At 40.7% G+C, this 268,301-nt stretch overlaps 1 protein-coding gene and 1 pseudogene across 2 annotated transcripts; one reads left to right on the top strand and one right to left on the bottom strand.

The window, feature by feature from the left end:
• Positions 1–24,717: 24,717 nt before the first annotated feature.
• Positions 24,718–154,475, top strand: TRIM33 (tripartite motif containing 33). Of its 2 annotated transcripts, XM_030327555.1 has the most exons (20): positions 24,718–25,276; positions 85,660–85,778; positions 86,144–86,288; positions 86,456–86,588; positions 117,236–117,352; positions 119,966–120,080; positions 122,329–122,475; positions 122,918–123,035; positions 124,430–124,704; positions 125,345–125,509; positions 129,485–129,685; positions 136,285–136,417; positions 138,421–138,484; positions 140,921–141,080; positions 142,347–142,696; positions 144,854–144,977; positions 145,406–145,480; positions 147,718–147,870; positions 149,310–149,360; positions 149,440–154,475. In XM_030327555.1, exons 1-20 carry the CDS (start codon positions 24,751–24,753, stop codon positions 149,650–149,652), a joined length of 3,384 nt encoding a protein of 1,127 aa, XP_030183415.1. In that variant the 5' UTR covers positions 24,718–24,750; the 3' UTR covers positions 149,653–154,475. The 2 variants fall into 2 exon arrangements, with proteins under 2 accessions (XP_030183415.1, XP_030183416.1); XM_030327556.1 differs by lacking the exon at positions 149,310–149,360.
• LOC115521437 lies at positions 130,953–134,781 on the bottom strand (annotated as a pseudogene).
• Positions 154,476–268,301: the final 113,826 nt, after the last annotated feature.

Here is a 268,301-nt window from a genome sequence, read left to right as displayed (position 1 = left end):
ATCTTATATATAGAAAATCCTAAAGCATCCACAAAAAACTACTAGAGCGAATAAATTCAGTAAATTTGCAAGATACAAGACCAAAACACAAAAATCAGCTCTATTTCTAAATCCTAGCAATGAACAATCCAAAAGGGAAATTAAGAAAATAATTTTTTTGATAATTTCATTATTCAAAAGAAAAAGATTTCTAGGAATAAATTTATCCAGGGAGGCGAATGGCTTATACACTGAAAACCATAAAATATTGCACAAAATAACCTCTCCAGCCCCTTTCCCCTTCCCTGCTTTATCTTTCTTCACAGTTCTTAAAACAATCATGAACATTTTTTTTTGTCTGTTTCCTACATTATTAGCATGTAAGTGTCATGCAGGCAAGAATTTTTGTTTGTTTGTTTATTTATTGAGAGGGAGAATTTAAACATGACCTGGGAAAAGGCAGAGAGAGAAGGAGAGAGAGAATCCCAAGGAGCCTCCACACTGTCAGTGCAGAAGCTGATGCAGGGCTCAAACCACGAACCATGAGATCACAACCAGAGCCAAAATCAAGAGTCGGATGCTTAACTGACTGAGCCACCCAGGTACTCCAAGAATTTTTGTCTGTTTTATTTATTATTTCTAAACTATTGCTACAGTGCCTAGCACAGAATAAGCAGAAAATATAAATGGTCACAAGCCACTTTAGCTTGTAATGTCCCACTATTTTTATAAGGATAATGTGTTCGTATGCCACTTGTCAAAAAATACTAACTTTAGGAAAAAGAGGCATAGTGGCCTGATGAGGACTTGAGAAGATACAATGTTTGCCAGTAAGTTAAAAGGAGATGCCTAGAGAATCTCTGAATAGCAGGGAAAGTGAGATTCAAGTTGAATAACAGGAATCTGCACAGAACCAGGTCTAAAAAGGAACCATGTAGCTGTAACAATGGACCCCCTGATTGTCTTCTGAAGAAGCTTTAATTAAGGATTCTTTTCTTTTTTTAAAAAATGTAAATGTTTATTTATTTTTGAGAGAGACAGAGCGTGATCAGGGGAGGGTTAGAGAGAGGGGGAGACACAGAATCCGAAGCAGGCTCTAGGCTCTGAGTCATTGGCACAGAGCCCGATGGGGGGCTCGACCCCACGAGCTGTGAGATCATGACTTGAGCTGAAATCAAGAGTTGGATGCTTCACCGACTGAGTCGCCCAGGTGCCCCTGATTGCTATTTCTGATCCATTTGTTCTAGGCTCTTCTTCAGCAACATCACTTATCTGTGGGTTGGCTTTCTACCCTCTATCCTTCATAAGCACCACTTTCTCTTCCAGTTTCTTGGTATTGTTTTTTTTCTTTTGCACTTAGGAAGAGCTTCTTAAAATTTTTTTTAATGTTTATTTATTTTTGAGAGAGACAGAGAGAGTGAGTAGGGAAGGGGCAGAGAGAAAGGGAGACACAGAAGCTAAAGCAGGTTCCAGGTGAGCTGTCAGCACAGAGACCAACAAGGGGCTCAAACTCGTGAACTGTGAGATCATGACCTGAGCCGAAGTCAGGTGCTTAACTGACGGAGCCACCCAGGCACCCTGATACCTTGACTATTATAAATAGTGCTGCAATTGGCATGGAGGTGCAAATATCTTTGTGAGTCAGCTCGGGCTGCTATAACCAAATACCATAGACTGAGTGGCTTAAACAGGAAGTTATATTCACAGTTCTGGGGCCTGGGGAGTCAAGGTCAAGATCCCAGTCAATTCAGTTCCTGGTGAGAGCTCTCTTCTTGGTTTGCAGATAGCCACCTTCTTGCTGTGTTGTCATATGGCACAGAGAGAGAGAGGACTCAAGCTTCCCGATGTCTCTTTTGAGAAGGGCACTAATCCCACAGTAAGGACTTCACCTTGATGAACTTATCTAAGCCTAGTTACCGCCCCAAAGCCCCACTTCCAAATACTATCACATTGCAGATTAGGGCTTCAACTTAAGAATTTTGGTTGGACACCATTCAGTTCCAAACACCAGTGGTCACACTTAGCGTCCCCATAGTTAGACAACCTGATTTATGTGCCCTCTGATGTTATACACAACATCTAGGAGCTGGAAAAGACAAAAGAGTCCAGCTGAGACCTTGATTGTAGCCAAGGCACAGACTTCTCACCTCCAGAACTGTAAGGAAACCATCTGAGTTGCTTACGTCACTAAGTTTGTGGTTGTCACAACAGCAATAGGAAACTAATACAGGCATTTACTGGAAGTAATAAATATTTGTATACTGCATTATCTGAGATATAAATCACACATTTTAGAATATTACTTTTTAAAATCTTTTTTAACATTTATTTATTTTGAGAGAGAGAGTGTGTGAGCTGGGAAGGTGCAGGGAGAGAGGGACAGAGAGAATCCCAAGCAGGCTCTGTGCTGTCAACGCAAAGCCCGATGCAGGGCTGGATCTCATAGAACTGTGAGATCATGACCTGAGCGGAAGTTGGACGTTGAACCGACTGAGCCACCCAGGCGCCCCAGGTGTTGATGTTCTTAACTCTCTATTCCCCCCAAAATTTCCCAAGGCAAAGACAATTCAATGTATTTACCAAACCAGTTCATTTTTCTTTTGAAAACATAGACTATGTGAAAGAGTACATATCCCAGTTGATCTTTCAGTTAAGTGGGGCCATTTGACCAGTTTTGCCCCATGGAAACCAGGCAGGAGTGATATATGATCTTCCATGCACAAGACCGCTCATCTGTCTCTCCCTTCTCAGTGGTTAAAGGTCCCCTGTTGGTGGCTCCAATATGAATCAGCTTGAATATACCCTTACCTCTTACTTGCCTACCCCTGCATTGTACTGAGATAATGAAGGTGGAGAAAACATTGAGTTCAGCTACTAGAATTTTGGGGATTGTTACAGCAGTTAGCCTGCTCTAGTATATATTCCAAAATTTTGTTAAATTCTTTTAAAGTATACTGTATGTATATACATATATGTACCTATAGATGCATGTAACTTTGACATATGATTTCTATATTAGTTAAAACTGCACTTGTGCTATGGAGGGCACCTGTGATGAGCGCTCGGTGTTGTATATACGTGTTGGATTATTAAATTCTACAGCTGAAACTAATATTACACTCTGTGTTAACTGACTGATATTTAAATAAAAACTCGAAAGAAGAAAAACACAGCTGAGCGTTACCAGAAAACTTTTTTTTTAAGTTTATTTATTTTGAGAGAGAGAGAGAGGATGAGTAGGGGAGGAGCAGAGAGGAGGAGTGGTACAGAGGGTCAGAAGCAGGCTCTGTGCTGACAGCCGAGAGCCTGATGCGGGGCTCAAACTCACGAACTGTGAGATCATGACTTGAACCAAAGTCAGACACTTAACTGACTGAGCCACCCAGGTGTACCAAAAACATTTTTTTAAATGTTTATTTATTTATTTTGAGACAGAGTGAGCAGGAGCAGGAGTGGGAGCAGGGGAGGGGCAGTGAGAAAAGGAGACAAAATCCCAAGCAGGCTCAGAGCTGAGAGTGTAGAGTCTGATGTGTGCCTTGATCTGATCTCATAGACTGTGAGATCATGACCTGAATTGAAATCAAAAGTCAGGTGCTCAACCGACTGAGCCAATTAGGCGACCCATCAGAAAAGTTTCTTAAAACAAGAAAGAGGTTTGTTTGCTTTACACATCTGTTGGCAGGTGGTACCAGGGCTGATGTTGGGAGTTTAAGGACATGGTCAAAGAAACAAGCATCTTCTGTCTTCCTGTATTCCTTTCTTGCTAATGGATGCTGTGTAACAGATATTTTATACATTCCAAGCAGGAAGGAGGAAAAGGAAGACGCAGCAGCTGACTTCCACTTAAATCTCATTAGCCAGAAGTGAGTCACATGGTCACAGTCAGCAACAAGACGGCCTGGGAGCATAAGCTTTTATGTAAGAGTAGCAAGCAAACAGTGTTGGTTGAGTGAGCCAAACTACTGTATCTGCTATTACTTCCTTTTTAGATTTTAACAACTGTAAACGAACAAGATTTTAAAGAGCTAGCAACAGAAAATTTTCAAAGTTGTTAAAGTAGCTGTTAGAAAATCTGCGAGGCAGAAGCCAGGTAAGAAGAAAATTTAGTGGACTGTATTATACTATATTATGGATTATATATATTATATATATATATAATATATATATGTGGATATGTGTGTGTGTGTGTGTGTGTGGAGATTACTTAAAAAAAGTTACATGGCATCTATTAAAATTTTTGTGCCATATGTGTCTATACCTTACACAAATCAATCAATATCTATCTTTCTAGCCAGGTAGCTATCTATCTGATTTGTGCTTCATTTTTTTATTTTATTTTTTTTTTATTTTTTGGGACAGAGAGAGACAGAGCATGAACGGGGGAGGGGCAGAGAGAGGGAGACACAGAATCTGAAACAGGCTCCAGGCTCTGAGCCATCAGCCCAGAGCCCGACGCGGGGCTCAAACTCACGGACCGCGAGATCGTGACCTGGCTGAAGTCGGACGCTTAACCGACTGCGCCACCCAGGCGCCCCTGATTTGTGCTTCAATTTACAACTACTAATATCTGAAGTTAATTAGACCTATGCTTCTCAAGCATGGCAAAATCATACAGTATAGAGAGTGATTATATGCCCTGGTTTTCCCAGGACAATCACAGAGTAATTATTAATAGCATCCCCATTCATTCTCAAGTGTTTTGGTTTAGATGATACTTTTTTTTTTTTTTTTTTTTTGAGAGAGAGAGAGAAAGTGAGCACACAGGGAAGGGGCAGAAGAAATGGGAGAGAAGATCTTAAGCAGGTTCCACGCCAAGTGCCCAACGCAGGGCTTGATCTCTCGACTGTGAGATCATGACCTGAGCCCAAATCAAAAGAGGGGAGAGGGGCTTGAGGGAGAGGAAGGTGGCAAGTAGGGACTCTTGCTCCTTGGTGCTCAAGAAATGTTTGGGCATTACTTATTGCCATAAAAAAGGCAAAATTTCTGTAGACTGGGAACTCCCAATTCCTCCCTTTTCTTTCCTTCTTCACATTCAACTTTGATACAGTCGTTTCTTTTGTTCTTGATAAGAATGGCTAATGGTGGGGGCGGAGTGCACCTGGGTGGCTCAGTTAGGTTAAGCATCTGACTTTGGCTCCAGTCATGATCTCACGGTTCGTGAGTTCAAGCCCTGTGTCGAGCTCTGCACTGACAGCTCAAAGCCTGGAGCCTGCTTCGAAATCTGTGACTCCCTCTCTCTCTGCCCCTCCCCTGCTCACGCTCTGTCTCTCTCTGACTCTCAAAAAATAAATGGTAAAAAAAAAAAAAAAAAAAAAAAAAAAAAAGAATGGCTCACAGGGACACCTGGCTGGCTTAGTCGGCAGAGTGTGCCACTCTTGAGTTCAAGGTCCTGAGTTTAAACCCCACATTGGGCCTAGAGCTTACTTTTAAAAAAAAAAAGAAAAAGAAAAAAAAAAAGAATGGCTGAGAGAATTTACAGCAATTTAGGCGTAGTTGGGGATAGGTGTGGTGGTGGAGGGCATTGAATGAGCTTCCATTTTTTTTTTTTAATTTTTTTTAACGTTTATTTATTTTTGAGACAAAGAGAGACAGAGCATGAACGGGGGAGGGGCAGAGAGAGAGGGAGACACAGAATCGGAAGCAGGCTCCAGGCTCTGAGCCATCAGCCCAGAGCGTGACGCGGGGATCGAACTCACGGACCGCGAGATCGTCACCTGAGCTGAAGTCGCACGCTCAACCGACTGAGCCACCCAGGCGGCCCGAGCTTCCATTATTATAGACATTAAAATAGGAGGGGAATCTTAGGACACTCATAAATTTGGAAGGCATTGCACAAGTCTCTTTTACTGGACTCTACTCCAAGGCACAATCAATCCACTGTACTCGTGAATCATATATATTCTTCAACAGTGCTACAACACATGTTTTTACGTCTTTGGGCACTTACCCAATTTTTTCCTTAGAAATCCCACTTCTACTTTTTTTTTTTTTTTTAAATGTAGGCTCCAAACCTAGTGCAATGTAGGGCTTGAACTCATGACCCTGAGATCAAGACCTGAGCTGAGATCAAGAGTTAGATACCTAACCAACCCAGCCACCCAGGAACCCCTCTGTTTATTTTTAAAAATTTGACAAGGGGCACCTGGGTGGCGCAGTCGGTTAAGCGTCCGACTTCAGCCAGGTCACGATCTCGCGGTCCGTGAGTTGGAGCCCCGCGTCGGGCTCTGGGCTGATGGCTCAGAGCCTGGAGCCTGTTTCCGATTCTGTGTCTCCCTCTCTCTCTGCCCCTCCCCCGTTCATGCTCTGTCTCTCTCTGTCCCAAAAATAAATAAACGTTGAAAAAAAAATTAAAAAAAAAATTGACAAATATACATATTAGTTTTTTACACATAATGACACCTTGTTGTATCTTTTAACTTATAGTATATGGAAGTAGATTTTTTTTTTTCCTCGCATCTTCTACATCACAGAATAATATTTTCTTTGACCATCTGATCTGCAACAAATATCACATTTTATTTGTATAGTTTTTTGATTACCAGTATACATTAAACATTTTTCATACGTTTAATGGCCAGTTATTTTTTTTCTTCTATAATTCGTTAGTCATGCTTTTTTTTTTTTTTTTTTTCAACGTTTTTATTTTTGGGACAGAGAGAGACAGAGCATGAACGGGGGAGGGGCAGAGAGAGAGGGAGACACAGAATCGGAAACAGGCTCCAGGCTCCGAGCCATCAGCCCAGAGCCTGACGCGGGGCTCGAACTCACGGACCGCGAGATCGTGACCTGGCTGAAGTCGGACGCTTAACCGACTGCGCCACCCAGGCGCCCCTCGTTAGTCATGCTTTTTATCTATTTCATTTTGAAGGCCTTTTTCGTCTTAATTTACAAAAGAGTTCTTTCTGTACTAGTGTAATTAGTATGATCTGTTTTACAAACTCAAGGTACAAATGTGGTAGTTACATATGTTAATTTTTTCTGTCATAGTTGAGACTTCCCCTGTGCCTTATTAGAAAAAAGTCCAGTTTTTCCCATTGTGGTTTTCCCTGATTTCCCCTGATTGTCCAAGAATTTTGAGGGGATGCTTACTTAGCCCAAAGAGTGAAAAAATTCTCTTCCATTTTTTAAAAAAGTTTTTATTTATTTTGAAAGAGAGAGAGAGAGAGAGAGGGAGGGCGGGAGAGAGTCACAAGCAGGGTCTGTGCAGCAAGGAGCCTGACACAGGGCTCAATCCCATGAGCTACAAGACCATGACCTGAGCCGAAATCAAGACTCAGATGCTCAACCAACTGAGCCACCCAGGCACCTCAAGAATTCTCTTCTAAATGTCAAATACAGAGAGAACTAAAATTGGTGTCTACTCAAGTCTTCCTGGCCACTCACTGGGCCTTTGTACATGTACATAAAGTCTCCTTAAATTCAGAACTTGGTGGGCAGAAACTGGGGTCTTGGTCCCCTCTTTCCTAAGGGTACTAGGCTTCTAAGACAAACTGATTCATCCCTTCCCCCATGAACAGGGAAAACAAAGGGTAAGGCAGCTTTTACCCATTAGGAGAGAGGCATGCTTGCACATACACATGCACACACACACACACACACACACGCTCCCCCCCAAAAGTTTTGTTAGCACCTTCTTGCAGGACACTGGGTGACTTCCCAATTATGTTTGCATAAGTGAGAGTCATTTTTTTTAATTAATTTTTTAAAGTTTTTTTAAAATTTATTTTGAGAGAAAGCACACAAGTGGGGGAGGGGTAGAGAGAGGGAGGATGACAGAGAGAATCCCAAACAGGCTCCACACTGTCAGTGCAGAGCCAGAAACAGGGTTCAAACTCACAAACTGTGAGATCGTGACCTGAGCTGAAGTCAGATGTTTAACTGAGTGAGCCACCCAGGTGCCCCCTGAGACAGCCATTTATTTAATTGACTCTTCACAAAACAAAGAATACCAACTTCATCTGATGAAAAATTTTTTTATTTTTAGATTTTTTTTAATGTTTTATTTATTTTTGAGAGAGAGAGAGAGAGAGAGTGTGAGCAGGGGAGGGGCGGAGAGACAGGGAGCTGTCGACACAGAGCTCGATGTGGGGCTCGAACCCACAAACTGTGAGATCATGACCTGAGCCGAGGTCAGACGCTTAACTTACTGAACCACCCAGGCACCCCTATTTTTTTTTTTATTTTTTAAAGTTTATTTTTGAGAGAGAGAGAGAAGTATAGAGAGAGAGACCATGCACACAAGTGGGGTAGGGGCAGAGAGAGAGGGGGACAGAGGATTTGAAGCAGGCTCCACACTGACAGCAGAGAGCCTGATGTGGGGCTTGAACTCATAAACTGTGAGATTATGATGTGCACAAAGTTGGATGCTCAACTGACTGAGCCACCCAGGCACCCCTGATGAAAATTTAAAAAACCAGCAACAAAAGGTGTTGTTAATAGGTACAAACCTAACTGTTTAGTATGTGTGTTGTGTATGTACACACACGTATACACATATATTTCCATTTGTGGATTGCTTTTTAGCCTTGTTTATCTGTTTTTGTTTGTTTTTAAGGGAGGAGGGTTATATCTGCTTTAAAATTTTAAAAACATTTTAAAAACATAAAATGTTTTATGTAGTCAAACATACAGGCTCAACGTTTGTTTCTTAACTCTTCATCAAGTTTCAAAAGACCTTTCTCATCCCAAATTTATAAAAGATATTTACCCAGGGGGGCCTGGGTGGCTCAGTCAGTTAAGCATCCAACTCTTGATTTCAACTAAGATTATGATCTCACGGTTTGTGAGACTGAGCCCCATGTTGGGCTCTGTGCTAACAGCATGGAGCCTGCTTGGGATTCTTTCTCTTCCCCTTTTGCCCTAGTGCTAGCTCGTGCTCTCTCTGTCTCTCAAAATAAATAAATAAAGTTTAAAAAAAAGATATTTACCCAAACTTTCTTTTGGTACTTTAACGTTCTCGTTCTCTCACATTTAAAATATTCAAATAAATGAAATGAAATGAAATGAAATGAAGTCAAATGAAATTTTCATCTTATCCAAGGTTTACTTGGTGAAGAGTGACGTAATGATCTTTTTGCTGCGTGTCACTAGCCATTTGCAGCACAGACACCACTTATTAAGAATCTAACACTTCCCCATGATTTGAATTTTTCTTTTATCATCCAGAGGAAGTTCCCACGGCTTATTTCAAGACTTTATGACTGTTTTCGCCCCAGTCAGCCACTTTTCCCTCACTCTTAGCAGACAACTCTTTGCAAGTAATTAAGTCTATCAAAACCTCCTTCAACTCTATCACAACTCTACTCTTCATATGAACGTAGACCATTGCTTATTTCTAGAACAAGGCTTGGCAAACACTTTCCGTAAGGGGACAGATAGTAAATATTTATTTATTTTATTTTATTTTTTTTTATTTTTTTTTATTTTTTAAATTTTTTTTTTTCAACGTTTATTTATTTTTGGGACATAGAGAGACAGAGCATGAACGGGGGAGGGGCAGAGAGAGAGGGAGACACAGAATCGGAAACAGGCTCCAGGCTCCGAGCCATCAGCCCAGAGCCCGACGCGGGGCTCGAACTCACGGACTGCGAGATCGTGACCTGGCTGAAGTTGGACGCTTAACCGACTGCGCCACCCAGGCGCCCCAATATTTATTTTTTTAAGTTTATTTATTTTTTTAAGTAATCACTACACCCGAAGTTGGGCTCAAACTCACAACCCCAAGATCAAGAGCTGCACTCTCTTCTGACTGAGCCAGGCAGGTGCCCCAGATTTTTAATTTTTTAAAAAATTTATCAGATAGTAAATATCTTATTTTATTTATTTTTTCAGATAATAAATATTGTAGATTTTGAAGGCCAAGAGGTGAAATCAAGGATATTATGTAGGTATTTATATATTTAAATACACCTACATATATTATGCAGTCATACACACACACACACACACACACACACATCTGCCAATGAGAAGAAGGGAATTTGTTTTTAATTAAAAAAAATTTTTTAGGGGACGCCTGGGTGGCTCAGTTGGTTGAGCGTCCAACTTCAGCTCAGGTCAAGATCTCGCCGTTCATGACTTCCAGGCCCGCATTGAGCTCTGTGCTGACGGCTCAGAGCCCGGAGCCTGCTTCCTATTCTGTGCCTCCCTCTCTCTCTGCCCCTTCCCCCCTCATGCTATGTCTCTCTCTGTCTCTCAAAAAATGAATAAATGTTTAAAAAAATTAAAAAAAAATTTTTTTAGGAGTAACATTTTACTTAATTGGGGCTCAAATCATTTGTAAATATCCATCAGTTAAAACCATTCTTCCCTCCAGGGGCCATGCAGAAATGGATTTGGCCCTGACCTTTGACATCTTCATTTGGTCCTTAAATGGAAAACTGCTCCTGAGAGTCCCTCCTACCCCCAAGGTCAGTTCCAGACTTCAATTCTTTTGGGCTCTTCAGACACATTAGACATAAATCTATTTAGCAATTCTATTCCAATCTCAAACAGCTTTCTAAACTCCTCCTTTCAGTGATTAATTTGTATATTTACATAATAAAAAAGCCCTTTTGAGGCCAAAGGAAATATAAAAGTAATTTAAATAGGCGGCAAATCCTGTTTGACCACAGTATATTTACAACCAAAGGAAGTTACAAAGTACATCCTCCAGTAAATCCACACATTTCTGTGACAAATGTAATACAAAATATTTTAAAAAGTTAAAAAAATCATTTATAGTTGGTTTCAGAAAACAGACATAATTATGTATTCATCAGCTTGCTTTTCTTTTTCCATTTTCTTTTTCTTATTATTAACTTTTGGTATCTCTTGAGGATGGTGACTCATTAACACAATAATGTGCTAGGTAGTTAGAAAAAGCCGTCCTTTCACAAATAAAACTTCATATATCTAAAATACATACTACCAGGGCACCTGGGTGGCTCAGTCAGTTAAATGTCCAACTCTTGGTTTCAGCTCAGGTCATGCTGAAGCCCCGAGTTGGGCTCCGCAGCTAGCAGCGTGAAACCTGCTTGAGATTCTCTCTCTCCCTCTCTTTCTGCCCCTCCCATGCTCACACTGTCTCTGTCTCTCTGTCTCAAAATAAATAAATAGCTTAAAAAATATATATATACTACCAATGGAGTGTTTATTATAGGAACATCCCATGGACTATATGGGAAAGTGCTCCTGGAGACCTGAGCTCAAATTCTGATGCTAAAACTAACCCAGGACTCATTTTTGTCAACTGTTTAATCACTGCTAATTTCAATTTTTTTATTTTACTTTTAAAAAAATTTTGGAGGTGTGCCTGGGTGGCTTTGGCAGCTAAGCACCCAACTCTTGATTTTGGCTTAGGTTATGATCTCATGGATCCATGGGTTCGGAGCCCCATGTTGGGCTGTGTGCTGACAGTGAGGAGCTTGCTTGGGATTTTCTCACTCCCCCTCTCTCTGCCCCTTCCTTTCTCTCTCTCTCTCTCAAAATAAATAAACATTAAAAAAAAAAGGTTTAAAAAATTTTCAGACATAATCTAAAGCATACAGAAAAGGTATAAGTATAGGACAAAAAACTTTTTTTTTTCCCCGGATCATTTGAGAGCAAACAGCAGAGATGATGATGCCCCATCATTCCCAAACCCTTCCACGTATTTCCCACAAGCAGGGATAATTCTCCTAAATAGCTACGGCACAATTATCAAAATCAAGATATTAATACCCATATATTACTATTACCTCAGATCCCATTCAGGTTTTACCAATTGTTCTAGAAATGTCTTTTGTATCAAAACAAATTTGCCATTTAACCATTAAAAATTTTTTTTTTAACGTTTATTTATTTTTGAGCAAGAGACAGAGTGCGAGCATGGGAGGGGCAGAGAGAGAGGGAGACACAGAACCCGAAGCAGTTTCCAGGCTCCAGACTGTCAGCACAGAGCCCCACGCGGGACTCAAACTCAAGAGCCATGAGATCATGACCTGAGCCAAAGTCGATGCTTAACTGACTGAGCCACCCAGGCGCCCTTACCATTTAATCATTTTTAAAGATACAGTTCAATGGCATTTATACATTCACATTGTTGTGCAACCATTACCACCAACCATCTCGACTTTTTCATCTTTCCAAAATGAAACTCCATACCCATGAAACAATAACTCTTCAGTTTCGCCTTCCCCTGGCCCCCAGCAACCACCATTCTGTTTATCTCTATGAATCTGACCACACTAGGTATCTCATATAAGTAGAATCATACAATATTTGCTCTTTTGTGTCTGGCTTATTTCACTTAGCATAATGCCTTCAAGGTTCATTCATGTTGTGGCATATGTCAGAATTTCTTTACTTCTTAAGGCTGAATAATGTTCCGTTTTGTTTATATATTACATTTTGTTTATCCATTCACCCATCAGTGGACACTTGAGTTGTTTCCACCTTTTCAGTATTGTGAATAATGCTGCTATGAACAGTGGTGAATACAAATATCTGTTCAAGTTCCTGCGTTCAATTCTTTTGGGTATACACTCAGAAGTAACATCGTTGGATCACATTAAAATTCTAATTTTCTGAGGAACCGCCAGAATGTTTTCAAGAGTGCCTGTACCATTCTACATTCCCACCAGCAATACACAAAGGTTCCGATTGTTCTACATCATTAGCAACACTTATGTTCTGTTTTGTTTGGTTTTTTCAATAATAGTCATCCTAATACATATGAAGTGGTAGCTCCTTGTGGTTTCTGTGTTTTTGTTTTGTTTTCCATTGTAGTTTGATTTGCATTTTGTCATGTCTTTTTAATCACATTCAATCTGGAATAATTCCTCAGTCTCTCCTTGACATTCATGACCTAGACACTATTCTTTGTTGTTCCCCCAAATGAATAGTGGCTCAAATGGAAGTTTAATTATCACTCCCATAAATTCCAAAGCCAATGTTCCTACTAGGTAGTGATTCGAGAAACCAGGCTCCTTCTGTCTTGTGTCTTTGCCATCTTCTTATGTGGTTTCCAAATGACCTTGAAACTTTATTTTAAAATTTTTTAAGTGTTGGGGAGCCTGGGTGGCTCAGTTGGTTAAGCGTCTGACTTCGGCTCAGGTCATGATCTCATGGTCCGTGAGTTCGAGCCCCGTGTCGGGTTCTGTGCTGACAGCTCAGAGCCTGGAGTCTGCTTCAGATTCTGTGTCTCCCTCTCTCTCTGACCCTCCCCCATTCATGCTATGTCTCTCTCTGTCTCAAAAATAAATAAACATAAAAAAAATTTAAAAAAATTATTTTTAAGTGTTTATTTATTTTTGAGACAGAGAAAGACAGAGTGTGAGTGAAGGAGAGTCAGAGAGGGAGGGAGACATAGAACGTGGAGCAGGCTCCAGGCTCCGAGCTGTCAGCACAGAGCCCGATGTAGGGCTTGAACCCATGGACTGCGAGATCATGACCTGAGCTGAAGTCAGACGCTTAACCAACTGAGCCACTCAGGCACCCCTGGATTCATGGTTTTCTATTTTATTCAGTGAGTTATGATCTGTTACTATCATTATTTATTCTGATATTCAAATTGTTCCAGATTTGGCTATTGGCAGCTCATTTAAGTTGGCTTCTTTGGTCTTTGAATGTGTTGCCACCATTCTGTGAGGACTTCCTTACTTCCTACAACAAGATATTTCAGACTCATCTTGTATTTTCCCTGTCTTAGCCTTAGAATCAGCCATTTTACCAAGGAGTGCTAGTTCTTTCTAAAAGAGAAGAGCATTTAAAAGCCAAGATCTACGGTGTCCTAAGAGTATTTGTTGCTGTTGGGGTATTGTTGTTCCCAAGCCTTTCTGTGGGTAGGCCTGAGGAATACATGTATTTATATCACACACACACACACACACACACACATATGCATATGTATATACATATATATATATATACATGAGGGGTGGCAGAATATGCCACCCCCAAATATGCCACTTTGTTACAAGGATTATTTTGAGCAAAAGGCACTTAAAAAAACAGCAGGTGCAGGAAGCGTGCTGTGATCCCTCCCTTTTCTTCCTGAAAGCAGGAGATGAAACTCCCATGTGAAAGATGCCTTCCCTATTTGAGAAACAACATTCTTATCATCAGAGATGGGGGGTTGAGGCTGAGAGAATTCTTTATAAACAGACCTTGTTAAGTCCCTGTGTGCCCTGTTGTGTGCTTGGCTCCTGGCGGGGAGCTGGGCTAGCCCGGGGGCAGCAGTGGGCTTGGTCCTTCGTGCCCACATTGGACCCGTTCCTGGGGCTCTGGGGCGCATGTCTGATGTTGCCTCTACCTCCTCCTCTCCCTCAGGAGGCTCCAAAACCCCGAACTTGTCCTTGTTCTTACAGCTGACTGTGAAACCTCAGGGCCTCAGTGCGGATGGCAACATCAGGGCTGAGCTAACTGGCTCTCTGGACAAGAATGAAGTAAAGATCTTAGACCAGTTTTAAAAGAGGAAAGAAATTTAGAAATGCTGCTGATTATGGACTTGATGCTCGTCTCTTCCACCAAGCTTTCATAAGCTTTAGAAATTATATCATGAAGTCTCATTCCCTGGATATGGACATTCGCATTATTTTGAATGATATTGCTTTAGTGTAGCTCATGTAGATGATATATTTCCATTTTTGTGGAGACATGCGAAACAGATATTGCCTGTGTTAGAATGTAAGGATGATCTATGTAAAATAAGTGACTTGAGAATATCACCTAACTGGTACCCAGAAGCCAGAGCCATATAGTAGAAGATAATATTCCATGCAGACCCCACAAACAGTGGAAAGATTTACCAATCCAGAAATACTTGTTACCAAAGTATGGCATGTAAACGGAAGTAGATATAATCCCTGTTCTCATGGAATTTATTAAGAGAGACAAATATCAAGGCACCTGGGCTCAGTCAGTAGATACAGCACGTGACTCTTGATCTCAGGGTTTCGAGTTCAAGCCCACGTTGGGTATAGAGCCTACCTTAAAAAAAAACAAAAAACAAAAAAAAGAGACAAATATTAATCAGATAATCATGCTAATGAATACATTATTGCAAACTGAAAACTTAATGACAAAAGGAAATATTTGTACTTTATAGCCGTTGGTCTGTATTCCAAACTCTTCCCATGTATTAATCACATAAAATAACTTACTATATGAAATGTAATAGGTATATAGTTTTACTATGCCCACCAGATTTTACCCATTTGCAGATAATGAAACTTAGGCAGAGAGAAGTTAGTAACTTGTCCAAGGTCACACAGCTAATAAGTGGTAGAGCTGGAATTCAAACCCAGATAGTTTGGCCCCTGATTCTAACCATTATACTACACTGCTTCTCACAGTAGCTCTGAAGGAAAGAAACAGGGATCTGTGAGAACATCTAAGAAAGAAAACCGACTTAAAGTTTATTTAAGTAATCCCTACAGCCAACATGGGGCTTGAACCCATGACCCTGAGATCAAGAGTCGCATGCTCTTCCAACTGAGCCAGCCAGGTGCCCCAGTAAGGAAACTGATTTAGACAGAAGCCTTCTGAGGAAGCACTGCTTGAGCTGTGACCCCAAGTTTGAGTAGGAATTAACTCTGCAGAGTGGATGGTGGTGGTAGGGGAAATGATCATTCAAGCTTGAGGCCATAATGTACAAAGTCCCTGAGGCAAGATGGAACAAGGCACAGTGAAGAAACCGAAAGGCCAGTGTAGCTAAGTTGTAAAAAGCAAGGGGGAAGTGGGATATTATGTGGCTAAAGATGTAGTCCAGGCCAAACGAAAGGTCTCATAGGCCCTTAAAATTTTTTTCATCCTAAAAGCAAGGGAAACTCATGGAGATGTGTATTCAGAAAGCAGGGATCAGTTTTCCTTTGAAAAGATTACTCTTACTACAGTTTAGACGGTGGGTTGCAAAGGAGTCACAAGAGCATGTGGAGATGAGGGGAGTGGTATCTTGAGGGTGGAAAGTTGATTTAGGGTGGTGACAATGGAAATAGAGACAAATGGAAGGGTTTGGAGAAATATTTAGAAAGTCAAATTGACAGGACTGGGTAATATAGATTGGATATAGGGGGTAAGAAGTTGTAGGTTTCAAGTTGTAGGTTTCCACTCTTATATCTGTCAGTAAAATCAGTTAATTTATCTTCTAAATGTCTTTCTTTCTAGTACAACTAAGTGAATGGTAACCCCATGAGATAGGGACTATGGAAGAAGATGAAGAGGTTTAGGGAGGAGATTATTGAGTCTTCAACATGCTGAATTTGAGGTGCCTTTGAGACATTTACGTGGATATATTAAATAGGCAGTTGTCAAGATGGATCTAGCCTTCAAAGGTTAGACCTGGGCTAAAGTTATACACCGAGGAACTATCACTGCATGTCCGGCAAATAAAGCTGCAGCATAGATGAGTTTGCCTAGGGGGTGAAGAAAACCGACTGAGAAGATAAGGGGGTCTAGAGTTAGTATTTGAGGAAGTCTAACAAGAGTAAGGAATACAGGAAAGGGCTACCTTAGTAGGCCTGGATGGCTTAAACCCCATCCTTTCCAAAGAAAGGCCTGTCTTTGATCAAACTGGCACTTGACTGACTCCTGGGAGATAGTATCTGAGTCCTTGGAATACTCTGCCTAGTAAGAGTGTTTCGTATGCTTGCGGCCTGGGCCATGTGTATCAGTTTGACCTCAGTAGGCTGGAGACTGAGTAGTTGGGATCAGTTAGGTGGGTGCTCCATGCTTAAGTGATAGATCCCAAATAAAAACCCTGTACACCAAGGCTCGGGTGAGTTTTCCTGTTTGGCAACATGTGTGTTGCTGGGAGAATTAATGCCTGTGCAATTCCACTGAAAGGGGACACCTGAGACCTTATGCCTCTTAACCTTTCCTCTTACACTTTACCCATCTACCTTTTCTCTCTGATTTTAATTTATCATTTCACTGTAATAAACCATAACCATGAGTATAATAGCTTTTCTGAGTCTGTGAATTCTTCTTGACTGGTCGTGGGGACCTCTGATAAGGTCTGCAAAAGAGAGACCTCAGTCTAAGAGGTAGTGGCAAATCAGAGGAGTGTGGTGTCATGAAAGCCAAGAAACTTAAGGGATTCCAGAAGGGAAGGCCAGCAGTGTTATATCCCACTGAGAAGATGAGTAACGTCAGGGATTAAAATATGTCTGAAGGATTTTAAAACGTGGAAGTCATTGATGACCTTATCAAGAGCTGTTTTGGTGGTGACAGGAGTGGATTGAGGAATGAGTAGGATGTGAGGAGAGACCTTTAGAGAAACAAACTGTGACTTGAAAAAAGATTACATGTTAATTCCACCTGTGTTTATAGTAGCAAAATACGTCAAATTAGGTTATCTAATAAGGTAATAGGAACGCTTCACATTTATTTACTAAAAACTTTTACAGTGGGTATACTTGCTGAATCAGCAATTTTATTTTTAGGAATATTCAGGAGACATGATTACAGACATGAAAAGAATTATGCATCATAATGTTTATCACAATATTGTTTATAATAGAAAAAATGAAAACCGTATTGTGTAACAACAGCTAATACATTACAGTACACTCAAGTGATATCTATTTATTGACTAATTTGGGATGTATTTTATTGGTTGCAAGAATTAGAGATTATGTGGAAAGTACTTTGTAAATTATAAACTCCTGTTTAAATGTCATGTTTGTCACTGGTATTACTAATGTGCTCCTGGAAGGCCTGAGAAATACAGAAAAACCAAGAGCTGGCAATCAGGCTCAACTCTGCCAACTGTCTCCCCTTTCTTGCTATTAATGGTTCTCAAATTCATTTAGACAACACAGAGTTTGGAAGTCAGAGTGCACTTTAACATCATGAAATGCTGACAAGTGATTATTTTTTTCTATGATTTCAATTATCCTAAGCCTTATGATTAGATCATTCACAAATCTGTGCTGATGGTATATCTCCTCTACTTCAATCCTTCTAATAAGTTGACAAAAACACCACTACCAATCATAATATACAGTTCTACAGTTTTGTGTGTTTTTGAATACCTGTTTAAAGACAATCCTGAGGGGCACCTGGGTGGCTCAGTTGGTTAAGCGTCCAACTCTTGGGTTTGGCTCAGGTCATGATCTCACAGGTTGTGAGTTCAAGCCCTGCATTGGGCTGTGCGGGAAACATGGAGCCTGCTTGGGATTTCCCTCTCCCTCTCTTTCTGCCCCTCCCTGGCTTGCGCTCTGTCTCTCTCAAAAAATGAATAAACATAAAAAAATAAAGACAATCCTGATTATAACTTAGTCTTACTTAGATAGTAAAGGATTCAAAAGCAGAGTTTAACTTGCTTTTTTGTCATGTTGACTTTTTAAAAACATTTTTTTAATGTTTGTTTATTATTGAGAGACAGAGAGAGACAGAGCAGGAGCAGAGAGGGGCAGAGACAGAGGGAGACAGAGGGAGACACAGAATCCAAAGCAGGCTCCAAGCTGTTAGCACAGAGCCTGACATGGGGCTCAAACTCACAAACTGCGAGATCACACCCTGAGCCGAAGTCGGACACTTAAGTGACTGAGTCACCCAGGCGCCCCGGTCATGTTGACTTTTAAAAGCATCTAATTTTATAGATAATTTATAAAATGTGAGAAGTGTTAAATATTCTTTGACATTATACATAAACCACACTAAAATGCTTTTCATTAAAGTAAAAGGCAATATTTTAGATACAGGGAATTTCAAATGACATAGTTAAGACCAAAAAGATAAACTGGACATTGCTATCTTATCTTCTATAGCCTAATGAACACAAACTGGAAGACAGGTGAGTCTTTCTCAGTTCTAGGAGACAGTGAAGACATTTCCTCAGTATTGAAATATAATAATATAACCAGTTATATAAATCAAAATATAAAAGCGATCTCCTATAGGTTTTGAGTTGGCATTCACTGTCTTTGTGAAAAGTCGAACATTACTAATCAAGTGTAGTTATACCTTTGAAGGGAAAGCAGTGCTAGCACTTGCTGAGCTGGAATTACTACCAAAATTTAAAAAGGTGATTGTATTAATTTAACTATAAGCCAGTTTTATTTAAATCAGGACTATTCAACAAAAATATTCTATCAGCCATTCAAGATCAGAATTCTAGTGTATGAGATCAGTTTTTTTTTTTAAGCTCTATACCCAACATGGGAATTGAATTCAGAACCCCAAGATCAAGAGTTGCATGCTCTACCAACTGAGCCAGCCAAGCACCCTTGCATGAGATCAATTTAAATTTTTTTTTTCAATGTTTATTTATTTTTGGGACAGACAGAGACAGAGCATGAACGGGGGAGGGGCAGAGAGAGAGGGAGACACAGAATCGGAAACAGGCTCCAGGCTCTGAGCCATCAGCCTAGAGCCCGACGCGGGGCTCGAACTCACGGACCGCGAGATCGTGACCTGGCTGAAGTCGGACGCTTAACCGACTGCGCCACCCAGGCGCCCCGAATGAGATCAATTTAAATATGTTACTCATAGGGGTGCTTGTGTGGCTTAGTTGGTTAAATGTCGACTCTTGATTTCAGTTCAGGTCATGATCTCTTACTTTGTGAGTTCCAGCCCTGCAGCGGACTCTGCACTGTGAGTGCAGAGCTTGGGATTCTCTCTCCTCTCGCTCTGCTTCCTCCACCTCCTGGCTTCCACATGTGTGTGCTCTCTCTCAAAATAAATAAATAAACATTAAAAAAAAATGTTACAAATTAAAGAAGTCACGATTTCTTTTTTGTAAGAAATAAGGCAGTGGCCAACTATTACTCATTAGCAGTTTTTTTAAGGTTTACTTATTTTTGAGACACACACACACACACACACACACACACACACACTCAGCAAAGCCTGATGTGGGGCTCTATCCCATGACCCTGGGATCACCACCTGAGCTGAAATCAAGAGTCAGATGCTTAACTGAGCCACCCAGGCATCCCTCTTTTTTGCCTTCTTAGTGCTAGCAAAGATTATTTTTGTTCCAGGGATGTACTTCTTGGTATTCTCCAAATACACCTCTCCTCAGATGATGCCTTGGTTCTTGTTGGTGTCAGTGTAAGGGAATCAGGGGCCTGACTGGTCTTCTACCCAAATAAACAATGGAAATTTCTTTCTAATGCTTATTTTCCTTTTCCTTGGTGTGGCACTGGACACACTTTTGGACAAAAATCTTACTCTTCTTGGGGCGCCTGGGTGGCTCAGTCGGTTAAGCGTCCGACTTCAGTTCAGGTCACGATCTCGTGGTCCGTGAGTTCGAGCCCTGCGTCGGGCTCTGGGCTGATGGCTCAGAGCCTGGAGCCTGTTTCAGATTCTGTGTCTCCCTCTCTCTCTGACCCTCCCCCATTCATGCTCTGTCTCTCTCTGTCTCAAAAATAAATAAACGTTAAAAAAAAATCTTACTCTTCTCAACCTCACCCCTTTTTATTTCTTCTTTCAATAACTGTGTTAGAAAGGTCCCTGTTCTGAAGTTGGACATCCCGCTAAGTCCAAGGACGAGCTAGGTCTAAGGTGCTTGTGCCTATGAATCTTTGTTCAGAAGTGAACTTTAAATCACAGAATTTCACCTTTAATACCTGTTGGCCTCACCCAGTCGTGAGTGTAACTACGAAATTCTAGAAATGCCCCAAATCTCAACTGCAGTTTAGTATTCCTCTGCTGGCCCTGAGGCACTCTTCTGCTCCTGCTGTTGACCATGTTTGCTCTGCCCAAGAGCTACAGAACTGGCCCTTACAAGTCTTCCTGCTACTCTTGGGCTACTGCCTTATTATTGCAAACCTCCTGTGCCCAGCCAGTGGATTATGCTCTCACCATCGTTCACCTATCTCATGTCCTTCACTTCTAGTGCTTTTTCTCTTTTCTGGACAACTGGAAGGTTTCTTCCACTCTGGTTACCAATAATTTCGAGGGGGGCAGGGGGTAGTTCTCCATAGCAGAGCTGCTAGGCACCTAGAGACAGATCTCTCTTTTATTTCAGAACTGTGTTTTGCTCATAATGTCACGCAAGAGAGACAGAGGTAAAAGGGAGCCTTGGCCAGGGGAATGGCTGGACACAGCCTCTACTTACACCCACTGTTCAGTTCAGCCCCTAGCATAATTTCTTTTCTTGACATTTTCTTCTGAGGTACCTTTATTTCTCCCTCTAGTTCAGTCCCCTTCAGGGATCTTTGGGTGTGCTTTTATATTCACTTCAGGGTTACTCTGTGCCAGGTACTATAAGCACTTCACAACTATTTAATTGTCAAACAACCTTAAGGTAGGTCCTACTAATAACAAATACCTTTTTTACAAATGAGGAAACTGAGGCACGTGAACCAAATTACCCCAATTACGCAGCTAGTAGGTGGTGGAACCAGGCTTCAAATTAGACACTTTGGCTGTAGGGCATACATTCAACCTCTGTGCTATGCATTCTCTCCATCAGACAGGTTTGTGCATATGGTATTTCAACCTCATGAATGTTTCAGTTTCTCCCCTGAGATTTCTGGGCTACCATTGTAAATCAAGGAGGTACTTGGGTATTTGTTTGTGTTTGTCTGTCTGTCTATCTATCTATCTATCTATCTGCTCAATGTGGGGCTTGAACTCACGATCCCATGATCAAGAGTTACTATCTATCTATCTATCTATCTATCTATCTATCTATCCACCCAATATGGGGCTTGAACTCACCACCCTGAGATCAAGAGTTACATGCTCTACTGACTGAGCCAGACAAGCACCCCAAAATGTACCAGAGTATCTGTTTAAATGTCCCCAAATACTCTATGACAGCTTAATTCCAGGCCCTGCCCTTTTAGAGCCCACAGTAAATTTCATGATGAGCAAATTCCTCTCTATAAAATTATAGTTTTCAAAAACACACTAGATTTTAATAAGGGCAAGTGGTAGCAGGCATCAAAAGGTTAAGAAAAATTCAAGGAAGCAACACTCCTGTTTCAGAGATTCAGCCCCATTAACTGATTTGTTCGAAGTGAATTTGGAATAAAGTCTCTATTTGCCCTTTATTGTACATGTTCCATATTTTTCACCATCTGCACAGATACCACTCAGGTCCAAACAACCAGTATTCTTCAACTATTAGTGTATTAGCAGCCTAACTGGTCTTTCTTCCACTCTGAACCCTTACACGTGATTTCTCCAGGAAGCAGCCACAGTGACTCGTCACTACTGTCTTTGCTCATAACTCATCAAGACTTCCCATCTCACTCGGCATCTCACATCTAGGTTCCGAGCACTCCTTGGGTGCTCCAGCAGAGGAAATTTTTCCAAGGGGAACAAAAGTTAAGGATAGTTTTAAGGAAATTAGTCACATACGTAAAAATTAATCACATGTACACACACATATGCAGTTTTTTATGCAATGCTTACATCTATAAAAATGAAAAATGGAATTGACACCAGGCCCTATCTCTTCCTAGTAATGTTATATACATCCAGGTCTACATGAACTAATCGAAAAGAAGAAAACTACCAGCGATCTCATAGACATTCCCAATAACACATTACTTTCCATGCTCAATGTTTATTTAACAAAACAACATTTTTTTAAATTTTTTTTTTTTCAACGTTTATTTATTTTTGGGACAGAGAGAGACAGAGCATGAACGGGGGAGGGGCAGAGAGAGAGGGAGAGGGAGACACAGAATCGGAAACAGGCTCCAGGCTCCGAGCCATCAGCCCAGAGCCCGACGCGGGGCTCGAACTCACAGACCGCGAGATCGTGACCTGGCTGAAGTCGGACGCTTAACCGACTGCGCCACCCAGGCGCCCCAACATTTTTTGATGAATGTTGGTGTTTTAAACTGCACGGTGGTGTTTGTCAGACATACTTTAGTGTTTACTTTTCTATTGGATGTTTTTATTTATTTATTTAAATATTTATTCTATTTTTGGGAGAGCGCAAGCAGGGGAGGGGCAGAGAGAAGGCGACAAAGGGTCTGAAGCGGCTTCTGCGCTGACAGCTGCGACCCCGATGTGGGGCTCGAACTCAGAAACCCCGAGACCACAACTGAACCAAAGTTGGAAGTTCAAGCGACTGAGCCACCCAGGTGTCCTCTCCATTGGATGGATTTAAGAGTAACACCTTAAAAATGTCAGTATTGCAAAAAGTCAGTAATTGCACTCTTTGCAACTAACACGTATGATGAAAAATTTTAGAATCAACTACTTACAATGTTTGAGGAAATCCAAGGGCATATAAGTTTAAAACATTGAGGACCGTTTCTGTTTATGACCTGGCCCCCTTAACTTTCTCTTATGTTGTGGTACTCTCCCTTGTTCGAACCACTCAAGCCCCTCTGACTCCTTGCTGTTCCTCTAATGAGCCAAGAATCCCTGTCTGCCTCAGATCCTTTGTACTTACTGTGTTCCTCTGCCTGGAATACTCTTCTGCAAGAGAGCCACAAGTCTTGTTCATCTACCAACAGAGGCCTTCCCAAGTCATTTCTGATTTCTTCTACTCTGCTTATTTTGTCTTCATGGTATTTATCACTCCCTGGCATATATTTATTGTCAATCTTCCTCCGTTAGATTGCAAACTCCTCCAAGGCAAAGATCTTTGCTCTCTGCTGTGATCTCTAAAACACTCCCCTACTACACAGTAAGAGGTCAGTATCTGTGAGCGAATAAATGACAAATGTTTTGAGGCGGCTTATTTTTAAGGCCTTGTGCGAGCTCAGAGAACACCAGTTCCTTGGGAACACTGTCAGAGGACGAAAGCACTTCGTGACCCTAACATTAAAACAGCCGCTTGCACTGCATAAACATCTCGGGTACTTGTTTTCAAACAGAGACAAACCTTTCTGAAAGCTTCTATCATCGATATCATTAGGGCATTTGGAACGCAACTCGCGCCGGGACACTACATGGGACTCTCAGGACACAACACTGGGTAGATCGGTGGTGGCTCCTCAAACTGACGCACATCGGAATCCGCCGAAGCGACTTTTCAACATCCATCAGCCCTCTCCCCCCACTTCCTGATGCAGGTCTGGGGTGTGGCCATGGCATCTCTGCTTTGAAAAAGCTCCTCAGTTGGTTTTCTGAAACGTAGACATCTGAGAATCAATCACCTTAAGAAGCTAAAGATAGCTGTTAAAGAGTTTCTTCCTCCGGGGTCTTTTCAGCCTATTTCTGGCCGGCCTCCAGTTAAAAAAAAAAAGCGCCCCGTTTCGCGGCTCCCCTGAGACACGATCACCCAAAGGAACGCAGCTGGTTAAGGCACCGAGCCCGAGGAGGACCGCATCTCAGAGCCAGCAGACCCTGGCGTGCGACATGTACGGCAAGTGAGGTTTGCGCCGAGACGCGCCCGCCTCTGGGGACGGCGCCGCCCGGGAGACGCTAGCTGCGAAGGGACTGGTGCCGGCCTCCTAGCCACCCTTTCCCGCTTTTCTCCCCGCACCAGCGCCGCGTCCGAGCTCATAACCCGCGCCGGCCAAAGGCGGTTCTGCGTCCACCGCCACTGGCTTTAAATGCTCGCAGCTAGCCGAGCTGCCGCGGCGCGGACATACACGCTGCGGCCGGAGGTCAGGCGGAGGGGCGGGGACGACTCCCCGCCCGCGGCCCAAGTTCCCGCCTCCCTCAGGAGGACGTCCGTGCGTACGTGCGCGCGCCGCGCCCGCCCTCCTTCAGCCGCGCGACGCGAGGGCGGGGGCGCCGCGTGCGCGCGCGCTCTCGTTCGTTCGCTTGCCTGCTCGCTCTCGGCGGCCGCTCTCGCTGCGGCTGCGGCTGGGGCTGGGGGCGGCGGCGGCGGCGGCGGCGGCGCGGGCGGCGGGCGGCGCGGGGCGGTCCGGCGGGTTCAAAGAGGAAAACATGGCGGAAAACAAAGGCGGCGGCGAGGCTGAGAGCGGCGGCGGGGGCAGCGGTAGCGCGCCGGTAACTGCCGGGGCCGCCGGGCCCGCGGCGCAGGAGGCGGAGCCGCCTCTCGCCGCGGTGCTGGTGGAGGAGGAGGAGGAGGAAGGCGGCAGGGCGGGCGCGGAGAGCGGCGCGGCCGGGCCCGACGACGGGGGGGTGTCCGCGGCCTCCTCGGGCTCGGCCCCGGCTGCCTCAGCCCCTGCGGCCTCAGTGGGCCCTGGAGTTCCCGGGGGGGCGGCATCGACGCCGGCCCCAGCTCCAGCCTCGGCTCCCGCTCCGGGTCCGTCGGCGGGGCCGCCTCCTGGACCGCCAGCCTCGCTCCTGGACACCTGCGCCGTGTGTCAGCAGAGCTTGCAGAGCCGGCGTGAGGCGGAGCCCAAGCTGCTGCCCTGCCTTCACTCCTTCTGCCTGCGTTGCCTGCCGGAGCCGGAGCGCCAGCTCAGCGTGCCCATCCCGGGGGGCAGCAACGGCGACATCCAGCAAGGTGAGCGGGAGGCCCTGCCCGAGGTCTGGGCCGAAGGGGATTTGCGGGCCCGAGGAGGATCTGGGGACGGAGGTGCCCGGGCCCGGGGTTGCTCGGACCGGCGCGATCCTGAGGGGTCTGAGAGGTGGAAGACACGGCCCCGGGACAGTTTTCCAGAGAAGGTGGGCCGCCGGAGATAAGGGGAGGGTGCAGGGAGGGGTGCCGGCAGCGAGAGGCTGGGGGAGGGGATACCGGCTGCAAGGGAGGTTTGGGGTGTGAGGATACTGGCCGGGAAGGCGTGGACTCCGGCCGAGCGCAGGTTCGGGGAGCTGGTGGACTCGGATAGAGAAAGGGGACCGGGTCCGGGAAGCCTCCTGCGAGGAGTGTTTTGGGAGGGAAGGCCTGTAGCGGGAGAGGTGTTGAGTAGGTAAGCGGTAAGGACTGTGAGAACGAATTACCTTGGAGGGAAGGACTTGCCCTGTTCGAGGCTAGGGGAAAGCTGGACTAGGGACTAAAATAGAGGACGATAAAGGGTATTGGAGAGTTTAGAGCTGAGAGAAGCTGTCTGGTGGAGAGTAATTTTAGGATGACATTGGGAAGGAGGAACTCTGCAAAAGAAAATAGCCGCGAAGGGCCTGCATGTTTAGGGGAATATCCTAAGGTTTAGGGGTGAAGGAGAAATGAACTTGGAAGGGAATTGGGAGTTAGAGACAGCTGGGTTTCATTGTACGTTAATGAGCCCCTAGTGTTCCAGACAGTGTGCTAGGATTAAATACTCAGTGAGGAGCCCATTGATAGTCATATAGGGAAAACAAATATACTGCCTATAGCAGCGGAGGTGGGTGCTTGATACAGTAGTTGTGGCACATCAAGAGAAGGTCAGGGGAACTTCACTGAAAAGGAAACCCTGGAACAGGTTTCTTGAAGGGTGAGTGGTTCACTGGATTGGGGAGTTTTCACAGCACAAGGTACTTTACACATCTCTGGAGCTAAGGGTTAACTAGTCATTATCAAACACATTAATGCTTCTGCAGTGAAACATACAAATGTTTCACCAATGGGATAGAAATAACCACCGTTCAGGGTGGGTTTTGTTGCACGGTTTGGAAAACTTTGAAATTTCAAAGTTCTTGAAATTCAGGACTGTGGGAAAGGTATTGCTGACCTGTACAAAAGGGTTTGGGATTCATACTGAAAAGCCTGTCTTGTGCAGTGTAGACTAAAAGTCCCTGAAGGGCTTTTCTGTCAAGTGGATAAAAGGAATCATGTTTGTGATCCAGAAAGATCACTTGGGGGCACATTGGAGAGTAAGGGGAGGCAAGGTTGGCCGAAGATAATTTTGACAGTAATCTGAGAAATGAGCATTTGGAATTAATAAATGACTGATAACAGGTATTAAAGAAGGAAGCATTTTGGAATGGGGGACAGGTATGGATTTCGTGACACATTTGAGTACGGAGGTCTACTTTGTTACTTCCTCCTTGTGACTTGGACGGATAAATTTTTCTTAGCCTTAGCTTTTTCAGTTATGAAACAAGGACAAAATTGCCAACCTCATAGAATTATTGATAGAATGAATGAAGTATGTAAAGTGAGTAGTATGTGATAGTAACTAATGAAATGGCAGCTATTTAATTATTATTTAGTTCTTTTTTTTCTTAAGTTTATTTATTTATTTTGAAAGAGACAGAGAGAGGGAGAATCCCAAGCAGGTGGGCAGTGCAGAAAGCCTGACATGGAGTTTGAACCCATGAAACCTTGAGATCATGACCTGAACCAAAATCAGGAGCCTGAAGCTTAACTGATTGAGCCACCCAGGTGCCCTAGTAGTAACTAATTCTAAGTGGCCTTGGGAATGGAGGTTGGGCAGAGGGAATTGACATTGGTATAGGGGAGGCAAATGTGTCTAGGCTGAGTTCCAGGTTTCTTGTTTGGTGGGTGGCAGTGCTATTAATGCGAATAAAAGAATTCAGGAACAGAAGCAGAGGGGTGTGTGTGTGTGTGTATGTGTATGTGGTAGAAGGGGGATATGATGATTTCACTTATGATTCGGGTTTGATTACTGAGACCTACAGCTAAAAATGTTAAGAATAAGGATTTGATTGATGTTGAAGATACTAAGCGATAATGGGTGTATAACTAACACCCATGTACATGGCCTCATGAGTATAAGTAAGACATGTGGGGTTCAGTGCTCTTGTGGGAGCCTGGATTAGGTGAGAGATTTACAGGGAACATAAGATGAAAATTGTGTTTGAGTGATGTGGCTGAGAGACTGAGGTTATGGAATTGGCACTCTGATATTTATGCGGGAGAGATAGGGTAATAGTGTGAATTCTCTCTTCATTCTCTATCCTTTGTTTTTGAACTTGGAGCAATAAGTAGATGGAACTAAATATTGTCATTTTTAAGGCACTGTTGCTTTCTAACCAGTATCTAAAACAAATTAAGTCTGGGAGCCACCATCTTTTTAGACAAGGAGTCTAGAAAATAGTTTTTCAGTATTAACTCCTGTATGTATCCTTTGCTTTGCTCTTTAAAAAAACAAGCATGTTGTTCTAGAAGGAATACTGGGTTTGGGGTCAGGGTACATAGTTATGCCACTTAATTCTTTTCTGCAAAGAAGGTTTATAATGTTTCTGCCCCTTAGTTTCTTTATCTCTAAAATGTAGTTAATAGTCCTTTACTTACATCTCACTAAGTTAAGTGAAATAATAAATGTGAAAATGCTTTTATAAACAGTGAAATGCTGGGGCGCCTGGGTGGCTCAGTCGCTTAAGCATCCGACTTCAACTCAGGTCACGATCTCGCAGTCTGTGAGTTCGAGCCCCGTGTCGGGCTCTGGGCTGATGGCTCAGAGCCTGGAGCCTGCTTCGGATTCTGTCTCTCCCTCTCTCTCTGCCCCTCCCCCGTTCATGCTCTGTCTCTCTCTGTCTCAAAAATAAATAAACGTTAAAAAAAAAATTAAAAAAAAAACAACAGTGAAATGCTTTACAAATGTAAGTATTCTCCAACAATGATTCCTTTTCTGGTCTAGGGAGCCATAACTGGTAGCTTAAGTCAACATGTTAAGTGGTTTTGAAACAGTGACAAGTGCATTACCCTTCCTAATAACTGGCGTTTTTTCTGTTCCTCTAACATACCAAAGTTCTTCACACTTTTTAACTGTTCCTTCTAGATCAGTGATTCTCCAAATGCGGTTTCTGGACCAGCAGCATCAACATCATCTTCAGTCTTGTTAGGAATGCAAATTCTTGGGCCCCACTCCAGACCTCTGACCAGCCAGCCATCTGTTTTAACAAGTCCTTTAGGTGATTTTGATGCACACTAAGTTTAAGTACCACTTGTTTTTAGTGAAGGGTTCCTCACTTCAGATGTTGCCTCATTAGAAAGGCCTTCTCTGCTCTTTTTTTAATTTAAGGCTTTATTTTTTATTATTCTTAAAGCTTATTTATATTGAGAGAGAGAGAGAGAGCACATGAGCAGGGGAGGGGCAGAGAGAGAGGGAGAGAGAGAATTCAAGCAGGCTCCACACTCAGTGCAGAGCCCCATGTGGGGCTTCAACTCACCAACTGTGAGACCATGACCTGAACTGAGATCAAGAGTGGGACGTTTAACCGACTGAGCCACCCAGGCACCCCTAAGGCTTTATTTTTTAGAATAGTTTTAGGTTTATAGCAAAATTAAGAGGAAGATACGGAGATGTCCCATATATCCCAGCTCCCATGCATGCATAGCCTCCCCGTTTGCAATATCCCCCACCAGACTAGTACATTTGTCACAGTTGATGGACCTACACTGGTAGATCATAATCATCCAAAGTCCATAGTTTACATTAGTGCTCACTTTCAGTGTTTGTACATTCTGTAGGTTTGAACAAATATATAATGACCTATACCCATCATTATAATACCATGCAGAGTATTTTCATCACCCTAAAGATCCTGTGTCTGATGGCTCTTTTTAAAGTGGTCCTCTAGGTCACCCTCTTACATGTTACCTTTTTTCTTTCATAGCACAGCTAAAATCTAAAATGTTTTCTTGTTTTTGTTTACTCCTTTATCTTTGCCCACTAGAATATTGTAGAGTGAATGTTCATTAAATATCTTTTGAATGAGTAAGAATCATCTGGAGAACTTTTTAAAAATTAAAAAAAATGTTTATTTGAGAGAGAAAAAGACAGAACATGCATGAGGGAGGGGCCCAGAGAGAGGGCCCAAACAGAATCCCAAGCAGAATCCTGTCAACTCAGAGCCTGACTTAGGGCTCGATCCCACGAACCATGAGATCATGACTTGAGCTGAAATCAAGAGTTGGACATTTAACTGACTGAGCCACCCAGGTGCCTCACCTGGCGAACTTTTTAAAATGCCACTTTGGGAGCTTTAGAAACTCTATTGATTTGGGGAATGATATGGGTACCTCATGTGATTCTGATTCTGGTACCGCCCACACTCTGAGAAACATGGATTTAGATATTTTTAAGAGAAAGGTTGATCTATTTACTCTTGAAATATTTGGAAAATCAAAACAGATAAATTAGTTAATATTTGTTGAATCTCAATTAAAAGTGCTTTGTGGGGGTGCCTGGGTGGCTCAGTTGGTTAACCATCCCAAGATCAGCTCAGGTCATGACCTCACATGAGTTTGAGCCCCACATTTGGTTCTGTGCTGACAGTGTGGAGCCTGCTTGGGAGTCTCTCTCTACCTCTCTCTCTCTGCCCCTCATACTTTCTCTCTCAAAAATAAATAAAAGTGCCTTGTGATTTTTTTTTTTTTAATTATTTCAGGTTGAGTTGGAATAACTGTCAGTAGTGGGTGTGTATAGATCTGTAATGTATCAATAAAAATACAGATTTGTATTGATTCATCTGAACAAACTCTTGAATGAACTCTTGAAGGAGATGAGACTTGTGTAGTAGGCACTTCTGAGACAGCATGGTGATATGGATGAAGAACTGGACTGAGAGTAACTTGCATTGTGTTCTGCTGTTAGTTAGCTGTGTAGCTTTGGGTAAGGCACCAGACAGCTTCTTCAGGTCTTTTGCAGTATGAACAGGTTGCATTCCTATCCTGGGAAATCCCATGATTGTATTGTTTTTTTCTGCCAACTTTTTATATCTACATAATTTTAATATTCTTACCATTTGTGGGGAATGATGGAAAAATCAACATGGAAAAATGTTTCGGAATCTTCAACTTACTGTGAAAAGTCTGAGATGGCAATATTCATGTGGTAAGTGGGAGGGAATACCTGGGTCTGGTATGAAGAGCACCTTCTTGCTGTGTTTCTGGCTGTTTTCTCACTGGGTATGGTAAGCCACTCTGAGGAGTCTTCTATTTAAGCCCTAGGAAATTCTTGCGTCAGGAGTGTATATATTGTTTGGCAGTTTGCTAGTTCTGTGGCTTAATCTATTTGGGATTTTTTTAGGTCCTACTTTCTCTAATGCCCTATTTATATAAACAAGCTTGAGTTTTTGAATGATAATATAGTCAGCAGCAAGCATTCAAAGCTGTGTGAAAGAAAACTGAAATACTTCTGTGGTTGGTTAAGTGCACACAATTCAAGACTTGAGTACCTGAATTCATTTTTGAGCTCCACCATTTACTACCTGAATGTCTGTGGATAAGTTACTTAACATCCGTAAATTGAGAGTAGTAATTACATCTACTTCATAGTGTTATTGTGAGGATTCAATGAGTTAATACATTGTAAAGTGCTTCATATAGCGCCTCACACATGGTAAGACCCCCAAAACTATTATTTCTGTTGTCTTCCAGTTGTCCTTCATTGTCTTTATGACTACCTCTATACGGTGAGCAGAAAAAAGAGGAAGGAAGGTAAATTGTTGATGTTCTTCTAGGCTTTTCTGACATACAGTGATGTACAGCATCACTGTAAAGATGTAAAGATGTAAAGATCTTTGCATTCCAGATCTCTCCAGCTACTTAAAATTTATAATGTGAAAACTTGTAAACCAATGGTCTAAGACCTAATTATTCACAAGGTCTACTATCTGTACATCAAAAATTTTAGAAGAATCTGACTGCTTTTTATTTCCTTATCAATATTCTTAGCAGACCCTAAATGAGAATGCCTTAAAGTAGTGATTCTCAAAGATGGTCCTTAAAACCTTGGGGAGATGTCTCTGATGCACTTTCAGACATTGGCAGTTAAAACTGTTTTCATAGTAACATTTATTCATTATTTGCCTCATTCCTGTTCTGATGTTTATATTAGTGATGCAAAAGCAGTGATGTGTAAAACTGCTGGCACCTTAGCAGGAACAAACCACACTAAAAGTCCTTTTGTCTTTACCACCACACACTTAGAGTAAAAGCAAAAACAACAACAGCAAAAAACATACTAGTTTCATTTTGTCTTTAATGAAGCATTAGGACATTATTTTATTAAATCTTGGTTTTTAATGTTTTTTAAGTTTATTTATTTATTTTGACAGAGTGAGCAGGTGAGGGGCAGAGAGAGGGAGAGAGAATCCTAAGCAGGCTTAGTTCAATCTCAAAGTGTGTGATCATGACCTGAGCTGAAACCAAGAGTTGGACGCTTACCCGACTGAGCCACCCAGGCAGGCCCCCCCAAATCTTGGTTTTTAATAAATGTGATGAAACAGGAACTGTGCATAAAATGCTTCTGCTGCAGACTCAAGTGTAAGAAGGAAAGTACTTGTGCAGTTGTTTGAATTCAAAGCTGAATTAGCTTCTTTATTTTCATGGAAAATTATTTTTACTTGAAAGAATGATTGACAAACTATGGTTTTCAGACAGGGTGTTGGCAGCCATTTTCTCAAAAATGAATGAATTGAGCCTGTCAATTGAAGGAAAACAAGTGACATTATATGATGCCAATGATAAAGATTGAGATTTTAAATGAAAATTAGAATTTTGGAAAAAACTTGTATCTTCCATCATGAACTTGATAACTTCTCAATATTTAAAAGCTTTTCTGATGAGATTGGTAGTGTATTAAAGTGTCAAAAATTTTTTGATAGTATGCAATGAAATGTCAATGTTTGGAATATCTACATGGTGAACCAGTATTCTCCAAATGACCAGTGCATCGTGTTACAAAATCTTGTAGAGGAAAGAGATTTAAAGTGTAAAATAGGCCAGTAGATTTTAACGTAAGGGAGTAGTAAAAATTCATCAGTATGGTTTGAAATTCCACATTGCTACTGACGTTTAAGAAATACACTTGGGGGAGCCTGGGTGTCTCAGTCGGTTGAGAATCTGACTCTTGATTTCAGCTCAGGTCATGATCCTAGGGTTGTAGGATTGAGCCTGGTGTCAGGTTCGGGGCTGAACATGGAGCCTGCTTAAGATTCTGTCTCTCTCCCTCTGCCCCTCCCCTCCACTCATGCTAGCACTGGCTCGCGTGCGCGTGCGCGCTCTCTCTCTCTCTCTCTCTCTCTCTCTCTCTCTCTCTCTCAAAGTACATAAATAGCTGAGCATGGAGCCTGCTTAAGATTCTGATTCTCCCTTTGCCCCTCTCCTCCACTCATGCTTGCGTGCTCGCTCTCTTTCTCTCTCAAAATAAATAAATAAACAGTGTGGATATGATATACTACAGAAATATAAAAAAGTGGGGGGTGCCTGGCTGGCTCAGTTGGTAGAGTATGCAACTGGATGTCAGGAGTTTGAGCCCTGTGCTGGGTGTGGAGACTACTTAAAAAAATATATATATACACACACACACACACACACACACACACACACACACACACACACATATGTATGTATGTATATATAGTGTATTTTTTATTTTAAGATTTTTTTCTTTTTTAAAGTAGACTTCATGCCCAGGGCAGAGCCCAATGCGGGGCTAGAACTCATGACCCCTGAGGTCATGACCTGAGCTGAGATCAAGAGTCAGATGCTTAACTGACTAAGCCACCCAGATGCACCAAATGTATTTCTTTTTCTTCTTAAGCCTTTTTTTTTTTTTTTTTAAATTGGAGACAGAGTGAGCAGGCAGGGGAGAGGGGGAGAGAGAGAGAGAGAGAGATTGAATCTCAATCCCACAACCCTGGAATCATGACTGAGCCAGAATCTACAGTCGGACACTCAACCGATTGAACCATCCAGGTGCCCCCTCCCGCCGCCGCCACTGTTGTTTGAGAGGCCATTAAAATAGTCTTCCCTTTTTTTAAATCCATAGCTGTATAAGACCAGGTTTCTTCATATTCTTTAACAAAACAATCTGTCACAACAGATTAAATGCAAAAGCATGTATTCAGCCATCTAATATTAAACCAGACATTAAAGAGATTTAAAAAATGTTAAAACAATGCCACCCTTCACTAAAGCCTTTTTGTTTTGGAAAATGCAGTTCTTTCTTTTCGTTTTTGAAGTAGGCTTCACACCCAACATGGGGCTTGAATTAACAATGCTGAGATCAAGAGTTGGGTGCTCTACCAAAGCCAAAGTCGGACGCTTAACTGACTGAGCCACACAGGTGCCCCTATTTTAATTTTTTTAGATGAAGAATATAATTTTAAAAAAAATTTTAATTAAAAAAATTGTTTTTTTAAATACTTTTTTAAAATGTTTGTTGATTTTTGAGAGAGGCAGAGACAGAATGCGAGTGGGTTAGGGGCAGAGAGAGAGGGAAACACAGAATCCCAAGCAGGCTCCAGGCTCCGAGCTGTCAGCAGAGAGCCCAACCTGGAGCTCGAACTCATGAGCCATGAGATCATGACCTGAGCTGAAGTCAGACGCTCAACCAACTGAGCCACCCAGGCGCCCCTGTTCTTTTTTTTTTTTTAGAGAGAGAGTGCGAGAGCAGTAGAGGGAGAGAGAGAATTTTAAGCAGACTCCATGCCTGGCCACCGAGCCCAACACGGGACTCGATCTCAAAACCCTGAGATTATGACTTGAGCCTAAATCAGGAGTCAGAAGCTTAACTGAGCCACCCACACACTAAAATGGGTTTATTGTTTTAAAAAAAATGTTTTTTTTAAAAGTTTATTTATTTTTGAGAGAGAGACAGAGACAGAGATCCAGACAGTGTGAGCAGGGGAGGAACAGAGAGAGAGGGAGACAGAATCCAAAGTAGGCTCGAGGCTCTGAGCTTTCGGCACAGAGCCTGATGCAGAGCTCGAACTCATGAACTGCGGGATCGTGACCTAAGCTGAAGTTGGACACTTAACCAACTGAGCCACTGAGGCGCCCTCACAATAGGTTTATTTTTAAAATGAACTAATAGAATATTTAATTTTAATGAAAGAAAGAGAAGTGTTTAATTTATTACAATATTAATAAAAATTTTTGAAAATTCTGTTTTTATTTTTAATATTGTACATACTGATACATAAAACCTGTCTAAACAAAAGCTCTCTGAGGTCCTCATTAATTAAGAGTGTAAGAGGGATTCTGAGACTAAAAAGGGACAAATATAATGTAGAGTCTGGGCAGAATGTCAGATTATAGAATAGTAGAAGGTGGCAAATTCATGCATTTAAACTGAGTAACCAAAGTTGACATTTGACATTTTGTAAATAGCTCACTGTAGGTCTACTTTTTTTTTTTTTTTTTTTTTTTTTTTAATTTATGAGTGGTTGAGTTCTGTCACTTTCCTGAGGTCAAGTTCAGAGTTTGAGCTCATGGTGTTGGATACATTAACCTATGTCTCTTTTATGGCCACAAACTGAACCTCTGTCCCTAGCCAGCTGCTAGAATGGATATTGTTCCCAAGGGGAAGTGGGGGAAAAAATAAGGATTGAATGAACATAAATATATCATTTTTAGAAAAATATTTAAAGCCTATGCCTTAATGGTAGGTAAACAGCATGAAGTATGTGGTGCTAATGAATAATACTTTTTGAATGCTTCTTATATGTAATTTATGTTGCTGCTTTTGTGAATTATTTGTCTATATGGCTTCTAGTTTTCTTTAGCTGAACGCTCACATTTAAAAATTTTTTGATTTATAAGAATCTTGATAAGTTCCACATACTGGTCCTTTGTTGGTTATGTAAGTTGAAGATTTATTCTGAGCTTACTATGGCTTGGTGTGGTAGCCAGCCTCCAAGATGGCCCCAGTGTTCCTTTCTCCTGGTATTCACATTCTTCTGTAGTCTCAGCCTACAGTGACTCAGAACTCGTCTGGGTTACCAAGAAAATACAGGAGAATTAAACAGTGAGTTCTGAAGCTAGGTCATTAAAAGCATACAGCTTTTTCCTTACTCTTTGGATCTCTTGTTCCAGATGAAAACAACTGCCATTGTAGCAGTCCTGTAAAGAGGCCCATGTAGAGAAGAACTGAGGCCTTCTGCCAACATCCAGCACCAACTTGCCAGTCATGTGAATGAGCCACTTTGGAGGTGGATTCTCTAGCATGGTCAGGTTTTCAGATGACTGCAGTTTTGGCTGACATATTACTGCAGCCTTTTTAGAGGCACTGAGCCAAAACTACTTGCCAAGTCATTCCCAAATTCCTGACTCAAAGAAACTGAGTGATAATGTATTGTTATTGTTGTTTTAAGCTATTAAGTTTGAGGGTAATTTGTTATGCAGCAATAGATAATTACTACACTTGACTTTTCCCCCCTAGTATTTCTCTTTTGCTTTAGCTTTATAATAACCAATAAACTTTGTTATTCATTTAGGTAATTTCACTCTCCTCCACATATACCTTGTTTATCTTCAAGATGAGATCTTCATTGATGTTGACTTTTTGCTCTTACACATTTAGAGTCATGTAAAAGTTCATTTAAAAAACTTGTCAGGGGTGCCTATGTGGTTCTGTTGGTTGAGCATCTGACCCTTCTTGATTTTGGCTCAGATTGTGATCTCACGGTTCATGGGATCAAGCCCTGTGAGGGGCTCCATGCTGACTGCACGAAGCCTGCTTGGGGTTTATTCTACTTCTCTCTGCACCCTCCCCCACATGTCCCCCACATGTGTACATGTGCTCTCTCTCAAAAATAAATAAATATACACACAAAAAACTTTTCAGCATTCTGGTTGGAAGTGCTCTCAATATACAGATCTTTCTTGATCTATGATGGGATTATGTCCCAGTAAACCTGTTGTAAATTGAAAACATCCTAAGTTGAAAATGCATTCATAACACCTAACTTACATTACAACTTAGCCTAGCTTATCTTAATTAAACATGCTCTGAACTCTTACCGTAGTCTTGAATTGGGCAAAATTGTCTAACACAAAACCTAATTTATAATAAAATATTGAATGTATCATGTAATTTATTGAAAACTGTGCTGAAAGTGAAAAATCAGAATAGTTATATGGGTACAGAATGATTTTAAGTGTATTATTGTTTTCCCTCATAATCATGTGGCTCATAGGGGGTTGTGGCTCGCTGCTGTTCCCATCATCATGAATTAGTGTGTACTGCATATCACCTGCCTGGGAAAAGATCAAAAGTCAGAATTTGAAGTATGTTTTTTTTCCTGAATGCATATCACTTTCACACCATCGTAAAGCCGTAAAATTGGAAGTCGAACTGTTGTAAGTCAGAGACCATCTGTATAAATTAATTAGGGAAAAAATTGCTTTCTTTATAATATGCTATCTGCCCATTCATAAACCCTGTATGCCTTTCCATTAGCTATAATCTTCAGTGTTTTTGAAAATTATATAGGTTTTTAGGGCATCTGGGTGGCTCAGTCGGTTAAGCATCCGACTTTTGATTTCGGCACAGGTCATGATTGTATGTTTCATGAGATTGAGCCCCATGTTGGGCTCTGTGCTGACAGTGTAGATGTAGAGCCTGCTTGGGATCCTCTTTTCCTCCCCCCAGCCCCAAACATTTAAAAAAAAAAAATTATATAGGTTTTTTTCCCCCCCGAAGATATTTTACACATCTTATTCCTATGTACTTTATAAACTTTATTCCTATATGCTTTATAACCTTTATTCTTATATACTTTATACATATATTTAGTTTATCTTAAATTACATTTAGGTGTTGGCTTTGTTTTGTTTTTATTTTACCATTTATTTATTTATTTATTTATTTATTACCTTTTATTTTTAAAATACCAAAAATATTCTGATTTCATATTTGATAATTCCATTCTGTGAAGTTCTTGAGGTATTATTTTTACTATTCTTCCTACTCTTTTTTTAAGAAATTTATTTATTTTTTAAAGTTTATTTTGAGAGAGAGCAAGGGCAAGTGGGGGAGGGACAGAGAGAGAGAGAGAGAGAGAAAGAGAGAGAGAGAGAGAGAGAGAGAGAGAGAGAGAATCTCAAGCAGGCTCCACGCTGTGAATGCAAGGCCGATGTGGGGCTCAGTCCCACAAACCATGAGATCATGACCTGAGCTGAAACCAAGAGTTCCATACTCAACTGACTGTACCACCCAGGTACCCCACTTCTTCCTACTCTTTTTTTTTTTTTCAACTTGTCTTATTTTTTATTTTTTTAAATTTACATCCAAATTAGCATATAGTGCAACAGTGATTTCAGGAGTAGATTCCTTAGTGCCCCTTACCCATTTAGCCCATCCCCCCTCCCACACCCCCTCCAGTAACCCTCAGTTTGTTCTCCATATTTATGAGTCTCTTCTGTTTTGTCCCCTTCCCTGTTTTTGTATTATTTTTGTTTCCCTTCCCTTATGTTCATCTGTTTTGTCTCTTAAAGTCCTCATATGAGTGGAGTCATATGATTTTTGCCTTTCTCTGACTAATTTCACTTAGCATAATACTCTCCAGTTCCATCCGCGTAGTTGCAAATGGCAAGATTTCACTCTTTGATTGCCAAGTGATACTCCATTGTATATATATATACCACATCTTCTTTATCCATTCATCCGTCGATGGACATCTGGGCTCTTTCCATACTTTGGCTATTGTTGATAGCGCTGCTATAAACATGGGGATGCATGTGTCCCTTCGAAACAGCACACCCGTATCCCTTGGATAAATACTTAGTAGTGCAATTGCTGGGTTGTAGGGTAGTTCTATTTTTTAGTTTTTTGAAGAACCTCTGTACTGTTTACCAGAGTGGCTGCACCAGCTTGCATTCCCATTCCTACTCTTGATCATAGTAGGTAGTGTCTTCCAGTGTTTTATAGTTTGGGATTGTGAGCATGTTCATCAGGGCTTTGTTTATGTAAGTTTCCAGACCTGGTTTGTCGGAACAAACCTCCAAAGAGTATTTTGCCTTTGTTTCTGTGAGGTGCCACCAATGCAAAATCACTGAAGTTAATTATTTTTTATATTAAAAAATTTTTTTTTGTAATATTTACTTTTGAGAGAGAGCATGAATGGAGGAGGGGCAGAGAGAGAAATGGAGACAGAATCTGAGGCAGGCTGCAGGCTCTGAGCTGTTGGCACAGAGTCCAACGTAGGGCTCGAACCACGAACCGTGAGATCGTGACCTGAGCTGGAGTCAGATGCTTAACTGACTGAGCCACCCGGGTGCCCCTCAAAGTGTTTGAAGTAATCTCTATACCCAACATAGGGCTTGAACTTAGGACCCCAAGATCAAGAGTTGCATGCTCCACTGACTGAGCCACCCTCTGAAACCTCTTATTTCTTTTTAAATTAAATTAAATTAAAATTTTTAAAAAGTTTGTTTAGTTTTTGAGAGAGAGAGGGGGAGAGTGTGAGCAGGGGAGGGGCAGAGAGAGATCGGGGGAGAGAGAATCCCAAGCAGGCTCCGTACTGGCAGTGCAGAGCCTGACACCAGGCTCCAACTCACGGACCATGATTTGTGTGACCTGAGCAGAAAGCAGTAGTCAGACTCTTAGTCAGCTGAGCAACCCAGGCACCCCTGGAACCTTTACTATCCCTTTGTCCTTGTTCTTAAATACAGTGATGTGCCTCTCGATTTTTTTTCATTTTCGTTGTTTAAAAATTTTTTTTTTTCAACGTTTATTTATTTTTGGGACAGAGAGAGACAGAGCATGAACGGGGGAGGGGCAGAGAGAGAGGGAGACACAGAATCGGAAACAGGCTCCAGGCTCTGAGCCATCAGCCCAGAGCCCGACGTGGGGCTTGAACTCACGGACCGCGAGATCGCGAGATCGTGACCTGGCTGAAGTCGGACGCTTAACCGACTGCGCCACCCAGGCGCCCCCATTTTCGTTGTTTTTAAAAGCTTACTGTACTTTTTCTATTATTTTTGTAATCTTTATAGTAACAATTTTCCTTTTCATCTCTCCCTATTTTTGTAATGGTTACTGTTTGGATGTAAGTACTCGTGGGGTCACACTCTCTCCTATGTTTTTCCTTAGGTTTTCCCTTTGCTTATTCAACTGAAGTTCTGAAAGACCTCCTTAACTTTATTTTCTAACTTTTTTCCTTTATATCTTGATCTTTTTCTCTTGGAGACTTCTTCAAGCAGTGGCTAATCCTTGATTCTCTTCCTGTTTGAGTGAGACAATACAATTTTTTTTTTTTCCAACGTTTATTTATTTTTTGGGACAGAGAGAGACAGAGCATGAACGGGGGAGGGGCAGAGAGAGAGAGAGACACAGAATCGGAAACAGGCTCCAGGCTCTGAGCCATCAGCCCAGAGCCTGACGCGGGGCTCGAACTCACGGACCGCGAGAACGTGACCTGGCTGAAGTCGGACGCTTAACCGACTGCGCCACCCAAGCGCCCCTACAATTTTTTTTTTTAAGATTTTAATTTTAAGTAATCTGTATACCCAGCATGGGGCTTGAACTGAACGATTTGAGGTCAAGAGTCACATTCTCTACTGACGGAGCCAGTCAGGCAATACAATTCCTTTTTTTTTTTTTTAAATGTTTTATTTACTTTTGAGAGAGAGAGTATGAGTGAGGGAGGGGCAGAGAGAGGGGGGACAGAGGGTCTGCAGTGGGCTCTGCGCTGACTGATAGCAGTGAGCCCGAGGTAGGGCTCGAATTCATGAACTGTGAGATCATGACCTGAGCCAAAGTTAGATGCTCAATTGACTGACCCACCCAGGCACCCCCCAGTCAATACAATTCTGATTGAGGGTTCTGTGCACGTTAATTGTTGGACTTCACTTTAGACAAACTAAAGTTTGACGTAGTTGGCAAACTGTGGGCCATGGGCCAAATCTAGCCTGCTGCCTAGTTTTATATGACTCATGAGCAAAGAATGATTTTTACATTATCAAATGGTTGGAAAAAATCAAAAGATTATTTTGTGACATGTGAAAACTTTCACATAAGAAATTCAAATTTGTGTTTATAAATAAAATTTTTGGAACATAGTAGTGCCCATTTGTTTATGTATTGTCTGTGACTGCTTTCATGCTACAGTGGCAGATGACTAGTATGACAAAGACTATGTGGACTTATTGCTTTGTGCTTCTTTTTGGTGTACTACAAATTGTGGTTATGCAGCTACAGCTTGCTAGGCATATGTGTGGCTATCGCACGACATTTATAAAAATATTTTAATTACCAGTGTGTACCTATCATTTCAAAGAAGAGAAAAGTAGATTTCAATTGTCACACTTTTAAGGTAGTAGAGTGTGGGTTAATTCAAGTTGGATGGCGAAGTCTTTATTGTGTATTTTTACTCTGGCTCAACTAAAGGAGTACATATGTGGACAATAGCAGACCAAGCACTGGTCATGATATCCCTAACTCGCAGGGAAAGCAAAGGATGGAGAAATCAGAGAATTTAAAATGGAATATCTCATCATAGAATTTCTTTAAAATAAAAAAAAATGAAACCAACGTAAGTTTGTGAATGGTTTATTCATTAACCAGGCAAGGAAACCTCTTTACTGATGGCAAGTTAATTAGGTCCTCCCAGTTAGGCAGAATGTTAACGCCCAAAAAGTTTTATAATTCTTTAGACCTATATTACAAAAAACTTTACTGAGTTTACCTTACGAAAGTAATACTAAGTTTACTAAATTTCTTTATTATTATATTTTGAATTTCTTGAATAAAAATTGTGGAAATTTGATTTCTTTTGTTACCATAGTATTTATATAGTATGTCTGATGTTGTGTCTTTGCAAAGCTTTACTATGCCTTCTGATGTCACGTCCCATGTTTAGATTTGGTGAGAAGTGTTAGGCATTGCTTATGAATCGGGTTTGAAGGAGTGTGGCATGTATATCTTGACCTGTTGCCCACAATGGGTTTGGAAGAATGAGAATTCCAGGGGCACCTGGGTGGCTCAGTCGGTTGAGCGTCTGACTTTGGCTTAGGTCATGATCTCGTGGTCTGTGAGTTCAAGCCCCGCATCGGGCTCTGGGCCGACAGCTCAGAGCCTGGAGCCTGCTTCATATTCTGGGTCTCCCTCTCTCTCTATCTGCCCTCTCCTGCTCATACTGTCTCTCTCTGTCTCTCAAAAATAAATAAACACTAAAAAAATAAAAAAAGAATGAGAATTAATTCCATATTTCTTTTTCTAACATCACAAATAACTGCCAGAATAAGAATTTTGGAACAGTTTGACCTGTTATCCGACTAGGGTTTATTGATAGAATGCTAATATCCAAATTATACGCTGATTTCTTTTCCAGTCACTGGGGAATAACTTCAAAACTAATCTTCACATAGCAAATACTTTTGCAAAAAACTAATGTCACTCAAAAGATCTATACCAGTTTTTCATCAGGAATAGAGCAGACATGAGAGTAGGGCACTTAGAATCACGTAACTGTATTAGTTTGTTGATGAACCTGAAGTGAGTCTGAAGAATTGACAGTAATGATTAGGAGAGCGTTTCAGCTATCCTCTTAAAATATGAAATACTGCTTTCTGGTGAGAATCACCTTGTGTTGTGAGGTATATAATAAAATAGATGTGTGAAATGAACCTTGGTAGCAGGGAGAATTAGATGTGAACAAGTTTATTTGAATCTGACTAGACTTCATGTTCCTTATCTATAAAAGAATGTCAGCTTCAAGTTAAAACTTTTTCATGTTATCTTATTTACTCATAAAAATTCTCTCAGGTAATACCCTCAATTTTTTGAAAAAAACAAAAAAACAAAAAAACAAATGAGGTCACTGAGGCAGAAATATAAGATTTACGTAAATGCATACTTTCCCATGTGGAGAAAAATAGCATAGGCTTAGACAGATGATTTTAGGGGCCAGGTAGATAATTAGTATAAGACATGTAATATCAAAGCTTGCTAGCCTAAAAACAGTAAAATTTGAATTTAAAACATACTCCATCCTGGCCAAATACTACCAGATAGGCAGTCTTCTGCCTTTGTCCTAACTTAGAATCTGATTGGTCATTTCTATTTGAGGTGGATATAATTAATATACAATTAGTTTGACTTTATAATTTTAAAAGCTAAAGTCTTAGGTGAAAGTTTTGCCTTTAGGGTATTTCAGTAAGCTATGTTGTAATATTTTAATAAGAATCAAGTATCATTAGAATGATCAATATTGTTTTTACCATCTTCTTAGATAAGAAATGCGAGAGAATTTTCAAATTATGAATTGTGTGGTCACGTTTGCTAAGTTTATTGAAATGCTGAGTAAATGGTGGCTTGCAACTTCACAAAAGCCTGTTTAATTTGTGACATAGGTACCTTCAGCATTTTAATAATTCTGTACCAAACTTACATAATATACTTCTGAAATTTACCTACCTCTTCTTTCCACAAACACCAAAGGTTTCCAAACACACAAACCTTCCCAAACACTCAAGGTTTTACATGTTAAGGATGGAGTTGGATGACTGGAGCTCATAGCACGTTATACATGAGCTCTTCACAGGTCTGCTGCCAAATTTTTTTTTTTAATGTTTTATTTTATTTTTGAGATAGAGACAGAGTGTGAGCAGGGGACGGGCAGAGAGAGAGGGAGACACAGAATCCGAAGCAGGCTCCAGACTGTCAACACAGAGCTCATCGTGGGGCTCGAACTCACAGACCGTGAGATCATTACTTGAGCTGAAGTTTGGCCCCCAACTGACTGAGCCACCCAGACGCCCCTCTACTGCCAGATTTTGAACTGTGTGAAGTTTATTTTTGTTACATTTGCACATTTGATGCCTGTTAGATGTATTGTTGATTCCAGCGGGTCATTTAATGTAGTGTGAAACTTGGCGCAACATGCTTAGACTGCTTATCCTTGCAGGAGCTTGGGATAAAGTCAGTTTGATGCCAGAGAAAATTCTCCAAAGATCTGGTCTTTTCAGTAGAGAGCATGGCCAAGGTAGTAAACAGATTTACTCATACAGAGTAGTTCTGTGATAGGAGACCAATGTAATTTTAACGATATATGTAATTTTAATTTTATTATTTTTTAAAGTTTATTTTTTGAGAGAGACAGCACAAGTTGGGGAGGTGCAGAGTGAGGGAGAGAGAGAATCCCAAGCAGGCTCCACACTATCCGTGCAGAGCCCAACATGGGGCTTGAACCCACAAACCGTGAGATCATGACCGGAACTGAAGTGGATGCTTAACCGACTGAGCCACCAGTCGCCCCCTGATGTATGTATCTTTTAAAGTAACTATTTTATTGAAATATACATAAACTAAAGGTATAAAACTCTATATAGTTTAGGTAATACACATAAAGTAAACCCACTTGTATAAATCCAGCAGCCAGAATGAGAAATAGTACATTGCTAGCACCCTATAAGCCCTCTGTGTCCCCTTCCGGTCACTACCTATGGTCCTGCCTTTTTTTTCTTTTTTTAAAGATTTTATTTTTAATCTCCACACCCAACATGGGGCTCGAACTCACAACCCTGAGATCAAGAGTCCCATGGTCTGTCGACTGAACCAGCCGTGCGCCCCCGATGCTACCTTTTAACACCAGATTAATTTTGCCTGTTTTAAAACTTTAAGTGGTACTAGCAGTATGTACCAGTTTTTAAGTGTTTTTGCTCAACATTATGAGATTATTCATGTTGCTTGTGAATGTACTTTATTCAGTTATCTTCACAGCATTTGTTGTATGAATATGCTAAAAATTTTCTTACCCACTCAAGTGTTGATGGACATTTGAGTTGTTTATGTATTTTTTTAAATTAAAGCATAGTTGATACAATATGTTATAGATTCTTACTGTGAACGTGTTCATGAAGCTCTGCCTCTGTCTCTTGGTGAATATATGGACACATTTCTCTTGGTTATATATCTTACAGTGGACAACATAGGTTGCACATAAGTGTAGCTTTACTAGATAATTGCCAAACGGTTTTCTGAAGTGATTTTATCAGTTTATACTTTTACTAGCACTGTTCTGAGATTTTTAATTGCTATATATCCTTACTGATGCCTGGTATTATCTGTTTTTGACATTTTAGCCATTCTGATGGTATAACGTTGTAGTTTAATTTGCATTTCCCTGTTGATTAGTAAAATTGAGCATCTTTTTGTATGTTTATTGTCCTTGGGATATCTTTTATTGTGATTTGTCTGTTGAAGTTGTTACCTGTGTTTTGTCCTGTGGGTTGTCTTTTTCCCAATGCTTTTGTAGAATTCTTTTTTTTTTTTTAATTTTTTTAAATGTTTATTTAGTTTTGAGAGAGAGAGAGACAGACAAAGACAGACAGACAGACAGTGTATGAGCGGGCAAGGGGTAGAGATAGAGGGAGACACAGAATCCGAAGCAGGCTCCAGGCTCCGAGCTGTCAGCACAGTGCCTGACTTGGGTCTCGAACTCACCACAGGATCATGCCCTGAGCTGAAGTCGGACACTTAACCAACTGAACCACCCAGGCGTCCCCGTAGAATTCACTATATATTCTAAGCATGAGTCCTTTGTCAGATATACATCCTATTCTGTGGCTTGCCAAATAATTGTATTTTTAAAACCTGAATTTATTTTGGTGTTTGATTAAGTAGTACTTTCACATGGCTCACAAGTTAAAGTGTACAAAATTTAATAGTGAGAAGTCTCCCTCCCACTCCTTGTCCTCATTCAGTGCCTATCTCCTTCAACATATAACATATGTTAATAGTTTATTTCTTTTTCCAGTATATCCAAATGATTTTTGACAAAGGTGCCAAATCCATTCAGTGGGGGAAGGAAGAATATTTCAACAAACGATGTTGGGACAATGGGATTTCCACATGCAAAAGAGCAAAGGTGGATCCCTACCACACAACAAATAAAAACATTAATTGCAAATTGATTAAAAACCTAAATATAAAAGCTAAACCCACAAAACTCTTAAAAGAAAACATGAGTAAATTTTCATGATTTTGGATTTGGCAGATTTTTAGATCTGATACTTAAAGTATGAGCAACAAAAGAAAAAATTGGTAAACTGTACTGCATCCAGAATTAAAATTTTGTACATCAAAGGACATTTTCAGGAAGGTGAAGAAACAACTTATAAATGGCATAAAGTATTTGTTGGTCATATATCAGATAAGAGTTTAGTACCTAGAATCTAAAAAGAATGCTTACGGGGGCGCCTGGGTGGCTTAGTCTGTTGGGTGGCTCAGGTCATGATCTTGTGGTGAGTTGGAGCCTGGAGCCTGCTTCGAATTCTGTGTCTCCCTCTCTCTCTGCCCCTCCTGACTAGCACTCTGTCTCTCTCTGTCTTTCAAAAATGAATAGATGTTAAAATTTTTGGGGGCACCTGGGTGGCTCAGTCGGTTAAGCGGCCGACTTCGGCTCAGGTCATGATCTCACGGCCCGTGAGTTCGAGCCCCGCGTCGGGCTCTGTGCTGACAGCTCAGAGCCTGGGGCCTGTTTCAGATTCTGTGTCTCCCTCTCTCTGACCCTCCCCCGTTCATGCTATGTCTCTCTCTGTCTTAAAAATAAATAAACGTTAAAAAAAAATTTTTTTTAAAAGAATGCTTACAACCTAATAATAAAGACAAAGTCCAGTAGTGACCCAAAGATCTGAATAGTTTCTCCAGAGAAGCTGTACATGTGGCCAATAAGCAGATGAAAAGATGTTCAAGGTCATTTGTTGTTAGAGATGTGAATCAAAACTACAAAATACGACTTCACATCTACCGAGATGTAGGCTCTAATAAAAAAACCAGAAAGTGTTGGCAAGGATTTGGAGAAATTAGAACCCTTGTATATTGTTGGTATGAATGTAAAATGTCACTCACTGTGAAAAACATTTTGGTGGTGATGGTTGCACAACATTGTGAATGTAATTAGTGCTACAGAACTGGATACATGAACATGGTTAAAATGGCGAATTCTGTATTTATATATTTTACCACAGCTGAGGGTAGAACAAGGTGATGCTCTGTCCTTTTGGCTTTCATAATGGAAACTAATATCCTTCTGGTGTTCTGTTTTATGCTGTTTTTCTCATTTTAGTGCTTTTTTGTTGGTGATTTCACTTAAAAAATTTTTTTTTAGTATTTTTGAGAGAGAGAGTGAGCAAAAGCGGGGGAGGGACAGAGAGAGAGGGAGATACAGAATCCGAAGCAGGCTCCAGGCTCCGAGCTGTCAGCACAGAGCCTGATGGGGGCTTGAACTCACAAACCACGTGATCATGACCTGAGCCGAAGTCAGATGCTCAACCAACTGTATCACCTGGGTGCCCCTGGTGGTTTCACTGTTTAAAATGACCCCCAAGCATAAAGCTGAAGTGCTCTAGTTTTCCTAAATACAAGAGGCTATGTGTGCTTTATGGAGAAAATACATCTTAGATAAGCCTCACTTAGGCATTTATAGTGTGATTGGAGTTACACTGCTGTTAGCTTGAATTCAGTGTTAATGAACCAAGAATATATATTAAAGTGTGTTTAAACAGAAATACACATAAGACAAGCTTATATGTTAATTGGCTGATGAAAATCTTGTGACCAGAGGCTTGTAGGAACCTAACCCTGTATGTCCCCTAGTGATAATTCAGTATCTGGTAATTCATTTTTTGTAGCGACTTGATAGAACATAACTACTGTGAATAATGAGACCTGATCCTATGCAAATATGAATAAAAATGTTGTGTAAGTGGCAAGATTTAATTTTTCATTTTAAAGTGTATCTTGGAGATACTGTTTTGTTTTTTGTTCTGAAATCTGTTTGATCTGATATTAATATAACCTCTCTTTAAAAAATATATAAGGGCTTTATTGAGATATAATTCACACATTTGAAATGTAGAGTTTAGCTCTTTTCAGTATATTCACAGAGCTTTGCAACCACAGTCAATTTTAGAGAACATTTTTATTGCCCCCCAAAGAAATGTACCCATTAGTGGTCATTTTGTATTTACCCACAGTATCATCTCCCAGACAGCCACTGATCTACTTTCTGTCTCTACAGATTTGCTTAGTCTGGGCATTTTATATACGTGGGATCATAGAAGGAATATATGGTCTCTTGTGGCTGGCTTCTTTCATTTAGCAAAAAGTTTGTGAAATTCATACATGGCTGTAATATATGTCAGTACATTTCTTCTTAGGCTTGAATAGTATTCCATTATTTATGACTGTAACACATTTTGTTTACCTATTCATCAGTTGATGGATATTTGAATTGTTTTTTTCTTTTGATTCTTATGAATAATGCTGTTACATTTTTTTTTTACGACTTTTTACATGAACATGTTTTCATCTGTGTGTGTGTGTGTGTGTGTGTGTACACATACATACATACACATATCTAAGAGTAGAATTTCTGGGTTGTATTCTAGCTATATTTAATATTTTGAGGAACTGTCATACTGTTTCCAACATGGCTATACCATTTTACATTCCCATCAGCAATGTGTATGAGGGTTCCAGTTTATCCATAGCCTTGACAACAGTTATTATGTCTTATTTTTTAATTTGAGTATAGTTGACACACAGTGTTACATTAGTTTGAGGTGTATTACCTAGTGATTCAACAAGTTTATAGGTTATGCTGTGCTCATCAAAAGTGTAGCTGCCATCTGTCATCATACAATGCTATTACAATGCCATTGACTATTCCCTGTTCTGTGCCTTTTATTCTCAAGGTTTATTCATTCTATAATGTGATTTATTCCTGTGATTTACTGATTCCATAATGGGAAAGCTGTATCTTTTGCTTCCCTTCACACATTTTGCCCATCTCTCCATCCTCCTCCCTTTTGGCAGCCATCACTTTGTTCTCTGTAGGTTTGATTCTGCTTTTTTGTTTGTTCATTTTTTAGATTTCACATAGAAGTGTAATCATGAAATTGGTTTTTCTCTGCCTGACTTACTTCAATTAGCATAATGCCCTCTAGGTCCATTCATGTTGTAAATGGCAAGACCTTATCCTTGCTTATGGGTGAGTAATATTTCATTGTATGTATGTATGTATGTGCCTGTATATACACACATGTATGTATATACATATGTATATATGTGCCACACACACACACATATACACACACACACATATGTGCTATGTCTTCTTTATCCATTCATCTATCAATGGATGGACACTTGGGTTGCTTCCATATTTTGACTGTTATAAATAACACTGCAGGAAACGTAGCGGCACATGTATCTTTTCAAATTAGTGTTTTTATTTTCTTTGGGTAAATACCTAATAGTGGAATTACTGGATCATATGATATGTCAATTTTTTAATTTTTTGAGGAACCTTACACTGTTTTCCATAGTGGCTGTACTAGTAGTATGTCCTTTTTAATTAGAGTCATCCTGGTGTTTTGTATTTTCCTGATAGCTAGTGATTTTGAACATTTTTTCATGTGTGTACTGTATTTGTATATTGTCTTTGAAGAAATGTTTGAAGAAAGGACTTTTATTATTTATTTGGCTTACTTGACATTATTGTCAGTTTTTGTATGCTCTGGATAGTAGACCCTTACTTCTGATTTGCATGTATCTTCTACTTGTAGGTTATTTTTCAGGCTTTTGGTGGTATCATTTGCTACAGAAACTTTTTTTTTTAATTTTATATTTTTAAAATGTGCATGTATTTTGAGAGTATGCACGCATGAGTGGGAGAGGGGCAGAGAAAGAGAAAAATTCCCATGCGGGCCCCATGCTGCCAGCAGAGAGCCCAGCGCCAGGCTTGATCCCATGAACTACGAGATCATGACATGAGCCAAAAGCAAGAGTTGGAGGCTTAACCGACTGAGCCACCCAGGGACCCCACACTTAACTTTTATTGTTGAAAAAATATATAACATTCTGCTGTTTTACCCATTATTATTATTTTTTTTTAATTAAAAAAAATTATTTTTTTTAACGTTTATTTATTTTTGAGACAGAGACAGAGCATGAACAGGGGAGGGGCAGAGAGAGAGGGAGACACAGAATCGGAAGCAGGCTCCAGGCTCTGAGCCATCAGCCCAGAGCCCGACCCGGGGCTCGAACTCACGGACTGTGAGATCGTGACCTGAGCTGAAGTCGGACGCTTAACCGACTGAGCCACCCAGGCGCCCCTGTTTTACCTATTATTAAGTGCACTACTCATTGGCATTAATTACATTCATAGTGTTGGCAGCACTAAAGTTTTTGTGCTGAAGCTCAATTTTGATGAAGTCCAGTGTATTTATTCTTTTGTGCTCTTGTGTTTGATGCCATATCTAGAAACAACACTGCCTAACCCTGGATCATGAAGATGTACTCTTAGGCTTTCTTTTAAGAGCTTTACAGTTTGAGCGTTTAGATTTGGAGCCACAATATAGTTGATTTGTGTTTGTAAAATTTGTGTAGGAAGGAAGGATCCAGCTTTTTTCTTTTTTGCACATAGGTATCCATTGTCCCAGCACCATTTATTGAAGATTGTTCTTTATCCATTCAATTGTCTTAGCAACCTAAGTGCTAAAATAAGTTGACTGTAAAAGTGAGTTTTTATTTCTGGACTCTCAATTCTATTCCATTGATTTCTCTCTATATATCCTTCTGCCTATAGCATTGTTTATTGTAGCTTTGGAGTAAGGGTTTTTTGTGTGTGTGTGTGTGTGTGTGTGTGTGTGTGTTTTGTTTTTTGGGTTTTTTTTTGTTGTTTTTTTGATAGTATTTTGAAATTAATAAGTCCCCCATCTTTGTTCTTTTTAAGATTGTTTTAGCTCTTCTAGGTCCCTTGAGTTTTCATATAAATTTTAGCATCAATTTGGCAATTTCTATAAAAAAGCCAGCCAGGAGTTTGATAGAGATTATATTGAATTTGTAGGCCAATTTTGGGGAGTAAAGCCATGTTAACAATATTAAAGTCTTCTAATCCATGAATATAGGGTATTTTTACATTTATTTAGGTTGCCTTTTAAACATTTTTTAAGTTCATTTATTCTGAGTGATAGCTAGCATGAACTGGGGAGAGGCAGAGAGAGAGAGAGAGGGAGAGAGAGAGAGAGAGGGAGAGAGAACATCCTAAGTGGGTTCCACGTTCACAGCTTGGAGCCCAGTGCAGGGCTTGAACCCATGAACCTTGAGATCATGACCTGAGCTGAAGTCAGGAGTCAGTCACTTAACTGAATGAGCCACCCAGGAGCCCCTTTAGGTTGTCTTTAATGTCTTTTTTTTTTTTTTTTTTTTTTGATGTTCACTTATTTTTGAGAGAGAGAGAAAGAGAGCGCCATCAGGCGAAGGGCAGAGAGAGAGGGGCATACAGAATCAGAAGCAGGCTTCAGGCTCTGAGCTGTCAGCATAGAGCCCGACATGGAGCCTGAACTCATGAAGATCATGACCTGAGCTAAAATCTGATGGTTAAGCCTGAGCCACCCAGGTGATCCTGGGTCATCGTCTTTTAATAGTGTTTCAAAAATGTTTTGTGGTCTTTTTTCAAAATTTATTATTTAATTTTTTTAAAGAGTTTATTTTAATTCCAGTTAGTATGTAGTGTTACAGTAGTTTCAGGTCTTCAGTGTAGTGATTCAAAAGTCCGTATATGGGGGTGCCTGAGTGGCTTAGTCGGTTAAGTGTCTGACTTGCTTAGTCGGTTAAGTGTGCTGATAGCTCAGAGCTTGGAGCCTGCTTCAGATTTTGTGTCTCCTGCTCTGTCCTTCTCTCTCTCTCAGAAATAGACATTAAACAAACAAACAAAAAAAGTCCATATATCACCCAGTGCCCATCATGACAAGTGGATTCCTTAATCCCTATCACCTATTTAACCCATCCCTCCCCCCGCCCCGCCCCCCTTCTCTGATAACCATAAGTTTGTTCTCTCAAGTTAAGAGTCTTCTGGGGCTCCTAGCTGGCTCAGTCAGTAGAACATGTGACTCTTGATCTCAGGGTTATGAGTTTGAGCCCCATGTTGTGTGTGAAGCCTACCTAAAATAAACAGTTAAAAAAAAAGCTTGCTTCTTGGTTTGTCTCTGGTTTTTAGAATATGGGTTTTGACACTTAAAAATTTATTTCTAAATACAGTATTCTGTTTGTTTTCTAATGCTGTTGTCAGTTACATTGTTTTCTTTCACTTTTTTTGATTTTCCTTTACTTCAAATCCAGTATTCATTCAATGCACAAAAATATAATTGAGTTTTGTACATTGATCTTTCATTCTCCCAACAGATTCTGGGGATTAGGAGATAAATCTTGTTGGAGGGCCTTTATTCTGCCTAGTATAATTAGTATAGCTTTCTTATGTTTGCTGTTTGCATAATATGTCTTTTCCTGTCCTTCTGCTTTGAACTTATTTATATATTTGATTTTTTTTTCCATGTAGGCTTCATGCCCAGGATGGTGCTTGAACTCATGACCCTGAGATCGAGTTGCCATCCTCTACTGACTGAGCCAGGTGCTCTGATTTTTTTTTTTCTTCTCTTTTTTTAGTAATCTCTACAGCCATAGGGACCCCTCTATATTTAAATTTAAAATGTGTCTTTTGTAGACCCTTGTAGTTGGGTTGTACTATGTTGTCCTTTTGCTTTTTTTTTTTTTTTTTAATTTATTTTTGAGACAGAGAGAGACAGAGCATGAGCAGTGGAGGGGTAGAGAGAGAGAGGGAGACACAGAATCCTAAACAGACTCCTGGCTCTGAGCTGGCAGCACAGAGCCCGATGTGGGGCTCAAATTCACGAGCTGTGAGAACATGACCTGAGCCGAAGTCGGACGCTGAAACCGACTGAGCCACCCAGGTGCCCCACTTTTGTGGTTTTTTAAATTGAGCCTTGTAATCTCTGTGTCTTAGTTGGGTTATTTAATCCATTCACATTTAATGTTACTGTTGGTATAGTTGGGATTTGTACCTGACATTTTGCGTCTTTTTCTATATGTCTTATATCCTTTGTTTTTCCATTTCTGTGTTCTTTTGTGAAACTGATCTTCCCCACCCCCAGGGCTAACAATTGTTGTGTTATTGTATGTATAGTGACTTGACTGGATCAATTTAGTAAAATAAAGTCTTTTCTACTGCAGTGTGATGCCTCTGATGTTTCTTGTCAGAGGGCATAATCTTGGGCATATCTATCTATCTATCTATTTATCAATCAGTCAATCATGATTTTAGGAGAGCTCTTTATAACAATTTCCTTGATCTCTGTTAAACTGTCTGCCTCTGTTAGTGTATCAAACTGTTAGGCTCTACTAATTGGGATCTGGTTCCTCTGTTTTTGACAGTGGCTTGGGATATAACTTTTTTCACAGTTCATTGTAATTAAATTCAGACTGCTTTCTGAGGTAGTTTTTGAGGTTAGTCTTTGAGATTTTGTTATGACCCCAGGAGCACTTCGTTTTAGGTTCCTTGGGTCTCTCATAAACTAGCTGGCCTGTGGTTTAGGTTGTTCTCATAGGGGCACCTGGGTGGCTCAGTCGGTTAAGGTCCAACTTTGGCTCAGGTCATGATCTCACGGTTGATGAGTTCAAGCCCTCCATCGGGCTCCATGCTGACAGCTCGGAGCCTGGAGCCTGCTTCAGATTCTGTGTCTCCTTCTCTGTCTGCCCCTCCCCTGCTTGCACTCTGTCTCTCTGTCTCCCTCAAAGATAAACATTAAAAAAAATTTTTTTTAGATTGTTGTTCTCATAGAGATATTACCTTCCTCTTAATTGCCACCAAAATTTTCTGTTTTTAAGAGTGCCTTTAGGTTTGAACTTTTGTATACTCTTCTCGAATAAAGTCATTCCTGTTGGGAAGAACATGAGGGCTGTCTTATTATAGCCTGTCTTTACTGTTGGGCAAATTCTCTGAGCCCCGTTGCTCTGGAACTGTAGGTAGGGCCAGTGGCTCACTTCTAGGGGTGAAATCCCTACTATATGAACAGGGTGCTGGTGGTTCTATCCTTTTGCTTTCAATGTACTTAACGTGTTTTTATTTGAAGTGAGTTTCTTTTAAGCAGTATGTTGTTGGATCATGTTTTTATTTTATCCATTCTGCCAGTCTTTGTCTTTAATTCATGTATTTAAACTGTTCAAGGGATGCCTGGGTGACTCAGTCGGTTAAACACCCAACTTCAGCTCAGGTCATGATCTCATGGTTCATGGGTTTGAGCCCCGCATCGGGCTCTGTGCTGATAGCTCGGAGTCTGGAGCCTGCTTAGGATTCTGTGTCTCCCTCTCACTCTGTCCCTCCCCTGCTCATGCTCTGTCTCTCCTTTGTCTCTCTCTCTCTCTCTCTCTCTGTCTCTCTGTCTCTCTCTCTCTCTCTCTCTCTCAAAAATGAATACACATTAAAAAAATAAATAAACTGTTCACATTTAAGTTAATTACTGATACATCAGGGCCTAAATCTTGCCCTTATTATTTTATTTTTCTTTCTTGTTTGAGTCCTGTTTTTCTTTTCTGCCTTCATAGGATTACTTAAATATTTTTTGAAGATTTTATTTTTAATTATGATGCTTTTGTATAGTTTTTTTTTTTTAATAGTTCTGTAAAGTGCTTGAATAGTTTCTTAGTGGTGGTTTTAGATAGTATAATACTCACTTGTAATTTATATGCTATGTATATTGACAAATTACCATTTGGAGTTAAATTTATTTAGATCCTTTTACCCTTTTTAGTTTTGTAATATGTTTGTCTTTTTTTTTTTAATGTTTTTATTTATTTTTGAAGGAGAGAGAGAGCGTGAGCAGTGGAGGGACAGAGAGAAAGGGAGACACAGAATTGAAGCAGGCTCCAGGTTCTGAACTGTCAGCACAGAGCCTGATGCAGGGCTCAAACCCATGAACCACAAGATCATGACCTGAACTGAAGTCAGACACTTAACCGACTGAGCCACCTAGTTACCCCAAATATGATTATCTTTTAAATATTTCCTCTATAGCACTATCAGATAGTGTTAATACTTTTTATATCAGCCATCACATAAGATTTATGACACCCGTGAAACCAAGTATTATGTTTACCCTCATTCTTAGCCATAATAATGTTCTTTCTTTTATGAAGATCAGAGTTTTTTCTGTTAACATTTCTTTTTCTGTTTAGCAAACTTCCTTTAGCTGTATATTAGGCATAGGTTTGCTAGTGACAAATTTTTGTAGTTTTCCTTCATTGAGAATGTTTTTCATTTGCCTTCATTCCTGAAGGATATCTTTTAATGCATGTAGGGTTTGTGGTTAAGAGTTCTTTTCTTTCAGCTTTTGAAAAATATTGTGCCATTTCCTTCTGGCCTCCATGGTTTTCTTGGGATATCCTCTGTCATGAATCCGTGTTCCCCTGTTATGCAGTCATTAGCTGCTTTTCAACATTTTTGTTTGTTTTTGGCTTTCAGAACTTAACCATGAGTCCTAGTGTGGATTTCTCTGGGTTTATCTTGCTTGGGATTTTTAAGGTTTTTGAATCTGTAGGTTTGTTTATGTCTTTTTGGCAAATCTGAGACATTTTGAGCCATTACTGTTGAAATGTTTTTTTTTTTTTTTTTTTTTTTTCAACGTTTGTTATTTATTTTTGGGACAGAGAGAGACAGAGCATGAACGGGTGAGGGGCAGAGAGAGAGGGAGACACAGAATCGGAAACAGGCTCCAGGCTCCGAGCCATCAGCCCAGAGCCTGACGCGGGGCTCGAACTCACAGACCGCGAGATCGTGACCTGGCTGAAGTCGGACGCTTAACCGACTGCGCCACCCAGGCGCCCCTGTTGAAATGCTTTTTAAGTTCCACTCACCAAGATGAGAATATGAATGTTCACTGTTTTCTTATAGTTTCATAAGTCCTTGAAACTTGATTTTTCCTATCTGTTTTGAGTAAATTCTGTTGATATGGTCTGAAGTTCAGTGGTTCCATTCTCTGTTGTGTTCACTTTAGTATTCAGGCCATGTATCAAGTGCTTAATTTTTGTTATTTTTTATTTCTGTACTTCTATTTGGATTACTTATTTATTAATTTGTAGGCTTCATGCCCAACATGGGGCTTGAACTCACAACCCTGATGATCAAGAGTCACATGCTCTACTAAGACAGCTAGGTGTCCTTCCATTGGCTTTTTAAAATAAGTTCTATTCTTTGATCTGTTTATTTGTTTCAGGAGAATTTGTAATTGCTTTGTGAAGCATTTTTATATTGATTTCTTGAAATTCTTTGTCAGTTCTAGCATCTGATTCTTCTTTTTTTTAAAAAAAAATTTTTTTTTAACATTTATTTATTTTTGAGACAGAGACAGAGCATGAACGGGGGAGGGTCAGAGAGAGAGAGAGGGAGACATAGAATCCGAAACAGGCTCCAGGCTCTGAGCCGTCAGCACAGAGCCTGACGCGGGGCTCGAACTCATGAACCCTGAGATCATGACCTGAGCTGAAGTCGGACGCTTAACCGACTGAGCCACCTAGGCGCCCCCATCTGATTCTTCTTAATGTGAGCATATATCAATTGTCTTTGTCATTTAAGTTATAATTTTTCTGGTTTTTGACTTGATAGTGATTTTTTTTTTTCAACGTTTATTTATTTTTGGGACAGAGAGAGACAGAGCATGAACGGGGGAGGGGCAGAGAGAGAGGGAGACACAGAATCGGAAACAGGCTCCAGGCTCTGAGCCATCAGCCCAGAGCCTGACGCGGGGCTCGAACTCACGGACCGCGAGATCGTGACCTGGCTGAAGTCGGACGCTTAACCGACTGCGCCACCCAGGCGCCCCTTGATAGTGATTTTAGGGTGTGTTATAGATATGTTGGACATTGTATTTTGATTCTCAAGACCCTATAGTATCTGTTTTAGCAACCAGTCTTGTTGGAGCCATGATGGCTGAAGGTGTGTATATGTTCAGCTTCTCGCTGGGCCCTGCTGAAATCATCCCAGGCACAAATGTAGTGCTGACTCTTACTGCCTTGTTGTACATGGCTGAGATGGAATTTCAGTTCCCTCTTGGTTCTTCCCAATGAAAGTGAGACACCAACTCATAAAACTTTTTGCCTTGTAAGCTCAATTCCATCGATCCCCTCTGATACCAGGGAAGGAGGAAGCATAAGAATGACTAAGACCACCTTTTTTGCAGGGTAGGGTTGGAATCTCAGTTCCCCCCTGGGACCTTAGTTAGCATACCGAGAACTGGAGTAATGGCTTGCCGTACCTCCCTCAAGCCTATTTCATCTAGTTATTGCCTGATAGGGGTAGATGTTCAGCTTTCTATTACTATCCATTGACACAGAGGGGCAGATTTTTTTTTTTTAATAGTTTAAGAAATAATGTCAGTTTCTTTTTTTTGTAAAGATTTTATTTTTTTATTTTTAAATGTTTTTATTTATTTTTGAGAGAGAGAGCGCGTGTGCGAGTGAGCAAGCAAGGGAGGGGCAGAGAGAGATGGAGACACACAATCTAAAACAGGCTCCAGCACAGGCCTGTCAGCACAGAGCCTGATGTGAGGCTTGAACCCATGAGTTGTGAGATTGTGACCTGAACTGATGTCAGACGCTTAACCAACTGAACTACGCAGGCACCCCTTTTAAAGATTTTATTTTAAGTAATCTCTTCACCCAACGTGGGACTGGAATTCACAACTCTGAGATCAAGAGTACTATGTTTTACTGACTGAGCTAGCCAGATGCCCCAAGAAATACTGTCAGTTTCAGTTAGAGTCTTCTCTATTTAAGATCAGGGGAGGGGAAGGGAGGGGAGGGGTGCCTGGGTAGCTCGGTTGGGCGTCAGTCTTCGGCTGAGGTCATGATCTCGTGGTTCACGGGTTTGAGCCCCGCGTCGGGCTCTGTACTGACAGCTCAGAGCCTGGGGTCTGCTTTGTGGATTCTGTCTCTCTCTCTCTGCCCCTGCCCAGGTCATACTCTGTCTCTCTCTCAAAAATAAATAAAAAACATTTAAAAAAATTAAAAAAAAAACAGATCAAGGGAGTGGAGATGTTAAGAATTTTTTCCCTTTTTTTCAGCTTTATTGAAGTATAGTTGGCAAAATTGTAAGATATTTGAAGTGTACATCGTGATTATTTGATAGACATATACATTGTGAAAGGATTCCTTCAACCTATTAAATTACCACATTTATCACCTCACGTACGTGTTTTTTAAAAATTTTTTTTTCAACGTTTATTTATTTTTGGGACAGAGAGAGACAGAGCATGAACGGGGGAGGGGCAGAGAGAGAGGGAGACACAGAATCGGAAACAGGCTCCAGGCTCCGAGCCATCAGCCCAGAGCCTGACGCGGGGCTCGAACTCACGGACCGCGAGATCGTGACCTGGCTGAAGTCGGACGCTTAACCGACTGCGCCACCCAGGCGCCCCTCATACGTGTTTTTTAAAGTAGGCTTCACATCCTACATGGGGCTTGAACTCTTTTTAATCCACTTCTTTTTTTACTTCAAGTTTTTACTTAAGTTCCAGTTATTTAACATATAGTGTAATATTAGTTTCCAGAGTAGAATTTAGTGATTCATCGCTTACATACAGCACCCAGTACTCAACACAGCAAGTGCCCTCCTTAATACCCATCACCCATTTAACCAATCCCCCTGTCCTCCTCCCCTCCAGGAACCCCCAGTTTATCTCTATAGTTAAGAATCTGTTTTATGGTTTGCCCCTCTCTTTTGTTCTCTATGTTTATCAGTTTTGTTTCTTAAATTCCACCACCTATGAGTGAAATCAAATGGTATTTGTCTCTGACTTATTTTGCTTAGCATAATACACTCTAGCTCTAGCCACGTCCTTGCAAATGACAAGATTTCATTCTTTTTTATGGCTGAGTAATATTCCATTGTGTGTGTGTGTGTGTGTGTGTGTGTGTGTACACACACACACCACAACTTCATTATCCATTTGTCAGTCGATGAACATTTGGGTTCTTTCCATTGTTGATAATGCTGCTATAACATTGGGGTTCACGTGTCCCTTTGAATCAGCATTTTTGTATACTTTGGGTAAATACCTAGTAGTGTGATTGCTGGATTGTAAGGTAGTTCTATTTTTAACTTCTTGAGGAATCTTCATACTGTTTTCTAGAGTGTCTTCACCAGTTTGCATTCCCAGGGGCTTGGACTCTTGACCCTGAGATTGAGTCATGAGATCTACCCACTGAATCAACTAGATGCCTCTCATATATTTAAGTTCAACTCTCTTAGCAAATTTCAAATATAATAACGTTGTAATTTCTGAATCACCATGTTGTACATTAGATTGTCAGACATTTATCAACATTCATCGAAGTAGAGATATTGAGGATTTCTTTAGGTCCTAACATTTTACAGTTTATAGGTGAGAAATTATGGAATCATGAGTCATTGAACTCATGCTTTCAACTGCTGTTCTGTGCAAGAAAGTATTAAATGATTTTTAGTCTAAGGAAAATGAGGTTGGAGTTTGGGAGACTTTAAACCACACTTAAAGATGGAAGGGACGATCTGTATAATTTAGTTTTGCAAATGAAAACATTTATGGGTCATAAAGTCTTTGGGACAAGGTTATTTATGATGTTCTTGACCAGTTCAGCTTTTAGAATTATTTTGAAAAAGTAGAACATGGACATGGTTAGAATTTCAAACAGTATAAATGGTTATATAAAGACAACTCATTTAAACCTTCAAATCTCTAAAGTATGAAATGCTATATATATATATAATTTTTCTTAAAATTAAAACAACATATTGACTGGCAAGCTGTTAAGAGTACATGAACTTTTGTCAAGCCATTGGTTTATTTATTTAATGTTTATTTTTGAGAATATGCATGCATGTGTGCGGGTGGAGGAACGCCAGAGAGAGAGGGGGACAAAGGATCCCAAGCAGGTTCCATGCTGACAGCAGAGAGCTTGATGTGGGGCTCAAGCTCACAAACTGAGATCTTGACCTGAGCCAAAGTTAGATGCTTAGCCAACAGAGCCACCGAGGTGCCCCAGGCCATTAGTTTAGAATAAGCAATTATCCTTATGCAGTCTCACTCAACTAGTTATGTTTAACAGAACTGCTTCTTTAACATGTTTTAAGTGATCCAGTTGCATTTTGAATTCACCATGTCTAAAATAGAACTCCTCTCAAGAGATTGCAAATCTCATAAGTACTATATGCTTGAGTAATTACTCTAATTTCCTAAACCAGAAATTTGGGAATGATCCTTGTCTCCTCTTCTAATATATCTATACTCTCCATTCTGTAATTTTCTGGTGATATTTTGTCTCTGATACCTTTGTCTCTTACGTCTTTGTAGCAGGTAATACTGGCTTTTTTTTTTTTTTTTTTTTTTGGTAACGTTTATAATTTTCAGAGAGAGACAGAGTGCAATTGGGGGAGGGGCAGAGCGAGAGGGAGACACAGAATCCAAGGCAGGCTCCAGGCTCTGAGCAGTCAGCACAGAGCCTGACACGGGGCTCGAACCCACGAACTGTGAGATCATGACCTGAGCTGAAGTCAGGTGCTTACCTGACTGAGCCACCCAGGCGCCCCAATACTAGCTTCTTTAAATGAGTTGCAAAGTGTTCTGTTTTCTAAAGGCTTTTTTTTTTTTTTTGCTGTAGTTTGTATTTCTTCTTGAGAAAATTCACCGTTGAAACCAACTGGGCCTGAACTTTATTTTGCAAAAGATTGATAGTTACTAATCTAATTTCTTTACTTGGTATTAGTATATTTAGTTTCTCTGTTTCTTCTTAAGTCAGTTTTGGTAATTTCTATTTGTGTAGCTCATTTAAGCAGTGCATCTTGTTAGCATAAGCACATTTATAATATTCCCTTATTTTTGATTTCTGTAGACTGCCTTGTTAAGTCCTCTGTTTCGCTCTTGCACTCTTGATTTTAGTAATCCTAGTTCTTTTTTTCTCTCTAAATCAATCTCTCTCTTTCATTCTTCTTTCCTCATCCACTTTCCCTTCCTTACCTGCACCTTCTCCTCCATCCACCTAATTGTTTATCAGTTTTGTTGGTCTTTCCAAAGAACCGTTTTTGTGTTTCATCCTCCCTCCCTCCATTGATATCTACTCTGATCTTTATTTCATGCTGCTTTGTTTCGTTTTGGTTTGCTCTTCGTTTTCTAGCTTATTAAAGGGATTTTCAGATTATTGGTTTTAGATGTGTGTCTATGTATGTGTGTGTGTTTTCTTTCTAGTGTAAGTCTTCAAAGGTATACATTTCTAAGCCTGTGCTATTATTAACTGTTGTAGCTAAGACCCATATGTAATTTTATTAATATTAAAGTTAAATAAAATTGAAATTTTGAGTTCCTCAGTCACTGTAGTCACATTTCAAGTGTTTAGTAATCTCACATGTCCAGCGGCTACCATATTGGACAGTGCAGGTATGGAACATTTTTATCATGGCAGAAAGTTCTGTTGGACTCAGCCCTGCTTTAGCTGCATCCTATGAATTTACATATATTAGTTTTAACTTCTAATTCAGTTCAAATCTTTCTTTCTCTTTCTGTCTGTCTGTCTGTCTGTCTTCCTGTCTTTAGGTATCTTAATAGTTTAAACATTCTCTATACCCAATGTAAGGCTCAAACTCATGGCCATGAGATCAAGAGTCTCATGATATTTTCTAACTGAACCAGCCAGGCACCCCCTCACTTCAGTATTTTCTAATTGCTTTTGTGATTTCTCCTTTTACTCATGGGTTATTTAGAAATTTGTTTTTAAATTTCCACATATTTGGGGGCTTTCCAGATTTTTTTCTGTTTTTACTTCCTAATTAAATTTAATGATGGTAGGAGAACATACTGTGTATGATTTGAAGCCTTTTCAGGTTACTGAGATTTGTTGGTAAACTATTTCTTTAAAAAGCCAAATAATACATATTTTAAGCTTTGCAGACTATATAAAGTCTCTTTTGTGGCTCCCACCTTCCTTCCCCCATACAGTTTGAAATATGTATTTGGTCTTTGTCTTTGGTTCCTGACACAGAGTGATTGAGGTGATGGTATCTTGTTTTTCATAACAAGCCATTTTCAACCACACCTGACGTTATGCTAGGGGGATGACTCTTAGTAGGCCTCTAGATGGCTTCAGGATAGGGGCTTGGTAAGAGAAACTGGCCTTGTAATTAGAGGGTGGGCTGAAAGTTCCTGGACCTCTGGGCAGTGGAGAGGGGCTAGAGATTGAGTTATGTCACTAATGGCCAGTGTGTGCCTGTTCAACGGAACCTCTGTAAAAACCCCTAAACAATGGTGTTTGGAGTGCTTTGGGTTGGTGAAGACATGTTGAAAGCATGTTGAAGCAGGTGTTGGAACTAGGGTTCCTGGAAAAGATAGGGAAACTCTGTGCTTCCCCATACCTTGCCCTGTGTAACTCTTCCATTTGAGTGTTCCTGAGTTCTATCCTTTATTTTTTATTTTTTTTTAAGATTTTATTTATTTTTTTTAAGTAATCTCTATACCAAATATGGGACTTGAACTTAAAACCCTGAAATCAGGGGCACCTGGGTGGCTCAGTTGGTCGAGCATCCGACTTCAGCTTGGGTCATGATCTCGCGGTTTGTGAGTTCGGGCCCTGCGTCGGGCTCTGTGCTGAGTGCTCAGAGCCTGCAGCCTGCTTCGAATTCTGTGTCTCCCTCTCTCTCTGCCCCTCCCCTGCTCATACTCTGCCTCTCTCTGTCTCTCAAAAATAAATAAATGTTAAAAAAAAAACCAAACAAACCTGAAATCAAGAGTCATATGCTGTACTGACTGAGCCAAACAGATGCCCCCCCTGAGTTCTATCCTTTATAATAAATTGGTAATAGTAAGTAAAAACTTTTCCTGAGTTCTGGGAGTCATTCTCATGAGTAATTCAACCTGAAAGAGGGAGTTTGGAAACCTGAATTTATCAGCAGTTGGCCATAAGTACCGATGATAACCTAGGACTTGTGATGGCATCTGGGGGCAGTCTTGTGACACTGAGTCCTTAATTTTTGGAGTCTAATGCTAACTCTGCAAGGTTGAATTGTAGCACATCCAGTCGGTATTGGAAAAGTAGTATTGGAAATGATACCAGATATTTGGTGTCAGGAGGAAAAAAACATCTCACAACTCTTTAAAAATGCAAACCAATTCTTACCTTGAAGACCATACAGAAACAGATTGGGCTTGATCTATCCCATGGGTCTTGGTGTGCCCATCTCTGGACTAATAAATGTTCTGTCCTTGAGGATGTTTCATTCGTGTGTGAATAGAATGTATATTGTACCGTTTTTTATGGAGTGCTCTGTATATGCCAGTTACATCATGTTGGTTAGTTACTAATATTATCAATTCTTGAGCAATGAGTACTGATGAGAATATTGATGACAGAGATGAGTATTGAAATCTCCAACTGAAGTTGTTGAATTGTCCATTCATTCATTCTATTACCTGTTGCTTTGTGCATTTGTTAGGTGCATATGCATTCATAATTGTTACATATTCCTGATATACTGATACTTTAGCATATAAAAATTTTACCGTTGTGTCTAATGATATTACTCATCTGAGTCTTTTTTCCTGATGTTAACATAGCCATTTTATCTCTCTTAAGATTACTATTTTCCAGGTCTTTTTCCCTCCTTTCACTTTAACCTATTTATTATGTCTTTGAATCTAAGAATGTTGGATTTAAATAGCAAATAGTTGGATTTTTTATTTTATCCAGTCTGGCACTCTCTGCTTGGAGTGCTTAGCTCATTTATATTTAATGTAAGTAATGATATGATTGGATTTAAGTTGGCCATTTTGCTGTTTGTTTTCTTATATCAAATTTTTTTACTTTACTAAATACTTTGTGTTCAGTAAATTTTTAAAAATGTTTATTTATTTTGAGAGAGAGAGTGGGGGTAGGGGCAGAGAGGAAGAGGGCAGAGAGAATCCCAAGCAGGCTTTGCACTGTCTGCCTGTAGCCTGACCATGACCTGAGCCAAGATCAGGAGTTGCACACTTGGGCGCCTGGGTGGCTCAGTTGGTTAAAGCATCGGACTTCAATTCAAGTCATGATCTCATGGTTTGTGAGTTCAAGTCCCGCTTCGGGTGAACATGAGCCTCGCTTCGGGTGAGCCCCACTTCTCTCTCTCTCTGTCCCTCTTTGGATTCTCTTTCTCTCTGTCCCTCGCTCACTTGCACCCCCCTTCTCTCTCTCTCTCTCTGTCTCTCTCTCTCTCTCAAAAAAAAAAAAAAAAAAGGTTGCATGTTCGACCAGCCAAGCCACTCAGATGCCCCTGGTCACCAATATATATGTATATTTTAAGTTTTATTTATTTTGAGAGAGGGGGATAGAGAGCAAGTCGGGGAGGGGCACAGAGAACGGAGATAGGATCCCAAGCAGGCTCTGTGTGATGAAGGGATTGAACTCATGAGCCTGGAGATCATGACCTGAACCGAAGTCAAGAGTTGGTTGCTCAACCAGCTGAGTCACCCAGGTGCCCTGTTTACCATTATTTTTAATGCACTTTAAAATTTTCTCTGGGGTGCCTGGGTGGCTCAGTTGGTTAAGTGTCCTGCTTTAGCTCAGGTCATGATCTCATGGTTGGTGAGTTCCAGCCCTGCGTTGGTCTTTGAGCTGACAGCTTGGAGCCTAGCGCCTGCTTCAGATTCTGTGTCTACGTCTCTCTCTGTCTCTCTGACCTTCCCCTGCTTGTTTTTTCTCTCTTGAAGTAAATAAACGTAAAAAAATTTTTTTCTTTGATTTTGTTTTTGTTTTAGTTGTTGCTCTAGCAATTACAATATATGTCTTTATTGTAACCCTCTTCAGAATACTACTTTATTAATTTTGTTAAAATATAAAAACTTTGCTTTACTATAGATCCATTCCTTTCCTTTGTACTGTTGCGGTTATACTATTCTATGTAAATGTTTAAAAAACCATCAGCGCACAGTTATGATTATTGTTTTAAACAGTCTTACATTTCTATTAAAGAAATTAAGCGGAAAAAAAAACTTTTATGCCTTCCACCATGTTTACTATTATTAGTGCTTTTTATTTCCTTCCTCTGGATTTGAATTATGGTCTCATTTCAATTCTTTTCAGCCTGACATACTTCCTTTATTATTTTTTGTGGTGGCTATGCTAATGACATTCTCTTAATTTTTATTTGTCTGAGGATGGCTTTATTTTGCTTTCATTTTGAAGAGTAATTTTGCTTGCTATTCAATTCTGGTTTTAGTCTTTCAATACTTTAAATATGTCAACTCATTGCTTTCTGGCCTCCCATTGTTTTTCATGAAAAGTCAGATGATAATGGAATACCAATATATGTTCCCTTATATGTGATGAATTGTTTTTCTCTTGCTCCTTTCAATATTTTATTTGAAAATGTTTGTCTTTCAGCAGGTTGGGTTTGAGATAATCTAGGGGTGATTCACTTTCTGTTTATCCTAATTGGAGTTCTTCCATCTTTTTGAATCTGCAGATAAATGTATTTCATCAAGTTTGGAATATTTTCAGCCATTATTTCTACAAATGTTTTTCCTACTTTTTATTTTTACTCCCATCTCCTTGGACTCCCATTATAAATTTTATGTTGGGATCTTGGCATTGTCTTGTTGATCTGTGAGGATCTGTTCCATTTTCTTTGGTCTTTTTTCCTTTTTTGGACTGAATACGTTTATCTGTCTACAGGTTCACTCAAGTTTGCTATTGAGCTCAGATATGTAATGATATTTTTATCTTGGGTATTATATTTTTCATCTTCGTGGGTTGTTATTATAGTTTCTAGTTTCTCTTGCAACTTCCTACATGTTGAGGCACTGTCATCTTATTTTTATTTATTCTTTGAAAGGTTCCTTTCATTCTTGGGAATATTTATAATAGCTGTTTCAGAATCTTTGTCTACTAACTCCAGTGTCTGGGCTCACTTGATCAGTTGACTGATTTTCTTTCTTTTCCCCTGAGGTTAGGTTACCCTTTGCTTTTTCTTTGACTGTTTTCTCAATTTGACATCACAGATAATATATATGTACATATCTATATTGTAGTCACTCAGATTCTGCTTTATCTTTCTGTGAGTTGTTGATATTTTTTAGTAACTTTCCTAGATGTAAAGTGTGGAATCCGTCTTCTGTATAGTGTATAGCTGCTGATGCCTCTTTTCATTTTTTTAATTTTTATTATTTAGTCTGGCTTTCTAGGGGTTGCTCCTGTATTTGTATAGCTTGGTGGTCAGCCTGTGCTTTGGGCATTGGTTTTGGGCCTTAGTTATCAAATACCTTGAGCCTATTAGATGTACACCCACTAATGATTGATCTCTTTGGTTTGGGAAACATTTTCAAAACTGTGGCCAGTTTTTAGTTTCACAAGGCCTTTGGTTTTTGCTGGGATTTCTTGGGTCTCCCTTTTAGTTAGCCAGTTATGTATGGAGAGTTTTAGTCCATCTGTGACTCATTTTAAGTATACAGTAGACCCTAGAACAACATGGGGGATAGGGGTGCTGACTCTGGAGCACTTGAAAATAAATCCTTATATGACTTTTGACTCTCCCCTCCCGCCCAACTTTACTACTAATAGCTTGCTGTTGACAGGAAACCTTACCAATAACATAGTTGATTAACACATATTTTGTATATCATATACTGTAACTTACAATAAAGTAAGCTAGAGAAAAGAAAATGTTAAAATCATAAGAGAAAATACATGTACAGTAATATAGAAAATCTATAAGTGGACCTGCACAGTTCAAACCTGTATTGTTTAAGGATTAATTTTATGTTTGGACTGGTGTTTGCTCTGTGACTCTAACCTTGATATGTATATATAGCAAAGCTGTTATTTCCTAACAGATTTTTAATTTTAGCTGGCAAATCTTCTGTTTTCACATTTGCTCTCCTCCCTTAATTGATTCTGCCTCATATTGCACTGAAGCCGCTGTTTTTATGGTCAGCCCCACTCAAATAAATCTGTTGATCTTGCAGGCTAGACTGTTGGGGTGGGAGTAGGGATCATGGGATCATTCTCAGGCAAGAAGGGCAGCGTCTCCCACAGTTTTACCTGAAATTCTAGCAGTTTTTGTAGAATAAGCACTTCTTGTTTGGTCTGATAATGGTTGTTTCCCAGTGCTCTGAAATAGATGGGTTTTTGTATGTGTGTCTGTCCATTTTGTTCACCATTATACTTGGGCTTTGAGGAGAGGATTTGCTTTTAATTTTACCATTAGTGAAAGTTGGTGAGCCGTTAATTTTTTCTTTGTACATTCATTTTGTTGTTAAATTATCATTTTAATTTTACTATTTAAAAAAATAGGTAACATCTAAGATACTTTACATTTTCTAGATCTGCATGTACTGTACCATTGCCACTAGTCAGTTGTGGCTATTTAAATTTTATGTTTTATTTTTATTACTATATTTTTGTTTACTTTGAGAGAGTTCATGGTGGGGGGGGGGAGGGAAGGGCAGAGAGAGAGAAGGAGAGAGAATCCCAAACAGACTCAGAGCCTGATGTGGGGCTCCATCTCACGAACTGTGAGATCATGACCTGAGCCCAAATCAAGAGTTGGACACTTAACCAACTGAGCCACCCAGGCACCTCTGTAGTGGCTATTTAGATTTTGGTTAACTAAAAGTAACCTAAACGATTCATTTTGTTGGTTGCAATAAGCCCCTTTTCAGGTGCTCAGTTTCTACCTGTTGTATTGGCTATTACATTGGACAGCAGATACAGCACATTTCCATTTTTGCAGAGAATTCCATTACACAGTGGTACTCCAAAATCTTTGAGACAAATTGTAACTAATAATAATAGCTGACATTTTCTGAGTACTTACTGTGTGTCAGATTTTACATTTGTTAACATGCACAATCTATCAACACCCCTTTAGATATAGGTACTATTATTATCCCTATTTTACAAATGGGAAACTAAGAAGACTCTTAAGGTTAAGGAACTAACTCAAAGTCAGACAACTGAGAAAGGGATGGGCTTGGAATTTACACCTAATTAATCTAGTTCCAGAGTCTGTGCCATCAATTATTTTGTTGTATTGTGTCTTTGGTAAATGATGTGTGGTTTCTGACTTGAACAGTTTTAACGTTTTGCTACTGTTTTGAATGCTGTTTGGTTGTCTGGCTAATGATCCTTTTGATATTTAAGTTGTTTCTATTTCTTAGAGTTTTTATTTTTTTTTTATTTTTTTTTATATATATATGAAATTTATTGACAAATTAGAGTTTTTATTAATACCTGAATTTTATCGTGTGCCATTTTACCATCTGTTTATGTATCTGTATGGTTCTCTCCTTTAGTTGTTTTTTTGTTAGTATTTCTGCTGTTGAATAATCCTTGAATTTCCAATGTAAACGTTAGTTAATATCATTTTGACAGATCGCACTAATGATTACTTACATTTCATTTAGAAATATCATTTTTTTAAGTTTATTTATTTTGAGAGAGACAGTTGGGAGAGGGCCAGAGGTGGGGAGGGGGGACAGGGAGAGAAGAGAGAGAGAGGCACCCTTATTCTATTTAGAAATAGAATCAATGTTAGAATGGTTTGCAGTTTTCTTTTGCCTTGTCTTTATCATGTTTTAGTATTAAAGTAATGTTAGCCTTTATAAAATAGAGATTGTCCTTTTTTTCACTATACTTTTGGATTAGCTTAAATAATAATGGAATGCTGGTCTGTTATTTAAACATTATTCCTTTGGAAAACTATCTTTATTTGGAATTTTTAAAAATCACAGCTTTGGGTGCCTGGGTGGCTCAGTTTTGGCTCAGGTCATGATACCAGGGTTGTGGGATCAAGTACTGCATCAGGCTCCGCACTGAGCGTGTAGCCTGCTTGGGATATTAATTAATTAATTAATTAATTAATATTCTCCCTCTCTTTCCCTCTCCCTCCCTCTCCCTCCCTCTCCCTCCCTCTCCCTCCCTCCCCCTCCCTCCCTCTCTCTCTCTCTCTCCACCCCCCTTCCCCTGCCCCGTACCCTGCCTGTCTTCCCTGCTCACTCCCATGCACTCTCTCTCAAAAAATATATAAATAAAAATCGCAGCTTTTTCCAATCTCTAAATGCTAATATGTCTCCTCAAGTTTTTTACTTCTTAGTTTGCTTTTGATAAATCATATTGTACTAGGAAATTATCCATTTAGTCTAGGTTTCAGAATTACTTGCCTTAGAGTTATATGTAGCATTTGCTGACATAGAGTTAGTAATGTTATTTATAATTCTTTTGTATTTGTTTTCTTCTGTATATATCTTCTCCATTAGATTTTTGAAAGTTTATATTTTCCTCAAAGAAAAATCATTTCAATTCAATTTTTAAATTTTGTTTTCAGTAATATTTATTTCATCTTATATGCTTAATTCTGTTTTCATACATATTTTGGTTAGTTTTATTCTTTTTAAATTTTTTAGGGAAGGAGCTGAATTCTGTCATTTCTAGCCTGAAAGATAGATGTAATATCTTTGAGTATGAGCTGTTTTTGTGCACTCTTTTCTAGATAGCTTGTAATTATAGTTTGGATTTCCAGCTGGAGTCCATTTTTCTTTTAGGTTGTATGTATGTGACCTTTTGATTTATTTTTACTTTGTAAAAAATTTTATTAGATCATAATTCAGATACAGACTGTAAAGACCAGTATCTTTTGAATTGGAAGTTTTTTTCTTGTTTGCTTTTGGTAACTAAATACAAGGTTAAATTTTCTTTATATTCTGTGGATTTAGCAAAAAATGTATGTTTTCTATTTCAGTTTTGTTTTACTTTTTATTTATTTTATTTTAATTTTTTAAAATGTTTATTTTTGAGACAGAGACAAAGCATGAACGGGAGAAGGTCAGAGAGAGAGGGAGACACAGAATCTGAAACAGGCTCCAGGCTCTGAGCTGTCACCACAGCCCAATGTGGGGCTCAAACTCACGACCGCGAGATCATGACCTGAGCCGAAGTCGGACGCTTAACTGACTGAGCTACCCAGGCGCCCCTGTTTATTTTATTTTAGAGAGAGAGAATGCAAGTGGGGGAAGGGGCAAAGGGGGGGGCGGAGAGAATCCCAATCAAGCTCCACGCTCAGTGCACACCCTGACATGGGGCTTGATCTCATGATCATGAGATCTTGATCTGAGCCGAAATCACGAGTCAGACACTTAACTGAGCCACCCAGGTGCCCCCAACTTTTATAGTTTATATAGTTTTTGATGAGGGGGTCTCCTGTCATTATTATCTTCCTTTGTAATGTGTCCCCCCCCCCCCCGCCAAGATTCATTCTTTATTAGTGATTTTTAGCACTTCGATCTTACGAGGTGCTTGGCATGGTTTTATTATATAGAAGTTTTTTTTTCTCAGGGATTATTGAGATTCTTACATCTTTGTATAATGTTTTTGTTAAAGTTGGAAAAAATTGGCCATTTTATTTCTTAAAATATTTTTCCGATCCTTTTTTATCTTCTTTCCCCTGGGACTCCAATGTTTTAAGCCTCTTGATACTGCCTCACAGGTAGTGAACCTCTGTATTTTTCCCCCCAGTTTTTGTTCATCGTTGTGATTTTTGTGTCTCCCTTCAGTTTTGCCAGGTTTTTCTTCATGTATTTTGAAGCTGTCATCTTAGGTTCACATATAGTTATAACATCTTGAGAACTGACATTTTTATCATTATGAAATAGTCACTTTTGTCTCTAGTAACTTTTTTCTCTGAAACTATTTTATCTCATATTGGTATTGCTACTCTAGATCTTGTAATTACTATTTCCATGATTTGTGTTCGATCTTTTTCCTTTCATTGTATTTGTTTCTTTGACCTGCAAAATGTCTGTTACAAATAGCACATATTTGATCTTGTTTTTATCATATCTAGTCTGACAGTCTGCTTTGTTTTGGGGTGTTTACTTATCATTCACAATCATTGTTGATATGATCAGATTTGTGTTGTTTTGCCATTTTCTTTCAAACTTGTATTTTTGTTGTTGTTGTTCCTTGGTTCTTATTTGCTGCCTTTCGTATTAGATTTTTTTCCTACCATTCTCTTTTAATTATTTTTTTTTACAACTTGAGAGATAATTTCTTAGTGATTACTCTTGGGGTTCTAATATATGTCTTAATTTATCACTGTCTAGATTGCCACCAACTTGATTTCAGTAAAATATAGTCTTTCTCCAATATGACTCCTTTCCCTTCTCCTTCCTTTGTGTTACTGTTATATGTGTTACATCTATATGTTATAAATCCAGCAATACGTTTATGGTTACTGTTGGTACACTGTTAAAATTTTCAAAGAAGTTAGAATAAAAGAAAAATAATAGTGTTTTATATTAATCTGCATATATTTACTGTTTCTGGTACTTTAATTTCTCTGGTTTTGGGTTATGGTTTGGTGTCATGTCCTTGCTTCAGGATGACTCCCGTTTCCTCTCTCTTCCTTTATGCTGTTGTTTCGTGCAGTTTTCTTTTAAATTAGTTAAGGAAAGAGAAAAAGTAGGTTTATACTGTGTTATGCATTTACTTATGTAATTAGCCTTATTTGTGTCTTTATTTCTTTTTTTAACTTTTTTAAATTTTTTAAATTTTTTATTTTTTTTGGTCTTTATTTCTTTATATATATTTGAGTTACTGTCTGATGTCCCTTTTAGCCTGAGGAACTTTCTTTAGTTCTTTTGTAAGGTACGTGGATTTACAGTGAATTTCTTCAATCCATGTTTATATGTGGTTTTCTTATTTCATTCCCACTTTTGCCAGTTAATTTTGATGAATGTAGAATTTTTAGATGATAAGTTTTTTCTTTCACTGCTTTGAATTATGTCATCCCACTGCTTCCTGGCATCTATTGTTTCTGCTAAGTCATCTGTTAATCTTACTGTTTCCTTGTACATCATTAGTCATTTTTTCTTAATGCTTTCAAGATTTTGTCTTTGATTTTCAGTAGTTTAACTGTATTACCTGTTTGTTGGTATATATTTGTTTATTGTTTTTCTCTTTCAACCTTCCTTTTGTTTTAGGTATGTTTCTTCCTTTTTTTTTTTTTTTTTAAGTTTATTTATTTATTTTGAGAGAGAGAGCACCAGTTGGGCAGGGGCAGAGAGAGAGGGAGAGACAGACAATCCCAAGCAGACTTCGGGCTGTTAGCACGGACCCCGTTGTAGGGTTTGATCCCATGAACCCTGAAATTATGACCTAAGCTGAAACCAAGAGTTGGGCGCTTAATCAACTGAGCCACCCAGGTGCCCTCTTTTTAGGTATGTTTCTTAATGTGATCTTTCAAACTATCAATTTGCTTCTTAGGAGTTTCCATTCTTTTTTTCAGGTCTTCTATTTTTTTTTTTTAACTTTGAAATCATACTTATTTAAATTTATTTATTTACTTGCTTTTTTATTTTTATTTTTTTAATATATGAAATTTATTGTCAAACTGGTTTCCATACAACACCCAGGGCTCATCCCAACAGGTGCCCCCCTCAATGCGGATCACCCACTTTCCCCTCCCCCCCACCCCCCCATCAACCCTCAGTTTATTCTCAGTATTTTTTTTTTTTCAACGTTTTTATTTATTTTCGGGACAGAGAGAGACAGAGCATGAACGGGGGAGGGGCAGAGAGAGAGGGAGACACAGAATCGGAAACAGGCTCCAGGCTCCGAGCCATCAGCCCAGAGCCTGACGCGGGGCTCGAACTCACGGACCGTGAGATCGTGACCTGGCTGAAGTCGGATGCTTAACCGACTGCGCCACCCAGGCGCCCCTATTCTCAGTATTTAAGAGTCTCTTATGGTTTGCTTCCTTCCCTCTCTAACTTTTTTTCCCCCCTTCTCCTCCCCTCTGGTCTTCTGTTGAGTTTCTTAGGATCCACATATGAGTGAAAACATGGTATCTGTCTTTCTCTGCCTGGCTTATTTCACTTAGCATAACACTCTCCAGTTCCATCCACGTTGCTACAGATGGCCAGATTTCATTCTTTCTCACTGCCAAGTAGTATTCCATTGTATATATAAACCACATCTTTATCCATTCGTCAGTTGATGGAGGCTCTTTCCATAATTTGGCTATTGTTGAAAGTTCTTTAAATTAAAAAAAATTTTTTTAACGTTTATTTACATTTGAGAGAAAGAGATAGAGCATGAGTGGGAGAGGGGCAGAGAGAGAGCGAGACACAGAATTGGAAGCAGGCTCCAGGCTCTAGGCTGTCAGCACGGAGCCTGACGCAGGGCTTGAACTCACTGGCTGTGAGATCATGGCCTTAGCTAAAGTCAGATGCTTAATCAACTGAGCCACCCAGGTGCCCCTGAAATCATACTTACTTAATTTAATTTATTTTACTTTTGTTATGTGTATTCTAATTCCATTTTTGTGAAAGTTTTCAGTACCTTTTTTTTTTTTTTTTTTTTTTAACTCAAGTTCTCTCTTGTTCCTTCCATTAGTTCTGCCTCAGTAGGAGCCAGCCAGCTGTTTCTGATTGTTCACTTTGGTCTCTGTCAAGTTACTGAACCTCCTCGAATGGGATATACTTGTTCTTTGCCTATTCATGAGGATGGCTTCATTTACAGGGTCATACTTGGCGGTGGTGTGGTTATTGGTGAGTGTGAAGCAGTAGACCATGGAAGACATGATAAACTTTGTTTCAGCTGCCCTTTACTGAATGCATTTTCAAACTAAATACCTTATTCCGAAAATATCATAGCCTTACTCTTTACCTGCTTATTAGCTTGTACAGCTGGTATAGGAGTTGTCCCTTTCATGATCCAGTGATTGATTGAGCCTCTCTGCAAAATTCAGGTGGTCTACTAAAGGAAGCAGTGAATAAACAGATACAGTGTACCCAGGCAGCCATCAAATCCTGGGTCTTCATGGTCATGGCTTGAGGCTTTGTTAGGTCTTTTTGGTTTCCTGCCTCCTTCCCCCAATACAAAGAGGGCAATAAATAGCTAGTTGCATGCAGGTTTATTCACACAAACATATGTGTGCATAGACTGAAACTTTTTCTTCTGTGAAGTATACCCACTAAGGAGACTCAATTTCTGTAGATTTGAATTTGAGTACTTGAACTGAAGACCTATCTTGAATTTTCTGTTATATGGCATTGTTTCTACCTGGCTTAGTGAAAATTCAGTCACTTAAGCTAGATATTCAGTACTTTTTGTATAATGAACTAGATAGTAAACACTTTAGGTTTTGTGTCCAAATACTATCTCTGTAGTTTTTACTTTCTTTCATTCTTCTTATTTAAAAGTATAAAATTCTCGAGGTGCCTGGGTGGCTCAGTTGATTAAGCCCTGGACTTCGCCCGGGTCATGATCTCACGGTTTGTGGGTGTGAGCCCTGCGTCAGGCTCTGTGGTGACAGCTCAGAGCCTGGAGCCTGTTTCAGATTCTGTGTCTCCCTCTCTCTCTGCCCCTTTTTGGCTCATGCTCTTTCTCTCCCTCTGAAAAATAAATAGACGTTAAAAAAAGTTTTTAAGTATAAAATTCATTTTTTTTTTAAGTTTATTTATTTTGAGAGAGACAGAGTGCGCACACAAACAGGGTAGTGGCAGAGAGAAGGAGAGATAGAATCCCAAGCTGGATCTGCGCTATCAGCACAAAACCTGACATTGGGGTTGAACTCACAAACTGTGAGATCATGACCTGAACCAAGATCAAAAGTTGGATGCTTAACCAACTGTGCCACCTAGGCACCCCTAAAATTCATTCTTAAGTTACTGGCTAAACTGTCTTGTTATTTCATATTGCCTTTTTCTAATAGCTAGCAGACTATAACTTGCCCATTCACCAGTTAAAAAATGTTATTTTTACATAAGTTTCTGTTAATTTTGAAAATACTTAAAAAATAAAATAAAAACTTTGGTATTTTATTTCAGATAATGCTGAGTATTGTAATTACATTGATATATTTGTTAATGAAATTACTCAATTTTCTGATTATACAAGGTTTTTGGATTTAAAAAATATATATATTTTATTTTACTTTACTTTCAAGTAGGTTCCACATGCAATGTGGAGCTCAAATTCATGACCCCAAGATCAAGAGTTGCATACTGTACTGACTGAACCAACCAGGCGCCCCTACAAGGTTTTTAAGACAGTTTTAAAAATTATTTATTTATTTGTTTTGAGAGTGAAAGAGCAAGCGTGAGTGAAGGTGGGGCAGAAAGAGAAGGAGGAAAAGAGAATCCCAAGCAGGCTCTGTGCTGACAGCGCGGATCGCTCCCACATGGGGCTCGATCCCGTAAACCCTGAGAAAATGACCTGAACTGAAATCAAGAGTCAGACGCTTAACCGACTTGCCACACAGGTGCCCCTACAAGGTTTTTGAATTTTAAAGACTCATATACTTAAGAATTAAGCTTAAATAATACCAAGAAGCTTTATAACATATATGCCTAATGCATTTCTTAAATGTATTATTATTTTTTTAAGTTTTGTTTATTTTGAGAGAGAGAGTGCACCTGTGCGAATGGGAGAGGGACAGAGAGAGAGGGAGAGTGAGAATCCCAAGCAGGCTTCATACTATCAGTGAGGAGCCTGACATGGGTCTCCAACTCATGAACTGTCATGATCTGAGCCAAAATCAAGAGTCAGACACTTAACGGACTGAGCCACCCAGATGCCCTATATTCCATTATGTTTGATAATCAGTGTCCAGTCTTATATGATCGAATGTGTACATACTAGCCATATATCCCCATGATTTCAGCTTAAGCCAGTCTTACATTTGGTTGTAAAATTGACTTGTGGAAATTGCCTGGATATTTACCAGCAAAATTTAAATACATATTACTGTATGGTATTATTTTGTATATGTTAAACCAATTTGTTTATAAATGAATTATTTCTGTTATTTTCTATATAATATCTCCAATTTCACCCTTTATTAAGCAGTTTTCTTCTGCCTTTTTTAGCACCAAATCCTTGTCTTCTCTTCATTGCCAACTTTCTGTAAGAATGGGCAACAAAGTCAACATTCCACATCTCCAACTCCGTTATACTCATAATAAAATCTTTCTGCTATCTCCATTGTGCTAAAATTTTGTAGAAATTTTGTAGAAAAGATCAGTGATCTGTTTCTTCAGAATCTAGTCATTATTTTTTGCCTTCCTTTCAGCAAATATGTAGTATTTCCTAGGCTCCAATTATTGTGTACAGGGAAGGAATGGAGCTGAACAGGAGATAGGTTTAAGATGGAAAGAGGAATTAGCCTTAGGAATGGTTATACCTTTCAAACTTGGAACTCTTGATGTTACCTGATAATATTCTTTCTAGCCTGTTTTTCCTGTTCCCTGGATTATTCTTTCAGCACTCAGCTCACAACACTCTCGCTCTCATCACTTGATCTGGCCTCCCACTTATGTAATTAGAGGCCGTAGGTGCAAATTCTCTTCTCCCTTCTTCACCTGAAAATATATGTGTTTTTTATTCATAATTATTTTCTAAGGGAAAGGAGAGGGGAGTTGATGATTAAAGGTTTGGACTAACCACTCTTGGGTATGGGAAGGAGAAGCTAGGGGTGAATAAAAAGAGTATTGGCTTGGGTGCCTGACTGGCTTAGCAGGTAGAGCATACAACTCTTGATCTCGAGGTAGTGAGTTTAAGCCCCACATTAGGTGTGGGACTTACATTAAAAAAAAAAAAAAAGTGGTCATGCTAGGAGTTAACTGACATTCAGAGATAGAATATAATTTCAAAAGTAAATTAGTACAGTGATGATAAGTTAATCATGAGTGGTTAATAGAAAAAGTAATTGACCCACCCCCCCCCCCAAAAAAAAGAAAAAAGAAAAAGTGGTTGACTCATGTTTGATTCTCATTTATTTCAGTTATACTTGTTTGATTTGTACTGGCTTCCTTTTTTTAGGATTTTATTTTATTAAAAATTTTTAAAAATGTTTATTTCTTTTGAGAGGGAGAAAGTGAGCAAGGGAAGGGCAGAGAGAGAATCCCAAGGAGGCTTTCTGCTAACACGGAGCTCGAACCCACAAACTGTGAGATCATGACTTGAACCTAAACCAAGAGTCTGATGCTTAACTGAGTCACCCGGTGCCCCCAAATTTTATTTTTAAGTAATCTCTACACTCAACGTGGGCCTTGAACTCACAACCCTGAAATCAAGAGTCTTCTGCTCTGCTGACTAAGCCAGCCAGGTGCCCCTTACTAGCCTTTAATGTAAAATGTGCTTCTTGGGATTTGCAGTTGTAAATGTTGAAATCTGTGTCCTAAATCTGTGAACTCCTTTTCTCGTACTTGACCATAAATATTGGTGTATTGAAGGCTACTGTACTCTTTTGATCCTGTTCTCCCTTGGTAATCATAACTGTGCTTCAGATTTTACCTAGTTGTATGCTGATAGTTCTTTCTACATGCTTCAACTACAGAACTGTGCTAGTTAACACAGTCTATCCTAAACTTATTCATTGCATTCTGGCTAAAATTACTTTTCCCTCATTTTGAGTAATTGTGTAATTATCCATGAATTACCCATGCTAGAAGCTTGTGAATCATCTAGAATTTCTAATTTTTCCTTTGCTGTGACTACTACCTCTTCATCATGCAGACATTCGTTAGGCAATTGATACTGCCTCTAATTTATCCTCTATAGTTCTATTATGTTTAGCCTTAATTATTTTGTTACTAATGATCAGCCTTTTAGAGAGCTTCTTTAACATAGGTTTTAAGGGCATGGCTTATAGATTCATATGTTGGGGCTTCAGATCTTACCTACCTCTGCCATTTACATTGTCCTGTGACCTTGAGAGCATTACCTGATTTCTCTGAAGCTCAATTTCCTCACCTTTGAAGTGGGGATAATAATTGATCCTATTTTACAGAAGTGTTATGAGCATTCACCGAACTAATATATAAGAATTTCACACTAAATACCAACTGGTCTTACAGTAAAACTTTGTATTAATGCAAATTTAGATATAATTTGATTATGCTTGTTTTCTGTCCTCAGCACAACCTTCATTCTCAAACGGTCAGATTAAAATTCTTGCTGGGGTGAGGGCAGAAGTACAGGGTAGAGCAAAGTTGGTCTGGGAAACGTAAGACAGGGGATATGTGGTAGCAAAGAGTCCCTATTTCCCCAGTAGTCTTTTTTTTGTGAATCAGTCAGTTTTTGTGAATCGAACAAAAAATGGGGGCAGCCAATAGAGGTACTTAGAATTCCTGCTGATATTTTAGAACAGTTGTTTTAAACAAAATGTCTTTAAACATTTAAACCTTTAAAAAGGTCTTTAGAACACACTTGAACATGGTATCAAACTGCAGTCTTCACTTCAGACACTTGTTATTGGCTAGCTAAGAAAGTGTACACAGTCATATCTGTTTTCAACAACTGGACTGTATTTTATACATTTGAATTTTGATGCCCTCATTTATTTTTGTTAAGGCAAGATTTTACTTTATGTTTTAATTGACATTTTATCACTCAGTTTTCTCTTCATAGTGTATTTAGAATGATTTGTCAAACTGTCGTTTGATTATAATAGAATATATTATTGTAGCTCAGTGTTTTAATTTTATGTTTTTTATCTCCCTAAATTAATATTTACAATTTTAACTCATGCATATTTAGATATCAAAATGTGTATTAATGATTTTGCTAATTATTTTTTGCATCTCACTTCTAAATAGTTTTCCATGGTCTTTTTTTTTTTTTCTTCCCTCTTCAAAGTAAGCTCTATGTCCAATGTGGGCCTCAAACCCCAAGATCAGGAGTTGCATGCTCTAGTGACTGAGCCAGCCAGGCACCCCTAAGTATTTTTCCATGTTCTTAAAGCCGGTAGTAGGTTAAACTGTATAAAATTACCATATTTGCAGGTCATAAGTGGTCTAAAATTGGCGGTTTTATATAGTTGAATTTAATGCTTTATTCTTGTAGCTGAGCAGTATTGTTATATGTCTGAAAATGTAATTTGCTTTTACTCTTGAATAGTTATCAGCATAGATTGTTAAGTTGATTTATTTTCTCTAAAAGCTTTTAAGATACTATTCCTGTTATCTTTTTGTATTGTTTTTTACTAATTAAGTCTGCTGTTGGTCTGATTGTCTTGTAATATTAGCAATTGTTAAGAGTTTTTCCTCCATCTTTGCAATGTTTAGGTGTGGATTTATTTTTATTTATCCTGTTCAGGACTTGTATTGTGGTATGAGGGCTCATTTCTTCAGTTCTGAAATTCTCAGTCATTATCTTCTTTAAATAGCATCTGTACCTCATTTCCTTCATGAACTTCTGGAACTTCAATACATACTGGAGTTTCTCATTCAGTTCTTTAGTTTTCTCAATTTACTTTCTTCTGTAGTTCCTTCTCTCTTTAGCTCTGTGCTGAATTCTGTGTGATTTTTTTTCATATCTGTCTTCTACTTGATTTTCTTTTCCATTCTCTCTTGCTTACTATTTAACTTGTGTTTTGAGTTTATTCGAGTGTATTTTATTTCTCTTTGATTCTTTTTTAGCTCTATTTTCATAGATTCTGTTTGACCCTTTATCGAGGTATTTTACACATATTTTTGAAGTCTTTTTCAGATTGTTTTATTTTCTGTGAGTTAGGTTGTTATTTATTGCTTTATTGTGTTGGCCGACTCACTCTAATAGTATTGGGTTTCTTCATGCATTGTAATTTTATGTATGAGCCTATCTTCACTTGGTGTCCTGTTCCACTTGTGCCTTGGGTTGGGAGGTGTTCTAATGAGATAGTTTTGTGTGTTTGTAAGGTTTCAGAGAAGCTTCATTTTGTTGTTGTTGTTCAGTGAATATGTGAATTCACCTAACTAGGAATCCCAGGGAGAGAAGTAGATACAAGGCAAAGATAATAACTTCTGTTTTATGTACATTTTGTTTAGAGTTGATTAAAGAAGAGGTTCTTTTTTTTTTTAAATTTTTTAATGTTTATTTTTGAGAGACAGAGTGCAAGCAGGGAAGGGGCAGAGAGAGAGGGGGGACACAGAATCTGAAGCAGGCTCCAGGCTCTGAACTGTCAGCACAGAGCCTGATGCGGGGCTCAAACTCAGGAACTGCAAGATCATGACCTGAGCTGAAGTTGGACGCTTAACCGACGCACCCAGGCACCACAAGAAGAGGTTCTAAATAAGAACTTGAACTTAGGGTAGAGAACAGAAGAGAAATGTTGACTTCAGCCCTGAGGAGAATGACCAGTATGTTGGACTGAATTCCTTGGGCTCCTACGCATGGGTGGAGTACAGGCAGTGGTGGTGGGGAAATGCATTTGACGGTACTGGCTGGGGGAATGAAGGGAAGGAAGGGAAGGGACGGAAGGGAAGGGGGGAAGGGAGGGGAAGCCGGGAAGGGAAGGGAAGGGAGGGAAGTGGAAGGGAAGGGAAGGGCAGGGAAGGGACGGGAAGGAAGGGAAGGGAATGGAAGGAAGAGCATAGAAGGAAGAGAAGGAAGAGAGAGAAGAATAGAAGGGAAGCGAGGAAGGGAAGGAAGGGTAGGGAAGGCAGGGAATCAGGCGAAAAGGCAGAGACAGGGGAAGGGAGCGAGCGATGTAGTAGAGCACTGACACTCACCTGCACCGCCTCCCTACACTTAACCGCAATCCCATCCACTCCCCTCCCCTCCCCCTTTTTTCTCTTTTCCCTTTTCCCTTTTTTCTCTTTTCCCTTTTCCCTTTTCCCTTTTCCCTTTTTTCTCTTTTCCCTTTTCCCTTTTCCCTTCTCTTTCTTGGTTCATTTATTTATTTTGAGAGAGAGAGAGAGAGAGAGAGACAGGCAGAGAGGGAGAGACAGAATCCGAGGCCCAAACTCAGGAACTGCAAGATCATGACCTGCGTGAGATTAAGAGTCAGACACTTAACCAACTGAGCCACCCAGTTGCCCCTTCCACTCAATGTTTCTGAAGTCCCAGGAAAACTGGGCCCAAGACATGAAGCAGGGCTGGAGGTTACATCATGAACTTCCCCATAGTCATCCAGCACTAGATAGATTTCCAGTTTAGGATAAAATGTTATAACACAGGAATGGCCAGAAGGAGGAGATGTGTAGGACCACGTATGTGGGAAGGGGTGCCGTGCTTCCCTCTGAGGAAGCTCTGTGCCTTTCCTTTAATCTCGATGAGTTTACTAGTTTCTTGACTTGGCCTTTCTGTGTACTGTGCAGATAGCACAAACTTTGCTTATGTATCTATGTATAAAGCTTATTTGGTATTCTGACTTCTTGTGGGTGACTTCAGAGCTGCGAAAGATTTTATGGTGAGGGCACTCAAAGCCTGCCCCATGGCTTTTTTGAAGGAGTTCAGGTTCACCCCTTAATCATTGTCTTACTTCCTGTTCAAAGTAGTGGTACTTGTAACCCCTGTGTCCCACTTGCATCTGTTGATGCCTGACCACTTGAGCTTTGAGTTCCCTTTTGTTTCTGGCACTACAAAGTTTTGCCCTTTAGGTTGTGGACTCAGTCATACATTTTTCAAAGTACGTTTTAGTTTGTTATATTTTAGCTATTTCTGTGTTTAACCATTTCAGGTGGTGTTTCCATATCTGCCTAGTCATCCATCTTGGATGGAAGTCCACAACAATCAACTTATTAAAACTAAATTCCACCTAATACTGTGGAGATAAGTAATCCTCCTCTGTCTTCCCCATAATTATACATTTTAATAAATTGGCATTTAAAAATAATCTAATAGGCCTGAATGGGCCTCTCAGAACTTGAACTTTGGAGTCATGAAATCAGTTCTAGGGATACTGTGCAGAAAAGTGGTCAGCAACTTTGGCTTTGGATTTTGGGTTTTAGTTTTGTATAATGACCTAAACTCAGCATGACAGTTAGCACTCAGTGATTGAGTTAGGAGCAAGCACACTCATCTGATCTATACTAATTACAAGGGCATACTTATAAACTCAAATGGAAAATGGCTCTCATGTTCAAAGTAAACATTCATATACTTTTTAAGTTTATTGAATAAATAAAAAACAGATAGCAGAAAGATTCCTGGAGAACCTTCAACTCTTGTGTTGGTGGTAAGACAGACACCTTGGCTGCTGGGTAATCGGTCAGGTGTAAGTAGTCAGCCTAGGAATGGGGTTTGCTGATGTCTGCAGACTTGAATTTACTCCCTTCTCTCTCATTGGAACTTCTTTCATGCCTCAAATTTCTTTTTTTTTAATTTATTTAAAAAAAAAATTTTTTTTTTTAACGTTTATTTATTTTTGAGACAGAGAGAGACAGAGCATGAACGGGGGAGGGGCAGAGAGAGAGGGAGACACAGAATCTGAAACAGGCTCCAGGCTCTGAGCCATCAGCACAGAGCCCGATGCGGGGCTCGAACTCACGGACCGCGAGATCGTGACCTGAGCCGAAGTCGGCCACTTAACCGACTGAGCCACCCAGGCGCCCCTCATGCCTCAAATTTCTTTTTTTTTTTTTTTTTTTAATTTTTTTTTTTTCAACTTTTATTTATTTTTGGGACAGAGAGAGACAGAGCATGAACAGGGGAGGGGCAGAGAGAGAGGGAGACACAGAATCGGACGCAGGCTCCAGGCTCCGAGCTATCAGCCCAGAGCCCGATGCGGGGCTCGAACTCACGGACCGCAAGATCGTGACCTGGCTGAAGTCGGACGCTTAACCGACTGCGCCACCCAGGCGCCCCTCAAATTTCTTAATTCCAAGCTTGTCTGAAAATCTTTATGGCAAATAAGAGTCTTTCTGAGATTTATCTCTCTCCACTCCTTGTGTACTCTCGGTTGGGTTTCCTCTGCAGTGTTCATATCCTTTGGCTTCTACATTTCTTGAAATTGCATGTGTATTGATTTGTGTGCTTTGCTACTTCTATCCCCTTAATCTTTTTGGATATATATATTTTTTTTATTAAAATTTTTTTTAGGGGCGCCTGGGTGGCGCAGTCGGTTAAGCGTCCGACTTCAGCCAGGTCACGATCTCGCGGTCCGTGAGTTCGAGCCCCGCGTCGGGCTCTGGGCTGATGGCTCAGAGCCTGGAGCCTGCTTCCGATTCTGTGTCTCCCTCTCTCTCTGCCCCTCCCCCGTTCATGCTCTGTCTCTCTCTGTCCCAAAAATAAATAAAAACGTTGAAAAAAAAAATTAAAAAAAAATTTTTTTTTAATGTTTATTTCTTTTTATTTTTTGAGAGAGAGAAAGACGGAGCATGAGCTGGGGAGGGGCAGAGAGAGAGGGACACAGAGTCCGAAGTAGCTCCAGACTCTGAGCTGTCAGCACAGACCCTGATCTGGGGCTTGAACCCACGAACTGTGGAGATCATGAGCTGAAGTTGGACACTTAACCTACTGAGCCACCCAGGCGCCCCTATATTTTTTATTTTAGGGAGAGAGAGAATGAGTGGGGGAGAGGGGCAGAGGGAGGGAGGGAGAGAGAGAATCTTCAGCAGACTCCACAGTCAGCATGCAGCCCAAAGCGGGGCCCTATCCCACAACCCTGGGTTCATGACTTAAGCCAAAAATCAAGAGTCAGATGCTTAACTGACTGAGCCACCCAAATGCCCCTGTATATTGTTTTTATCTTCCACATTCTTTCATATTATTTTAATGGAGGCTTGGGAAGAGAAATAGATGAATTTTTGTTGTCATAAACTGTGATGTTAGCTTGCCAGATTAAAGTAAAACTTTTAAGAATCTGATAATTATTTTAGTGAGTTCAAAAAAACAGACTTCGGACAAAGTATTCATATACACAGGTATAAGAGATACTTTAATAATGAGTTTTTCTTGGGGCGCCTGGGTGGCGCAGTCGGTTAAGCGTCTGACTTCAGCCAGGTCACGATCTCGCGGTCCGTGAGTTCGAGCCCCGCGTCAGGCTCTGGGCTGATGGCTCAGAGCCTGGAGCCTGTTTCCGATTCTGTGTCTCCCTCTCTCTCTGCCCCTCGCCTGTTCATGCTCTGTCTCTCTCTGTCCCAAAAATAAATAAACGTTGAAAAAAAAAATTAAAAAAAAAATAATGAGTTTTTCTTGCTCAGAACAGAATGTCTCTTCATCATTTGTATCCTTCAACTATATGTATATGTGGACATTTTTCTTTTAAAGTCTCCCCCACCACCGCCATTTGTGAACTTTGCTCTTGCTGTTCTTAGTTTGCATACTGTTTCTTCCTTTCCTAGTTGAGTTTGAGGTCACCCTCAGACCTCACGGTTTACTGGAAGGACTCACAGGATTCAGAAAAACTGTTATTTTCATGGTTGCATTTTATTACAAGGAAAGAGGAAATTAAATTTAGTAAAGGTGCATGGTGTGAAGTTCAGGAGAAAATAGGTACAGGCTTACACATCTCTCCTTTCAGTGGAGTTGTGTGGGAGAAGCTTAGTTTTAGAGTAACTGTGTGTGACAATATGCAGGAATATTGCCAATCTGGAAAGCTTACCTGAGCCCCCATGTCTAGAGTTTTTATTGGGGCATTGTCACAAAGGGGTGGATCCTCCATGGAACCCACATTACCTACTGAGACTCTTGTCACCCTCTGAGGTCATACTGAATATGGCCTCAGGCATACAAAAACAGTCTTATCAGGCACAATATTCCAAGAGTTAGAGGTCATCTCACAGGAGCCATTTGAGGGCCAGTATTAGAGATAGGCTTTCCTTAGGAATGTATAGGATTCGAGGAACCAGGGTCAGCAAAGTAAACTGTCCTGCACACTAGTAACAGAATGAATTTTTCAAGACCATGTATAAGTGTAACCTCTAAAGTGAAAACTTAATTTATTGTAAGTTAGTTGCTCACATATTTTTGCCCCTACAGTTACTTGTACTGTAGTACAAGATAACTTATATACTCTGTTTGTTATATACTCTGTTTCTTGAAAGGTTTGTAATTTATGCTGTCTTAAATGTGGAAATATGTATATCCTTTCTCCCCCTTTCTTTTCACCATGCTGTTTCTTTCTTGGATTTGAAAAATTGTTTTTATGTATTTCCTCTGAGCAGGACCTTTGTATGCACTGTGTGTTACGAGAACTATGTTTTGGTTTCAAATCTATAACTTTGAATTTGTTTAAACAGTGTATATGTCTACTGGGAGACTGATACTCCTACTTTTAGAATGACACTATATTTGTTTCTGTTTTCCATTAGAACTACAATATAAGGTTCTGTAATTTGTGTCCTCCCAACTCTTGGGGACTCTTGTTTACATCCTAGTCTGTGTGTGGTGCTTCCTATAGTTGTGTGTGCTATAAGCTATAAAAATTACATACTAGTCTTGCACCCTTTCTTGAAAGTGAGGATTGTGTTGTTGATGCTGTATCCTCAGTTTTATGGCTGACACATAATTAGTTTGTTGTGTTGACTGTGTTGCTATTTTTTAGTTTTTAACTTTAATTTCCATGTGTTAACCGAGCAGGTTTATTTTTTTCTGATAGATGCTGGAACACTGGCACAGGCACATGTGATCTTTCTTCCCACATGAAAGTGAATGAATTCAAGTAGTTCTGAACCAAGCAGAATTTATAAGATGATGGATCGTGTATTTCTGTTGCTGCTGTAACAAAATTGCCATAAACTTGGTGACTTAAAATAACACACGTTTTAATTTCTTACTATTTTGGAGGCTAAAGTTTAAAATCAGTTTTACTGGGCTACAGTCAAAATATCTGCTGGAGTCAAAGTATCATCAGGTCTGGTTCCTTGCAGAGTCTCTGAGGAGGAGAAAATTCATTTCTTTGCCTTTTTCCACTTACAGTGGCCACTTGTATTTCTTGACTTATTGCTTCATCCCTAAAGCACGTTACTCCGTTCTCTGCTTCTATTACTAGCTACCTTCCACTTGTCTGTACTCTAATCTTATTATTTTTTTTAACGTTTATTCATTTGTGTGTGTGTGTGTGTGTGTGTGTGTGTGTGTGAGAGAGAGAGAGAGAGAGAGAGAGAGAGAGAAGAGCGCGCGCAAGGAGAAGGGAAAAAAAAAGGGAGAGAGAGAGGGAGACACAAAATCCATAGCAGGTTCCAGACTCTGAGCTGTTAGCACAGAGCCTGATGCAAGATTCGAACTCATGAACTGTGAGATCATGACCTGAGCCGAAGTCAGACATTCAACTGACTGAGCCACCCAGGTGCCCCTGTCTCCTTTTTATAAGATCACATTTAGAGTCCATCAAATACTCTGGGACAGCATATTCCCATCTCAAGAGTCTTAATTTAATCATATCTACAAAGTCACCTTTGCTGTATAAAGTGATAGGACACATTCCAAGGATTAAGATCTGGATATCTTTGGGAGCCATTATTCGGCCAACACATATTATAATAAAGCACTTTAGATTTTTTTTTTTTGTATATTAATGTTTGTTTTCTCATGCTAAATAGTATGTCATTTTCCCCCAATGGAATAACTCAGTAGATTATTTTACTCAGCTCTTAATATTCATTTCTTTGGTCTTGTCTGTGACATACGTGAATGCTTTTCATATGGGCATCATGCACAATTTCTTTATTTTTTCCTGAAGAATATTTTCTAATGTTGTTGTCTTGTGTCGTAGTTGGTGTAATACGGTGCCCAGTATGCCGCCAAGAATGCAGACAGATAGACCTTGTGGATAATTATTTTGTGAAAGATACATCTGAAGCTCCTAGCAGTTCTGATGAGAAATCAGAACAGGTATGCTTCTTAATATTTCTTTATATTCTTACCTTGATACTGAAATGTAAATTGTGAGAAACATATGTTCGGATAGTTATGTGATTTAGGGTACTTCAGCTATAGTTAAATAAATGATCCTTATTCTGTTCTGTACCCTTCTACCTAATTAAATGAGATGAAAAGTCTTTACTTATATATATATTTTTTTGTGTTCTGAGACTTAAATTTACTCATGTGAATGTTTGATATGGAAGGAAAAGGATTTTATTGGAGATAAATGGATAACAAAATATTTAGTGTATTTGAGAGCAAGTCACAGTTTTTATTTTGTGGATTTATATCTTGTAAATTTGATGTAGATTAGTATTTATTTCCACTTTTAGGTATGTACTAGTTGTGAAGACAATGCAAGTGCAGTTGGCTTTTGTGTAGAATGTGGAGAGTGGCTGTGTAAGACATGTATTGAAGCACATCAGAGAGTAAAATTCACTAAAGATCACTTGATCAGGAAGAAAGAAGATGTCTCAGGTAAGAATAGAAGCAGTTTTAATGATTGATCTACCATTAATCTTCCTCTTTTACCTCAGCATTTCTACTTATTCTTTATATGCTTTGGACATAAATATTAATAAGAATTTAGAACGTGAGATACAATTTTTGTTTAGTTTAAAAATATATGTTTTATTTTACTACAGAGTCTGTTGGAGCATCTGGTCAGCGCCCTGTTTTCTGCCCTGTACATAAACAAGAACAGTTGAAACTTTTCTGTGAAACATGTGATAGATTGACATGTAGAGACTGTCAGCTATTGGAACACAAAGAACATAGGTACAGAAGTCATCATTGTTTAACAAGAAATACTATAAAAATGTTTTATGAAATTATTACTCTTAAATATTTATTTTATAATTTTGTCAGCATTGTATTCTCAATTTCACACAATTTCTTAAAGCAGATATGTGTTTGATTAATTATTTAATGGTTTCCACATTCATATCTAATTACCTTATGAATATCTGTTAAAAATGTATCATGACATTTGGGTTTGCAAGAAAGGAATTGCATTATTTCTTTTATTTGCTTTGCCTCTGGTTCAGATCAGCTTTCTTCAAGTAGACTGTGGTTTTTAGGCTCTGGGCTGTAATCTTAAAAGGTAATCTTCCTGTGGGTATGGCCAGCTGATACACATTTTAACATCAAAGGATAATTATACTGATTTCATGTTAGATATAAATCCCTTAGTTTTCTGCAAATTGCTTAAGTATCTAAGTAAGCATAGTTACTAATTCTTTAATACATAATTTTCTATTTCAACCCTGTTATACCCTCAGAATTCAATAGTATTCACTTACAACCAGTCTATTAGATTTGAACTATTCTAGAAATGTACTGAAATTCTAGCCAGGAGTATAACAGTCCTCCAGCAAATTTCCCAGTTTCTATTAAATTGTATTATCATTTAAAAGATGGTCTTGGGGCGCCTGGGTGGCGCAGTCGGCTAAGCGTCCGACTTCAGTTCAGGTCATGATCTCGCGGTTTGTGAGTTCGAGCCCCGCATCAGGCTCTGTGCTGACAGCTCGGAGCCTGGAGCCTGCTTCAGATTCTGTGTCTCCCTCTCTCTCTGCCCCTCCCCCGTTCATGCTCTCTCTCTCTCTGTCCCAAAAATAAATAAACGTTGAAAAAAAAAATTAAAAAAAAAAAAAAAAAAAAAGATGGTCTTGATTACCATAGTCCAGCATTTTCTTTCTTTCTTTCCTTCCCCCCCCCCTTTTTTTTTAACTTTACTGATTTTGAGAGAGAGAGAGAGAGAGAGAGAGAGAGAGTATGAGAGTATGAGTTGAGGAGGAACAGAGAGAGAGGGAGAGAGAGAAACCCAAGCAGACCCTACACTGTCAGCGCAAGCCCAATGTGGGGCTCTAACTCACAGACCATGAGATCATGACCTGAGCTAAAGTCAGACATTTAACCAACTGAGCTACCCAGGTGCCCTAGTCCAGCCTTTTCTAAAGTGTTCTTCTTATAACACTTCTGCTAATTTGATAGAAATAGGTTTTATGAATCTCCTGCCAAAAAAGGGTAGCTTAAGTTGGATTAACCACATTGAAATGTGTTTCTTAACTGTAGGATATCTTAGTGCTTTTAATTCCTTGGGTTCATTGGAATTCATTAGAATCCTCTTACAGAGGGAATATATTAATCTTAATAGCTAACAATTACTGCATCTGTAGTTTGTGTGAGGCACTTTTCAAAATGCTGCATGTTTGTTTGTGTACCCATACCAACTACCCATGAAGTGTTGGTACTGGCATGGCAACTGTTTTAAAGGTGAGGGAGCCTGCTTACAGAAAGCTTCAGTAATCTGTACAGGGTGTCGCCATAGGGGATAGAGCCTGGGTTTGAACACAGGCAGTTGGATCTGTTTTCAGTCCATATGCTCATTTTCTTCCATATGGTATATAGAATATAGTCACAGTATATGGAATCTCTCACACTTGACCACAGGTAAAAAATAATGATCTTTGTTCTTTTTTAAGGCATCATTCATTGTTATACAGGACATTTGTGTAGAATTGCTTCTTTAAATCTTTATATCCTTAATTTGTCCCCAAATTTCATCTTACCTGTAGGTTGGGTAATGCTTCACTTGGAGTGGCTAATCTTGTGGATGCCTTCACCTCAGGGCCAAATTTTACTATTGTTTGTTTTGTAATAATCTCAGTAAGACATTAGATTACCATTCTCACAGCTGCAGTCAGATCTTTGAGCTCTTGGGTTACTTAGGGCTTTTCAAATTGTTGGTGAGAAGAAAAAAGAGAAGGAAGATGGCATCCATTTTCACAAGAAAGAATAGCTTCAATGGTCTCTTCTTCAGAGTTTAACCCTGGCTGGTCCTTCTTTTTCCCTCATCATTTTCCTTTGCCACTTATTTTCAAGTGCTAATTATCTCTTGAATGTTTGCTCCCTTTTCTTTAGTTCACACTCTGTATGTTTTCCAGGATAGGCTATTACAGAACTCTTGTCATTGGACTTAAGACCCTAGGTTCCTGTTACTGGCAACACACGTAGAGTTGGTCTCTCAGCTCTGAGTTTTACCTTGTCACATTCACTGTGTCCACATTGCTGCCAGGATTATTTTGCTAAAATAGAGTCCCTCCCTACCCTTCAACCCATTTTATTTTTTAATTTTTTTTAAAAGATTTTATTTTTATGTAATCTCTATACCCAACGTGGGGCTCGAACTCACAACCCCAAGATCAAGAGTCATTACCAACTGAGCCATTCACCCCCCCCCCTTTTTTTTTAAATGTTTGATGTTTATTTATTTTTGAAGGAGATAGAGGCACAGCATGAGTGGGGAAAGCAGAGAGAGAGAGAGAGAGAGAGAGAGACAGAGACAGAGAGAGAGAGAGAGAGAGAGAGACAGAGACAGAATCCGAGGCAGGCTTTAGGCCCCGAGCTGTCAGCCATGAACTGTGAGATCATGACCTGAGCTGAAGTCGGATGCTCAACTGACTGAGTCACCCAGGCCCCCCCCCCCCCCCCCCCCCCCCACACGCCCAGGCACTCTCTACTCTCTTATAGCACTCTCACCCCCTTTTTAAAAACACCCTTTAGTGGCCCCCCATAACTAAAGTTTCAAGTGTTCAATATAGCTTACAGTATTGAGTCATTCTAGAGTCTTTTCATCATCTGTACAAAGTTAGGAGACCTGCCTGTACAAAGTTAGGTAGCCCGCAAGACTACCTTTACTTTTGACATCAACTGCAGATTGCAGTAAGAACTCTAAAGGGAAAAGAGCGTGCAGTTCAGCTCATTGATAGGATTTGTCATTACCATCTTCAATTAGAGTTGTAGCCTTCTTTTTAAAAAAAAATTTCTTTTAAATGTTTTATTTATTTTTGAGACAGAGAGAGACAGAGCATGAGCAGGGGAGGGGCAGAGAGAGAGGGAGACACAGAATCTGAAGCAGGCTCCAGGCTCCGAGCTGTCAGCACAGAGCCTGATGCGGGGCTCGAACTCACAAACCGCGAGATCATGACCTGAACTGAAGTCGGAAGCCCAACTGACCGAGCCACCCAGATGCCCCTAGAGTGATAGCCTTCTAAACAAGATGCTGTCTGCTTACCTTGGAACTGCTATCCAGAAACCAAACAGTTTGCATGCTCTCTCCCTCTCTTTTAAATTTAAATTTATTATTTAGTTTTGAAGTGTAGTTGACAACTGAGCAGCTCTTTTTTGGTTATTAGAGAGCTGTTATAGGGCACCACCCATGTGATTCTGGGATTTAGCAACTCCTTGCATGGTTTCAAAGTCATACTTAGGGGAAAAGAGGCTTGCTCATAATCAGTAAATACCTCTTTGCATCCTGCTGGTTGCATGTTTCTGTACAAACCATTTCTATTTTATACAAAACTCTTCTGGGCACTGCCTTCCTTAACTGGAGTGTTCTTCTGTCACCCAAGACATTATGGGTAGTTCAGGCTGCAGGGTTATTTTATGTCCTTCAATCATAGAGTCAGTCTCTGTTAATGTCCAACAGTAAGCTAGTAATTTTCTATCAAATGGCATACATTTTACCATGGTATCCAGAAATTTTCTGGTCCAAAATCCCAATGGTTGCTGCTGAGTGGCACTCCCAGGCCTTTGCCATAAGCTCTAGTCTACATAAGTATGTGTTGCTGACAGTCCCCAAATCATGTCTAACTGGATCATAGGGACCCAAGAACATTGGGAGAGAGACTGTTTTTTGTAGTTCAGACATGGCCTGCCTTTGTTCAGGATCCCATTCAAATACAGCCGTTTCTGGTTAGTTGTATTTACTGGTGCTACTAACCATTACAGGGTGTGGAATATGTGTCCTTCAGAATTCAAATAGGGCAACCAAATGTTAGGTTTCTTGTTTAGTTCTAGGGCTAGGTGGCAAAAACTACTTTTCTTCTTCTATGGAATGTAAATGGTGGCACCTGCTTAGGTTATTCTTAAGAATTTCACCAGTTTGGGCAGGTCCTTGGACCTGTTGGATTTATCAACAGCTTCTTTTGGTCATGTGTGTCCTTATTGCATTAGGTCAGCCCTACCTTTATCTTTAGTTTGTTATATTGTCATGGTATCATCAAGATAGTGTATCCCTTCTAACTCCATCATACCAGTAAGCTGGTGAATTGAAATCACCTTGTGGCAATATAGTAAATGTAAATCGGGGTGCTTTCATGTGAAGGAAAATTGCTCTTGGCGCCTTTTTTTTTTTTTTTTTTTAGATTAAAGCAGAGAAAAAAACATTTGCAGGATCAGTCACTGAGTAGCACTCTCTTACAGTCTGCTATATGTTTCTTTTTCTAGTATTTAAGTCATACCAGGGACTGCTGATGTTATGGGGGCACTACCTTATTCAAGCTTTAATAGTCTGCTGTTAGTCTTGATGAGCCATCCACTTTTGTCACAGGCTACCTACACATTGTTGTTCAGGGAATTCATTGGTACCAGCGTTCTAGCTTATAATTTGTCATTAGAGTGGTAATCTCTTTGTCCACCAGGTATCATATACTGTCTCAAATTTCTGTGGCCTCAGACAGTTTCAGTGGTTCCCATTTTAGCATGCCTAGTCAAGCCTGGTCTTAAGGTGATAAATTTATATGCCTTCTCTTTTATAATACCAGTCAGACACATTATCCATCCCAATAATATATTCATGTAAAGGAGATGTAACCACTTCACAGTCTGTTCAGATATTCCAATTTTCATCCAGTTTTTTTTTACCTTAATTCTGTTAACTATTGCCACTCGACCCAGTCTAACTGTAGGTCCCCATTAGAACTTTGACAGGTTTTAGAACTAGAGCACATTGGGCTCTCATATTAAGGAGTCCCAGAAATGTCTCTTATCCATCCCCTGCCTCTGTCCACACAAGTGCAAATTGTTGTGGTTCTCTAGTTAGGGGCTGAGCCAGAAGAGCCTGGCCTCTCCTTAGGTCTTCAATTTGATTAGTTAATAGGACATTTGCTTGCCCTTGGCAATTCCAGGTCAGGGTTTTCATTGTCCTCTTTGTCCTCTGGCTTTTAAATTTTCTCAAAACTGGGGTAAATACAGCAGAGTTTTGTAGGGCTTTTTAATATTGAGGAGCAACAGCTCTCATTGGTCTATCCAACCTCTAGTCATGCTAAATTAAGATCTTTGTTTCAGCTCTATCAATGTCTGCTTTATTCATCCCATTTTTAAATAGCCATCTGAAGATTTCCATCCTACTGTGTTAAATCCCTTGACTCTCCCCTTTGTCTTTCTCTGTTTTTTTTTTTTTTTTTTTTTTAATGAATCTCTAATTTTCTTACCATCTGTAAGATGCATAATGGGAATCTGAGACCATAAATCCATTAAGGCTTTTCAGATCATTGCTAGATTTTGCAGCAGTAAAGTTACACAGGGTGCCCATGTAAGAGTCCCCCTTAATCACAGTATTTACTATGACCTCAGTGAGAGGCATGCCCAATAGGTGAATATCCTGGTTTCATAATGCCAACCCAGCATGGCTTCCATAAGCAGCATATCGGCCACTTCTTCTGGGGAATTCCACTTGACATTTATAGTAGAAGGACAGTCCTCCATTTCAGGGTCAGCAAACATTATGGGGTCATTTATCTAGTCCACTGGGCTAGCCATGTCCTTGGGAATGACCTCCTGTGTGTCTGAATTATGTATAGCCATCTGTGGTTGTTCACTGTGATTGTGGTAGGGAGTTGCCGGTCCTGCATCAATTCAGACGTTGCTCTTCTATTCTGCACCATTCAAAACCAATGATGCTTCCTCTAGGTGATCACTCTCACAATATTTTAGTAGCTTCAGGAAGCATCAGTCTACAAAATGAGGCATTCCTTTGTATTATAATCTCTAGTTTCATTAGTTTCTTGGTTTTCTCTTTTTCTCAACCTGGACTACAGTCTTTTTTTTTTTTTTAATTTTTTTTTTTACATTTTATTTATTTTTGAGAGAGAGAGAGAGACAGAGCACAAGTGGGGGAGGGGCTGAGAGAGAGGGAGACACAGAATCTGAAGCAGGCTCCAGGCTCTGAGCTGTCAGCACAGAGCCCGATGTGGGGCTCGAACCCACAAACCGTGAGATCATGACCTGAGCCGAAGTCAGTTGCTTAACTGACTGAGCCACCCAGGCGCCCCTGGACTACATTCTTTGATCAGAAGTCATATTCTGTCTCTGTTTTCCCAGCATACTTTTTCCCTTTGAAGTGGCCCTGAGGCTACTAGTGACCATAGTTCAGACTTGACTGAAACCTAAGCTTTGCCCAGTATCAGGATCTGTCCTAATACACTTTCATTTTAGTTACTACAAAATCAGTAACCAAGGGATTGTATAATTAGCTTGCTTATTAGTTTGCATTTTCTTATTTATCCAGTGAGTCAACTCCTAGGGAGTTGGGTCTGCCTTTCTAAATTCCATCGGTAACTTACCTCTAGTAACTTCAGCTGCAATTCCATACCATGAGTTACTAGGTAGTCATCTAGGAATCAAAGGCTCATAAACCCCTGTCCTCTCATCCTTCCTTTTCCCAAACCACATGTTTCAGTGAGTCAGGATCATTTTAGTGAATCCCATTTCTGATACCAACTGTGAAGTTAGAGAACAATCCATAAGTGCTCCCTCACTTTTGACATCAAATGCAGAATTTGAGGACCCCCCCAGCCACCCTTCTGACACCCATTGCAAGTTCAGGATTTCCTGAGTCTACCATCAAATTCAGTAATTTACTGGAATTGTTAGATAATTTGCTAGAACTCACTGAAAGTTGTTATACTGATGGTTACATTTATTGTAATGAAAGGATACAGATTAAAATCATTCAAGGGAAAGATGTATGGTGCAGAGTCAGAGTCTAGGAGTGTTCCAAATGTGGAGCTTCCAGTTTTCTCCGAGTGGAATCTTGGACATAACTAACTCTTCTCAGCAATGATGTATGACAGTATGCATGGAATATTGCCCAATAAGGAGGCTTATCTGACCCTGGGTGCCTAGAATTTTTATTGGAGCTCTGTCATGTAGAATATGGTTCACTGTCAATGTGACTGACCTGTCTCTAGCCCCTCCTGAGGTTGAGCTGACACCATGTGACCTGAAGCCCCCTGTAAATCATATCTTTAGCGTATAGCCTAAGGCACCAGGTAAAGTTTTATCAGGTAGTACATTTCAGTACTCCTGGTAGTTGAAACAAAAGCCAGACCCCTTTTTGATAAGGGTGAACTCATTTTTACAGTTTGTTAATTCCCATTTGTGCTCTTAGACTAGCGTATCCCCTGTTTTAAACTAAATCTGCCTTTACAAATGCTATTTCTTAAATTGGAACGCATCTTCCTTATCTGTCAGAAATATTTAACCTTAAAACCAGTTCACTTTTGGTGTGTTTTCTTCACCAACACTTTTTGTTTCATCTTTCTCACTCCTTTTCCCTGCCTGGACATAAGGCCTTTTAGGACTAGTTCTTCAAGGGGCTCACTTTCCTGTATGCTCAGTAGGTTTTTAAAATATGATCAAGTCACTTGGTTACCCACCTCTTCTTGAGTCAGTTATGCATGCGATTGTGATAATTTATATTTTCTTAGAAAATCATCTGCTTAGTAGAAATTTTAAAAACATATTCACTTAGAATTAAACAGCATTAAGATTTTACAAAAATAAGGTTATATCTCTTGTTAATAATGTTGTATAGCTGAATTTATTTCCTTTTTCCTTATAAGCCTGGCCATAGGTTTGATTGTTTAAAAAAATTTTTTTTTAATGTTTATTTATTTTTGAGACAGAGAGAGACAGAGCATGAACAGGGGAAGGTCAGAAAGAGAGGAGACACAGATTCCGAAGCAGGCTCCAGGCTCTGAGCTGTCAGCACAGAGCCCAATGCGGGGCTCGAACTCATAGACTGTGAGATCATGACCTGAGCCGAAGTTGGAAGCTCAACCGACTGAGCCACCCAGGAGCCCCTAGGTTTGATTGTTTTATTGGTCATTTGAGTGACCAGTTCTTGAAGTCACTTATTCTGCTCTTTAAAAGCATTCTAGGGGCGTGCCTGGGTGGCTCAGTCGGTTGAGCAGACTCTTGATTTCAGCTCGGGTCATGATCTCTTCGGTTCATGAGATCGAGCCCCATGCCCTGCTGACAGCACAGAGGCTTCTTGGGGGTGTCTCTCTCTCTCTCTCCCTCCCTCCCTCCCTCCCTCCCTCCCTCCCCCCCATCCCCGTGTCTCTCTCTCTCTCTCTCTCTCTCTCTCTCTCTCTCTCACACACACACACACACACACACACACACACAATAAATAAACTTTTAAAAAAGTGCTCTGATTCTCACAGTTCTCTTATATCTTCATTCTTTCCTTAGCTTAATTTTGTTTTACTTTTCTTAGATTCTTATGTTGAATCTTTAGTTTATCAAAAAAATTAGTCTCATTCCATAATCATTGACTTACACGTGTATAGTTTTGGGGCTCCCCCACCTCCTTTTAAAGATAATTGCTACATATTATAGGGATAAAGAGGATGAACTCTGATGTGTCTGTGTATCTTTTAAATGGAGATAATATAGTACCAACTTTATAAGCTGGCTTATAAGGATTGAGTGAGAATTGTACCTATAAAGTGCTTAGCACAATAAGTACTCAGTATCAGTTTAGCTATTATTACTAATATTGTGATGTGTACATTTTCTTTTTTCTCTCTTTTTAAAAACATTTTATAGAGGTCTTTGGTTTTCTTTATGCTTTATGGCCTTGGAAGTTGTTCTCAAAAAGGAGAATGGGCGCCTGGGTGGCTCAGATGGTTAAGTGTCTGACTCTTGATCTCAGCTCAGAGACTCTTGATCTCAGATAAAGCTATAGAACTTTATGAAATTTTGTACCTCAGAACATTACATGGTTTCTAGCTATATCATGTTGTTATCCCATCTCCTTCTTATAATTCTGCTCATGATACATGAATAAAATAAGTATACACTTAAAAAAAAAAATCAAGAATGAGAGAAGAGACACCAGTGGATATTTCAGTGAATTTTTCGAAAGCTGGGAAATGGATTGAATATTTGGTGGATCTGATAATTGACTTAGTAGAGTTGAATGAACTACAACCCAAGGGTATGCAAAGGAGATATACAAAGAAAGCCATGTGATTTAATTCCCAGAAATCTGTTAAGGATCAGGATTTAGAGGCAGTAGGTATCACAAAAGTTGGGCTTATTGTCTTTGGGATATTAGGTCTAGATGACAAGTGGGGATGAGGTTTATGACTGACATCAGGGAAGGTAAGTGTAAATCTGCATTATACTGTGGGACCTTCACTTCCCCAGACTTGATTTCAGATTGCCAGAAGTGACATTTTTTTGTTCAACTTTCCCCCTTTATATCTTTTTCTGCCCCCCCCCCCCCCCCCCCCCCCAGAATTAGAGGCCTTTTCACTCTCTGGAGAAAATGATCAAAAGGGGTCTTCAAATGTTGACATTTGGGGTTCATTTTTAATTTCTTAATTAGAGTTCACCAGTTCATAAGTTCTGCTCTCACACAGACTCTAAGTAGTTTTTAAGTACAGTAAAACTTTGGATTGTGAGTAATTTTGTTCCACAAATGTTCTGCAAGACGAGCAAACATTTCTAATAAATTTTGACTTGATAAACGAGCGATGTCTTGCAATACAAGTAGTAGGTGATGCCGAGTACATGATCACAACTGACCCAGTGGTTCTTGAAATTTGCTTTGATATACAAGTGCTTTGGATTACAAGCATGTTGCCTGAACGAATTATGCTCACAAACTAAAAGGTTTTACTGTATATTTGAATGTGAACAGATGAAAGGATCATCCAGCATTTGAGGAGAGCCACCCTCATGTGCCATATGCCGTACATTGTGGGCTGTGGTGATAACTCTTCCCTCTTTTGTCTGGCTTCAAATATAGAGACTGGAAAAGCTAAATATTTCCTTTCTCAGCTTTCCTGGCATTTGGTTAGCTCTGGTCCACAGTTTATGCCCATAAAATACAAATGGAATTCTGCTTAGTTTGTAATTTTTAAAAGGGACAAATGTTGCTGGTATCAGCCCTTTTCCAGCTTTTTCCTTCCTTGAATTAGGATGTGATGCCTGGAACTGTGGCACCATTATATGCTCATGAAGGTAAAGCCAAGATCATCTGAGAGATTCTAGCTTTGATGTTATTTAAGTAACATCATCAGCTACATTTGGTCTTGTTACACGAGTCTTTATTAGTCACTACAGGTGTACCCATTTCTGATTGACACAGCTACCTACATGAAAGAGACCAAGACACTGAAAAAAAGGTCATGAAAAGCATAAGATAATATAGGAATAAAAGGAAATATAAAATCAAAGTTATGACATCCTGAGAGATATGACAAGCTATTGGTCACAAAACAAGGATAGAATCTTTGTAAAAGAATTCATTAAAAGAAGAAATAGCTCCTGGAAGTATGATAGCCGAAACAAAAATTAATAGGTTTGGTAGATAAATTCTAGTTTGTCTCCTAGAAAATAGAGCAAAAAGAGAAAATAGAAAACAGGTAAGAAAATGACAAGGGGCACCTGGGTGGCTCAGTCGGTTAAGCCTCTGACTCTTGATTTCTGCTGAGGTCATGATCTGATTGTTTGTGAGTTCTAGCCCCACGTCAGGCTCTGCACTGTCAGTGCTTGGGATTCTCTGTCTCCCACCCTCTCTCTGTCCCTCCCCCACTTGCTCTCTGTCTCTCTCTCAAAAATAAACATTTTTAAAAAAAGAAAGAAAATGACAAGATACCCAACAGCCAACCAGTATGAATTACAGAAAAAGAAGTGATCAAATAAGTAATTCAAGAAGTTCTCCTAAGAACCTAGCATTGCCAGTCTGAAATGACCCATTTAGTGCCCAGTATGTTGATTAAAAAAAAGACCCACGAAAAAGTATATATCATTATAAAATGACAGTATGTTATGGATTAAAGTGGAGATCAGCAAAGTTTCCAAAGTAGGCAACATGTAATGAAATGGAAATCTAAATAGGATCTTTATTTTAAAAAAAAAAAAAAAATTTTTTTTTAAACGTTTATTTATTTTTGAGACAGAGAGAGACAGAGCATGAACAGGGGAGGGTCAGAGAGAAGGAGACACAGAATCTGAAACAGGCTCCAGGCTCTGAGCTGTCAGCACACAGCCTGACGCGGGGCTCGAACTCACGGACCGTGAGATCATGACCTGAGCCGAAGTCGGACGCTTAACCAACCGAGCCACCCAGGCGCCCCTAAATAGGATCTTTAAATACAGTAATACCCGGAGATAGAAGATGCTGGAACAGTGATTTTAAAAGTTGGGAGTAGAGAGGGAAAGATTTTCAACTTTGATTTCTATAGCTAAATTGTTTTTTTTTTTCTTTTTTAAGATTTTTTTAGGGGTGCCTGGGTGGCTTAGTCGGTTAAGTGCCCAACCTTGGCTCAAGTCATGATCTTATGGACTGTGAGTTTGAGCCCCACGTTGGGCTCTGTGCTGACAGTTCAGAGCCTGGAGCCTGCTTCAGCTTCCATGTCTCCCTCTCTCTCTCTGTCCCTCCCCCACTCATGCCCTGTCTCTCTCTGCCTCTCTCTCAAGAATAAATAAACATTAAAAAAAAGAAAATATTTTTTTATTTTTAAATAATCTGTATACCCAACATGGGGCTCAAACTCAAACCCCAAGATCAAGAGTTGCATGCTCCACTGACTGAGCCAGTCAGGTGCCCTTTCTATAGCTAAAATTATTAAGGTGGGTCAGCATGCAAGGATTCAGAAACTGCTTCCCATGCACCTTTTCCTGGAGAACTATTAGAGAATGTGATCCATAAAAATGTTAGTAAACCAAGAAAGTTAATGTTGAATTGTGGGTGCCAGAATGACAACTGTATAGTAGCTAGATTAATTGAAGCATAAAGACTGAGGATATCTCCAGGAAAAAAATGGAACCACTGTAATATACTTGATATTGTTAGGTCATTTGAAAAATAATATTGACAAATTTTTGACATATCTGGTGGAACATGAGATTTATTAGGGATTAGTAAATTGAAAGTTAAGCAAAGCAGAACAGAGGGCATTCTTTAATTTCCCCCTCTCCCAGAAATTCTATAAAAAACGAAATTATTCTGATTACATTCCTTGGCTTATCATTGGACACTATTTATATAGTCATTCATTAATTCAGTAAATGCATGCCTGCTGAGTGCTAGGCATGGTATATTTCAGTGACAAAACTATGTAGTCACTGTCAACGAGGACCTAATTTTTCATAGGGTCAAACAGTAAATATATCAGATGCTGATCGTTATAGAGTATTTTTCTCTATAAAGCTGGGAAATTGGGACAGTGTACGTGAACATGTGGATGTGTAGGTTTTTATTTTAAATAGGGTGGTTTCAAAAGACTTCCATGTTGAGGTGGGCTTTGAGTGGAGACTGAAGTAGGAATGGGAGCATCCCTGCTTAAACTTGACAAGTCAGGGGAGTGTGTTTCAGCTTCATTATTTTCCATAATTTTATCTTCTGTTTTATCTGTTCCCTCCCCTGCTTCTTCCATCCCCACTGTCACTGTGTCTAGTTTACTTTGTAGCTGTTACAGCATTTTAAAATTCATTGTGAGTAGTTCTTAGGTCTTTGATCTTGTCAGCAAGAGTTTCTCTGGTGTCTTCTGTGCTTTTTTTCAAGCCCAGCTATTAGTCTTATGACCGTCATTCTAAATTCTTGTTCAGATATATTGTTTATATCTGTTTTGAGATATCTTGGCTGTGATTTCGTCTTGAACTTCCTTTTGGAAAGAATTCCTCCTGGTTTGTCATTTAGGCTGTTTCTGCCTTTTTTTGTGTTGTAAAAGCTTGCTATGTGTCCTGCACCTGTGAGAACTGTATTTAAAAGGGGTCATACACTGTCCAGGGCCTGGCACTTCAGGAGGTGTTTTTGGTGTATGTTGCATGAACTGTTGTTGTGTCTTGGCTGCTCTGTCCCACTGGTCAGACCTATACAGAGCTCCTCCTTGCTTGTAGTAGTGGAGGTGTGCTTTGATGTGTTAGCTGAAGTTATAACCCTGGGGGGGGGGGGAGGAGAAGGGGCGGCGAGAGCCTGATCCCATAAAAAGAGACAAATGAAAGGGGAGAAAAGAAGACCAAACAGAGAATCAAAAAACTATAAGGCTAAATCCAGAGAAAGGGAAGGGAAATTAAAGCAGACAGAGAAAAGGTGGAGAAAAAACAGAATAAAAATGCCAGATCAAACAAACAAAAAAGATGAATAAGAATTGACCAAAAATAAATGAGATCTATGAGCCTGATTCCAAAAGAAAAAAAGTAGAGGGTAGAAAGAAAAAGGAAAATAATGAAAGAAGAAAAACAAAACAAAACAGTTGTTTTGTTGATGCCTGGGACCAGTGGCCATGCTGGTCTGGAGGAGAGGGCATCTGGTTTGCTCAGTGTCAGTCTCCCTCCAGTAGGTTGCTAGGCACGGAGGGTGGGGTTTGGTTACCGCCACTGGGGGCCACTGTGCTGTTCTCTGAAGTCCTACCCTGTTGGCCTTGGGGGGAGAAATGGTGACACCGAGTCTGTCCTCACCAGACCAGGTATCTCAATCCACGCTGTTAGTACAACCCACAGAATACTGGCCGTTGGCTTGCCCTGCTCTGCAGTTCTCCTGAGACTTCTAGGCACTGGGCTGGGATTCAAAACCCGAAGTCTTAAAGGACCCAGCTCTGTGTGGCTCACCTCCCCTGTTCCAGAGTAGGGCCTCTCCACCCTGCTCATAAAAGGCCTTTAGCTTGCACCTGCAGGGTCTTTTGTCCTTGGGGAGGCAATAAACCCTCTTCCCAAAGTACTTGGGGAGAGGGACTGTTCTCTCCCAGCCTGCCCCTGAGATGACCACACCACGCTGTACACTCTGGGGCTGGCTCCCTCCTCCCCAGGAGCACACCAAGGCTCCTGGCTTTGCTCCGGAAAAAGTGCACTTCCAAACATCCCGAGGTTCAGCTCCTAGGGCTGTTTGCAAAAAAGAAACTGTCACTCTCTGTATTTCTTGTTCCCCAGCCGGTAGTCCAGAGAGGTTTTCCTCATGTGCTAACTTGATGCTGCACTTTCACAACCCCTCTCTTTTTCTGTCCCTTTTGTCTCTCCACAGAAAGGGTTCCCTTCCCTCCGTGTCAGTGCCATTTTATTTCCTCTAATTCACATACACACACCTTGATCCCACAAGCTGTCTCCCTCCAACTGTGGAGATCCTTCTGCCACTTCACAGATCGATTTCCTGGGTGTTCCAAGTGATCTGACCTCAATACAGCTGTGTTTGAGGGACGAGGAAAATCCCGGTCTCCTTACTTCTCTGCCATCTTAACTTCCTCCTTGAGGGGAGCATGTTTCAGATAGAGGGAAAGCAACTGCCAGAGGCCAGAGATAGCAGCATACTTGACTTCTTTGAGGAGCTGCATGGTCTGAATGGAATGAACAAGGGGGAGATTGGTATCACGTGAGGTCAGAGGGGCAGAAAGGACCAACTTATTGAGTGTTTGTAGGCCATTGGAAGAATGCTGGCTTTTAGTCTGAGTAAGACACTCAAGTTTTGAGCAGTGGAGTGATTTGACTGATTATTGTTTTAAAATGATCTCACTGTAGTGAGGAGAGATTGAACTGGGGCAAAGATAGAATGATTTCAGGAGTAGATTCCTTAGTGTCCCTTACCCATTTAGCCCATCTCCCCTCCCACAATCCCTCCAGTAACCCTCAGTTCTCCATATTTATAAATCTCTTGTGTTTTGTCCCCCTCCCTGTTTTTATATTATTTTTGTTTCCCTTTCCTTAGGTTCATCTGTTTTGTCTCTTAAAGTCCTCATATGAGTGAAGTCATATGATTTTTGTCTTCCTCTGACTAATTTCACTTAGCAGAAAACCCTCCAGTTCCATCCACGTAGTTGCAAATGGCAAGATTCCATTCTTTTTGATTGCCAAGTAATAGTCCAAGTAATACTTCTTCTTTATCCATTCATCCGTTGATGGACATCTGGGCTCTTTCCATACTTTGGCTATTGTTGATAGTGCTGCTATAAACATGGGGGTGCATGTGTCCCTTCGAAACAGCACACCCGTATCCCGTGGATAAATGCCTAGTAGTGCAATTACTGGGTTGTAGGGTAGTTCTATTTTTAGTTTTTTGAGGAACCTCCATACTGTTTTCCAGAGTGGCTGCACCAGCTTGCATTCCCATATAGATACTACTCTTGTCTTAATTCTTAGCAGTTTTAATATACAAAGATTTGATCATTCAGACACTCTAGTCTTTGTTCTTTGAACTCCTTTCTAAAGTTTGTGTCCTTTACATTACCACTCACATCCGTGATTGTACACTAGACCTTGGCATTTCCAATAATTGTATTCAAGTTGAAGCATTCCTCTCTCTGACTACATCTTCTGTCATTCCCAGCTCATTCTGCTTAGTATCAGACTTCCACAGTTATTTGCCACTCAGTAACTTATTTTAGTCCATTGATGCCACTACTCTACTCTTTCACTTTACCTCATTCCATTATGTTCTCAACCCTCTTCCAGTTTAATTTCAGGCTAATCATTCTTACTCTCTTGCATTTAGCCTTGATTCCTATATCCCACTTGGTATAACTCTCTTGGCAAAACCACAATCTCGATTAAACCCAGCTTCCCTTCTGTCATGCTTTGCTTATGCAGCTGACCATCATGAGAGAAAATACACATGATACCACCGGTCCTATTCTCAATTCATGACCATTTATCTCAAGTAGACTCTTAATGTTACCTGGCAGTCATACTGTGCATTAGCAGTGTTTCCTGTCTTAAATGTCCGACATTTCATCCTCCATCCTCACTCGCAGACACTGGCACTGCTTCTTACTTCATTGAGAAAACTGAAGCACTACAAAGAACTTATGCAGTCTTTCTCTACCATGTCTGCTTGTCACCAAGCACTTGCACCCACATTTCTACATCTGTCTGTTATCTTAGTTGAAGTCTCTACTTCTATGAAGCCAGTTTCTCTCCTTATGCCTTAGATTCCATCTCATCTCAAGCAGTTGAGGAAATTGTCTCAGCGGTTTGACTTTCTCTGCCAGTGTCAGTTTTTCACTTTAGCAGTTTTCCCACCAGTATTTTAATATTCTGCTATTTTTTTTCTTCCATCCTTAAAAATGAAAGAAAATGTTAAAACCTTCTCATCAACCCATTTTTCCCTGCTGGCAGCTATCCCTGTTCCTCATTGCAGCAAAATATTTTGAAAGGATTGCTTATCATCATGGTCTCCTAATGTCTCCTGTCCTATTCTCTCTGTCAGCATTTTATCAACATTGTTCTTTTCAAGGTCTCCAATAACCATTGAATTACTAAATCTAGAGGTCACCACTTGGTTATCATCTTAATACTTGACAGATCAGCAACATTTGACATGGTTGATCATTCCCTCAATACATATTACTTACTTGGCCACCAAGAGACCACATTCTTTTAGTTTTCCTCCTACCACACTGATTGCTTCTCAGTTTCATTTGCTCATTTTTCTTCATCTCTTAATGTTGGTTGTGCCAGGCATTACTTCATTATCTACAGCTACAGATTTATGGCTTTAAATACCATCCATATGCTGGCGATGTCCATATTTCTATTTCTAGCTCAGTACTCTCTCCTGAACTTTCAGATTTATCTATTCTATAAACTGTAACATGTCTTCTTGAGTGTCGGCTTTCTCAAATATAATATATCCAAAATAGAACTGATCACTTACTCCAGTTCTTTTTCACTGGCAGCCTTGCCCTATCTCAGTTTGTGGCGGTTGCAGTTTTTCCATTGCATAAGCCAGAAATCTTGGCACGATCTTTGATTCCGCTATTTTCTCCTACCCAAACTCAAACTTACCAGAACATCTTTTTGGCTCCCCCTTCAAAATACATCCCTGAATCTCACAATTTCTTATTACCTCATTGCTATTAGTTCCATTGCTACTAGGCTGGTCTCAGCCATCATCATTTCTTGCCTGGATTACTGCAGCAGTCTCCTCAGTCATCTCCATACTTCTGACACTGCCCTCCTTCAGTTTATTCTTAACTACTAGAACAGTCTCATGTCTGATTCGCTCCCTGCTCAAAACCTGCAGTGGCTCTCCACTTCAGAGTAAAAGTCAGATTCCTTACAGTGGTCTGTACGTTAATATTTCATCCACTACTACGTTTCCCCCTCACTCTGTACTTTCTTGTTTCTAAAACATGACAGAGATGCCGCTTCCTGTCTGTTTTCTCTGTCTGGGGCTCTGGGTCCACTTGTTTCCATGGCTCACTTCCATACATCCATGAAGTCTGTTGCAAGGTAGTTTTGCCAACGAGATCTACTCTGAGAAATGTATTTAAAATTGCAGTTTTCCCCTTTACTCCTAATCCTTCTTATCCTGTTTTGGTTTTCTTTCTTTTCTTTTCTTTTCTTTTCTTTTTTCTTTTCTTTTCTTTTCTTTTCTTTTCTTTTCTTTTCTTTTCTTTCTCCTTCCTTCCTTCCTTCCTTCCTTCCTTCCTTCCTTCCTTCCTTCCTTCCTTCCTTCCTTTTTATGTTGTACTTATCACCTTCTAAACTTGTTCTGTAATTTACAACTTATTTTTTGTGTACTTCCCATTAGAATGTAAGCTCCTGAGGATAGGTGTCTTTGTTTTATTTATTGCATCCCAAGAGCCTAGAACAGTATTTGACACACATTTAGACATTTCATCTATCAGCAAATACTTATTAATTTAGATATAGGGAAAAAAAAAAGGTATAATAGGCCTGCCTGAATATAGGATGTCAGTTCTATTTATTTTCATAGAAATCAATTTTTAATTAAATAATTGAAGGGTACTTGTTCTGTATCTTAATTGGGAGGCCCTCGCTCTTTTTAAAAAGTATGTATGTATGTATGTATGTATGTATGTAATTTCTGCACCCAACGTGGGGCTTGAACTCATGACCCTGAATTCAAGAGTTGCTTGTTTTTCCAACTGAGCCAGCCAGGTGCCCTGTAGAGGCCCCTATTCCTTTATTTGGAGTGTTTAATCCCATGACATTTAATGTAATTATTGATAGGGTTAAGTTTACCATTTAGTTTTGTTTTTCATTTTTCTTTTCTCTGTGTGTGTGTGTGTTTTTTTTTTTTTCCCTGCTGTGTTTCAACTTAATAAACTGTTTTTGGTATTTCATTTTATATCCACCTTCAGGTTTTTGGTTTTTTTTTTAAGTTTATTTTGAGAGAGAGCACTTGTGTGAGTGGGGGAGGGTCAGAGAGAGAGAGAGAATCCCAAGAGGCTCCACACTGTCCGCACAGAGCCTGACATGAGGTTCAAACTCACAAACTGTGAGATCATGACTAGAGCCAAAGTCAGGTGCTTAACTGAGCCACCCAGGAGCCCCACTTTCAGCTTTTTAAGCTCTAACTCTATTATTTTTAATGATTGCTCTAGGGCTCATGATACACAACTTTAACTTACAGCCTCCTTATCATCATTTCCTACTTTACGAATACAGTAACCTTACAAAAGGATAATTCAGTTTATCAGACCCTCTTCCTTTGTACTAATGCCATATCATTTAATCATACATACTTTATAAATCTTACCTTACGATGCCTTTTTAAAAGAATAGCTGTCTTTTAAGGAAATTATGAGAAGGGAAAATAAAATTATAGGTTTTATATTTTTCCATTTATTACCATTTCTATTTTTCTTTATATCTTCCTGTTTATATGAGTTACCATCTTTTATCATTTTCCCTTTCCTGACGAATATCCTTCAGGATATTTATTGTTTTGTAGGTCTGCTGCAGTGAATATTCTCAGCTTATGTTCATTAGAAAATCTTCAGTTTAGGTGGATGTTTATACTAGTTACAGAATTCTGGATTGACACTTTTTTTTCTTTAAAGATTCTAAAGCAGTCATTATTTGTATTCTGGCCTCCTTTGTTTTTAATGATACTATTCATATTGTTCTTCCCTGAACACCCTGTTGTCTGGTGCATCTCTGGCTACTTTCAAGATTTTCTCTTTTTCTTTGGTTTTCCCCCATTTGACCATTATGTTCTAAGATACATATTTCATTCTGTTTATTCTTCGTGCGGTTCACTGACATTCTTTGTCTATAAGTTTATGGTTTTCATCAAATTTGGGATGTTGGCCATTATTTCCTTAAGCCCCCGCCCCACCCCCTCCCCATTATTGAAATCTTCTAGAACTCTCAATCTATAACTCTCGTATGTTAGGGTATTTGTTTTTCTCACATGGGTCCCTGAGGCTTTGATCATTTTCCTTTAATCTATTCTTTTTTAGACTTATAATTTTTCATTTGTATTCATTTTCACTAGTCCTTTAGCCATCTCTGTTTGCTGCTAAGCCCATGCAGTGAATTGTTTCAGTTACTGCACTTTTCTAGAATTTCCATTTCTCTTTTTATAGTTTATTTTCTCCACTCAGATTTTCTGTTAGTTCACTCACTAAAAGATGTTTTCATATAAATTGTGTTTTGTTTTGTTTTTTTAAGTTTATTTGTTTATTTTGAGAGGGCGAGAGAGAGAGAATCCCAATCAGGCTCTGTGCTGTCAGTGCAGAGCCCAACGCAGGGCTTGATTTCATGAGCTATAAAATCATGACCTGAACCAAAATCAAGAGTCGGACGCTTAACTGACTGAACCACCCAGGCACCCCTAAATTTTGAATAAATATAACCCACTTAAAGTCTTTGCTAAATATAACATCTACACCATTTTGGTGTCAGTTTCTATTGAGTACATTTTTCTTTATTTTGAGTTATATTTTACTGTTTCTTTGAATGCCTAGTGATTTTTTTAAATTGAAGTTTGGAAGTTGTGGATGTTCTATTATAGAAACTTTGGGTTCTTTTATTTTCCTTTGTAGACTGTTGATTATTGTTCTATCAGGGAGTTAAATTACTGGTTCATCACCTTGATATCTTGTATAAGCTTGGTTTTCTGTTTTTTAAGGGATGATCTAAGGAAAGCCCAAGGTATTTCCCAAGCCTCTCTAACTTGGTTGGACTCAACTTCTAAATTCTATTTCTTGGAAGATCTTGTGAGGGTTTTAGGCTTTGTGGGGGCAGGATAGGCCTAGGATAGAATTTATTCCAAACGCAGTTTTTTCTTTTAAGATACGGCCTTTCTGGTTTCTCAGGTAGATTGCCTGGGGAGGTAGACAAAGTCTTTTCCCCCACTAGCTTAGGTGGAATTCTGTCTCTTAGAACTGCTTGGCTCTAGTTTCTCTGTTCCACAGTCAGTTTCTTAGCAACTGCTTTCTTAATCACCAGCGCTTGGACTGGGGTGAAGCAAGGAAGGTGCTTAGAGCCAATGCATAAGGAGGGGCTCCTTTTCATGGCTCACCCTACACTTGCACTTGCTCCATCTGAAAGTCAGAGCCCCCTTATGTTCTGCACTCTGGGTCTCCTTTGTCAAACCCTAGACCCACCCCGGTACATCACCAACTACAGTGCATCACTTCCGGTGTGATGGAAAGAGCATTAGTCCCAGGGTGAGGGAAGCGGGAGGTGTAGGTTAATTACAGAGAAGATAACCCAGGACCTAACTAGGGGAAGTGAAGGAAGTCATTGCAGAAAAATGAGAGAACAAGATTTTGGTCTGGAGACAGGAAAAGAAGTGAAGGGTCAGATGCAGGTTGGGAAAAGCCCTGTGATCAGGATGAAGCTAAATGGCTTAGGGGCGCCTGGGTAGCTCAGCTGGTTAAGCATCTGACTCTTGATTTTGGCTTGGGTCATGATCTCACGAAGCATGATCTCTGCTGTCAGCGCAGAGCCTGCCTGGGATTCCCTCTTTTTGCCCCTCCCCTACCGATTCCCCCTCCCCCCTTTTTTCACTCTGTCTCTCAAAATAAATAAACATAAAAAATAAATAAATGGCTTAGCATATGGAGAGTGAACAAAATTGGGTTGCCAGGAGCTTGCTTTTACTGGGAGCTAGTAAGGTCTCCTGTTAAGCCTTGCATAATCTCGTGTTGTGCATGTACAGCCCAGATATTGACCAGGGACTTGTGAGGAATTCATTTATTTTGTGTCTTTTTTCCCCCCTACTCCCCAACCTCACCCTGTATGGCTTCCTCCATTCCAGTGTCCTGTTCACGAATTCCAGCTGCTCAGTAGTCCCAAATTCTGACTTCTGCCTCTTGCCTCCTCAGCTCAGACTTCTGAGCTCTGTTTGGTCTCCAGTTCTCTGTGCCAGTTATCCTGAAATTTTCTTTTTTTTTAATTTTTTTTTTCTTTCCACGTTTTTATTTATTTTTGGGACAGAGAGAGACAGAGCATGAACGGGAGAGGGTCAGAGAGAGAGGGAGACACAGAATCGGAAACAGGTATCCTGAAATTTTCAATGCACAGGATGGTGGTGGGGCTCTCTAAAGGATTGCCTGTAGTCCTGTGACTGAATATAGTTGCCGCACATATTTCTTTCTTATTTATATGTATATATAACTATAGTTATAGTTTCACATATTACTTTTCTACCATTATCGTTTATAGGCCCTGGTGGCAGGCCAGTCTGGTATCAGTTATTCTGTCATGGCTGAGAGTGGATGTCATGTATGTTCCACCTTAATATTTTTTATCCTCAATTGAAGTTTTGTGTATAGTTGGGTATTTGTAGATTGTTTTTTAGGATCATTATAGTTTAAGTGAGTGTGTTGAAAATATGAGGCATTTTTGTTAAAGAACAGGATAGTTTATAATAGAAGTCACTTGAATAGAACTATGTAAGTGAAATTTTTCTAAAAGATTTTCCTAAGAAAGAACTTTTCTTGTAATTAGGCTTTTATATTGAAAAATAGATAAATGGGTGGGTAGATAAGATGGATGAATCAGCTTTAGAGCAGATATCTTTCAGTCCTTGATGTAGACCTACGTGGAGAGCTTTAAAAAAATACTGATGCCATAGTCCTACTGCACACTGGTTAAATAAGAATCTTAAGTTATATTTTGGGTATAAAAAATTTTTATAGTATTTTAAAAATACTGGCAAATCACACCAGGTGATTTTTGTTATTCAGTGAAGGTCAATAACCTCTACCTTAAAGAACCTTTGCCAAACTCAGTTTAAAGTTTTTCTGTAAATTTTTGCAAAGTTCAAAAAGATTTCAGATAACATCCAAATTGATGGTAAAAATGACACCTAAATTCATATATATCCTCAATTTTCTCAGGGAGCTAGATTCAGAGCTGTGATGATAAATCAAGATTTCCTATCCAGATATATTGTTTTCATGTAGTATATTGTTGGACAAAAGTAGCTTGTTTATTGAACTTCATTCCGTATCCATTCAGCTCTTTTGTGTAGTAAATATTTGAATCTTCACCATATACCAGGTATCATGCTAGGTGATGACTGTGTATAGTAATAAAAAATACTGAGATGGTCTTTGCTATCTTGGAGTCTTACAGTCAGAGACTTGAGATTGAAAATATGGCTCAGTAGTAGTTCACTTTAGCAGTTAACTCCAAAATAAAATTCATTTCTTTTTGGTTTTGCAGAAAAAAAGTTAATTTTAGGAGCGTCTGGGTGGCTCGGTTGGCTAAGCATCTGATTTTGGCTCAGGTCATGATCTCACAGTTCATGAGATTGAGCCTGCATGGGATTCTCTCTCTCCCTATCTCTGTCCCACCCTTGCATGCACGTGTGTGTGTTCTCTCTCTCTCTCTCTCTCTCTCTCTCTCTCTCTCTCTCTCTCTCTTTGCATGTGCAGGGTAAAAAGGGTACTTTTAGTATTATAGTTTGTGTGCCTATCAAACAGCTAGGCCTCAGATTCACTTACCCAGCAGAATGAATGTTTATGACTAGAAAAGAAGAATTGAGTATGGCTAAGAGTTAGCTTAAATGAGAGGAATATCAGGAGAGAAGATTTGAGAAATAAACCTATTCAGAGTAATTAGTTACCCATTTAGCAAAGTAATTAGTTACCCACACAAAGATGTGTGTTGGTAAAAATGTTAATTGGTAAATCATTACAAAAGTAAAAACTCCATTGCTTGGTCATTTTCCTTTGCAGTGGTGCAGACATGATTCTGATCATTGATGGTTTTATCTATGATTTCTGCATGGCTGGTTCCTATCTTTTAAAAATTTGTTTTATTTTAATTAATTAATTAAATTTTAATTTGAGAGAGAGAGAGCTGGGGAGAGGGGCAGAGGGGAAGAGAGAGAGAATTTTAAGCAGGCTCTGCATTCAGTGAGGAGCCTGATGTGGGGCTTGATCCAACCACCCTGGGATCATGACCTGAGCTAAAGTCAAGAGTCGGATGCTCAACCAATTGAGTCACCCAGGTGCCCTTGGTTGCTATCTTTGAGATCTCAGTATAGACTCTTCAAGAACCCTTTTCTGTGTTCCTGTTCTAGAGTTTTTTGTCACTCATGTCATCTCTATCACAACTCTATTTAAATTTTTGTTTTCTCCTTACTCAGGATGTAAGGGAAGGAAGAAGAATACCATATGTTATCTTGTTTACTGCGGTATCCCTACCCTTTGAATGCTTTCTGGCAAATAGAAGAATTCAGTGCATATCACTAACGACTGCATACTTTTAAAAAGTTTTAAAGTCACAACATGATATCATATATACAGAGAAGTACTTAAAAATACAGTGTAAGGAGTGACTAAAATATCTTTACAAATCTGGATTTTTGGTGTATTTTTATATCTAACTACTTGATAAATGAAACTTTTATTTCTTTAAAAGAATTGTTTTAATGCTTACTTACAATTGAGAGAGAGAGAGCACGAGAGGCGGAAGGGCAGAGAGAGGGAGACAGAATCCAAAGCAGGTTCCAGGCTCTGAGATGTCAGCACAGAGCCTGATGCGGGGCTTGAACCCATGAACCCATGAGATCATTCCCTGAGCAGAAGTTGGATGCTTAAGTGACTCAGCCACCCAGGTGCCCCTTCTTTCTTTTTAAATTTTTTTTTTCAACGTTTATTTATTTTTGGGACAGAGAGAGACAGAGCATGAACGGGCGAGGGGCAGAGAGAGAGGGAGACACAGAATCGGAAACAGGCTCCAGGCTCTGAGCCATCAGCCCAGAGCCTGACGCGGGGCTCGAACTCACGGACCGCGAGATCGTGACCTGGCTGAAGTCGGACGCCCAACCGACTGCGCCACCCAGGCGCCCCCCCTTCTTTCTTTTTAAAATGTTTGTTTATTTATTTTTGAGAGAGCATAAATAGGGGAGGGGCAGAGAAAGAGACAGAAAATACAAAGCAGGCTCTGTGCTGTAGATTAGACATTGTAGAAGAAAAGATCCATGAATTTGAAGACAGCATTAGAAAGTAATAGCCTGTTGTCTTACTGAAGTCTTCCGTAACTGCAGTATCAGCTGATGTCACTGTGTGCCCTTTGAGATTTAATTAAAGTTGGCTTTCATTCCCTGTTCTCTTTATGTGAGAATCCTAATGTCTTCAAGTTTTCTTGAAATTTCTACCCTTTTAGGTTCCCATAGTTGCTCAGAGTTCCTACTCTCTGCAATTCTTCCTGAACTCTTAGGGCTTATTATCATTTCCCCTTCATATAGAGCCTTAAGTAAGGAACATAGTCTCATTTTAAAATTTTCTTAAAAACATGAAGTCTCGGGGCGCCTGGGTGGCTCAGTCGGTTAAGCGTCCGACTTCAGCTCAGGTCATGATCTCGCGGTTTGTGGGTTCGAGCCCCGCGTCAGGCTCTGTGCTGACGGCTCAGAGCCTGGACCCTGCTTCAGATTCTGTGTCTCCCTCTCTCTGCCCCTCCCCTGCTCACACACTGACTCTCTCTGTCTTTCAATAATAAACGTTAAATTTTTTTTAATAAAAAAAATGAGGTCTTTATGTGCATAGTAGACTTTTTGTTGTTGTTGAAGGATTGAGGTTTTACATTGTTACAATGCAAATCATTTAAAATTACTGGTAAAAATAGCAGTGATAACTAATTTTAAGCCCTTACGGTGCTTCAGTAAGCAAAGCACCATGCTTATTAAGAGCTTTGTGTATTTTGACCAATTTAATTCTTGAAATAGTCCTGTAAACTAAATATTAATTATAAATTTGTTTAAAGAAGAACCAACACACAGAGCGTTATCCAAATTATTCAACTGTTACTGTGAAGATGGAACATACATCGTTAAATTTTCTAAAGATTAAATGAGAGAATCCATGTAGGATACTTAGCACAAGACACCTGAAAACATAAGTAAGTTCTCAAAAGAGCTATTGCTATCTATACATTGATAAGTGCTTAGATAATATGATGTTTGGGACTTATTTCAAAGTAATCTTGAAGATAGAGTGGTGGGGGGTATCAACAAAATTATCTATAAATAGATACTCCAAAAATACTTACTTACTTACTTACTTACTTACTTATTTATTTATTTATTTAGAGAGACAGCGTGAGTGGGGGAGGGGCAGGGTGGGGGGGAGAGAGAGAGAATCCCAAGCAGGCTTCACACTGTCAGTGCAGAGCCTGATGCGGGGCTCGAACCCATGAAACCACAAGATCATGACCTGATCTGAAACTGAGAGACGCTTACCCAACTGAGCCACCCAGGCACCCCACTTTTAAAAATATTTTTTTTAATGTTTGTTTATTTTTGAGAGAGAGACAGAGAGCCCAAGTGGGGAAGGGGCAGAGAGAGAGGGGAACAGAGGATTTCCAAAATGGGCTCAGAGCCCAATATGGGGGTGGAACTCATGAACTGTGAGATCATGACCTGAGCTGAAGTTGCACGCCTAACTGACTGAGCCACCCAGGCGCCCCTAAATAGATACTTTTGAAAATGGGTGGTAGGTTCAGTGGAATTGAACTGCTAATATATGTTTAAAATTTTATGTTATTTTTAAAATGGAGTACTGAATTACAAAAGAAACTGAGTCAGAATTACTATGTGACAGGTTTAAAAAGTTTCCCTAGATACTAGTTTGGTTATAAACTAAGATGATACATTTTTCTAGAAGTGCCAGAGTAAAATCTTATCAATTGTTACATGCTGACAGTTATTAAATAATACTGTGATTACTTGGTGAGTAGCATCCCTGTACAGCTCAGGACCTAGTAAGACTAAATGTTATAGTTTGGGGGTGTCTGGGTGGCTTAGTTGGTTAAGTGTCTGACTCTTGATTTCAGCTCAGGTCATAATACCAGTGTTGTGGGATTGAGCTCTGAGTCAGTCTCCGTGCTGAGAGTGGAGCCTGCTTAGTATTCTCTCTCTCCTTCCTTCTCTCTGTCTCTGTCTCTGTCTCTGTCTCTCTCTCTCTCTTTGCCGCTTCCCTGCTTGCACTCTATTTCTCAAATAAATAAACATTTTGAAAAAAGTTATGGTTTGAAGTTAGTAGATAATTGACTTTCAGTCTTTTTACCTTTTTTAAAACATAGTTTTTACTTTTATTTTAGAGAGAGAGCATGAGTGACGTAGAGGGGGAGAGGGAGGAAGACAGGAAGAGAGAGAGAATCTCAAGCAGGCTCCACACCCAGTGCAGAGCCTGACGTGGGTCCCTGTCCCATGACCTTGGGATCAGGACCTGAGCCAAAATCAAGAGTTGGTTTCTCAACGCACTGAGCCACCCAGGAGCCCCCTCAGTCTTTTTAAAAAAAAAACTGTTCTTATTCATCTCCCAGTCTTTACTTATGAGAACCATGTTTTCAAGAATTTCTGAGCAAACTGCATTAAACAGTAATTTATTTCTCAATAATAAAAAACACATATAATCCATGTGATGATTTCTGTTCAAAAGTAGATAACCAGTGGTATATTTAGTATACTCAGTTTCTATAATTCTAACCAAAACCACTGAAAGTCTTACCTAGCCTGTTCTAACTAAATCATGGGCACCTGTAATTTTTACCTACACATTTTGAAATGCTGAATATAGCTCATTGTGAGTAGAAGCCCAGGTTAAGAATCACTACTTCTGCTTCATATGCAAGATTAGCACCTAAGAAATGGCTTTTGTGTATTTACATGTTAATCAGAATTATACTTAATCTATTTATATGTTATTCTTTTTTTTCCTCCCCATTTCTATAATTTTGATTGAAAATGCAGTGTTACTCTGGCTAAGAGAATCAGAAGTAACTTGTAGCCACAATTACTTCCATATTGCTTTTTTGTTGTTCAAGCTCCATTTTTTTCTTCTGAGTATATAATTGAAATTAAACAAGTGAACAGAGACAAATCTGATTATCACTATTCATTCAAGCTCTTAATTGTTCACTATTTATTTATTATCTGAAGGCAGTTTAAGCAAAATGTGCAAGTCTTTTTTTTAGCATCTGGCATTTCTCTACTTTTCTAGTTTTGCTTTCTTTTCCTTAATCTTCAAAATGACAGCTTCAGAACTGTGTAGTTTTATACATTCTGATTTTTTTTTTTCCCAGCGAGAGAGAGCTTACCTTCCTCCTAAAGTTTATCTCAAGCACTCTTAATTATCCTTAAAACATCCAGCTCAGATGTTAACTCCTGTATAAGTGGAGGAAAGGACACATACTTAAATGTAGGTATATCATAGTGTGTTTGCTTACTACTTGCTCACATGAATCAACAAGATACTTCTGTGCCTTTTTTTTTTTTTTTTTAACATTTATTTATTTTGAAAGAGAGAATGTGAGCAGGGGAGGGGCAAAGAGACAGGGAGAGAGCTATTTCCAAACAGGCTCTGGGCTGTCAGTGTGGAGCCTGACACAGGGCTTGATCACATGAACTGTGAGATCATGACCTGAGCCGAAATTAAGAGTTGAACACTTAACCTTCTGAGCCACCCAGGTGCCCCAAGAAGATATTTCTAGAAGCAAGATTCTAAAACATTTATTTTTAGGTGAAAAGAGAAATACATTTGTACAGGGTTAAATTTTACAAATTAAAATTTTGTGAATTATGATACCAGTTGACCTTTCTACCAAACGCCTTTCTATTTATGACATAATCTAACTCAAAATCAAATTAGACAGAGTCACAAAGATCTTTCTTCCTCCCAATCTAAAGCTCACGGAGTTTAAAAGGTTAGCATGGTAATCTCATATTCCCACTTCATTTGTACAGGTTTAACAAAGTAAAATTTTATTTTGGATATGGAGAAATTATTATGGAATAAATCAAATGTTCTTCAATGAAAGAATGAAATGAAACAGGAATCTTTAGGTTACCTGTCTTATAGTAGATAGTTTTATTTTGAAATTAAAATACCCTTGTCCTTTTGTGCTACTTAATACCTTCAAAGGTATAATACAAGGTATACAAGTGCTAGACTTTACATTATACATGGGTGGGGTTATTTTTGCTTTAAAGAAATTCTTAAAAATCATAAAGTGGTCAATTTTGTTATATATATTTTACTACAATAAAAAATTCTTCGAATCATTGCACAAAATAAAAACCTCACTTGCTCTGTAACACCAGTCCTTATATTGCTCTACATTTTGCTTTCTGCTGCCCTCCATTTTTCCTTTTCCTCTTGAACCTAGCACTGTGAAACTTTCCTTCATCTTACCAAACTTTCCTTAGTGGTCACAACTTCCATGGCCTTTTCTCCCTTAATTGAGATCTTCACTGAAGACACAAACATCTAGATGCTCATAGTCTTCCTATTAATACCAGTTCCTGCCTTTACTTAAGTGATTTTAGTAGCTACATAGACACTTGTAACTTTGTCAGTATGTTGAACTCATTTCCAGTGGCATTTTGCATGTGCCTTAGGTAGGCATTTAATTTTAGGTAATCCTATGGACCTTACTTTAACTAGAGCCATGTAAACTCCCAAATCATCGTAGATGCTGGTATCTCCATTGTCTAAGCTGTTTGTGCAACTATGCTAGCTTGTATTATGTTTTGATACCTTATCTGAGTTATTGTCAAAGAGTTCTAGCTGATCATCCTGTTTTCCCTTTTCAGATTTACCTTTTCTATGTCTGATGAATTTCCTAGAACATAAATCTGATTATTACATCTTGGTTAGAATTTTTCAAGGGTTTCCCATTACTGGGAAGATAAAATCCAAATATTAGCATGGTATACCCAGCACTTCACAGTCTGATTCTGGATTTTATTAATTATTATCTCCTATTCTGACCTTTACATGGCTTTCATTGGCTAAATTGAAGTCTTTGTAGTTCCCCAAATATGCCTCTGCATTTAGCATAGGATATTATTTTGACTTCCCTGTGAAGCTTTCCTTGGTATCAAGGCTGACTTTAGCATTATGTTCTTTTTTCAGTCTGTATATATTTCCATTATAGCTCTTATCACCGTATGGTGTCATTTCATATGTGTGCCTATTTATTACAAGAATATGAAGAATAATGGATTTTTTTTTTTTACTCATGTATCCCTAGCATACAGAAGAATCCCAAAAATATTTGTTGACTTAATGAGCAATTTACACAAAGGAAATAAAACCAGCAAAGAAAACCATTCTACCTTCCTAGTAATCAAAGAACTGTAGTCTTTACTATGGAGTCCAAATTTTCACTGTAATAATATTAGGAAATACTAACATACACCACTCATGTTAACAAAGTTATAAAACTGGTGTTGGTGATTTTTAATTGATACAACTCTTTTGGAAAATTTTGACTAATATGGTATGGGGAGCTGAAAAATTATTTCAAGTAATGAATGTAAAGATAAAAATTAGATGTAAAATTGTGTATACATTATGATTACACTTGTATTTTATTTTTTATTTATAAAATTTTTTAATGTTTTACTTATTTTTGAGAGAGATACAGAGCATGAAGTGGGGGTGAAGCAGAGTTAGAGAGCGACACAGAATCTGAAGCAGGCTCCAGGCTCTGAGCTGTCAGCACAGAGCCTGCCACGGGGCTCGAACTCATAAGCGATGAGATCATGACGTGAGCCGAAGGCAAAGCCCGGAGCCCGCTTTAGATTCTGTGTCTCCCTCTATCTCTGCTCCTCCCTTGCTTACACTCAGTGTCTGTCCCTCTCTCTCTCCCTCTCTCTCCCTCTGTGTCTCAAAAATAAATATTAAAAAATTAAAAATAAAATGCATAATAAAAAGACTAAGGAATATAACCGTGGTAGTTAGTAGTGGTTTTATGATGTTAAAACTATGGGTAGTTTTCCCACCTTTGAAAGTATTTTCTGTAATGTTACAGATTTTATGATATAAAATGTATACAAGCTTCTCCAGTATTTGAATTTGAAAAAAAAAATGTAATTCTGAATCAAAATTCTAATGTAAGAGCACTTGAACAGTTTTTAAGTAAATTTTTCTGGTCTTACAATAAATAGCTTCTTAGGCGTGGGTCAGAAGGGAAGGGATTGGTAGTTAAAAGTTGCTCATGGTAGGGTGTGTGAGGCCAGCATAGAATGCAGATAATTTAAGTTATGGTCTCAAGATTGAATCATGTAGCAATTCTTTATTTTAAGAATTTCAATAGTAAATATTCTGCTTTAAATGTGGTTTTGTTTTTGTTTTAAGGTATCAGTTTCTTGAAGAAGCTTTTCAAAACCAGAAAGGTGCAATTGAGAATCTACTGGCTAAGCTTCTTGAGAAGAAGAATTATGTTCATTTTGCAGCTACTCAGGTGCAGAACAGGTAAGTGTGTTGCCTTAAAACCATAATTTCACTTTAAAAATTATTATACACACTAGATCCAGTTTAAATTTGTTTCCCTTCTGTATTAAGCATATATAGAAAACATTTTTAGAAGGGTAAATATATGTAGGAGTTTGGATTATAATATGTGTTAATTAAGATTTAATTCACCAAAATTTTGAATACTCTTAAAATACATCTTTAACTCTTTTCTAATCAGTAAAACTCTATTCTTTGTAAAGCCTTAGTTAACGATGGAAAAAGCAGTTACTATGTAGAGTTGAATTATAAAACTTTTAACTGTGTGGTTGACATAGTATAGAGGAGAGAATATGAAGAATGTCTCCTTAAAAGAAGCATTTTTAAAGACACTACTTCTTGCAGAATTATTATTATAACTCGTATGTAATAGCACACTTTATGGCACATAGTAAACTCTCAAATTTTGACCATTGCTATTATTTTCATCAGTAATCCCGTCAGCATTTAAAAATTCTATTCAGGTTAATTTCTTAAAAAACTAAATTTATTGATAAGGCAAGTTGGAATAAGTTCCATAAGTGAGTACATTAACAAGATGAGGATTCTTGGGGTAGAAAGATGAACACTTGGAGCTGGCATAATTAAAATCAGTATATTCCTGGAGGTATGAATAGGATTAGTAAGTATTTTTCAGTTTCACAAATATTGAGACTTTTGGTATTTCTAGAATATTAAAATTAATTACTTTATTTAAAATGGCAATACTTAAAAATATTAAATGGATGAATCAATAGCGCATTATACATTAGACTATAAGGTGGCAGAACTTTCATCTTAAGAAGTGATACCAAAAGAAAATAAAGTGTACTCCAAGGTTGTAGGTAATATGTAACGATGCAGTTGACTCTTGAACAACATGGGTTTGAACTGTGTGGGTCTATTTATATGCAGATTTTTTCCCCCTGATAAATACAACATTTTTCCTTTCTCTAGCTGGCTTTATTTATTGTAAGGATACAGTGTATAATGCATGTAGCATACACAATATGTGTTGATCAGCTGTTTATGTTATTGGTAAGACTTCTGGTCAACAGTAGGTTATTAGCTAAGCTTTTGGGGTGTCAAAAGTTATACATGGATTTTTGACTATCTGGGGATAGGTGCTCCTAACCTCCACTTTGCTCAGGGTGAACTGTATGTACTTTACATGCACTAATTATGGATGGTTAATTCTTACGAAAATATCAGGATGTTTTAGTAATACTGCTGATACGTTGTGGGTGATATTGGAGAGGATAGCTAGCTGTCTTATAAATTACAGATGGATGTCCTTTTCAAAGAAAAGATACTTGATTCATATGGCAGTCCCATATTTTTGTACATATGTTTTGTACATATTTTGTATATATGTTCCTGAATCTATGTATAGAGAAGTAGAACAAGAAGTTTATGTGTTTATAAAATTGCAAAGGGTTGGAGAAATTCATGATTTCATCTCCAGAAAGATTTTTTTTAAAGTACTGAAATCTCCAATGTTTCTTTCCCTTTAGACACATAATGACCTATATCTCCATTTTTTAATGTACATTGATTTCTTTCTTCACAATTGAACACGTAGACATGCTTAAACCAAAGGGAGTCTGACAGTGGCTAACTGTTCACTACTTTTAGCACGCTTAATGATTTCACTATTTGGCGGAGTCATTTTAAGTTAGAATCCTACATTATCATTAGCAATCAGCGCTCTTATTTTTAAAAAGACATTTTCCAATCACATTAATAAGGACAAAATTGAATAAAATTTTCAAATAAGTGCCCAAACAAGCACTGAGGTATAGACAAAGGAGGGAAAATTATATTATTATTACTCAAATTTGAAAAGACAATTTAGAAGTTGGAAGTGTGGGTAATAGTTTGTAAAGAAGTTAGAATGTATAAAAGTTGAAGGCTACGTTCTTTGGTTGTTTAACATTTTATACATTTATATCAGTAGGATTCTCCCCCACCCATGAAATAGGTATCAGCAGTTTCATTTTTGCAGCTGAAACCTTCCTATTCTAAAACATCGAACTCTTTTAAAACTGGATTGAAAATGTTTTATGCCCTTAATTCTATATAGTAGGAAAATTATTTTGAGAAGAACCTATGGAAGGAGGGGGCACATTTTAAGTGGTTAAGTTGTAAGTGAAAATAAATGCTTCTAAGCTTAATTCTTATTGTTTCAACAGATAATTACTGTTTGCAACATTGTTCTTTTGCACATTGTTTTTGAAAAGCATTAAGTAGATCCAGTGTGCCAGATTTGACACTAAATAGCAGTTGTTGATGTCAGATGTTTATATATCACATTCATGTCACAGGAGCTAAAGGAGATTGCCATCTAGATTAATAAACTACCTTTATGAATTTAATTTAAAATTACTAAATATTTAATCCATTCTTTGTCTGTATAAATAACTTGTTTAGACCAAACTGAGTGCTCAGGTCTACCGAAACATAAGTTGTACATTTTGACAAGGGTTTCATTTTAATTACTTGCTTAAGTGCCCAGTTGGATGAATTTCTGTAACAGTTGATGATTCAGAGACATAGGATAAGTTGATAACCTAATGATGCATTTCTCTTATTCAGGATAAAAGAAGTAAATGAGACTAACAAACGAGTAGAACAGGAAATTAAAGTGGCCATTTTCACCCTTATCAATGAAATTAATAAGAAAGGAAAATCTCTCTTACAGCAGCTAGAGGTATGGTTCAAAACCAAAATAAAACAACAACTGCTTCTCTTGCTCTTTAGCTGTTTTTAATGTTTATTGAAAGGTCTTTTAGATTGGTTGGGGGGTATGGAAATAAAGACAAATTAAAAACATTTTTCATTTCATTTTCTATTGGAAAATAGAGCTTTACTAAGTTAGTTAATTTGCAGCCCAATTCAGTAATACTGATTTTAGCTGTATAAATGAGGAGATAGTGTTGTCCTCTTAAGAATTAAAGAATTATTACTAAAATGTGATATAAACAAAGACAAAGCCAACCTACTACTCCCCCCTCCCCCACCCCCATCCCTGAATATAGGGCCTCAATTTAACTTTTACATGTGAATGTATACTGGGGTCTGCTTGAGTCATTTGTGTTTTACTTTATTTTAAAAATATTCCATAGTTTTGCTAAAAATGCTGCTCATTTTGAAATTTATAAACTTTAAACTTATTGCATTTTTTAAGATTAATATGCAGATATAAATTTCCAGATAAGAATCCAGTCAGTTTGAAATCCAAATTAAGTTTTAAACAGAGTTGTCTCTACTGACCACAGTTCATTGGTACTCTTTAGTAGGTTCAGGTGATAAGGGGTTGTGTTTTCTGCATCATCAGTAGCAATTTAAGCTATGTATTTGATTTTTTAAATTTCTATTACTTGTAACCTCAACATTTCCACAGATTGTTTTCTGTTCTGTTCCCTCATAGATCATTGTAGAAATACTAGACACATAGTTACATACAAATGAAAGAAATTATGTTGGCAGTATTATTTCTGCATTTCTGTCTTTTGAAATACATCTTTTTATTGAGACACAATTGTGAGATTAAAAGTACTCTCACACATACCATTAAAGTTGGAGGTCTCTTTCCTCTTGTACATTCAGCTGATGCATTTAACTCTAATAGATTTTTGTTTTCAAAGACTGTACGTGGAGAACACTGAGCAGCAACTATTTCCGATAACCTTTTGATAACCTTTTACTGCAAATACACTGTAACTGTAGGTTGAAAATAATCGTAAACCATTTCAAGAACTTTTGAATGAAAAGATGCCTTTTAATGCTAAAATATACAAAAATACTGAATCATAAATCTGCCACACACGCCTAACATGCTGAATTTAAGGAATAATATGTTCTTAAACTTTGTAAAATAAAGGTTTTCCTATGCTTGGTAGAAGGGATGATTTCCAGGGAACTTGTGAATCAAACTTCTGTCAGTTGAATACTTTTATCCATCGTTTTGCATTATAAAATGGGCAGCTTGTTTTCTTAGGAAAAAATTGCCCAATGAGTCAAGTTGAGGTGTTCAGAAAATGGTCAAGTGCGAAGTAGATAGGTTGTTTGGCATACCAAATGTCAGAGCATATAAGATATCACCTGTCCCTTCCGGGAGTTTTAGTTCCTAGGTAGTTTATTTTTCCTTTGCAGCATTTGCCCTCAAATTGGTCCTTCAATTCTTATTTATGCTCTTGTTCTTTGAGAACTTTTGTTATTTCAAAAGGTTCCTTAACTCTACTCTTAGAGTTTTAGAATTTACCTTTCTCATTTTGTCTTTTAAACGTATTTGAAGGAAGAGATTTTAACTTTAGCCTTCTGCTATACCAGTAGGTGGCACTGGTAACACAAAATTTTCTTTGGACCTAAAAGTGTGGAGTTGATTATATCAAACTTCTAAAGGTCAGCTCATTATGCCACAGATTCTGTATATTGGATTAGCCTAATAGATACTATTTTTATTTATTGTTTTTTAATTTATTATTTTTTAAAATTTATTTATTTTAAAAGACAGAGAGGGAGGGAGAGAATCCCAGGCAGGCCCTGGGCTGTCAGCATGGAGCCGGATGGGGGGCTCAGACTCACAAACTTTGAGATCATGACCTGAGGCAAAACCAAGAGTCAGACGCTTAGCTGACTGAGCCACCCAGGAGCCCCTAGATACTATTTTTAACAAAGACATTTTATCTTCTGAAGGAAAAGGGAGACATCAACTAACAATTTTTATATGTGGAATGCCCCTTTGTTAGCTTTGAGAACTGAGTTTTAGTTCTGCCTTTGTTTGCCTAAGTTTAGTTTCCAACTTTTGTTTTGACCAGAGGCTCATTACATAATGAGATGACTGTTAACTTACCCCAATTTTAAAAAGTAACGTAGGTATTGTGTTCGTTTGCAACAGAAACGATGAGTTGGATTTTTCATACAGAATTCTTCATTGAACTCTTGTTCTGTTTCAGAATGTTACAAAAGAAAGACAGATGAAGTTATTACAGCAGCAGAATGACATCACAGGCCTTTCCCGGCAGGTGAAGCATGTGATGAACTTCACAAACTGGGCAATTGCGAGTGGCAGCAGCACAGCTCTACTGTACAGCAAGCGACTGGTGAGACACATAGTGTGTTTATCCACAGGTCTTTACATTGATTTTATTAAGACTTACATTCAGTGAACTGTAGCTGTTTCAAGTCTAGATTTTGTATTTTTGCCAATGTAACCGCCACTGCATTAAGATACAGAAAATTTCCATCACCCACAAAAGTTTCTTTGTTCCCCTCTACTCCTGACCCTAGGCAACCATTAATCTCATTTCTGTTATTTTCTAGAATTTCATGTAAATGGATTCATACAGTATTTACTGTCCTGAAGATACGTGATAAATCATTTCTGCCAGAAATGTGCACTTGATTGCTAATATAGGTAGTCTTTTAAACACAACTGTCTCATCTCAGATCGTGGGGCTACATGAGCTTTTTATGTCTTTACCATGTTTGTTTCCTCAGGTAATACTCAATTTTTAAGACTAATGTGAATTTTTTCCCTTCAAGATTACTTTTCAGTTGCGCCATATTTTGAAAGCACGGTGTGATCCTGTGCCTGCTGCTAATGGAGCAATCCGTTTCCATTGTGATCCCACTTTCTGGGCAAAGAATGTAGTCAATTTAGGTGAGAATTAATTAGTTTTTTCAGTGTGACTGGGAACACTAAATTAGGAGGAGAAAGAATCTAAAACAGATTTTAGATCCTTAAAGCTTTACTGTAACACATAAACTTCTTGGAAAATATGTTCCTCATTGGAAACTCACTTGTGCTCTGTTCGTGACATTTTGAAGAATGTTGAGCGTCTCCTGTGTGTAGATTTTAAAAATGTGTATTATTGTTGACTTTTCCCCCACATATTTGAAAATTGGTAATGACTGTTTTATGTAAAAAACCTAGCATATGGGGCTTCATTCTCTGGAAGAATTTATTAGATGCCCTAATAGTTTGTATATTAATTGTACCGAATTGTCCACTAGAGGAGGCCCTCCAGGATGCTGATGTGTGTGAAAGTCACATTGAGGAATGTTTGAAAGATAAGAGTAGCGCTTTTCCACACAGAAGAGAAATGGGCTTCACTCTTGTCCACAGTGTGGACCTACAGACCATAGGTGAAAGTTACAGAGAGACAGACAAACAGCTCAATTTAAAACAAAGACCCAAAACTTCCCAACAGTTAGAACTGTCTACAGATTGAGGAAACTCACTTTGAAAGTAGTTAAGTTCTCACCACTGGAAGTGGTAAAAGCAGAGGTGAATGAATTTCTGTAAAAAAGTGATCTTTGTGTATATTAAAATTTGGCTATAGCCTTAGAGAAGGCATTGGCAAACTGTATTTTGTGTGGCATGGTAGCTAAGTTTGTTTTTTACATTTTAAAGGCTTGTAAAAATAAATGAAAGTAGAAGAATATATGGCAGATCTTATGTGGTCTGCAAAGCCTAAACTATCCGACCCATTAAAGGAAAGGTTTGCCAACTCTGCCTTACATCCAACCTTCCTAAAATTTGCCTTCTATTCCTAGAAAATAAAGGGCTGTGTGAGAACCAAGGAAAATTGTCATTTCTAGGGACGTAAGTGGCTAAAACATTCCATGTTTCCATGGAAGACAGTCTTGTAGCAGTGTAGTACTCTGCCCTGAATAGTATGGCAATTCAAAGGAAAATGGAATCAGCATTAGCAGTCTTAGATATCCTTGAATCTTGTCCAGGAGAATTGATTTTGACTGACTAGATGCGCCTCCTCCAATAACATCTGTTTCAGATCTTTAATTTTCTGTACATTTGTGTAAATATAGAATAACACACAATACATTATTCTGAATAATCAAAAGTCAGTTATTTGGCTTTGGACTATGTTTCTGATCTTCATCATCTTTAAACCTATCTCCCACCTCTGCTGTCCTGTCAGAAGCTTTGAGTGCTGATAGTTGTGAAAGGAAAGAGGAAAAAATAGTGGCAATCAAAAGTGGATGATTTAATCCGTTTATATGCAAATTATTCTCATTTTTTAAATCCTTCAGGTAATCTAGTAATTGAGAGTAAACCAGCTCCTGGTTATACTCCTAATGTTGTAGTTGGGCAAGTTCCTCCAGGGACAAACCACATTAGTAAAACCCCTGGACAGATTAACTTAGCGCAGCTTCGACTCCAGCACATGCAACAGCAAGTATATGCACAGAAACATCAGCAGTTACAACAGATGAGGATGCAGCAGCCGCCTGCACCCGTATCCACAGCAACGACGACGACACAGCAGCACCCTCGACAAGCAGCCCCACAGATGTTACAGCAGCAGGTGAGTATTAGAGCATGGCACGATTGATAAAAATGATGAAAGCCTCAAGACTGCACTCCGTCCTATTGGGATGAATTGCACATTTCAAAGTGACTAGCAGAGACAAAGCTCAAAGGTCAGAGTTTAAATATTTGCTCTGGGTTTGGCAGGGGCCTGGGGGAGATGTGACAAAGGGCATTAAAGAACTATTTAACATGGGATATGAAACTAACTCATGGTACTATGGAAGAGCAAAAGTTTTTATCCCTCCATTCTAGGTATTTTTTGTTTTCCATGTGTGATTTGGGACCAGAAAGCCAGATATTTTTTACCTAAGATCAGATACATTCCTTAGGCATTTATTCAAACTGTTCCCATCCGTGTATCTCTTTTGATCTCCCCTCCCCCATCCAAATCAAAACCACTAGTCCAGGTTTGGATAAGTTGATGTTGATAGGCTTTACACACACACACACACACACACACACACACACACACACACACACACAGCAGAAGGGATTGGGGCTAGAGTTGGGGAGAATGACTTACGCTTTATACTTTATGCCATTCTGTCCTGTCGATTTTTACCATAACATTTTATCATTGAAAGATAAATTTATTAAAAATATTATTAAGCAAATGCAATTTCTACCTTTTGTAGCCTCCAAGATTGATCAGTGTGCAAACAATGCAAAGAAGCAACATGAACTGTGGAGCTTTCCAAGCCCATCAGATGAGATTGGCCCAGAACGCCGCCCGGATACCAGGGATACCCAGGCACAGCGGCCCTCAGTATTCCATGATGCAGCCACACCTCCAAAGACAAGTATGCCTAGAGTTACATTTGTAAGAATCATACAATTTTAAAATTAAAAGACATAGTTTTTCTTAAGCAGGTGGGGGCTCGGGGTTGGCCATTGATACCTTTGAAAATTTGATTAATGCTGTGTATCTTCTTGTTCCCCCAAATTACACATACACATGAATTCAATTTTAACAGCTTCTTTAATGGCATTAAACCCATTATATACTATGGGTTAAGAACCTCTGGTCTCGTCCAGCCAATTCATTTTACAGAAGTAAAAAACAAAGGTGCTTTTTATTTATCCACAATCACAAGAGGTAACGGTAAAGTCAAGATTAGAACCTTAGTTTCCTGAAATTGTTTCTCTGTTCTTTTCATGTGGTGGTGTGAACTTGATCTGTAAAAAGGACTTTGAAAACAGTAGAGCTGTGCTATATGTAATTTATTTATTTGGGTATAGCTTCTCTCTGCTTGTTTTTCTTTTTAGGATATAGATAATGCCTGCTATGAAAAATAAGTGTATTTTAAAACATGTTTTCTGATTTTTGCCTGAATAGTAGGTTATAGTTGAAAAGGAGTTAGGACTATAAAATCAGGCTATTTTTACATATGATCTCTAGTTATAAAATAATAAAGTTCATTGTGGAACTGTTATAGTGATATTTTTCAAAGAATGCTTTAATAACCCTCAGAATGAGTATGAGGTCCTTGTCAAAAATAGATTCTGAACCATAGCCATTGAGTCCAAATTTCTAGGAGGAGAGTACTCAGAAATAGTAAACTTTTACTAACTCTCAGATCAGTTTGCATACTAAACTTGGATAAATAGTCCCAGTGCAGTGGTTCTTCAACTTTTATACGCAAGTACATTTGGAAAGACTTTTGAAAAATAGGCACTCCCTCACATTTAAGACTGACATTTAAAAGTTCTATTATAGGGGCACCTATGTGTCTCAGTTGATTAAGTGTCCGACTTTAGCTCAGGTCATGATCTCATGGTTCGTGAGTTCGAGCCCCACTTAAGGCTCTGTGCTGACAGCTCAGAGCCTGGAGCCTGCTGTGGATTCTGTGTCTCCCTCTCTCTCTGCCCCTTCCCTGCTTGTGCTCTGTCTCTCAAAAATAAATAAAACATTAAAAATTAAAAAAACAATAAAGGTTCTATTATAAATTTAAGTTTCATTGATTGCCAAGGACATATTTTCTGGCATATTGTAATTACTGACATTATAAAATCAAACCGTTTCATCATTCTTATAAACTAATCCAGTGGAATCCCAAATACTATAGCAAGCTCTTTTTTGGAAGTCCAAACTTTATTGTCTCTTTTATGCTTGGACCTGAATTTCTCTTCTACTTCATCTATAGAATTTTATCTTTATATACTTATGTTTGATAGGTATATAGATCAGTCAGTTGCAGTTTTCTGTGGGAAAAATGTCTATCTTAATTTAAAAATTCTTGTATTTCCAGTGACAGTAAGACTATTATTAAGCTTAGAAATATTATTTTGGACCAAATTTTCATTATAGTAATTTCTGTACAATTATACATAAATATACTTATATGGTTTAAGAATATTAGGAAACATAAAAAATAAAATTCTTCTGGGTACACATTTCTTTATGAGACAGATGGAGCCTTTTCCTTTTTCCTGTTCATTTGTGTGTATGTGTGTGTGTGTGTGTGTGTGTGTGTGTATTTATTTTAATGTTTATTTAATTTTTGAGAGAGAGAGAGAGAGAGAGAGAGAGAGCGAGCTCGAGTGCCAGCAGGGGAGGGGCAGAGAGAGAGGGAGAGAGAGAATCCCAAGCAGGCTCCATGCTGTCAGCACAGAGCCCAGTGTGGGGCTCAATCCCATGAGCTGCGAGATCATGACCTGAGCCGAACCAAAATCAAGAGTTAGGTGCTTAACTGACTGATCCACCCAGGCGCCTTATATATATATTTGTGTATGTTACTTGTTAGAGTTAGAATTCAACATCAGTTTTTATTACTGTTTTTTCTTGTTTCTGTTTTCTTATGATGCTTGGGAACCTGTTTACAAAAACATGTATCTGGGAATTAAAGTAATTTTTTCATTTTCCTGAATTGTTTGAACTTTTGCAGATTATAAACTAAAACTTAGAATGAGCTATGAATACTACTTTATGTATCTTTTTATCAGTTGACAGTTTCTTCATGTCTTTTGTTTTTGTTGATCATCTTATATCAGAACCCACTCAGATTTATTAACTCAGGTTTTTGAGGTGGGCACTTTGTCATCAGCTGAACGCTTGTATCTTTGCTTGTCTCAGAGTATTTTCTGCCCCAGGGTAGTGTGTTAGATAGGATTTGAAATGGGTCAGAGGTGTGCTGTTTTAGGGGAGAGGGAGAAGTGCAATTATAGAAGGAGAAGAGAACCTGTAGACTGGCACATTCCTAGGGAAATTGGGTTTTTTTTAGAAAAAAAGTACATATGAAGGTTGAAGATCTGGACATTAGTTTCCATAAAAGTGCTCACATGGCCATGTACCCAAAAGCCCACAAATATTACCAGGGAGCAACTACACCCTTTGGAAGAGTGCAGAAGCTGCAGAATCATCAGACTTTAAGGCCCTACAGAAATAAGTGAATGTTAGAATTTTCAGTGTTTAAAATTTCTAATTATTTATTTGTATATGTATAATTTGTTTCCCAAGGATTTTCATCTATATTTATCTTAAATGATCCTAACAGTCGCTTACAATGAGACAGGTGAGGTGTTACTCACATTTCTAAATTACTGAGATTATGTGATTTGCCTAGAGTCACAGATTATTACAATCAGGAATTGATGTCATATTTCCTTTTGTACATTCATTTTTTTCTACCGTATCAGTTATATAATAGACAACTATCCAATTGTTTTTATTTTTAAAAAGACGGAAGAGTCAAAGAGGAATATAAATAGAACAGTGACTTTCCCGGCCTGATGTTTAAAAACTTTGGGGGCTTCTAGATCATCTATTTATGTACATCTTTGTTTGTAATAATGCCATGTCACCAGGCTGGCAGGTTGAAAATAATGGCAAATCTGCTTTTCCTAAAAAGTAGACAAAAATGAGTAGGAAAACAAAAAGGCTAAGTTTGAGTTATTGTTACTTTTTTTGTATAAGTTGGAGAAGTCTTTTTCCCCCAGTTTTATTAATAATTGATGTACATCACGATAAATTTTAGGCTTACAGCATAATGGTTGATTTACATAGATTGTGAAATGATTACAATAGGTTCTGCTGATATCCATGATGTTATATAGATACAATAAAAAGAAAAGAAAGGAAGAAAATTCTTTTCCTCCTTGTAATAAGAACTCTTAGGATTTACTTTTTTTTTTTTAATGTTTATTTTTGAGAGAGAGAGACACACACACAGTCGAGCAGGGGAGGGGCAGAGAGATGGAGATACAGAATTAGGATTTACTTCTGTTCTATATATTTAAAACTATGGTCATACTGTATGTTACATCCCTGTTACTTCTTATCTTATTACTGGAAGTTTGTACCTTTTGCCTTTTGACCACCTGCCATTCCCTCTTCCACCCTCCACCTCTAGAAACCACAAGTCTGAACTCATTTTATATGAATTTGTTTTTGTTTTAAGATTCCACATATAAATGAGATCATACAGTGTTTGTTTTTCTCTGTCTTATTTCACTTAGTATCTTCAAGGTCCATCCATGCTGTGGCAAATGACAGAATTGTCTCATTTTTTATGGCTGAATAATACTGCATTCTAGACACCCACATACACATTTTAGATACACACATACATACAACTTCTTTGTTCATTCATCAATGCATGGACACTTAGGTTGCTTCTGTGGCTTGGCTATTGTAAGATAAGTCTTCCTTCTTTGTTCTTAGTCACAGGTATCAAACACTTGTATATCCTTCCTAAACTAAAACTTCTTGTAAAGGTGTAGTTCACATTAGGGTATCCTGGCAGATCAAGTAATGATAACATCTTTTTTCCTAACAGCACTCAAACCCAGGGCATGCTGGACCCTTTCCTGTTGTGTCGGTGCACAACACTACAATCAATCCAACCAGCCCTACTACAGCTACGATGGCAAATGCAAATCGAGGTCCCACCAGCCCGTCTGTTACAGCAATAGAGCTAATCCCCTCAGTTACCAATCCTGAAAACCTTCCATCGCTGCCAGATATTCCACCCATACAGGTTTGTATTTAAGTTGAATGACAGATTTAAAAGCTGTTAATTAGGAAGCATTCTTTCTTTTAAACTTAGGAACAACATTTTTTGAAATTTCCAAAGAGTAGAGTATTAAGTATTTGATTTTGAAGTTATGTGTGGTAAAAAAAGATAATAAAAATTATGTGTGCTGAAACTAGCATGCCTCAATATTTTAAAGTTCTAAGATATCAGTTTTGTTAATCTTTCTGCCACCTGCCAACAGACAAACCTTATGTTAGACAAAGCACTCCTGCTGTGAGCTTGGATCCAGAGAGGACACCAGGACCCCAAATGTGGTCACATCTTTGCCATTCTTCTGTTTGGTCCAAAAGGGATGAGGTACCCCTTGTGCAAACAGGGTGGACTGAGAAAGAAAGTGGTTGCAAGGCCTAGGTATCAAGCACTTGTGGAGAGGAGCAGGAGGCATCCTGAGAGAGGCAGTGATGGTGAAGAGTAGAAGGTAGAAGAGTAGAAGGGCCTCTGAGGCATCTGTCCCTTTCACCTCTAATATTTTCCTGAAGAAACATATCTTTCAGTGCCTTATGAAATTTCATTAATTCATTTGAATTAAAAGCCTTTTATTAAACTTTTTTAGTGCAACGTACAAGCTTTATTTAACATAGGCAACAAAGGCAAACAGCCACTTATATTAAAGGGAAAACAGACTAGAAGAGATTTTATCTTAAACACCTTAGAGAGGCGCCTGCGCCTGGCTGGCTCAGTCAGTGGGGCATGCAACTCTTTTTTTTCTTTTAAATAATATTTATTTATTTGTTTGTTTGTTTATTTATTTATTTATTGAGAGAGAGAGAGAGCGCGTGTGCGCGCGAGCGAGCAGGGGAGGTGCAGGGAGAATCCCAAGCAGGCTCCGCACGGTCAGCACAGAGCCTGACTTGGGGCTCATACTCATGAGCCGTGAGATCATGGCCTGAACTGAAACCAAGAGTCGGATGCTTAACCGACTACTGAGCCACCCAGGTGCCCCAAGCGTGCAACTCTTTGATCTTGGAGTTGTTAGTTTAAGCCCCACATTGGTTGTAGAGATTACTTTAAAAAAAAAAAAAAAAAAAAAACCATCATATAATAACTTACTTACAGTTGCACTTAACTGCGCTCTGTTGTAGTGAAGAATACAGCTCATGCACCATTATGGATGAATGATTTGTACGTTTTCAAGTACTCACTGAATACTACCTCACATATGTATACATTAAATTTGAAAAAGGTGTAATTAATGATCCCCAGATATACTTCATTTTCGTTGATATTTTGGAAGAGGTTATTTAAGAGAAGAATATGTGATTCTGGCTCATGAATCATGTGATGAACCCAGCCTGGACTCTGTTGGACACCAGGTCTCCTCCACTGGTCTTCAGACAACAGATGGGTTTTAGATACTGGTTAGGAAAGTTCTCTGGGTAACATGATACGCTGGTACTCGTAGTGCTTGTTGAAATACTTGTTCAAGTTGATAGATCTGCTTGTGGGCTTCCTGAGGGTGGGTGGGAGCAATGAGGCACCAAGAGTGGGCTCAGCAGACTGCATGTCCTCATTAAGCCAAGGCAACGACTTGACAAAAACATTTTATTTATACATTCTGTGTAGCCTTTGAAGGTTATATATACTGAGTCGTCCTCTCCTGCATTGTGCAAGTTACTCAGAGTCAGGTGTTACCATGGGAGCAAGGAACAGTGTAATTACTAAGATACTAAGACCCTTGATTGCATTTTAATATTTTTATGGGTTTTATGGATTTTATAAGAGTTTTAAAGGATGTTTCTTTAACTTCAAATTGTTTCACAATCACTAACACATTGTGAATTCTCTTAATCTTATTGCTTCCCAAATATTAGGAGAGGTCTTTTTTGGCTGAGTGAATGTTAGTTGTATTGGTGCTGAGAGGACTGGACGATACAGAATGGGAAATTTGGGAATGTGTCTGCAAAAAAGTAAAATTTCTGAGTCATAAACTTAGAGTTTACAAAGCACTTTCACAAGCAGTATTGTCAGTTTAATATGTGAAGTCCTCTTGTCATAATGGCACTCCTATTTTATGGATGACAGTAAGAGGGATTAGTGACTACTACATGGAAAAGTTTTAATTCAAAGCTCACGCTCCTAATTATAAGGCTGGTTCTCTCCCTGCTCTCCATAGAGAGAGAGTAGGGAGATAGTTTGTGATTGTAGGCCTGGAAAGGTATAGTACTGAGAGGCTTTGGGCAACCAGAGAGAGGTATGTGCAGTGTTAAAAGAATCATTAAGCTAAACACTTAGCGTATGCTAAAGTCCTTGGGGATTCAGAATAAAAAGATTAATAAGACTTGGTTCTAGGTCTTAAACTTTGAAGAGGAAGAGGAAGTTTGCCAATGTCTTACTTACCATAGTTTGCTAGGGCTATTCTGATCTTGGTTTGGTGCTTTCTGACAGAGACCAGATGGAGGAAGTGTAGATGTTCCACAGCTTTGAAAAGCTTGGCATCATATTAGACTTTCCTTTTCATCACCTACTTTTTATTTTTATTTATTCATTTATTTTTAATTTTTATTTTTTTAGTGTTTATTTTAATTTTTTTATTCTTTATTTTTGAGAGTGAGACAGAGTGTGAGTGGGGGAGGAACAGAGAGAAAGGGAGATACAGAATCTGAAGTGGGATCCACTGTCAGCCCAGGGCCTGATGCGGGGCTTGAACTCACGAACTGCAGGATCATGACCTGAGCCGAAGTCGGACACTTAACCGACTGAGCCACCCAGGGACCCTGGGTGTTTGTTTATTAAATGTTTGTTTATTTTTGAGAGCGAGAGAACAGAGCGTGAGTGGGGTAGGGTAGGAGCAGAGAGAAAGGGCACACAGAGTCCTAAGCAGGCTTCAGGCTCGGAGCTGTCAGCACAGAGTCCGTTGTGGGGCTCGAACCCATGAACTGCAAGATCATGATCTGAGGCAAAGTCAGACGCTTAACTGACTGAGCCACCCAGGCGTCTCTCATCACCTACTTTTTAAAATTGAGATACAATTCACATACAAGAAAATCCAGTTTTTAAAAATGTACAGGACAGTAATTTTTAGTATATGCACAAGATTGTGAACCATCACCACTACTTGCAGGACATTTTCATCACACCAAAAGATACTATCCGTTGGCAATCACTCTCCATTTCCCTCTTATCCAGTCCCTGGAAACCACTAATTTGCTTTCTGTTTCTATGGATTTGCCTATTCTAGACATTTTGTATGAGTGCACTTCTACAATATATGGCCTTTTGTGTTGGGCTGCTTTCATTTAGCATGTTTTCCAGGTCCATCCATGTTGTAGCATTTATCAGTACTTAATTCCTGTTTATGGCTGAGTATTCCATTGTATGGATAGTCCACATTTGTTCATGGGTTCTTCAGTTGATGGACATTAGGTTGTCCACTTTGTGGTAGTAGAAATAATATAGCTATAGAAATATTTGTACAAGTTTTTGTGTGAATATGGGTGATTGGTTCTCTATCGTAAATTTCTAGTAGTGGAATTGCAGTGTCATATATTCTGTGTGTAAGTTATTGAGGAACTGCCCAACTATTTTCTACAATGGATGCATCATTTTACGTTCCCATCCAACAGTGCGTGAGGACTTCAGGTTTTACACATTCTTGCCAACACTTGTTACTGTCACATTTTTTTTTTTAACTTTAAAAAAAAATGTTTATTTTTGAGAAAGAGAGAGCATGTGTGCACACGTGGGAACAGGGTCAGAGAGAGAAGAGAGAGAGAATCCCAAGGAGGCTGTGCACTGTCAGCACAAAGCCTGATGCGGGGCCCATCTCACAAACCATGAGATCATGACCTGACCCAAAATCAAGAGTCAGACGCTTAACTGAGCTACCCAGGTGTCCTTGTCACCTACTTTTAAAAGTAATTAGAGGTGGTTACCACAAAAAAATAAGAAGTAGGTAACCGAACCAAGTGTAGAAAGAAAAAGGAAACCTGTCATCTCTTGAAGGGAGCTTGTTATCCCTTACTTTCTCTCCTATCCTGTAGTTTCCATGGTATAGTAAGAAGAAACCTAGGGGAGACTACACGGGAAGTAGATAACTATGCAGTGTAAATCAGCAGTGAATTCAAAGTAATTTGTGGATATATGTTAATAGTAGTCATGATAGCCATTCAGTATGGAGTAGAAGTTGATCTAAATAGAATTCTTTCAACCTGAATTATATTTTATTTTGCTCTGCTGTCCATCTCCAGCATATTGATAGTGCATATTTGTAATTTAGACTTTGAGGTGATAATACATGATGAACCTGAATACTTTTTGAGTACATAAATGAATATTAGATTCTGTTTAGCATATAATTAATGGTATAATCTCATGATTTATTAAATTCTTTATAATTTTTCATATTTGGTATACTTAGTAACTATCTGGGAACTATATTGGATATTATGAAGTCTTGGGAAAACTGTATTTCTGATATTCATATGTAAACTTAAATGTTACTGACTATCCATTTCTGTACTGTGCTGCTAGCACTGACTAAATGAATCCATCTTTTCTTCCCATTTTTACCAATCTGATAGGTAAAAAGGCACTGTTGATTTCATTTATGTTTCTTTTATTTGTGTGCTTAGTTGTGGTTCACTGATAATTTGTATTTCTTCTTTGGATTGCCTTTTTCCTTTTTTTTTTTTTTAATTTCTTTTGTTAAAAATTTCTTTTTAATATTTATTTTTGTGTGAGAGAGGGAGAGACAGAGCTTGAGCGGGGGAGGGGCAGAGAGAGAGGGAGACACAGAATCCGAAGCAGGCTCCAGGCTCTGAGCTGTCAGCACACAGCCCGACTTGGGGCTCGAACTCACGAACTGTGAGATCATGACCTGAGCCGAAGTCAGTCGCCTAACCAACTGAGCCACCCAGGCGCATCCTGTGTTTTCCCTTTTAATTCATGGAAGTTATTTATATAGCACATGTTCCATGCAGTTATTCAAGGATACTCAAAAACCATTGATTTAATGAATAAATGAATTAATGTTTTTCCATACTTACAACTTTATTAATGTATGTCACCTGAAACCTGGGGGTGAATGCTTCAACTAGCATTTCCCTGTTGGGGGCTGTAGTGACGTCATAGACGCCATTTTATGTACTTCCAGTTTGCCTCTTCCTAATCTGTCCCCTCTTCTAGCCTTAGGCCTGTCTTGCCAGAAGTGTAAATTACAGGTGGGTGAGTATAGAAGGAGTGGGAGTAAAGGTTATAGGTAACCTGAGACTTTCATATCTGTTTTGAATCATCCCCCACCCCCTCCATTATGTTCAGGTGTGACATTGTTCACTTTTCATCTGTGGCCCATATTAGGAGCTCCCCCCTCGTCCAAAATACTCCACTTAACTAGTTGCAGCTAAATATTCTCCTGCAGGTATGGCTTACAAGTGAATCCTTGGCCAGCAGCCGTGACCACTGGGCAGTTACAACTCCTAATACCCCTAGTGGCCCCCCCAGTGAGCCCTCTGCTTGCGATCACCCTTCATGTTTCTCGCCTTTAGCGAGAAAGGCGTGTACTTTTTAGGAATCCTCCCTTGCCTGTGATATGTTGGGAAATGCTTATTTGGTTTTTCTGTCAATCCAGTTCTACTTTGTTTTATTTCTATAATTTTCTTCAAAGTTTCTATGTCGTTGACATCCTTTCCTGTCACCGTGAAAATCAGTACAATTTTGAGAAGAAAGGAAAGCAAGAAGTAAATGTATGTGTTCAGTTTTCTGAACATTTGCATAAAAGGTATCTTGCCTCCAGTGGGAGAGATTAAAAGGGGCAAGTGTGGGCACAAGTAGACCAAAAAAGCAAGAAGATTGGCAATTATTTAAGAATAGTTTGACCACCTCTTATGGCATAGTATACAGTTTTTCTTAAGGTAGTTTTCATAGTTAAATAGTATTTACTGTTTCTTACGTAAATAATTTCTATTTTGTCATCACAGTTCTTCAGTATAGTTGGGAGGTTTTAAAGAGAGGAAATTGATGTGTAAGTTGTCCAGTCATCTGGCTTTAACCTGCTGTCTTGTCTGAGTGAGAAAAGGGCTCAGTTCTCCTGTGGACTGCCCCCTTTTTTGGTGTAATAAGGGGCTTTATGCCCCAGGCTAAGGGTTTTCTTTTGAGTCTAAAATATTTTTAAAACTTTAAAATTAGGTATTGACTTGATTAAATTTCTATTCAGGTGAGTGATTCCAGCAGGACTATGAATGTTGAACTAAAGAGAGGAAGACGGGACAAGAATACTGATAGAGTTCTTTGCCAACTTTGAGAAAAAGCAGAAGAGTCAGATGATCAGAGCTATTTTCATAGTAGAACATAAGGATTTAATAGATTATTGTGTTCTCTCTTGAGCTGCCGGGTACTTGTTGAATAATACTAATTATAGCTTTGTTCACACAAACTTTAAACCATTGTGGGTCCTCAGGAGAAGCAACAAGGAAACAACAATTACGCCAAGTTTGATACAGTAATCTGTTAGTAAATTGTGAACATAAAGGATTATACTAATGAAATTAATAGTTTCTCCTCTGCTTTAATCAAAGCAAATTTCTCATTTCATTCTTTTTCTTTAGTTGGAAGATGCTGGTTCAAGTAGTTTAGATAATCTACTAAGTAGATACATCTCAGGCAGTCACCTACCCCCGCAGCCTACAAGCACCATGAATCCCTCCCCAGGACCTTCTGCCCTGTCTCCAGGATCATCAGGTAAGCCATCCGAGGCCCTGCCTCATTTCTTTAACACTGTAAAAAGCTATCTGTCATTATAGCTGACCTTTGAAAACAAGTTTGAACTGCACGGGTCCACTTAATATGTGGAGTTTTTTCAGTGAATGCGGTTCTATAAATGTATTTTCTCTTCCTTATGATTTTTTTTTCTTTAATCTTTATTTATTTTTGAGAGAGTGAGAGCAGGGGAGGAACAGAGAGAGAGGGAGACACAGAATCCGAAGCAGGCTCCAGGCTCTGAGCTGTCAGCACAGAGCCCAACATGGGTCTCGAACCCATGAACCATGAGATCATGACCTGAGTCGGACACTTAACCGACTGAGCCACCCAGGCGCTCCCCCTTATGATTTTCTTGATAACATCTTTTCTCTAGCTTACTTTATTGTAAGAAAACAGAATATAATATATGTAACATGCAAAATACGTGTTGACTGTTTATGTTATTGGTAAGGCTTCTGGTCAGCAGTAGGGTGTTAGTAGTTAAGTTTTTAGGGAGTCAAAAGTTATATGCAATTTTTAACTGCACTGGGTGGGGGGGCGGTGTCAATGCCTATAACTCTCACATTGTTTTAAGCGTCAGCTGTGTATGTATTAGGATTTTCCAGGAAAACAGAACCAATAAGAGAGGTGTGTGTGTGTGTGTGTGTGTGTGTGTATGTAGAGGGAGATTTTAAGGAATTGGCGCACATGACTGTAAGGACTGGCAAGCCATTGGACAGGTTGGCAGGCTGGAGACCCAAGGGAAAGTTGATGTTACAGTCTAGAGTTTGGAGGCAAAATTCCTTCTTCTCTGGGTACCCTAGTCTTTTCTCTTAGTTCTTCCAGTGATAGTATGAGACCCATCCAAATTGTGGAGGTTGATTTGCTGAGACAGAATCTACTGATTAAAATGTTAATCACATCTAAAAACACCTTTACAGCAACATCTAGACTGGTGTTTGGTCAAACAACTGGGTAGTTATATTCTAGCCAAGTTGACATAAAACTAACCATCATAGTATCATATCATATTTTTTTCCCTGATTGCTGTACTTATTTTTCTTCAAATTCTGTTGGTAGTTTTCAACTAAAGCAGTATATACCTGTAACATACACTGTTCAGAACTGTATTCACGTCCTCTGCTGGATTTGTAGATGCAGTTACTTGCCATGTCTTATATTTTATGATACAGATGGTCAGTTGGAGAGTTCTTTGGTTTCATCCTCAATTTAAAACTTGTAAGATAATGAAAAATGGAAATTAAAAAACAAAACAAGGATTGAGGAAAGGCAAATGAATTTTCAAATTGCAATTTTAAAATAAAAACTTAAATTTATTGGAAACTGTTCACGTTGTGACTAATCAAGTCTATGAGGGTACAGATCTCTTCCAAAATCCCAGTTGTTTTATTAACCCTGTTTGTCATGAAGGAATGAATAATTAAAGCAAATCTAAATGGATTGACAGTGCAGAAGTGGTTACAGAGTATATTTTCTTGGTTTAAATTAAACATTACTTATTTCTTACTGAAATAGAAACAGACCACCTCATTATTTCTGGAGTAAAGATAGTTCAAGTTTAAATGTGAGTTTTTCATAAGATGCACCATTAATACAATTTCTGAGTGGTAGAATTTTTAAGGTGTAATATAATTATTCCAGGACTTATAAAGAAGGAGTAACTATTAGGAATCTAAGAAAGATATTTACCAGATGACTTGGAGTTGGATGGTAAATAGCTTTCTCTTGATGTGGTAGTTTTCATTGATTGGATAGACTTGCTCTGAGGGGAATTCTGAGAATCATGTCGGGGCTCAGCTGACAGAAATTGGTTGAAACACGTCAAGGGTTACACATGCCATCCCTGATTTTGAGGTTAAGGCTAGGCCTGATTTCTAAGAATTGCTAAATTGCATCATAGTAATCTTTAATTCTGTAACTAGTAGGTAGAATTCTGAGTATTCTTCCCTGCATTGATAATCATTTTATGTATTATTTTCCAGGTTTATCCAATTCTCACACACCTGTGAGACCCCCTAGTACCTCTAGTACTGGCAGTCGAGGCAGGTGAGTTTTAACATTGTTAGTGGTGTTTTTTTCTCTTTTTTATTAAGAAAAATTTTAAACATGTATTTTAATAAGAATATTACGTCGAAATCCTATGCTTATCACTCAGCTTCACCAGTTACCAAGTTATTTTTATTTCTTCTGTACTCCCATACATTTCCCCCTACTCTGAATTATTTTGAAACAAACCTCAGACATCTTATCATTTTACTTGGACTGTTTCAATGTATATCATTTGAAGAATTTAAAAAATTTATAACCACAGAACAATTGTTGCACCTAAGAAAAATTTATTAGCTAATTCTTTAACATCAGTAGAGATCGAGTTACAGATTTCCCAATTTTTCTCATCCCTTTTTAATAAATGGTTTCTTTAAATTGCATTAAAATAAGCTGTATGTACATTGCCATCTGCAGATACGTTGAGGTCAAAATTAGATTGTATGTTGAAGAAACATTGTTTCTCAAAACAGTTTTCCCCACCTTGTCATTTAAATACGCTACTTACTGTTTTTTCCCCTCTGTATTAATAATTTCGATGAGATTTGATCAGATTTAGGTTTGATTTGGGGGAAGGTTGGGTAGGAAGAATACTTCATTGGTGGTGTCGAGTACTTCTGTCAGGGCACATAATGTTTGGTTGATTCTGTGACAGCAACCATTAATGATCATTGCCTAGCTATTTTTTTTTTTTTTTTTTACTGGTTGAAAATAATGATATTTTAATGTGTTCTTTCTTTTTGTTTACTGGTGTAATCTATTTCTGTAAAGGAAATTTTTGTGTCATAATAATGAGTTGGTTCCCAGCACCTTCCAACAGTGACCAATGAGATTTTTTATCGTTACCTTTATGAGCTCATAAATTTAAACATTTTATATGTTCTAAACTATTATAGATGTTATTTTTATTGGGTTAAATTATTCCCTGTTTGGCTGTTTGGCTCCTTAGTCCTTTGGTATAACCCCAGTAGTCTTTGAAAACTTCCTTACTCCTGTTACGAAATGATGTTCCAGGTTTGTCTTATAGATTTCCTGCCTCAGGCCTACTGATCACCATATCTTTAAGAAATCTTGGTTGTGTTAATAAGGAAATAGTGCTTGGAGACAGTCTTCTGGGCATTAGGGGCACTCATTGCTACTTAAATTGTTTCTTATGCCTTTTTGGTGGACAGGTTTAAGAAATGGGGCTGGTGTGTGGAGTGTGTTAACATAAAATAGAATAAATGTTGGCTGAGTTTTAGTTTGAATAATTTAGTGCAATGTAAGAAAGACTTAAGATACATGAATTACTTTCTTAAATAAACTTTTTAAAACATTTTTTTATTTTGAGAGAGACAGAGATAGCACAAGTGGGGGAGGGGCAGACAGGGAGGGAGGGCCTCCATGGGGCTCTAACTCAGGAATCTGTGAGATCATGACCTGAGCCTAAACCAAGAGGTGGCCGCTTAACCAACAGAGCCACCCAGGTACCCCTGAAGGTTTATCGTATTTGGATGTGCGTGTGTGTGTGTGTGTGCGCGCGTGCACGCATTCTGAAGACGGGTGCTATTAAAATACTTGCTTGACTTTTTAATTACGCTTTAAATAATCAGTACTTTTAGAGGAAAGTACAGATTGAAAAAGGTGTTCATTCTCAGTAGCAGTACGGTCTTACCAGTTTCTTCTCACTTCTCTTGCCAGTGGTTTTACTTTGTGGTTTAGATAGAACTGATTAGTCATATACCTGTCCTCTTAGCCTATCATTTTGTTGATTCAAAAAAGGGTATTCTGGGTTGTTGACTACTTGTTAAACCCTTCTCCCAATTTCCTGCCCTCAAAAGCTAAAATAGAGTTTCCTTTGAGGAGGCTTTATGAACCACTGTTATTAATGCTGTTTTCTACAGATGTTTGGGGGCAGAGAAGAATTGAAAATGCTTTTATTATTATTTTTTAATGTTTTATTTATTTTTGAGAGCAAGCGTGAGCAGGGGAGGGGCAGAGAGAGAGGAGGATGGAGGATCCGAAGTGGGCTCTGCACTGACAGACAGCCTGATATAGGGCTTGAACTTACAAACTGTGACCTGAGCTGAAGTCAGATGCTCAACCGACTCAGCCAACCAGGTGCCCCAAAACTGCTTTTATAAAGAAAAGCAATCACTGATATTCCATATTAACTAGCCTGGGAAAATTGTTATTTACTAGACTTCTTAAATGATTTAGCATAAGTGTCTTACACCATAAAATACATTTTTAGGGTCTTTTCATAGTTTGATCTATGTTTTTAAAGAATTTGAGGCTAACCTTGTATCATACTTCTCTTACTTGCATTATGAGTATCCTTATCTTCTAGAAATACATTGTCTATCATTTTCACTTTAATGAGCATTACTTTTCATAGAATTGGTTTTATATACATTATACAATCAAACATAGGTGACATTTTTTGTTTTTTATTAGCTGTGGGTCATCAGGAAGAACTGCAGAGAAGACAAGTCTTAGCTTCAAGTCTGATCAAGTAAAGGTCAAGCAGGAACCTGGGACTGAAGATGAAATATGTAGCTTTTCAGGAGCTGTGAAACAGGAAAAGACAGAGGATGGCAGGAGGAGTGCATGCATGGTAAGCTCCCATTGGGGTCCGTCAGGGATCTAAGGAGGCCACTGCACGGGTTCTTCCGTCTCTGCATTTTAGACTCTGCATGTTGCTTAGTTTTGAATATTTATGCTTGTAACCCAAGTTTTTAATCGCAGTGTCCGCTATAATGTGTCACAAAAGATTTAATTGTATTAAGGACTCATTTGAAATGATCTTTTAGTATGTAATTGGTTAGTATTTTTGCCATGATTCTAAATCGGGTTCTGTATTGTTCTGACTTTATTAATAATCATCTCAGTAGTCACACTGAGTCTCAGGCCACAAAAGATCCTTGACTGTTTTCCTGGATCTGTCAGCTCAGGATTAAGACTGCTGATGTGAAAGAAGTTTAATGATCAAAGAGTTTTGTGATGGGAAGATTGCTTTTGGTTTATGAATTTATTAGCTAGTGTAGAGTTTTTCAGATAGAACATTTTATTAAATGTATAATATAGAATGAAGGAAGGCCACCTCACAAACATACACGCGCCCAAATATTGGTCTTGGCTTTTTCTTCCTGCCCAGGCTTAAGTGTCATTTTCTACACAGTTGGCACATAGAAATTTCAAGTAGGAGGATTAGCATACTTATTTAACACAGTATTTGTATATTTAGAGAGCAAAGGGATTTAAAGTTGGCCTTCATCCAATACCTGGCTGGGAAAATGCCCCCAGAAAACCGGGTGCAAAAGGGTGGTGAAAGATTTCTTTTACAATTATCAGAATCTTCCAACTTTAGTAAAATGATAAGTAGGCAGAGTAACATTTCTTGGAAGATATGCAACAGAGTCTTATGTGAAAATAGGGTATCAAAGTCAGCTCTTTGTAGGAAAAGTATAATCCTATGCTCTCTTTCCAGTCAATGTGCTTAGCAGCTTAATTAATTTTCTTATTATCCACGTGAACCAATATTAGAAAGTATTCTATAAAATCATAAATTAACATGCCTAAATAATTTGGGGTTATTTTCATTCTTTTATGTCATAATGCCATTTCCAAATTCATTTTAAATTATGTCAGTGTATATGTATGTGTATTGCCATGACTTTTAAGTTACATGCACATACTGCATACAATAAGGATTAAATGATTCTTCAAGAGGGGCGCCTGGGTGGCTTATTCAGTTGAGCCTCCGGTCTTGGTCTCACGGTCATGAGTTCAAGCCCCATGTTGGACTCCACGCTGGACATGAAGCCAAGTTAAAAAAAAAGAAAAAAAGATTCTTCAAGAATTTGTCCTTGTTTTGTTTTAGTTGAGCAGTCCCGAGAGTAGCTTGACACCACCTCTCTCAACCAACCTGCATCTAGAGAGTGAGTTGGATGCATTAGCAAGCCTGGAAAACCATGTGAAAACTGAACCTGCAGATACAAATGAAAGCTGCAAACAGTCAGGGCTCAGCAGCCTTGTTAATGGAAAGTCCCCGATTCGAAGCCTCGTACACAGGTCGGCAAGGATTGGAGGAGATGGCAACAGCAAAGACGATGACCCAAATGAAGACTGGTGTGCTGTCTGCCAAAATGGAGGGGATCTCTTGTGCTGTGAAAAATGTCCAAAGGTCTTTCATCTAACTTGTCATGTTCCAACACTTCTTAGCTTCCCAAGGTACCAGTGAAATACTTGACTTTTTTTGTTCTTGTTTATATAAGCTGAAAGCTAAAAACCAGAAAGTTCTTCATGCAGATGGGCTTCCTAAGCAATGCACAGTATTTCTGTAAAACAGGGGGCCTGTTACTCCTTTGGTATTACCTTCTAGAGAAACTAACAGCTGAATGGTAAAATGTCCAAGATGTAAATAGTGTGATAAAAAATAGACTGTTTCCTGGCCTTCAGTTTGTACTTGGCATAAGCGAAGTAGATAAAACTCTAAATTATGAGAGGTAGGGGTCTGGGATGTTGGAGAAGTTAGTTGATTTCCTGTTGAAGCTGAATTTTTTTATCTATTGGAATCAGTCTTAACAGGGTCTACAATAATTTCATTTAAGAATACTATTTAGTTGGAGGCAGCTCTATTGGATCTTTACCCAGAACTTCCTTTTCTAATGTTTGAAAGCTCTCAAAAGGCATTTGAAAGAAAAAACAAGTACTTTGTAAAAACACCTTCAAACCTTGAGTTTTTTAGTTCTGTCTTCCTCTTGACCACAGAAGCCGGTAGTTGGTAGTGCCAGCCCAAAGCATTATGTGCAGATTTCTCAGACTTTTCCTTCTGTCATTTAGCTGGAATGTCTTCCAGTCATGAACTTTGGAATGGAGAGTTACTGAATTCCTTATTTAGAAGAGAAGAACTTGGGATGAAGATAAATAAAGATTGGGGGAAATATGAGCATTGTCCTCATACTCTTTGACCCCCTGGCAGCTCTATATCTGGTTTCAAGCATTAAAACATTCATTGGTGAGCATTCAAGGCAGGCTGGTGTTACTAGCTAACACAGTGGGACAAACGTGCTGGGTTGGGTTACAAAATTTGTGGACTGGTCTTAATTCTGTAGTGAACTAATTTAGCTTGCAAGGTTCACACATTTTCATGGATTAGTTTCATTTCTTAAGTGGTAGAGTGGGGATTCGAAGAGCTCTTTTTCATCCCTTCCAGTTAACAAGTTGTGCTCAAGCCATTTTTGTCTCCAGCTGATTTCAGAGACCGCTTTCTCCCTTCCCAAACCTTTACCCCCAGATTTCCTTTTAAGTGACAATAATGTTCTTGAGAAAGCTCAGCTTTTTTTCTGCCTGTAGATACAACATTCACATTTCCTCTCAGATTCCTTAGAAGCAATGATTTTAGTTGAATAAATACTACCTGTTTTGAAAATTTCAACCTTTGGATTAGAAAAGTGGTGGATATGTATAAACAGTGCCGGAATATTTTTCTGAAGAATCTTAATTCTTACCTAAGTCTTAGGAGGTATAGTCATTTGCCAGAGATGTAATAAGGGCCTTCTTTCACTTTGCTCTTTTATAAAAGGAAAGCATTGGCATTTTGGTGTTATAATTAAGTCATTTTATATTTTTCTTCCCTTTGAGTAGTAACATCTACCGGAATGTTAGAATTTTGCCACTGGATGCTTTCTCTCAAAGGCTGATGCTTTGGAAAGAATTGGAACTGTTGGCACAGACCAGTACAGTCTCTAGACTTAAAATTTATTTATGGTGGGGGAGAGAAGGGGAGAATTATTGGGAGTGAATCCTTTTGGAATTTATGGTTTGATGGAAATCCTGATGTAAACAAACTATAGACTGAGCAGGTTTTAAAAGGTAAGGGGTACATAAACCTATGTGTGCTTGCACTTAGAGAGTTGTATGTGTATTCGTGGCTTTTGACTGGCCATGAAGAAGAAGAATTTTATTTTTGGCATATTTATTACATGCCAAAACAGTATTGGATACCCCAGGAATTCCGTAAACTGTATTCTTTCCTTATTCATGAGTTGGGGTCGTTGTGAGGTAATACTGGGGTTGACAGTCTTATGCTACAGGTACTGATCATCAGCTTTGTGCTAGGAAGAGGTCCCGTTTGAAATGCAGGGATACCAGTTTTATAAAGCTTTCTAGAAAGTAATTAGTTAAAGAAAGACTGGGGAACGTTTTGGGAAGCTTTTATCATACAACTTCCCTTTTTGAGGTCTGATAAGAATAGAGAGCCTCTCTTCCCCTCAAAAACCAGAAAGGAAAGAAAACAAGCTGGAGACTTAACTCTGGAGAACTGGTTTCTCTCTAGAGTGGGTTTTGTTAAAATTACATGAACTAATTGCCTGTTTCCCTCTTTAGTGGGGACTGGATATGCACATTTTGCAGAGATATTGGGAAACCAGAAGTTGAATATGATTGTGATAATTTGCAACATAGTAAGAAGGGGAAAACTGCACAAGGGTTAAGTCCCGTGGACCAAAGGGTAAGTGTCAAATAAGTTGGATATATTATTAGGGATTCTGTAGTTAATGTGGTTGTGCACCTCCAGATTACCTAGGTAATCTATAAAATTTTGTACAAAATATTGTATGTTGCTTTTATGACTCCTTTGCATTTGTATAGTCAGTAGTAAATAAATTACCTTAGTCTTCATCTAAGAACAAAACCACTGTATCTTCAATAAATTCATTTAAAGTAAAACAGATGAAGACAGTTTCAAAACTAAATTGGAAACAAGACAGTTTGCTTCAGTTATGTGTATTTAGTTAGATAAGTCAATAGGTAGGAGGCATATATGTGTTCAGCTTATTGTAATAATACTTTGTAGTGATAAAGTTCTTTTACTCAAGAATATCTATCTTATTAGGGGAAAAACTATTTCATGAGTTTTCCTTTCTTTTTTGGGGCCAGAAATGTGAACGTCTTCTGCTTTACCTCTATTGCCATGAATTAAGTATTGAATTCCAGGAGCCAGTTCCTGCTTCGGTGAGTTGTTTACTTTAGGAAATCCTTGGTGAAGAAGCCCAGTGTAAGACTTAAGAATGAGGGCTCTGGCCCTAAAACTTCTTGTCTCAGGCTTCTTGAATAATTTCCTCAACACTTCCAAGGTTCAAGTTTTCTAATATTATTTCTTACCCCATTTGGATGTTCCAAGGACATATATGATACCTTTATAGAATGATTTTAGCAAGTACCTGATAACGTTGTAAGTACTAACCTGAAATTTTGAGAGAGCGAGAGAGCACAAGTGGGAGAGAGGTGCAGAGGGAGAGAGAGCGAATCTTAAGCAGGCTCCATGCTCAGTGCAGAGCCTGACATGGAGTTCAGTCCCACGACCCTGCAATCACAGACCGAGCTAAAATCTAGAGTCGTTCGCTCAACTGACCGAGCCACCCAGGCACCCCCCAGTATGAAAATTTATTAGCACTAAATGGATATGAGACTTGTTAAAATTGCACTTTATTTATTAAAATTTCTGTGTGCTGTCGTGAAAACTTAATGAATTTAATTTCTGTGTCCTCTTTTACTTTTAAGATGGACGTAAAGGGATATAGGTATGATGGAAAGAATCTTAGATCAAGCGTCAGAAGACTTCTCCCAGTTCTTTCATCAAACTTGGGGGGAAATTACATAATTTTCTGCCTCAACCTCTTTAATTTTTTAGAGAGCAAGCACAAGCAGGGGGAAGGACAGAGAGAGGGAGAGGGAGACACAGAATCTGAAGCAGGCTCCAGGCTCTGAGCGGTCAGTGCAGAGCCTGATGTGGGACTTGAACCCAAGAACCGTGAGATCATGACCTCAGCCAGAGTCAGATGCTTAACTGACTGAACCGCCCTTGCCTCTACTTTTTTAAACATACAGTGGGAATATTGGACTAAATTTCTAAAACTCCAGTTCTGTGATTCTAGGCTCTGTACCTTGGGGAGAAAATAACCTCTGTATATTAGTTTGAATAAGACTATAAAATGGAATCTTTCACAGTGGCTCTTATCTTTTGAAGATAAGCCCTCTTTTATGAACAGTCAAGATTAGGAAGACTGGAAATTTTGCAAGTCAGTGCTCTTTATCTTAAAGGAGACTGTAAGGAATAAAAGCTCTAAAGGAATATCTGGGGTGGTCAGTGCTTCACAAATGGAATGAGAATATGCTACACACATTTTATTTGCTTACCATCTGTTGAATTAAGATACTATTGAATACCAGGTCTGTTATAGAATATTAAATACTAGACTTGTTAACTGGGTAGGCTCAGAAATGAATTTATTATTTAAAAAAAATTTTTTTAGGGTTTTTAAATTTATTTTTGAGAGAGGGAGAGACGGGGAGGGGCAGAGGGAGACACAGAATCCAAAGCAGGCTCCAGGCTCTGAGCTGTCAGCACAGAGCCGCACACGGGGCTCCAATTCAGGAACTGTGAGATCATGACCTGAGCCAAAGTGGGACACGTAACCAACTGAGCCAGTCAGGTGCCCCTCAGAAATGAATTTTAAGGCACCAAAGTCCTAGACACAAGGAAGATATTTTGTGCAAATTGTATTCATCTGATACTAGGACGTTTGTCTTCAAGTTCAGGAACGTTACTGTAGAAAATAACTTTCAAACACTTATTTTCATGAACTGTTTAAATAACTTCTCCAAATTCACTTGTTTCCCAAGGATACAAAGTTTTGGCCAAAAGTTGGGGCCAGAACTCTCCCTGGCATGATCACTAAAGGGTTAATAAAATTTTTATTGTGTTATTTACAGTTTTTCTCCTCTTGTTTTATGTTCAGAGTTCTTTGTGATAAAGTTATATCAAAGATGTTTAATAATAATATATTTTGTAATCTTTTTAATTTTCTTTCCTATTTAAAAAAAAAGCAAAAAACAAAAAAAACCTCTTCAGGTGTCCTAAAATTCTGATGAGCCAGATGTGTCCTTAATAGGAGTTGTTGGCTACCCTTACTGATTGCTTTCTTTCCAAATCTCCTTACTAAAGATAGAGCTTTGGGGCCTTCACTAACCATTAAGACTGCCACATATTCTGAATATGATTTGATTTTTATGATATATGATTGGGGCAAAAGATGTAAAAATACATTCACTGTACCCAAAATTTGCAAGCAGCTGGCTCAATAGTTAACATATTTTTCCCCTAAAATCAATAGGCTATGCATTTTTAAATAAAACTGTTTGGCATTTTTGGAGAATCCTCATCTATCCTTATTTATTTGTTTGTTTAGATACCAAACTACTATAAAATTATAAAGAAACCAATGGATTTATCCACCGTGAAAAAGAAGCTTCAGAAAAAACATTCCCAACACTACCAAAACCCAGATGACTTTGTGGCTGATGTCCGTTTGATCTTCAAGAACTGTGAAAGGTTTAATGAAGTATGTTAGCTTCCAAACTATAAAGTCTTGGATTATTAGGTTTTTTTTTGGGGGGGGGCAGGGGGTTGTTTTATTTTATTTTTCCTGGGAAGAGATTTTTCTAATTTGATTCAAAAATTTTTTTTCTGCTGCAATCAGAAGTAAAATTTGGTTGCATCCACAGCTCCAAAGAAGAAAGTTTACTGTGTATAATTAGATAAGTTAAGAATATTAGTGGATATTCCTTTTTGAACAAGTTGAGAATTGAGATATACAAGTATAGAAAGGAATATATACTTATAGTTAAGTGTATTTTATGGGAAATGATTATAAACAGCCTATATTTGGGGTACATTTAGGATGGGCATTTGTACTGGTTCCTCTGATTTTATTATTAATGTAGGTTAATAATGTTAATCTATTAGATGTAGAACCTTAAAATCATAAACTCATCTCTGGTGGCTCATCTTGAATAGTAGCCCAGAGTATATAATGTTGAGTTTTCTGATCTCAGCAATATGACTTTCATTAACTTTGGTCATACATTTTTTTGAAGAAACAGATGAACTGTCCTTGAGAAAAACTGTGATATGTGACTCTTTCAAAGAAACTGTTTTGTTTTCTTTGGGAAAAATCAGGTCTCTTATTGTTAAGGAAGATTTTCATTATTCTAGGAGAAAAAAATGGAATTGGATAAGAATCTACAAAATCTTTCAAAAGATTATAGAGTATCTTCTTTATTGCTGATGAAATTTGGGTGCCATATGACTATTACTAAAAGTACTTGAATCATTTAAAGTATACTCATAGCTGCCTCTGGAAATATCTAGGTGACCTTTTTAAAATTTGTAAAAAAAAAAAAAAAAAAAAATCCCTATAGGTCAAAAGTATAGTATAGCAATATACCACAGAGAGTATAGTAACACCTTACTCGAAGTTTAATTAATACAGTCCTAAGTTTTGTGTCTTACTTTCTAATCAGCTAGATTATTTTCAAGTAAATTGCTTTTGGGAATTGTAGGCAACCCTTTCGAGGAAGAAGATACATTTTATCTGCTTTAGTAATAGTTAAATAATTTATGATTAACAAATTGCCATACAGATAGAATTCTGATAGGTGGTTTGTTGATGGTTTGACAGTTTTTAAAAAGCAACATTTCTTATGTTACTTGTTTTTTGGTTTTAATTACATTGATGTATTTGGTCCAGGTCCATTTCAGATTGACTTTATTAATTCTGAATTTGAGACAGTTTTTACGGTTTCACAGTAGCTTTAGCACCAGAACTTTGTAAAGAAAGCGGTTCCATGTTCTGTAGTATTTTAGAAAGCACTTAATCTGGTTATAGCAATTTGTTCCCCCTAGTATGGCTGACTTTCGTCGCCAATCCTATGCAGTTTTATAACTTTAGAAAGGATTATAATTTCCCTTTTTTTTTTTTGACTCTGGTATCCTTTTTAGATGATGAAAGTTGTTCAAGTTTATGCAGAAACACAAGAGATTAATTTGAAGGTAAGCTTTTCAGACCATGCAAACTTGGTGAAGGAATATGCATTACCAATAGGTGAATATTCCTATCTTTTGCTTGCAGGCTGATTCAGAAGTAGCTCAGGCAGGGAAAGCAGTTGCATTGTACTTTGAAGATAAACTCACAGAGATCTACTCAGACAGGACCTTCGCACCTTTGCCAGAGTTTGAGCAGGAAGAGGATGATGGTGAGGTAACTGAGGACTCTGATGAAGACTTTATACAGCCCCGCAGAAAACGCCTAAAGTCAGATGAGAGACCAGTACATATAAAGTAAAATGACATGAACTTAACTAATTGTTTTAAGGAAAAAAAAAAAAAAGAAAAAACCCTTTTATTTAAGTGTTGCTGGAATATCCTGCCTACAGTGGGCACCTCCTTGAAGAAGCTGATAGCTCTTACACAGTATTAGATTGAAGTAATGGACAGAAATCACTTCTTGTCAAGAAAGGGGGGAGACAACTCTATTTGCAATTTCAAAAGAAAAACAAAAAGGAAAAGCAAAATGATTTGAAGATTTCTGTTACTAAAGAGGGTGGTTCTTTAGAATGGTAGATACTGGTCATCATGTGCTATTGATTGGTGCAGGATACTGGGTGTACAAGTAAATACTTGATGGTCCTGTTGCTCGTGTCTGTTTGGACAAGAGCACACAGTTATTAAAAACAACTTTCATGCTCCCCTTCCACACACGTACATACTGGTTTGTTTTCTAATTAAAATCAAAGTTACTCAGATTCCACTTTGATGTCAGTGCAGATGTGCATTGAATCATGCCATTATATTTGTTCTCACTTTGATGCTGTTGGGCCTTAGTTTTTATATTGGTTTAAAGAACTCAACAGCAGTTTTATTTTCTATTTATACTTAGAGTCTAGGAAACATCATCGATCATCATTTAATCAGTTTTAATGGTCTGCTGAAATAAATATGGTAACTTTTCAGTGGCTGATCACGTGGTAGTCATTTCCAGAAAAACCCTTCCACAGAATTGCACTTCCTAGTCGGATCATCCGATCGTACAGTTACTCCCATCAAAGGTGGAATGTTTGTTTCAAAATTAATGTAGTTTTCATTTAAATTTGTTTGAGAAGGTGACAACTGGCTCTTACCCAGTCTTCCTTTGTATCAGTTTTCTGATAGACCACTATTGGCAAACAGTAATCTGTCAACTACCAAATGTGTAAAATTTTCTGTATTTCACTTTGTCTTATTTGTAAATAGTGAACTAAAACTTCTGGCAGATCAGCAACATTTGCTGAGCCTGTTTTTTAAGCTAATGTGTATTCTTACTAATGTTCCTATCAAGAATGGATTTGTAATATATGCTGTCTATTTCTAATGTTCACATTCATATTTTGAGGTTCTATCTTATTTTAATAGAGAACAGACTTCTCAGAAAATCTTCAGAAGCAGCTTATTATTAAATATCAAACTATTGAAATAAACCCGGTGGGGTTAGATTACTCATCTGTCCACCAAGTGGGACATTTGCATGGACTGGGGGCTTAACGGACTTAGAAGAGGCCTGTAAGTAAATCCTGAAAATGAGCCAATCCCCACTTGAATGGTTACTGGAGTAAACCCACCTTTACTACCCTGCGTTCAGCACCCGAGGCAGATAAACCACCTTGGCTCGGTTTTGTTTTTCTTCTCTTCATTTGTGATGCTCAGATCCAAGATGTGTGTTCTAGACTGTGTATGGGCTTCTCTTTTGTTGGATTAAAGAAGTTAGTCCTACTTTTGTATGGACACCTTAGAATATAAAGTGACCAAAATAGAAGACTTGCCATTAGATATTTTTCAGACGTCAGCAGATTTGTGGCAAATCATTTGCCTTTTTAAAAATTCAGCTTATGCAGTTCAGACAGTAGACTACTCAGTAAAAATTATTTGACATAACTGTCTAAGAGGTAAATATTTTTTAGTGCATATTGAATCAAATAAAGTGCTCTAAAGAAATTATTATACAAATTCCTTTGGGTTGTTTTTCTTTTCTTAACAAATGTTGGGGGTAAACATGGATATTATTCAGGCCTTCTGATGGTGTATTTAAGCAGTATTGATTTAATACTGCTGTTGATTTACTTCATTCTGTGGCTTCCTTTTAGCTTCTCTTTCAGTTTTGTTAGAAGTTAGGCTTTAGAACCTACACCGAACTGTTTTATCATTTTACTCAAATTTCAGGTTCTTAAGAAGAATTGTCTTATAAGGGAGAATTGTTTAAAAATGCTTTATTTATGTGCATTTCCCTCTTTCCCACAGCATTTATGATTTCAGTTTATCAGGAGACGTATCTAAGGGCACAGTTTTGGAAAGTGATGAGTAGCAGTATAACTTCCTTTTGTCCATCCATTGATTTCTAGTATTTTATACTTGCTCTTCAGATGAATCCTTTTCATGATTCTTAGATAAGTCTTTTATATAGGTTCTACCAATGGAGGAGAAACTAAAGTTTAAATACTTATTTCTTGATATTTGGGGCCTTAAAAGATAACGTGTTCCCTTTGAAGTTTTTTCATGTTACGTGGAATTTTTGTTTTTTGTTTTTTTTAAGATTGGTTTTTAAAAAGCCACTTTATTGTCAGCATTTAATAGGCTCCATTTCTGTTAATGGAAGGCAATTCATACTACTGAGGATTTACTATTAAGTAAATAACTATCAGCAAACCACCGTTTAAATGAAGGTGTTCAGTTTAGATTTCACTGAAATTTTTTTCTTGTACGTTGATCTCTGTGTTCCTAACTGATTTGTTCAGCCACTAATATAACTGATAAAAAGTATAAAAACTTACATTGACATTCAGATATCTTACATGTTTTTCTATTAATTTATGTCTCAAAAAAGTAAACATTGACTATCAGTTCCTGAAGGCAGTTTGTTTTGATACTCTTTGCATTTGTTATCCTTTGTTAAAAAACAGTACTTTAGATTTGGAGATGTTAAATGTTTCCTTAAAAAAGATTGCAAAGTTTTGCAATACCTGAGTTCCCGTCTCCCATCAGAACACTAAGAATAAAGTGTTCCTCAGTCTGTTCTGCTGGCCTAAATTTGCATTATTTTTTATTTATTTTATTTTATTTTATTTTTCTTTTTTAGCATTTGGCTCAGCTGATTCACTGAGTAAAGGAATTGTTTTGCAAGGTGAAACATGTACGTGTTCCAAAGTATGGTTAAGTTGTAGGTCATGCTCTATATTACCACAGATCATTACCACAGAGATGATAAGGTATTGGATCCCCTGTTGAAATTATTCTTTTTGGAATCAACAAGGTACTTTCTGATTTCTATGTCTTATATAAGAGAATTTTAAATAATATTAAAGTCAGTTAATTCTTTTTGTTGTAACAGTTTTTGAGGTTTTTAGTTAATCCAAAGAAATAATGCTTTTAAATAGAAGCAAAAGGTTTATAGTGTGCAAATTGTAGATTTATCAATTACCTCAGCAGGTATCCTGCCATGTAATTATTAGTGATTAGTGTTAATAAGCCAGTAGATTTAGGTCTTCTGACTGTGCCCTTGGATTTTGGCCTACTATCTTTATTCAATAATCTCTTAGTATCCACAATGGGAGTAGATGCTGTGGCCCTCTCTCCCTTGGCCTTTTAAGTCCCTTACCCATTCCCCCTCATATAAAACACAGGAAGTACAAAAATCTCATTTCTTGTTGAAGTCAGCACTGCTTATTTGCATACTCCGCATTGGATCGGTGAGTAGTTTTATAAAATCCACCCACCCCAACTCTCCTAATCAAAACAATCAAATTCTTAATTCATACCGTCTGTATTAATAATCTGCTGAAGATGATCCAAGGTTTTCAAAGTGTATCAGTTTAATCTTGAACTGAACCTTGATGCTTTCTTTTTCTTTTTCTCTCAGTTCTCTCCTCCTCGATAAAGCAATAACACTGCTTTAAGTCTGTTGCCTGATAGGCATGTCATAGTCCTCTCCCGGATGGTGATTTTATAGGAAAGTTTGTATGCATATCACCCAGTCTATCTTTTAAAAAGTAAGAAATTTAAATGTATGCTGGAGCTTACGACAATATATTGTGGCATTTTATTTTAAAAATTGGGGAAAGTTGCATATTTTTTTAAAAGTAGGTATTTGAGTAAAAAAAAAATTGAAGGTACTTTTTTAAGAAAAAAAAATTTATATGCCACAGTTTACATAGACATTTCAGATTTCAACATGTACTCTTGGATATAATGGTTTCTTTTACTTGGGCCAAAATGCATGTAAAGCATATCTTTCATCTTAGTTCCTTGTGTTTGCCTCCGTGGTCTTTTATATATTTTTTATTGTAGCTGAGAAAGTTATCTTCAAAAACAGTCAATTTGGATATATTTGTCACGATCATACTACAAAATGTACAAAATTAAGTTTGGCCCTTTTCTAGCAAGTAATCTTTAAAGTTAAAAATGCTGTTCTTTTAAGTTCACCAAATTCGTATGTGGGAAGGCACTGAGATGATTTTGTAAGTGCCACTGCAATATGCCCTTTCAGGTGTGGCCTAATTTCCAGTCTTAAGAAGGAAGTGCTTGTCTGCTCCTGGTCTGAAAAATGTAGGCATTTACTATGTTTTAAATCACAGTGAAACATGTATATAAGCCTATAAAAACGGTATGTGCAATCTGAAAGCCTGTTAATTTTCTATGTAGACATACACACGAAAGGGTTAAAATCACAGCCTTACTAGTTCCTTGCTTCCAGTATTTCAACTGGTCTCCTCCCCTCATTATTATTATTATTACTACTACTATAACTACTATTATTTTTGCACATAACTAACTACCCTTCAATATGATTCTTAAAGAAAAAGTGCTGTTTCTGTGGTATTGTATTCTCTAAATAATCATATTTAATTTTTTAAAACAAGGTTGCAGTTTCTAATTGTTCCGTTCCTGTGTTTTTTGCTGGTGTGTATTAAAAGCAAGATTTTCTTTTTCATGGTTATTTAATACATTAGCTGCCTGTAAATATTTCTTGTTATAATGCTCTGGAATGTGTTGTAGAAGTTGTATTAGATTAGTTTAAAGCCTTGTTTGAAAGCCACATTGTTTTGGTTATTTCTATTAAATTAGAAAATTGAAAAAGTTTGCAAATGAATTCCTTTTTTTCTTCCTCTTTGAGTTGAGATTTAGTCATTTAAATGTATTTGAAAAATGTATACTGTGTGCCAGGCACTGGAGTTATAGAAGTGAAAAAATCAAACACAGTCCCTGCCTTCACAAGCGCTTAGACTCTATATGAGACTGATGAGTGCTCTGATCGGGATCAACACAGAAAAGAGTAGGAACACATGGGACAGGATCTAACACCTAAGTTCATTGGTTGGTGTAGCGATCTCTTTCACTCATAAAAATGTGATGACAGTGGACCAGGCAAAGAGAGCGTGAAAAGAGAATAAAATATAGAGAAGTCTGAAAATGAAAGAGAATATGTATAGAAGTTCATTTGGAGCAGAGCGTAGGTTGGAGTAGTAAAATACTAAGCTGGAGAAATGAGCCAGAGTCTTTTTTCTTTTTTTGATGTTTGTTTATTTATTTTGAGAGAGGGCGTGTGTGCATGTGCAAGCAGGGGAGGGGTAGAGAGAATGGGAGAGAGAGGGAATCCCAACAGGTTCCACGTTGTCAGCACAGAGCCCAACATGGGGCTTACACTCACGAACCATGAGATCATGACCTGAGCCGAGATCAAGAGTCGGACACATAGCAGACTGAGCCACCCAGGTGCCCTGAGCCAGGGTCCTATTTAAGCAGTGCCTGGGAAGTCTTGTTAAAGGGTTTAAGTGCTTTCACTGAGGGCAACTAGGAGCCCCTGAAGAATTTTAAGCAGGATAGGGCTTGTGGAGTTGATATAATCAGACTTGCCTTCTTGAAAGTAAGTTTGTTTTCAACTATAAAGAATGGATTATGGAGAATGTTAGAAGTGGAGAGTGGTAGGCTGTGAATAATCCAGGTGAGCCCTAAACCAGCTATTAAACCAGCTATTTTGCAGTGGTGATGGAAAATCATCAAATTTTAGATTTAGAAAGTAAAACAGACCAATAATGGAGGCCAGGTGGTTACCTTAGGCATATTTTATATAACACCTATTAAAATAATAAGGAATGGAAGAAAAGATATGGGGATATGTTGAGTTTAAGGTACCTATAGAACATTAAGGTGCAGATGTCCATTGTTCTGGTGTTCATGAGAAATAACTAGGCTGCAGACCAAGCCTGTAAGATCATCCATCAGGAATCCTGTTTTATTTATCACTGAGTATGGCTAGCACATGATAGGCATTCAGCAAACAACTGTCAAAAGTTGAGCCATTAGCATAATAATTGTTATATAAATGTAAGAATAAATAAATGTAAATATGTAAGAATAAATAAATGTAAGAATATGATATTGCCTAGGAAATTTATAGAATGAAAAGAGTAGAATACTTATGATAGCAGAGGAAACATTGAAGGGGAGCTATATAAAAAAAGATTTCACAAGAAAACTGGAATAGTCATGGAAGAAAGACAGAGGAGCCATGATGGAAAATGAGAGAGAGGTTTCATAAGGGGTTTCAAAAGGAGCATCATTGATACCAAGTTTTAGAGCAAGAGATGAGGTAAAGGTAAGGTGGCCACTGAATTGAGCAATATAGAAGCCATTGATGACCTTGAGCTATTCCAGTTTGAGCAGCAGTAAGAATATAGTGGGTTAGATGAATGATTGAGTGTAGATTGTTTTTCAAGAAATTTGACTTTGGCTTTTCTTTAGGTTATGCAGAACTACGGCCATGAATAACCAAGTGGAATATCAGAGTTGAACTTCCAAATTGTTACCTTTCTGAATGCAATTTGTGTACTGGAAAAATGATGAGTTTTGGCCAATGGGTCACTTGAACCCTTTGGTTTGAACTGGCAAACTAAAGCTTACCTGTATGAACTCTGAGTTTCACTTTATTTATTTGTGAAATGAGGATAGTTATATGTAGCTCATGGAATTAATACAGACAAGAGGTCATTTATAGCGCAAGGTTGGCACTGGTAAGTTATCAACCCTTAGTTCCTTTTTCCTATTTCTTCTTCCTGCTTTTGCCATGAAAAAGGGGCAGGTTAGAAATACAATTTCTCCTTTTTTACTAATGGGATGAGAAAAAAATGTAGATGCAGGACCCCAAAATTTTTAGATCTGTCCTCAACTCTTAAATATTTAGGTTGTCTTTCACTAATTTAAATGAGGCTTAGACTTGTAGACTCCAACAGACACTCAAGTTGGGCTCTAGATTTCTAATAAATGCAAAAATGAATTGGTAGGATACACATCTAATCCAAGGCTTTGTCTCAGGTTTCTCCCTTTTGTGGCCTCAGGTGGTGGTAAATATGTCACTATTCTTTCATTTATAAAACTTACTGTTGATGATCTATAAAGGCAGTATATAGGGACATCTGTTTCTGACAATATGGCAGACTACATCCCCTGAGGAACCCTTCTAATGGTAATAAAACATCTGAAATGTTGGATAAGATTCATTCAAAACAAAACAAAAACTTTAAATGTATTGCTGAACTAACAAAGAAGGAAGATACTCAAAGCTGTAGCTTAAGCCCAATTTTTCTCCTTCCTTCCTTCCTTCCCTTCCTTCCCTTCCTTCCCTTCCTTCCTTTCCTTCCCTTCCTTCCCTTTCCTTCCCTTTCCTTCCCCTTCCTTCCTTCCTTCCTTCCTTCCTTCCTTCCTTCCTTCCTTCCTTCCTTCCTTCCTTCCTTCCTTCCTTTTCTTTCCTTCCTTTTCTTTTCTTTCTTTCAAAAAGCAAGTGCCAGTCTTAAGCTTTGATTGCCAAGGCATCCACTTCAAAGACAACTCTGACCAAACACATTGCCAACCACACAACTAGATAAAGAGCCAGGCTACCTTTTCCCACTGCGGCTCCTTTGATTTAGAAATCTTGGTTGATTTCTGTAAGGGACCATTTGACCCATTTGTCTTTTCTCCACACACTAAGTTCCTGCACCCATGTTTTAAATTCACCCGTAAAGAGTAAGCCCACAAAAGCCTAGACCCCCCCCCACCCCCAACCCCAGTAAATGCAGAACCCCTGGTCTTGTTTGTACCCCCATCTCTCTCTGTCCCTAGCTTTTTGCAACCTTGATATGTGGGCCAAGGTATACTGTGTAATTTCCAGCTCTTGTAAGTAAATAAACATTTATTTCTTCAGTTTCCTGATGGTTGTTGCTGAAGTGTCTTGCAACCATAATAAGAACCACAAGGGCCAGTCCAGTCACAACATTAGTTATTGGTAGGTTGAGACCAGTACAAAACAAAGCTTCATTTTATCATCTGTAGCATTTTTACCAAAAATATTTGACAGTCTAATCATGTAAAATAATTAGACAAACGTGCAATGTAGTACATTTACAAAGATGCCTGGTGTGAATTTTTAAAGTAACTGTTGTATAAAACAGGTGGGGAGACTGTTAATCAAAAAATAGCATGTAATACAATAACTTAGATTTGATCTTGAATTAAATAACCCTTATAATTAAAGCCATTTTAGAGACATCTGTGGAAATTTGTAGATGAATTCTTAATGATATGGAATGTTTAATTTTCTTAGGTGACAATGATTTTGTGCTTATACAGGAGTAAGTCCTTTTTCTTAGGAAATGCATGCTGAAATATTGAGGAAGGAAGTGTCATTATACTACTTTCAAATGGTTAGGCAAAATGTGTGTGTATAAAATATATATGGAAGATAGTGTTGGTGTGGTAGAATAACAACTGATGAATCTTCGTGAAAAGTAGATGGGGTGTTTATTGTATTGTTATTCCAAATTTGGGGAGACTTGAAAGTTGTCCAAATAAGGTTCAGTGGGTGTGGAACCAAAAGCATGTATCTCAAGAAGTGTTGAAGAGGACAGTTGCCCCACAGGCTCTGCCAGTCCTTGTGTCCTAAAGACTTTGGAATGGGCTAAGTAAGCTTTAAAGGAGACAAAGCATAGGGCTAACATAAGTTTGAACTGAGGCAGATACTCTTCCCAAACCTGGTACTTCAAAATATGACACACTTAGTGAAAGAATGAGCCAGGATACCCTATCTCAAGAGAGAAAGAAAACTGGGTGGAGGGAAGAAAAACAATCTCCCTTGAGATTTGGCGTCTACAAGCTGACATCTAAAATAGGTTTGGAACCAGACTTATACTGCCTATGTCAGAAAAATGCAAGAATTTAAAGTGATTTGTATTTGCTAATAATAGCATAAGGGAGGGCCGCCTGGGTGAAGCAGTTAAGCATCCAACTTCTGCTCGGGTCATCATCTCACGGTTTGTGGGTTCGAGCCCTGCTTCAGGCTCTGTGGGGACGACAGCTCAGAGCCTGGAGCCTGCTTCAGATTCTGTGTTTCTGTCTGCCTGTCTCTCTCCCTCTCTCTCTCTCTCTCTCTCTCTTTCTCTCAAAAATAAGTAAATGTTGGGGCGCCTGGGTGGCGCAGTCGGTTAAGCGTCCGACTTCAGCCAGGTCACGATCTCGCGGTCCGTGAGTTCGAGCCCCGCGTCGGGCTCTGGGCTGATGGCTCGGAGCCTGGAGCCTGTTTCCGATTCTGTGTCTCCCTTTCTCTCTGCCCCTCGCCCGTTCATGCTCTGTCTCTCTCTGTCCCAAAAATAAATAAACGTTGAAAAAAAATTAAAAAAAAAAATAAGTAAATGTTATTTTAAAAAGTAATAGCATAAAGGAGGTGGGTAGGAGTGAAGTTGCATAACAATATTGCAAAAAGGAGGTAACAAATAGAGCTACCTAAGAGTAGTGCTCCTATGTGGAGTTAGCCTAGTATAAATCTGTATCATTCTGATAAGATGTATGTGGTAAACAGAACAATTTTTAAAAATTAAGCAGTGAAAATTCATTAGAGAAAATAATTTGGAAAATACGTGAAGTAAAAGCATTAAAGGAGGAACAGAACAAAAAAAGGCATAGAAAGCAAAAAGTAAAAACGTAGACATCAATCCAACAGTATAATTATTACATATGAATGGATTAAACAACTCAATCAAATTATGGAGATTATCAGACTGGGTAAAAAGACTTGATTCAGGGGCGCCTGGGTGGCGCAGTCGGTTAAGCGTCCGACTTCAGCCAGGTCACGATCTCACGGTCCGTGAGTTTGAGCCCCGCGTCGGGCTCTGGGCTGATGGCTCAGAGCCTGGAGCCTGTTTCCGTTTCTGTGTCTCCCTCTCTCTTTGCCCCTCGCCCGTTCATGCTCTGTCTCTCTCTGTCCCAAAAATAAATAAACATTGAAAAAAAAATTAAAAAAAAAAAAAGACTTGATTCAACTATATATACTGTTTTCAGGAGACACACTTTAGATTAAAAGATACAAATAGAGCAATCCCTATCAAAATAACACCAGCATTCTTCACAGAGCTACAACAAACAATCCTAAAATTTGTATGGAACCAGAAAAGACCCCAAATAGCCAAAGCAATCTTGAAACCAAGGCTGGAGGCATCACAATTTCAGACTTTAAGATGTATTACAAAGCTGTAATAATCATCAAGACAGTATGGTCCTGGCACAAAAACAGTCACACGAATCAATGGAACAGAATAGAGAACCCAGAAATAGACCCACAAATGTATGGCCAACTAATCTTTGACAAAGCAGGAAAGAATATCCAGTGGAAAAAAGGGAGTCCCTTTAGCACACGGTGTTGAGAAAACTGGACAGTGACATGCAGAAGAATGAACCTGGACCACTGTTTTACACCATACACAAAAATAAACTCAAAATGGATGAAAGACCTAAATATAAGACAGGAAGCTGTTAAAATCCTAGAGGCGAAAACAGGCAAATGCTCTGACCTCGGCTGCAGCAGCTTCTTAACGTGTCTTCGGTGGCAAGGGAAACGAAAGTAAAAATGAACTATTGGGACCTCGTCAAGATAAAAACCTTCTGCAAAGTGAAGGAAACAATCAGCAAAACTAAAAGGCAACCGACAGAATGGGAGAAGATACTTACAAATGACATATCAGATAAAGGGTCAGTATCCAAAATCTATAAAGAACTTACCAAGCTCAACATCCAAAAAACAATCCAGTGAAGAAATGGGCAAAAGACATGAATAGACGATTTGCCAGAGAAGACATCTAGATGGCTAACAGACACATGAAAAGATGCTCAACATCAGTTCTCATCAGGGGAAAAAAATCAAAACCATAATGAGATACCACCTCGTATCTGTCAGAATGGTTAAAATTAACTCAGGCAATAACAGATGTTGGCGAGGATGTGGACAAAGAGGAACCCTTTTGCACTATTGATGGTAATGCAAGCTGGTGCAACCACTCTGGAAAACAGTATGGATGTTCCTCAAAAAGTTAAAAATAGAACTACCCTATGACCCAGCAACTGCACTACTAGGTATTTATCCAAAAGATACAGGTGTGCTATTTCAGAAGAGCACATGCACCCCAATGTTTATAGCAGTGCTATCGACAAAACCAAAGTATGGAAAGAGCCCAAATGTCCATCGACAAATGAATGGATAAAGAAGATGTGTACACACACACACACACACACACACACACACACAATGGAGTATTACTTGGCAATCAAAAAGAATGAAATCTTGCCATTTGCAACAACATGGATGGAAGTAGATAGGGTGTATTATGCTGAGTCAAATTAGAGAAAGACAAATATGGTTTCACTCATGGAATTTAAGATACAAAACAGATGAACATAAGGGAATGGAAGCACAAATATAAAAGTGGAGAGGGACAAAACATAAGAGTCTCTTAAATATAGAGAACAAATGGAGGGTTACTGGAGGGGTTATGGGAAGGGGGATGAGTTAAATGGGTAAGGGGCACTAAGGAAGACACTTGATGCAATGAGCACTGGGTGTTAAATGTAGGGGATGAATCACTGGAATCTACTCCTGAAATCTTTATTGCACTATATGCTAACTAACTTGGGTGTGAATTTAAAAAACAAAAACAAAAATTTTATATGCAATTAAAACTTGCACATTAAAAAAAATAAAAGATACAAATAGATTGAAAGTAATAGCAGGAAATAAGTCATATCCTGCAAACAGCAATCACAACAAAATCTTATGGGCATTTTATAATGATGTAAGTGTTAATTGACATCAGGGCGATTTTATAGTTCTAAACATATATACGCCTAATAACAAAGGACCAGAATACATGAAAACAAATACAGAGAGATGAAGGGAGAGTTAACTACAACCATAATGGTTGGAGACTTCAATATCCTACTTTTCAATAAGGGATAGAAAACTAGAACAACAAAACAAGATAACACTACAAACCAACTGATCTAATAATAGACATCTGTAGAACACTCCTCTCAACAGACAACAGATATACATTCTTCTCAAGTGTACATGGAACATTCTCCAGGATAGGTCATTTGCTAAGCCATAAACCTCAATAAATTTAAGAGAATAGAAATAGTACAAAGTATGTTCTCCAACAGTGGAATGAAATTAGGAAAAGCAGGAAAAAGGTTGAGAAAATCACAAATAGGTGGAATTATTAAACACAATACTCCTGCTAAATAACCAATGGGTCAATAAATCAAGAGAAATCAGAAGACATTTTGAGAAGAATGAAAATGGCACAATGTTAACAGAAGTTATTAAATTCAGGTAAAGCAGTGCATAGAGGGAATTTTATAATTGTAGATGTCACCTAACCTTAGAAATTATTCATTAGAAATAAAAGAATTAGAATACAATGAACAGTTGTATGACAACAAATGAGATAACCTAGATGAAACATAAATTCCTAGAAGGACACAAGCTAAAACAGACTAAAGGAAAAACAATCTCAACAGACCTGTAACAAGTGAAGAGTTTGAAGTAGTAAAACAAAAAAACAAACAAAAAAACAACTACCTACAAAGAAAAGCACAGGCACAGCTGGCTTTACAGCTTAATTCTATTAAACATTTAAAGAAGAATTAATACCAATTATCCACAAACTCTTCCTAAAAAGAGAAAAGAGAGGGGTGCTTGGGTAGCTCTGTTGATGAACCGTCCAACTTCAGCTCAGGTCATGATATCACGGCTCATGGCTTCCAGCCCCACATCAGGCTCTGCACTGATGGTGTGGAGTCTGCTTGAGATTCTCTCTCTCTCTCTCTCTCTCTCTCTCTCTCTCTCTCTCCCTCCCTCCCTCTTCCCCATTTGCACTTTCTCTCTCAAAGATAAATAAAACTTAAAAAAAAAAGGAGAACATTTCCCAACTCATTTTATATGGCCTTTATTACCCTGATACCAAAACCAGACAAGATACCACAGGAAAAGACTACAGACCAGTATCTGTCATGAATATGGAGGCTCAGATCATCAACAAAACACTAGCAAACTGAATAAAGCAACATAAAAAAAGAATTATACATGATGACTGGGATTTACTCCAGGGATGTACACAGTTCAACTTCTGAAAATCAATATAATATGTCCTATCAGTACAATAAAAACAGAAATTACATGATCATCTCAGTAGATTCAAGAAAAGCATTTGGCAGAATCCAATGCCCTTTTGACAAAAACACTCAACAAACTAGGAATAAAAGGGAGCTTCCTCCACATGATTAAAGTCCTTTATCAAAAATACAGAGCTAACATCATACTTAATGGTTAAAAGATAGAGTGCTTTCTCCCAAACGTTAGGAAAAAGGCGAGGACATCTGTTCTTACTTCAACATTGTACTGGAGGACATTGTACTAGCTAGGACAATAAGGCAAGAAAAGAAATGAAAGCCATCCAAATCAGAAAGAAGCAAAATGATCTCTATTTACAGATGACTTGAACTTAGAAAAAATCAAAGGAACACACTAAAAATCTATTAGACTGATAATCATGTTAAGCAAGATTGCAGGATAAAAGATGATATACAAAAAAATCTGTTGTGTTTCTACACACATGCAATGAATAATCTGAAAATGAAATTAGGAAAATAATTCCACTTATTATAGCATGAAAAACTTAGGAGTTAAAATAAGTGCAAAATTCATACTCTGAAAACTGAAACATTGACAGAAATTAAAGAACACATAACTACTTGGAAAAACATCTCATGTGCATGGATCAGAGAATTTGAAATTGCACTCTTCAAACTGATACATGGATTCATTATAATCCCTATCAAAATCCCAGTTGATTTATTTGTAGAAAATGACAAGCTTATTCTAAACTTAATTCAGAATTTCAGGGGACCCAGAATAGCTAAAGCAATATTAAAAAAGAATAAAGCAAGAGGTCTCAAATTCCCCCATTTCTAACCTATGTACAAAGCAATAATCAAGACACACTGGTACTAGCACAAGGACAAAAACAGTGGAATAGAATTGAAAGTCCAGAAATAAGCCCATATGTGTATGGTTATCTGATTTGTAAACAAATAGGTAGAAAAGGGGCACTCAGAACATTTTAAGGACCTTGAGTTGTTTGACAGTAAGTAGAGTCAAGATTGGTCACTGTTGGACCTTGAATTAAACATGCACGCTGAAACTTCAAAGGCAAACTTTTAAAAAGAGTAAGAACAGAGTCTGTAATATACATGCAAGGAAACGGGAGAGAGGGAAAATCTAAACAAAGGCAGGGAAGGAAGAGGGGAAATAAAGAACAGAATGAATAGAAAACACAATAATGTGGTGGAAATAAATCCAAATATTAATAATCAGTACATATCAACAAACCAAAATCCCTAGTAAAAAGAAACTTTGTCAAGTCCCTTTAAAAATCCATACTTAAATTCTTTACGAGAAATATCCCTAAAACAAGGCTCTCAGATAGGTTCAAAGAAAAGTTGGAAAGAAATACACCAGGTGAAAACTAACATTCACCACATAATGACAAACAATAAATACAAGTAGTAAACTTGTGAGCACCTGATAAATTCAAAACATATAGGAAGGATTGGCAGAACCACAAGAAGAAATGGAAAATTCCACCATTTTAGTGGTTGGTAACTGATAGGTCAAACAGACAAAATATTATCAAGTTCAGTGAGGATTTATAGAACACAGTACCTCGTAATAGGAAAGTATATGTTTCTTGTGTGTAGGCTAAACTAATGTAAGGTAATGGAAATTAGATTAGTGGTTGCTTCTGGTGGTGTAGGTAGATATACTGAAAAAGGTTGTAAGAGCATTTTCGGGTCATGAAAGTGTTTTCTATTTTGATTGGGGCAGTGGTTACAAAAATGTGTAAATTTGCCAAAACTCATCTATGTATTTTAAATGGATGCGTTAAAAATAAATCACATCTCCAGTTTATTTTAAAAGAATATTGTTTTAGGTTTTTTCCTCCCTTAATTAACTATTCCTCTAGAGATGTCATTATATACAAGCTGCTACTAATTCCTAGCTCATGATGTGGTCTTGAAATACTGTTCCCATCAAAATTAATCAGGTTTTCAGAGAAATGAATGATTCCAATTTTGGTGTGGGAAATGTGTAAGAGGATCCTGGGGGATCTTGTCACACAAGTGAGTAAGGGAAGCTAACCACTACTATTGTTGTGTCATAAGTACTTAGAGGCCACTATGAAGAGGTTTTCTTTTCCAAAAATGATACAATTTGAATTTCAACAAGAATAATAATTGAAACTGATTGAAGCCCATATATATGTATATATATATATGTATATATATATGTATTATATATATACTTATATAATGGTATAAAAATTGATCACCCTTAGAAGATGATGGGAACCAATTCATTATCTTAAAAATGGTAAATATATGGAGAGAAACAAATACTTTATCCTGTCTCTCCCTATATGAACTGTATCACTGAGTAAATAAGTAGTAGATGAGGGAAGCATTCCTTTATAAAATTAGTGTAGTTAATGAATGAAAATGAAATTATAGAATTAAAGAATTATTTTACAACCCTCAGGGAATTAATGGATCTATGCAATGAGCTATCCATGGTTGCGGGGGGCGGGGGGAACCTTCTATGCTTTCTGATGAAAGAACACAACCCGACCTATAGGCCAAGGGAAAAGAATCTGCATCTGATGGAAGTTTCTGAATCCAACTGCTAATGTGTAGAAATTACAGAGCTGAGAAGAACATGTTGAACTATACCATGAGTGTGCTGTCAACAAAATCCAGATTGTGTGAAACACTATAGGTTTAATGCCCTGTGTTCAATCAGCAGGTGTATTGTGAGGGAAAGAGGGATGGAAGCGGAGACCTGTGCATTAAAAAGAGCTTAAAAGACATGCCAGTTAAAAAAAAAGAGGGGGGCAAGGTTTTGGGTGCCTGGGTGGCTCAGTTTAAGCATCCAACTCTTGATTTCAGCTCTGGGCATGATCTCGCAGACATGAGATCCAGCCCCACCTAGGGCTCTGCACTGGGTGTGGAGTCTGATTGAGATTCTCTTTGTCTTCGTTCCCTGCCCCTCCCCCGTGCTCGAGTGCTCTCTCTCTCTCTCTCTCTCAAAAAAGTGGGCAAAGCTAAATCATATTGTTTCAGGATATACTCTTGGGTTATAAAAACTTAAAGAAACTTGAAGAAATGAATCTCATAGCTTGGGATAAGAGCTGCCTTTGGAGGGTGGAAGTGGGCTGTGATAGGAACAAGGCCCAGGCATGGGGAGGGTATTTTGTGGTGGCTGCCAGAGTTCTACTTATTGTTCTGATTGGTTAGTTACAAGGGTGTTAACCTTATCAAAATCCACTATTCACTACACTATACACTTGTGTGATTTTTCTGTATCTGCATTTTATTTGACAATTAAAAAATTAAAGGGAGTTTTAAAAATGGATATTATGGGCAACTTTGTGCCAATAAGGTAGAAAATTTAGACGAAATTAACAAATCTCTAGAAAAATAAAAGCTGATGCAAATTCTTGCAACTTTTAAAGAAGTTGGGTCTATCATAAAAAACATTAAAGGAAACTCCAAGGACAAATGGTTTTATAAACTAATTTTAATCATATGAGGAAGAAATTATACTTAATTTAGTCAATTTCTTCTAAGAAATAGGGATTACTCACCAACTCATTTTCATTTTTTAAAAATGTTTATTTATTTATTTTGAGAGAGAAAGAGACAGCATGGGAGGGGCAGAGAGAGAGAGGGAGAGTGAAGGAATCCCAAGCAGGCCGTGTGCTTGAGAGCACAGAGTCCAATGTGGGACTCAATCTCACAAACCATGAGATCATGACCTGAGCCAAAATCAAGAGTCAGACACTTAACCAACTGAGCCCCCTGGGTGCCCTGCCAACTCATTTTCTGTTCACTTTTTATTCCAAGACAGGAAAACCCAACTGAAGGGAATATATTACAGTTTTTCTTTCTTCTAAAGTTCTTATTTTAATTCCATTATAGTTAACAACTGTGTTATATTCGTTTCAGGTGTACAAAATAGTGATTCAACTATGTCATACATCACCCTGTGCCCATCACAAGTGCACTCCTCCTCTATCCCCAGCACATATTTAACCCATCTCTCCATCCCCTCCCATCTGGTAACGATCAGATTGTTCTCTTATAGTTAAGAGTGTTTCTTGGTTTGTCTCCTTTTTTCCTTTGTTTTCTTAGTTCCGCATATGAGTGAAATCATATGGTACTTGTCTTTTCTGACTTATTTCACTTAGCATTATACCCTCTAGGCCCATCCATGCCACTGCAAATGACAAAATTTCATTTTTTTTTTAATTTTTTTTCAAAAATTTCATTCTTTTTTATTGCTGAATAATATTCCATTGTCTATATATACCACATCTTCTTTTTTTTTTTTTAATTTTTTTTTTCAACATTTATTTATTTTTGGGACAGAGAGAGACAGAGCATGAACGGGCGAGGGGCAGAGAGAGAGGGAGACACAGAATCGGAAACAGGCTCCAGGCTCCGAGCCATCAGCCCAGAGCCTGACGCGGGGCTCGAACTCACGGACCGCGAGATCGTGACCTGGCTGAAGTCGGACGCTTAACCGACTGCGCCACCCAGGCGCCCCCCACATCTTCTTTATCCATCAATCGATGGACACTTGGGCTGCTTCCGTATCTTGGCTATTGTAAATAATGCTGCTATAAACACAGGGATGCATGTATCCCTTTTAATTAGTGTTTTTGTTTCTTTGGGTAAATACCCAGTAGTGCAATTGCTGGATCATACGGTAGTTTTATTTTTAACTTTTTGAGGAAACTCTGCACTGTTTTCCAAGGTGGCTACAACAGTTTGCATTCTCTCCAACAGTGCACAACGTTTCCTTTTTCTCCACATCCTCATCAACACCCTTGTTTCCTGTGTTTTTGATTTTAGTCGTTCTGACAGGTGTGAGGTGATATCTCTTTGTAGTTTTGATTTGTATTTCCCTGATGGTAAGTGATGAGGAGCATCTTTTCGTGTGTCTATTGGCCATCTGGATGTCTTCTTTGGAGAAAGACTTGTTCATGTCTTCTGCCCATGTTTTAATTGGGTTATTTGTCTTTTGGGTGTTGAGTTTTGTAAGTTCTTTATACATTTTGGATACTAGGCCTTTATCAGATATGTCATTTACAAATATATCCTCTGATTCCATAGGTTGCATTTTAGTTTGTTGATTATTTTCTTGGATGTGCAGAAGCTTTTTATTCTGATGTAGTCCCAATAGTTTGTTTTTGATTTTATTTCCCTTGCCTCAGGAGACATATCTAGAAAAATGTTGCTATGGCTGGTCTCACAGTTATGTTTTTAATCTCCGTTTTGAATTTATTTTTGTGTATGGTATAAGAAAGTCCAGGTTCATTCTTTTTCATGTAGCTATCCAGTTTTCCCAACACCATTTGTTGAAGAGACTGTCTTTTTCCCACTGGATATTCTTTCCTGCTTTGTCAAAGATAAATTGACCATATAATTGTGGGTTTATTTCTGGATTTTCTATCAACATGTTTCTTTCAAAAGACGTTTTCTTTCTAGTCATGACTATTCACGTGCTAATCTGTACAAGATGTCAGCTGATTGCTGAGCCCCAGTCCTACATGATACCCATTTTGGGTGGGGATGGACAGAGCGAAATTCCAGACTTACCTATTACGCCTGAAAGACTGAATCCCTTTTGTTCCACCCAATAAACCGCTACCAACATTTAAATAAACAGCAGCATCTGGTCTCTGAAGATGAATTTCTGCCTCTTGACATCTTCCTTTCTCCTGGGCATCAGTGGTCTCTATCGCTTGGGTGATCCTTAATCTCTTTAGCTTGTCCACTATACTCCTGTTCAACTGGCTCCTATCAGGAGGACTTCATGAAGGGCTTAAGCCAGCCATTTCCTGGAGGAATGTTTCATCCCATCAGGAGTCCAGAAAACTGTCAGAGAGATGTGTGCGAGGGTTAAAAAGCAAAGGATAAGAGCCTGTAAGTGAGAGAGTAGATTTAGTGGGGTGGAAGTAACAGCCAGGGCGTTGGGGGTGGGGGGGAGAGGGTTCTCCACGACCAGTCTGTGATATACTTTATGAGAGCTGCCTCATTCTTGTAGGAGTCTGGCCATGCTTATGATGCCATTGAAGGTTACAGTAGAATCTGGTTGATTGGTGGATGGATTCACCAATGCTGAATTTTTCCTACCTGGCAGGAGAATTCACTGTGATGCTTAAAGAACTGCTGTCATCTCTTCTCCTGGATTTATAAAGGGAACCCTAGCTCCTGAGTGATTTCAGAGAGATACAATATCCTGTAGGTAGTGAAGGGGAAATTCAGTTTCTGGATGACAGATCCAGAACAGAGCCAAGGCTTTTGCTGGAAGGCCCCACCAACCCACCCATCCATCCATCTATCCATCCATCCACCCATGCATCCATCCATCCATCCATGCATCCATTCGAGATATATATATATATATATATATATATATATATATGGCAGTCTCCCAGGTATAAACCTTCTTAGCACTGTCATTTCAACATACTGGCACATGGGGAGAATAACCTTCATAAGCCAACACCTTCACTGCCAGCACTGGTTCTACTGAAGACCAGACCCAGAATTACATGAAGGAACTCAAGAGAAAGGGAGGAAAGGCATGGTAAGGTGAGATGGCCAGGAAAGTAGAACCCAATGACAGCCAAAGGGGGATGCCCCAAAGATACCCTCGACACCCTCAGCTCAGGAAGGGCACTAGTCCTGCCACCTGGAACTGTGCCAGGCAGCTTGCAGGTGATAGTCTTGGGTTTCTAGGTGTGTTTTTCCCTGCATCTAGTCGGGAGCAGACCAAAGGTGAGCGCATGCCTGTGAGGCCTGTGGCCCTGCAAAGAGAAAGAACCACAGCCTCTAGGGAGTGGGGGAGAGACAGATGGAGGAGGGGAGAGAAGGAGCCCTCCGCCACTGTGCAGATGTCCGGGCTGTTCTCCGGAGTGGAGCATAAGCAGACAGCAACAAGGCCCCTCTTGGATTTTGTCTGGATGTTCGCTGGGGAAGCCCCTGTGTACCTAAGACCGCCCTTGTGTGTGGACTCGCCCCTCTTGACTTTCTCCCCTTCCCCCCTGCAATTGTCCTGCTTAGCAAGTTTCTCTGGGCATTATTTAGCTCTTAACTCATATTGTGACTCTCAGATGTTTTCCTTTTTTTGACAGGTCTTCGGAAGTATAGCCTGGTAGTTAGCATGGACTCAGAGCCAGATTGCTGGGGCTGAATCCTAGCTCTGTGGCCTTGGGCAAGTCTGCCTTAGTTTTTCTCTGCCTTGATCTCCTCATCTGTAAAGTGGGAATAATAGTTATAATACCTGCCTCACAGGGTCCTTGTGAGGATTTCATGAGTTAAAAACAGTGGATGGCACATGGGGAATGTTTAGTCCCATTCTTACATAAAGTGTACTCATTTTGTATCTTCTTTGTAGAGAGGTCCCTAAAAACGCAATTTCCTTTTATTATTGAGGTAGAGTTGACCCACAACATTATGTTAGCTCTAGGTGTACAACATAATGATTCGGCATTTTTATGTATTTCGAAGTGATCACCACAATAAGTCTAGATGGCATTTGTCACTATACATAGTTACAGACTTTTTTTTCCCTTTGATGAGAACTTTCAAGCTCTTTTTTCTTAGCAACTTTCAAATATACAATTAACAATATTATTAACTATAGTCACCATGATGTACGTTATATCCCCAGGACTTATTTATTTTATAAGTGGAAATTTGTACCTTTTGATCCCTTTCACTTGTTTTGCCCACTTCCCCCTCCCCATCTCTGACAACCACCAATTTGTCTTCCTTCCTTCCTTCCTTCCTTCCTTCCTTCCTTCCTTCCTTCTTTCCTATTCCACATACAAGTGATATCATGTAGTATTTGTCTTTCTCTGTCGGTCTTACCTCACTTAGCCTAATACCCTCAAGGTCCATCCATGTTGTCACAAATGGCAAGATTTCCATCTTATTTATTGATGAATAATATTCCACTTCTTCTTCTTTATCCATCTTCTTTATCCATCCACCCATCAATGAACTCTTAGGTTGTTTCCATATCTTGGCTATCATAAATGATGCTGCAGTGAACATGGGGGTGCAGATATCTTTTTGGGTTAGTGTTTTTGTTTTCTTTGGGTAAATACCAAGAAGTGGGGTTGCTAGATCATATGGTAATTCTAGGTTTACGTTTTTGAGGAAACTCCATGACATTTTCCACAGTGGCTGCACCAACTTGCATACCCACCAACAGCGCACGAGGGTTTCCTTATCTCCTCGTCCTCGCCAACACTTGTTTCCTTTGGTCTTTTGGATAAAAGCCATTTTAACAGGGGTGAGATGATACCTCGTTGTGGTTTTGATTTGCATTTCCCTGATGATTAAGGATGTTGAGCATCCCGAAAGCGATTTCTTTTCAGATAAAGCACATATTATAATACTGAGGGCTAAAGGGAAACGCCATCTGGTTTTGTGTGCGGAGGGCAGTTATGCAGACTTGTGTGTGCCCTTTAGACTGAACCTGGCGCAGCCTCTTGGACAAAGGTGGCACTCAGGGTCCCTCTCGGGGCGGACCTGGGAGAGGAGGAGACAGGCAGCTTCCTCTGGCTTCCTGGACTTGGAGTGAGGAGCAAGTCTGAAGGTTCCTGGCTGTGTAGCCTCAGACCTGCCTAACCTCATGAGTCAGAGAATCCTCACATGTGAGGCACACAGTGGGCACAGTCTCAGAGTCTTAATTGGTTCATAGGAGGAAGTGCTGAGGACAAAGAGAGAGAAAACTATATAAAATTCTTTGAGAGACCAGAAATTAAAAGCTTGGCATGGTGTAATCTCAGTGGCGGCCTTTCAAGCTTACTAGCTTCCCGGGCTCCCGAGGGTCAGGCTGTGAGTCATGAGGCTGTCGACCACTGACTGGGGAGCGGGGAAGGTTTTGGCCTTGCCTATGACGGGCTTCCTGGAGAATGTGGAGCAAGCCTGGGGGCTGAGGCACCACAAAGGAAGACACTCTCGGCCAGGGCAGGACAGGGGTGTGAGGCTGGACGTTGTTGGCAGCGTCAGCACCTGCTGCCTCGGGCCAGTTGGGCCCCAGGGTTGAGCTGAGGGCAGGGACGGCCTGCTCCTTTGCTCTGCAGCCCCTTCTGGAAAAATGACAGCCACACAAATCCCCATTTGGCCAGGCTCCCTGTCTGTGGTCAGTTTGTCCTGGCATACCCTGGTGGGGACACTCCGTGCCCAGCCCACCAAATGGGCCACCCCCTCAGGGTGATCGGGCATGGCCCGGGGGCACCAGAACCTTTCCCTCAGGAGCCCCTGGGAACCTTGCCTAGGACTTCATGGCCGGAGAACTGGCCGTGAGGCTGTCACCAGCCCAGTCACTGGCCCCTCAGGCTCCAGTCCTTCTCCTCAACGTCCACCTTCCTCCTGAGTTTCCAAGAGAGACACATGCTAGGTACAGGTGATGCAAAGATGAGCCCTTGCTTGAGGATACAAAGAACCAAATCAACTTTGACACAGAGCCCTTAGGAACCTGGGAAGGAAGACCTGGGAGGGGGCGCCATGAAAGGCGCTATGGAAGTGCAGCCCATTAGAGCAATTGGACTCGTCAGAAAAAAAAAAAAAATAAAGGAGCAAAGTTTTTTGAAAGCCACTTGATTTCAGGCTTTGAACCACCTTCACATGTTCCAGCAAAAGGCCAATCGCTTTGGTTCTTGGAATACGTGAGCTTTCCTTTACCTGTGAGTCTCTTGTTAGGCAAGGCTTCCCCGGAAACCCCAGAGTCTTCTCTCTTCCTTTAGTAAAAAGACAACTTTTGTAATTAAGCATTCATTACAATGCACTCATTTATTGTATCTCAAAGTTCTCAAGGGTGGCGTCTGGGGAGAAATAAAACAAAGGAAGCTGGGAGCTGCCCCACAGCAAACGAGGATCGAGTCCTCCCAGCTCTGTGAGGTGTGGGGTTGATGTCATGAAATGCAGAGGCAGAGATGTGGGGAAGGATCTGGAACGTGGTTGCCTGAGGCTTCCGCAGCATGGGGATACCCTGACTTGGGTCTGGACCGTAAGGTGTTTAGCTCTTAAGAGTCGTCGTCAGACTAAACCACTCAGTTTCCTGCCTGGAGAATCTGGCTCCTGAGAAGGGGGTTGCTGGAGGCGAGGGGGCGAGGGATGAGACGGAGCTCAGGGCTGGCTTTGGTGAGAAGCGCGGTGCTCAGCGTTGACTAATCGGTGGAAACACACTCGGTTTACCCCAACACAACACACCGTACTTTCTCCTCACTGGTGGGCTTTTGCTTTCCAAACCATCACGGTCCAGAGAAGTTAGAGCTGTGTGGGACCTCCTCAGAGACTGCACAGCCAGATCACCTCCTCAGTATAGGGTGGCTGCAGTGCCCAGGGCGACACCGGTGCAGGCAAGATGGCAACCAGAACCTACGTCTGCACTCTTCTGAAGAGCTTGCTGGCCTTTCTACACCTGCTCTGGCCCCCTGCTGTGGGGAGAGGGTCTGGTGCTCCCAGCCACGTCCATCCACGTGTAAATGTACATGTGACAGAGATGCCCCAAAACAGAAGTGCTAATATTGGGCTGTTAAGCATCAGCAAGGGGGTAAGCAAAGAATTTGGGGATGGATGTGGAGAACCCCCGTGTAGGTGTGGTTGCTGGCTGAGCATACCTTTCCATCGACAGCAGTGCGACTTCTGCAGACCTGTTGGTTCATCTTTATTTTTTTTTAGCTTTATTATTTTTTTTATTGGAGAGAGAAAGAGCGCAAATGGGGGAGGGGTAGAGAAAGAGGAAGGGAGAGAGAATCCCAAGCAGGCTCCACACTCAACATGGAAACTGATTTGGGGCTCGGTGCCACGACCCTGGGATCCTGACCAAAGCCAAAATCCAGAGTTGGATGCTCAACCGAACCCAGGCGCTTCCCTCCCCATCCTTTTTTTTGTTGGTTCCTCTTTAAAGAAGGAAACAAAAGGTTTTTGGGAAGTCCAAATGAAAGGTTTTTGGAGATCACTTTAAAAGCTTAGAAGAGGAAGCAAATACAAGCTATTATTGATTAAATTTTTCACATATTTGAGAGGTAATAGTGTAGCACCCCCCCCCCCAAGGTAATCCCTTATCAGGAGAAGCCCAGGTAAGACTATTCTGTGCTAGAAAATCTTCTGGGGAAAGGGGCCATTGCAAATACAGCATTACTATTATTATTATATATATTTGTTTTTTCTGGGAGGAGCTGCCACAGGGGGTGTAGAATGCTTTCAGTCTAAAAAAAAATCCTTGGGCCGAATATTCAGACAAACGCATAATCTTGAAACAAGGCTCCACTGTGGACGACACGGCCTTCTGCGTCTGCGTTACAACTCCCAGCTGCATCTGAGAACGCCTCGGCGTCCCTCTTCCGAGGAGCGCTGGCGCCCTCTGGTGGGCACTGCTGAGCAGGACGCCGCGGCGCCGCAGAGGCGCGATTCCTGGGAGAGGCCGCAGGGGGCGCTACACACGGGCCAGACTGGTGGAACTAAGAGATGGGCTCCCAGACATTTGCACAGATGAAAGACAGGCAGTTAGGTTTCTTTCCACCTGTTACATGTTTAGAATGGGACCCAGAGGTTTTATACAAACAGGAAACTCTTATTGGTTTAGTCCTAATAATTTAAAACATGCAATAATCCCTAATTATCAAGGCAGAAGCGTCTCTGTTCCATGAGTAGCAAAAACATTTGCTAAACAAATTAAGTCTATTGTCCCTTCACACTCAAGTCCCTATCAGTTCTTAAAGTCCCTGAATGCCGTCAGAGGAATTTGGAAGCCGCAGGTGGAGTGGGAAGGAAGGTCACGGAAGGTAAAGAAGTCCCATGTCCTCATGAGGCTCACACGGCCCAACCAATGCCCAAGGTTGGCTCTGGACACCGTAGAGAGGTGGGCCTCACAGGGAAGATCTGTGTGTCCTTCCTGCAGGACAGGTGATTTCTGAGGGGTAGGTCGAATGGAGGTAGCTCTGCAGGCTGGACCCACAGTGTGCATGGGGAGTGGGGGCAAAGATGGGTCTCTTTGGGGACAAGCCTGGCCCATTTCTGTCTGGCCCACCAAGGCTCCTGGCACTCACAGAGAGATCTTTCTCTTGATCTGCTCATTTGGCCCTGCAAGAAAGGGGGGCACTTTCTTAGACAACTTTTCAAGGGGGTCCCCATCCAGGAGTCTGATCCTGTGCAAGGGCCTCACCCAGTCAGCTGCCCTGTGCCTCCAGCCCTTCCTTAGTTCCCTCCCTCATCCCTGCACCTGGACCTCCCACAGAGAGCTTGGTTTTTCTTCCACAACAGGCCTTGGCCCAAAAAAAACAGAGCTTAAATCTATGGTATCCAAAAATTGGTCCCCTCTTCCTTGGGCAAGGGGAGGGCGGGGTCATTCCTTCCAGCTGCTAGACTAGGCTGAATCCTAAGGCATTCTGGAAAAGAAGTGAAAAGAAGGCAGTTGATTTGCAAATTAAACCAGACTGAAATTCATATTAAGCTACACTACGAATCAAAAAAGGCTCTTATTTATTGTCTACTATACGCCAGGCACTTTAAATTCAATATTTCTAATCCTTATAACCGCTCAGCAAGTTGTTTTATCGTTTAGAATCGGAGAAGGTAAGCGACTTGCCAAAAGCCACGCCGCTCTGGGTATCAATTGAAATGGGCAGGTTATGTTGTAATAAGTAACCCCCACATTCCAGAGGCATTTGCGAAGCCAGTAACAGTTTAATTCCTACAAACATGCCAAGTTCACCAGTCTCCCCTGCATTGTCGTGGGTCTGGGAACTAGACGGATAGGCCACCAGCCTTGGGACATAGCTGGGTGCTGGGTCAGAGTCAGCTCTGCAAGCTCTGGATGGGGTGAGGGCAGCTCAGGGCTTCCTGCCCCAACAAGTGACTCAGCGGGCCAACCGCAAGGGGCCCGGAGGTGCACCTGTGCAGCCGTTCAGAAGTCAGAGGCAGGAGATGCTGGGGATCCGCACTAAAGACAGGGCGTCTGGTGTGTGGGTGTCTCCCTCCCAGTTTCTGGGTCTCATCTGCTTTCCCCCTTTTCTCTCTCCCCTCCTTCCATCCTCAGTGTCTCTGCTTCTTCTGCATCATAAGACTGCTCGCAGGGTGCCTGGGGGGCTCAGTCATTAAGCATCTGACTTCAGCTCAGGTCTGATCTCACGGTTAGTGAGCTCGAGCCCCGCTTCCGGTGAACACGAACTCTGCTTCGGGTAAAAAACACGAGCCCCACTTTGGGTGAGCCCTGCTTCTCTCTCTCCGTCTCTCTGTCTCTCTCTCCCTTCTGCTTCTCCTGGGATCCTCTCTCTCTGCCCCCTCACTCACTTGCGCCCCCCTCCCACCAAAAAACCCCAGAAGACAAAAACAAAAATAAAAACTGCTCATAGTATCCTCATGGATTAACCAAGAAATAAGTACATGTTCTCATGTTTTCAATTCATTCTAAATATTACAAGGGGAACTGACCATGGCTGGAAGTACAGTTGATAACATTGATCACTGAGAGCTAACAGAATAGGTCGGCTTGACCAATTCACAAGATTTGGTTAGGAAAAAACGGCTGCGAAAGAAAATTCACTGCTGCAGATGCAGGAATTGGAAGAATATATGGATCAGAGGCTGATGATGAATCAACTTCATGATGTGAAATTTAAGTGGAAAAGAACTGCTTCCCAGAAAAATAATTTCAAGAAGATAAAAATGAAAAATGGAAAAAATTGGAAACTGTTTAACTGTCCAATAGAGAGAATGCATTAGGGAATTAAATTGGATGAAGGGAGTGTGCACTGAAAAATGTGAAAATTCATCAAGGTTTCCGTCTTCTGCGACCCTCGTGTCCACGTCAATGACCCTTACTGCCTTACAGCCCTGAGCAGCTTCTGTGCATGTCGCTGACCTGCTTGTACCTTATCTACACGCACAACTCCGGTTCCAAATATCGAACTCAGAACTCCATTTCTCTGTACACAATCTCTTAGTCTTCCGCTTGTCTCCGTTCTCTACCGATTCCCTTTTCTGGATCATGTTCTTTTCCTGCCTTCAATGTTTCTGTTCCCATGGGTTCCGTGCCCCGCTTCCTTCTCTTTCTGCGTGCCCTCCCTGGGCGATTTCCAACCATCTCGGGTGTTTTGAGCTGATGGCTACAAAATTGATGTCCTTAACCGTAGGAGTCATGCTTCAAATAATAACGACAAGAAGACTGATTACCTCAAGCAGGAAAAGGAATTTATTGGAAAGCTAATCTGTTTCTCAAGAACTGACCAGAAAGCTGAAGAGACTAGGCTGAGGACGTGATCAAGGGCAGAGAGGGCAGAGCCCCGGCCAGGGTCACGGCAGGGGCCACACGCACAAACACCACTGAGGTGCCCGAGGGAATTGTGAGTGCCCGGTTTCTGTGTGTCCTCGCCCAGGTCTTGGGCTTCCCTGAGGCCATCCGCCCTCACCCCGGCTGCCAGGGTGAGGGGAGGACAAGTATCTGGTCCTGGTGGGAGGCGGGCCCCTTCCCACTACGGTTTACACAGTGGCAGAGTCTGTAAACACAGGAAGTGTGTTCAGGGCCACTGAACCCACAGAGCCTAAAATATTTACCAGATGGCCTTTTATGTCAAAGGAGCGCCAGTCCCTGATTTAGAGGTTGAACGGTCACAGACTTGAAGGTCGACTGGTCACAACATTTTTCAGGCCAGGCTTATGTTATCTTTGGTGTTCTATTTGCTTCTGGGGTTCCAGGTGCAAGTACCAATGGCCAACTGTCTTGTCTAGATACAGATTTTCAACCTGAAGCCTCTGGCCATTTGCTTACTGACCCTGGTACTGAATTCGTTCCTTATCCCACGCCGACTTAATGGCACTTATCTGAGGCCATCTGAAACTACGGCCTTGTAGGAGGAATCAATGCCTTTAAACCATCCTGGGCCCCTGGAGTGGTTCTCTTGTCTCGGAGGGAGATCTTAAAGCAACATGCTTGAGAAAGATTAGGGCCACACTGCAGACTTACTTCCTGCTACAAGGTTATCTCCTAATTTATAAATGCTTCAGTTCAGTGACTGGAATCAGTTAACGTAGCTTTTTTGACCCACAAAAATTTTTTTAATTTTGTTTCATGCTTTATTTACTTTTGAGAGAGAGAGAGAGAGCACAAGCTGGAAGGGGGAAAAAAGACAGGGAGACAGAGAATACAAAAAGCAGGCTCTGTGTTGTCAGCACAAAGCCCGAAGTGGGGCTTGAACCCACAAACCCATGAGATCATGACCTGAGCCAAAGTTGGACACCCAGCTGACTGAGCCCCCCAGGTGCCCAGATTCTTGAGCCATGAGGCAGCTTGGGTTGCATGCTGCCGGCAGAGAAAGCAACGTCTTCAACAGAGTTGTGCTCCCCTCCCCCACCCCCACCATTGCAGACTGGTTAGGTTTCCCCGGGGTTATTCTAAAGGGGCCAAGAGTACCTCGAATATGCCAATATTCTGATTTTTTTCCCCTCAACTATCTTCTCCAGAGACGCAGGCTTGGTTCCTACCTCCCGGTGTGTTGTGAGTGACAATGTCCCCAAATGTTTTGCCATGGCATAACATGCGATGATTCAGAGTTTTTGGAGTACAAGAGACACCCCAAATAACAATGACTTTGATAGAAATGACCCATCTCTGAAGGTAGGTAGTCTAGGCCTGGTATGGCAGCTCTCCTTTTAAGAGGCTGTCCAGGGTCCCAGACCCGTTCTGTCTGGTGGCTCTGCCATGCCTGAGGTGAAGATGATGTCCCCTCCCTGAAGATGATGTCCCCCTGCCCCTAATCCATGCAGCAGGATGGAGGGAGTAAGCGTGACATCGTCCCTGCCCCCTTTAAAGTCATGACCCAGAAATGGTCTACCTCCCTTCCTCCCACATCTCACCGGCCAGAAGCTAGTCATAAAACCACAGACAGCTGAGAGGAGGCTGGAGACGCCATCTTTACTAGAAAGCACAAAGAGGTTCCATGTTGACGGACAATTCTTATCTCTACCCAGACTCCATAATCACTTAGTCCCCACCAAATCAGGTCACACCATTTTGATTGTGACTCTAGCCCTGCCGTCTATTATAACCACCATGATTATCCTGCTTTTGGCAGTCAGATGCCTGAAATCAGCTTCTTTCATTCTGGTGTCTTTCCTTTTCCATGAAAATCAAGGATCCCATTTCATCATTGGTTTATGGAAACCAGTCCTGAAATTGCTTTTGCAGGGGTGCTGGTGCATTTGGTCTTCTGGGCCCTCTTGAGGAAAGAATTAATCGATGTATGGGCAGGTCACACATGATAAATCCTCTACGACATTTTCCATCTCTACATTTTGGATTCTTTCCTCCCATGATTCCCTGGAATTTCATTTCGCATGAGTCACCGTTGAGTCCCAGTTTCAAATCAACAACTGACACGACAATTAGGGCCACTTGCAGCGGCTGGAGCTAGCACACCGACTCCTGATTTCTGGGGAGCGTGCTCCTGATTGAATAGTGATGTAAAGTTATGTACTCTTGGCAAACCCTGTAACGTGCCACCCAACCCCTCCCCCACCTCCCCCGTCACCGCTGCTCGGGGTGTTGCTGGCAGTGGAGCTTCAGGTGAAAAAAACCGCATTGCCCAAGGTCATGCCCTTTCCTGGAGCAGCCACATCCAGTGGCTGGTCAAAGTTGGGTTATAAAGGCCTGGACCCTTGGCCCCAACTTGGTCAACTCTGAAGGGCCGTCCCACCTCCGAAGCTCACAGTAGGGTCAGTTGAAGCCTTGGCTGCTGGGGCACACAGCTAACTGTACCCAGTTTCCTTCTGCTCAATGTTGCCTCTGTCCCTTCTATTCCGCAGGCATGGTCCCAAGATCACTTCCCAATAAAGATTTGGCATGCTAACCTCCACCTCTGAGGCTGCTTCTCGAAATTCTTGTGATGAGGATTTAATTTGGTCAGTGGTTATGCCCAATTCCTCTGCTCCCTGCTTTCCCGGTCAATCTGGGGTCTGACTCTAGTTATAGATCTATCAACAGTGAGCAGTGGAGTGGGGGAAGGAGGCAGGAGTAGGACCGGCTTCCTTCTGCAAGGAAATGTGTGAAGAGAGTTCCAGCATCTGCAGACTAGGCATCAGACAAGGGTGGGGAATGTGTTTCAGCTGGCAAGGAAGATCTGGTGGGGGTTCAACATTCAGTGTTATTGTAAGTCCTCCAGATCTTCCCAAGTATCTTTATTACAATTTGGGGGGTTACAGTGTTTCCTGAAAAATGCCTTAACCTTTACGTAGCACACCTAGGAAGTTTGTCAATTCATTAGATGTTGAAATTTGGCAATGCAACTCTGTGCTTGGTTTTCAGCTATTTTAGCCTGTAAATGATAAGACATTGTTTTAACACATTGTTAGAAAGTATTTGGGTTGAGGGACGCCCGGGTGGCTCAGTCTGTTAAATGTCTGACTTTGGCTCAGGTTGCGATCTCATGGTTCGTGAGTTAGAGCCCTGCATTGGGCTCTCTGCTGTCAGTGCAGAGCCTGCCTCGGATCCTCTGTTCCCTTCTCTCTCTGCCCCTCCCCTGCTCACACTCTCTCTCTCAAAAATAAAAATAAACATTAAAAAAAAAAAAGAAAGTCTTTGGGTGGAAAGTTTAGAGATTTAGGCTTGTCATTTTCTTTTTTAAAATGGTCTAGTGCTCTTAGGAAAAGCCATACCTCCAATGGTCCTTATGACTCATGCTTTTCGTTTTGTTCTATGTAACTAGCAATATGGTCTTCAAAGTTTTGCTTTAATGAGTTTGTCATTTCCAGGTGATGGTAAGTGATCATTTAATTTTAGCAGTTTATCACTGGGGGCCAGTGGCTGCCATCTTCCCTTCCCTCAACATTAACTGGAGTTTACTGCTCTCACCCCTGACCAGCCAGAGAAACAACTCTTCCTTGCACCCTTATCTTGTTGTTGATTTCTTTACTAGTTGGATTCTTGACTGTAAACAACAGAAATCAATCCTGGTTGACTTAATCAGAAATAGAATTAATTTAGGGAGCCTATTGGGTAGTTCACGGAGTCTGCAAGAGTTCTGGAGAACCCAGTTTAGAGAATAAGCAAGAGTCAGGGTCAGGCGGAGTGGAGAGCATAATGGCCACCAACATGACCTTGCATGTTACTCCTGGAGCCATCTGAATAAATATTCAACTATCCCCTGCCCTTTGTTTCACTAATGAAACAAAGTGTTGAGTAAAATTAGTTGATTGGTTGCCCTTGGGTCATGTGACCATGACCCCAGTAAGTATCTGGCCCTGGACTTTTGAAGGATGAGTGGGATGTTGCCTCCCACCAAGCTCATACAAGGGCAGATTTTCCAACATAGAAAGTGGGTTCAGATGTTGGGCAGCAAAACTCAAAACAAACTACAAAACCCAGCTCATTACATGAACCCCTTCTCCCTCTTCTTTGTCTCCACTTGGACACCCCACAGGCTGCTCAGGGTCCCCATATCTAAACTGAAGTTCCCATTCTCTCTGCTACACATACTCCTTCTCCTGCATTCTCCAGCTCAGTTGGTAACATTTTCTCCATCTGCTGAGTTCTCTAAACTAGAATCCCATGAGGCTTCCTTGGTTCTCAATTACGCCATCATTTAGATTCTGCCTCCTAGGGATTTCATGAATTCATCTCTTTCTTGTCTTTACTGCCATTACCCTATTTCAAGACTTATTTTCTCCTCATTGAATTATTTTAATAGCTTCTTAACTCATACATCAATTAGCTTTGAAGCAATAATTCTTGTAGCAAACCACCCAAAAACTCAATGGCTTGCAGCAATAAACATTCATTTCTCAGTCACGTGCCTGTAAGTTGGCTGTGGTTCAGTGATATAGAATGGGTTCGACTGGGTTTGCCTTAGCTGCAGGTTGGGTTTAGGTCTATTTCACTTGTCTGTCATCCTTCTAGCAACTGGTGGCTACCAGAAGAATGCAGGGGCAAGCTCTTTGCATGGTGGAAGGCAGGAGCACAAATGAGGTAGCTCAATCACTCCAGCACATTTCCAGTCTCTACTGCCATGTCTACTAACATCCCATTGGCCAAATCAAGTCCAAGGTCAAAAAGTGCACTGCACCTACCATGAAAGGCATGGGTGCATAATGCTACCCAAGTGAATTCAGCCTATCGCAGATTGTCCCCCACAGATTCATCTTTCAAACTGCTTCCACAGGAATCTACCCAGAATGGCAATCTGACTTTGTAATTTTCCTGCTTAAAACTTTGGTTTTTATAAGAAAAGTGCAAGGATGTATTAATAGGTCCCTCATAGTTTGGCCACTGGCAGCTTCATCAGTTTCACCTCTTTCCACTTCCGCATCACTGTCCACTCCATGACTTGATCTTCCAGGTTCAGAAATACAAATCTGCCATGGTTTTGCCTTCATGTCTTTGCTCATACCTTTGCTCTAATGCTTACCTCGCCTTCTGCCCTTAGGGAGGCATTACTTCTTCCAGGTTGCTTTCTCTGCAGCCCAGCTGCCCTTCCCCTAGCTTTTGTGAGCTAGCCCCTGAGCCCCTGTCATGGACTGAATATTTATCTTACCTTAAAATTCATGTGTTGAAATCTAACTCCCAATGTGATGGTATTTGGAGGTGTGGCATTGGTAATCTGGTAATTAGGTTATGATGGCGGAGCCCTCATGAATACAACTAGAGCTCCTATAAGGCGATGAGGGGACCAGAGCTCTCTTCCTACCGTGGGAAGACACATCAAGAAGTTGGCAGTCTGCAGGCTAGAAGAGGGCCCTCACCAGAACCCAACCACGCTGGCACCCTGATCTTGGACTTCCAGCCCCCAGAACAGAAAGAAATAAATGTTTCTTGTTGAAGCCACCTGGCCTAGGGTAATTTGTTATAGCAGACTGAAATGACTAAGACCCGCCACAATGTCACCCCAGACATATTGTTGGTTTACTTGCCATTTTCTCCCACGGTGCCATAAGTTCTTTTGTCTTCCAGCTCAGGATGGTGTTTGGCTCATGGAAGGTGTTCAGTAACTGTTGATCTGAGCTGAACTGCCTCACCCTTATTCACTTCTTATTGGCCAGACTGCCTGTGTTGTTATTATTATTTGGGGCCACCAGACCTAGACAGGAAGGAATGAAGATCTGTGACTTCTTCAGTGAGGAAGAATGGGAGGAGACCTAGAGTGGCTGGAGAATAGCTCATTGGACAAATCAGGGCTGGTTGGATGGAAGTGTGATAATGAATTTTGATTTGGAAAGGTGTGTTTCAGCTAGTCAAAGACTAGTGGAAATGGCCATCTAGGAACCAGAGGTGAGAAGTGTAGCTAGAGGTGGGAAATAGGTCAGGGCTGGGCATGTATATTTGGCATCATCTCTTTGGGGGTGATAATAGAAGAAGCCCTTAGGGTTACCTAGAGAGAGGAACAAAGTTCTAAAGAGAGGGCTTTGCAGGTGAGAATTCTCTGCAGTGTGATGGCGATCGAAGTGAAGTAAATCACCAACTGAACAGATGAATAAATATGTTCCACTGTGTTGGTAAATCTTAATGTTACCTATGCAGAGGTAGCAAGTGAGCTGTAACATGAACCTTCTGAAGAAAATATCTCACTCAAAGGAGTGAGTGAGGTATCCACTGATGGTGGATAATCTGTTCCTGTGATAGGGTTTTTGGGGCCCTCTCAAATCCCATCACCTAGGTAGCTGCCAGCCATAAGCATTCGTGGGGGTTCCTACAATAGTAGGATATGATTTCTGAAGCCCATGGATATGGAGAGGAGCTTTGATTTATTTTTAATGAGCTTAGAGATCCAGTATGGGCATCGGAGGCTTCTAAGGAGACTGAAAACAATCTAAGACAAGCAAGAGATTCCTTCAGTAACCGGATCATAACAATTTACTGAAAACATAAAATGCTAAAACTTTTTATTAACATGTATATTTAGGGGAAACCCTGTGAACCTTTAGTGCTAGTGTCTACAGTTCTGTATTGCTAGTTATTTCCCATAACGGGACTAGAAGACGTTCTGAAAAGTTCAAATGAAGAAAAATCACAGTTAACCTTGTACTTGATTTCCTCAGAGTGCCAGACAATTCTCCTCTGAATCTATACTAGACCGAAACGCTTGTTAAAGTTGCATTGATTGTGTTCGTAGTTAGATGCTCTGGTCAAAAAGTTTGTCTGCTAACCCTGCTTTATTAGCCATGAAATGATTTTTCTTTTCATGCATTATTGAAAACCCCAGGTTTAATAATGTCAACGGAATAAAAATGTTAGAAATGGGTAGAGCTGCTTTGCATGATTCACAAGGAAACTTTCAGAGCAAACCGTGGGAGCAGAGAGAGGCTGAACTGTTACACCAGGGAGGAAAGTTGGGGATGGGCTGACCTTGGCTACAGCTCTCTTTCTGCATTAGAGGAAATTAGCTTTTTGGTCCATGCCACTTTTCTAATTTGGTTCAGCTCAGCACTGAGATTGGAGAATAAGAGAGAGACGAAAACGTAAAAAAGTTGGAGTTTAAATGGTACTTCAGTTTAAGAGGGAGACCCTTACCAGATAAAACAGACTTCAAGATAAAAAGTATTACCAGGGATAAAGGAGGGGCATTCATAATGACAAGGAGATCAACTTGCCAGGAAAATGTAACAATTGTAAGTGTTTATGTGCCTAATAGCAGAGCTTCAAAATACCTGAAGTATAAACCCCCCTTTCAACAATTGATGGAACTACTAGACCAACAACAAAAAAAAAATCAGTAAAGATACACATGATACAAATGAATGGCACCATCACCCACCTTGGACTAATTGATATTACAGAACACTATACCTTATAATTCTTTTCAAGCGTGTATGCTACATTCACCAAGACAGACTGTATACGGGCCATAAAACAGGTCTCAGTAAATGTCAAAGGATTGAAATCATATGTTCTCTGACCACCATGTGATCAAATCGTATTAGAAATCAATAACAATATGATATTTAGGAAAACTCGAGAAATTTGAAATTAAACCACGTAGTTAAAAAGATTTTTTTTTAGAAAGAGAGTGTGTGTGTGGCAGAGGGGCAGAGGGAGAGAGAGAGAATCTTAAGGAGGCTCCACATTCAGTGCAGAGCCCAATGTGGGGTTTGATCCCATGACCCTGAGATCATGACCTGAGCTGAATTCAAAAGTTGGAAGCCCAACTGACTGAACCACCCAGGTACCCTTAGACCACATACTTCTAAATAATCTATGTGTCATGGAAGAAGTCAAGAAATGAAGTTAGAAGATATTTAAACTGAAATGATACTGCAAATGCAACATATCCAGATTTGTGGGATGCAGCTAAAGCAGTACTTAAAGGGATATTTATAGCTTCCCATGATTACATTAAAAAAGAGAGATCCACGGGGCGCCTGGGTGGGGCAGTCGGTTAAGCGTCCGACTTCAGCCAGGTCACGATCTCGCGGTCCGTGAGTTCGAGCCCCGCGTCGGGCTCTGGGCTGATGGCTCAGAGCCTGGAGCCTGTTTCCGATTCTGTGTCTCCCTCTCTCTCTGCCCCTCCCCCGTTCATGCTCTGTCTCTCTCTGTCCCCAAAAAAATAAATAAACGTTGGAAAAAAAAATTAAAAAAAAAAAAAAGAGAGAGAGATCCAAACAAGTAATAGGTATAGTTCTATCTTCATTAATTTATTTAGTAAATTTCTATCGGGCACTTAATTGTTGGGTGAACAGTACTGGGCAGAGCAGACATGGTTCCTGCCTCCTGCTGGCCACATTGTACTGAGAGAGACAGATGATAAATAAGCAAGCACAGACAAATATAAGATTAAAATGATGATAAATGCTATGAAGGGAAAAGAACAGGGTACTATGGGAGGAGGGACTCTAATTCAGATCAAAACATAAAAGAGAACCTCTCTGAGAAAGCAACATTTGCACTCAGTGGGACTTGAGTTCAAAAGAGGAGACAGTGGAGCTTTGAAAAGGGGGAATGTTCCAGGTAGAAGGGGCTGTGTGTGGAATAGGCAGCTGGTTATATGGGTCAGGGCCTCAGAGGAGAGACCATAAGCCATCTTGGTCTTATGGACAGTCAGGATTCTGACCTGCAAGAGTAGCTAAGAATTATGTGCAAATAGCAATCTACGTTCTGTGCATTTCTGTATCCTCCTGCCTTGGGTACCCTGGGGGGCGTTGTCTCTTCCTCTAGCCCACCCCAAGGACAAACGAAGACTCAGCTATGCAGCAGGGCTAAGGGCCAGACAAAAATGTCTGATGAGTGCTTGCAGTGTGAAGTTGTTGGCTTCAGAGACTAGTTAAGGACGGGGCTGGAGGAAGGGTGAGCAGAGGATAAAAAGTCAATTTGGATGGGAGAAGACGGAGTGGAGGGACCAAGGGTCTTTGTTAGAGGGAGAAAGCTCTTGTCTTATCTTGCAAGGCCTGGGGAGTGAAAATACGAAGCTGTCTAGCGTGTGGGCTCTTGACGTATCCAGGGGACCACCCATGATCCACTGTAGTAGATACTTGCTAACTCTGTGAACAGAAGGTGGGGGCCTTGGACAGAATGTAAGAGAGCAGCCTTCACACTTTTTGGTCTTCAGACGTCTTTACACTCTTAAAAAGTACTGAGAATCCCAAAGAGCTTTTGTGTATTAATTATATCCATAGTGGGGTTGCCAGATAAAATATAGAATGCCTAGCTAAATTTGAATTTCAGAGAAATACTTTTAGTATAGCCATGTATTCTCATGCAATATTAGTATTTTTATTTACTAAACCTGGCAACCCAGATCTATAGATGTTTACTGAATTAGAAATTAAAACTGAGGGGCGCCTGGCTCAGTTGGTTAAGCACCCTACTTTGGCTCAGGTCATGATCTCACGGTTGGTGAGTTCAAGCCCCGTGTTCAGCTCTGTGCTGACAGCTCAGAGCCTGGAGCCTGCTTCGGATTCTGTGTCTCCCTCTCTCTCTGCCCCATCCCTGCTTGCACTCTGTCTCCCTGTCTCTCAAAAATGAATAAATACTTAAAAGGTTTTCAAAAATAATCTGGCAAACAGGTTTTCTATAAAAGAAGAAATTAAAACAGAAATTTAAAAATATATTTATGTGTTAATTAAAAGTGACAATAGTAAATCCATTACAGGTTAACATAAATAACATTTTTTATTAAAAAAAAACCCTATATTTCCTGAACAAAAAGGTACTGAAAAGGGCAGCATTATTTTATATTTTTGCAAATCTTTTTCATATCTAGCTTGACAGAAGACTTGGATGTTTGCTTTTGCATTCAATCTGTTGTGACGTGTCGTTTTGATTGAAGTATGTGAAGAGAATCTCCTTTGCTCAGGAAAAAGAAGGAGATAATTGTGGATTATATATTAAATATAATATATATAAAATATATAATATATATACTATATATAAAATATATGTATTAAAATTCTCTAAGGGGTTCGTTTGTTAATAGCTGCAATATGAAATCTGAATCTATATCAATGAACTTTTCATACTCACAGTAAAATATATTGATCTATCTTACACTTTGAATAGATCTTCTACTCATGTATAATTTTATAACATGCATTGGTCATTGGGAAGATACTGGTTTATACATATTGAATTATGCAGAATTTCTAAGTGTTGGCACATTTCATTTTATTATAAAAAATCATATTTGTTAATATTACCACTAATTTCATTAGAAAAGTCTTAAGTACCAGGAAGCTATCAAACTCAAGGGGGAGGAAAATGTTTTCTAAAATTCTAATTTTTTGGTTAAGAGCTCAAATTTTGTCATTGGCTACAAATATTGTTTTCAACTAAAGGACAGGTTCACTTGTTCATTTTCAACAGTTTGATTTCCAGATACCCAATTCTGAATAACTACGGCTTGTTAATCATTCTTTGAAGTAGAAATGATATTACATGAAAAAAAGTGGCTAGTTCAGCTTGCAACTCAAATAACCACACAAGTGCTTTGCCTATAGACAATCATCATACCTTGGGATGCAGCAGAAGTATTTTCTGGGTACTTCCAATTTTGACATACAGAATTTTTTAAAAATGTGTATTTAAGGGTCAGCAACATTTTACGGAGCATTGCAATGCTTGTGCTTACCAAACTCTGTTAAGAATTGGGTGTTTCACAGAGGATAAAACAATAATAATATGAGAGAACACAGACATAAACTTAAAAGTGCAAACAAAGAAAAATAAAAAGAGGCACAGATTATTATAGTCCCACCTCCTCCCTGGTGCTTGTTTCAGTTCAGTCTGGAGCCCCTAGGGCCTCTCTGCATGGGACACTTCCTGCCACAGCACCCCCGCTCCACTGCCTTGCAACTGCCTAATGCAAACCTTTCAGGTTTCAGTTCACACACCGAACTGAAAACTGACTCAAAAGTCTTCCTAGGAATCGTCCTGTGTGTCCCTATGACATCTCGACTTCTTTATCTTGTTACTTATGTACCAGTTTACTGATCTTCCTGACAAACGGAGTCTTAAACATCAAGAACCTTAAGCACTGACAAGCCACAGCCTAGAGGAATAACCTGGGCTGTGTGGAAGGGCCAGAAATGCCTGTTGGAAGGTGAAGGTCTGTGCAAGCTTATGAAGGCAGAAGGCTCCAGGGCCTGGGATGCCAGATTGGACAGTTCATACCTTTCAGTGGGATGTGGAAGGATTTGCGCTGCTGGAGGGAGGTATCTATTCTGGGTAGTAACTGGTTTCCTAAGTATTCCAGGTGCTTCTTCCAAACCCATGCCATCACGTATTGTGGTAAATGTAGGAGCAGAACAAGCCTCTGCCCTTCTCTGCCACCATGTCTGTCTCGAGGCTGCAGTCCTGTGTGGCAGTGGTGGTGGCTGGAGTGGATTGCAGGTGCCCTACGAGCCGGGCCTCCATTGGCTGATGTGAGGGACACAGCCAACCCTTGGCCATGTGACAGGAGCACCATCTGTACCCCGGGTGCTTCAATTTTGCAGCTGCCACAGCCTACTCAGGCAGATCTGACACAGCTTAGCAAATAGCTTTTCCAGGAGGTTCATAAATTTCCAATCTGCTGTGCTACGTTTTCCCCTACAACTGCCACCAACCAAATGTTAATTTGGATTCAAGACCTGAAGGGTAATCAGCAAATATATGTATGGGCTCATCATAAAATTGGAAAGGAGAGTGGGGCTCAGGTGGCCCTCTGAATGGACCATTCCTGGAAGAAACACACACATACACACACATGCACACACACACACGCACACACACACACACACACACACATACACTTGTCAAAGCTTTGCTAGTGTGTCTGTCTTTACACATGGATGTATTCCCCAGACATTGAATGTAAATTGAACTTTGTTATTTTCAATTTAATATTTAGTACAAAATTAATGGAATATTTAACATTATTTTAAGGAATTCTGCCATGACTATTCCTTTGGTCCAAGTAAAAATATGACCCTCAATGTGTCTTTTATATGCATTGTATACAAATGTGCATATACTTATATTTGTGTGTTTGTATCTTCTGTTGAAAATCAGATCTCTTTTTTTTTTTTTTTTTTTTTAATTTTTTTTTCTTTCAACGTTTATTTATTTTGGGACAGAGAGAGACAGAGCATGAACGAGGGAGGGGCAGAGAGAGAGGGAGACACAGAATCGGAAACAGGCTCCAGCCTCCGAGCCATCAGCCCAGAGCCCGACGCGGGGCTCGAGCTCACGGACCGCGAGATCGTGACCTGGCTGAAGTCGGGCGTTTAACCGACTGCGCCACCCAGGCGCCCCCAGATCTCTTTTTTTAATGTTTATTTATTTTTGAGACAGAGACAGAGCATGAACGGGGAACGGTTAGAGAAAGGGAGACACAGAATCTGAAGCAGGCTCCAGGCTCCAAGCCATCAGCACAGAGCCCGACGCAGGGCTCAAACTCACGGACTGTGAGATCATGACCTGAGCTGAAGTCAGATGCTTAACCGATTGAGCCACCCAGGCGCCCCAGATCTCTTTTTGAAAATGCAGAAAATGTTGGCTCCAACTAGCTTTAAGGTTTCCATGCCTTATTTAAAAGATAGGGGAGGGGCGCCTGGGTGGCGCAGTCGGTTAAACGTCCGACTTCAGCCAGGTCACGATCTCGCGGTCCGTGAGTTCGAGCCCCGCGTCGGGCTCTGGGCTGATGGCTCAGAGCCTGGAGCCTGTTTCCGATTCTGTGTCTCCCTCTCTCTCTGCCCCTCCCCCGTTCATGCTCTGTCTCTGTCTGTCCCAAAAATAAATAAACGTTGAAAAAAAAATTAAAAAAAAAATAAAAGATAGGGGAAAAGGTTGAGTTGTATACACAAAGTAGCTGGCACTAAGATTTTATTTTCATTGTTATCCATGAACACAACAACAAAAGACGAAAAGCAAAATTGTATAGCATGATGGGATGAAGCTGCATTTTAAATACAGTTTTTTTTTTATCTTTTTTTTTTTTTTTTTTTTTAGTTTTTTGATATCTTAATACCCATGGAGGTTAAAAATATTTATTGGGGAACATGGCTGCCTCAGTTGGAAGTGTCTGACTCTTCATGTCAGGGTTATGAGTTCAAGCCCCACACTGGGTGTACAGATTACTTAAGAAAATAAAACTTAAACTTAAAAAAATTTTAATAATTAAAAAATTTTTAAGTTTATTTATTTATTTTGAGAGAGAGAGAGAGAGCAGGGGAGAGGCAGAGAGAGAGGGAGAGAGAATCCCAAGCAGGCTCCACGGACAGTGTGGAGCCTGATCCAGAGCTCAATCTCATGACCATAAGATCGTGACCTGAGCCAAAATCAAGAATCAGAAGCTTAACTGACTGAGCTATCCAGGAACCCCTAAAAACATTTACTAAATGAAGAACTAGGGGACTTTGTTTCTCCTCCTGAACAGAGTCTAATTATAGAAAAGACAAATTTATGATTATACAATAGAAATTACCCAGGATGATTGGAGTGACCCCAATTCCTGCTCTGTTGGACTGAAATGACCGTTCCTCCTCATATTTCCATATTAGTTAAGCAACTTTTGCTGGAACTAGTTTTTCAAATGGCACTGTGTGTAACTTTGGGTGGTAATACTACCTTAGAATAAGTAACTAAACATCCAAGTTCACACAGTGGGGTGGAGGTAGACACCATTTAATCTGGGCTTTAGAGAATCTGGATGTTCCCCTATAATTGTGAGTCAGGACAACAGCGACTGCATTTTGAAGTTCTTGGAGGCATCTGTACAAATATTTTTTCTCCGAGACTCATCTCCACACTGGGACTCCTGCTGGAAGACCCACTAATGGTAGACGTTCCTTTAACTGGATCAGGATTCTCTAGTTCAGCAGCTGATGGCACGTGCTGTATCTAATCTTGAATCCTCAGTTCCTAGTACAGAAAAGGCGCAGTGCAGGCCGCTTGTTGAACAAATGAATGAAAGAACAAATGACTATAAGAAGACTGGTTTAAGCTGTGACAGCGCCATGCCACCTTCTCTAAGGAGGGAGATGCAATAAGCATACAAATTCTCTTTAACTAACATGAGGAGATTACACCGGTGATCGGTATTTTTTCACATTCCTGGTAGCGGACGGGGGTCAAGGCACTTGACTGTAGCAGGACCAATCATAAATCTTTCTTGCCCTGAGATGCAAATTTTGGGAAAGGTGCTTGCCTTTTTACTCTCGAGTTGCTAAATGAAAAGATGTGACTTCTGGGTGGCTGTTCTGCCTGGTTGCCTGGAGAAAACAGTGGGTAGTAGGTAAAAATGTAGCTCACCCACACAATGAAGGATGGAGAGCTTATAGTGGACAGAGATGACAGTTGAACTTTGGATCCAGTCTGTCTGTCTTTCTTTCTTTCTTTCTTTCTTTCTTTCTTTCTCTTTCTTTCTTTCTTTCTTTCTTTCTTTCTTTCTTTCTTTCTTTCTCTTTCTGTCTTTCTGTCTTTCTTTTGGAGAGAGAGAGAGAGAGAGAGAATCTTAAGCAGCTTCCAGGCTCAGCACAGAGACTGATGCAGGGGCTCAGTCTCATGACACTGGGATCATGACCTGAGCTGAAATCAAGAGTTGGACACTCAACTGACTGAGCCTCCCAGGCGCCCCTGGATCCAGCTGTTCTTAAAGTTTCAGAAGAAGCTGGTTAGGTGGCCCAACAATCTTCTGATTAAGCTATTTGAACTGAGTTTCTGTCACTTGCAAGCAATCAGCTCTGGATAACTAATTTGCATTTTTGATTATATTAAATCATGAACATACACTGATTTTATAAAATAAGAAAAAACCTACAAAAATGAGCATAGGCATATCCACAGACCCATGCTTTGGTCAAGGACTCCATTTCTATGATTTCTGTGATGAGCAAAGTGAGTTTAGGGATCATCCCCACTTGGCTTCATTATCCAGCTGTGTAAATTCCAGTCTGGGGAGTGGGCAGGAACCAAATCACTGGCTGAATGCCGTTATACTTTTGTAGAGAGATGGCGTCCAGTCTTCAGTAAAATCCAAATTGAACAAAGTCAGGGACAAAGAAACCAGGAAGCTGCCATCTGGAATCTTCTTCCCTTGGATGGGAAAGCTCCCTGACTCCTTGGCCTTACCTTAGCTTTGGAATCTTCCCTCTCAAGACAGTGCTTGTCTTGTCTCTTTTCTTTTCTTTTTCTTTTCCTTCCCTTTCCCTTCCCTTTCCTTTTCTTCCCTTTCCCCTTTCCCTTCCCCCTTTCTTTTCCTCTCCTCTCTTGTCCTCTCCTCTCCTCCTTTTTCTTTTCTTTCTTTTTAAAATGTTGGCATTTATTTTGAGAGAGAGAGAGAGAGAGAGTGGGGTAAGGGGCAGAGAGAGAGGAGAGACAGAATCCCAAGCAGGCTCCCCTCTGTCAGCAAGGAGCCTGACATTGGGCTTGATCCCATGAACTGTGAGATCATGACCTGAGCTGGAATCAAGAGTCGGATGCTTAACCGGCTGATCCACCCCCACGTGCCCCTGTTTTTTATTTTCTTAATGAAATATTTTGAGGAATAGAAGTTCTAAATTTGATCAAGTCCAATTTGTCCATTATTTTTTCTTTATAATTAGTGCTTTTTGTGTGTGTCCTAGGAAATCTTTGCTTCCCTAAGGTCAAGATTTTTCTCCATGTTTATCTTTAGACATTTCCTTGTTTAAGTTTTTACATTTAGGACTATGATCTATTTCAAGTTAATCTTTTCTGTATGGTGTGACATAAGAATTGGGTCTATTATTATTTTTTCCCATATGGATAGCCATTAGTTTCAACACCATTTGTTGTAAACACTTGTCTTTCCTCCCATTGAATTATCCTGCCAACTTTGTTGCAATTCTATTTCTAGAGTCTATTATATTCCATCATTCTATATATTTACCCTAATGCCAATAGCATGGTTTCTTGATCACTGTGAGTCTAGAAATTACATAGTGCATGTCCCCCAACTTTGTTCCTTTTCTTCAAAATTTCTTTGGCTCTTATAGGCCTTTGCATTCCTTTTTTGAGAGAGAGAGAGAGAGAGGGAGGGAGACAAGCAGAGGGAGAGAGAGAGAGAACCTTAAGTAGGTCCATGCTCAGTGTGGAGCCCAACGCAGGGTTCATGACCAGAGCCAAAATCAAGAATTAGATGCTCGTCTGACTGATCCACCCAGATGCCCCTTTTTACATTTCTTTTTTTTTTTAATGTTTTTATTTATTTTTGAGACAGAGAGAGATAGAGCATGAGCAGGGGAGGGGCAGAGAGAGAGGGAGACACAGAATCCGAAGCAGGCTCCAGGCTCTGAGCTGTCAGCACAGAGCCTGACATGGGGCTTGAACTCATGGACTGTGAGATCATCACCTGAGCTGAAGTTGGATGCTTAACCGACTGAGCCACCCAGGTGCCCCATCCCCTTTTACATTTCTACGTAAACTTTAGAATCACCTTGTCAACTTGTACCAAAAAAGTTCTCTTTTTAAAAAAATTCAGGGGCGTCTGGGTGGCTCAGTTGGGTAAGTGTCCAGCTTTGGCTCAGGTCATGATACCACGGCTTGTGAGTTCAAGCCCCGTGTAGGGCTCTGTGCTGACAGCTCAGAGCCTGGAGCCTGCTTCGGAATCTGTGTCCCCCTCTTTCTCTGCTCCTCCCCTGTTCATACTCTGTCTCTCTCTCTCAAAAATAAATAAAGACATTTAAAAAATTTAAAAAAATTTCAGATTGCATTGAATCTAGGATCAATTTGAGAAGACATGGCATCTTAACAATGGTCAGTCTTCTGATCCATGGACATGGTATTTCTTTTGATTTATTTAGATCTTTCACTTTTTTTCAGCAATGTTATATAGTTTTCAGTGTACAGGCCTTACACAAATTTTGTTAAATTTATCCATTGGTATCTTATACTCTTGATACCATTATAAGTTGTATTTAAAAATTTTTTTTTTCAACGTTTTTTTTATTTTATTTTTGGGACAGAGAGAGACAGAGCATGAACGGCGGAGCGGCAGAGAGAGAGGGAGACACAGAATCGGAAACAGGCTCCAGGCTCTGAGCCATCAGCCCAGAGCCCGACGCGGGGCTCGAACTCACGGACCGCGAGATCGTGACCTGGCTGAAGTCGGACGCTTAACCGACTGCGCCACCCAGGCGCCCCTATAAGTTGTATTTTAAAATTCCAATTCTCAGTTATTCATTTTTATTTTTAGAAACATAATTATTTTTGAATATTTATCTCATATCCTGCAACATTGCTAAAGTCACTTATTAGCTCTGGGAACTTTGAAGGTAGATTTCTTAGGATTTTCTATATAATGAACATGTCATCTGTGAATAAAGGTAATTTATTTCTTCCATTCTAATCTATATGCTTCTTCGTTATTTTTCTTTCTTTATTTCATTAGTTTGGAATTCTAGCACAATGATGAATAGAAGAGTGGACATCTTTGTTTTGTTTCTGATATTTGAGAGAAAGCCTTCAGTCCTTCACCCTTGAGTATGAGCTAGCTGTAAATTTTTCATAGATGCACTTTATCAGGTTGAGGAAGTTTTCTTCTATTCCTAGTTTGTTATTTTTTTAAATCATGTATGGGTATTGAATTTTGCCAAATGCTTTTTCTGTATCTATTGAGATGATCATATAGTTTTCTCTTTAATTCTGTCAACATGGTAAATTATGTTTGATTTTTGAATGCTAAACCAATTTTGCATTTCTGGGATAAACTCCATTGGTCATAGGGTATTATCTTTTTAAAATTGTTATTGGATTAAATTTGCTAATATTTTATTAAGAATTTTTACCTTGGGGGCCTGCCTGGCTCAGTTGGTAGAGCACATGGCTCTTGATCTCAGGGTTGTGAGTTCGAGCTCCATGTTAAGTGTAGAGATTACTTTTTTTAAAAAAGAGAATTTTTACTTTTATGTTCATGAGGGATATTGGTCTCTCTCTAGTTCAATTTTCTCTTTTTCTGTTTTTGATATCAAGGTGATATTGGCCTCATAAAATAAGATGGGAATTGATCCCCCCCACTTTTTTCCCCCTGAAAGAGTGTGTAGGATTGGCATTCTTTCTTTCTTAAATGTTTGAAAGAATTCACCGTTTGACCTGGAGTTTTCATTAAGAGAAGGATTTCAATTATACATTACTTTTCTTTGATACAGATATTTTCATGTGTTCTATTTTTCTTGTGCCATTTTTATAATACGTATTTCTCAAAATTTTTCTGGTGTGGTTTTGGAGTGGTGGTGGGGGTCCGGAGCTGATGGCCAAGAAAGTATTCTTGAGATGTCTTTGGTGCAAAAAGGTAGTTTTATTAAAGCAGGGGGACAGGACCCGTGGGGAGAAAGAGCTGCCCTGGGGTTGTGGAGAATGGTTATAAACTATGGATTTGGGGGAGGTGAAGGCACAGGGAAGGTCTCCAGAAGGACTTTCATAAGCTAAAGGGGACTCCTAAGATACCCGAGGCCTTGCTATTGTCAAGCTAAGGTTGTTTTTCCTCTAGTCAGGCATTAACTTTAGGATGGTAGGGGGTTCCTGGAGAAATGTTATGCTCTGTATTTGCCTCAAGTATTTGTCAATGGGCTTCAGTCTATAAGGAAATTTAGTTATACCTGCCATTTCCTTCTTGCCTTTGTTCCTCACATCACTATGGAGGGGAGGGTGATGTTAGGGGCTCCAGGAAACTGAGTCTATAGGTTTCTGGAGATCAGGCTATTGATAAGATTGCTTTTTCCTTGTAACTTACTAACACATTTGTAAACTGATGGAGACTCCTGTCCTGTATGACTGTGATCTCTATCAGTTAACCATTTGTTTTCCCCTTTCCTTTGTTCTTAGGCAGCCAAGAGTGCCTGAGGAATGTCACACATATCCTACCAGGGGTGGGAGGGGTAATGCTAGCTTGTGCTTGGACCTCAGCTTGCCTTATGGTCCTTCATCAGTTGAAAGGGGCTTATTATGAATAGCAAAAGACACCTATCACTTAGGAAATTCCAAGGGTTTTAGGAGTTCTGTGCCAGGGGAGGGGACAAAGACCAAATATATATTTCTTATTATAAATCACAGTATCACAGGCCATGAACTGAGATGTATGATTAAATCAAACATCTGCATGTAAGAACTGAAAGAGAACACCACCAAAGAAACCTCGAAATGCAGGTCTTAACTCCATTCTCTGCAAAGTGCTTGTCCTCAAGCATTGATGCATATTCCAGAGCTCACTAGGTAAACCAGTGGTTCTAGCTGCATTCCCAGAACACTAAGGTTAGGTTAAGTTCCTTTCCTGCAGGGCTCCTCAGGGTCTTTGGTACAGTGGGCATCTCCAGGAAGGCCACATAATATAAAGCTTTTCTGAAACATACCTTTTTGGAAGGCTTTATTTTTGTGTAAGTCTAGCATTCTGTGAATCCCAGTTTGAAGACTAGTGTGCTAATATGATAGGGAAAAGATAGGATAAAATGGGCAGAGAAGGAAAGGTTAGGACCTGAGGTCCTTGGGTGGGGAAAAACACATAGTTTGGAACAATGCTGGGAGCATCTGACCACAGCAAACCCGTTGGGGTGTCAGTTTCCTCTTAAGAATGTAACAGACACGGGGCGCCTGGGTGGCTCAGTTGGTTGAGTGTCCGACTTCGGCTCAGGTCATGATCTTGCTCTTTGTGAGTTCGAGACCCACGTCAGGCTCTGTGCTGACAGCTCAGAACCTGGAGCCTGCTTCAGACTCTGTCTCCTTCTCTCTCTGTCCTTCCGCCACTCATGCTCTGTTTCTCTCGGTCTCTTAAAAATAAATAAACATAAAAAAAAAAAAAGAGTGTAACAGACATCACCTTCTCCCCTTCAGGTTCCCCTCAGGAATCTGACAATCAAAATACCTAAGTAAAAAAGTAAACCATATGGGACTCCTGGGTGGCTCAGTCAGTTAAATGCCGGGCTTCGGCTCAGGTTATGATCCTGAGGTTCCTGAGTTTGAGGACCGCATTAGGCTCTTGGCTGACAGCTCGGAGGCTGGAGCCTGCTTTGGATTCTGTGTCTCCCTCTTTCTGCCCTTACCCCACTCATGGTCTGTCTGTCTGTCTGTCTCTCTCTCAAAAATAAATAAACATTAAAAAAATGAAAAAAAATAAACCATAAAGCTTACCTTATATAAAGGACAGTATGACCATTGTCTGACTCCTCAAGCAATGAATCGAGCCAATCAGGAATGGACAACCCAGCACCTACAGTTATCCAACCAATAAGAGTAGAACCTGAGAAAGAATGAGGGGGAGGGAAAGGGGGTGAGGCTGACAGGAACCTTATGAAACAAAGACCCTTGCCTATTGTCCGGGACAATGCCCCCTCTCCGTAAAGAGAGCTTTCATACTATTCTTCCTTTCTGTTCTTATACTCTAATAAACTTTTGACTGACTCTAATTTTGTGTCCACCTCTTCATTCTTAGGAATGCGGAGACAACAAACCCTGGGTATTGAGGTAAAAAATCCTGCAACACTAGAGGAGGGTATACTGATGCATGAAATGATCTCACACTGCAGGGTCCTCAGGAGTTCATCTGGCAGTCCTCAACCTTCCTTAAGGGGATTGTTGTAACACACACCTTGACACAACTAAAGATACATACAAAACTGGAAAGCCCAAACTAGGACCTTGGCCTTCTATCACGCAGGATAGCATCCTATTACACAATAGCATTCTATCATATTTTTCCTAAGCGTTTAAGTACGTATATGATCTGTAGCATTGCATTTTATGGTATGTGACAAAACTTCTGATTTTTTGATACAATAAATACAAACTAGTTAGCTCATGTGGTTGGAAGTTGGCCTGTTTTTATGTAAATTTCCCAAACTATAAGCTCGATCAGAGTTAAATATTTTCGTCTTTGGACACTTTCCTATTTGTCATTTCTCCACTGATAATGATCCCCAAACCATATTTTGGAGGTTAATTTTCTATTTTTCTATTTTTCTTCATTTCTATCTGCTTGGGATAATCCTAAAGGACAAAGATACTTAAACTGAAATATTAGTGCTATCCACAGCAATAACTCACTGTTTTCTTAAGTTTGGGGAGAAAGAAGAAATTATCAGGAAAATCCTATGAGAGTATCAGGATTAGTGGAATTAATACATATAGGGTGCTTGGAACAGTACTTAGCACAAAGTGAACGCTATATTAAAATGTTTGTGGGACCCCTGGGTGGCTCAGTTGGTTGAGCGTTCAACTCGTGATTTCAGTTCAGGTTATGATTCCAGGGTCGTGGGATAGAGCCTCGTGTCGGGCTCCACACTGAGCCTGGAACCTGCTTAAGATTCTCTCTCTAACTCTGTCCCTCTCCCCAACTCACGCACACACCCTCTCTCTCTCTCTAAAATAAAAATAAATACACAAATAATAAAACGTGTAAAAAATGTTTGCTACATGGATGAAATTTAAAAAATTAAAAAGAAAGTCAGGTTATCTAGTCTCCAGTGAATACAAATTTCACAGAGGATGCTGAGAGAATAGGCAGCTTTCTCCTTTTTATAGTAAAAAAAGAAGTAAGAATCATTCAATGCTGAGTTTTACTTTTTTTTCAGCTATGGAAAAAACTCCCAACAATCTCAAAGCTTTAAATAAAACTAGGTTTTTTTTTAAACAAAACTGGTTATTACTTGGATAGAAAAATCAAATGGTTTTCATTACTCACCGCAAGAGAAACCACATGATTCAAGGGTATAAATATTGCCTATTAATAGTGCGTTCTGTCTTATTTTGAAGATGTTGGCTTACCCAGCTTTACAAACCACATCTTCCAAAGAATTTACTTTTTTTTTTCATTTGTCTGAGTTGACATTGGGTGGGGAGTTTCTGGAATTTACCTTATAAACTCTTATAAGCTATGTCCTGAATATCTTCTCCAGTGAATTATAGCCCAAGACTCAACAGTTCTTGATGATTGTATGTTTATGGCATAACTAGTGATTGAGAGGGAAGAAAACACACCAGAGGTCATGTTCTGTACAAACATAGAGATTTATGGAATATTGAAAAACTGGACTGGGAATATAAAAATCATAATGTAAATCAGTTATTTCAGTTATTTTTCCCTTCACCTGGGGAACTTTTTTGTCACCATGACTTTTGATGACAAGTTTTAATAAATAGATGTTGGGAGATTGGGAGGCAATGTTTGATGAATATTTTATTCTGTACCCAAAAAAAGGGCATTTTTGAACCACCAATTCTTTCAGCAAGAAAAAATTCTGCTCCACCAAAGGAAACTTATTTCAGAGAGAATAATTTAGGGATTCCATGGACCTCAGAAACCATGAAAAGAAGGAAAACAGAGTTGTATAGTGACCACAAAGCCCCTCATTGCCTCGGAGAGAAAACAGCAAATGCATTTTATAAGGAAAATTAATTTTAATGCATCAAGTTTTACCTCTGTGCATCTTGCTTATTTTTTCATGTTTAATGTTTTATGGAGCTAGTCCTATAAAAAAAGCTTTTCTTATGTGCAGATTTCAAAAGACTGTAAGGAAAGACATGTCTTCTGGCCCACAAATCTAGGACTAACATTCCATTTCTCATATAATACCCAATGTGCTTTGTAATTTAAAGAAGTTTCTAGAACCTGGAAAAGTTGACAAGAGATAAAAAGGTAAAGAATTTGATAGCTCTTCTTAAACACAAATGAAATATAGTCTTAAAAATAGGGATTCTCAGGGCACCTGGGTGGCTTAGTCGGTTAAGTGTCTGACTTCGGCTGGGGTCATGATCTCACGATTCATGAGTTCAAGCTCCACGTCAGGCTCTGTGCTGACAGCACAGAGCCTGCTTGGGATTATCTTTCCCTTTCTCTCTGCCCCTCCCCCGCTAGCTCCCTCCCTCTCTCTCAAAAATAAGTAAACATTTTTTAAAAAAATAGGGGTTCTCAATCTTTTTGGAGATGGTACACCCAGTTGATTGGGTGAATTTGTCTCCTGTCTTGCCACTGAAAGCCTTCATTTTTTCCAAGTTTAGTTTGGATGGTCCCCCTTGATGGGCCACTAAAAAAAAACTTTATTGCAATTGTTGGCTGTATCCTGAGTAGTTCCCAAGATTAACTCTGGATAGGACTCAAGCACTTAAAATCAAGACTTACCCTACTTGTTTGCATTGGGGATCTGATTGTCAGTTGTTTTTTTTTTTTTTTTTTTTTTTTTTTTTTTTTGAGAGAGAGAGTAGGGAAAGGTCAAAGAATCTTAAGCAGACTCTATGCCCAATGCTGGGCTCAATCTCATCAAGACCTGAGCTGAAATCAAGAGTTGGACACTTAATCGATTGAGCCACCCAGGCACCTCTGATTGTCAGTATTATGCCTCTTCATTAGCAAAACTATTTCAACTGGAACTTCAAGTGAAGAGCTGTCTTGTCTGAACATTTCTGCTGCATGGAGACTTTTCCTTTTCTTTAAAATCTTGTGGTACTATTTTGATTTTTAACAGCAGCAATACATTGGCATTGTTTTTTAAAGCCCTAGAAAGTAAGATTTGTCCTTGATTCTAAGACACCCTTAATCATTTAATGGAAACTTCCTGGGGAACTGTCCTTCTCAAATATGAGATATCTCCCAATTTCAGAAAAGTTAAATTGTGGGGGGAATAGTATGTGTTCTAAAAAGTGCAGTATAGGGGCGCCTGGGTGGCGCAGTCGGTTAAGCGTCCGACTTCAGCCAGGTCACGATCTCGCGGTCCGTGAGTTCGAGCCCCGCACCGGGCTCTGGGCTGATGGCTCAGAGCCTGGAGCCTGTTTCCGATTCTGTGTCTCCCTCTCTCTCTGCCCCTCCCCCGTTCATGCTCTGTCTCTCTCTGTCCCAAAAATAAATAAACATTGAAAAAAAAAAAATTTAAAAAGTGCAGTATATGTGCTGACATGGAAAAATGTCTGAGATATATTTTTAAGTGAAAGAAGCAAGCTGCAGGGCAGTGTGTTAGCTAAGATAATCAACAGGCCCTGAATGTACACAGCGGAAGTATATTTCTTGTTCACACGACAATCCTGAGCAGGTGAATAGCTTCTTGGGGTGACTCTCCTCCAAGCAGTCATACAGCATTCAGACTGAAAAAAAGCCCCATCATCTTTAACATGTGGTTGTCTCCATGCCAACCAGCTAGAAGGAGAAAAGACCTTGGAGCAGCTCAAATGGGAGGGTCTCACGGCCAGGCTTGAGTAAGTACACATCCCTTCTGCTCATGTTCCATTGGCTAGCCTTAGGCATATGACGACATCTAACTGTAAAGCATGCTGGGAAATGTATTCTATATGTGTTCTCAAGAGGAAGAGGAGAACACGAATTTTACTCTGGCAGTCTTTAATATATGTGTGTATGCATGCATGTGTGTATGTGCGTGTATGTCTTATCTTATTAAAAAACATAGAAATACTAGCTATATTAGTCAAGGTTCTTTTTTTTTTTTAATTTTTTTCAACGTTTTTTATTTATTTTTGGGACAGAGAGAGACAGAGCATGGACAGGGGAGGGGCAGAGAGAGAGAGGGAGACACAGAATCGGAAACAGGCTCCAGGCTCCGAGCCATCAGCCCAGAGCCTGACGCGGGGCTCGAACTCACGGATGGCAAGATCGTGACCTGGCTGAAGTCGGACGCTTAACCGACTGTGCCACCCAGGCATTAGTCAAGGTTCTAAATATTAGATATTAGTCAAGGTTCTAAAAAGAAACAGAACTAATAGGATGGAGTTTATATATATATATATATATATATATATATATAAGAATATATATTATATATATTTATTTATTTTTATATACATTATTATATTATATATTATATATGTATATAATGAAGATCTTATAATTAATAAGAAATAATATATAATATTTTAACATAATAAATCTATTATAAATAATTTAGATTCTATATTTCTACGTTATCATATATTCTTTCTCTTTATTCCTCTCTTATAAACTTAACATCATATTCATTTTATTTATATTTTTATTCAATATATGTATATATATATTTTTTCAACGTTTATTTATTTTTGGGACAGAGAGAGACAGAGCATGAACGGGGGAGGGGCAGAGAGAGAGGGAGACACAGTATCAGAAACAGGCTCCAGGCTCTGAGCCATCAGCCCAGAGCCTGACGCGGGGCTCGAACTCACGGACCACAAGATCGTGACCTGGCTGAAGTCGGACACTTAACCGACTGCGCCACCCAGGCGCCCCTATTGTATATTTTTTATAAAAAATATATCATTATATTATACATATATTTTATATATAATTTCTTGTGAGGAATTGGCTCATGCAATTATGAAGGGTGAGGAGTCCTATGATCTGTCATCTACAAGCTGGAGACCTAGGAGCCTGTGGTATAATTCTGTCTGAGTCTTAAGGCCAGAGAACCAGTGGAGCTAGAGATGTGGTGTAAATGCTAGTCTGGGGGCAGGAGAAGGTGAAATGAGACATCTCAGCTCAACAGTGAGGCAGAGAGGAAAAGGAGGCAAATTCGTCCTTCCTCTACTTTTTGTGCTACTCAGACCCTCAGTGGATAGGATGTGCCCATCCACATTTAGAAGGACAATTTATTGAGCCCATGGATTCAAATGCTAATCTCATCTGGAAATATCCTCACATGTAAATATGGGAAAATATGAATGGAATTAGCTACCATGCCTTCCTCAAGCTGATGGACTATAAGAAACTTTTTACTTTTTACTGATGTCTTTAAAAAAGATATGTACTTTGGAAGGAGAAAAAATTGGTTGCTTTTTTGATAACGTAGAAAGCTGCAAGGATCCAGCAGTGAAATGGAAAAACTTTGTATCTGCAGTTTCTTAAGGATTAGCATCTGGTTACGGCTGCAAACATGTTCATTTATTTTCGAGCACTTATTTTGTGGTCACTGTTGACTCAGTAGGAAATACCAGTGTTAGCCTTCCTTAAAACTTATTAAGATATATATTATTATATTTTATACACACACGTGTGTGTGTGTGTGTGTGTGTATAATTTCTCAACTTGATTCTTTTTGGCCACAGGAGTGAACCTCCCTCTCAAACTTGTGTGAAGAAGTGACATGGGGGTACCTGGCCCCATAACAGGGCAACTCATCCACAAGTTTCCAGGTAAAGGGACAACCTGATACTGAGAAGGAACTGAGACTCTGAGCCACCTACTTCTAGTTCAGTGATCCTGAACAAATCACTTAGCCTAGGGTTTTTCAACCTCGACACCATCACCATTCGGGGACAGCTAATTCTTTGTTGTGGGGCCATCCAGTGCACCAGGATATGTGCCCCCCCCGCCCGGCCCCGGCCTCCTCACGCTGAGTGCCAGTGGCACCAAGTGGCCTCCTTCCCCAGATGTGACAACTAACATGTCTCTAGGCATTCCTAAATGTCTCCTGGGGGTCAAAAGCACTGCTGCTTAAGAACTGCAGACTTAACTCCTGTGAATTTCAATGTCCTCATTTGTAGTTTGGGGATAATAATACTTTTATGGTATAATAGGAAAGGTAAGCAGCCCTGCCTTGTATAATAAACAATCGCGAAATCTCTGTGGCTTAGCACAAGGTTTAATTTTTGCTTGTATTCCACCAACGTGTGTATTTGTGGTCTGGTGCCTTGCTTTGTGGAAAAATTCAGGCACTGGGCTCTTGTGAGTCACATTGTGTGCCCTCCTCTATCCAAGTTTTTGGAGTCCTGTCCATTCAGCTGAGAGATGGAAAAAGAGACAGGTCACAACAGGTGGGGGATTATTATGGGCCAGGCCTGGAAGCGGCAATATTTTGTCTGCTTACACTCCATTTGCCAGATTGTGGTCATTTAGAGACTCCTGACCTCAAGGGAGGCTGGGACCTGCAGTCTAGCTGTGCTCCCAGGAGTCAGCCAGTCTCTGCAAACAGGTTTGGACAATTTACGTACTGATTGCAGAGTGAAGCGTATCTAAATGCCTCCGGTTTCACTTGGCGGATGGAACAAAAGAGGCGACGTTGACGTTGACATTGGAACTTCTCTGGAGGAAGGAAGAATTTCATTCCACCAGACATTCAGTCTCCCCCCAGTGTTTCTGTGAGTCTCCAGGGATAGCTCATAAGGACTCAAGAAGAGTCTCCTCAAACTCTTTTGCTCGATCTTCTCATGGAAGCCTCTGGTATACAAGGCCTCAAGGGAGGCTACCGACCTCTATCATTGCTGGTGACCCTCGAGAGACCAAGTCTTCTGCCCCCGTGACAGGAGTTGCCACCACAGTGTTCCCGCAGCTTTATATCCCCTGCTGGGCCCCGTTGCCATGTTGTGGTAGAACGGGGGCCGTGACCCCCTCTCCCCCCACTTGGTGTGCTTGGGTGCCTCTCCCTCCGCTGTGCCCAGAGTTTGCCAGAACTTTCATTAAAGCAGTTCCCTTGGCTTTCTGTCCTAACCCCTCTCTCCACAGGAGATCAAATCTAGCCTGTTAGCCAACACAGTTGGCAGGAGCCAGCCGGGGTGAGGAGACTGGGCAGGGACAGAAACCACTCGTTCCTTTCCTCTTCTCTGCACCTCTGCGGCTACTAGCACCTCTGGCCCCCAAATGCCTCCCACACCAGCTTGGGCAAATAGACACCACAGGGGTGCTACCCACCAGTCCTGCAATAGCAACCTGGTCGGCTCAGCCAGTATCACACATACTCGATGGAGCAGCCTTCTTCCTGAGATTCCCGGGGCGCACGCCAAACAGATGACACTGCCATAAAAAGTATCTAAATGAAGTGGAAGACATTACAGGGGTAAGAAGGCAACGTCTGTTGTGTCTGCCCAGTGACGCAGACTTACTGCTGATTTGGTTCCTGGGAATTTAAAGGCTCTCCGGGCGTAACGATACTTTGGTTATAGCATATTAGGCACATGTGATAAATCAGCTGCTATTCACACTAATTGAACATGCAAGTTTCTAAAATAAATCACCTCCGGCAGCTGGTCTCAGGGAAATGAAGCCACCTACCCCCACTGGCCTGCTCACTCAGCCGTCCAACAACCTAGAATGGGTTCCGAGCTCAGTCACCTGGTTAGGTTAACAAGTAATTTCAGTGAACTCAGCTTCTACTACCTGGGATAAGTATGATCATATCTGAGCTTTACAAAACTCAGCTAGAAAATTCAGGGTTTGGTTTTGTTAGGATTCAAGTATTTTTAGTGGACTGTAAATTTAGTCATTGGTAAGAAACGATAAATGCAGTCAGTTGTTCTTCTGTTCTCACCCATGCTGGGTTTTTTCGTTTGTTTTGTTTTGTTTTGACCCCTGGAGTTGGCCGTCCCTGCATTTTAATTGAGTTGGCTGCTTTCCAGGCCGCTGTGATAACAAATCGGATAACATTGCACAGTCCTTCTGTGACTGAGAACATATTGTTTCCTGATGTCTAAGAGCAGGAGAGATTTTTTTTCTCTTAAAAGGGCAAAGAGTTTAACAAAATGTGTGTATGAGTGAGTGGGGGTGTGCATGTGTGTGTAGATGAGTGTGTCTGCATATATGTGAAAGCGTGGACATGTACATCTCTGTATGTGTGAGAGCTTGTATGTGTGTGTGCATTTGGGTGTGAACGTGCGCATATGTGTAAACATATGTGCGTGTGGATGTGTGTATGACTGAGCGAGAGAAAGAGAGAAGGTGGTTGGAGAACTTAAAAAACACCAGGGAGCCGACTTGCCACAGCTGGATCCATCAATGCTGTTTGGAATTACCCCGGTGAAGGCTTTTCCTTATCTTTCACATGCCTTTGACTCAGTTGCTGCATTTTCTTGGCAGGAGAATGGAGTGTGCTCAGTCTAGGAGGGCTCTGAGAGATGTGTGACTCTCAGGGCTCTTTAAGGGGCAGGAAACCAGAGGCTGGTCCTTTGCCCATGGATTAACCTGGATTGACATCAGTCCTTACACTCACCCCTATGTCCCTTGTCCCCAAAACAAACAGCAGATCTGGCTTTCACCACCCCTGTGTCTGGCCAGTCCTGGCACTGAGAAAAGCTAGAAGAAAAAAAGGACGCGGGAAAGGGACTAACATCTTCTGAGCCTTTATTATTGGACAGACACCATGTCAGCCCCTTTATAGGGAGAGAAGTGAAGGTTGAATGAGTTCAGTGCCCTGCCCTAAGTCACACAGCCAGAAGAGAAAGGGCTAGGCTTCAAATCCTTTCCACTAACCACACTGCTTTGCAAAACCTTGTGGGAGACTCAGGGGCTTTTTACTTTGATTGTGCCCCCAAATCTTGGCCAACACTTTGATTAGACCAAATGTAGCTCAGATGGTCACAAAGATCTTCCCAAAAAAGGAAGGAGAGAGAAAAAAAAAAGCAAGATCGTAAACTTCCTCTGCAAAAATTAGATGTAAAAATCATTGGAAAGTATAATAACAAAACAACTCACCGACACCAACTGAACAATGAAAGTTTACAAATTCGCACCACCAACACCCAAATTAGATGGTCAAAGAAATGGAACATTCTGATGCAACACCGTGAAGCTCTGTCCCAACGGGCCAGAATTGTCACTGGGGAAAGAATGGGAGTCAAAGCAACTCTGAGAGTTGTCTACCCGCCCCTCGTTGTGGACAGATGTGGTCTGAGGAAGTGAAGAGGAGAAGCAGGGAAGCATCCAGAAAGGGTGGATGGAAGAGAGTCTCCAGCCTGAGAGACCAATGAAGAGGGGAGTTGGAGTAATCACAACCACACGAAGCTAGAGAGGAACCTGACATTCTTGAAGACAAAAAAGGAGGTAAATAAGGCAAGACTCTGGGTGGGTAGGTGGGAGGAATGAGGAAGCCAGTCAGAAAAGCAAAGGGACGCTCCAGGCAAAGTTCCTCACCTGGTGTTGACACAGGGCTACTTCCTGGAGAACTTCCCTTTTCTTCATCCAGCTTCTCACTTGCTGGGGTGCAAAGGGATATTGCGTAGACATGAGGGTAAAGTGGGGACTGAACACTTTGGGGCTGGCATTGAAGCACAGGCTCTAGGACTCCCCATCACAGAGGAGAGGATACCCCCACTGGGCGGAGCAAAGCCATGGAACAGATTTTTAACAGATTCTTTAAAAAAAGAGTTAAGAGTCTCAATTCTTTAAAAGGATAAAGAAAAGTTTTCTCTAAGGGCCAAGTTTCATGTATCACGGACTTAATTGTGCCACATTCAAGTGTCATCTGTTCTATATGGTATAGTTAATATTTTCTTTAAATCACTTTTTTAACCTAAGAAATTTATTTGAAAAGGAAGCCTTATATCACCACAGTAGGTGGAAACCCAATAAAACTCATGAAAAATAGAATAAAATAGATCTAATGAAAATACATTAATACGATTAAATTCTAGCTCTACATTGTTACTTGTTAAAGGTGTTGAACCTTGACCTTGCTCTTTGTTAAAAAGGAAAGTTACATACATTTGGAAAGATGTTGAACATACCCTAGTGCCAAATTGAGACTCTTTTATTTTTTTAAGGTTTTTATTTTTTAACTAATCTCTATACCCAACATGGGACTCGAACTTACAACCCCAAGATCAAGAGTTGTAGCCTCTACCAACTGAGTCAGCCAGGTATCCCTCAAGACTCCTTGATTTAAAGAGAACTGAAGGAGAGTGAAAAGGCAATAACTTTCCCACCTTGTGATTCAATATTTAATTCTAACTCTATGTAGCAATTGGGAAAAGTTGGCAGAAAGGAAAGTCTTCAGATAACAGTAAATACAAAGCAAAAGGACAGGGAGAACAGAGCAGTTAGGGAAACGATATTTGATAGTACTCATAAACTCTTTCTTGGAGGTGGGGGCATTTGAGGTTAAAATCCATCAACCAAGTGATTGAACCAAATAATAGAAATTAGGAAGTGAGAGGCTGTGATGAGAAATCTCATGGTAGACACTTCACTATTTAAATATGGAACTAAGACTAACATATGATATGGAACTAGATATGAAATAGTTTTTCAATAGCTAGACTCAATTTAGACTTTCTTTAAAAAAATTTTTTTTAATGTTTACTTATTTTTGAGAGAGAGAGAGAGAGAGAGAGAGAGAGACAGAGCATGAGTGAGGAAGGGGCAGAGAGAGAGGGAGACACAGAATCCAAAGCAGGCTCCAGGCCCTGAGCTGTCAGCACAGAGCCCGAGGTGGGTCTCAAACTCACAAACCACGAGATTATGATCTGAGCTGAAGTCGGATGCTCAACTGACTGAGCCACCCAGGTACCCCTCAGTTGAGACTTCCTATAGTGAAATACATAACTGAGAAACTCCAACTCTTCAATTTTTTGTCTTTTTGTCTTAACTACACAAGGATTTTGTTTCAGTTATACAGTATGGTATAACAAGCTATCTCAAAATTTCGTGGCTTGAAACAACAACAGTCATGTATTTGATCACAATTTGACAATTTGGGCAGAGCTCAGAGTAGAAGCAATTCATCTCTCTGATATCCTGTGTCACCTGGGGCTGGAGGAGTCACTTCCAAGATGGTGCACTCAGAGGCCTGGCAACGTTGATGCTGGCTGTTGGCTGGGTGCTCAGTTATGGCTATTGGCCAGGGGCCTCAATTTCCCTTCTTGTTGGCCTTTCTGTGGAGCTGCTTGGGCAGATTCAAAGCCATGGAGAAAGAGATTCCATCTCTCAGGGGAGGGAAAAGTGACAAAAATTTTGTGACCATTTGTCACTATATATTTCTTGTGATAGAGCATTTTCAATTTTATTTCGAAGTCTTTTTCATGTTAAATTACAAAATAAGGTTAAATTTGATAATTTTACCAAAACGATCATGTAGCCTATAATCCCATTTTTGAAAAATTATTTCCATCCATCTATGCATGCTTCTCTCTGATTGCATGCACAAAGAGCTGTCTATAACGTTTAACAATGTTAGTGATGTTTATATATAGATAATTGTATTTACGATGATTTTTTTTAAAAACTTTCTTCTGGGGGCCCCTGGGTGGCTCGGTCGGTTAAGCGTCCGACTTCGGCTCAGGTCATGATCTCACGGTCCGTGAGTTCGAGCCCCGCATCGGGCTCTGTGCTGACCGCTCAAAGCCTGGAGCCTGTTTCAGATTCTGTGTCTCCCTCTCTCTCTGAACCTCCCCTGTTCATGCTCTGTCTCTCTCTGTCTCAAAAATAAATAAACGTTAAAAAAAATAAAATAAAAATAAAAAACTTTCTTCTGTGTACTGTTTTATTTGTTTGAATTTCTCATATGTATCTTTTCATATTTTTGTGTTTTTAAGACTTTATTTTTTAGAACAATTTTGGGTAGCTTCACAGCAACATTGAGAGGAAGGCCGAGATTTTTTATAAACCCAATAAAGTCATTATCTTAATGAAGCCCAGAAGGAAGAAAGGTGTTGGAAAATAAATTTGCTCCTAGTCAGATATGCAACACGTACAGCGTCAGTGAGTTCAAAGTGTCCCTGTGGACCATAAAGTGCCACTTCTTTATTGTACGATGAGGTCCAGAAAGTGACTTGTTCAGGCTCACACATCTGACGTTCAGGGTGTTCGTGGTAGGCTAACTGTTACACAGCTATGTGTCACATCCTTTCCCAAAATGGGAAGGAGTGAATTGGGTTGGATTTTATCTGCTATGAATCTGTGCATTTGGATGTAACATGTGAAGCCATAAACATGTATTTGAGACAAGGACAGAGGAAGGATTCAGTTTCCAGCTTGATTTCTGGGCACCTTAGCAAAGTCTTGAGAAGGTTTCCCTGGATCCTTTCAATCTCAACTTTATTTTATTATTATTTTTATTTTAGAGGGAATGTGAGCGGAGGAGGACAACAGAAGGAGAGAGAAAGGACACCAAGTAACTCCATGGTAGGCATTGGGCATGGAGCCTGATGTGGGACTCGATGCCACAACCGTGAGATCATGACCTGAGCTGAAATCAAGAGTCAGACACTCGACAGACTGAGCCACCCAGGTGCCCCTGGATCCTTTCAATTTAAGTTCCTCTCCTGGATGAACTGTCCAGAGCGGTGGTCCACTTGTGGCCTGAAGAACTCTGTGACACATGGGAGAGCTTAAAAGTCCCTTTGCAAATGGAAAGCATGGGGGTGGGAAGTCTGGCGAGGCCCTACTGTCCATTCCAGACCAGGGCACGGTATATTTCAGGGACATTGCTTAAGAAGAGCAGAGTGTATTTTAGATCAGGCTCCATGTTGCAGACTGCTACCGTTCCTCTTCTGTCATCTGTCATTGAACGAATCGCTGGGTCTTACGGGTACTTTCTGCAAATCAATGCCAAACAGGAATGTCTGGGCTCCAGCTATAGCTGGGTTGCTGGCTGTAGGGATGATTATGATGGACTCTCCTTCTCGAAGTCCTCTTTCACCTGCTGGAGCTCCTGGGGAGTCTAATACTGTGCCCGACAGGACCTGGTCTCCCAGGCCTGGTCCGGCCGGTCCTTGCCTTTGTGAGGCAGCCCCAGGCTCCATGTGTGTGGTCTTGGCCAGCTCGACTCCTTACCAAGGGGCACAACTCAGAGTCCATTTTCACTAAATCTTCCTGACGTTTTGCTGAAGTTACTATTTCCCCACATTCAGCAGCCCTCTGGTGACCTCAATGGGAGAGGAGCCAGCCTCCAGCAAATCTCTTTTTGAGGGAGAGGAACATGACCATGGAACAGGCAATAAATAAAGGCCCCGAGCAGTGAGTGTGGGGAGGATGGAAACCTGCTGCTTTGTCCGCTTGCATCAGGCAAGAAAAATGTGATCAGGAATCTGTCTTGTCTGATTTGGTTGCCATTTCTTTTAGAGGACATTTCCCTGGAGAGGCTTACTTACTCTCCTGTTTTCATTCGTGCTTCTTTCTACCGCCGCAAGAGGGCTGGAGAGGTTCACTGTGTAATCTTTCCACCTTTCCTCTGCTCCTTCAATGAATGACAGAGATTGCTCCAGGAGCTAATGTGCAGTCTTTTGAAAAGCTGTGCCTCATTCAGAACATTTTTGAGAAGGATGACAAGGAAACACAAGTAGCCGGGGGGGGGGGGGGGGCGGGGAGGGGGGGTGGGGGGTGCAGGGGAGAAGGGGATTGTGTAGTTCAGGAAAAAACCCATCCTTCCAACAACCAACATCCCAGACACTGTAATTGAGCACATTCTATGTACCAGGTATTGTGTTTGGCACAGGACCACACCACGGAAGAGAACAAGGAGGTGTGGGGAGCTTTTTGCATTTGGGGAATTATAAGTAGTTCTGAATAGTGAGAGCGAAGGCTGCATATGGTTTTGTTTTGTTTTGTTTTAATTTACATCCAAGTTAGTTAGCATATACTGCAATAACGCTTTCAGGAGTAGGATTCAGTGATTCATCCTCTACATATAACACCCAGTGTTCATTCCAACAAGTATCCTCCTTAATGCCCCTTGCCCATTTAGCCCATCCCCCCACACCAAACCCTTCCAGTAACCTTCATTTTGTTCTCTATATTTAAGTCTCTTACATTTTGTCCCCCTCCCTTTTTGCTTCCCTTCTCTTGTTTTCATGTTTTGTATCTTAAATTCCACATATGAGTGAAGTCATGTGATATTTGTCTTTCTCTCACTAATTTTGCTTAATATAATACCTTCTAGTTCCATCCACATAGTTGCAAATGGCAAGATTTCAGTCTTTTTGATTGCCGAGTAATACTCCATTGTGTGTGTGTGTGTGTGTGTATACCACATCTTCTTTATCCATTCATCTGTCGATGGACATTTGGGCTCTTTCCATACTTTGGCTATTGTCGATAGTTTATATTGTCGATATAAACACTGGGGTGCATGTGTCCCTTCAAAACAGCATACCTTATCCCTTGGATAAATACCTAGTAGTGCAATTGCTGGGTCATAGGGTAGTTCTAGTTTTAATTTTTTGAGGAACCTGCATACTGTTTTCCAGAGTGGCTGCACCAGTTTGCATTCCCACCAGCAGGGCAAAAGGGTTCTTCATTCTCCGCATCCTCGCCGACATCTGCTGTTGCCTGAGTTGTTAACGTTAGCCATTCTGACAGGTGTGAGGTGGTTGCATATGATTTTACCTTGTTTTCAAAGATAAGAGAGACAAAAACATTTTTCCTTATGGAATTTCCATTTTAAGGAGAAGGACAGAGAAGAAAACACCCAGGGTGCTGTGCTCTTTAATGAAAGTATGTGCGAGATGGAACAGGAACTGAGAAGAAGGAAGGGAGTGAGTAAAATCAGGGGTGGGGCGTACCCAGGGAATGGGAGGTTGGGAGCAGGGCGGGGCAGGTTCCAGGGCATAGAGGAAGCTTGAACTGAATATTGAAGGTGAGATTTTTCTCAAGTCAACAGTATCTGAGGGAGGACTCCAGGCAGCGGAAACAGACCGAGTGAATGGTTAAATGCACATGGAAACGCACTTCGGGGGGAAGACAGCAGACCATAAGGAAGTGGTTCTGAACAGCCAGCATATAGTGTGGATCCCCAACGATCTTGTGTGTCAGAGTTCTGGGGACAGCCTGACTTCCCACCTGACCCAACAGCTGAGTCCTCTGGGCAAGTGGATTTCTCTGAACCTCAGTTTCATCCTTTAGAAAATGGGGACAATAACATCTACATCACAGGCATCGTAGGAAGTAGGTGGTTGCTGCAAAGTGATTGGCAGTATGTCGAACCCCAAAGTGTGCCTTCCCTCCTCCCATTTCTCTTCCCTGGTAGGCAGGCGGCCTGCCCTGGTGGTGTGGGGTCTCGGCTGCCCCCGCTGAAGGGCCAGGTTCATGGCAGCTGTCCCCCCATGGTCAGGCTGGGTCCAAGGCAGGGTCTGCAGTGGGGAGTCCAGGGAAGCAGAAAGGAGGCTGGACTGACACCTTCCACGTTGGGCTTCCACCAAAACCTACGGCCACTCCCAGCACTGACATCTCAGTGTACCAAATTCCTGTTTGGGTGATATTCAGGCAATGCCACGTTTTGAGGGGCATGGGGTTTTCTGAAAATCTAGGGAAGCCACGTACCCCTCCCCAGACAACTGTACGCTCACGCCAAAGCTTGCAGAGAATTTCAGGGAGTTTGCAGACCCCTCTGAGACCCAAACCCAGATTTAGACCAGGTCTCTGGTAACCTCACAAGGAAGCAAAGAACCATCCCCCCACTGGGAAGGCAGGCGTGTTTCTTTGACGGCTCACCACCTTCCTGGGTGCCCTTCCAATCTCATATTTTCCTGGACTCGTTCTCCTGGGTCTCCCTGCTGCCACTTCTTCACCTCCTTAGTTTCCTGAGTGGCAGAAGCACACATTAGGTCATTTGCAGCGATTTCGCTTGTGCGTGGCAAGCAACGGGCAGGAATTCGCTGAGCCGGCCACAGCAGCCCTGCGCGGATCGATCTAGGAGCGCTGGGCAGAACTGACCTCCCTTCATGGGCCGCGGCACTGTACTGGCAGGAGTTTTAATTATAACACCGAAGTGTATTTGTCTTAGAAAGCACATCAGCGATAAAATATTAAAAGGGCAAGTAGCCTTTTCCAAGAGGTTTTCTACCAGTGTGTTTTATTGGAACAATAATCCTGATGAAATCAAAGTAACACCGGAGCCCCTGCCAGGGAAGTTGATGACAGGAGAGGCGGCTCTGTCATAACAGCAAATACCCCTATTCAGCACCGACTCTCACCATGTGTGTTCTACATTCGATGGTTTATCTAACCTCTGACGACCCTGCCAGCACCTGTCTTATAGATGGGGAGACTGCAGCTCAGAGAGATTTGTCCAAGGTCACACAGCCAGTAAGTGGCACAGGAGGAATGAGACCAGGGCCACCTGATTAGAAAGCATACCATCTTTTTCTTCTTAACTATTTTCAAAGTTAATCCTTTCCCCCCAGGTAACAATAGATACAGCCTACAAGATCAAAAATGTCTACCAGATACAGAAAAGAAAACCAGCTGTCTTCTGCCTAGCGCTTCACCTCTGTCCCCACTCCAGGTGACTTCCACTGTATTACTCAGGGTTCTCCAGACAAGCAGGACAAATAGGATGTGTCTATATAGAGATTTATTTCATGGAATCAGCTCACGCAATTAGGAAGGTTGCTATGTCAAAAATTCGCAGCTTGGGGGGCGCCTGGGTGGCTCAGTCGGTTAAGCGTCCGACTTCGGTTCAGGTCACGGTCTTGCAGTCCATGAGTTTGAGCCCCGCGTCGGGCTCTGTGCTGACAGCTCAGAGCCTGGAGCCTGTTTCAGATTCTGTGTCTCCCTCTCTTTCTGACCCTCCCCCGTTCATGCTCTGTCTCTCTCTGTCTCAAAAATAAATAAACGTTAAAAAAAATTAAAAAAAAAATTCGCAGCTTGGGCTGGCTGGCTAGAGACCCAGGGATGAGCAGACAATGCAGTTCAAGTTTGAAGATTGCCTACTGGCAGAATTCTTTGCTTGGGGGAGGTCAGAGGACCTTCAACTGATTGGATGGGGCCCACCCACATTATAGAGGGCAATCTGCTTTATTCAAAGTCCACCGATTTAAATGTTAATCTTATTCCCTACACTCTCACAGAAATAATCTTTGACTACATATCTGGGCACCATGGCTCATCAAGTTGAAACTTTAAATTAACTGTCACACCCACTTTCAATTCTATTAGGGGTTTAATCCAGTATTTATAGCCGTATGTCTTAAAACATGCCTTGTTTTTCTGCTTTAAAGATCCTCTACTGGCTTTTTACTATGGCCCCTATAGACAGCGCTCTCATGGTCTTCCCCACAAGGCCTGTCTTTTTGTCATCTTCTCAACACTCTTAAAATACCCATTTAAAAAAGTGTTGGTTTTTTTTTAAGTTTATTTATGTATTTTGAGGGAGACAGAGCATGAGCAGCGGAGGGGCAGAGAGAGAGGGAGAATCCTGAGCAGGCCCTGTGTGGCCAGCACAGAGCCCTATGAGGGTCTCAAACTCATGAAACTGTGAAATCATGACCTGAGTTGAAACCAAGAGTCAGACATTCAACTGACTGAGCCACCTAGGAGCCCCTAAACTATCCTTTAAATCAATATTCAGAGTTTGTTAGTCACTGTTAGTGACTGTTAGTCACAGCCGAACCACATGGTATAATCCAATTAAATGTCTTTCCTCTGGGTTAAAATTGTTCTTTTCTGGAGTTAAAAATCACCTCATGTTTAGTTGACTTAGTTTACTGCTTAGTACCTACCACTGATTAATTCCCACACTCTGTCAAAACTGAGAAATCTCTCAGTATCCTGACCAACGTTGAGGGTTATTCTAGCCATTCTTCCCTCCCTCCTTTTTTTCTCCCTTCCTTCCTCCTGAGTCCTGCAGGCAGGCTTTTCATCTCTGGATTGGCTTTTTTTTCCTAGGTCTGCACAGCTGTGGCCCTGAAAATACCCAGCATTCCATCCGGGGAGTCCCCTTTGCTCGCTTTCTATGTGTTCATCCCCTCCTTCCTGGATCCCGTGTCTTCTTGTTTCTTGATTTCTTTCTTTATTTTGGCGGAACACGTTTTCCAACAGCTTCTTGAGAGGGTACAAGGAAGTACATTTTTTGAGACCTCGCATGTCTGAAAATGCCTTCCACCTCACACTTCATGGATAACTTGGATAGGCATAGAATCCCTCTTGAAAATCATTTTCCTTCAGAATTTTGAAATCCATGATCCATTTCCATTGTCTTCTAGCTCCTTCTGAGGGGATTACTGCCATTCAGATTCTTCATCAGCTTCAGAAATGTGTATGGGATCTCTTCCTGAATCTCCCGTCTCTGGAAGCCTTAAAATCTTTTCTTTTTCCTTAGTGTGCCGAAATTTCAAAATTCTGAACCTCGCTGTGGGCTTTGTTTTCATTCATTAGACGCGTGAGGGGCCCTTTTGGACTGGAAGCCTATATTCTTCTGTTTTGTGAAATTTTCTTGTATTGTTTCTTTAGTAATTTCTTCCCTTTTACTGCTTTTGCTTTCCTTCTCTGGGATGTCTAATATTCAAATGTTGTGCCTCTGATGGATTCTCTCATTTTCTCACCTTTCCCTTTCCATTTATTTTTCTTTTGATTCTGCTTTCTAGGACATTTTTTCAACTTTACCTTCCAATCTTCTCATTGACTTTAAGTATTTTAAAAATCATATTTTTAACTTCCAAGAGCTCTTTATTGTTTTTCAAGTATTGATTTTTTAGAGTCTCTTATTCTCCAGTTAATGGATGCAATTATCTTACCTTACTTTGAAGATAATATTTACAGATTTTAGAATATTTTCTTCTGTTCTCGATACTGTCTCTTCTTCCTCTAAGTTTCTTTTATCTAGTGGTTTATTTTTATCTCTTTCACATTGTAGGAATTCTCCATATGTCAGGTCTCCTTGATTGTCCATTTTTAAGATGCTAAGGCATTATCAGTGTTTTAAGGCCCTAACATGCTGATAGGAAGCCCTGTCCAGTGGCTCTTGTCCAGTGGGTGTTACTATGTAGTGGTAATAGATGAGGACCAGGTGGGTTTATTGGAGATTTCCCAAAGTCAGTATCTGCAGGCATTTTTCTTGGCGAGGAAGTCAATTTCCCTGGAGAGGAAGTCTTACCTGAAAACTATAACCCTGCTTTGGGCATTCTGGAGCAGAACAGGGAAAAGGGGCTGGGAGCTGGCAAAGTAGGAGACAGGATGGGTGGATCTCATTGCTTCTTTCCATTTTTTCATCACTGTCCTTTTCCCAGCCCTGACACCTGGTGTCTCCCATTCCTGAGCTTTTCTAAGATTTGCAGTACAGATAAGCTTGCTTCTTCCTCACTTCCGCCCTCTCACTGGCTTTGTTCCCAGTTACCTCTGGTTCATCTGCTTCTCAGCTTCTGAAATTTTATATACATTTATTATCTGCTGAATTTTCTCCCTTATTCTCTTTGTTTTTGTAGGTTAAAAAAAACTTTCTAAATATTATCATCTTAGTGGCTTTTTGGTGGGAAACAGAGGTGAAAGCATGTGTATGCCCAGCCATGTTTAACCAGAAGTTCCCCAAAGCAGCTACTCTTAACCTCTGGGTTTGGAAGAGGCTGGTGTGGAGAACGCCTCTTGGTTGTAGAACCTGAGCCCATCTTATCCGCAGACTAGCCAGCACGGCTTTGTTTCACAGTACACATGAGATTTGTTTTATTTACCAATCTTTTAGCAATGCTCTTTGTGGCTCTCTCCCTGGAGGGTTCAAGAAGCCAGATTTTAAGCACCAGGTAGGGCATCCTTCATGGAATAGGAGTCACTTGGTCAAGTTGGTTGTGAAGTAAATCCCTTTCCCCATTATTCTGTTGCCAGATGGCTTTGCTTACCAAGTATGTGGGTAAACAGGTGAAGTGACTGGTCTGCTATGAATGGCAGTCAGAGATCTAGAACTTCTTGGCAGGTCTCAGAACTAGTGTGTTGTTTTAGTTACAGGGGAAATCCAGGTTTTAGATTGGCCAAGCACAGTTCTATCCCTGATAATGTAAAGGCATCTTGGATGGCTGTTTAAATACCACTCTTTCCTTTTCCCTTGTTGTTTGGCAAGCTTCCCATTTTTTAAGGCTCAGATGAAATGCCAACGACTCTGTAGCACGTCCTCTAGTCCTCATTTCTGTGTTCTCAGGGTGCTTTTTATGGGGCTCTGGGATACCCTTGTCTACAGGATTGCATTCACTTGTCTGTCAGTTACTCTCTCTTGTTGGACAGTAAGCTTATTGAGGCCAGACACTCTTGCCTTCCCTCAACCCCAGTGCCTGACTTCCACAAGGTGGCACTCAGTGCATACTTGTTGACTGACTGAGTGAAGGGTCCTTTAGCAGCACAGCCTGTGTGTCCTTTTGCCGGTGATGGTGATGGGTTTCTGTGCACCTCCCTTCTTGTTCCACATTGTAACATTTATACTCAACTTGGAAGCATCTCCTCTCTCAATCCCCTGCCAGGAGAAGGGAATTGGGTATGAGTCAAGAACAAAATAGAATACCAAGACACAAGTAGTCTCTGCATTGGGGGTACACTTATGGAGGAAGGATTGGAGATGGGTCCACACCCTTGGCTCTCTTTTTTGGATTCCTTTGGAATGTGGCCTGCTCCTTTGCAGCTGGTGTGATGAGAAGGTCCCAGGTCCTTCAGTTCATGTTCTGTTCCTTCCTATGATCAGCAGTAATAAATAGACTGTGACCTACAAACATCCTATGCCCACATGTAGGTACTCCAGCCCTATGTGTCTGCTCCACTTGGATCATTTCTTTATTTCAAGGCATTAGGTATGAAAAGCAGTGACTTCCCTACTTTAGCATTTGGATTTACCTCTAACGAGGTATGCCCGTGTACAGGATCATAATGGACTCTTAGAGGTTATGTTGGAAGAGGCTGTATTTTCACAGGCACCCCGCAGAATGTGTTGCAAGGGGTTCTGTGCTCTTATTGCAAAGGAGAATTTCTGGTAAGGATTAACAAAGAATGTCTTCAGAGGAATGGGATCAGCCTCCTTTACTTGGAACATTTTAAAAACAATCTAGGGGCGCCTGGGTGGCGCAGTCGGTTGAGCGTCCGACTTCAGCCAGGTCACGATCTCGCAGTCCGTGAGTTCGAGCCCCGCGTCGGGCTCTGGGCTGATGGCTCAGAGCCTGGAGCCTGTTTCCGATTCTGTGTCTCCCTCTCTCTCTGCCCATCCCCCCGTTCATGCTCTGTCTCTCTCTGTCCCAAAAATAAATAAACGTTGAAAAAAAAATTAAAAAATAAAAATAAAAACAATCTAAATGTCCTCAGCTGGTGGATGGGTAAACAAAATGAGGTTTATCCATATAATCGGACACTACTTAGCGATAAGAAGGAATAACTGCCGACACACACAACACCATGGATGAACCTCAAACATTATCTGAGTGAAAGGAGCCGGAAACAAAAGACTGCATAGTGTATGATTCCATTTTTATGAAATTTCTACAAAAGGCCAGTCGATGGAGACAGCGAGCAGATGAGCGGTTGCCTGGGGCTGGATGAGAGTGAGCACTGGCCGAACAGGGGCACAGCATTTCTATCTGGAGTAACAAAACCATTCTAAAACTGGATTACAGTGAAGGCTGGGCAACTGTCTAAAGTAACTAGAATCATGAAACCATATACTCATAATGGAGGATTGTATAATACCTAAATTATATCTCAATGAAGCTGCTAAGTGTGACAAAAAAGAAGCCAGACCAAAGAATAATTATGGAAGAACTCTTTTTCCAACTTGGGAAATGGATGGAAAAGAATAGAGGGGTTCTACAGCTCTCTGTTGATCTAGATTTTAAGTGTGCCTCCAGCTTAAGATCTTTCTCCTTTTCACTTAACTACTCTGTCTTCTTGTCCTTGGAGAGAAGGAAATGGCCCAGAATCCTCCTTGTGCTAATGACAGTGGAAGTGGAACAGTGACGTGAGAGGAACACGTTTGGCCCTGAGCTGCCTCCCCCACACATAACCTCTTCTTCTCTTTTCGCTGTTATTTTAGTCATCTAAGCACAGAGCACGAAGACCTAAATTATCAGTGTGAGCAAGTTCAACCTACACACTTCAGCTTCAGTGTCTTAAAGACCCTGTACTTCCTGGTGGGATGGTCTTGAAGGGGCAGCTGTGAAGGAGGACATGAGGGACAGGGCCAGCGGCCCTGAGGCAAGCGCTCTGCTGACCAGTTTCAGACGTAGGTGGCTGGGCGGTGGGTCAAGGACCCAGGTCCGTGCAATCCAGACCACCAAGAAAAAGTCAGACCCACCAGGAAGCAGAGGCAAATAGTGATCAAGGAAGGGCAGAATAAGCAAATATCCTCATGATAATAGTCCACATCTGTCCATACTTTTTTGGCCTTTTGCAGAATTCTTTCACATTATCCTACTTTACCCTCACAAGCTCCAGGCACTAATATTCCCAGGAAACTGAGGGAAAGAGGTAAGATAATCAGTGACAGAGGCAGGGACTCAAAGGCAGTCTTTTTGACTTAAATTATATATACTATACCATATATCTACATATTGTTTTTATAGCATATGTTCTACATAAGTGTATATATATATATATGTAGTATGTATACTATATAGGTATATACTTGTATGTGTATATGGGTGTGTATACATATGTATGTGTGTATATTTGTATAGACGGATCTATGTATCTCTAACTCTAGATACATATCTCTATGGATACATATATACTACCAAGTACCAATTGTGCATTTGACCTTATTTTAAACTCCTTACCTTGAGTCCTCACTACAACTCCCTCAAGCCAATACTTTTTAACAGAAGAGGAAACTGAGGCACAGAGAGACTCCCTTGTCTTGGTCACACGGTGTGGCAGTGGCAGAGCTGGGATTTGAACCTACTCCCTCTAGTGTGCTTCTCATGACATCACGCTGCCTGCCTGCAGGCCCGCCACGTGGGTGACTTTGGATTTCGGGGCCCTGGCCACTGTGGCTCCAGCCTGTCAGGCCTGTGCTGCTTCACCTCGCGGACTTCATTTCCGGCTACCATGGCGGGTCTCCATGTACCCAGAAAGCTTAGCAGTTTCTGTCAAGCCCAGGCTCAGCTTCTGTTTCCACCTTGGCCAGCCTCATGGTACACTCCCAGGAGGCAGTGGAAAAGCATGCAGACTTTACGGGTCTATGGATTTTTGAAGAGACTCGAGTGTTGATTTATTATCTTCTCTGCATGTTGAAAGTGGTCTTCTAAAAATTTTATGGATATACTTACATGGAAATCTTCCAACTGAAGAATGTACAGTCATACAAAGAAATTTGCTGCCAATATTTTTTCATTTCAAAGTGACATTGAATCAGGTCTGAGTAAATATTTATGATTTCTCTTGAAATGTGACAGACTCATGACATGGTAATTAATTTTACTGTAGGCTGAATTCAGAATGACTTTGGTAATATATGAGTAGGTGTGTAAAATGTTTATGGGGCTTTTGAAAATAAGCCCAAGGCTTAAATGAAACCTTAATCAGACAACTGAAGAAGAGTAAAATTGCAATTCTAATTTTGCTGATAGAATTTCTGTGGGAAGCAACGAATTTTAGAGATTGATATTCATTACAGAGATTCAGCACACATCATATATTTTATGTACTGTTAGACTATTTGGAAACTTCAAATACACTTACTTTTCAAGAAATGCACGCCTTGAGCAATGGTTAAAAAAGAAAGGCCAAATTTAGAAAATTGGCTTTGGTTTGGGGCACAAGCTTCAAGGAACACATATTTCATAACTGTCTACCAGAGGCTAAGGGGTAGTACCTCATGCGAGGCCTCCATTTTCGGGTGCTACTTCCTCTCTCCCCCACATTTAATCTGTCAGCAAATCCTCCATTTTCTACCTTAAAAATACATCCAGAATGTAGCTACTTTTCACCACCTCCTCCATTACCACATGGTCCACGCCCCATCATCTGTCACCTGGCTTACCCTGACACGCCCCACCTCCTCTCCCTCCTTCCCATCATCTCCCCCACCCCCTAGTCTATGACTGACATGGCCGCCAGCATGATCCAGGTTAGGATATAAGCGAGTTCATGCCCCCATTTGCTTCTCTTCTCACTCAGACTCGAAGCCAGATAAATTCAGAGCCTACAGCCCCCGCCCCATCCAGCTCTGATGGCATCTCCTGGTCTGCTCCCCCCAGCTCATTGCTCTGGAGCACAGACACCCTCCCATCTCAGATCTCTGTGTGTATTCTTCCCTCTGACCCCCAAGCTCTTCCTCCAGGAGGCTCCTGGCTGAATCCTCTCCTGCGGGTCTTCATGCACATGTCCCTTCTCAGTGGAACCTCACCTGACCACTCCGTTCTTTTATTTTTAAAATTTTACTTATTAAAAAATTTTTAATTCCAATACAGTTAACATACAATGTTATATGAGTTTCAGGCGTATAAGATAATGATTCAACAATTCAAAAATTACTCAGTGTTCATTGTGATGAGTGGACTCCTAATCTCCCTCACCTATTTTACCCCATCCCTCCACCCACTGGCAATCACCAGTTTGTTCTCTATAGTTAAGAATCTGGGTTTTTTTGTTTGTTTGTTTCTTTTTTCTTCGTTTGTTTTGTTCCCTAAATTCCACATGCGAGTGAAATCATATGGTATTTGTCTTTCTCTGTATGACTTAATTCACTTAGCATAAAACTCTCTAGCCCCAACCATGTCATTGCAAATGGCAAGATTCCATTCTTTTTAATGATCAAATAATATTCCACTGTCTCTATATAATCCACATCTTCTTTATCCATTCATCTACTGACGGACACTTGGGCTGTTTCCATATCTTGGCTATTGTAAATAATGCTGCAGTTAACATAGGAATGTATGTATCTCTTTGAATTCAAGTTTCTACATTCTTTGGGTATATATCCAGTAGTGGGATTACAGGATCATATGGTAGTTCTATTTTTAACTTTTTGAGAAACTCCATACTGTTTCCACGGTGGCTGCAAGACTTTGCATTCTCACCAACAGTGCAAGAGGGTTCCTGTTTCTCCACATCTTCGCCCACACTTGTTGTTTCTTATGTTTTTGATTTTAGCCATTCTGACAGGTGTGAGGTGATATTTTATCATGGTTTTGATTTGTGTTTCCCTGATGAGGAGTGATGTTGGGCATCTTTTCATGTGTTTGTTGGCCATGATGTTGGCCTGTATGTCTTCTTTGGGGAATGTCTATTCATGTCTTGTGACTTTTTTTTTTAATGTTTGTTTATTTATTTCTTTTTTTTTATTTTTTTTTATTTTTTTAATTTTTTTTATTAAAAAAATTTTTTTTTCAACGTTTATTTATTTTTGGGACAGAGAGAGACAGAGCATGAACGGGGGAGGGGCAGAGAGAGAGGGAGACACAGAATCGGAAACAGGCTCCAGGCTCTGAGCCGTCAGCCCAGAGCCTGACGCGGGGCTCGAACTCACGGACCGCGAGATCGTGACCTGGCTGAAGTCGGACGCTTAACTGACTGCGCCACCCAGGCGCCCCTATTTATTTCTTTTTGAGGTGGGGGGAGAGGCTGAGAGAGAGTAGGGGACAGGGGATCTGAAGCAGGCTCTGTTCTGACAGTAGAGAGTCTAATGCGCAGCGCCAACAAGCAAAGCTGAGATCATGACCTGACGCAAAGTCAGACACTTAACTGACTGAGCCACCCAGGCACCTCATCTTGTACCTATTTTTTAATTGGGTTTTTTTTTTGTTTTTTTGTTTTTTTTTTTTTTTGGTGTTGAGTTGTATAAGTTCTTTAAATATTTTGGGTACTAATCCTTTATCAGATATATCACTTGCAAATATCTTCTGCCATTCAGTAGGCTGCTTTTTAGTTTTGTTGATTGTTTCCTTTGCTGTGCAGAAGCTTTTTATTTTGATGTAGTCCCAATAGTTTATTTTTTGCTTTTGTTTTCTTTGCCTCAGGAGACACATCTAGAAAAATGTTGCTATAGCCAATGTTAGAGAAATGACTCCCCGTGCTCTTTTCTAGGATTTTTTTGGTTTCAAGTCTTACATTTAGGTCTTTAATCCATTTTGAGTTTATTTTTGTGTATGGTGTGAGAAAATGGTCCTGTTTCATTCTTTTGTATGTTGCTGTCCCGTTTTTCTAACGTTATTTGTTGAAGAAACTGTTTTTTTCCCATTGCATTCTTTTGCCTTTGTCAAAGGTTAGTTGACCATACACTCATCGATTTATTTCTGGGCTCTCTGTTCTGTTGATCTAGGTGTCTATTTTTATGGCAATACTGTACTGTTTTGATTACTACAGTTTTGTAATTTTTCCTGAAATCTGGGACTGTGATACCTCCAGTTTTGTTCTTTTCCAAGATCGCTTTGGTTTTTCATGGTCTTTTGTGGTTCCATGCAATTTTTAAGATTGTTCTAGTTCTGGGGCACCTGGGTGGCTCAGTCGGTTGAGCGTCCGACTTCGGCTCAGGTTGTGATCTCACAGTCTGTGAGTTCGAGCCCCGTGTGGGGCTCTGTGCTGACAGCTCAGAGCCTGGAGCCTGCTTCGGATTCTGTGTCTCCCTCTCTCCCTGACCCTCCCCTGTTCATGCTCTGTCTCTCTCTGTCTCAAAAATAAATAAATATTTAAAAAAAATTTTTTAAAGATTGTTCTAGTTCTGTGAAAAATGCTGTTGGTATTTTGATAAGGATTGCGTTCAATCTGTAGATTGCTTTGGGTAGCATAAACATTTTAATACTTGTTCTTCCAATCCACGAGCATGGAATATCTTGCCATTTCTTTGTGTCATCTTCAATTTCTTCTTTTTTTTTTTTTAAGTTTATTTACTTATTTTGAGAGAGAGAGCAGGAGCTTGAGCGGGGGAGGGGCAGTGAGAGAGGGAGACAGAGAATCTCAAACAGAATCTGCACTGCCAGCACTCCAACGCAGGAACTGTGAGCTCATGACCTGAGCCAAAATCAGGAGTCAGATGCTTAGGGGCGCTTGGGTGACTCAGTCGGTTAAGTGCTAACTTCGGCTCAGGGCATGATCTCACGTTTTGTGGGTTCAAGCCCCGCATCGGGCTCTGTGCTGAGAGCTCAGAGCCTACAGCCTGCTTTGGATTCTGTGTTTCCTTCTCTCTTGGCCCCTCCCCCACTCACACTCTGTCCTCTCTCTCAAAAATTTAAAAAAAAAAAAAATTTTTTTAATTAAAAGAAAAAAGAGCCAGATGCTTAATCTACTGAGCCACCTGGGAGCCCCATCTTCGATTTCTTTCATCCCTGTTTTATAGATTTCAGAGCACAGCCGACCACCCTTTTAATATGTGTAACCTGTCCTCCCACCCACAAACTCCCTGTTCCCCTTGTCTGCTTGGCTTTTTTTTTTTCAGTACTTATCACTGTCTGACACTATATATTTTACTTATTTATTTTATTTAGAATGTAAGCTCCATGAGGTCAGGAGGTTTTGTCTATTTTGTTCACTGCCATATTCTTGGTACCTATAATAACACCAAGTGTACAGTAGGAGTAAGAGAAACACATTATTTATTGGATGGATGGGTGGATGGATGGATGGATGGAAAGGCATTTGTGTCTCTGCTGTGTGAGGGATAGGCGTTCTGAAAGAAGAGTGCTTAGCGGATGCTCTAGAAGGGAACTTTGAAGGGGTGTAGAGCCCTCCAGAAGGAATATCAATGAATGAGGGGGCCACTGGTTAGACTATTACTATAGAACAGCAGCAGATGTAGCAGCACCAAATGGGCCAGAAGGATGCTGTAAATAAAGTCGATGCCAGATCGGGTGGGCAAGGGTAGAGGGAATAAAACTGTACATCTTACACCTCACCTGAATAATATGCATTCTACTTAAAAGTGACTTTCTAAGTACAGAGCCAGGGCCCCGGGCTCAGTGACTTCCTCGTCCCACAGCGTGGCAACAGGGCCTGTGCATGCTCGGGATTCTTGATATTTCTCAGGAGACTAGTTTCTACGATAGAAACTGGGAGTTCAAAACCATGAATTAATGTACTGTCTTGCAGTTACAAAGTATTGTTGAGAATTATCATCATAAAATTGCTCACTGGTTGAGCAATTATCTTATGCAATGGTATGTGTATTTACTGAGCAATTGGCCTGTGCTAAGTGCTTTACTTATAGTATCTTCTCTGTTCCTCGCAGGTTATTATTATTATCCCCAGGAGTGTATTCATTTAAAAACATTTACTGAGCACCTACTATGCCAGATACCCTACTAGGCATCAGGTTACTAGACTGTATTGACACCTGCCTCAGGGGGCTCACATTGTAATGAAGGCGACAAACACAAAAACATCAACAATTGCTGCCCCTGGTGATATGTGTCATGCAGCTGGACGAGGCATAACTATTATCACAAGACCGGAGAGAAAAATAAACAGCAGCTTAAAAAAAATCCCATTATCCCTTCCTTAATGAAATAGGGCTCTTTGTTAATTTCCTCCTTTGCCCAAATGAATGGACTTTTCCAGGGAAGTAATTTCATCTACAACCACTATCTCCATTCACAGTAACCAGGAACTGGGTCAGAGGCTGTCACGGGGCTGCCTAAAGGCAGGGGCGATGGAAAGTTTTGTGCATCACCTCTTTTCCCTTCTAGAACCTTTCCAAAGGAGGCTTTGTTGCTGTGAGGTTTGAGGTCTATTTGCAGGTGGCCTCACTCAGAGTGGGATCAAAACCCTGCTAATCTATCCACAGACGTGATCCCCAAGAGTACCTGAGTCTATGAGGTCGTAGCCTCTGATACCCCAGAGTGGAGAGAGGAAAGCGTAGGGACTGCAGCATGATTTGTTGGGGATACAAGAAGAATATTGGAATGTCTGCTAATATCTAAAAATGAGAAAGGAGTTGAGTTTTACTTAAATTTAACATATGGATTTATCCATACATGCTTGTTTGGTTTGTATGTCTGTTGGTCCCATGTGACAATCAGACCTTAAGGGGTATACTGAGGCACAGAATGTCTCACACACACACACACACACACACACACACACACACAGTGTGGCCATCGTACCTTCCTTCACTCACCTGCTTTCAGAATATTATAGCTCATTTGTGCTACTTGATAGGATGAACAGATTACATTATTTCATTTTAACGGAGTTCTCACAAAATGGGGGAGTGGCTTAAGAAGAAACCTGCAAAGAAAGAATAACTGTGTTGAAGATAACACCAATACTGCATATGCAAGTAAACAACAAGAAAATGGCACTGCCCTTAATCCGATACATGCTCATTGTCAGACATATTATGAGGTTAGAAACAATGGCCATCTAATCAGATCAGAAAGAAATTGGCAAAAACAGGTTTGGAAATTATCAAGGGGATGGTGCCTTTTTATCTCTACGGGCATTATGATAAACCTCACCCTAAGTGTATATTCAGCCTTGAGATATTAGCTAATGGGAGAGATATATTTATCTATAATTCATAGATAAATAACTCTACTCATATTGGGTACATGTCCAAAAATTATTACTGTAGGGTTGTGTGATTGAAAAAAATGGAAGGCCACTGTGTTAGGGAACTGGACCTCCTTTAGTAAGTCCTGGCCCTTTGAGATAACACCCTCTACCATTTGGGCAGAACCAGATGGCTAGTCTGTGTAGACCTGAGATCAAAGACTTGTTGTTTATTCATTTACAAGCCGAATTTCTTGAATAATGCCATCTGCATGCTGGTGTTCCCAGAAGGGCCTTCCTGTGAGCCTTTGGGAAAATAATTCCATATTTTATAACAGATAACCATTTTACACTGCACAGTAATAAGAAATACTGAAGTGTAGTCTTATGTAATTTTTTCTTCATCTCATGAAATTTAATTTATATTTTTAAAGTCTCCTGTCTCCTCTATGTATTATTTTTGTTTGTGTCTTTTCTTAGTCTGACAATGATTTTTCTTTTTGGGGAAGAAAATTTGCATAACCGTTCCACATGTAAAACAGTGTTGCTCGGTGACTCATGGTCACGAAAGTTCCTTTAGAGCATGTGAATAAATCTCCGTCTCAGCCAATTTTTTTCTTTCTTTCTTTCTTTTTTTTTTTGTAACCCCATTTGATACCCTAAGCTCAGGGGCTCCCCCTGGGCTGGCCCTGCTCTTTCTCAAAGGCCAGGCCAAAGGGCTGGGCTCCTCCTCCTGGGACTGGGGCTTTCCCAGAGGCCTCCGGGCCCTACAGGGTGAGAACAGAGAACAGACCTCTGGGGACGGGGCAAAAGGTCATCCTCTGAACCATCCCTGGATCTTGTGAAGCAAGCTGGTGTGCTTAACTGTCGGAGTTGGGAGGGAGAGCTGTTCTGCGGGCTGGCCAGTGTCTGTGCTTTGGGCTGTGGAATCCTGGCCTGTGGGCTCTCGTCCAGGGCTCAGTGCTTTGCTACCAGTCTGCTCAAGATGATCTTTTCCTGAGAGGTGGGTAGTTCTGCGGTGAGTCACTGGGATCAGGCTCTGCTGATCTGGACACATTACTTAAGGCTCACTGCATGTCAGTTTTCTTACCTGTTAAATGGGCATGATAATGCCTATTTCATGGACTTGTGAAAATGAAATGAGAATCTCTATAATGCACTTAGCCCAGTGTATGGCAAGTTGTCAGAACCCATGAGCCACTGTTATTATTGTCATGTATTGTACAGCCGGGTTCAGTCCCCACCTGAAAAATTGGGCAACTTTGCACCTGACATAAAACTGGACTTTGATCACACCTATTAGAGGGATGACTGTCCCCTACCTCCACCTACCCCGCAGAATCGCATATTATATCTCCCACCTAAAACAACCTAAATAAATACAGTTTGCAGAAATGGGCTTGGGCAGAAGGTAGACTTGGATTCAAACATCAGCTCTGCCACTAACACGATCTTGGGCAAGTCTCTTAGCCTCTGTGGGCCTCATCTGTACCATGGGCTTTTCACACAGTAATACTGAGTTGTGAGAACATGGTATAAGCAAAGCTTCCAGAAGAGTGTCTGGCACTTAGTGGGATCTCAATATATTGTTCCTCCCCCCACTTCCACTTTCTTCATAGCCACTAAATAAATCAAGTAATAAATATTTAGGCTATGAGAAACTAGGATAACTTAATTTTTTAGGATCTTGAGGCCCATCGTGATTTTGTGATATAATAAGAAATATATATTTGATTTTTGTCACTGGTAAAGTGTCTCACGGAGTCCGGCAAGCCACTGTAGCAAATCACTGGACCTGATGAGGGAGCTGTGGGGACCCTTGATTTGTAGCCAAGTTGGACAGAAGTGTGGGTGGCCTGGGGACCCCCTACTTGTGACTCGTGTCTGGTATAGGGGACAGTCTTGTGGGACCGTGTCTTTAAACTGCTCGAACTCTGGGCGGTTAGTGTCGGAATGAAATGAAATTGCAGGTGTTTGCAGACAACTGTAGGATGGCTTGGTGTGGAAAACCCTTAGCAGTTTGGTGAGTAGAGAAACAGTTTTCATTTTCCTCTGTGGGAAGGCCCGGTCATTTGGAGACATCCATAGGCATCGATAGAAGAATCAATATTTTTTTTGCATCCCTACTATGAGCCATGCACTGGTTGGGCATTTCGATATCTCAGGCAATTCTTTGAAATTGTGTGAACTATGACCTGATAACACAACTTTATGGATGAGAGGACTGATGTTTGGAGAGTTTAAGACCTTGCCCCTCGTCAACCTGATTGTGAAGTCCACGCTCTTTCTACTTCCTGCTATCAGGCGCCACCCCAGATCTCTGGACTAACAGAAACTGTATTTCTAAAGGAAACACTTGATTTTCCCACTAGTTACAAGCATTGGTAATTAAACCCTACCCAGTATGACGAAGCAGTTGCCTGGAACCTTATATTAAGCCTGGAGGACCTTCAGGGTCACCAGCACAGCCCTGGGCACGTTGGTTCAGGGGAGTATGCCTCAGTTTCCCCAAGGCACACTTCCATGGCACCCTCACCCAGCTAGGGCTTCAATCTAGCTCTCTTAGTACCACACCAGAGACGGCCCTGGCTGTTTGATCTTTTAGGGGGTGGAGTTTGGGGCCAGTTCTCTACTAGGGCACAGAATCTTGCTGTCAGGACCTGAGACATCTTGTTCTTAGGGATTTCACTGATGAACGTTCCATTGGCAATTCAAGGCAGACTTTGTCAAGAAGAAAGATGGAGAGAGAAATCTCTGTAATGACCACTGGCTATTAAATTTGACCACCATCTGAAATCAATACCCCCTCAAGTTAATCCCAGGCTGGCTGGATCAGTCATAGTCAACTGTAATTTATGTCACACAAGAGTCACTGGGGAGTCCAGAGAAGCAGGGAGGGGGAAGGTGATGAGCACAGAAGTACAGTCAGGACCTGGGCAGATTATCTCCATAGTCCCAGATTGAATCCTCAGACAGCTTCTTTCAAAGAAGGAAAATGCTTTTTTTTTTTAATTTAAAAAATGCACGCATATTATTGTTATTGTTTTAAAATCAGACACTATGAAAAAGTTGAAAGAAGGAAATTAAAATTCCACCCTTAATCCTGCCACCTGGTAATAATGTTCTATGTGAATCCTTCCAGACATTTTTCTGTTCATGTACCTCTAGCTCCGCCCCTCACCCTGACCATTAATTGTTTGAAAAATGGGACTACATTGGGGTGCTTGGGTGGCTCAGTAGGTTAAGCATCTGACTCTTGGTTTTGGCTCAGGACATGATCTCATGGTTTTGTGAGTCTGAGCCCCACATCAGGCTCTGTGCTGGGAATGTGGAGCCTGCTTGGGATTCTCTGTCTCCCTCTCTCTCTGACCCTCCCCCGCTCTACTGTCTCTGTCTCTCTCAGGATAAAAAAAAAAAATCTTAAAAAAAATGGGACTATATTTTATGATTTTATTTTATCACTTCCAAAATATACCATATCTTCCCCAAAGAATGTAGATCTATGTTGCTATTTTAATGGATTTATGATGTTGCATTATAGATGCTTACCATAATTTGTTTGGTCATTTGCCTCTTTTAAACAGCTTCCAATTTGCCATGATTATAAACAAAGCTGCAGCAAACTCCCCCGTACACTTTTGGTAAGTATTTTATCCTGTGGTCCTTAACCCTGAGTTTGAAATTCCTCAAGACTCCAGGAACCTCAATTTCACCTATATATATCCCCTTGATAAATTATGGTTAAACATTCATTTATTCCTTCATTCATCCAATGAATACCTATTGGGTGGCCATAATGTTCCAGACACAAGCCTGCACCCTGTGGGTATGCAGCGAATGAAATACAAAATCTCTGCTCTCAGAAAGCTCCCATTTAGAGGGGGCACATAAGCAATAAAAAAATGAATGATAATATGGTAGAAGGTGGCAAGTATTAAAGAGAAAAATAAGGCAGCAAAGGGGGTTTTCGTTATAGTCATTCAACATTTATTCTATCATCATGCTATTCAGTTTAATTCCCTAAACATCTGCTGAGCTCTTACATCATGCAAAAAACTGCACACACTGACGAGTGGGAATGGGGTTGTGAGCTGAATGAAGTATGAGTCGTGGTGTAGATAAGCTCACACTTAATTATTTTCTTGCTTTAACGGAACCATTTCATGTATGTGTTTGTCTTCACAACAGATCAGAAAATCTGCAAGGGCAGAGACCCATGCATTAAAATTCTCTCACGTTCTCCTGAGCTTTCCTGGCATCACGTTTGAACACAGAGTTAATGGTCAATAAATGCTTGTGTGTACTTGTGACATAGAAAGGATGCTGTGGTTTGGAGAGATGGCAAGTTGAGTTCTTATTAGCTAAGAAAGATTCGGGGTGAGTTAGTTCTATGTAAGCTTTGGGTGAAAAAAAGCACTGATGAACATCCCAGCTTAAGGAGAAAGCTACTTATTTAGATAAGGATGTTGGCATTAAAAAAAAAAAAAAAAACACCTCGTTCTAAATTGTGTATCCTCTAATTAAATATAGTAATATATAAACATTAAATATAGTAATTGTAGCCAATGTTGTGCAAAGCTGGTTGAATAAGGAATACTACTTTTTTTTTTTAATAGAAAAACAAAACCAAGTGTAGAAGCACCCAGGGTTTTTACTGGCTCTGTGAGTCTCGGGCTGCCCCACTTGGGGCTGACCCTCACCAAACTCTGCCTGAAGGGGGAGCCCGAGCACTCATTTGAAGTTCAAGGCTAGTTCTGCTCACTCCTCAAACCCTTCCCAACAGACCATGGTTGTGCCCTCTTTCCCACCTTCCTGGATACCAACTGGCTGTTTTGTGGCCCATTTAAAAAAAAAAAAAAATCCTTGCTCTACAAACGTAGGTAACTTTCAAAGTACAAAGCAGTGCAGGATAAGACTATCTTTACATCTGTCACGATCGAAGGCCTAGTATTTGTCAGGAACTGTGTCCTGCGTGCTACATGTATTATTTTTGATTTTTGAAGCAACCTTGCAGGAGGAGTAGTATTATCCCCACTTTCAGACAAGGTCTCTGAGGCTGACGAGGTCGTGGTGGAAGTGCTCTCTGTAGCTGCCTTTATTGTCTGCTTACTTATTGTCAGTGCCACCCTATGATTGTCCTAGTTGATGTCATCCTGCAACATGTTGTATAATTTTCAATTATTTTCCTTCAAGTTTAACGTTCAGTTCTTTCCCTCCTCCCCTCCGTGGCTCCTGTCAACAAAGACTCTGCCCATTAGGCTTGGAAGGTTTTGGCGAGGACCTGTAGGCTTTGTGTGTGTGTGTGTGTGTGTGTGTGTGTGTGTGTTTTCTGGCCCAGGATGCTTTGAGCTAAGTGGGACCCGGCACAGGGAGCAATCCTACCAGGCAGACCCCCACCTGCCCACAGGAACAAGCAGCACTCTTCACCCAATTAATTCTTACCTAAGCTGAGCCCTCCTTTTAATTTTTTAAAGTTTATTTATTTTTGAGAGAGAGAGAGAGCACACATGTGCATGCATGCACGCGCACATGGGGGAGGGACAGAGTGAGAGGGGGAGAGAGAGAGAGAGAGAGAGAGAGAGAGAGAGAGAATCCCAAGCAGGCTCCTCGCTATCAGTGCAGAGCCCCATTCAGGGCTTGAACTCAGGAACCGTGAGATTATGACCTGAGCCAAAATCAAGAGACAGATGCTTAAACGACTGAGCCACCCAGGATCCCTTTTTTTTTTTAACAAAAATTTTTCCCAACTTTATTGAGATATAATTGACACATAACACTGTGTAAGCTTAAGGCATACAATGTGATGATTTGATACACATATATACTGCACAATGATTACTGCAGTGAGATTAGTGTTTCCATCCCCGTGTGTGTGTGTGTGTGTGTGTGTGGCGAGACCATTTAGGGTCTTAGCAACATTCAAGTATGTAATACGGCGTTGTTGACTAGAATCACTATGCATTAGATCCCAAGAACTTATTCATCTTATAACTAGAAGTTTGTACCCTTTTGCCAACCTCTCCCCACTTCTTCCACCCTCCTGCCTTGGCAACAACCACCAATCTACTCTCATTAATTGTGAGTTTGGCTTTTTTAGATTCCACACATAAGTAGGATCATACAGTATTTGTCTTTCTCTGTCTGGCTGATTTCACTTAGCGTAACGCCCTTGAGGTCCATCCATGTTGTCACACGTGGCAGGATCTCTTCTGTTGTTGAGCCTTCCTTCTGGATTGCAGTTCTGCCGGCACACTCCCAAACTGTGGGGGCACCTGGGAAGAAATAAACAGCTATCCTTTTAGGCCCCCTGCTATAGACTGATGTGAAGACCTCTCCTAACAGCAGTGTTTTCCAGAAGTGTTGACTGTTGAAGCCTTTCCTATAGCGGGCAAAGAGAAGATTCAGAGCCACAACTGCCAAGGCTAACACGGGAAACTATAAGACAAAAATTATGGGGGCGCCTGAGTGGCTCGGTCGGTTGAGCGTCCGACTTCGGCTCAGGTCATGATCTCACGGTCTGTGAGTTCAAGCCCCGCGTCGGGCTCTGTGCTGACGGCTCAGAGCCTGGAGCCTGTTTCAGATTCTGTGTCTCCCTCTCTCTCTGCCCCTCCCCTGTTCATGCTCTGTCTCTCTCTGTCTCAAAAATAAATAAACGTTAAAAAAAAATTATGGAGTCAAATGGACACAGTGGCTGACTATGCCGACCATAGGCCTAATTGAGGGGAGAATCCCTAAAAAGCTTTTTTAGCAAAAAGAGTTCTCTTTGGCATAAACATTTCTGCCATTTCCCTTGAACAGATTGTGGCACCAGGGGAAAGACTCCATATTTTTATCTCTCCAGTTCTATTATGAAATCCCTTTCTTAAAAAAAACAACCTTAAAAATTATGTAAATAAAGGGTGCCTGGGTGGCTCAGTTGGTTAAGCATCCAACTTCGGCTCAGGTCATGATCTTGCAGTTGGTGAGTTCGAGCCCCATGTCGGGCTCTTTGCTGACACGCTGGAGCCCGGAGCCTGCTTTGGATTCTGTGTCTCCCTCTCTCTCTCTCGTTCCTCCCCTGCTTGTGCTCTGTGACTCAAAAATAAATAAACATTAAAAAAAATTTTTTTAATTACGTAAATAATGCACATGTATTACAAAAACAATAGAAAAGACAAGTATGAAGAAACATCACTAATAATTCTACTACTCAGAAACAATCACAGCTAACATTTTGGTGTATTTCCTTCTAGCATTTTCCTGTGCTAATGTATATACATTATAACAGTGAAAACACACACACAGTTTTGCGTCTTGCTTTTTCCACTTAAAATTATGTAGTATTTCCCCAAGTCATTAGATATCCTTAAAATTTTGAGTTCAGTGGTTGTAGAATATCCTCTTGTATGAATGTCCACAATTTATTATAGTCATCTCCAGTCATTGTTTCTACTTTTTGACTACATAAATACCCCACAATGGCTAGATCTGTACATAGCTATTGTATACATCTATGATTATTTTATGATCTTACTCTCATTTTTAAACTTCAGAGTTGGCTACTTCCAAAGCAGGAATTTTCTGCCAGTGAGGTGTGTGCCCGTAGGGGGACAACAAACAGCAGGATATGTATCTGAAAAATGTTGCTCAAAATGTCTTTTATTTTTTAAATGTTTATTTATTTTTGAGAGAGAGAGAGAAAGAGACAGAGACAGAACGCAAGTGGGGGAGGGGCAGAGAGAGGGAGACACAGAATCTGAAGAAGGCTCCAGTCTCCGAGATGTCAGCACAGAGCCCTATGTAGGGCTGGAACCCACAAACAGTGAGATCGTGACCTGAGCTGAAGTCGGATGCTGAACCAACTGAGCCACCCAGGTGCCTCGCTCAAAATTTCTATTGGGTTAATTGTTTTATTAAGATATTTAACTATTTGAAAATCATATAACAAAATGTTGAGTTTTGTTTTTCTGAAGGGGGAATGGGTTTATTGTTAAATTTTTTTTTTCAACGTTTTTTATTTATTTTTGGGACAGAGAGAGACAGAGCATGAACGGGGGAGGGACAGAGAGAGAGGGAGACACAGAATCGGAAACAGGCTCCAGGCTCCGAGCCATCAGCCCAGAGCCTGACGCGGGGCTCGAACTCACGGACTGTGAGATCGTGGCCTGGCTGAAGTCAGACACTTAACCGACTGTGCCACCCAGGCGCCCCAAGGGAATGGGTTTAAAATGTGCATGCATTCAAACATTATCAAGCACCTACTCCACGTGAGGCCCGTGCTAGGCTCTGGGGGTCCAGCCATGAGCAAGACAGGTTGAGAGTCACATACTAAGGTTTGGATGTAACACTTCTAAAGCCTCAAATGGCCCATACAGATCGTTTTTTCCTTTGTCACGCTTGTCTGGAACAAATCATATTTTTGCTGAGATTAAGAGGGGTTACGTATGTTCACTGCCCAGCACAGTGCCAGAAATACAGTAGGTCCTTCAATAAGAGCAAATGCCCTTCACCTCACCTCCTGAAGGTGAAGTTTTCAACGTCCTCATGGTTGTGCTCCGCCACAAAATTCACCCTCAGGGACAGCATGCGTGAGATCTGCTGGCCAGAGTTCCCCTCTATGAACATAGAATCTTGGCACCATGAACACCAGACTCTCTCTAAGCTAAAACCAGTATGACTTGATTTGAAAGGTCAATAATGTAAGACTTCGGGGTTCAATACTGCCCTGTGAACCTGGATGATAGGCCTTATGTGAAATGTTTCCTTCGAAATTTTGATGGACATTTTGGGGTCATTCAATGTTACTTTTGCATCTTACATGACTATTAATTGCCCCTCTAAACCTCAGAGTTGCTAAGGCTCAGTTCTTAAGAATGGCTTCTTGCTTATTTATTGTTGAGAGATAGAGAGCTCAAGTGGGGAAGGGACAGAGAGAGTCCCAAGCAGACTCCTTGCTGTCAGCTCAGAGCTTGATGTGGGCCTCGAACTCCCAAACCGCGAGATCATGCTTTGGGGACTTCTTATAACCTTGAAAGAGATTTGGTCATCCAGGGAAAAATGTAAAGGTGGCTGATATGATGGGAACGTGGAAGGATACACCGTCTTTTGCTCCCCCCACTCCCTATTGAATCCCAAGGAACAAACATAAGATTATTTGGAAGAGTGAAGTTCTTGTGAATTTTTTTCTTTTCTGTAAGCACAAAACCCATCAATTTTCTCTAAAGGAAGCTTGTTTTGGTGTACGTTGTATTTCAGCATGGGGTTGCTGCAAATCCAGTTGGATAGCCTGACATCCTTGTAGAAGTTCACGTAGCAGGTCAGTGGCTTATTTTGTTCTTAAAGTTCTTAAAAGCTCTTAAAGACATTGTCCTCAGAGATTTTCTGGGGGCACCTGGGTGGCTCAGTCAGTTGAGCATCTGACTCTTGATTTCAGCTCAGGTCATGACCCCAGGGGTTGTAGGACTGAGCTCCGTGTTGGATTCCATGCTGAACGTGGAGACTGTGTGGAATTCTGTCTCTCTCTCTCTCTCTCTCTCTCTCTCTCTCTCCATATGCCCCTCTCCCCCAATAACTCCCTTTCTTTCTCTCCCTCTCTCAAATAAAAACAAAATCATTTTCTGGCCTTAATGAAACAAATCAAAGACATATGTTTAGAGATGCTGGGAAGAACTCCGAGCTGGTTTGTAGGTCAAGGAATAATGCTATCTTCCTCTTGTTACCTCCTATACTATCCTTAGTATCTTTTCTTAGATGATCTTTTCTCTCTCTCCAGGGCATTTAAAATAAATCAAAACCAAAAACATTTTCAGACATTTTCAAACCATTATCGTGCTGTGTTTCACAAATGTAAATCTAACCTAAAGTGAAGAAATTATTAGCCAAGTTCCTTTTATCCACATTAAAGAGTATATGAAACATAGATCTTGACCAGTCTTGATAGATCCTGGCCATCTGATAAGTCTCCCAGGGCTGGTTTACTACTAGTCAAATACACGATAAACTCTGTTCTTCAGTCGAGCCTGGTTGGACACACACATAGCTGTAACAGAAAATCAAGTAGAGGGATTTATATGCCTAATTAAAAGTAACAAACTCTCAAACGCAGACCCAAAAATTGACTGTTAGAGTTCTGATTGCTGAAAGAATTGCAGATAAAACCAATTTGAGATGAGAGTTCATTTTTCCTGAAGCAGGTGAGCCCAGTGCTTTAAAAATTAAAAGCTTTCACTCGATATTAATTTTACTTACAATAAGAATATAAATGTAATCTGAATCATATGCTATATATAACTCTGATTTGTGAAAATCTGTCAAAGAAATCATAGACTCTAAAAATCAGTAGCAGATATAACTCGAGATGGAAAATCGTAGGATTATCTAGCTAATAAGCCTTAGAGCGTATAAACCATATAATTTTAAATTTGTTGTGTTTGGATAAAGTTATATGTAAATTAAAAAAGGAATCTGGAGAAATTCAGGCGAGAATAAGAAGGTGAATTCACTGGTGTCATCCACACAAGGCCGTAATAAATTTTTCTCTACCATTTTGTAGTTCTGAGTCCATTTTTCCAAATTGATGGCTGGTTATCATGTCCTTGTGTTGCTGCATTTTACTATCCTTCTGAACCTTTCAAAGGACATAAAATTGCTTTTTAATCACATCGGTGACATAAACCATAATGACATAGTTTTTGTTCTTCACAAATGCTCTAAGACTGTGCATACCTTAATAACCTGTGAGTTCCTTGGGGACAGGACCATGCCACCTTGAGAACCCAGCGCCCAGCTCCATGCTGGAGTGGAGGAGGGGCTCTGTAAGTACGAGTTCACACAAATTAGGGGACCCAACACATTCAGCCGTTGCCCCTCCCTGAGCCTGAGGGATGCAATTGACTGGGTCATTCCATTAGCTAGGAAATACCAGAACTCATACTAGGGATAGTTGGGGAATTTGCGGGTTTGGCATCTTTACAAGGGCCTCATTTTGGGGGGACTTGCAGAGGTAGAGATCTGGAAGCAGGGAACCTGAATTGGCCACACTGTAGAACCCAGGAAAGATTCCTAGAGAGCCACTTCGCTGCAGAAAAGAAAGGTAATCTTGCTCACGCCGAGCTGCAAGCCTTCAGCTGGTCTCCTTCAAGGCTGAGTGATCTTCTGCCCGCCAGAGGCAAGAAGAACGACTAGGGGGAGCTAATGGGCTCCCTAGTATCAGCTGTAAACTAAGTGCTGCATTCGCTTCTATAAATATTTGGCACGTGAGTGGTAAGCAGGGAATAATAATCGGGTCCGAATTACTCATTTGTTACTCTGTAAATGGCAAATGTAGTGTCAGCTGATGCAGTTAGCTAGAATCAAGTCTGATACGATCAGCAGGGGAGAAACCCTCAGCGACAGCCACAAAAGGTTCAACGCAGCCCGTTTGGGGTGAGAAGAATCTAGCTAAGGTTGCCCTCTTGCCCTTCAGCACTGTCCCCCACCGCCTGCCCCTGCCCCGCCCCCCACCGCCCTCGTAGCTACCCCTCAAACCAGTTCCAAGCCTGTGTAGGGCTTCATAGTTATTTCTCACCATCCTAAGTAATTACACCAGCGACCACTTGCTGGGGTTCCCCAGAGCCTTTCCCAGAGTGCCCTGGACAAACCCACTTTCTTTCTCTCCAATGCTCCAGTCTACCCTCTTCATACACTAGTTCCCTACCCTAGACACACCTGAATTTGAATTTGGAAGACAAGCTGGAGAAGGGAACATCTCTCTGAGACTCAGCAGCCTCATCCTTAAAGCATAGGGTAACCATCGCGGGTTTGCCTGGGGTGTAGGACTTTTAGTGTTAAAACCAAGAACGTCCCAAGCAAACCAGGATAAGTGGGTCACCTGACTAAAACAGGAATAACACCTCCTTTCTTGTGTGGATGAAACGGAATATTGTTTGTAGAGTATCTGACAGGGAGTACATATTCAATCAATGCTAACTCTCACCCTCCTTAATCAATTAAAAGTATTCATGAAATAAAAGTTTGTGGAACATCTGTCAGGTACCCCTCTAGGTGTTGGGGGCTGTGATGGAAGGAAGTCAAAAACACAATTCCTGATCTCAAGGTGCATCCAGTTGCAGATGTAATGTTAATACACATGAAACTGACATTTTAGGGGCGCCTGGACGGTTCGGTTGGTTAAATGTCTGACTCTTGATTTTGGCTCAGGTCATGATGTCACAGTTGTGGGATCGAGCCCCATATCGAGCTCCATGCTGAGAATGGAGCCTGCTTAAGATTCTCTCTCCCTCTCTCTCTATGCCCCTCACCCCGCTGGCATACACACACACACACACACACACACACACACACAGTCTCTCTCAATATAAATAAATAAACATTTAAAAAAAGGAACTGATATTTTTTTTACCTATACATTTATATTTCATTTCTTTCTCCAAAATGATTGGAAAAGCTCAGAATAAATGATACAGATACATTTGTATTCATTTTCAAATGAAAATAAAAATGGAAAGAAAACAGCCACGTAATTAAGGAGGCAGTGGTGGAATAATTACACTAGAAACCCAAGGCCAAAGAAAGCTCCTCCAATTGAACACAAAAGTCAAGAACAAAACAAGAATAACACAGGGCAGACCAAAGTGAAAGACTAAATTATATGGTGTCAGTTTCAGAAGTTCAAGGCAGTGCTCTAGAAGTTCAAGGTGGGATCCAGTGATGATTTCCCTCAAACCAGATGCCTGACCATGGGCGGGTCGCCCGCGGCATGCCTCAGTTTCTTCTTCTAGAAAGCAGGGAGGATAGTTCTGGTGACAAGACATCAACTACTAATGCATGCATATGTTCAAACTCTCCTCATCTCCTGCCCATTCAGGAGGTTATGTTGCCCAAATGTCTCCCTCTGTACGTGGAGATCAGCAAGAGTCCGACCTGGGGGAGGAGTTGAGGAGAAAATTTCTCTCAAGAAGTTGGGAGGACAGAGAGGCCAGGGTGGACTGTGGTGGGTGAGGGAAATGGATGAGAGAGGAATGAAGGATTTTTAGGAAGCGCTGTCTGGAGTCAGACATTCCCTTTGTGGCGCTTGCGAAGTGCAAGTCAAGACCTTGAGTAATTTCAGGAATTTCTTCTTAGCCGCCAGACTGTGTTTCTTAGTCTCCAAGCTCCCTCTGAGACAGGGGCCAGTGACTTAATGTAGGACAAAGCACTTTGCAAAGGCCGTGTCTGGATCTGGATCTGGATCTTCTCCCAGCAGCTCAGACCTGCTGCTTCTGCTCTTTGTCAAAATGGAAAAATGCAAGAGGCTTGGACACTGGGATTATGACTCATTCGCTTCAGGGTTGTGTGTCCTTAGGCAAGTTCTTATCCTGTCACATACTCAAGTTCCTCATCCACAGGTTGAATCATTTGAAGAGAAATGAGGAAATGCGTTTGTATTTTGAACATTTAGCACAATGCAGGGCACGTACCGAGCCCTCAGGAAATGTTGGTTCCCATCCTTCACCTTTTGCAATCCCAACTTTTTCATGATGCGTAACCACCAGTAGGCAGAAAATTCATTCCTCCTGGACCGAACCCATGCAAAGGTGAAAGTACCATGACTGTCCTTCACTTAACTCTCCATCCAGCTATACTCCACACCCCTTGGGTGCATATGCCTAAGAATTTACCTACCCAGAGATCTACCTTTCCTTTGTCTTCCCCTTGGCTTTGTGATTATTCCTCTAGGACACTGACTGCAGCTTTCTAACCCAGTGTGTATTATAAAGCACAGAGGGTAGACAGATGTGTAACAGAAGAAACCCCTCCAATGCTCCCCCCATTATTTTAGGACTCTCACCTTTGCTTTACTTCATTTCCATGCCTGGATCTAACATCTACAACTGCTCCAATTCTGAAGTTTCATATCCAAATTTCTTTCTGATAGCAACATCCCACCCTTGATCATTCACTCCCTTAACACATGCTTTCAACCCTAGTGTGACCTCTGGTTCCAGAACTGCTCATTTGGCTGCCAACTTTTTGCCCTCTTTGGCTTGACTTCTTTGTCTACCATGGTCACTTCTGTTGCTCTCTTACCATTTCCCTTTGCCTTCTTACCCCTTGAGTGCCAAAGGGAACCAAAGAAAATCTCATCACCATGCAAATTCATGCTTTCCAGCCTCCCAGGGTTGGTGCTGCTAGAAATCCTTCCATGTGTCCCAGTCTTTCTTTTATCCCCTGAGCAACTAGTTCATATTTCCATCTCTCTCCTTAAATCTAGCCTTCTTCCTTTCTCTGTTCCTTCAATGACCTTGCCTCCTGGTTCTATAGGGGGAACCTATAGAGGCTTCATTCAATGGCTTCCTTGGGTCCCTTGGCTGCCCAGAGATTTCAGCCTGTACCATCCTTTTTCCTCTTCTTTACCCACCTCAGGAGAAGATGGAGCTTTTGGTTCTTCTTAAATTTCCCCTACCTATGAGATGGAACTGCCCCACACCTCTGCCAGAGACATCACCCTCCCCCTATCACCCATCATCTCAATGACCTCATTCCATCAATCATCCCAGATTTCCTTATTACATTTCACATGGTTCTACTCCACTGGCCCTGTTCCTTCAGTGTATAAATATGCTCAAATTTTTATCCTCAAAAAATTCCTGTCACCACATTACCTATCCCTATCCCCAATTACTATATTATGGGAAAGGAGCAGAAACACTAACAAGTAAATATCCACAGACTCTTCCCTTAATCCACCCTTTAATGAGAATTCCATCGTTGCCATCTTAGCCTTTCTTCTCTCCTTTCATAGGGGAAGGATTTTTCTTATCTTCCATGTTGTGCAGAATCTGGACAATGAGGCAAGAGGAAAACAGAAAGAATAGCTCAGTGGATCTACATGATAAAGAGCAGTACCAAAGATGAGAAGGAAGAGAGCTTGCCTGAATGGGATTTCCATAAGTACCTCAGGGGTAGTTGTTGGGCGGGGAGGGGGGGTGGAATGGAGGTTTTAAAAATTTACACTCTCAGGTATCACAGTAGACTTACTGAACCAGAATATGCACTTCTTTTTTTTTTTTAGAATATGGATTTAACAAGATCTCTAGGTGATTTGTACATTAAGGTTTGAGAAGCATATAAAAATTACCTAAAAATGGATTATAGATATAACTATGAAAACCTAGGACTATAACACTTCTAGAAGAAAATATAGGAGAAAAATCTTAAGACCTTGGTATGGGCAAAGGGTTCTTACATATAACAAACAAGCATTAAGATCCATAAAAGAAAAAAAAACTGGGTGTCATCATTATTAATAACTTTTACACTTCAAAAACATGATTAAGAAATGAAAAGAGAAGCCACAGATTGGGAGAAAATATTTGCAAATAAGATATCTGATAAAGGACATGTATCCAGAATATATAAAACTCAAAACTCAAGAAGAAAAAGGTAAACAATCCAGTTTTAAATAGGCAAAAGATTTGAATATGAATTTCATTAAAGGAGATACATGAATGGCTAATAAGTGCATGGAGACATGCTCAACATCATTAGTCATCAGGAAAAATGCAAATTAAGCTACAATGACATACCACTAACTACCCTCTAGAGTGGCTACAATCAAAACAATGATGATACCAAGTTTGGTGCTGGTGGGAATATAAAATGGTTCAGCCATCTTGGAATATAGTTTGGCAAATTTCTTTCCTTCCTTCCTTCCTTCCTTCCTTCCTTCCTTCCTTCCTTCCTTCCTCTCTCTCTTTTCTTTCTTTCTTTCTTTCTTTCTTTCTTTCTTTCTTCTTTCTTTCTTTCTTTCTTTCTTTCTTTCTTCTTTCTTTCTTTCTTTCTTTCTTTCTTTCTTTCTTTCTTTCTTTCAGTAGGCTTCACACCCTGTGCAGACCCCAACACAGGGCTTGAACTCAAGACCCTGAGATCAACACTTGAACTGAGATCAAGAGTCAGATGCCTAACCAACTGAGCCACCCAGGCACCCCAGTTTGGCAATTTCTTTAAAAAGTTAAATACAAACTTACCATAGAACCCAGAAATTATGCTCCTGGGATTCTGCCCAAGAGAAACAAAAACATATATACCTACCCAACGATATGTATGTGATTGTTCATAGCATCATTATTCATGATAGCTAAAAACATGAAGCAATTCAATCATTTAATAGGTGCCCAGCAGCTTCCTACATGCCCTGGCCCTCCTCCTCTCTGTGTCCAACTCTTCTTCCCAGCTGCTAACCCTACTGACCAATAGTGGCCCCAGGCCCATCATCAGATACTTGACTGGACCATAGACGCACTAGCTACCCCAAAGCCAAAGCTTCCCATCGACCTATCCACTAGTCTCTCCCTTCGTAGGTGGATGGATGTGTCTGGCTTCGCAGACAGATTGAGGGACTCCTCCCCTGATCCTCCAATACAACTTCTACCCTTTTCTTTCCCAGCTCCTCCCACAACTGTGAAAGGTCTTATTCCTATAATAAGCCCCTCATCTCATAACACCCATAGTAACTGCTCCCCTGGCAGAACTCTAACTGATACAGTTATTGCCAACAAAAGTGGTTCCAGGAGAGCAGAGCCTTAACAATGAGAATATGGAATTGGTTCGCTGATCTGACCGGATTTAGAGGTATTAAAGACTCTGCTAATGGTACATTGGACCCTGGCAATCTATGGCATTTGAGTAAAGTGGCAAACTTACTTAAATGACCGCCTGTAGTCAGTCACCCGCAATCATGCTCTTAGAGAAAGCAAGGCATAGAGTACCAAGTGGCTGCTGCCACATAAGATTTTAGTACAAGTAAAAATTACGAAGGATTTGGGGTGCCTGGGTGGCTCAGTCAGTTAAGCACCCGATTCTTGATTTCAGCTCAGGTCATGATCTCGCGGTTCGTGAGATGGAGTCCACGTCAGCCTCTGCGCTGACAGTGTGGAGCCTGCTTGGGAGTCTCTGTCTCCCTCTCTCTCTGCCCCTCCCCCGACTCGTTCTCTCTTAAAAATAAACACTTAAAAAACATCTTTAACAAAATTACAAAGGATTTGACTGCTTCTAAGTGCTCCGGAGAGTGTGTGTAAAGACGATGGTGAGCTCGATGCTCTAAATGCCCAGATCAAGGGCCAAGTGACAGACCAGAAACTTCTATGACCTCCCTGAAGAAAACCCCTTACTTTTCTATAGGTGCAGAGCCAAGATTTCTGAAGTCCAGACCCAAAATGTAATCTTGCAGATGGCTAAATTGCCATGCAACCAGAGTTTACATCTGTGAATGTACTGAAAACCATTGAATTGTATACTTTAAATGGATAAATTGTACAGTATGTGGGTTACACCCCCCCGCCCCCCACCAATCACAACTCCACAGTGTTTTTTGCTGGTTAGGGCATGACTGGAAAGAAAGGGATCCTGAAAATTGGAATGGAGACATATGGACAGTTTCTTTAAATTTTTTTTTTAATGATTATTTGTTTTTGAGAGAGAGAAAGACAGAGAGAGAGAGAGAGAGAGAGCGAGTGGGGGAGGGGCAGAGAGAGAGGGAGACATAGAATTGGAAGCAGGCTCCAGGCTCTGAGCTGTCAGCACAGAGCCTGATGCAGGGCTTGAACTCCAGAATGGTGAGATCATGACCTGAGCCGAAGGCGGACACTTAACCGACTGGGCCACCCAGGCGCCCCAGCATATGGGCAGTTTCTGATGAGGACTTCCAACTCTAAATTCTACAAAGTCTCCTTTGTCAGCAAAAGCACTCCTTTCTTCCCCCATCTGAGGAGGTTAGTTTCTTCTGGTCTCTCCCAATGTGGGTGACCTTCAAGGGACTGTTGATTTCCCTTAGGACCCACCCCTACCATAGACCCTTTCTCAGTTCCATCTACAGTCATTGATGACTTCATCCAAGCTCATAGCTTTAAGTGTCATCTCCATGCTGATGACACAAATTTATAGCTTCAGTTCAGGCCTCCCTCCCGAACTCCAGACTCATAGAGTCAATTGCTGCTTTTAAACGTCTACTTGGATGCCTAGCAGGCATCTCAAAATTAACTTGTCACAAATGAGCCCTTCTAGTTTCTCTCCCCCAACTTGCTTCTCCATGGCTAAAATTCCTGCTGTCATCCTTATCCCTTCTCTTCCCCTTATATCCACATCTAAAACATTAGCCGACCCTTCAAAAGTATATCCAGAATTTATGACTTCTCCCGGCCTCCACTGCCATCATCCTGGTCTAAGATCTTATTACCTGTCACCTGTGGTGGAGTCGCCTCCTAACTGGTCTTGTGCTTCTAGCTTTGCTTCTCTTCAGTCTGTCTCCAATACGGAGCCACAGGGGTCCTGTCAAAATGCAAGTCAGATCACCGTATTACTTTGCTCAAACCTTGCAATGGCTTCCTGTTTCCTTTAGGGTAAAAACTAGGGTCAGTGCAAGGGCCTGCACAACCCCAGCTGATCTGCACCCCCTCCACCTCTCTGACCTCATCTTTCTCTGTGCACCCCCCTCATCACTGCACTCAGCCACACAGTTGCAGGTGTGATGGACGTGCTGGGTTGACTCCACCTCACGGCCTCTGCTCAGAGTGCTCGTCCCCCAGAGGGCCTCCTGCCTCGCTTCTCAGTGCTTCTCAGACACTTTGGCGGTGAGACATTCCCCCGCCACCCCACCTGAAACATGCAAAACTCCAAACTCTCTCCACCCTTCATGTTCCTTTCACGTCCCCTGCTTCATGTTTCTTCCCTGTTACTTATCGTTCTCCTACATACTCTGTATGGGCAGGGATTTTTGTTTCCCCCCTTCTACTGCTGTATCCCCAGTGTTCAAAAATTGTGCCTAGCCCATTGTAGGCGCCTGATAAAAATTGTAGAATGAAAGAATACAAGTATGCAAGCGCTTAACACGGTGTATAGTAGGTGCTCAATTAAGTTAGCTGTTATTATGTAGCCGGTCCTTTCAACCACAAAGTTAGGAGGTATTTATTCTTCCTTCCTTCCTTGTTTTCCTCCTACTCCTATATTTAAATAGTCACAAAACTCTATAGGATCCATCGTATCTTAACCCCTCGTCATTCTTCACCTGGATGATTGCTACAGCCTCCACTCTGAATCCAGTCTTTTTCTTCCTTCTTTTTCTTTTTCTTTTTCTAAACATTGCTGCTAGAATTTTGAAATCACAAATCTGACCATGTCAGCCTCCTGTTTAAAATTCTTCAGTGGCTCCCCAGACCTGATGGGATGTAGTTTATACTGTTTCACTTAGTACACAAATCCTTTCCTGATCCGGCCGTCTGACATCCCCCCGCTTTCTGGCCTCTTTTCCTGAGATTCTTCCTCACACCCTTTGGTCCAACCAAGCAGAGCCACTTGCCCCCCCCAAAGGGTAACACTCTTGTACATCTCCTTGTTTCTGTATATGTGGTCCCTGCTGCTGCCCGTGACCTCCTTCCTTTTTCTTTCTTTAAAAAAAAATTTTAAAAACGTTTTATTTATTTTTGAGAGAGAGACAGAGTGCAAGCGAGGGCAGGGGGAGGGCAGAGAGAGAGGGAGATACAGAATCCGAAGCAGGCTCCAGGCTCTGAGCCGTCAGCACAGAGCCCGATGCAGGGCTCGAACCCACCAACCGTGAGATCACGACCTAAGCCAAAGTCGGACGCTCAACCGACTGAGCCACCCAGATGCCCCCTTCCTTTTTCTTTTTAAAATCCAGCAAATCTCACTCACCTTTCGCATCTCATCTCAAGCCCGCGGGACTCCAGAAATTCTTCCCGGACCTCTGAGTCTGACGCAGATAGCACTTCTCTGAGCTACATGACTATGATCCTGCAGTGGAACCGGTGATGTGCCAGTGGGCCTCCCGCACCGGTGAGTACAAGCCTGGGGGGTAGGAGTGGGGCCACACTGCACTTCCATTTCTGTGCCAGCACGGATAGGAGGGGGCGAGGTGTCTGCTGGGCCAGTGATGGTTGTGAGCTAGCAGGTTAAGACTCTGCTACCTTCCCGAGGCTGCCTCGTCTGGAAGAGGTGAGACAGTGTGGATGTTGGGAAGCAAGACATTCACGCAAGGGGCCTTTAGCGCCGGTCTTCCCTTGGGGCTGCAGAGTAACCACTTCAGAGAGAAGAGGGACCGGGCTAGGCTCTTAAAACAGCAACAATAAGATACGCACTCCTTTTCCCCTCCCTCTGGATTTGAAAAAAAAAAAAATGTTTCTGATATTTTCTTTGTGCATTTCCTTTCTATTATCCCTTAGTATTTAACAAAGCCTAATGGAAAATTCCAGCCTGCCTTAGCCGTGCTGAAGTAATCCACGAGAAACAGTGTGGGTTCATGATTGAGCTGTAGTATTAAATGGGTAGCCCTGTCCCTCCCGGGGACGGCAGCAATAATCTTTTCCAAACAGAGAAGAATTTTAAGTGCTCCATCACTTTGGAGGGCTTAAGATTTCCCTCTCTTCTTTCACCAAAGAGAAGATAAAATTTACGGTGTACCGTCCTCCTCACCTACAGATTCGTTCCTGAGCTGAAACCCTGAAGCTTCTGCCTTTTCTTTTATGAGAGGGGCTTCCCCCCCCCCCCTCACCTGGAACAGAAACTCAGTAAATGCTTGGAATGAGGACGTCTTCTGATTGGTTGTCCAGACGTAAAGAGGCATTCTGATTGGTCGGTGCCAAGGAGGATGGCGTGGGTGAGGAGTGGAGTGGGAGAGTGGAGACACAAAGGTGATGGAGGGCCTGGAAAGCTCCCTCCCCTCCCAGCGCCGCACAAAGGCACGACCGGTGGGGGGCACACGAACACATTACCCAACGGTGCGAATCTCATTCTTTTGAAATTAGTTGTTGTAGGAAAGGGGCAAATATTTAAGCAACAGTTGGAGTGTTTGCAATTACAACTCCCACTGATGAATTTAAGATGGTAAGAGGGTGACAGAGGACATTGGCTCAGAACAGAATGTGAAGACTCTAGTAATAGAGAGAGAGAGAGAGATCTGTTGCAGGCGAGGGCTTGGAGGGCATGGAAAACAAAAATAAAACCAAGCAAGCGAAGTGGATAAATGATGGAGAGAGGTAATAACAACCACCTTATAGGGGCTGAGAAAATACCCACATTAATAAATCGTGCAAGACAGATACAGGATGCTGAAAATGAAGGAGAGGGCTGTCTCAGAACAGCCAGTGATGATAGGAAAAGTGAAGATGTTCGAGGCGGGGTGCAAGTGGCAAAAATAAAGTATGATAGAAAAACTAACAGGTCCGAACTTGCCGTTGGTTTTATGTGAGTATGGAGCACGTCTATATAGTTTCCTTCCTTTAAAAGTAGCAGGCACTCCTATAAATATTCATCTTCACGTAGCTAGAGGAGAGTGATTTTAAACTCATAAAATTTTAGTGCTGAGGCTTAGAGGCCATCTCTTCCAACCCCCATCAGATTACAGATGAGGATCCTGGGGTCCAGGGAAAGAACGTGATTTGTGCAGGATGGCGCTCCCAGACACCATATCCGACCTCTCCTCCAGCATTTTCCCCGTGACATCAGGAGTTTCCAGGTTTTTTAAGTAAAAAGACTCCACTCTTAACGTTGGATACGTAGAACATTCTCATATGGTCAAAGCTGTAGTCTTAGTATCTACTGATTACAAAACGTATATCCAGTAGTGATAAAAGGCTACCATAATTCAATAAAACTTATAAAGTACACTGCATTGTATTAGTCACAACAACATCCACATCCATTTGAAAACGCGTAGTGTATCTATAGTTTTCTCTCTAGGCAGCTTGGTGTTCAAATTGTCCATAACCTGAGGCCTCCCAGAGATGGCAGCTTCTGGGTTGGGATCAGGACCCTGCACCAGGGTGAGGTGGCTCTTCCCAAGCCAAGAACAGAATGAAATAATCCTATCCTCTTAAGAATAAAGAAGGTATTGGGGCGCCTGGGTGGTGCAGTCGGTTAAGCGTCCGACTTCAGCCAGGTCACGATCTCGCGGTCCGGGAGTTCGAGCACCGCGTCGGGCTCTGGGCTGATGGCTCAGAGCCTGGTGCCTGTTTCCGATTCTGTGTCTCCCTCTCTCTCTGCCCCTCCCCCGTTCATGCTCTGTCTCTCTCTGTCCCAAAAATAAATAAACGTTGAAAAAAAAATTAAAAAAGAAGAATAAAGAAGGTATTAAGTGAAACCAATTACCTTATTTTGAAAAGAATTTTCAAAGGACCTTGGGTACTTTCAGACCACAGAAGAAGAGGGTCTTATTATGGAAGCCTGGCCCAGGGCTTTGGTCTTGGCAGGATCATCACCAGGAGCTTCATCGGCGAGTGAATTGAGACGAAAGCAGAGCGGAGGGGCAAGGTCTGCCTTTCTATCTCTAGAGGTGGGAAGGAGAGTCATTCTGAAGTCGGAGAAACTCAAAGTGCTACAGCTCAGTCCTGGGAACAGGAGGAAGGTTGGTGGGGGTGGGGTGGATGGGGTGGGGGAAGACTGCAGGCCACCGTGATCTGCAGACCAGGAGATTGCTGAGTCTGGGGAATCTGTGGGTCACACAGGTGGAGATACCCCCGGCAGAGACCTGACCGCACGGCTTGATTCAAAAAGTGCCTGTTCCTAGCCACAACCCTAGCAAGCAAGAACGTAGCAAGCCATCAGAAACCTCAACAGGGATAATCCATGTGAAGTGCTCAACACTGTGTCTGGGCCTCGTAAAAGGGGTTTATTACGTGGTGACGATGATTATCGATATTTTCAACATTATTACTTTGGAAGTGCAAATCACACAAAAGGTTGAAAACAGTGGGGTGTCGTAGGAAAATTAATTAGAGTGTGAAATCTCCTAAGATGGCGTCTAAAACAATTAGAATCGTGCCACTGGTTTAGAGAGAGAAGCCTCCTCCCACCTCAGTGTAGTGACTGAGCCTGGAGCCGTGGCCAGGGCACAGAGGATGAATGTGGACATTGACATCTGCCAGGGGTGACCAGGCTGCCTCTACTAGGGTGACAACAATTGCCACCAACACAGGGGGGCAAGCCCCGAGACAGGCAAAATGTGGCCTGGGACCCTGTGTGGAGAAGAGGGAGGAAGAGCTCCTGGGATTTGGCTGTGGGGGAGTCAGGAGATTATTTTGTCACCATTTAGTCTCATTTATTATTACCCCATTTCCTTGCCTTCAGGTGCCAGTGAGGGGGACATTTACCAGCAAATGACATTGACGTCATAATAGAAAAATATAGATATGACCGTGATCCAAAAGAACTAAGCTTCACTGGTAGAAAGAAGGCATGGTTTGGTAGTTTGAATTTTCTAAAATTGTCAGTTTCATTTTAGAGAATTAAAATTGCATATACGTAGCAAAAAAAAAAAAAATAACCCTCTTTAAAATTTCAAGGGGAGCTTTAAAAACCTCACACCCGATTGAGTTTATTCATTCTCTGGGGTGGGGAAAGCTCTTTTTCCGAGAACGGTTTAATCCATGAAACTGGCTGTTACAGTCCCGGTTGGAGGATACAATTTTCTACTTAATTTGACCAAATGATAGAACAGGTTTCATGGAATTTGGCAAATTTTCCTCTGGAGGTTGTCATTTTTAATTTTTGTGATCTGAAAACAAGGAAGTATAAATGACAATATCCACCAGTGAGAACGCATTGTTTGCAGAAATTGGTTAATTTGAGGAGTCTCAGACGATATGTTCTTCCAGAAATTGCTCAGAATGGAGGCTGGTCCATCTTTGAAAAGCTTGGTGACGTGGGAAATGTAGCATTTTGAAGGCCTTTTTGATGCACTGTGTCCAAGGTTTATTACGAGAGGAAGAAAGTGTGTTAACACATTGGTATTTTCAGGTGACATCAACACCAATTGTCTAGAGAATGACAAGGCTCAGCACATCGTATAAAGACATGGGTCCTCTGATAGCAAGACTCTCAAGTAGAAATGCATCCTAATGGGGACAAATGGGTGTTAATAAATAGTCTGAGACAGGTGCTTCACAATAAATAGGGCTATTACAAAGCCTGATCAGGATGCCAGACCGGTGAGGACAGAAAATGTTTCTAATCCTTCCACATCACACCCAGGGAGGGAAGCTGGCCCAGGAGGGATTTGCTGTGGAAAATAATTTGTACATTTTTCTCATCTACCAAAATTCTCAAAACTTTGTCATTCTGGGGTCTATTCTTTGGACCAACAGCTTCTCCCATGACTCAGCCTGTCCTTAGCCATGATGTCACTGCAGACTTCAAGGGCTCTGTGTCACCTGGAAGGCCCGGTTGGTGTCCCAGACCTGTCAGTAGCTCTGATGAGCCACTTCTGTCCTCTTGAAGAATCTTAACAGACATTGGGATTACTGCCTGTTATAATTAATCGTACATGTTAACTTGACTGTGCCATGGAGTGCCGAGATACTTGGTCAGATATTATTCTAGGTGTCTCTGTGAGGGTGTCATCGGGTAAGATTAACATTTGAATTGTTAGAATGAATAAAGCAGACTGCCCTCCCTAAAGTCAGCGGGCTTCATCTGATCAGTTGAAGGACCACATAGACCTAAAAGATTGACCCTCTATTGAGCAAGAAAGAATTCTTCCTGCCTGCCTGCCTTCAAATTGGGATATCAACTTTTTTTTTTTGGCCTTTGGACTTGAACTGAAACATCCACTCTTCCTGAGTCTTGAGGCTGTGGCCTCCAGATTGGAACTTACACGATTGGCTCTCCTCGATTTCCGACTTGCCGACTCACTCCATAGGTCTTGGAACTTGTTGGCCTCCATGACTGCACGATCCAATTCCTTGTAATGAATTGCTTTCTCTACATACGTGTACGTGCACATCCTATTGGTTCTGTTTCTTGGAAGGACTCTGACAAATAAAGTGTCCGCCATCCAATTCTCCTCTCTGGTTTTGGGAGGTTCCCAGTACATTAGTCAGAGTCTTTTGGAGAAACAGAACCAATAGCACATATATATACAGGAAGAGATTTATTATGAGGAATGGAATTGGCTCACATAATCGCTGGGGTTGAGAAGTCCCATGATGTGCTGTCTGCAAGCTGGAGACCCAGGAGAGCTGATGGTGTAATTCAATCTGACTCTGAAGGCTGAGCCAGGGTTGCTGAAGGTATAGATTCCACTCTAAGTGTGAAGGCCTGAGAGAGACCCAGGAGGACTGAGAACAGAAGACTGATGTCCCCGCTCAAGCAACCAGGCAGGATGGGCTGAGTTCTTCCTTCCTCACCCTGTTGTCCTATTCAGGCCCTTGGTGATGCCCACCCATGTAGGGAGGGCAAATCGCTTTACTGAGTTCCACTGATTTTAATACTAATTTCATCTAGAAACATCCTCAGAGACACACCCAGAAATAACGTTTAGCCAAATATCTGGGCATCTCGTGATCCAGTCAAGTTGACACATAAAATTAACCATCACGCCCAGCGAGTATCATCTTGGTGGGAGCAATGCCCCATTTTCTGCTGCAGAAAACCCATAACTGGGTGCTGTCTCTCCCCTCACCTTGGCTGCAAGTTCAGGCACAGGACAGTGCTGGGCCAGTTAGGTGCTCCTGCCTGCCACTTTGGATCTGGGGAAGGTGAGTTAAGAGGAAGGGACAGCTGAAGCTCACTTCCAGTAGCATCAGAGAGTAGCTGATAGAGGATGCTTGTCCTGTCTGTCTGGATGTGCTTAATGTCTTCTCATTTTTAAAGCCCGGTTCTCCAATCACCAGCGGGTTCTAAAAGCTCCCTGTATCTTTCCAGCAAACGTCCTTCCCAACTGAAGATTGAAAGTCGGTCTCTGTGACTTTTGTAACCAAGAACTCCGACTGGTACAGAGTTGAGGCATGTCTGCCTTTTAGCCTGGACACTTGGCACCAAGATAACTCTTATTTCTGTTCTGTGTCATGTATAAAATTACAGGCAGATGCCTCCAACTGTAATTGAATGAGTGATCCAGGGGCGGGGGGGCTGACGCCAAAGGTAATAATAACACCAACGACGGTGACTGAGCCCTTCTCACGTGCAAGTACTCTGCCATGAGCTTCTCTTGCATTGTCTCTCCTGGCTATCGCTACAACTGCCCGTGGTTGATAGTGTTATGACCTTCACTTTGCAAATATGGAATCTGAAATGAAAAGATGAAGGAATTTGCATAAGTTTGTACTGTCTGAAGCAGCAGAACTGGAATTCAAACTCAGAACAGTCAGGAGTATCGGAGTCTGGAGTCTGTGCCTGCAAAGGTGTAACTAGTGTGGTGGGTGTAGTGAGACTCTGTGAGTCCCATCTGGAGGGACTGGAGGAGGAATGCAGAGGGAGGAGGTAGGGAGGCAGCCAAGAAGGATAAGGGCCAGGCATGTTGATAAGGGCCATCTTAGAGTCTGCTCTGGTGTTTCTTGGCCACCGTATTCAGGCAACACAATCGAGGGCAGATTAAGCAGAAAGGGCTTCACTACAGGGTATTACTTAGCTTGTAGATTCCCAGAAGGGGCTCAAGTCATGCTCAGAGGCTACAAATCCACGAATTATGCTGCTAAGGGAAATAACCAAACAGAATTCTGGACTGTTCTGGGAAACCTATTGCTGCCCTTGCAGGCCACCCAGCACCTCTGATGCTAGCCACAGGAACCATCATCCCTGCTGCTCCAGAAAAGCCCAGCCCAATCCCTCTGCCACCACCCTCACTGGGAGATCCGTTCTCCTAGAATGTGGCTACTGACCCCCGTTGTCCCCTTTGCCTTCCAAGTCTCCTGTAGGTGTCCTGGCTTGGAGGACCTGGGGTGCATATGGAATGCTAGCTGCAAAGAATCTGCAAAATGTAGTTTTTAGGTTTTTGGTCTCTTTGGTTCAGCAAGGCACCTTACAAGAAGGTTGGAGTGGGGGTGCCTGGGTGGCTTGGTCGGTTAAAGGACTTCAGCTCAAGGTCATGATCTTGTAGTTTGTGGGTTCGAGCCCCGCGTCGAACTCTGTGCTGACAGCTCGGAGCCTAGAGTCTGCTTCGGATTCTGTCTCCCTCTCTCTGCCCCTCCCCCACTCATGCTCTGTCTCTCTCAAAAATAAATAAACTTAAAAAAAACAAACAAGGAGGTTGGAGTGGCTGCCGAATGGTATTGTTATTGATAACAGAATGTTCTCAGACCTACTGCCCTCCATACACAAAATGGGTGGGAGGTCCTTACTCCCAGTTAATATCCTACAACTTCGCATCTGGAAGGGATCTCAGAAATCACCTAGAGTAGAAGTTTTCAAACTCTGGTTTGCAGATCCTGGGGTTCCTGGCGGGATGTTACCGGCACCATGATCAAAGAAGGAGGTAGGAGAGGGGCAGAGCAAACGGCAAGATTTTATAACTGCCCAGCTCTGTGTTCCAGGTTTGTGTTAAAAAAAAAAAAAAAAAATCACAAGTCATCGGCTAATCTAACTTCTTTTTCCTGATGAGAAAACAGGGATTCAGAGATGCAAATACCTTATCCATGGTCACAGATGCCAGCCAATGCTAAAACTGAGACCCAAACAAGTACTTCTCCTTCCTCTCCAGCACCATGATATCTGAAGGTGTGTTCCTTCAAAATTGCTGAGGATTCAAGGCTTTCTGGGTCCAGCACAGGTGGTGATACTGACCTTATCTCAGGCTGAATGTCACTGCCCCGGAGAAGTTGGCCTGGATCCACCATCCCAAGCCCGCTCTCTCTGCGTCATTCTCGAGTCACAGGGCAAATGGAGACTGTGGAGTGAGATCACCTGAGTTCAGCCCCACCTGGGTCTCTGTCTCCTTATCTGTTTGTTAAGTGGGCCTATTAATTCCATTCTCCCATACTGTGTGAAGGGGAAAGGAGAGAATGACTAAAATTTGGACCTAAACTTGAGCTCTCCCATGGCCAAACTACTGTAGAACTTGTAATCCTTGCCTTGGTATTTTGAAGCTTCTGGAAAGAACAGCCATGAATGTGAGGTCTGAAGCTCTTCCTGAGATCCTTAAACTGAGCTCCTTTTTTTTAAAAAAAATAGTGCTTTCATTCTGTATTCTGAAGGAAATAATAATAAATGTAAATTGCAGAAAAAGTAGGAAATACGGATAATCGCAAAGAAGAAAATGGAAAAAAACACCACGATCTCATGATCCAGGTATTAATATTACTAATATCTTGGCATGCATTATGCCAGACTTCTTAATATTCAAATTTATATATTATAATTTATGCTGCTTGCAACCTGCATATTTTCACTATAAATATTTTATGAACATTTTCATATTTTAAGTGTTGTTATATAAGATGATTTTTTGCCATATGTTCTCTTTTAATTTTGATTTGAGACCTTTTCTTTCCTAATGTAAGCGTTTAGGGCTATAAATTCCCTCTTAGCACTGCTTTTGCCGCATCCCACAAATTCTGGTATGCTGTAATTTAATTTTCATTCGGTTCTATATATTTCTTACTTCCTTTTTTGAGATCTTTTAATTTTGCTAACTAGTCTTTTTAATTACAACATGAATTTATTCACGTGGTAAGACCATTCAGACAGCATACGACTGTTCAATAAAAAATCTTTCGGGGCACCTGGGTGGCTCAGTCGGTTGAGAGTCGGACTCTCGATTCCGGCTCAGGTCATGATCTCATGGTACCTGAGACGGAGCCGTCAGCCAGGCTCTGTGCTTCCCCCCTCTGCTCCCTTATTCTCTGCCCTTCTCCCCTCCAAATAAATAAATAAACTTAAAAAAAAAAAAGTCTCTCATCCCATATCCCAGCTCTTTTCACCAAGGTAACCGTAATGAACGGTAATTTTGTGCACGTGACATCAATCCTCCACTTACACACGTGTCTGTTTGTGTATGTGTGTGAGACAACGCATTTCACGTCTTATCTTTTGTTGGACAGACAGGAGCACAACATACACACTGTTGTGTACCTCGGCAATGTGGTAGAATGCTTACAAAGATGGTCCCAATTATTCTCTTCCTTCTCATATTTCCTCTTGCAACTAGACTTTGAAGCTATTCCCATCAAGGGAGGGGGGCTATTTCCCTACCCCTTGAATTAGGGTTTGCTTTGGCCATTAGAATGTGATGGAAGTTTTGGTGTGTTAGTTCTCACTCCAAGCCTTGAGAAGCCTTGCTGGCCTCTCCTGTCTTGTGAAATTCTGCCAGTGCCATGTGAGCAAGCTCGGGCTAGCCTGTTGAAAGTCCACGCGGGCGGTTATTGTCCCAGCCATGTCAATCCTAACCCAGCCTACACTGGCTGACCACCAAACATGTGAGCGAATGCCCCCAAGATCAGCAGAACTGCCTACCCAACCCACGTCTGACTACAGGGTCAACCGGAAGTCAGCCTAACAAAAACAAATGCTCACTGCTTTAGGCCACTGCGTTTTGGAGCAGTTTCTTATAAGCAATAGCTAACATTACAGAGATGCCTTCCTATCGGTGCATTAAATAAACTAACATGTGCAAAGCACAGTGCCTGGCTCAGAGTAAGCTCTAAAAAATGTCAGCTATAATTATCACTATAAACGATAATGCCTGTGAAGTATTCTTTTGTATGGAATGGAGCACCTTTATTTATTTAGTGAGTCTTCATTTGTCAACATTTATATTATTTCCACTTCTTTTCCCTGCTAGATACACCGAAATCAATCTAGTATATCCATTTTGTCTATTAATAGAAAGAATTCTTAAAATTTTAATTCCTGGATCAAAGTACAGTTGACCCTCGAGCAACATGGGGATCAGGGGCACTGACCCCCATGCAGTCAAATGTCTATGTGTAGCTTTGACTCTACGAGAACTTAACTACTAACAGCCTACCGTTGACTGGGAGCCTTCCCGATAACACAACCAGTCAATTAACACACCCTTTGTATGTTATATGTATTATAGACTGTGTTCTTACAATAAAGCAACCTAGAGAAAAGAAAATGTTATTAAGAGAATCGTAAGGAAGAGAAAATATGTTTACAGTGTGGCACTGTTTATACCGGAAAATAAAAATCCTCTTATAAGGGGACCCGTGCAATTCAGACCTATATTGTTCAAGGGTCAACCGTATATGCACATTTTAAATGATGAGGGATAGTAAGGATTTGCCTTCCAAAGAAGTTACTCAATTTGTTTCCACTGACAGTGTATGAAATCACTATCTCTCCTCACCATCACCAGCCCCAGTATTATTTTAATGACTGCGTAATAGTGTCTCATAATATGTGCTGTAATGTATTTAACCAGTCTCCATTGTTGAACATTAGATTGTTTCCTTCTCCCCCCACTGTTATAAACAAGACTGTGGTGAATATTCCAGTAGATAAATCCTTTCACACATTCATGATTATTCCCTAAGGATAAATTCCTCGAAGTAGATTTCTGAGTCACAGGATTTACACATTTTAAAGAGTTTTGAATATATAATACCAAATTATTCCTCAGAAAAATTGTACCAGATTACTCAAATGCAGCGTTTACAAAAAAAAAAAAAAAAAAAAAAAAAAACTTCATTACAGAAAATTTCCAAAATATACAAAAGATTAGAGAATACTACAGTGGCTCCCCACGTATAGCTATCACTCAGACTCAGGAATGATCGATTTATGGCCAATCTCTTTCAGCTGCTACTCCCCAGTTTGGCTAATTATTTTGGATCAGATCCAAGAGCCATTTTCCATGTACCTGTATTTGAGCCCTTGAGGATTCAGAAGACGCATGAAAGGGTCTCTTTTCAGAGGGGGTCCTGGTGGGATTCTTGTGTGATCACAGCCCAAAGCCCCGGATCGGGGAAGGGTCTTGCTGAGGTGCACCGGGATCTTCTCGGATGTATTGTGCTTATTCCCTGTCCCCATGGACCCTGGTCCCGCAAGAAAAGACTAACCCAGCTCACTCCTGAGGATTCCCAGGGTTTCTGGAGTCTCTAGTTCCCAGTCACGTTATTCTTCATTTGAAAAAAACAGAGGGAGATAATGTAATCCGTCAGTGGCTCATGTAAGAGCAAATATTGTGATTTGTGTTTACACTGATTGCAGCTGAGTAAGAGGCCCTTGCTTGGCCTCTGCTGAAAATTTCCAGGCTGATTGAATTTTGTAATACTAGCTGGTCACATTGCATCAACAAGTCAGGACAATCTTGGGACAGAAATACAAGCGATTTCCTTTAATAAGAAAGTACAGCAATGGCCCAGTTTCTTCCCAGCTCTCGGTGCACATTACCGAGATGGCACCAGGAGGCAAGCTGCACTATCACTGAGGCGTTGCTCTGAGGGGAAGGAGAGAGGGAACTTGAAGAATCAGCCAATTTGCAGATAAAGAGCAGGACGAGACCCGTCTCCCGGACCAGAATAGTAAGTGGAAAGAAGAGGAATACTCAAAGCTGATTTCAAAAGGTCAGATTCAAAGCACCCTCAAGTATTCACGGCCTTCATTCCTAAGATACTGTCTCAGTTCCAGAGGTCATCTAGCCTTGCTTTAAATAAGCCATATGATGACTCTGTGTCATCAGAGTGTAAAGGAAAGGTCACATGGGCTTTGAGGCAAACAGGACTGGGTTTGAATCAAACTCCACCATCTAATTGCCGAGCAACTTGGGCAAGTTCGTCGTTCATTTGTTCATTCCCTCACTCAGCAGAAACGTCTCGAGCACCTGCTGGGTCCCAGATGTTGTGCCTGGCACTAAGAATCCATGGTGAGCAAGACATTGTTTTTGTCTTTCAGGAGTTTATAGTCTAGTGGGGGACAGTGCTATGCTGTGCTAAGGTTAAAAGCAGAGTAAGTGGGAGCATGTAGGAAAGAGGTCAGAGAATCAGAGAACCAGTGGGTGTCAGCCAATGATGTGAGGGTGGGGTAAATAGGGGACCCACATTTGTGGGGAAGAGGCTTCCAGACAGAAGGAACAGCTTCCAAAGGTTTGGAGCAGGAAATAACAAGCAGACTCCTGGAATTAAAACTGTCAAGTGTAGGGGCGCCTGGGTGGCTCAATCGGTTAAGCATCCAACTTTGGCTCAGGTCATGATCTCACCGTTCATGAGTTTGAGCCCCGCATCGGGCTCTGTGCTGACAGCTCAGAGCCTGGAGCCTGCTTCCGATTCTGTGCCTCCCTCTCTCTCTCTGCCCCTTCCCCGCTTGCACTCTCTCTGTCTCTTAAAAATAAACAAACCTTTAAAAAAATAAAAAAAAATTTTAAAAATGAAAAAACTCGTCAAGTGTAGCTGTGTGCCAGGACAGGAGTGACAGGGTGATACTGAGGAAGTAGCAGGAGGCAGATCTCGAAGGGACATCCAAGGCAAATTCAAGACAAGCCAGGAACTGTAGAACTTCAAGCTAGGCATCAGGATCAGATGGCTGAGAAAGCCCCCTGACTGCAGTGCAGAATGGATTCGAGGGGGTGATGGGTCAGGAAGTGGTTGTCACGTGCTTTGGAGCTGTGCGATGGCCGGGGCTGGTGAGTCACGGGTGGTGCTGAGAGCTCTTTCACAGCCGAATGACTGGACTTGGTGATTATCAGATATGGTAGGTAAAGGGAGGAGGGACCCCGGGGTGATTCCCATTCACCAGAGATAGGCACTGTCACAGGGGGTGGCACAGGGGAAGATGGGGAATTTGTGCTGAGTTTCAGGCTGAAGACTTTCCGTGGGCAATTGTGTGAATCTGCTGGGGACTTGGAAGGGTGACAGGACTGACACATGGAGGATTGTTGAAAGCACATGAGCAGAGGTGATCTCCAGGAAGAGCACTTTACTCAGTGAAGAGAAAAAGTGCCTTCATCAGGGGCACCTAGTGGCTCAGTCGGTTGAGCGTCCGACTTCGGGTTCAGGTCATGATCTCGCGGTTTGTGAGTTTGAGCCCCGCGTCGGGCTCTGTGCTGACAGCTCAGATCAGAGCCTGGATGGAGCCTGCTTTGGATTCTGTGTCTCTGTCTCTCTCTGCCCCTCCCCTACTTGTGCTCTGTCTCTCCCTCTCTTAAAAATAAACATTAAAAGGGGCGCCTGGGTGGCGCAGTCGGTTAAGCGTCCGACTTCAGCCAGGTCACGATCTCGCGGTCCGTGAGTTCGAGCCCCGCGTCAGGCTCTGGGCTGATGGCTCAGAGCCTGGAGCCTGTTTCCGATTCTGTGTCTCCCTCTCTCTCTGCCCCTCCCCCGTTCATGCTCTGTCTCTCTCTGTCCCAAAAATAAATAAACGTTGAAAAAAAACATTTTAATAAAAAAAAATAAACATTAAAAAAAAAGTGACCTCATCGGTGAGATGGCTAAGGTCTGAGATGCAAGAAATAAGCAAGATATCACATGTAGCATGTCTAGGAGGGTGCCTGGGACAAGGTATGGTGGCCGTTGATGGCAGGCCCCTCTCTTCATCTCCCTGCGGTGCTGTGGGGCAGACTTGTCCCACATCAGTGCCGTTTTCACACTCTTACCTGCTCTCATCCTTCTTAACTGCCTCTCTCTTGATTTAATACGAGCTATGAAAACCCAAGCCTGCCCTCCCCGCCCCCTCATCTATGTCCCAGAAAATGAAAATGGGCCGCTTAATACGCAAGCCCCGACCTACATCTTACAGTGTTCAGACTGTTCCCAGCCAAGCAGGATTTGAGTCAGAGACTGAGACTTGTGCCACTCAGGACGGATCTTAAAGCCATGGTTTGCTTCATGATACATAGGAGAGAAATCTGGTCAGGAAACTCCAGAAAATCATTTCTCGGCCATCTGTCTTCCCCTGACTGGCAGCCAGAGACCGCTCACCAAGTCGTGTATGGGAGCTCGGCAGCTCAGTTGGAAAGGAACCCGAGCCAAGGTGCCAGGGTGCGTGTGCTGTGGCTTTGGTGATGGCAGCCGGCTGACAGGCTACCCCCGGGTTCAGCAGGACCAGATTATCCAAGGACAGGAGAGCTAGCTGCCTAAGACTTCCCAGATAGTTCGTTATCGGAATGAACTTTCCATCTGATGGAATGTTGGTCGTGCTGTACTGACAGCCAAGCCCTGACTCCGCTGGTTCTTCCTTTTCAACTTAGTCCTGCTTTGAAAGGAAATGTGAACCAAACAGACTCTTCCCCAGTGCTGGAGGAGCCCCAGAGAGATGACCCTCCCCCTCCCGCCTTGCCCAGTTGCCCCCAGGGCCTCAAAGCAGGAGTTAACTACTCTTCCCGGGAGTCTATTGAAAGTGAGCTGACTCAATGGAAAGCTTGAATCAATGAACTGTGCTTTCAAGTGAGTAAAAGGAAAGAAAAGAACAGACAGGTGGTGCTCTCCAGGAGAGGCAAAATGTTTGTATTTATAAGAAAAAAAGCCTTCCTGACTTCTTCCTTACCATTCTCCCCACCACACCATCCAGGCTGCATCATTGCAGATTCTATTCTTGGCATAGCACAAGCCTTCGATTTAGAACAACATGGAGAAAGGCAGGCGTCCTCCATTTATCCAACCAGACCATTTGTCATTATGTGCATCAAGGGGCAATTTTGGCTGAGGCAGAACCCAGCTATTGGGTTGTCATCCCTCTCCATCTATTTGTGTCCATTCATATTCATGGGGCTCGTATTTTGTAATTGGAGGAGGAAGAGAGCAGGGGTTTCATGAATCTGTCTTCCACCTGCCCCTCTTGGCCTGGGTTTGATCTCTAGAGGGATAAGAATCTGAAACTGACGGAATTATTTTCATGGAAGATTCTGCTCGATTCTGGGCACAAGCTGGGATGCGCAGGACCCAGGTGACAAAGTGTGGTCTGGGAGTGGGGAGAGGCTCCCCCCTCTGCCCAGATCACATTGCCATGCTGAGGACTGGTGGCCTTGGAAGGCTTCTTCCAGTGGGTGAGTGACAGCTGGCAGAAGAGATCACATAGGGCAGTCCTGAGTGATTGCTGCAGTTGGAAGCCTGGCCTGTCATCTCCTTGAGGCTCTCCTGCAGGGGTTCCTAGAATTTACCGGGGGCCTCCGGAAAAGGGCTAGATTGTGCGTGGGCAAGAAAGGGATTGCTCAGGATCACTGCATTTGGGGTATAGACATAAATATGACCCTGTGTTATAGTCCTAAACCTGGAGACTGTGGGTCACTGGGGAGCATTTGTGAAGGCAGAACATCAACGTTACTCTTTCTGGCCACTTCTCTGTCTCCAACTGAACTCAGCCTTGACTGTCCAGGACCTCCTCTGGAAGAGCAGGTGGTATTTCCCCCAGCCACTCAGAGGAGGGATTCTTAGCCAAGAAGAGGACCCAGAACCCCTGCTGCCTCTAGGGGAGGTCTGAGGATGTGGGGTGAGCAGCAGAGAGGCTGGTGCTAGGAGTGGTGTCAGTCTGGAGCAGATGGAAAAGAGGAGGGAAGTATACAATGGTCTCAGGTGGTTACGTTGAACCACACTGTCGGCCCTGACAGAATCCTATTTGCTTTACAGCGGGGCTAATTGACAAGGACAAATGTGTGAGCTTCCAAGGAGAACTCAGCAGAACCAGAAATTCTACCTCTAGGAAGTGTTTCTTTTATTCCAGAATTTCAATCCTGTGGGAGTCAATACAACAGGTCTAGCTTAGGGACCAAAACATTCTAAGAAGAAGAAAAAAAAAAAAACAAAAACACAAGACCTAAGATCAACAAGACCAAACCCAAGACCAAGATACCCTGAGGCCCCTTTAATAGTAATTCCCTGTATGTGGTCCAGATGCCAACCTGTATGATGAGAAGTTCTTGGGGTACTGGTTAACAATGAAATTCCTTGGTCCCACCCAAGCCCCACCTCCCTTGGGGAGGGCCTGGTAATCTACTTTTATGACAAGAACCCAGAAAATTGCTGTGCACACTAAAATTTAACAAAACCTTGTCTATACCTCAGGGTGCCTGGTGGCTCAGTCGGTTGAGCATCTGACTTCGGCTCAGGTCATGATCTCATGGCTTGTGGGTTCCAGCCCCATGTCGGGCTCTGCGCTGACAGCTCGGAGCCTGAAACCTGCTTTGGATTCTGTGTCTCCCTTTCTCTCTTCCCCTCTGCCGCTCACACTCTGTCTTTTTTTCTGTCTCTCAAAAATAAAAATAAATATTAAAAAAATTAAAAAAAAATTTTTTTAATGTTTATTTATTTCTGAGACAGAGAGAGACAAAGCATGAGTGGGGGAGGGGCAGAGAGAGAGGGAGACACAGAATCCGAAGCAGGCTCCAGGCTCCGAGCTGTAAGCACAGAGCCCAACGCGGAACTCAAACCCACGAACCGTGAGATCATGACCTGAGCCGAAGTCAGTCGCTCAACCGACTGAGCCACCCAGGCGCCCCCAAAAATTTTTTTTAAAGAAAACTCTGTCTATATCTATGCTGTTCAATACAGTAGCCACTAACCGCTTGTGACTATTTATATTAATTAAAATGAAATAAAATGTAAAAATTCACTTTCTCAATTATGCTAGCCATATTTCAAGTGCCCAATGGTCTCATGTGGCTAGTGGCTACTGTATTGGACAGTGCAGAGCATTTCCACCATCATGAAGAATTCTATTGGACAGAGCTGGCTGTAAGGAACCCTGTAAATGTGATGTAGAAGATTACAAATATTTTTGTACTGATAGGTGAACTTTAATCAATTTTTCTACAGAAACATTTGCTCCTAAAGAGTGAGCTCTGCATTGGTTGGCATTGATCTGTGAGGTCCATGGCTGTCTCTGTGGGTCACATCTTTCCTGCCTTTTGGTTGGGCCATACGGAGCCTCTACAGGAATTAGGGGAGTAGAGCCAAATACGGCGGCCTGATACACCTCTAGATAGGTATGCTCTCATGACCACCCCTCAGTGGGGCAGTGGAGTCTTTGTGCAAAGCAGAAGTCTCTCAGTGCTCTGGGCTGATGCAAACCTGGGCCTGCACAGTGCATAACATATAAAACCTTACGCAGTGGCCCTGAGTGGGGAGTAGATTTAGCTAAGGTTGCAGATGCCTTTGTCCAGAAAAGACAAAGCTTTAGCGTCCTATTTTTCTATATGAAACTTATTGCCAAATTGGTTTCCATACAACACCCAGTGCTCATCCCAACAGGTGCCCTCTGCAATGTTTAGGGTCCTATTTTAAAGCACTTGCTAAGGCTGGGCCCCATGCTGGTTCAGGGGACCCAAGAGCCCCTGACAGGAGGTCGGTGCCTTCAAGTTGTTCACAGTTGGGCTGGGAAGGGGCGCTAAAGAGAACATCCAATGCAGTGTGGGAAGTGCAGTGGTGAGGGATGGCTTTCCTACAGGGAAGTTAACCTGCGGGAAGGGCAGGGACATCTTCCTGGATGCCTGAGACCATACGGAAGGAAGACCAGGAGGCAGCCAAGTGACCGGGGCTGAGAAAGGCCATGTGACAGAAGGGCAGCAGGACTGAAGGTAAGGGGAGACGCGGCGTGGTGTTTGGGGAGCCACACGTCTAAGCTGGGGCTGCGGGAGCTGAGGGTCCAAGTCAAAGAATTGGAGATGAGGGAGAGAGTCAGGCGGAGGCTGGGGCTGGAGCCACACAGCTGGGGCTCCATCCTGCTTCCAACGGGGAGGCATGGGAAGGCCTTCAGCTGCTCTGATTGCCGCTTTAAATAGATTGCTTTGAAAAACATATCAGAAGTAATAATATATTTGTAGATTGCATTTTATCTAATTGCATTTGAGCCTCACAACACTCCCTAGAGAAGCAAGTTAGGCATTATTTTCCATTTTGTAGTGGAAAGCGAGGCTCAAAGAGGTGGCATCATTTTCCCAAGGGTCACATGACCCCAGTCAAAAATTTAGAAAAAAATTCAAGATTGTTTTAATATTAAGATTTCCTAATTATGAAAGTAGTATGCATTCATGAGAAAAATTGGGAAACTATATAAAACTATAGAGAAAATAAAATTCACCCATAGATCCACATTCAACTGTTACCATTTTATTGTGTTGACTTTCAGTCACAACCACACACACAATACTATTTATACCACAGATATAAACTTTATAATTACATATAATATGTGTAGATATTGTACATTCTATATGTATTACATATATATTTTCATGTATTAGGATTTTGTATCCTGCTTTTTTTTACTTTACAGTTTATCATAAGCAATTTTACATGTTTTTAGATAGTTTTAGAAGATTTTTAATGGCCGCATGTACTGATAATTAATTTCTTGCTCTTAGAGATTTTTAAATTGCTTCTGATGTTTTCTGCTCGTACAAATATCGTTTAAGGAATCTTACCATTACCTTTGGATAAATGTCTTAAAAAATTACTGTGTCAAGAAGTATGACCCCTACTAAAGCTTTTTAAAAATTTTTTTAAATGTTTATTTATTTTTGAGAGAAAGAAAAAAAGTATGAGTGGGGCAGGGGCAGAGAGAGAGGGGGACAGAGGATCTGAAGCAGGCTCCACACTAACAGCACAGAACCCGATGTGGGGCTTGAACTCACAAACCAAGAGATCATGACCTGAGCTGAACTTGGACGCTTAACTGACTGAGCCACCTGGGTACCCATAAAGCTCTTGATACTTTTTGCCAAACCGTCCTTCAGGAAGGTTATGCCAATTTGCTCTCCTGCCAGCTGGGTGTGACGGTGTTCTCTTTACTGAAGCGTTGCCACACTGAAGCCTCTGTGACATAGCTCAGGGTAGGGACTTGCACTGTCATTGCGGTGATGCAATGAGGACCCCGGACACATTGCCTTTTCCTTCGGGCATTCAATGACAAGTTAGACTTGCTGCTCAACAAGTTCCCAAAGCCAGGGTTCCTTACCTCGTGGTGTTTCATGATGGGGGTTTTAAAGCTTTGGATAAACATAGGAAACAGAGATTTGTGTACAGAGCTAGAGGAAAGCTCTTTTAACCAATAAATACTGTGAAATGAAATCCATCCATCTGATCCTCAATCCCACTTAAAGGGGTTTTAATAGACTTGAGGGTGTGTTTGATCACTGCATCTTACTTTGAATGAAGGAAAAAGCGTTTCCCAGGGAGAAGGAAAAAACCTCGTACTCAAGGGGTGCCTGGGTGGCTCAGTCGGGTAAGCATCTGACTTCGACTCAGGTCGTGATCTCACCGTTCTTGAGTTCGAGCCCCGCGTCGGGCTCTGTGCTGACAGCTCAGAGCCTAGAGCCTGTTTCAGATTCTGTGTCTCCCTCTCTCTCTGCCCCTCCCCCACTCGCACTCTGTCTCCCTCTGTCTCAAAAATAAATAAACATTGAAAAAAAAAAACCAAAAACCTCATACTCCAATGTGGAGAAGACACTCTCAGGCCTCTTGAGGCATGCTGTGGGTGGGGTCTGATTTGCTCCAAAGCAAATAGAGTGTGGGTCAATGAAATGTCAGTTGTGCAGCTCCTTTCCCTGGCTCTAGTTCATGGGTGGAAATGCAAACCAGAAAGAGAACAAGTGTCCCTCCAGAGTTGATGGGAGCACAAGCAGAGTGAGTCTTAGAGAGGTCCTGAGACGCTTAGAGTTGCAAGGAGCTGAGAGGTGGCCCCACTAGAAGGTGGCAGAGGTAACTGTAGGCACAGTCTGGGCCACCTCAGGGATGTTGGAGGATGGAAAGGAGGTAGTTGGATCTCAAGGGGAGTGCAGAGTCAAGACCCTAGGCCTTCTTCTCTGTCTCCCAGTGGCCACTTCATTTTCTTTGCTCTCCCTCTCTGTTTCTTTCCACCCATCTCTGGTTAATCACCTGTCATGTGGCCGCAAAGCAGCCATCTTGGCCCCTAAGTCAGTGTGAGCTTTCAGCTCTGGGACTCTCCATCCACCTGACAATACTCTCCATGTCTCTCAAATCGGATTCCTGAAGAGAGATGTCTTGGCCCAGCACATCTACAGGTGGTCTCAGTCTCTAGGTCAAGTGACCACCCCTATCCCCTCAGTCACAGGCAGTCATTAAGAGGACAGATGAGTCACCAGGCATAGCATAGAGGGCCGCAGGTTGCGGGCAGAGTGCTGTGGTCAACTACAGAATGTTTGAAGTGTGAAAAGAAGTTCAGTTTTCCTCTCTCTCTTTTTTTAAAACATTTATGTATTTATTTTGAGAGAGAGAGACAGAACATGAGAAGAACATGAGACAGAACACGAGAAGGGAGGGGCAGAGACAGACAGAGAGGGAGAGAGAGAATCCCAAGCAGGCTCCGCGCTGTCAGCGCAGATCCCAGGGTGGGGCTCCATCCCATGAACCATGAGATCATGACCTGAGCCAAATCCAGAGCCAAACGCTCAACCTACTGAGCCACCCAGGCACCCCCAGTTTTTCTCTTTTAAGACAGGCTCACAATATCCATGAGACCAAACCAGAGGAAAGGTCAGAAAGGAAGAGACTGGGGACAAGGCTTGTCTGGGCACAGAGGGAAGGTATACAGGAGCCCAAAGAGCTTTGGCCTTGGAGTCAGAGGACCTGGGTTCAAATCCTGGCTGGTGTGCCTGGGAGCGAGGTCTGCCTGGGGCCAGGGACTCTACAGGTTGCATTCCAGCTCTTCATCCCAGATCCTGCTACCGTGCCTGAGAAGAAAATTATACTGTATACATGAACGTGATTTTCAAATTGCAAATCATAACCTTTACAGTAGAAGTTAATGGCTCTTAGTGGCTGTGATCTTTCTGGGCTCTCCGGAAAAGCAGAGTAAGACAGGTATGACCGGTTCTAGAGCAAAGGAGAACTCAAAATTCACAATCACATGACCCTTTGACTCTTTTAAAAATCATTGAAGACCCCAAAGAGTTATTTGTGTGGGTCCAAAGCACTATGTTCAAAGTTAAAGCTAAGGATTAAAAAAAAGCACTTGACAATCCATTGTGAGAAAACACTAAACGTTAACATAAATTCATATTGTTATTTTAAAATAGTGATATTTTTCAAAACCAAAAAAATCAAGTGAGAAGATTGGCATTGTTTCACATTTTTGCAATGTCTTTAAAATTTTTTTAATGTTTATTTATTTTGGGGAGAGAGAGAGAGAGAGTGGGGGAGGGGCAGAGAAAGAGGGAGACACAGAATCCGAAGCAGGTTCCAGGTTCTGAGCTGTTAGCACAGAGCCCAACGTGGGGCTCGACCTCATGAACCGCAAGATCACGACCTGAGCTGAAGTTGAACGCTTAACGGACTGAGCCACCCAGGCACCCCATTTCTGCAATATCTTTAATATCTGGCCTGCCACAATCTGTTGGGATATGCGGTTTTGACTGAGGTATATGAAGAAAATCTGTCCTCCGTGCATGTATAGTTGGAAATGAGGGAATTATCTTAATAGCCTTTTCAGATCATTATGGATGTTCTTTGATATCATACTCCCTCAATAAGCAGTAGTTGAAGTTGCAATGTGGAATCTGAAATCATATCAACGAATTTTTCATTCTTTGTTCTGTTGCCACCCATTGGCCTCTCTTGCACTCTGAGTACATCTTTTACCAGTGCAGGATTTTGTAAAAGCGTGCATCGGTCATTTGGAA

This window comes from Lynx canadensis, chromosome C1 (genome assembly GCF_007474595.2).
Source record: "Lynx canadensis isolate LIC74 chromosome C1, mLynCan4.pri.v2, whole genome shotgun sequence".
NCBI lineage: Eukaryota > Metazoa > Chordata > Mammalia > Carnivora > Felidae > Lynx > Lynx canadensis.
This window is presented reverse-complemented; position numbering and strand designations above follow the sequence as displayed.

Bases quoted from the DNA above. Each gene is read 5' to 3' on its own strand.
- TRIM33 (XM_030327555.1), top strand. From the start codon at position 24,751: ATGGCGGAAAACAAAGGCGGCGGCGAGGCTGAGAGCGGCGGCGGGGGC. The intron at 25,277-85,659 runs GTGAGCGGGAGG...CTTGTGTCGTAG, and splicing joins CAACGGCGACATCCAGCAAG to TTGGTGTAATACGGTGCCCA. The intron at 145,481-147,717 runs GTGAGTTGTTTA...TTGTTTGTTTAG, and splicing joins AGGAGCCAGTTCCTGCTTCG to ATACCAAACTACTATAAAAT.